Below are 227877 nucleotides of genomic sequence, written 5' to 3'. Positions count from 1 at the left end.
AGTTACTACTGGTAGAGCTTGGGAGACCATATGAGATACTGGGGATTGAATCTTGATTGGCCTCATGCAAGACAAGTGCCCTACCCGCTATATTATCTCTCCAGGCTGTTTTGTTGGGGGTCCAAACTGGAAGGTGCTGAGGGGCTGCTTCCAGCTCAGTGCTTGCAGGTCCCCTGGCAATGCTCCAGGGAACATGCATTGTCAGGGATCAAGTGGAACGTTTTACATGCAAATTATATGCTCAGCTCCTTGAACTATCTCCCATCTGGATTTAGGTTTATTTGCCTACAAAGTAAAATGAAAACAATTCATAAGAAGTTTAGGGGAAGAGCTGTAATGGAGTTAAGGCATTTGTCTTGCATGCACAGGACCCTGGTTTGATCCCCAGCACCATATATAGTCTCTGAATTCCTTCAGGAATGATCCATGAACCCAGAGCCAATAATTAAGACTTTAGCACTGCTGGCATGACCCAAAAACAGAAACAAAAATCCTAGAGTCTGTTCTAATCCTAGTTGTTTGTTTGCGGGCTTCATCTGGCAGTGCTTAGGGCATACTCCTGGCTCTGTGCTCAAGGATCACCCTACCTGCTATACTATTGCTCCAGCCCCTCTGTTTTAATCTTGAAGTCTTCAATCCACCTTAAATTTACTTCTGTGTATGGCATGAGATATGAATCAAATCTCCTTTTCTCATATTTTTCCAGTACCATTTGTTGCTGAGGCTTTCCTTGCTCAAATTCATGCATCTATCTACTTTGAATTTACTGTCCTTAGAACTGAGAGCTTATCTCTGAGCTCTGAATTCTAACCCATTGATCAAACAGGCTGTCTTTATCCCAGTACCATGTTGTTTTGATTACTATAGATTTATAGTATAGTTTAAAACCAAGAACTGTGATGCCTTTCAACATTTTCCTAAGGATAGCTTTGGCTATTTGGAGAGTTTTATAGTTCAATATAAGTTTTATTAGCGTTTGTTCCAAGTCCATAAAGAATGTCAGGAATTTTTATGGGAATTGTATTGAAGCTGCATAATACTTTGGATAGGATGATCACTTTGAATATGTTAATTCATTTAAAATTATCTATTTAATTTGGGGGGTCGTACACTCAGCAGTACTCAGGGGTTGCTCCTGTCTCTGCACTGAGTAATCACTAATGGAGATGCTGAGGAAAGCATATTGGTTGCCTGGAATGGAACCTGGGTTCACCACATTCAAGGAAAATGTCTTACCTTCTCTACCATCTCTCCAGATTATGTTAATTCTTCCTATTAACATGAAATATTTTTCCATATCTTGATGTCTTCTTCTATTTATTTCATTAGTGACTTAAAGTTTTTGCAAGGTAGGGGGCTGGAGCGATAGTACAGCGGGTAGGCCATTTGCCTTGCAAACAGCCGACCCGGGTTCGACTCACAGCATCCCATATGGTCCCCTAAGCATTGCCAGGTGTAATTCCTGAGTACAAAGCCAGGAGTGAGACCCAAAACGCAAAAAAAAAGTTTTTTCAAGGTATATGTTATCTATCTAACATATTTTGTTACGTTGATTTTTATATACTGGATGTCCTCGGACACTACTCTACATGGTGTAGTTTGCTAAGAATTTGCTAAGGAGGTGGGGTGGGGAGAGGGAGGGAACCTTGGGTCATTGGTGGAGGGATGCTGACACTGGTGGTGGGTTTGGAACTGAACAGTGAATATCTGAAGCTCTTTGACTGTGTATCTATCTCATGATGATTCAAATTTTTCTTTTGTAAATCAAGGTACCTAAAAGAGTTATTTTTAATTATGTGGATATTAATGTTTACTGGAAACTTTTATCACTAACAAAATCTGTTACTACGGTATAGAAATAAATTCAAAAGACTAAGAAAAATAGAAACTAGAATCTACTCTTTCAGAACAATAAAGGATCTTATTGTAACCATGTAACTTAAACTATAATAAAAATATCTTAATGGTAATTCTTTCTGTAAATAGTGTGTTCTTTTAGGTCATAATAATTTATATAAAATTACTACTTCCTCTATGAGGCTAAGCAAGCTGTGTGTTAATTTCAAACTGCCTATTAATCTCATCATACTATGATTTTCTAGTAAGAACTGTGACTTGTTTACTTTATCCGAATCTCACTTAAGTGCCTGACATATATGTTAGGAACTCACTAAAGGTTTGCTTCTTTAATAAGTGAATAGAAAATTAATTTAGCAAAAATGAAAGAAAACATTAACGTAGCCACTGGGTAGGTAACTAAATTCTGAAAAGTGCTTTTTAGTAATCATTATATATAAGATGGCTTTGAACAAAAGTTGATGACAGCTTCTTTGAGGCTTGGAAGACAACAGTTTACAAAGGAAAGAAACTAAACAAAAGAAGCACAATTCCTGGATGATGTTCTAAGAGGTGTTCAGTTGGTAATAGCACTTCAATAGTTACTTCAGCTGGTAATAACACTTTTCCTTCCTGGACTTTGATGCAGTTTAACCTTTTGTCAGTCACCTCCTGCAGTGTACCTTCTGTTTTTCCATTAACCACCTAATACCAATTGCCCTTTCAGTGTAGGCTGTGTACTTACACTCCCGTGTCTTTGCTTAGAATATTCACTCTTCCTGGAAAGCTCTTTCTTCAAACTGTCTTCCTGGGGAATTCCTATTCTCTTTTCCATTGTCAGCATGTCTCACTTACCTTTGGCTACGCAGCAAACTCTTCCGCAAAGTGAGTAGTAGCTTAACACAACATGACTTACTATTTCTCAAGATGCTGTGTGTTGGCTGGGTTTCTCCTAGGCTCACCCATGTGGTATCAGTCAGCGGGTGTGTTAACCCAGAGGCTGGGCTCAGCAAAGATAGTTACCCCTGATTCTCTCACTCTTTGTGGTCTCTGCCTCCAGGGCCTCTCCGTACCTCGATTCCCAACAAAATAGGCTCCACTTCTTTCTTTTTTTTCCTTTTTCTTATTTTGGGGACACATCTGGAGGTTCTCAGGGATAACTTCTAATTCTATGCTCAGGGAACGCTCCTGGCAGTGCTTAGGACCATACTGGTTGCTGGGGATAGGATCAGGGTCAGCTGCATGCAAGGCAAAAGACCTTCCCGCTGATCTCTCCAGGCCCTGATTTATTTTCTTACATTACATCTGGGTGCCCAGATGAAAAGCAGAGACTGCTAGTTCTCTTCAGACCTACCTAGCTGGAAACCCAGAATGTTATTTCTACTACACTTTATTCAAAGCAAGTTACATGATTGGCACAGCTTCAAAGGAAGGGAATAGAGACTCTGCCTCCTGCTAGGAGAAATAGCAAAAATCACTTTGCAAAGGGGTGAAAGCACAGGGAGAAGTAGAATTATCAAGAGTCATTTTTAACTGTTGTGCATCTAAAAGATCATGTATACATGGAGGGGGTAATCAGACTATCACATTTTGTTGACTTCATCCCATTATTTGTTGACTTCATCTATTTCTCCTGCTATACTCTAGCATATTTCTTTGTATGCAGGAGACTTAGGTTTGATCCTGGGTACTACATGGTTTCGTGAGCACCATGCCAAAAGTATCTTGTATGCACGTCCATGTGTGCCTATCCCACCCCATAAAATAATTTAGATATTATGGGTCAGAAATGTGGCTCAATGGTAGAGTACTTGCTGAGTAAGTGTGTACGTGTGTGTGTGTGTGTCTGTTTGTGTGTGTCCCTGAGTTTGTTCCCTGTAGATTTTAGGGTTCTGGGGTTGGCACAGTGGCAAAAGTTCCTGCTTTGTGTAAGGCTGCAAGTTGATTTCTGGTGCCACTCCTAGGCAGTGAGACTTGTCCCTGCAGCTCTGCTGTTTGTGATCCCCAGTTCTATAATATAAGGTGCAAGCATCAGCTGGCTGACTGTAAGCACCAAGACTGTACTCCAGTCCCTGAAGTATGTAATTATGAATGACAAGCAAATTTGAAAGTCACAGGTATCAAAAAACCCCATCAGAGGCTGGAGAGACAGTATAGGGGTTAAGCACATGCCTTACATACAGCCAACCACAGGAGAGCAACCCCCAAGACAGAGCTGCGAGTAGCACCAGGGATCAATGTTGGCAGGGCTTGAGGACCATTTGGGGTGCCAGGATTGAACCTGGGTAGGCTATGTGCAAGGAAAGTGCCCTGCTCGGCTATCTCTCTGGCCCCAAATTGGTTATCTATGGGAAAGGAGATGGGAACAAGTCTAGAGGGTGGCCACATATTTATTGACATGTCAATTTAACTAGGCCACAGATTGCTCAAATATTTGGTCAAACATGGGGCCAGAGTGGTAGTATAGCAGGTAAAGGCGCTTGCCTTGTACCTGGACAAACCAGGTTTGATCCCTGGCACCCCATACTGTCCTGTGATTCTTCCAGGAGTGATCCTGGAGCACAGCAAGGTGTGTCCCAAAAGCCAAAAGAAAAATATTTGGTGAAACATTACATTGCTTTTTGTTTGTTTTTATTTGGGGGTGTCACACCTGGCCATACTCAGGGACCACTCCCAACAGTATTCAGTGGACCACAGGTGATGGGAATTGAACCCAGGCCGTCTGAATACCATGAATATTTTCAGTCTGTTGTACTATCTATCCAGCTCCTGAGATTAAAATTTGATTTCATAGACTGACTCAAGACAACTGCCCTCCCTAATTTGGGGGGTCCTCAAACAATCAGCTGAAAGACTGAATAGAACAAAAACTGACTCACCTTCCTGCTTAAGTGCTAAAGAAGTTCAAATGGAAATATCACCTCTCCTTGGGTCTCATCTCAGACTTGCCAGTTCTCAAACTGAAACTAGACCACTTACTCTTCTGTGTCTTCAGCTTATGGAATGCAGAGCTTGGGATTCTCAAAACCCGTAAATGTGTTAAGCCAGTTCTCTACATATTTATAATCTTTATATAAATTACTTTTTAATATTTTGATATAATAGATACTGCCTTATATATTGAAAACATATTTAGTGCCCTGGAATGACAGTACAGTGGGTAGAGTACTTGCCTTGCATGTAGCTGACCTGGGTTTGGTTCCCGGGGTCTTCTCAGAGTGAGAGCAGGTATTCTCTTCCTAATACTTCCAGACACCCCAGAAGACACACCCACATCACACAGCTCAGTAATCTTATGAGCCCAGTTCTACAGATCCTGAAGGTTATGGAGCATGTGGCGCATATGTAGCCATACAACACCTCCAAATTTCACAATACTGACATGCCAGTAAGAGCACACCAAATGAGATGGGAAAGTAAGTAATATAGAAGCCAACTAAGCTCAATAAACAAAACATAATACAGAAGGCTTAACTGGCTGCAGCTTAGTAAATTCTCAGACAAGGACTTAATGACCCCATTGTAAAATATAACAATTTTCACAAATTTTCTTTTATTGAAGTATTCTTTTATAATTCTATAAGCCATTTCATTGTAAGAAGTTATATAAAAGAAATAATTTTGGGCCTCATAAGGGGGCAGACTTGGTGGTGGCTGGGAAAATGGGGATAATGGTGATGATGTAGGATGACATTGCTGTGTCCTTCCCCCCTTGCCACAAGGAGTTTAGGCTTACCCCAGTCACACCCATCAAGGTGTTCCCAAGTCACTCCCATTCCTTTGTTTAGCTGTAATCACTTCTCTATGCTCTCTTCTCCAAAACAGTTAATCAGCTTTCCCCCCTAATCTGCCTCTGTTAATTTGTAAGATCAGACCTTTCTAGGACACTAAACTTATAAGTTAATATTGCCTTTCTCCTCTCCTTATGTCTCTTGAATAATTTATTTTAAAGCAATGTCCTTTTTGTATAGACACAAGAAGACAATATCATGCTTTTGTAACTTGGGATTTAATTGGCTTCAAATATTATTAATTCCCAGGCATCTGCTTTCTCCACTTAAGCCTCAGTTGCCCTAAGTTCCTAGAATCCCAAAAGCAGAGTCCCGACAAGGGACGGGACGGATCAAGGGCAAGCGGTGAGTTATGTGTTACCCTGGCATCAAGATAGGCCTGGCCAAAGTGCCTAATGTTTAACTATAAGTTAAGAGCTTGATCATGGACAAATGTTGTCATGGTCCAAAAGTAACGACGAGACTAGGACCCTGCTAGGGATAGGAAAGACTAACCTGGCCTGAGCACTGTAGTCTGAGATCGAGATGGCCCCAGGAGAGCAATTCTATAAGCTTAATGCATCTCTTATTGTGCCCATACAAAATGATTAATATGAATGCTTATATGTTTGCTGGACTAGGAGAGGAGAAACACACTCATGGGACTCTGCCCTTGGGTGGATGGTCCTGCTGAAGGAGAATCTGTCCTAGAAGCAGCATGCCCTGAGGGAAAGAACTTTACCCCTATTAATAGTGACCACACCTATGTGTAAGCCCCAACCCCCTCATGCTGGGAGGATTTAACTAGTCTGTAAGAGTGGATTGGGGGGAGATCCAGGGGAGAGATCCAGAGCCGGGAGAGAAGCAGAGAGAGACAAGAGAGAATGGAATATACGGCAACTGATTGATCAACCGGCTTTGCCCTTGTTTCCTCCTCCGTCTGCCTCATGGCCCCGGCCGCTCCATCTGGGTGAGCAGAACGGGACCGAACCCCCCTGAACATCCAGGGTCGGCAGAGGGGGAGAGCCGCCGAGGCTCTCCCCCGGCCGCGCCCCTGGCTGATTAGTTTTTTACATGGAGAGAAGGTCACTCTAGTGGTGGGATTGGTGTTGAAACATTGCATCCCATAAATACTGTGTTATGAACAACTTTGTAAACCACAGTGTTTATTTAAACAACTGAGCCACACCTGGAAGTGCTCAGGGGTTACTCCTGACTCTGTACTCAGGAATTACTCCTGGTAGTGTCAGGGGATATTATGGGATGCTGTGAATTGAACATGAGTTGACTGCATGCAAAGCAAATACCCAACCTGCTGTACTATCTCTCCAGGCCTCAAACCAAAACCTTTATTTACTTATTTTTTGCTTTTTGGGTCAGACCCGGTGATGCACAGGGGTTATTCCTGGCTCTGCACTCAGGAATTACTCCTGGCAGTGCTCGGAGGACCATATGGGATGCTGGGCATTGAACTCGGGTCTGCTGTGTGCAAGGCAAACGCCCTACCCGCTGTGCTATTATTGATCCAGCTCCAACACAAGTTCATCATAATCTTTGTATTTTCTGATTTTGTCCTCCTCTTCCCATCACCTCTCTGTTCTCATTCTCTAATTTTAAAAAAGTTTGGTGTTTTGGGTCACACCTGCCAGTATTCAGGGCCTACTTCTGGCTCTGAGCTCAGGGATCACTCCCGGCATGTTCAGGGGACCATATGTGATACTAGGGATCTAACCTGAGTCTGCTGCATGCTAGGCAAGCACTGTATATACTGTACTAGCTCTTTGACCCCTCTGTTATTAACTTTTAGAAAGAAGAATGGAGCTTGAAAATAACTGAAAAGACTGGTACACATGCTTTGCCTGCAGAAGGCCCAGCTTCAATGTCTGCCATTTTGTGGTCTCTGAAACGTCACAGTAGGGGATCCACAAAAGCACAGACTTATGCCAAGAGCACTGCCAGGTGTGATTCCCTGCACCTCCAAAAAACCAAACAATAAGAACAAAACCCAAAGCAAACCAAAACAAAAAAGTAGAATGGATGTATATTTATATTGATTAGTAACTTATCTTCAAGGAACCAAAGTATGCAAATCCTGTATTGTCATTCCCAATTATCAGATAATGAAACAATAAAAGGTTAAATGATTTCCAATGTCCATCCCCTTAGCTCCCACATACACAGTTCTCAGAGAAGGTGCAAAGACAATTGCAGCACTAAAAATATAATAACAATAATAAGTACTTGGAGCTCCTTCTTTTTTTTTCTCCTCCTCTTTGTTCAGATCTCCACACCAAAGGGTGAGCTCACACACATAAAATGAGAGAAAGGAGGCACAAATGTCTCATAAACATGGTAATTAACTCCATGTTACTTTCAAGATTGGAGGATGGATGTGCCAAAAGTTGTCTGACCCCCAGAGTGTGAAGCGAATACTGCTTTGGAAATCATTGAGAATCAATGCTCAGAAACATAATTTATGGGCACAGTAACTAGACAGCAACATTCGCAGTGGAAAATTCCTCTCACTCCAGGTTAAAGGATGAGGGTAATGCTTTTGGACAGGAAAAAATGTGCTTCGAAATTTGTAAGAGGAAGGCAGAAAAAAATTAAAGTGGGGGGGGAGAATGACATGAATATTTATAAAATTCCAAGCCCTCTTGAACTGTATTGCTGAGGAAAACTACAGTCTTAATAAATCTAGTGTGGTGGGTGGTTCTATTTTATTTAAAGGGGGAAAATAGAAATAAAGGTGTATCTGTTGTCAATAGAGACACCTTTCTATCAAATTAAGAAAAAGCTGCTGAAAAAAGAAAGAAAAAGCTGCTGTGGAGTGGGAGCCTTCATTGCTGCTAACCCAGGTTCAAGTCTAGGCACACCATATCGTTCACCAAGGCTGCCAGGAGTGATCTTTGAGTACAGAGCCAAAAGAAAGGGCTGAGTGCATTCGAGTGTGGCCCAAACCCCTGCCCCCCCCCCAAAAAAAAAGAAATATCTGCTGAATCTTAGATTTTGGGAAAGCTTGTCTAACTACTTGAGTATCTGTAAACAAGGAGATGAAACAATCCCTTCTCTTCCCTCTCTTCAACTTAGTTTGACCTTTAATTTTGAATCTTGTATTACTTGTTACACAAATACAATGCTCTATTTTTGTTCAAATAGAATTATGCATCTTTTCAAATTTATTCATTTATCAGGCTGCTTCTGGAAGCTGTTTTTCACAATTCTTCTTTTATTCCTGATTAAATACAATTTTTTGTTTTGTTTTGGGGGCCACAATTACGGTGTTTGAGGGTCACCCCTAGTTATGCTTGGGGGCCTTGTGGTGCTGAGGATTAAATATGGGCTTCCATATATAAAGCATGTGCTCCAGCCATTTGAACTATCTTTCAGGTAATAAAACATAACATTTAAAAATGTTTATGTGGTGGACCAGAGTGATAATATAGTTGGTACTGAGCTTGCCTTGCATTTGGCCAACGCGGGTTCAATTCCCAACATCCGATATAGCTCTCCAAGCACTACCAAGAGTGATTCCTGAGTGCAGAGACCTGATTAGGCCCTGAACATCGCCAGAAGTGACCCCCAAGCTCCCAAATATGGTTATATGGACTTCTCATTTGAATTTGGACATAGCCTCTTGAAGACACCATTTCTGTATGTGGTGGTGAAATGAATGTATGTTAATATAATACTTTATTGTGAAGTTCCATGTCTTATATCAGTAGAATCTTTTTTTTTTTTGCTTTATGGGTCACACCCAGCGATGCTCAGGGGTTACTCCTGGCTTTGCACTCAGGAATTACTCCTGGCGGTGCTTGGGGGACCATATGGGATGCCGGGGATCGAACCTGGGTCGGCCGCATGCAAGGCAAACGCCCTACCCGCTGTGCTATCGCTCCGGCCCCTATCAGTAGAATCTTTTTCAGATTTTATCTCTGAGCTTTAATTAAATATCCTAGTACATTTTGAGCTGAAATTAGACAGGGTTTCTGTTTTCACAAAATATTTACTTTGTACAAATTATACAAATATTTACAATTACAATCAGAATTGTTTATTATACTTGATATCCAAGATGAATATACTGGCTTCATGTTATAACTCTTCATTTCCTCTTTGTAAAACTTTTTTATTCTGTAATTTTATTTATTTTTTTAAACTTTTTAATTTTATAAAGTAGTTGACAATATTTCATTACATTTAGTATTCAAACACCAACCCCACCACCATTACACCTTCCCACCACCATGTTTCGGGGATTTCCATCCCTAACCCCAATCCCTGCCCTAAAGCAGAACTGAAATAATATATTTTGCATTATTTTTGTAAACCTTGTTTTTAAGATAAGTGGATTTTCCTGTGCTACTGGGATCTTGAGAATTATATAAAAGAATTGCAGACAAGACTCTAAAGGTTAAAAGTTTATTGTACAGATAAAGTTGATGGGTCCGGATCCTTCCTCAGATGCCCAGGCCTCTCTTTTACTTGTGAATGATGACCAGGTCCTGTCTCAGACACTGTCTGGTCCCGTGAGTGACTTCCCTATCTTGTCTTATGCAGTTCACTCACCTCCCATGAAAGATGCCAGGCCCTGTCCTGCTCTGTTCTCTCCCGTGTATGCTTTCTTCAGTTTCTGTCACAACCAGGTGCATGTGGGTGAGACTACTGTGCTCAGCGATTTGTCACTGGCTGGTCATTGAAGCCCTGCCCGTACCTCAGCTATTCCCAGTGTCCAAGCCATGCCTGTACCTGGCCAAGCACGTGGCCAAGTCAAGTTTAATCTCTGGCAGTCCGTATGGTTACAAGGCCCACCAGGAGTGATTCCTGAGTGCAGGGACAGGAATAACCCTGAGCATTGCCAGGTGTGGCCCAAACAAAACATAAAAAAAAACAAAACAAAAGAGAAATTATTTTCTCTTTTGAGCAGAGCCAGGTGTGTTCCCTGAGTGCTGAGCTAGGAGAACCTCTGAGCACTGCCAATTGTGCTGCCCCCACAAATATATTTTTCTTATTTTCACATGGGGGATGGGAGGAATAAGAGAGACAGTAAAAGAGGTAGTGTCTGTTTTGCATGCAGAAAATCCTACTTGGATCTACAGCTCTGTATATGACTCCCCAACCACTGCTAGAGGATATTCTTGACCACGTAGCCAGTAATAGGCCGTACCACTGGGTGTGGCCCCAAACAACCCTTTCCCGGCTCAAAAGAATCATCATCATCATCATCATCATCATCATCATCATCATCATCATCATCATCATCATCATCATCAACCTGTTGATCGTTGAATTTCTCGAGCGGTCTCAGTAATGTCTCCATTCGTCCTAGCCCTGAGATTTTAGGAGTCACTCTTTACTCGTCCTTCCCAATGATGCCGCATTGGAGGCTCTTTCATGGTCAGGGGAATGAGACCCAGCATTGTTACTGTTTTTGGCATATGAATACACCACGAGGAGTTTATGAGGCTCTCCCATGTGGGCAGGAAACTCTCGGTAACTTGCCAAGTTCTCCCAGAGGGAGAAGTAGGCAATAAGATGTCTGGGAGCTTGGCTTTAAGTCTCTGGATGTTGGCCATTGGTGGGATTACTCGGCGCCGGGGGCAGTCCCTAGGTGTGACCGCCTAGCTACTGGAAAATGGGAAATCTGGGCGGAAGAGGCACAGTCCCGATCCAAGCAGGCTTGGAGGTCTCAGCCCCAGGTCCCACACACCTGGGTTCCTCTGCCAGTACCTTCATCCACGAGGTTCGTCCGAACGTGTGGAAAGGGGCAGCATGGCTGTGGTTAGGCTCTGGAGGTCCTCGGCCACAGGATCTCTGCTCGGAACGGAGAGGGAAGCTGGAGACCACCCCCTCCGAGGAGCCCCAGGAAAGACAGCCAGGCATGTGGGCAAGAGACACTCTGAGGCTCAAAAGAAACATTAATTTATTGTTTATTCTTTTGAGAGGAGGGGCCATATCAGGCAGTGGTTTTTCCTACTGAATACCAGAGGTTATTCCTGTTTGGTGCTCAAGAGTCCCTCCTTGTGGTGCTGGGAGAAGGGAAGCACCATCTGGTGCTGGAGATCAATCTGCATTTCCCACATTAAAGCATGTGCTCTAGTCCTCTAAGCCAATATAATTTAAGAAATGTAATATATCTAGAATACTACATGTCTATAAGAAAGGTTGAAATCTTGCAGTTATCAAATTGGCTGGGACTGGACGTTAGCATGCTAAGTGAAATGAATGAAAGGGAGAACAGACACCAAAAGCTCCCATTAGTATGAGGAGTATAAAAAATGTATCCTGGTGTACCCTGGTGTGGAGCTGGTGAGCCCACCACCCACCCAAACAGAGCCCTGGCAGCCGCAAACCTCCAGAACCCAATCGCTGCCATGCTCTATGACCATATTCACAAGCTCAGGATGAACTTCATTCATGAATGAATCTGTTGAAAACCTCATTTGTGCAGCTTTTTTTGACCGAAATCTCCAGGCTCTCACGGAGTTACGATGGGCAATCTTCCTCCACCGCTTCCTTGTTCTTCCGGGAACTGGGAATCAGCACCCACAAATGTCCTCTGAGTCATATAAGCTCATTAACTGGCCAAATTTAAAAAATGGTGGTCAGCAGGTGTAATGGTGGTAGGATTGGTGCTAGAATGTTGAATGTAGTAAATTATTGTGAACAACTTTTAAAAAATGTAGCAAAGGAATAAACAATGACCAATGATAACAGACCTTGAGAGTCTGCTTATGAGGCTGAGTACACTGGATTTGGGTTAGGGGGATGAGAGGGGATCCAGAGATAGTGATTGAGGGACACTGACCTTTTAATGGTCGGTGTGGTGTGGTAATAGTGTAATCCTGAAAACTTAACACTATTATAAATCATGGCATCTACATTTAAAAGTATCTTGTATCTCATATTTACTGAAGCTCTTTTTTTTTTTGCTTTTTTTGGGGGTCACACCCAGCGATGCTCAGGGATTATCCCTGGCTCTGCACTCAGGAATTACTCCTGGAGGTGCTTGGGGGACCACATGGGATTCTGGGAAACCCAGGTCGGTTGTGTGCAAGGCAAATGCCCTACTAGCTATACTATCGCTCCAGCCCCTGAAGCTCTTTTTATAAAAGGGGATATCTCTTGGCAAGAGAGAGCACAGGAGATAAGGTGTTTGCCGTGCATACAGCCAACTTGGTTCAAATCCCCAGCACTGCATATGGTCTCCTGATCACTGAGTCAGGAATAGTTCTTGAATCCTAGTGTGCCTCCCAAAAGATCTATCTTTTATTTGTGCTCAGGGGTTACTCCTGGCTTTGTGCTATATGATCACTCTTGGCAGTGCTTGGGATCAAATGTGGTGCCGGGTTGGGAGGGATCAAACCAGGATGGACCCCGTGCAAAGCCCTTAACCCCTTTACTATTTTTCCAACTCAGAAATAAGTCTTTATGGATGCAGCTGAAACGCCACATCTCCATTAATTTCCCATCTCCAGATCTCAGAATTAGTCTATTTGTGTATTTTTGTGACTATTTGTGTATCTTTAAATTTTATATATTAAGTAATAAACGGTATAAGATATTGTTTTGCTTGTATTAAGCTTTATATAAATGTTATCTTACACCCATGCTCTATTATGCCATAAATAAGAACACATGTATTATACCCAGACGTGTCTGGAATATCTGCTGTGTTGGCTGTGTGTCAATTGCTTAATCTCTCTGTGCCTCATTTTTGTCACTTATAAAATAGAAATTCATAATATTACCTTAAAAGGTTTTTTTAAGGTCACACCTGGTGTTGCTCAAGGACCGCTACTGGATCAGTCTTCAAGGTAGTGCTCAGGGGATCATGTGGTGTCAGGATCAAACTCAGGCTTCCAGAAGTCGAAGAATTCTAAGCTGTCTCTCCAGTCCCACCTTCCTTTCTTTCAAACATAACCTTTTTGCGACTTATGCATGTTGATACATGTGGCATTCATTCATTTTAATAATTGAATTCTATCACAGGGGTAGAATGTAACATATCTACATTTCTGTGATGGACAATGCAGTCAGTCACATTACAAATATTTCAGGAATTGGGGCTGGAGCAATAGCACAGTGGGTAAGGCATTTGCCTTGCACGCGGCCGACCCGGGTTTGATTACCAGCATCCCATATGGTCCCCTGAGCACTGCCAAGGGTAATTCCTGAGTGCAGAGCCAGGAATAACCCCTGTGCGTTGCCGGGTGTGACCCAAAAAGAAAAAAAACAATAAAACAAATATTTCAGGAATGACCGTCCTTGTATTTGACTTCCTGTGCACATACAATTAATTTGTTTAAATTTCTTCATCATTAATTAATTCTAGAAAGATATATTTTGGCAAATATGGCTTTGATTTCTTTTTCATAGGTGCAGGAACCCTGAGTGTCAAGTATTACAGCAGCTTCAAAATCAAGTGTTTGTGTAACATTGTACAGCAATATCATGTATATTAACACTATTGTAACCATGTTACCTAATGATAATTTAAAGTGTTCCTGACTTCCTAAACATTTATAGTTATCCTCTTGAGAATCAATACACAGCACTACGTGGTGACCTGAGCTCGGCTGGAGTGACCCAAAACAAAACAAAATAATATAAAAATTCAGTTGAAATAACGATGTTATGACGCAAATATTGGTCTTAAGTTTTGATTGCCTTTTATTTCTCACACACTGCCGCTTGCAAATGGAAGGAAAGAACCGGAACTCCAATCAAACAGCATACTATTTTTATACTATGTCTAAAAATTAGATTGATCATTATACTTCAAAGGTTTTAAGGTCTGTGTCACAACACTTGTAACTAATGAATGTCTTTTCAAACTCTGTTTTTAAATTTCTTCTTGGGAAAGACTGAACTGGTCAAGTGGGTGTTTTATTGGTCTTAACATGCTGAATGGTAGGCTATAAACTTTAAGAATGTTTCAATAGCTCATAAAGGAGTAAAGACCCCAGTTAAAAAGTCTCTGATTTTTAAAAAGTCTCTGATGACTGGCATCTTCCTGAGATGTAGGAAAGTGCCTTACTCACTGTACTATCTTAAATTACTACTTAAATTAAGTTTCTTCTAGAAGTCCTTTTGAAAAAACTTATTCAAAGTTTATCATTTTCGGGGCTGGAGCGATAGCACAATGGGTAGGGCATTTGCTTTGCACATGGCCAACCCGGGTTCGATTGCCAGCATCCCCTATGGTCCCCTGAGCACTGCCAGGAGAAATTTCTGAGTGCAGAGCCAGGAGTAACCCCTGAGCATCGCCAGGTGTGACCCAAAATGCAAAAACAAAACCGAAAAACAAAAAACAAAACCCAACGTTTATTATTTTATCATTCTAAAGATTGTAGGAGAGTGTCATTTATTTAGGGGGTTATTCTTTTATGGAGATCACACCTGGTGGTTCTTGGGGGCTACTATTGACTCTGTGCTTGGGTGACCACGTGGTGCCAGGGATTGAACTGAGGTCGGTCACATGCAAGGGAAGCACCATAACTTTCTAACTATCTTTCTGGCCCCTTTAAGTTGATACTTTTTTGTGGGGGGTGCGCACCCAGGCTTTATTCCTGGATCTGTGCTTAGGAGTGGTCCCTCACAGTGCTTGGAGGACCATTTTATGTCAGGGATTTGAACTGGGGTCATTCACATGCATGACAAGTGCCTTCTCTCTCTCCTGAATTATTCCAGCCCTAAACTGAGTCCTTTTCTGGTGGGAAATCTCAGGGCTTACTCGTACCTGGCTCTGTACTCAGGCATCACTCCTGGCGGTGCTCAGGAGACCATACGTGGTGCTGGGGATTGAAACAGGGTTAGTTGTGTGTGTAGGAAAGTACCTTACTTGGGTGGTGCTTGGTGATTGGTGCCTGGCAGTCGATCCTCAGGGTACTAGGGGGAACATGTGCTGCCTGGGATGAAACCTGGTGTTCTCCAGCATTTTGAGACATCATTCTGCTTTCACCACACCTCCCAATTTTATGAACTGAAAAGAAGGGACCAATGCAGAATGTAGTATTCATGAGACCACATTGGAAAATGTGAAGTTTCACAAAGTCCCATAAAGGAGTCAGATGCTTGGAAAGGAAACAGTATTTGATTTTTTTAAATTTCTTTTTTTTTTTTGGTTTTTGGGTCACACCTGGCGATGCACAGGGGTTACTCCTGGCTCTTCACTCAGGAATTACCCCTGGCGGTGCTCAGGGGACCATATGGGATGCTGGGATTAGAACCCGGGTTGGCCGCGTGCAAGGCAAACACCCTACCCGCTGTGCTATTGCTCCAGCCCCCTTTTTTAAACTTTTTTTTTGGTTTTTGAGGAAACAGTATTTGAGTATAGCTAAATTTATCCTTACCCTTAGATAAGTGATTGCTTTTAGTTTATAGCAAATAATAAATACAATAAGTATTAAAATATTTTATAAATTTTATTTTATGAAATTTAATCAAATCATAAAAACTAGAATAATACATATAGTTGCTAATTTCCTTGAAAAGATGTTTAAAAAGTTAGTCTTCTTTAAAAAACTTTTTTTAATTAGTGAATCACTGTGAGGTGTACCATTACAGACTTACAAACTTTCGTGCTTGCGTTTCAGTCATACAGTGATGGAGTACCCATCCCTCCACCAGTGCCCATTTTCCACCACCAATGGTCCCAACATCCCTCCCACCCACCCCCCGCCCAGTTACCCCCCCCACACACCCCACCTCTGTTGCAGGGCATTCCCTTTTGTTCTCTCTCTTCTTTTGGTTGTTGTGGTTTGCAGTAGAGGTATTAAGTGGCCATCATGTTCGGTGTATAGTCTACTTTCAGCCCGCGTCTCCCATCCTGAGCGGGCCCTCCTAGCACCCTTTACTTGGTGGTCCCTTCTCTATCTGAGCTGTCTGTTTCCCCAGCATGCGAGGCTGGCTTCCATGCTGTGGAGTAATCCTCCTGGTACTTATCGCTGTTGTTCTTGGGTGTTAGTCTCCCATTCTGTGACTTTACATTCCACAAATAAATGCAATCTTTGTATGTCTTTCCCCCTCTAGAAAATGGAGAAAATAAAATACTATATATGTATATATGTACATACATACATACACACATTTTATATAGGGCTGGAGCGACAACACAGTAGAAGGACATTTGCCCTGCATGCGGCTGACCTATGTTCAATTCCTCCATCCCTCTCGGAGAGCCCAGCAAGCTACCAAGAGTATCACGCCTGCAGAGCAGAGCCTGGCAAGCTACCCATGGTGTATTCGATCTGCCAAAAACAGTAACAATAAAACTCACATTCAGATGTTACTGGTGCCCGCTTGAGCAAATCGATGAGCAATGGGATGACAGTGACAGTGATATATATAATGTTTTGGCCCATACCTGGTGGTGCTCAGGACTTACTCCTGGCTCTGTGCTCAGAAATAGTTCTTGGTGGGGTTTAGGGGACCATATGATGTGCTGGGGATCAAATCTATGTCATCTGCATGCAAGCAAGCACCCTACTTGCTGTATACTTCAGCTGAAATACTATATTATTAATATTATTATTATAAATGTAACACCAAAAGTTTTTTTGGAAGGTAACAATTCAGGATGATACTTTTGAAAGCAAAATAGAAGGCCAGAGAGAGACAGAGAAAGAGAGACAGACAGAGACACAGAGAGAGCACTCATAGAAGGCCAGAGAGAGAGCTCAAATGACTGAGTGCACACTTTGCAAGTGGGAGGCCCAGATTCCGTCTCCACCACATGGTCCCTTGAGCACAGCTGGGAGCTACTTCCATATGCAGAGTCAGCAGCCCCAGAGCACTCAAAATGCAAAATAAAATCACTTAGCAATTATAACATAGAAAAAGGTCATGGATTTGGGACCATAGAGATAGCTCATTGATAAAGGATGTGTTCAAAACCCAACACCTCAGTTTTATAGCATCACTGGGTATAGCCCTGGAGGCCCTCAAGCACCACTGGGATCAGGTGGTCTGGACACTGCAGGGGCCTTGCACTCAGTGTGGTGTGAGGTCTTTAGCTGGGGTTGAGAAGACACGCACAGTCAGCTATTAAAAGGCACATGTCCCAAAAGGAGAGAAAGAGAGCAAAGGGAATGTCCTGCCACAGAGGCAGGGTGGGGTGTGGGGGGGATGCAGGGACCATTGGTGGTGGAAAATGGGCACTGGTGGAGGGATGGGCACTCGATCATTGTATGACTGGAACGCAAGCACGAAAGTTTGTAAGTCTGTAACGGTACCCCCACGGTGATTCGCTAATTAAAAAATTAAAAAAGAAGGCATATGTAAGGAATGTATTTACATCACCTTTCTCTGAACAATCTGAGCATACATTGCTGATGTAATGCCCCCGTTATCTTTAAATACTTCAGAGTATTTGAAGTATCTCTTAAGAATAAAACACATTAGTCAGAGGGAGACCGACACATAATGATCTCTCTCATATGCATGATATAAAGAAAAATAATGTTGGAAAAAGACGCAAGCACAGTGGAAACAAAGAACATAGGAACTGGTATTCAGTAGGAAACATGCCATTGAAGGGGCTGGGGAATAGGACAGGGAGCAGGCAACATCTATGGCAGAGGGAAGTTTTCAACAGGGAGGAGGAAGTGGTGCTCAAAGGTGGTAGTGTTATGTATGAAACCCTACCAGCAACAGTATGGTAAACCACAGTGAAGAAACTTATATTTTAAAAAAGGAGCCCCTAGTAGAAGCAGACTGGCCAGTAGGGGTGGGGTGGGGCATTGGTGAAGGGAAGTGGACACTGGTGAAAGGATCAGTGTTGAAACATTGTATGTCTGAAACCCGATCATGAATATCTTTGCAGTTTCATGGTGACTAAATTAAAAAAATAAAAATAGTATTACCAGAAAAAAAGAACAAAAACGGCCTCCTATATAACCACAACACCAGTATTTAAAAAAATCAGCAGGGGGCTGGAGCGATAGCACAGCGGGTAGGGCATTTGCCTTGCACGCGGTTGACCCGGGTTCGATTCCCAGCATCCCATATGGTCCCCTGAGCACCACCAGGAGTGATTCCTGAGTGCAGAGCCAGGAGTAACCCCTGTGCATCGCCAGGTGTGACCCAAAAAGCAAAAAAAAAAAAAAAAAAAAAAAAAAAAATCAGGAAATTACCGTATTTTACTGTATAACTATCACCTTGTTGTCATACTTTTTCCCTCAGTAATACTAGCACAGGTGCACTCACAACAACAACTTTACATAATGGTTGTTTTCTACTTTAGAAACTTCCTCCCACTTTATTTAAACACCATGGTTTATGTTCATGATGCATTTGTTACAGGCACTTAATATTCTAACACCAATCCCACCACCAATGTAACCTTTCCTCCACCAGTGTCTCCATTTTTCCAACCACCCACAAGCCTGCCTGCTTAGGAGGCCCCAAAGTAATTTATTTTATATTGTTTATTACAACTAAATGGCTATTGTAATGATCAAAAATACTTCAGTAAAAGAGAATTTATAAAAAATTGTTATATTTTACCGTGGGGACATTAAATCCTCCTCTAAGGGTTTACTAAGTTGTTGTTGTTGTTGTTTGAGCCTAGTGTGTTATTGTTTTTGTTTATTGAGCTTAGTTGGCTTCTATGTTATTTTCCCATATAACTTGGTGTGCTCCTACTGGGAGTATTGTAGAGTTTTGAGATGTTGTGGCCTTACATGCCAGACACTCCAGAATATTTTTAACTTGGTCCTGACCTAACATGGAGGTGGTTGTGGGATGTGGGTGTGGCTTCCAGGGCTTCTGGAAATACAGTGGGGGTAGGAGGAAGCTGCCCATCCCATTAGTTCCCTTCTTTTTGGTAAAAAAAAAAATATTGGGCCAGAGAGGGGTAAGGCACTTGCCTTGCACACAGCTGACCCTGGTTTGATCTCCAGTATCACTAGGAGTAATCCCTGAGCAGAGAGCCAGAAATAATACCTTAGCACCTCAAATTTCATAAAAAAAATCGGCAACATTATGTGGAGAAAAAGGGTGCCATTGGTACAATATTATTATATAATTTATAGGTCTCCTTCAAATTTTACTAATTTTCCAATATTCCCCCTTTTTTGGTTTTCAGGCCAAACACAAGATGCTGAGGATTTACTCTTGGTTCTGCACTCAGAAATTACTCATGGTGGTGCTCAAGGGACCATATGAATGCTGGGGATAGAACCCTTTCGGTTGCATGCAAAGCAAGCACCCTACTTGCTGTACAATCTCTCCAGCTTATTCAATATTCCCCTTATAGCTTAAAAACGAAATCAAAAACAAAAAAATGGTTTTGTCCAGAATATGATCCAGTACTGTCTATAGTTTGGGAATAAAATGTACTTTTTTAAAAGTTTCCTTCTCTAACCTTCCAATTTGCAAATTTCCATTCGTCCCTTCTTCACATCTCTCAAGCTTTCTACAAGCAGTTCTAGCATTAGTTTCCCTTCTAGCATCAGAGGTGCTACCAGCATATAACAGTATGCTTGCTACCAATGATAGATATCAGAGCTGACACTAGTTCCAATGTTTGAATTATACTTAATTTTTGTAGTTATTGGCAACAAATATTTCAGTTAAATTTAAGGAACAGTCTTTGTTATTATTAATGATAAGTGCATCTTTCTTCATTATTAGTACAGCCGTGAGTTTATAAACATTTCTAGGTACCAATTAAAGTGTTATTGGAGGTCCTGTGTAATTCTACTTTTAACCAAATCAATTTTAGTAACATAGAGAAAAAGCCTTCAAACTGTTTACTTGGGTGTGTGTATGTCCTTTATCTTGTTAAAAGCAATGTTTCTTTTGCTTCCCAAAATGATTGCTATTCTCTAAAATCCAATACCTAGCAACAGTTCCATAACAGCAACAGACAAAATGAAGAATAACACAATCATTAAATGTGTATGGGTTTAAGATAATAAATACATCCTGATCATATTGAAAAATCCTGTCACAATAGGACCTTTAAAGTAATCCATAACTTTGAATTGATAGGTCTGTCTGTGCCTGGATATGTTTTTATTGCTGCTTATTAAATGTTGGCATTAAAAATATAATGCAAATTTCATCTGTCGACACAAATTCTATGACATGTTTAACTACTTCATACAAATAACCAGGACCAGTTGCCAGCATTAAGCAGCGAAATAATTAGCTGCTGATAGGAATTAATTATTTTGGCTAGTATTTCTCAAGCAATTTAAGCAGAAGACAGGGTGTTTTTCCCTTGAACTTTCCAGATATTCATACCAAGTTCCAGCTTCCATGGAGATCTAGCCATTTGGTGGCTCTATATGCAAAAAAAAAAAGTCCAGAGAGATAGTACAAAGGGCTGGAGAGCATGCTTTACATGCATGAAGCGCTGGGTTAGAGCTCCAGCACCACATGGTCCCCTAAGCACTGCCAGGAATCTGCTCTGAGCTGAAAATAGCCCCTGAGCCCCACTGGTATAGTATTAAAAAGTTGAAAGGAGATAGCATAGCATTTAAGGCACTTGTACAGCACACAGCTCACTTAGATTCAATCTCCTGCACCTCATATGGCCCCATGAGCCCTTCCAGGAGTGTTCCTGAGCATAGTCTGGTTTAACCCCCCAAACAAACAAAAAAGGGAAATCAAATGAATTCTTAGGACAAGACAAAGTTGTTCACTGTAATACCATCTTGCTTCTGACTAATGAGTACATGCCCCATCTAACCCTGACAACATTTTCACTGCCACTAAGTGTAAGCCCCATCAACTCAGTCCATCTAGCTCTTTCCAATTCACTATCCAGAAACATCCTTCTAAAATATCAAGCTCTATGTCCTTCCATGGCTCCCACTGTCTCCAGGATATCAAGCTTCTTCCTTGGCATGGCATTTCTAGGATCCTCTGTGATTGGGCTCCTGCAGCTCCCCAGCATGAACATCTCCAGCAGTTCTTAGGTCTTGGTCAGAAGAACTACATGTGGTCCAAGAAGAGAGAAACTCTATTTGGGGTTTTCAAACCTTTGTGTGGACTTGTCCCTGGGTGAAACGTCTCTTTAACTATGTCTTCTCAACTCTTACCTTTGTTACAAACCCCTTTCTGACTCCTTTCTACATTCTCCTTTGTACATGAATGCTGCTTTGTGAGTCTTCTATAATAGCACATATAATATTTGATTGGATTGGCTTGATCCTGACTAACTTAATAGGTTGCAAACTCTTTGAGGTCAAGGACCATGAATTACTCATCTTTTTATCACCAGATTGGAGATGGCTCTATGGAATGGGTGAGGGGAGGGATGCCAGCTGCATGCAAGTTCCTTATCTCCTGTATTATCTCTCAGGCACTATGTTTAAATTGTAATTATTTCTTTTTTTTATTTGGGGACATATTATGTGGTGTTTAGGGCTTATTCCTGGCTCTGTGCTCTGGGGATCGTATGGGGTGCCAGGGATTGAACCAGGAATTAACTGTATAAGTACTTTAATCCCTGTACCACCTCTCCAGTCCCTACATTGTTTTCCTTTTTTTACATATAGGCACTATAATTTACATATGTCCTACCATATGTTCAGCCATACAGTGTTCTAACACTGATCCACCACCAGTGTCAACTTCCCTCCACCAGTGTCTCCAAGTTATGCAACCCCATCCCTGAGCCTGCCTCCTTGGACATTTCTCTTTAATTTTGGGGGCCACATCTGGCAATGCTCAAGGCTTACTCCTGCTCTGAGCTCAGGAATCACCCATGGCAGGGCTCCTATGGGGTGCTGGGGATCCAACACAGGTCAGCTGTGTGTGAAAATAAGTGCTTTACCCTCTGTACCATCTCTCTGGCCCCTCAGAGTGTGGATGTTAAATCTGCAGCATAAACTAAGAATGATCTTGAGATTTATTAGATGTAAACTCTACTTTTTCTCTTATCTTACACATTTCATTTCAGGGGTTACTCCTTGTTTTGCACTCAGGAATTACTCCTGGAGGTGCTCAGGGAACCAACCATATGTAATGCTGGAGATTGAACCAGGGTCAGCTGGCCTCCCCTCATTTTAAAGAAAACAATTTATACCTTTACTAAATGTATATGAGAATTTGGTCTTCCAAACACTATTATAAAAATTTTAAACTTTTGCCCATGGAATAGGATTGATATTTAATTTGCTTTTATTTTTGGTCCACAACCAGCAATGGTCAGGGATTACTCCTGACTCTGTGCTCAGGAATTATTCCTGGTGGTGCTGGCAGAACCATATGGGAAGCCGGGGATAGAGCCCAGGTCAGCTGTGTGCAAACCAAGTGCCTTACTAGCTGTACTATTGCTCCAGCCCCGACATTTTTTAAGGAGACTAAAATTGAGCACATTTTTGCTTTTTGAGTCACACCGGGCTGTGCTCTAAGTTTATTTCTAGCTCAGTGCTAAGGAGGTAGTGCTAAGGAGGCTACATGTGGAGCCAGGGATCAAACCAGGGGTTGGTCACATGCAAGGCAAGGGCCTAAACCACTATACTATCTCTCTAGCTCTTAAAGTTGAACACTTTTCTTTTTCCAGTGCTAGAGCCGGACCCCTGGGTCTCCACATGCAAAGCAAATAAGTGTTCTACCACTGAGGTACATCCCTAGTTCTGATGTACTTATTAACCTTCTATATTTCTTAATATACTATTTCAATTTTTCTATTGTACTTATTTTTGATTCTTTGTATTTTAGGGAAATTGGACTTTTCCATTCCTGGAGGAAGTGTTTTTCCATAGCATATAATTTACCTTTTGACTTTATGGTATTTAATATATATCATTTGAAATTTCTGTATACTTAAATCCATCTTTAAGCTTCTAGATTTTAGGTAACATTTATAATGATGTTAGAAAATACAAATTACATATATAAGCTATGTAGACTGGGAGACTATTAGGAGACTATTAGGAAAATTTAATTTATAATCAGAAGCTTGCTCTATTCTCATAAAATCAGAGCAAAGACAATCATAGGATGCTTTATACAAAAAATATGGTAAGGCTCTTTGGGGGTCATGCATTTCTACTCAGCAAATATTTTTTCTTTTTTTTTTTGGAGGGGGGCAGGTGAACAACACCCTGGAGTGCTGCATGGTTACCTCCAGAGGTGTTCAGTGGACCACAAGGTGCTGGGAGTTAAACCTGAGCTCCTGCATACAAAGAATGCCTTCCCGCCCTATGAGCTATTTTTCCCAGCCCAATACCAGAATTTTTTACAAGTCTTGCCCCTTACACAGTATCAAATGCTCACAGGTTCTATTTATTAAACTCTCCTTTTTCAGTATTTCTTATCAGGAACCAAAAGTCTGGTATAATTATTATCTCATGAAGGACATGCTACAAATAACTAAGATTAATGCTTATAGCATTTATGTATTTCACTTCATGGCATTTTGTCGTGTTCTTCTCAACTTTTAATGTACACTTAAGGCTTTTAGCATGTGACATAAATTCCTAGAATAGGACTAGGTTTAGTTATTTTTTTGAATGAGCTCTGGAAGAAAAAGGTACTATGGAACAGTCTTAAACATCATGAAAAATTTGCTCAAAACTGTTTCTGATGTTATACCAGTCACGGCTATAAATTTTCTTCAGTGGTATTTTTCACGAAGTGAAAGTAAATTTATCAAGCAGGTAATTCTCAAAAAAATTTCAAGGCATAGAATTGTTTAAAATCTCAGTTGCTATGTAATCAACCAAGAACGCAAATTTATAAAATAGAAGGAATAAAAGCACTCTGAACTATAAATGTAATATTTGGAGCATAAATTAGTAGTTTTCAGCTAATACTAAAACAGGAAATCATTTAATATCAATTGATATTGAATTGGCACAATTGAGTAAAATTAATGTAAAAAGATTTGGTACAGAGCCCAATTTTTCTATTACTTTAAGTGGAATTTTGCATTAACTTATGTAACTGTAAAATTTCCACTACTCCCTATTTAGTGTTCTAGCTGCATCATCCCCCAAGTTGAATCTATTAAAATCTGTGTAACATTTTACCAAAGATGATCTATAAAAGAAATGGAAATTTATTTTGAATTGTATTCCATTTCGCAGAGCTTTAGAGGTGAGTAAAAATGCCTCCGATTTTATTTCTTGTTATTGATATTTAGATGCTTCTGTTTAACTTTTACGGCTCTGTAGATTAAATATACCATAACTCTTGTCTTGAGTTGCAGAAAGACACAGCACGTACAGAGGGTGAGAGAGAAACTAAGACACGGCCATGGAAGGCAAATAGTTTAAAGCTGGAAATATTCATTACATCGCATTCGCAACGTTTTAGAAGTGATATCGCGTGAAGTCCCCACGATTTCCATGGGGCTTGCGTTATTTCTTATTTGGAAAACTTGTTATGAAATACACTGATGCCTTTTTTTTGCGTTTAACAACCGAAAAGCAATTGAACAAGCACGGTATCGTTCCCCCCACGATCCTAAATAAAAGAGAAACAAAGAACCCGTAACGAAAACACTCTCCTCTGACTCCGGGAACTTCTCGAGCAGTAATGGAGACACTGGACTAGGTCACTCCTTCCCGTCCTAGCAAAAGTGGCGCTGAAGAGGGGACAGGCCCTCCCTGAATTCCTCTCCCCACCCCCGCCCTGCAGGGAGAGCTCCCGGCAGTCTGAGGTCCTGGACTTTGGATTCGAAAACAAACAAACAAGGTGGTAAAGAACTGCGTCCTCCGGGGTGGCGGCGCCCAAGGGGTCCTGCCACGCTCCCAAGCCCGAGCGGGGCGCGGGAGGGCGGCCGCAGGGGCCGGGGGCCCCGCCAGCGCGAACAAAGTCTACAGGCCGCCCCCGCCCACGTTGCCAGAAAGGCAGCAGATAAGCGGGGGAGGCGGGGAGCGCCGACTCGGTCCCCCCGGATGGCTTTTGCCCAATTTTCGCTTTCCCTCCACTTCGTCCCGTCGCGCAGCCGGCCCCCTCCCCCCGCCAACCACGAGTCCGGAATAAATTGGTCGGGCGCCCGCCCGGCCTAGCCTAGTAGCCCAGTTCCCCAGACCCTGGAGATAGGAAGCACGTTCGCTGGGCGACGGGCAGAGTGGATTGGATCGGGGCGGGGGGGGGGGTTGTTTTCCAGTGCCAGCTCTTCCCGGTCGACAATCCGTTCACTTTCTTTCCACACCCGTAGCAAAAACAAACAAACAAACAAAACCCCCACAAAATCCCCAAATCATTAAAAAAAAAAAAAACAACAACTAGAACCCAAACAACCCCCTCGTGGAGATCTAATCATCACACCAACCCCCGGGCCCGCGAGTCACTGAGGTTTCGGTGCGGAGAGTTAACACGAGTTGAGTTCTTTGGGTGGCAAGGAGGGGACGCGGGCGAACTAGGGTCCGGGAGCGAGGGTCGAAGGCCAGTGGCGGGGCGTGTCAGAGGAAGGGACGTAGGGGGTGATGTCCGACAGTGCCGCCACCTCCGGGCTGCGCTGGGGGCCCGGGGCGCGAGTCTCCGTGCGAGCCTGCTTTCCGATCGCCCGCGTCCCGGGGCCCGGCCGCACCGCCCCGCCGCCCTGCCCGCGACCCCCTCGGGAGAGAAAGGGGCAGCGCCGCCCGAGCGCCTCGGCGGCGGCGGAAGCGCCGCCAAAGGAATGAGTAAGTCAGGCGCGGGCACGGCACCTTGTTTACCCCACTCGGAGGCGCGCCCCTGCGGGCGCCGGGCTCGGAGGCGGCGTCGGAGCCGCTGAACCCGGGAGGCAGCCGGCCACCATTGGTCGGCGGCGGGGAGGGGGCCGCGGGGTGGGAGGGCCGGGAGCGCGGCGGCCCGCAGTTCCGGCCGGCGGCCGCTAGATGCCGCCCTCCCCCAACGGGACCCGGCGGCGGACTCGCGGCCGACAGATGGCGCCTGCGCGTTCCATTCGCCTCCAAGTCGCCGAAGAGCGAACACCCCAAACAATCCCGAAGCGCCACCAAAAAAAAAAAAAAAAAAAAAAAAAAAAAAAAACCCGAAAAAAAAAAAAACCCGCCGGATCCGACCGCCACTTTCAAAACCCCCCACCGCTGTAGAACCGCGGGAGCTTCCGTCCCCGAGTAGGATCCGAGGGTGTCAAGAAGAGGAGAGGGCAGATAGCTCGGTGGCAGCCCCGGGGTGAGGAAGCCCCCGGCCTGAGAGAGAAGGAAGGAGGAGTGGGGGTGGCGAACAGTCGCGCCGCTGCCTCTGTGTACGCTGAGGGGGGAGGTAAGTTATAAAATGGCGGAGGCGAAGCTTCTAGAAGTTTGAAGGGGCACCCGGGCGGCCAGGGGCCCCCGGCGAAGGTGTGTGCGGTGGCGAGCGGGCGAGCGAGAGGAGTTGGGAGGGCGAGCAGCCCGGGCGCGCTCCTGCCTCGGCCCCCGACTCGGCCAGCGCCCGGCCCGGGCGGCGGGGGCGGCGGGGGGCGCCCCGAGTCCGGGCGGGGAGAAGCCGCCTCGTCCCCGCGCGCCCCCCGACCCTCCTTTCTCCCGCCGCCCCCCTGCGAGGGGCCGCCCGCACTGTGCCGCGGAACTTCCAGCCCCCCGCCCCCCGCCGCCCGCTCCGACAGCGGCCCCGGGCCGCCGGCCTCGCCTCTCCCACTCCCCTCCGCACGCCCGGCCCGCGGGGCCCCGGCCCGGCTCTCCCCCGGGGCCGCCGCCGCGGACCCCCCCTCCCCAAATGGGTGACCCAAAATGGAGAACGCGGAGTGGCGCAAGATGGAGGCTCGGCGGCCGTGTGTAGCCTCGGATGGCGGGGCCCGCTCTCCGGTAGGCTCTTAAAGCCGACGAGCGGCCGCACCGGAGGTGGGGTGGGGTGCGGGCCGGCGTCGGGGGAGGCCGGCCGGGGCGGCGGGGGGCCGGGGTCGGGGCGCGGGGCGCGCGGGAGTGCGGCGCGGGGCGGGGGGGGGGCGCCCGGGCGGGCGAGCAAAATGGTGGTGCCGGGCACCTCGGGGGGAGGGGAGCGGGCGGCTCGCGCTGTCTATTTGGGCCTCGGACCGCGGGCGGCGAGGGAAAAGCTCCGCGGCTCACACCCCTCCCTCGGGCCCCCTCCCTTCCCCTCCCCTCCTTCCTTCCCTCCCTCCCGGCTCGCCCTCCCTCTCTCTTCCTCCCTTCCTCGAGAGGGAACAACATTCATGTGACGGGCCCCTCGGCTGCTCCCCCGCCCCATCCTCGCCGGCGCGTGGTGGGGGAAACTGCTGGGGAGAGCGAGTGGCATCGAGCTCTCCATCCCTTCCGAGGCCCCACTTCGGTCAGTTGGCGCCGGGCACCCGCTTGCGGCCGTGGGGGGTCGGGCTGGGGGGCCGGCGGCGCCCGGGGGGGGGCCTTCTCGTCTCCCCCCCCCACGACCACGGCGTACTGCCCGGGCCCTGGAGGGTTGGGGGTGGCGGGGGGGCCCCGCCGGCCTGGCGTGGAAGGAGGGGGGAAGGGCGGGAGTGGAAGACTGTTTGTTGGGGGGTTTTGGCGCCACTTTTGTTTTAGTTTTAGTGCTGCTTGGCGTTCCCACCCCCACCCGCGCTGTCTCTTGCTCAAGGCGCGGACTGAGCTGAGCCTTTGCCCCAGGTAGGCAGCTTCTGCTTTCCTTTGCCTGCTTTTATTATTTTGTAAATTTCTGCTCTCTCCACACTTTGCTTCTTGGCTTGGGGGCTGACTTTCTCTTTTGCTTCCCGCACCCGCCCCGGCGATCTGCGGGGCCGGCGATTTTTTTTTTTTTTTGGGCGAAAGGGGCCCTATGGGCCTAGGGCGAGAAGAAGGTGTGGGAAACAGCATCAAGTAGTTCTGCAAAACTTTGAGCCCTGTTCCCATTTTCTTCTGGCCTACATTCGTCAACGTATTGTTGATTTCTGCCTTTTCTTTACGTTCGTGGGTTGTTTTTTTTTTTTTCCGCCTCGTCGCGAGAATGTCTTGTTTTTGCCTTTAGTTTTTCATAAGCCGCCGTACTTTCGACATTTACTTTCCGCGCCCCTTGGTGTATATGTCATTTTATTTTTAATCCTGAAACGGAATGGGGTTGATCGTGCGATGTGTGTGTGTGTGTGTGCGTGTGTGTGTGTGCGTGTGTGTGCGCGTGCTGCAGTTTCGGCTTTAATTTTTAATATCGCATTAGTAGTTTCATCCGGTTTGGGAGACTTTCTCCTCCGTGGCCTAGAAATGTTTTATATGTTGTTGCCTACCATCCCCCTTCCCTCATCCTCCTCATTTCCCTGGTCTGTAGTTTTAAATTGAGGGGCTGATGATGGTTATTTACAGTTTACACGATATATCTATTAGAAACTTTGGATCTGTAGGATTAGGATTAAGTAAACCAAAAGCTTGTATTGCTTTCCTTTGGTTCCTTAAAATGCCCCCCCCCAGCCCCAGCTCCCCTCACACCGAAGTGTAAATTCCATACCCCTTTTCTCCCACGGACCGCCTTATTTCACAGCAGCCACACCCTGTATTTGTCTCTGTGGATTGGACTCATTATCAGCTTAATTTAGTGACTCTTAAACCACCATGATGGGACTTGCTTAAGCACGAAGCTTCTTTTCCTGTTTAGTCCTAGTGGTTAGTGTCGAAAGAGGAATAATCGAGGTTTCTTGATGAAACCTGGTGCGGTCCAACCTCTGCCTTTTTTCTGTTGTCTTTTTTCCTACTCCGGGCTGTTGGCGGTGTCAGCACCGCTGCTGGGGGCGGGGGTGGAGGGGAGAAAAGAGTCGGGTTACCGAAGTGCGTCATTCCTGGCTCTAGCTGGGCCTGCTCGGGAGCTGCTGGTGTTTGTTACTGTCCTCACAGCACTTTCCTGCCAACCTTCTCTCTCCTCGTATTGGTTAGGAGCAAAAGCAGGAGGCGGTCTCCTAATTCTATCTGTAGCCGAGCTCGTTGCGTTTAATGGTATATGTGAACTTATTTGTTAAAAAAATAAAGGCCCCGGAAAGTGGATACATTTTTGTTTAATGACATGCAATTCAGCAGCTTTAGACTTGCTTTTATGTATTTTCCGGTAAACGGTGGGGTTAATTTTGAACATTTTAAACCACTTACGTTAAAATGTCGGGTTCTCATCCTACGTTGATATCAATCTATAATTAGGGATCAGGAGGACCAGCTAAAGCATAAATGTTCAGCGGTTTTTCAAGTGGTTGAATTGTAATTTTATAACACATTATGTTAAATAGACTAGGTTTCCCCCCTCCCCGCTTCGAATCGAGGTGCTACGCAAATGGTAGCGAATTGAAGATATTTTAAGTTCATTTTCAGCAGGTTCTCATATATCCCGATAAAGATAATTTTAACTCGGTCCTTTGGGCTATGGAGTTAACTAAAATTCTTAAAGATGGCTATTTCTTTTTAACTGGAAACTTAAGTTCACCACCGAAAAAGGAGTTGTGTAGGTTACTATACAATTACATTGTTGGGTTCTTGACTTTCTTGGCAGTCTTTGACACTTTGTTATCTTTAGATTTCTCTTGACTTCGTAGAAGTGTTTATTTCCACTTAATTATTTGCTGACAATAATAATTGGGGGGGGGTTGGTGGGAATAGAGATGAAGCAAAAGTGGCTTTTAGTTGTTGATTATAACTGGACGGAGAGTACAGGAGTGCTCATTATATTATCACTTTGTCTACTTTGGGGCATAATTGAGGATTTCCACGATGAAAGGTAAAAAATTTGAAGAAAAAAATCCATCGTTTTTGCCATTTTGGCGTAATGACCAGTTTGTAGCTACATATCAATTACTAGCATAGGAATTTTGGCCTTGTGTACTTACAATACCTGGTATACAAAAAAGTGAACGGAATCAATATAGAATAAGCGACACGAAATCTGAAAAATTGGTTTAACTTTAAATGTTTGTAACTTCATCGCAAATGTGCTGCTCTACTTTTGGTTTTTAAAATATTCGTTGCAAATTTCGATTGCGAATTTTGTGATTTCTGCTCAGTTCCTGTTTCATTGGAGTTACAGTGAGCCAGTATGAAAAAGATTTACCATTAATAGGAGGGGCTTTGGCAGTTGGAATAAGTGACAGTGGAAGGGTTTGGGTGCCCCAGGGAGCATTCCTGCTAGGAAGATGGAGGTAGGAGTTGTATTCAGTTTCAGTATTTGGTGTTTAATGAATGGGTAGGAAAGAGGATTGGAAGCGAAATGTACTTATTAGCCATTCTTTCCCACTGTGAAATAACTATAGTATTTTAAAGGTATCAGGGACTGACAGTGGGGTTGGGGTGAGTTCTTTATTATTTTTTGAGTTGATATGGAAATGGATGTTTATATTGAAAACGAGTTAAATCCCCCCCTTTTCACTGGGTGCTACAACTAGTTAAAACTTGATATGTAAAAATATTTCAAAATTTTTATTAAGAACATTATGACTGCTACCCATCACCAGTAAAATAAAAGTGCATTGCAATGAAAACTCTTGGTCTAAGTGTATTTGTGAATTATTCCCAAGTTCTTTGAAGGTAAGTGCCTTATTTTCCACAATTTTGTGTTGTTCAGAGTCAGAAAATTATCCCGTGTTTCTGAATATGTCAGTTCTAAATGGAATCCAAAATAATGGATATTTAATTTTTATGTTTGTTGAATTGTCTTCCCGGGTTATTAAAGCAAAATTCCACTCGAGCTGGGAACAGCCATTTCATAACTGTTAATATTTGTTTGTATATTTCATGTTCAGAATTTTAGCTTTAGAAGGAAGTTAAGAGAAGACAGATTACATATTTTGAATTCTTATTCGTATGCAAATACTCTTAAGTAGATGATGAGGATTGTGGTTTCAGATTTATTTTATTGTGGTGAGGCAAAAGCTAAACTACTAAACCAACAAATTATGAGTTTGGAAACTTCCGAAGTCCATTTAGTAGGACGATTTAAAGCCCAAACACTCAAATGGTTTTAGTGAAATTAAATTTCATAGTCATTTTTCATTTTTTTTTACCTTCTTGCCTGAGAAACCATGAATTAAAATGGGTATGGTGTGGCTCATAGTCATATCTGTCCTTTGAGAATATAGGGTTAGATGTGAAAATGTGCTTGCACAGTTTAGTAATGCTTAATATTCTTCATGTTTAACTGATGCCACCCACAGTCCTGTGAGAAGGGAGTAAACAGTGAATAGCATATTTTACTTTGGGTTCTTTATAATAGATAGAAGACATTAGCTTTTGATGCTGCAAGTTTAATTTTGTTTGTTTTTTGCCCACTCCCAGAGGTGCTCAGGCTTTTTCCTGGCCAAGCTGGGGAACCATGTGTGGGAACGGAAATCAAACCCAGGTCAGCTGCTTGCAAGACAAATGCTTTCCCCACTGTATTATCTGTTCGGTCCCACAAGTCAAATATTTAAATATTTTATTAAATAGGCCCAAGGATCATTATATTTAAACCAACAAATTTTCTAGAGCAGATAACATTCATAATTTTAGTGTTGTAATATTTGTTATATACCTGGATTTGTGTTAATACTATTTTGAAATCAGATTATTCAAAGACAGGAACATGATCATTTATTGGATAGTGGAACACTATTGCATATACTTATTTTAGAAGTTGGAGAGCATAGCAAAGGAAAGGGATGGTTCCAATCAGTATAAACTAAAATTGATTAATCCTTAGAGAATAAAGAAGACCCTTTTGTTTTTGTTTTTGGGCCATACCAGGCGGTGCTCAGGGCTTACTCCTCTCTGCGATCAGGGATCACACCTGACTGGGCTTCTGGGACCACATGGAGTGCCAGGGATAGAAAGTTGGTTGGGCACAGGCACGGGCACGGGCACGGGCAAGCATCCGACCGGTTGTAGTATTCCACCCCTGAAGAATTCCTTCTTGTCGTTTTTATATTTGATTCATGTGTAATGCCTTGATTTGTGTTTCAATATCATTCTTGTGTAATAATCTATTTGTTAGTCACGAGTAGTGGTTACTGCATGTTTTGTTTGACAAAGATATGTAAGAAAACAAAATTATTGGTTTGATATTCCCCCCAATCTCCTGAGCTACCTATTTTACATTTTTGTTTGTTTTGGGGCCACACCTGGCAGTGCTCAGAATTTACTCCTGGCTCTATGCTCAGGGATCACTCATGGATGGGCTCTAGGGACCTGATAGGGTACTGGGGATTAAACCTGGGTCATCCACGTGCAAGGCAAATGTTCTAGCCGCTGTACTATTGCACCAGCCCCGTGCCTGCTTTACATTTAATTTAACTAAAATTTTCTGTTTAGCGTAAGTGGGGTCTTAAGTTTTGCATATGTGTCACTTTAAAATATAAGCATGTCTTTGTTTTGGGGCCACACCCTGTACATAGTTCTCTAGGGCTCTTCCTGACTGCACTTAGAAGATATTACTGCAGTGCTTGGTGAACCATATGTGGTGCCAGGGATTTGAACAGGATCAGCAGCATACAAGGCAAGCACCCTACCTCCTTTCCTATTTCTCCAGCCCTAGACATTTACTTAGAAGCCATGGTAATATGCTTTCTGAAATCAGTGAATGCTTGATATAATTCTGTTTGTGACACTGAAGAGAAGGAAACAAGTATTTACACATACTTGGTTTGTCAGACTGTTGAAATTGTTTTAAACTTCTCTCTGTCCCAAAGAAAGGGGAAGGTGAATAATGTCAATAGCCTTTAGTTATTTCAGTTTAAAAATACATAACTAGGTTTGCTAAGACAGACTAGGGAGATTTCTGTAAACTCTGGATAATCTGATGTATAAACTCAAAAGGAAAAATTTTACAACCAATTGTTTAAGTTTTATTGAATGTTCCTGGGGTGTTGTGGGGAGTAGGCTCTGATTACCATTTTGTGTGGATAACATTTGTTATACTGGGATTTCAATGCTGTAATTTGTGAATTCTGAGATGATGTTAGAATCAACCCCATTATCTAACCCCTGTTCTCCCTTTCTTACCCTCTTCACTCCCTGGGGATCAGACTCAGGATCTTGCATATCCGATACATGACCTCAACCCTTAGCTACATCCCTGGCCCAGAAAGTCTTAGTTTACATGGCATTTTAGTTCCTTCTGGGTGCCAGTAACTATTAATTTTTTGCCATACCCGGCTATCAGGGCTTACACCAGACTCTGAACTCAAGGATCATTCCTGGTGGTGTTGGGGGCCATATGGGGTGCCTAGGATCAAACCCTAATCTGCTGGTATGGAAGACCAAGTGCCTTACCTGTACTATTGCTCTAGTCCCATTGTATTCTGTTTTAACGTGTTGTTTAAACTTCTCAGCTACCCTTCAACATTGGTTGTTATCAACCTTTTACAGATGGAGAGATTGAGGCTCTCAGAGAACAAAGGATGTGTCTAAGGTCAAATGGTAACAACTGTCAGCCTGAATTCACATTTATATTATTTTGGTTTCAAAACACTTTTGCATTTTTTAAAAATTTAGTTGTTTTCCATAGCTGGTTTAGGTCTTGAGTTATCTATTACCAGAAAAATATTGTGTTTAATTTTACAAGATGAAGATTTTAAAATATTTAGTACAAGGCAAATGAGATTTTGATACAGGATTAGATGAGTCTGCTTCCTGAAGAGAGAATTAAATTGCGCTTACTAGCGTTGAAAAAATCTGAACTTAGATTTGCTTCCCCTCCACACTGTTGCTATTGTTGACCAACGGTCATAGTACACAACTGGTTGTCCTGCTTGCATATATTCTTGCCTGGAGTGTCACTCATTGTATTGTGGTGCTTGTACACATCTGTGAATTCACTGCTAACCGGGGGTCATACCTATGCCCATCTGGAACAGCAGCCCTGGCTGCTGTACTCTCATATCTTTAGCTGCGGTTCTTGCATGTACCTGGTTGTAGGCAGAAGACTGCACACAGTTACAGTGCCAGGGGTCCTAGACATCAGAGCTGCTGGCCACTGATCTGGGGATCACATTCATTTCCTTACGCTTTCAAGATAGGTGCTTTTTTATTTGGTTTTTTGGACCATACCTGGTGGTGCTCAGGGCTTACTCCTGGTCTGCAACCAGGAATTACTCCTGGTCCTAGGGGGACCATATGACATGCTGGAGATGTAACCCTGGTTGGACCCATGTAAGGCAAGCACCCTACCTGCTGCACTATAGCTTTGGCCCCCTACAAGGCAGGTGCTTTTAACCACAGAGTCATCCCCCAGGCCATTGGAGCTTTTATTTTGAATATACTCTTTTTTTTTTGGTTTTTGGGTCACACCCGGCGATGCTCAGGGGTTACTCCTGGCTCATGCACTCAGGAATTACTCCTGGCGGTGCTCGGGGGACCATATGGGATGCTGGGATTCAAACCTCGGTCGGCCGCGTGCAAGGCAAACGCCCTACCCGCCGTGCTATTGCTCCAGCCCCTGAGTATACAAAGTATATAAAGATTATAAAGAAATTTGTGGGAAAATATATTGAATTATTTGTTCTACATCATCCCATTCTCTTGACTGTTGTTAAGATGATGATGTTTTCACCTTACTTGTTTCTGGTGCTTGCTGAGGGTCTTACCAGGCTAGTTGTACTTTGTACATTCACCCTGGGACTCATTGAGGTTTTGACTCCTTTTTTGGGGGTGGGGGATGGTTCACCCTGGCTGCTCTCAGGGTTCATTCCTAAAGGTGCTTGGGGAACTATGTGTGGTGCCAGGGATTGAACCTTGGTTCAGCCACGTGCAAGGAAAGTCTCTTAACCTCTGCCTGTACGGTCTGGCCCCAGTCCTCCTTTCTAGTTGCGTTGCTTGTACTCTTTTTCTTGGAGGCTAACAGTTGTGTGAGCACTTAGGCTGACAGGAGGAACACAGGTTATAGTTGTGGTACTTAAATTTGCTTGCCAAAGGTTACATTTCTTTCTTTTTTTTGGCTTTGAATGGAACTTTACTATTTAAACACCATGATTTACAAGTTGTTCACAATGTAGTTGTTTTAGATATTCAGTATTCCAACACTAGTACCACCACTAGTGTGACCTTCCCTCCACCAATGTCCCCAGTTTCCTACACACCCCTCAAGGCTGCTGCCTTAGCAGGCACAAAATAATTTACTTATATTGCTTGTTAGAACATATATCTTCTAATGGTGTTGCTAAAGTCACGGCCTGAGGATTTACTGAGCTGTTAGATGTGAGGTGAGCCTTCTGTGTTATTGTTTTCACACATTGAGCTTAGTGGGTTTCTACTCAGTTTTCCCATCTACTTTTCTATGCTTCTACTTGGCTGTCAACTTTGAAGTTTGGAGCTTCAGGAGCTTTGAAGCTAGGATGATCAGCTGCTGGTATCTCTCTCAGATCAGGGCCATTTCTGAAGCAAGGCCACTTCTCTGGCTGTGGGAGTCACATGTGGGTGGGTGGTACCCTGGGCCTTTTATAGGGCGTGGATTTGGTCTGCCTTCATCTTGCTAAGGCTCTGGAGATGTGGGCCCAGAGGCAGCCAGGCCTACCTGGAATAACTCAGCTGCTGGTTATTTGAGATCAACAGTGAAGCTGGGCCATTTCTCTGGCAATGGTGGGAGCTCAATGTGGGTGGGTGGGAGGTTACATTTATTGATCAAGAAACTTTCCCACTTTTGGTGCCACAATGGGAGTGGTTGGGCTGTTTCTGAATAGAGAAGGATTATCCTACCTGACGATTGGGCTGTTTCTGGCTTGGTGCTCAACAGTTGCTTCTCTAGCTTCTCAGGAGATCTTGGAGTGCTGAGGATCTAACCAGGGCCTCTGTATGCAAAGGATGTGTTTACAGCCCATTAAGCTGCAATATCGCCAGAAATTTCACTTGTGGCTCCAGGGAGCTCAGACAACAAAGCAGCTGCCAGGCTAAAACAGCAGAGCTGCTTGGATATGTGCGATACATAACATATGTGGGACACCAGGGAATTGAACTTGTGATGGTGAACTTGCAATGTAGATGCTCTGGGTCCTGAATTGTATTTAAAATATTATTTTTGGCAGTTCCAGGAATTGAACCGGGGTCTCACATGCAAGGCAGGTGCTTTTCTATAACCACAAGTCCCAAGTTATAGTCCTGATTTTTGTGGTAGATAGAAAGGCTTACAATTTTTTTATTTGGTGGAGGAGGGATGGTGGGGATGGGGAGGCACTTTTGGCGATGTTCAGAGTTACTTTTGGCAGTGCTTGGGGGACCACATGGGATGCTGGGAATATAATCTGAGTCAGCCACATGCATGGTAAGTCCCCTACCCAATATACTATCTCTCCAACCTCCGTTTTTTTTTCCTTTTATGTAGTTAGATTCTATACAAACCAGAGGATTTATTTGTGTTGAGAAGAGTTCCCCACCATCCAGCTTATTGTTTATTGAGTTGTTAGGTTTAAAATAATGGTCAAGGTCACCTGGTTATACAGGGGAATATTTTTGGCCTTTAATATTACCTTTACAATATTCTATTTCTCTAATATCTCCTCTGTACTTTTCTAGTTTATCTTTTCACTTAGTAATTTTTTGTTATTTTATATTGATCCCCTATATTAATAGATTTATCAGTCATTAGATTCTTGATCTAAGCTGTTGGTTCTCGATCAAGTAATCTGTTAGGGGCGTAAGCTGTCTTTGCTTTGCTGCTTTTTCCTTTCTGCTTTTCATAAACTGTAACACATTTTTTTCTTTTTTTTTGGTTTTTGGGCCACAGTTGGTGGTTCTCAGGGTTTACTTTGTCTCTGCTCAGAAAACACTCCTGGGTAGATCTGGGGAATGATATGGAGTGCTTAGGATCGAACTTGGCTCAGCTATTTGCCAGGTACACACCCTACTCGCTGTACTACTTCTCTGGCCCCACTGGATTTTTCTGATCTGAAATAATACTGGATATTGGACATCTGTTGTAAGATTAGTGGAGATAAAGTAAAACTGAATATAATATGCTTTTCATAGCTCTGAGACAAATTTATGTTTTATGTTAATCATTCCCTTAAGTTTCATTCTTCAGGAATTATTTTTTCCAGGTGATGAACAGCAGTTTTCTACACAGAGTCATTTTTGAATATTGAAAATTTTCATCCATACTTTTCTCTTTGTACTCCATGAATACCAAGACCCTAGTGTTCTACAACAGAATTATGCCCCAGGGAACCCATTGTATATAGTGAATTAGTTTCTCTCCTGTGCACCAAAGAGAGTATGTACCATTATTGGGTGAATTCAAGAAACTGTCAAATAATGATCTGAGTTCTGTGGTTAACAGGAAGGAACCCTGGTTGAGAAAGGTTGCTAGAATATTAAAGGAATTGATTTGGCAGATGCAAATTTTTAGTTTTTACAATTCAGTTTTTAGTAAGCCTATTATAGCCGTTACTAAAGCTTATGTATGATAAAAATGTGAATGCAGTTGATATTATCTCTGTGGAATAAATTAGTGTTGACTCCAAGCACTTAGTGCCACATGAATTGTTTTTAAGAGTTGGATGTGGGATGCTAAATACATAATTTTGTTAGTAAAAAGGAATATTGTAGGATCTCTATTGAGTATACGATTCAAAATCTGTTATAAAGTCTTTAATAATAACAGTAGCCAACACTAACTGAATTCTTACTATATGGTAGGCACTGTTAACTCATTATCCTATGAGAAAGGGTGGCCACTTACTCTAACTAGAATGCTTTTGAAAGTAAAAGGAGGGGAGCACTAACCAGATAGCTTGCTGGGATATTGCATAAACTAGGACTGTCTTGGAGAAACTAGTATGGGGAAATACAGTATGTATGATGACCTTTATTAATAAGCCCCTTTTCTAGAAAAGGAAACCTAAGTATATGTCAAGTAACTGACCCAATTAGTAAAAAATAAAAAGAAGCCCCCTACTGAAATCTCTAAAGAGATTTCTTTAGACTTGAAAGTGATTTAGATGACTTTAAACTGCTATATTCCATGAGTTCGTTTTTTTTCCAGCTTTTTTTTTGGGGGGGGCCACACCCGGCAATGCGCAGGGGTTACTCCTGGCTTTGCACTAAGGAATTACTCCTGGCGGTGCTCAGGGGACCATATGGGATTCTGGGAATCGAACTCCGGAAACGCCCTACCCGCTGTGCTATCGCTCCAGCCCCTCCATGAGTTCGGTTTTTTTTTTTTTTTTTTTTTTTTACTTTTCTGGATTTAAATTTTTTTTGTTTGTTTCTGGGCCACACCTGGCATAATCAAGCTTACTCTGGGGTCATCATTCAGGAATTACTCCTAGTGAGGCTCAGGGGACCATATGGGATACCAGGAAGTTAACCTGGGTTGGCCACATGCAAGGAAAACTCTCTACCCACTGTACTATTGCTATGCCCCCCCCTTCTGGAGTTTTTATTCGTATTGGGATCCCTAGCAAAATATGCAGCTTATAAATAACTCATTGGAGGGGCGAGAGAGATAGTACAGCGGGAAAGATGCTTGCCTTGAACACAGCTGACTCTCAGTTTTTATACTTTGCACTGTATATGGTACCTGGAGCCCACTAGGAATGATCCTTGAGTACAGAGCCAGGAATAATCCCTGAGCACTGCTGCGTGTGACCCCAAAACAAAACCAAGAAAACTTAGAATTTCTAGTTGGTTGTTTTCAGTTTACTATTAGATCTGTATGTCTCAGTGTTGAAAGTAATTTGTCTGAGTTCCATCTAAGTCAAAAAAAGAGAAATTCAAGGTAACCAATTTTACTCTTCACATCTGTTTGTTTTCCTTATAAATTATTCAGACTCTCTTTAAATTTTCTTAGGAGGAAATGTGAATTATATATTTCATGGAGATTCCTCTGTAGAAAATTTCTTCTGAGTAGACAGCTGAAAGAAAAATAATTTTGTGACTAAGGAGAAGTGGTATTAGAAAAAAAAGGTCCAATTTAGAGACTTAATATGAATTTAAACTAATTTTGTAACAATATTTGAGAATTAAGTCTTGTTCAGATTGATGTATAATTCTGCATTGATAGTTCTCTTCCATTTTTGAATCTTTTGATCTCCAAGAGTAACAAAACCCTACTTTTCTGCAACAGAATTATGCCCTAGGGCATCCAATGTAGCTGATGAACTGCTTTCTCTCCCTCATAGCTGGAAAAATGCTAGCTAGCTACGTGTACATTCTTGGGAGAATTCTAGAAATCATTCAGGTAATTTTCTGAGGTTTTTTTTCTTATTGTTAACATGAAGAACCCTGTTTGAGAAAGGCTGCTAGGGTGTTTGGGGTTTGGAGCTATAGTAGAGTGCTCGCCTTGCATGCGACCCACCCAGGTTCGTTACCACATATGGTTCCCCAGTCCCACCAGTAATGATCCTTGAGCTTTGAGCTAGGAATATGACCTGAGGGCCACAAAGTTGTGCACTCCCCCAATGGACAAACAAAAAGACTTTGGCTTGAAGCAGAATTTCAATTTTGCCTTCTTAAGTTTTGTACTCTGAATCAGTTTATGTTTGTGATACTTTTCAAATACAAAGAATGATTACTGAAGGTGAACTTGAAGCATTTGTAGAAATAATTTCAGTGTAATCATAAGTCTACTATGTTGTAAACTAAATATCTTTTTTTTAATCATTTCATTATTTTGGTTTCTGACAGTACTTGGGAACCATATATGGTGCTGAATATTTAAGCCAGGTCTAGTTGGGTGCAAGGCAAGTGCCTTACTTGCTGTATTCTCTTTCCATCTCTTTTCCCCTTTTTTTGGTAGAGTTGGGTCCTCCCTGATGTCCTGGGCCTGCTGTAGTCCCAGGTAGTCCTCCCACCTGTTTGTGGCCATCTTGGCACATGTGAAGCAGTGTGTGGGCATGATCATGACAGTGGCAGCAGTTTCAGGGTGTGTTGATCATTGTCTACTTTCTTATTTGAGAAATCTTTAGATTTTTGATTTTCACTAGCTGTTTTGCTTATGTAAGGTGTTTTATATTACAAACATAACAGGGTTTATTTAGTAGATCTGCCTTATTTTATTTAGTTCACAAAAGTAGTCAAGGGAACCCTGGGCTAGTCACTGTAATTTTTTGCCAATTTGTCAGATGGTTGATTGGTAGGGCCTAAGAAAATGTGGTGCTACATGCCCAGGGATGCCAGAGATATATTGGTCCACACCTGGCAATGCTTAGGCTAGGGTGGAAGGTCGTGATCTGCTAGACTGCTGGGGATTGAACTAGGGTTGATTTTTTTTTTTTTTTTTAGACCTACACCCTGAGATGGTCAGGGCTTACTCCTGGCTCTGCACTCAGGGATCACTCATGGCAGTACTCAAGGGACCATATGTGATGCACTCAGTCTGCACTCAGGGTTGAACCAGTGTGGACTTTGTGCAGAGCAAACACCTTAACCCCGTAGTGTTTCTGTGTCTCTACCCCAGTTTATTTTTCTTGCTGGTTCCTGAACTCAAACCCAAGTCTCATGCAAACAAGGCATGTGCCTTATCGCTAAACTCCAGTCCAGCCCCCATTAACATAATTTGAAACTAGAAAGGTGCCTGCATTTCTGACCAAATGAAGGAATTTATAAGTTGTACAGTGACTGGTAGGCAAAGTAATATATTTTGTGTATTTGATTTATTATGTGAAATCAGATTTTAAAAGTATTGCTGCCAGTTTGTAATCTGGATCATAGGCTTAAAATAGAGATGTGAGATCTCTATGAAATTATGTACAAAATGTCTTAAGTTTCTTAGTTGTTATATCAGGTGGTATAGAATGCCTACAGAGACTTAGTTACATAGTGTCTGCCGTCAGGCAACCAAAGGGTTAAACACTCAGCAGTAGAGCATATCGTTAGAATGTGTGAGAATGTGTGAGGCCTGGGTTGGGTCCCTCAATTGGCAAAAATGAAGAACAAAAACCTTTAAATATTTAATATTTTTAAAAATTCTTTTATTGATTCACCATGTGGAAAGTTACAAAGCTTTCAGGTTAAAAGTCTCAGTTATACAATGCTCAAACACCCATCCCTTCACCAGTGCACATATTCCACCACCTAAATATTTAATATTCTGGTGTTATGCTATGTTCCAGAATATTAGAGTAAACTCAGTCACCATTAACACAGATTTGGTAAATGTGCTTTAATTTGAGATTTAATAACATTTAAGAATAAGGACTATTCTGAAAAGCTTCTGGGGCAGGGTAGCGGGGGAGAATAACAGTCGGGGATTGTTAATATAGCTTTAGAATGCTTCGGTAGGTCTCTACGTGATTGTTAATAAATCGAGAGCCCATGATCATCATGTAACTGGTTATCGTTAATCCAGTTTGAGACTGGATGATACTATGGTTCTGTCTAAAAGCACAAGAGGTCATCAATAACCTTTCTGTTATATGGGACTCTTGTGTCTTTATTTCTTTTGAATATGTTTTAGTTTTGGGGTTTGGGGGCCATACCTGGCAAAACTCTACTACTGGCTCTGGGCTCGGGGATCATCATTTCTGATGATGTATATGCAATGTGAGAGATCAAACAGGTCAGCTTCATGGAGAGCAAGTGCCTTACCGTGTGGTATTGTTTCTCTTACCCCTTTGTCTTTATTTCGGGTTCTGTTTGCTTTTAGTTATTATTTGTCTTTTTGGGTAACACCCGTTGATGCTCACTGGTTGCTCCTGACTCTGCACTCAGGAATTACTCCTGGAGGTGCTTGGGGTACCACATGGGATGACAGGGATCGAACCCAGGTTTACTGTGTGCAAGTCAAATGTTCTACCTGCTGTACTATCTCTCTGGCCCCCTTGCTTGCTTTTAAAATAGAAATTTAAAAGTCCTGAGATGATAAGAGTGTGTGCTTTACAAGTTCTGCTTTGCAAGTACTGTCCCCATCTTGAGTGTGATCACCCAACCAAACTTTGAGGTTCAAACTCCAGATATCACAAAGTCTACAAAAAAAGGAAAGAGGGAAAATGGTGATTTAAATTTATACATAATTATGTTTCAGTTTTTGACTTTGGTTTCTTTGTTACAATGTTGATTTAGTCTTTTTTTGCGGGGGGGGGGGGGGATTTGGATCACATCCAGCATTTATATCACATATATTTGGGTTTGGTTATGTTTGAGATATATTCCTTACAGCCTTGAGATATCTGTACGATATCCTCTCTCTTGGATTTCTAAGCTTCCTCCTGCCCCTCATTTCAGAAGCAAGGAGATTTTTTCGTATCCATGTATCTAATTTGCAAACTTTATGGCAACAAGATTGTTTCAAAGAAAATATTTTGTAACCTTTTTCTTAAAAAAAGGTCTTTTTGTGGTTTAAGTAAGTGATAGGAACATGAACCTTTGAGAACTCTCCCCTCTACACTAAAGAAGTAGCGAGAAAATGTAGGAAATATTAACAAAACCATAATATTTTTCCTGTGGGATATGTCCCTCCCTGTTTCCACCACTCACTCAGGCCAAAAGACATTCCTCAGACTTTATTCCTGGCAGGAAAATGGAGGAAGTGGTGGTAGCCGTAGCTGGCAAGGAAGCAGAAGCATGAAGGTATGTTTTTGAAAAGCAAATTTGTCAATGACAAATGGATTTTTCCAGTTCTGAGTATATGTACTTTTGAGTTCTGATTAAATATCAATGCATAAAGTGCTGCTATTCATTGAGAAGTATTTAGTAGTTGCATTCATATTTGAGTGTTCTAAATATACTTGAAAAATTTCTTAGGGACTATTTGGACTATGTGTGGTTGTATTAGAAAAGTTGCTTTGTTAAGAAATTGGTTTGAAGTTAGACTGAAATAGTTATTCAGGTTGCTACAGGAAAATAGCAAACCTAATGTGAGAGGCAATTATTTGTGTTATCTATAAATGCATAGTATAGATATTTAGTAGTGGTGGGTATCCAGACCGTTCTCTTACAACTATGTTGTTTAACTTTTTTAGGCTAGAAATTGTGGTGTTATTTTGGGGGAGTACCTGGTGGTGATTTTTGCTATTATCAGCTCTGCTTTGGGTTTGTTCCTGGCAGTGCTCAGGGGACCATGTGATGCTGGGGAATCACATGGCCTCCTGTATCCAGCACATGTGCTCTAACCCATTTGAACCATTTCTTTGACCCTAAGAGTTTTTTCTAGTAGATTTTGAATCTTTGCTTTATTGTGTAGTTATATATTACACAATTATCAAATGGTAATTGAATTAAAAACTCTTAGGTTTTTGGGATCCAGGGATGTGTTTCAGTGATAGAGCATCTTGCAGGCATAATACCAATTACTTGATTCCAGCTTCTACCCTACCTGACTAGCGTAGTACTGGTGACACCAACATTTATGATCCCTGATACTACAAAAAAAATTGTGCTAGCACCTTCAACTTGTTGTACAACTCTCAGTCATCACAATTCCTTTGAAGGGATGAGTGGTTAAAAAAGAGCCATAGGTTTTCTAGATATGTAATAGATATGTAATAATGCTTTTTATGTTTAATATTTGCATATAATTCATTTTAATACTAATAATATGTTAATATTAGACTGGATATTGGAAGGGAAGGTGTCAGTTAGTTTTCCTTAATTGACTTTGAATAGACAATCTTAAACACCCCCCTTTTTTTTTTTCGGGGTTGGAGTGATAGCACAGTGGGTAAGGCATTTGCCTTGCATGCGGCTGACCCGAGTTTGATTCCCAGCATCCCATATGGTCCCCTGAGCACTGCCAGTAGTAATCCCTGAGTGCAGAGCCAGGACTAACCCCTTTGCATCGCCGGGTATGACCCAAAAAGCGGAAAAAAAAAGCCAAAAAAAACCACAACTTTTTTTTTTTTTGCTTTTTGTTTTGGGGTCATACCCTCTGGTGCTCAGGACTTATTCCTGGCTCTGTGCTAAAGGATCCCATCTTGTGGGCTTGGGGGATCATATGGGGTGACGGGGATTGAGGCCGGATTGGCTGTGTGCAAGGCATGCACCCTACCCACTGTACCATCTCTTCAGCCCCAAGATAGATCGTGCTTATGTATATGACATATTTCTTTTTGTAAGAATCAGGTAATTCCTATAAGAGGGTTCGATGAGGGATAATTGTGCTACATACACTTGCTCCTTCTGGAGATCATGTGGTGCTGAGGTAGAAACCGGCATGAAAAGCATGTGCTCAGCCTGTTGAGCGATCTCTTTGACTCCACATCTGGATTTATTTTAAGGAATTAAACTTGTTATAAAATAAATTTCAAAGCACTTGTTATTAGATGAATTGTTGGCATATGCTTCAGTAGTAAAGTTCTTATTAATATATTATTAAATATTACTAATTAGGGACAGTTCACGTAAATTGCTCTAAATCTGTGCAGTACTTTTTTGTTTGCTTTTTGGGTCACACCCGGCGATGCACAGGGGCTACTCCTGGCTCATGCACTTGGGAATTACTCCTGGCAGTGCTCGGGGGACCGTATGGGATGCTGGGATTCAAACCTGGGTTGGCCGCGTGCAAGGCAAACGCCCTACCCGCTGTGCTATTACTCCAGCCCCTGTGCAGCATTTTTATGCCAGTTTGTGTTCCCTCTCATTTCTGCTGCTTTTCCACTTTCATTATCTGTACATTTTATAAAATTCTGCATGGAAAGTAAAAACATTTTGTTGATTTTCATTTTTCACTTTTGTGCTATGAGTGACTTTATATGAGAGTCACTGAAATAGTGCTTTTTTAAAAAAAGCAACCCATTTAATCTTTCCAACAGGCCTGCAAGGTAAGTACAATTATTATTTCCTGTTTTTAGGTGAGGAAAGAGCTGCAAAGAGAAAATTGAAAATTGCCCAAGTAAGTGAGCAAATACTTAGGAAGTGATAGAACCTTAATAAGAACTCAGACTATCTGGCTAAAGATCATGTTCTTAGAGCTTTATCATTGTACTGCTGATCAGTGACACCAATGTGAGTAGTTTTTTTTTTTTTTTATCCTGGCAGTGTGTAACTCCCTTTAATTGTGGAGTTTCTTTATCCTTACAGTACTTCTAGGGGCCAGCAAAGAATTGGAAAGATCTCTAATCTTCAGACTTCCTACCATGAAATAGACACAATCTCATCTGCCTTATGCTAGTATGAGGATTAGCCAACAGTCCTTATTCTGGGTGTTTTCTGTATTCTGGAGAATATGCTTAGGGTTTTATAGACATAATATACTCCCAGATGACTATAATAAAATTCTCACTGAGTATGTTTCATATATTCATTTTAATTTCTTTCTATATCAATGTAATATAATGCTGTTACTTCTTACATAGTGTAGGGCAGTGGTTTTCATCCTTTTAACACCTCACCTGTCTAAGCACCATTCCACAGACTAATAGTTAATCATTGTGGTAGACCAGTAGTTTTCAGTTTCATATGCTGTTGAAATAGTGGTTGAAAACACTGATACCAGGGATATTATCCCCATTTAATAGATGAGAAGCCTGAGGCCTAAATAATTTTTCCAAATAAGTTTCTATCTTAGAGCCTTTGTAGTTAGTTAGTTGTTTTCTTTTCCTGACTTGGTTGCGTATTTCCTTAGAACATTTTGCATGCCTTTTAGTGAGGCATTTCTTGGCCATGTCTTGTAGAATATCCTTTGCCTCCAGGACTCTCCTTACTCTGCTCAATTTCTCTCCATGCTCTTACCACCATCAAACATAGTTTACCCAAATTGCTACTTTCCCTACACTACAGTGTATTTTTCTTTGGGGATGGGGAGGGGGCACACTCTCCCCAGTGTCATGCTATGGACCTTGTGGTGCCAGGGATCAAACCAAGTTCCCTTTGCCCCTCTTCAGTCCCTGGCTTATAATATTGGTCAGTTTTTCCCCCTGTGCTAACTACAGAACCTGGAAAGTGCTTGGGATATGTTAGGTGCTTAATATTTGTTGAGTGGAAATATTGCGTGATGTCTTGATTCAGTTGACTTATTTGCAAGATGATTCTGAATTAAATTGATCTACTCTGAATGGACCAAGATTGACATCTACTAAGAACAGACGTTCTATTGTGGCATGTACCTATTCTATTCTGGTAGGGGAGTAAGGAGCTGTTTGAATTTAATATTGTATATTTTAGGATGTTGGTTGCAGAAGTTATCTGGTCGCAGGAGAAGTTAGTTCCCTCTGCTTAGCAATAGGTTTTTGTTTATTTTGTTTGGGGGCCATGCCTAAAGGGTGCTCAGGGGTTTCTTCTAGGTTCTGTGAAGACTCTTAGTAGAGGTCCAATTTCAGTTGTAACTTTCAACCATTTTTGCCTAGAGATTTATTGGCATCCTGGAAGGCCCTGAATTTGATCTCAGGAACTATATTACACCAAGAACACTGTCAGATGTGGTCCAGGTTGGCCCCAGTGCACCACTAGGCAATGCAACACCACATTGCCAGCCTGAGCACTGAACATCAGGCCCACACAACCTTTCAGGGAGTGGCCTCTGAATACTGTTTGGAGTCTTGACTTCTCCCAAATTTTTCATTGACTGTTCTTCCTTGTTTTTGCTTTTTTGGGTCATACCCTCAATGATGCTCAGGGGTTACTCTCAGCTCTGCACTCAGGAATTACTCCTGGTGGTGTTCGGGGGACCATATAAAATGGACCGTATTGAACTCAGGTCAGTCAAATGCAAGGCAGTTCTGTACTATACACTATACACTGTACATTGTATACATTGTCAGGGCTCTGGCCCTGACAGTGACTATTCTTAGTGTGTGATTTTGATGGAGACCCGCTAGATGTGTATTCGAGAATTGGCTTTTAGCAGAAAGAATCCTAGTTTTGCTATTTACAATTTTGGAGGGGCTGGAGCAATAGCACAGCGGTAGGGCTTTCACCTTTCATGCAGCTGACCCAGGTTCGATTCCTCTGCTCCTCTTGGAGAGCCCAGCAAGCTACCGAGAGTATCGCGCCCGCACGGCAGAGCCTGGCAAGCTACCCGTGGAGTATTGGATATGCCAAAAAACTAACAATAAGTCTCTCAATGAGAGATGTTACTGGTGCCTGCTCGAACAAATCGATGAGCAACAGGATGACAGTGACAGTGACAGTGATCCTGTACCCTGTTTTATAGTAAGATTTATATCATCTTAACCACTAAGACAGTTTTGGAGGAGATGACATATAGAGCATATGTACATACTACTTATGAGCCTGTACTTATGTAAATTAGAGCAGGCCATGAATGGAATTTTTCAATAGTTAATGCTTTAATCACCATTTTAATAGCATTTAAGTCATTTTATGATAACTTGGAAAATATATCTCATTTCTTTTTTCAAAAAGTTTTTGCAGATAATGCATTTAAATAGAAAGAATGATCATATTGTACTATTCTCTAGCTAATTCTGTAAAGATAGTAATTAATTGTATTATGGATACTTCAGCTTTAAACTGATAAAAAGCAACCATGGTTTTATAGATACAAGGGTAGGAGATGTATGTTAGAATCTTATACACAAATTATACTGGCTTTTAGAGGAGAAAACTTATAAAGATGGGGTAAAAAATTTCATAGTTGGGCAAGAAAGATCATTGATGAGTGCTCAGAGAGATAGAAGAAAAATCTAGGAAAATGTAGCACAAATTCCATTAAGCATCTCAAATTTGAAAAGAATTCAGATGGCATGTTTTTCCATCTGGGAGATGCTTTTAAATTGTATACAATATAAAAACTGTTGTTCCAATTATGTCAAGTTAAAATTATCTTTAAAGCTGATATAATCAGTGATTATCCTTATGTAGATTGTTTTCTTTGTGGCATCTCTTGGGAGATAGGGTCTTTACACTACACGGTGTTATTCTCCCAGGTTACTAACTATAAGACTAAGCTGTAAAGTTGTCTGGGCAAGAAGGAAGGACTTGTTGGTTCATTATAGTCTAAAATGTCTGCTAAAATTTTTTGTAATCATTTTGTATGAAACAATGTAGATAAATAAAATAATTAACTGTACTTACATATCTGTGATATTCAGATATTTATTTACAATTTGGTATTCTCTTTAAAGTAGCTATGATAAATAAGATTTAACTTGTTAGAGTTCATTTTGTGGCAGGGGTTGTGATATACCTGGCAGTGCTCAGGGGCTATATCTAGCTCTGTGCTCAAGAGTGACTCCTGAAGGGCTCAGGGTACCATAGGTGGTGCTGATATTCAAATCAGGGTCACTTGAAGTGGCAGTATGTAGAAAAGCTCCTTGACCCCTATAGTGTCTCTTTGGTCCCTTGTTGGAGTGCATTTTAAAAAGGAAAGACTTGGGTCCTGAGAGAGAAGGTGCTTGTCTTCCATACAGCCTACCCAGGTTTGATCCTCAGAATCCCGTATGTTCTCACAAGCACTTCCAGGAGTGATTTCTGAGTGCAGAAGAACCAAGAGTAATGCCTGAGCATTCTGGGTGTGGCCTAAACCCTCTTCCACCCCCCAAAAAGGAAAGAAAGGAAAGCCTTATAATCTGTTCTCTACTGTACTCAACTTCAGTTTTCTTCAAGATTCATAAAATTGCTACCTTGGTTAGAAAAAAATGTCAGACACAAGTATCTTACAACAGTTGTCTCACTTTTTGCTTAGAATAATATTTCAAGGAGAAACTATTGTTACCAATCTGAAAGAGCGCTCAGTTCCATTATCTAATATTGAGGGCTTACTCTACAATACATATGTGTTCCCAGGGCTGAAACTGGCACTCATTCTACTGTTTGTGAGGCAGGTATCTCATCTCTACGACCCCCAGAATGCTTCATTTATTTATTGGCGTCACACCCAGTGGTTCTGGGTGGCTACTCATTTTTTTGGTGTGTGTGTGGGGACACACATACGACTGTGCTTAGTGGTTATTCCTGGATCTGCACTCATTAATTATTCCTGGTGGTGCTCGGGGTCCATATGGAATCAAATGCCAGGGATTGAATCTGGGTTGGCTGCGTGTAAGACTAGGTATTATTTCTCTGATCCCATGGGTGGCTTCTCTTGACTTGGTGCTCTTCTCTTGACTTGCTCTGTGTGGTGCATTATAAGAAAGTGCAGTACCAGATTCGAGCTCTTTATGTTATCTTTCTGGTGAACACTGGGAATATGGTAGTAAACAAAGGCCTATTTCCTGCTTGTCCTCATAGAACTAAAAGTTTAGTAGGGAAAAAATACCAAGAAGGCAGTTACAATTCAAGCATTTTAAGTATTCCAAAACTCAAGTATAGAATGAATTGTATGTATTTTATATAGTTGTGATAGTATATATATTAACTGATTCAATGATTGTCAGTATTCCAGCATAATTCCTACCCGGTACCATATGGTGATCTCATCTATTTGATTTCATACTAAAATTTTTAACACAGAATGGGAGAAATAACTTGATAGACTGAACACATTCTCTTTGTTTTGTTTTGGGGTCATACACAGTGATACTCAAGGGTCTACTTCTGGTTCTGCACTCAAGAATTATTCCTGGTGGTGATCAGGGTCCAGCTGTGTTTGATCCCCCAGTAGTACAGTGAATAGGGGAAACTGTACTATTTCTCCGCTTGTCCCTGAAGACATATTTACATGCAGAAGGTCTGGGTTCAATACCTGACCCTGCCTGTTATCCTGAACACTTCTAGGAGTGAGTCCCCCAGACCCCCAAGCACAGAGCTCTGAGCACTACCAGGTGTTGCCTCAATGCCAAAAATAATTATAAATTATTTAAAAATTAATAAGATTAATTTTTGACTCTGATGTGAAGTTAGGTCCTAACAGACCTCTTGCCCCCGCGCCTGGCTGTCTTCACTGGGGCCCCTCGGAGGGGGTGGTTTGAGTCTTCATTCACGCCCCAAGCAGAACCCCAGCAGCCGAAGACCTCCGGAGCCCAGACACAGCCATGCTCAAGGCCACTCTGCACACGCTTGGACGAGCCTCACGCATGAAGGAACCAGCAGAGGATCCAGGTGTGCAGGATCCGGGGCTGAGATCTCCAAGCCTGTTTGAATCAGGACTGGGCCTCTTCCGCCCAGATCTGAGAACATGGCAAGCTACCGAGAGTTAGTTTCCTGTCTGCACGGGAGAGGCTCCCTGTGGCATATTCATATGTAAGATGCAGTAACAATGATTGGTTTCATTCTCCTGACCCTGAAAGAGCCTCTAATGTTGGCACCGTTGGGAAGGATGAGTAAAGAGAGGCTGCTAAAATCTCAGGGCTAGGACGAATGGAGACGTTACTAGGCCCGCTTGAGCAAATCGATGATCAGAGGGATGATAGTGATAGTGATGATGTGAAGTAAGGATATCCACTCTTCATTTTGTGTGTGTGCCTTGTCGTGAACTTACCCAATTACTTCTGTTATACATTTGTGTTGTCTTTCCCTTATGTTTTTGACATTCTGCTTTTTTGCTTTTTTTTTCTAATTATCTCCCACAGTGGTATCATGCTCTTAATGAATGAATATGTTTTTTTTTTTTTGCTTTTTGGGTCACACTTGGCAATGCTCAGGGTTACTCTTGGCGATGCTCAGGGGTTACTTCTGGCTCCCCACTCAGGAGTTACTCCAGACAGTGCTTGGGGAACTATGTGGGATGCTGGGGATTGAACCCAGGTCAGCTGCATGCAAGGCAGCAGCTACCTACCTCTGCACTGTCGCTCCAACCCCTAGTATGACCTTTTAAAGAACTCTTAGTAACAGAAGATATAGTGTTTCTTCAGTTGGATTGTATCCATTTAACAGTGTCACCATTGCTGTGGTATATGGTAATTACATTAACACCTGCTTTGGAGATGTTCTTTTTTGGGACAGTCACACTCAAAGGTGCTCCTGACCTGTGCTAAAGGATCACTCCTGGTGGTGCTTGGCAACCATAATGGTGCCAGGGATTGTAACCTGGGCTTGGGTACATGCAAGGCTTACCTACTTTCTATACTATCTGTATGAAATGCCTGTGGCATTTCATTAATTTGGGTTTCTTTGACTACTAGCTACGATGATAAATTCTTAGCAAGGTTTTTGACTGTGAGTGACAGTATTTACATTTAACATGAGGGCATTTGAATATGAGTATACAACCTTTTTCTTTTTAATTACTGGCAGTGATGGTTTTTATTTAAGTAGATGTATTTAATTATTTTGAATTACAATTTTTTTGGTTTCTTTGAGACACACTTGATTCTCAGGGCTTGTTCCTGGCTCAGCATAGTGATTACTCTATGGCAGACAGTGTTCTGGGGGATTATATGGGATGCTGGCGACTGAACCTGGATTGACCACGTGCAGGGTAAGCACCCTTTGCTACTATCGCTTTGGCCCTGGATTTGTTTATTATTCTATAATTTCTGTTCACCTTTTTGTAGTTCCAGATGTAGTTCTAGTTAATTTCAGTATGTAAACAGAAGTTACTTAGGAACTATATACAGTAATCTGTCTGCCCTCTAATATAATAGTGCTACCGATGGATTCAGTTGTCAGTTTGTGAATAAACCGTGCACAAGTGTTTTATAAATAGAGAGGATCAGTGGAAAAGCCCATACTTTTTTCTTATTACAGTGTAGTTTTTCTAGAGTTAAAGAATGTAATGAAATAGAGTTTTTATTAGTACTACAGTCTGTTTTTGTTTGTTTTGGGGCCACACCTAGCAGTGCTCAGGGACTGCTGGCTCTCTACTCAGAATTATTCCTGGCGGTGCTTGGGGGAACATATAGAGCACTAAGGTCAGCCACATGCAATGCAAGGCAAATGCCCTGTTCTCTGTACTATCACACTGGCTCCCTGTCTTTGTTAGTAATATTATTTTTAGTTTTGTGGGGCTAAAGTAAAATTGGCTGATAATTTTTTTTAGGAATGGCATAATTGCATTTGAAACCTATGAAGAAAGAAAAATATTACTGATTTTTTTTTTTATTTTTTTTTAGTCATACCTGTTGGTGGTGTTAACTGTGACTTTTCCTGCTCTTTACTCTTGAGTCTCTCCCATCTGTGCTCAGGGGACTTTGTGGTTCCAGGTTTTGCATCTGGCTCTCCCACGTACAAAGCATGCTGAGCTGTCTTTACAGCCCCAAGAACACAGTTTGTTAGGGTACTGAAACTACTTTAGACCAAACCTTAAACTTTCTTCCCTTTTTGTCTGAGAAATGCATCTTGGTTAAGTGCAGCCAGTGTTACCTCAGATTGATTACAGGGTTGATTTTCAATTACTTTCAGTCTCCATGAGTTCAGAAACCTTTTACTGTTGCCAATTTTTTTCACATCCCCACATTCAGTTATGCAACCCCATATTCCCTTATGGGATTGCAATCCAGTTGAAGAAGCTAGACCTTAGACTAGCTGACTTTAGAGTGATTAGCAGAGAGAATCTAATAACTTTGTATAGTGAAAAGTTTTCACATCTTAGAGACAAATGGAAGAATAGTTAATTGTCAGACAACTATTACAGATTAAGACTTAGCTGGGAATAAAAATACAGCAAAAGAAACCCCAAAACTTATGCTGCATTGTTTTCTGTGACCCAGCCACCACTCCAAGCCCCCTATACAAAAATGCTGCCATCTCAACTCAGTTATTTTGTGTTTCTTTTGTGGAGGGATCAGATTCAACAGTGCTTAGGACTTGATCCTGCCTCTGAGCTCAGGAATCTATCCTGGCGGGGTTTAGGGTACCATATGGGATGCCAGGAATCAAACCCAAGTCAGTCTCATGCAGAACAAGGGCTCTACCTACTCTGCCATCACTCTAGTCCCAAGTGGTTTATTCTAAGTAAAATAGTTTTATTTAAAGAAATTTACTTGAATAAATATGAGCATGCTAGAGAGGAAAGGAAGGAAAAGAAGGGAGGGGAACGGAAAAATGGAGGTAGGGGAGCTAAGAAGGAACCAAGCTTTTCCAGAAGGGAAAAATGCTTATTTTGTTTTAGTTTTTGTCGTATGTGGTGTACATGTGCTTAGGTGTGTGCTCCACACACCTAGCCTCTGCAGTGGTGCTTGAGGGGCCCCAAGGGCTGTACCCTGTGATTTTGGGGCGACTATGTGGTGTGGGGAATCAGCACCTGTATTGTTTTTTCCAGCCACCTTGTTTTATTTTAATATAACAATTTTAATATATTTTAACATTTTTATTTAATATATACTAAATATATTAAATATTATATATATTTAATATATACTAAATATATTAAATATTATATATATTTAATATATTTTAATTTTATTATTATATTTTGAAGTAAACAGATTTTATTTAGAGGTTTCTGAGGGAAGGAAGAAGGGATAAGTGGAAGAGAGAATAGTAAGAATAATGCACTCAAGAGAGAATATGGGCTTCTCCAAGGGTGGAGAGAGCTCTACACACATCCTAGCACTAGACAGGAAAGCATGAAAATACACATCTCAAGAGGGGAGATGCGGGCGACATGTGCTTGGGCACCACATGTGCTCAGGCACCGCATGTACTCGGGCACCACATGTGCTTGGCCACTTGGGCACAAGCAGCACATGGGCTCAGGCAGCATATGCGTGCCTATATTTTAATTTTAATATAGCAACTTACCACTACTTGTTTCTTTGTGCTGTCTTCTAAACCCTACTAGAATTTAAGCACCATGGGAGCAGGAAATTTACTGTTAAGTGTTACAATCTTGGTGCCTTTAACAGTGTGCTAGGTACGTGGCAAGTGCAGGAGATATTTGTTGAATGAGTGAATTATTTTGTCCCTCTTCTTTTTCTTACTGTTGTAGCAGTGTCAAAGGTTTGTATTTTTAATTTCTGTGCAGGTGTGGTGTGTGTGGTTCATAGTGACATTGTCATGTATTTGTTACTCCTGACTCTGTGGGTTGGTGCTAAGGTTCATGGCCTTGGGTGCTCTACTACTGAGCTGTGTATTCCAGGTCCAAATGAACAAATCAATTTAGTAATTTATTTGGATACTAATTAAAATGTTGAGAAACAGATCCACTCTTAGTTTTTCATGTAACTAAACTTTTGACCTTTCAAGAAGCACTTAGATTTTTTTTAAAATCAGTTTGAGAAGCCGGAAAAAATTGAGATTTGAGGGCTTTGTCAGTGTTACTATAGTAAGGCTAAATGAAGGGAAGTACTCCAAAGTTCTTTGAATAAGTCCTTTGCTCTGTGAAACTGAGCTCATTACAAGATGTATGATTATTGGCATGTTTTCTTGATTAGTTTTTTTTGGAGGGACTTCAAGTGCTCCTTAGGGGGTCCTGGAAGCACTCCTGGTGATACTTGTTCAGTAAGGGTTGGCCAAGTTTGCTTTGGGTCAGTGCTAAGGCTTGAAGATTCAGTGCTGCTCAGCCCCTGCAGTTCTGGGAACCACCAGGGCCAACTCAGTGTTGCTCTAGGCTCTAGGGCCACACCCAGCAATATTCTGGGGCCTTAGGGGCTATACCTGAGGATGCTTTGGAGGCCATGTGGTGCTAGGAATTGAACTTTTGTGCCCTAATCCCTGTAACTCTCTCTGGTCCACTTCTGATTATTTTTATCTTCACAGGGTAAAAGAAGCATTTATACTTAAGCATCTGATTTTGTGTATTTCCAAAGGTAGATAGGTAAAATCTGGAGAAATGAAATCTGTAACAGATTAAGAGTGGCTCAAAACTACCCCTATTGCCACCATCTTAAATGAGGATTGGGGGATGCTTGCTTTGTACTGTATTTTTCCTGTAGTGTTGAAGTTATCACTTAATATCATTCCGAGTATGCTGCTCATTGTGTGTTAATCAGATGTAATAGTGATTAAATGACTTTAGTGCATTGTAGTAAAGATGTAGAGTTTATACAGTATTTTCACTGTCCTAATAATTATTTTCCCCATAATTCTTAAGGGAGGTCTTGTGGTATTCATGCTATTTTACAAATGAGGAATTAGCCTTTCATAGGAGCCAAACAACATGACCCAAGGTCATACTAGAATTGGTAAACACTAGGTCATATGTTTTGTTGTGTCCTGGTTCTACTTCTCTTTTCTTTATAACCACAAAATTTTAGACTTGAGGACTGTATCACATATGTGTGTGTATGTACACATCTAAATGAAAAAACTTAATGTTGCAATGAAAAAACAATGTTACTGTTCCAGGATTTCAAATACCCAGGTTTCCTCAGATTGACTGTTTTTTTCTAATCTCCTATAATCTTGGAGTTGTGTATGCTACTGGGTGAAATTGACTGGCAGATAACAAAGGTATTTGGATTTCTTAATCGGTTTTCTGGTTCATGTCTGTACTTGTAATGTGAATAGCTTCCAAAAAACATTTTAATATATTTTGAGGCAACTTGGGTAGTGGAAAGAATGGAAGGAAGCCTTAGAGCCAAGCAGATTTAACTTGGAATCCTGTGACTCCTTCCCTCATTAACAGTGTGACCTTGACATAATTGCTTTTACTCAGCCGCCCCTTTGCCACACCCACCGATGCTCAGGGCTTACTTTAGGCTCTGTGCTCAGGGGTCACTCTTGACAGGAATCTGGGGAACATGTGGGGTGCTGGGGATCAAATCTGTTTTAGGCAAGGCAAACACTCCACCTGCTGTACCATTTTTCCAGCCCTATTCTTTTCTCCTTTGTAAAATGGGTGGATAGCACCTGCTTTAAAGTAATTAAGATGTTATGTTAAGTTTCTGACACTTTAAATGTGCTTTGATATTAATGATATTTGGCAGAATGTCAGAGTTGAAGATCACCTCTTTCTAGTTACAGAAAAGGTCCAATGAAGTAAAAACAAATTGTGGAAAGCATTTATAAAAATATCAGTAATTTTATCCTAGCATTTACAAAATTGATTTGAACAACTAATAAAATTTTATTTATCTTCTGGTTCTTGGGTCATACCCAGCGTTGCTTAGGACCTATTCCTGCCTCTGTGCTCAGGGATCACTCCTGACAATACTTAAGGGACTGTAGGCAGTGCTTGGGATAGGACTATGTTGGGCCACATGAGGGGCAAGTGTCTTACTCTCTTACGAGTGGACTCACTCGTAAGATTTTAAGTTTTAGGTATTTTTAATTTTTTAAGTTTTAATTTTTTTTTTGCTTTTTTGGTCACCCCTGGCATTGCACAGGGATTACTTCTGGCTCATGCACTCAGGAATTACTCCTGGTGGTGCTTGGGGGACCATATGTGATGCTGGGACTTGAACCCGGGTCGACCGCATGCAAGGCAAACACCCTACCCGCTGTGCTATTGTTCCAGCCCCAGGTATTTCTTTTTTAAATAGGACCTCCCCATCCCAGGAGCTACTCCTGGTGATACTCTGCCTAGTAGGTTGGTGCCTGGGCCCAGCAAAGCTGGGAAAAACCAGGTCACCCTGGTGGTGCTTGAGGGGCAAGGCCATGCTGGGGATTGAATTTGGGATTTCACCTATGCAAGGCATGTACTGTATATTCCTTTCATGTTACCTTTTGGTGCTATTACTATCATTTTATAAGTCTTACTCAGGTGCTAGGCACCTAGGTGTATCACCTTTGTCATTTTTTAGGTAACTGGATAAATTTCAGGTGTACAGTTTCACGTTATCTTTATTTATTACCTTATGACCACCACCAAAACTCTAGCTTCCATCCACCGCCATACAATTGACTCCCTTTAGCCAATTTACCCACCCATTATCTTCCCCAACATCTGTCACTTTATCTCCCCAGTTTACAATTAGCAAATCATAAACATGAGCATTGTCTTTAGTCAATATTCCCCACATTTGGGTATAATAATGAAATATGTGGAATACTTCAAGATAAAATTTATAGGAAGTAGTGCTAAAAGGAATATTGGGTAAGTCTGTTAAGAATAAATAGAGTGGTACATCACATTTGCTGGGGTATAGTGAACTGTTAGTAACTTTCATTATAAATAATTACAGAAAAGAGGCTATAGTTTTTTGGTAAAAAGTGACATGAGTATTTATGCATACCTGTATGAGCAAAGCATCAGAAGTGATTTATCAGGGTTATGGGTGCTGTATTTTCTGAGTGTGTTTTTCATGGGAGTTGGGCCACATGTAGCAGTGCATGAGGGTTACTGCTGGCGCCATGCCTGTGGGTTGTTCCCAGAGGTCTTGGGGGTCCATGCGCTGCTGAAGATGGAATCCTGGGTCTCCTTTGTGGCAAAACAAACATGTGCTTAGCCCTTTGAGCTGTCTTTCTTTTTATCTGGTCCCAATTTTTGAAAGGTTATTTTGTATAATAGAGTAAGAAGAGAGAGGGAATGTAGTAATACCCTTCCTAGGCAGTATACATGGCAAACTATTGCCCTTAAAACATTTAGGTGATTTGACCTCCAGGCAGGATATTTTATTGTTTCCTATACTGAGGGGAGACTTTGATAATTTCAGCATCTGGCTTTTTACTTTTTTCTTTTACTAAAGTTTATATTATTTAACCCATTGCACTTTACCATGGAATTTTAGTGTTAATTCTGTTGTTACTCTTGAGAATCACAGCCACAAGAAGTAGACATACATATATATTTGTGCCTCAATGTGTTTGTATGAATCTTCTACTTTTTGGGTAGAAGGACAGGAAAGAAGCATTCTTTAAGCCCCAGATGTAAATCCCTTTGAGCCATTGTAATCTTCTGTGCCCATTGCCTTTTCTGTAGCTTGTCTTGTCAGTCAGCTAAGCAAATATTTTACTGCCCTCTGCTTTCTGATATTTCATATATATTATGGTTGGTATAGTTCATGGTATGGTTCTTTTTAGTTTCATTGCATTCATAAAAAGAACTGTTTGAGGTGTTAGTATGAGTCCATCTCATTTTCCATTCATCTGTGAGTACTACAAGATACAGTGCACCATTTATTCTTGCATTTCTCATTTATAATCTGATGTATAAGGAAGCTTGTTAGAATTTCCCTGGGTAAATGGTGTGATGGTCTTGGTGCTTTGAGAATTTACCAGAATGCTTTTTAAGTTCCTGCCAGTTGTGATCCAGATAAGGATATTGTAAATTGATCATGTCTCTTTATCGATCTCTCTTTTTTTGATTTGTTTGTTTTGGGGCCATACCGGGTGGTGCTCAGGGCTTACTCCTTGCTCTGCACTCAGGAATCAGCCCTTGCAGGCTCGGGAGATGATATGGGATGCTGGAGATCGACTTTGGGTCTGCCACATGCAAGGTAAGCACCCTACCTGCTGTACTATTGCTCCATATCCCTGTATTTTTCATTTGTTTAGTTTCTTTTCCCTTTCCCGTTTTCATTGTTGTCATCACATATGCTTGGTTGTAGTGCTCACACACGACTAGGTTATGGTGTGTTTATGTTGGGCTGTGGTTGTCACATTCATTTAGTAGTGCTGTTCATGCACCTTCTGGTTGTTACTCTCTTCAGGCGTTGTTGTATTCAGATATTCTTACTGGGCATTTCACTCCAGTAAGCCTGTATAGCTTCACTTAAGGTCTTGATTATAGTTGGCTGTGATGTCCAGGGGATTACTCACTATTGTGGTGCTGGGGGTCCTAAACAGCAGAGTTGTTTGGACTGTGCTCATTGCATGTTACCAACATCAAAAATCAAACTTGTGGCCTGATGCTTGCAAAGCAGGTGATTTTTGCCATGAAACTATTCCCTGATCTCTTGTTTGTTTTAAATTAAAATTCAGGGAATGTCTCAAGTGAAACCATTGGGATGTCAGTGTACTACTGTAATTCACTACAGTATGTCCCTTTATTGCATGGCTGTGTATTATACAGATGCAGTATTCAGAATACTTACCGATTTTGAGGCATGGTCTGCAAGTCTTTTAACTATTAAAAATATTTAGAGGAAACTACTTCACAAGAAGGAAGAACTTTATTGCATAAATGCCCTTCGGTGGGAGGCAGGAATAAAAAGGTAAAAGAAAAAATTGTCTTTTCCTGTGGTAAAAATTCAGTTCAAAAGGGTTATAAAGTGAAAAATTCCAGTCCCTCCAGTCTCTGTTTTCAAAGTATAACTGCTGCTGATAATTTGTATTCTTCTAGAAAATTTCTTTATAGTATTTCTTTTTTTATTAAATCCCCATGAGATAAACAGTTAAAAAGATGTTCATGGTTTTAGTCATACAGTGTTTCAACTCCCAACTTCTAGAAAATTTCTAAGTAAAAATAATTGTATCTTATTTATTTTGGGCCCCACTCAGTGCTCAGGAGCTTCTCCCAGCTTTGTGCCATGGAGTTGCTTATGGCTGCAGTGCCTTGATTGATCATATATTGCAGATTGAACTAGGGTTTGTCACATTCAATCAAAGGCCTTTACCCTGAATTATCCATCTAACCTCTCATATTTATGTGTATTACTCTAACTTTTATTTATTGGTTGCTTATGTTGCTTTCCATATTTCCATTGCTCCTGTTGTGTTGACTTGCCTCCAGACACACTTGTTTGTGTTGTTTGCACATTTGATTATGGTCTTATACCTTGGCTGTGGTACTTGCCCACTTAGGTACAGTGATCACTAGTTGTTATACTTTAGTTGTAGTGCTCGTACCTGGCTAGGTGCTCCCACACTGTTGGCTGTGATGCAAGACAGTACACTCTGTGTTATGGCACCTGGGGTCACAAGCTACAGTGTCTTTGATCTTACTTTACATGTGGGTTGGGGATTGACTTTGTGGCCTAATCCACAAGGCGGATACTATTTACTGAGTCATTCTTGACCTCAATATCGGTATGTTTTAAAGAAGCATATACTTTGTTTTTAATTAGTCCCATGGCTTTAAGAGATGCTGAATTTTTCTGAGTTTATACATATCATTAAAACTGTTTTTCTTCCAGAAAAAGTAATACTGTGTAATCATTTTCTTTATTAGCTTAGCCGTGACTTTTTTTTGTTGTGTGGGAAGGTCATAGGAGTATGATTTAGGGCATATTTTATTGCCAAAAGAATAAACTTTATGGACTGAGTTACCTTGCATGTGTCTGATCCAAGTTTCTGTCCTTGGGGGGCACCGCATGGTGCTCCAAGTACCACTGGGAGCAACCTCTGAGTGCCACTGGGTGTTACTCATTCCCTCTTTCTCCCTAATAGAAAGTACCTTATGCGTATTGTCTTTTGAGCGAACTGTATTTAAGATACAGTTTTTGTCCAGAGTCTACAATTTTTTAAAAATATATTGTTGTAGGGGTCATACCTAAGGTGATTTGTGGTCTGAACCCACTTCCTGGTTGTGCTATGGGGTCACCAAGAGTTATGTTTTATGGTCCTGGAAGATTAAACTCAGGGCCTTGCCGCATGCAAGGCATTTATTTACTTGAGTCACATTCCCAGTAGAGTCTGCAGACTTAAAGTTTGGGCTTGGAAAATAGTACAGGAGTTGAGGAAGAACTTGACTTGCATGTGAACAACCTTGGTTTGACCACCAGAACCATAAATGTGCTCTCTAAGCATAGATCCACGAGTTAGCCCTGAGCATTGATGGCTGTGGCCAGAAATGAAGGGTGCAAAAGAAATACATTTAAATTAGGAATAATTTTTGTAATGATGAAAATTTATTTATGGAACACAGAAAGAGGTAGTGATTATCAGCAAGACTTTCCAATTGAGGTAGTAGTTTATTTCAGGGAATTTGAAACCAGCCAACCCATTTTCCCCACATATTGCAGTATTCTTTCCATATATTGCAGTGGTGTCTAACTGCATTTAGTTTCCTAAACATAGAAGACTGTTATTTTTTTCACCCCCCCCAAGACTATTTCCTTTGCCTACAAGTTTCTTTGAGTTGTTTCTTATGTCCAGAATACTCTGGTAATACTCAACAGTAGAATATGTTCTTTCAAATTTAGAAGGGTCACCTGACTTGAAGTTATATATATGGGTGCTCCTTTCCCAGTTAACAGTCACCTTACTGTGCTTTGAACCTTTTATGCATATTTATGCCCAGTGTAGTTTTATTATACTGTAATACAATTGTGACCTCTTCAGTATTCTCTAAGTTAAATTTTTAATTATTTCTTCCCAACATTTTATTTGTTTTTTCAGTGTCAGTACCTCACATGCAACAAAAGGGCTTTACTGTTGAACTATATCATAGCCTCCCCTAATATTTTTTTAAAGATTTTATTTAAAAAATTTATTTTTATGAAGTTGTTCACAATAATTTATTACATTCAATATTTCAACACCAATCTCACCACCATTATGCCTCCCTACCTACATTATTTTGAATTTTCCCACCACCACCCAAGCCCGCCCCAAAGGTAGATACTAAATAATTTATTTTGTATTGCTTGTTATGAATAATCCAATAAAAATGATTCAAAATGGTTTCCTTAGAGGAAAGTGGATAAAAGTTGTTGCTCTCACCTTGGAGCTATTAAGCCCCTGTATAAGAGATCACTAACATGTTGTTACAGGTTGAGCCTTGTGTGCTAATATATGCATATATACATATATATTATTATATAGTTTTTTTTTTTTTTGGGTCACACCCAGCAAAGCTAGGGGTTACTTCTGGCTCTGCACTCCGGAATAATGCCTGGCGATGCTTGGGGGACTATATGGAATGCCAGGGATTGAACCTGGGTCCACCTCATGCAGGGCAAATGCCCTGCCTGCTGTACTATCATTCCAGCTCTTATATAGTTTTTTTTAATCAAGATCAGTTGCCTTCTACTTTACACCCCATCCAGTGTGGTGTGCCACTCTTGGTATATCAGTAGCTTTAAAGTACTAGTTGTCCGCTCAGCTGCTCTTGTGGTTGTGCGCTCCAGGAATTCTAATTTTTTTAATTCCCCGAATATTTTATGATGGAAAAACTTTCAGTATACTTAATTGTATAGTGGTTGCCCATTGCCTGTATTCTGCCTTTGATGTTTTGCTTTATATGCTTTGTCTAATATACTTGTAGCTATCACTCCCTTTTATGCACTGAATATTTATTTACTTATTTACTTTTGCTTTTTGGGTCACACCTCGCGATGCACAGGGGTTACTCCTGGCTTTGCACTCAGGAATTACTCCTGGCAGTGCTCAGGGGATCGTGTGGGATGCTGGGATTCGAATGCGAGTTGGCCGAGTGTGCAAGGCAAACACCCTACCTATTGTGCTATTGCTCCAGCCCCCTGAATATTTATTTTGAGTTGAATGTGTTACAGAGTTTTGGGTATTTATACTTTTCACCCCTAAAAACTTTAGCTATAAGGTGTTCAAATAAAATGGAGTTCATTTTATTTCATTTTTATTTACTGCATTACATTTTGAACATTGTGCGTGTCACCTCCAAAAGAATAAGAGCAATTACTGCTGGGGCAGATGTGGGAGAAAGAGACTCTTCTTCATTGTTGGTGGGAATGCTGACTGGGCCAGTCTGTTTGGAAAATAATATGGACGTTTCTCAAACAAGTTGAAATTGAGCTTCCACTTGGCCCAGCAATACCATGTCTGGGAATATACCCTGGGGGGCCCAAAAACATACAGCAGAAACACCATCTGCACTACTATGTTCATTGCAGCACTACTCACAATAACCAGAATCTGGAAACAACCTGAGTGCTTTAAACAATGGTATACTATGCAGCTGTTAGGAACAGTGAAGTAATAAAATTTGCCTATAAATGGATGGACATGGATAATATCATGCTGAGTAAAATGAGTCAGAAGGAGAGGGACAGATACAGAATGACTGCATTCATTCATGGTATATAAAAAATACAGTAGAAAGTTAATATCCATAACCAGGGAAAAAAGGGGTTTGGATGACTGGTCAGTGGTTATGATTAACCACAGGTATGTGTGGGGTGGAGGGTAGGTAAGAAAGTAGAAAAGAGACAAGTATGACAGCAACAGCTGGAAATGATCATACTGGACAAGAATTGTGTTAAAAGTAGGTAAAGGGCTATACATGATAAACTTTCCTTATCTCTGTTGCAAACCATAATGCCCAAAAGGAGAGAGAGGAGGTAGGGAGGGAGGGAAAGAGGTAGAGAGACAGGGAGGGGGAACGGGGGAGGGCGAGAGAGGGGAGGGGGGAGAATGAGAGAAAGTGAGGGAGAGGAGGGAGAGAGGGGAAGAGAAGAGATGAGAGAGAGAAGAAAAGTAGCTATAGAGTCAGGCTGGGGGTGTGGGTGATAGGAGGGAATGGGTGTTGGAACACTATATCACTGAAACCTAATCTTGAACAGATTTGTAAGAGTCTATACCACATTGATTCAATTAAAAAATCTTAAACAGTAAAAAAGAAAATAGTGCCTATCTCTATCATCATAGCCATTAAAGTGCTACTATAGACTATTTAAGTTGAAATTCATAGTTTTGTGCATTTGACTATGTGTTGCATTTGAAAGAAGCAATTCATTAAGTGCTGGAGTAGAATTTCTTGGAAAGTTCAGGATATTATGATTATTTAAATAACTTATGTTTAAAGGAGGAAATAAATGCTAGGTTTATACAGAAAACAGCAGACAGCAGTGGATTTAGGGTGTGTGGGAAGATTGGGAGGATTCCAGGAACTAGTGTCCTTCCCAATTAGTATTTTAATGGGCCCTTATAAGAATGACTCTTGGATGAGAAGAGGGGGTGGTTATTGGGTACAGGCTGCAAAAGCAGAAATGGGAATGAGTACCTGTTACACCTTTCATGAGATAATGATACAAGTTATGCTGTAACTTAAATCATAGGCTCAATTTCAGTAATAAAAAAAGCATCGGTTTTGGTCTTTTTATAATATCATAATTTTGAAGAGGCTTAATGATGGTAAAACGTAACAAGTGCCCAAGGAGGTTACCGTGTATTTTTTAAAACACTTTAAAAGTGCACTTTTTGTGGCTACACCCTGCAGTGCTCAGGACTTATTCTTGGCTCAACATTCAGGGATCATTCCTGGCAGTGTTGGGGTATCACATTGAGTGCAGTATAGGTTGGCTGTGTGCAATGCAAGAACCCTAACCACTGTACTATCTGGCCCTTAAATTGAAGTGTTCATGGAATGTTTTTAATTACTATTGCATTTTAGGTGTTTAGCTTTATACCACTGTATGTGTAGTTGTCGCTGCTCCCAACAAAAACCACTTTCCTTATTCCTCTATATCCTTTTTCATTGGTAAACAGTAGTTTTCACTGAGTCCAAGTGTTAGTTTTGTTGTTTCTTCCCAGTTCATTTGGTTTAGTAATTTATATTCCACATGTATGGAAGCATCCATTGAGTAACATCATCTTGAGTTCTGATGATGATTTAGGATGATTCCATGTTTCTTTGCCTATTTGTTTTACCCATTCCTCTTTCCCTCCTGGTGTTGCTGTAACTGGAGGTGTTGGCATAGCCAGGAGTGTTGCCATAACTGGGCTTATTGCACACTTGGGGGTTACATGTATTTTGGTTGTGGTGCTTGTGCACACTGCAGTGCTTTCAGATTGGTGTATCATATCTTTGGAGTAAATGTCTCTTGGTATTTCTGGATCATACGAAATTTCATTTTTTTCTGTTCTGCAGTGCCAGGGATTGAACTCAGGGTATTATACAGGCAAGGCATTTCTATTTTTAAAAGAAATCTCCATACTGCTTTATATAGCAGGTAATCCAATTCATAATGTACCAGAGTATTTTTTTTTCTCTATATCCTCTTGAACATTTCCTCTCACCAGTGTGAGGTGGTATCTCATTGGTTTTTATATGATACTGGTTTATATTTTCCTAAGTTTTAAGCAACGTTGAGCATTTTTCATGTGTTTGTGGCCCATTTGTTTTCCAATTGAATTAAGTTTTGTCTTGGGTTATTGACTCTACAGAGGTGGCATCTCTTGGTGTTTTCTGTAGGAGATAAAAATGGGAAGGAAGAAGAGCCCAGTGGCGAGCATCAAAATTAATATGGAATTAACTTCCTTAGAAATTTATATCTTGCTTTGCTTTAATTTGGGTGTACTGTTTTTTGTTTTGTTCTGTTTGTTTCTCAGTCACACCTGGCTTACTCCTTAGGGAGTTCAGTCCCTGGCATTACATATGGTCCCTAAACCCATGAGGAATAATTCCAGAATGCAGATCAGGAGTGACTTGAGCATGGCAGGGTACGCCCCCTTCCAACATTCCCCCAAAAGACAAGGTTTTAATACTTATATTATCTCTCTGCTCTCTCTGATCCTGTCTTCAATTTTAACAAACATTTATTCTTGATGGTGCTGGGGATTGAATGAAGATTTTCACACTTGAAAGGTAATCACTATGGCTGAACTACATGACCATCTCTTTAACAAACATTGTATATGATCATTATGCACTTGTGATTATCTAAGGGTAGTATGGTGGACCTACTGTCTCCTTCAGTTAACTTTAGTTATTGGCAACAAATGCTCATTTGCTTTGTAATAAGATTTATAGGAAGGAGTATAGTTGTTGGGGATTTTCTGATGCTCACTGGGATGCTTGAGATTATTTTGTGTACATTATTGCAAGGAAACATTTTTACAGTTTTCTTTGCCTTTTATTCCCTTTTTATCTCCTTTGCTGCTGCTGTTGTTTTTGTTGATGTGGTTTTTGTGATGACTGGAGTTGCAAAAACACCCACTGTGGTGCTTGTACTTTTTTCTTTTTTTAGCTGTGGTCCTCACTAGATGTTATACATCAGGTTTCATGCTAGCACATAACCCAATGCTTACCGAAGTTTATACTTGTTTCTCTTTTAGACGACAGTGTTTGTGCATGTGTTTGCCAGGGGTCACCGGTACTCACCCATGTGTTCACCAGATGTTGCACTTCCTGGCCCCGTCATTCATACATTGTTTTAGTTGTACTTTCTGAGGGTCATGTCTCTTGTGCTTAAACATGCCTAGTTTTGAAGTAGGGCGAAATCACTTGCAGTGCTGGAATTATCATATTTTTGAGTTGCCAGGCTCAAAGAGCATAACTGCCAGGATCATGTATTGGTATATGTGGTATGCTGGGGAATTAAGTTCAACTTGTAGCTATATGCTTGCCAGACTGGTGCTCTAAGCCATTGCACTATTGCTCTGGGCCTGGAAACATAATGCTTTTGCTTTTTGGACATACATGTTGATGCTTGGTGCCAGTACCACTTTCATGTGTAGGGTTTGCTCCTGGTGATGATCACAGAGCCATGTGGCGCTATGAGATTGAACCCAGGACTCCATCATGAAAACTATGCACTTAGCATTTTGAGCTATATCCTGAGACCTGGAAACAGTGTTCTTATTCCATGCACCGAGTAAGTTGTATGAGATATTTCAGGGGTTTCAACCTGATAGCTTTAGACATTCAATTAAAATGAAAGAAAACTAACACTCATTTGAAATTGATTCAGAATACTTTAAGAGCATAATTTTATTTACATTTTGAGAGCTGATATGTGGATTATTTTAACAAGAAAGATTCCTGTCTGCCTGTGAAGCACACATGGAGAGGACAGTTTATTTTTTATTTTTTTTAATTTTTATTTTAGTGAATCACCTTGAGATAAGTTACAAACTTGTTTTGTGATTATATTTCAAACTGTGTTCAAGTACCCATCCCTCCACCACTGCTCTTTCTCCACCACCAATGTTCCCAGTGTCCCTCCCGCTACCCCACCTCTTCCCTCCCCCTGCCACTGTGACAGATATATTCCCTCTTTTTCTCCTTTTGGGTGTTATGGTTTACAATATAGGCACTAAGCAGTCATCATGTTTGGTCCGAAGTCTACTTTCTGCAGTATCTACCACCATAAGCTATCCCTCCAACCATTGTTTACTTAGTGGTCTCTTCTCCCTCCCACCTGCCTTTTCCCCCTGCACATGAGATCGATCGGCTTCCAAGCCATGGGGTGATCCTCCTGGCCCTTATCTCTACTAGAGAGGACAATTTCAAACCCCAGTTTTTGCTTCTTGCTATCTGTGTGATTTTTGGGTAAGACTCCCCCCTCCCTTCTCTTTTTCTTGTGTTTATGATTATTAGGGTTTCACAAATCCATGACTGTGGTGCTCCAAGGATTTCCTCATTAGTTTTCTGTGCTTGCACAGTTCCACATTGCTTAATGGGAGGCATACTCCTTTAGTATCATGCTCACACATACTTGGCTGTACTATGTCTATAAATCCCTTTGAGTGCCAGGGACTGCTGAACTGCCAAAGGGAGTTTTTGGGACCATGCTGAGGTGCATGTGACAGCACCATGGATTAAATTTGCAATTTTATGTGTGAAAAGCAAGCATTCTAAGCCACTGTGCTATCCCCTAGACCCTGGGCAAGGCTTTTTGTTTCTCTGTTTTTGGGTCAGTTTAGTGGTGCTCAGAGGATCCTGCATACAGCCAGGGCTCCTGCATACAGCACAAGTGCTGTAGTCCATTGACCTATTTCCTTAGCCTCTGGGCAAGACTCTTAAAAATTTTCAGGATCAGAGTGATAGTACGTGGGTAAAAGCACTTGCCTTGCATCAGACAACCCCAGTTTGATTCTTGGCACTGCATATGATCCATGACTTTTACTTTGTCCCAAAAACAAGTTCAGTGTTGAGTGTTCAGGGACATTTTCCCAGAAACGGAAAAAAAAAGTTCACTGTTGAGTGCTTAGGAAAAGCTCATGATGTATTGTAGAACCCATTTGATGATATTACTTTTAGTATTTTGGTAAGTCTTGCAAATATTGTATGGTTGCTTTAGCATACCATGCAGACATGTTACATGTGTAGATCATAAAAACATGTCAGAATAAAGTTAGGTAGTGCATCAGATGAGCAGAGAGTATAGTGAACTAGTCCAGGAATGGCTAATCTTACAAATCTGAAGTTTGAGAGACAGATGGTGGTGGGGCTTATACCTTTTCGTGATTACAAAAAAAGTGGGGCTGGAGCGATAGCACAGCGGGTAGGGCGTTTGCCTTGCACGCGGCCGACCCAGGTTCGATTCCCAGCATCCCATATGGTCCCCCTAGCACCACCAGGAGTAATTCCTGAGTGCAGAGCCAGGAGTAACCCAGGTGCATTGTGTGACCCAAAAGTTAAAAAAAAAAGGCTGCTGAACTGTTTACAAAAGCCAGAATCTGGAAAAAACCCTGAGAACAGATGATTGGTTAAAGAAACTTTGATACATCTACACAGTGGAATACTATGCAGATGTATTGATGTATAGATGTTTTATGTATGGATGTCTAGAGAAGATGAAGTCATGAATTTGCATATAGGTGGACCAACATGGAAAGTATCATGTTAAGTGAAACAAGTCAGAAAGAGAGGGACAGACATAGAAAGGTTGTACTCATTTGTGGAATATAAAATAACAGAATGGGAGGCTAACACCCAAGAATAGTAGAGATGAGTACCAGGAGAATGAATTGCTCCTCGGCTTGGAAGCCGTCCGCACATGCTGGGGGAAAAGGCAGATCAGAGTAGGGACTACCAAGTAAAGGGTGCTTGGAGGGCCCTCTCGGGATGGGAGATGCGGGGGGCTTAAAGTAGACTATAGACCGAACATGATGGCCACTCAGCACCTATATTGCAAGCTGCAACACCCAAAAGGAGAGAGAGAGCCACAGAGGTGGGGTGTGGGTGGTGAGAGGGATACTGGGATCATTGGTGGTGGAGAATAGGCACTGGTGAAGGGATGGGTACTAGATTGTTGTATGACTGAAACATAAGCACCAAAGTTTGTAAGTCTGTAACTGTACCTCACAGTGATCCATTTAAAAATAAATTTTTTAAAAAGCTGCTGAGAAATTTTATGGTTTTTTACATTTGAACCAAGTGTTTGAGTTAATTTATATATATGTCATGAGATTTTTTTAGTAATTTATTTATTTTTAATTAGTGAATCACCATGAGGGTACAGTTACAGATTTATACATTTTTGTGCTCATGTTTCCCTCATACAAAGTTCGAGAACCCATCCCTTCACCAGTGCCCATTCTCCACCACAAATAAACCCAGCATCCCTCCCACCCTCCCCAATCCCATCTCCCCCCACCCCACCCTGCCACTGTGGCAGGGTATTCCCTTTTGCTCTCTCTCTAATAAGGTGTTGTGGTTTGCAATAAAGGTGTTGAGTGGCCATTGTGTTCAGTCTCTAGTCTACATTCAGCACGCATCACCCTTCCCCCGCATGGCCTCCGACCACATTTTACTTGGTGTTCCCTTCTCTATCTGAGTTGCCCTCTCCCCAGACTGTGAGGCCAGCTTCCAAGCCATGGAGTCAACCTCCTGGAACTTATTTCTACTATTCTTGGGTGTTAGTCTCCTACTCTGTTATTCTATATTCCACAGATGAGTGCAATCTTTCTATGTCTATCTCTCTCTTTCTGACTCATTTCACTTAGCATGATACTTTCCATGCTGATCCATTTATATGCAAAATTCATGACCTCATTTTTTCTAACAGCTGCATAGTATTCCATTGTATAGATGTACCAAAGTTTCTTCAACCAGTCATCTGTTCTAGGGCACTCGGGTTTTTTCCAGATTCTGGCTATTGTAAACAGTGCTGCGATGAACATATAAGTCCAGATGTCATTTCGACTATACTTTTTTGCTTCTCTGGGATATATTCCCAGCAGTGGTATTGCTGGGTCAAATGGGAGCTCAATTTCTAATTTTTTGAGAATTGTCCATATTGTTTTCCAAAAGGGCTGAACCAGTCGGCATTCCCACCAGCAGTGTAGAAGGGTCCCTTTCTCCCCACATCCTCTCCAACAGTGGTTGCTTTTGTTCTTTTGGATGTGTGCTAGTCTCTGTGGTGTGAGGTAGTATCTCATGGTTGTTTTGATCTGCATCTCCCTGATGATTAGTGATGTAGAGCACTTTTTCATGTGTCTTTTGGCCATTCGTATCTCTTCCTTGGGAAAGTTTCTGCTCATTTCTTTGCCCCATTTTCTGATGGGGTTGGATGTTTTCTTCTTGTAGAGTTCAACCAGTGCTTTATATACCATTGATATCAACCCCTTATCTGATGGGTATTGTGTAAGTATCCTTTCCTATTCTGTAGATTGTCTTTGTATTCTGGTCACTGTATCTTTTGCGGTGCAGAAGCTTTTTAGTTTAATGTAGTCCCATTTGTTGATCTCTGTTTCCACTTGGTTGGCCTGTTGCATGTCATCTTTGAAGATACCTTTATCTTTAATATCGTGGAGGGTTTTGCCGACCTTGTTTTCAATGTACCTTATGCCATGAGATTTTTTTACATATGGATATCCAGTTGTTCCAGCACCATTTCTTAATTAAATTGCGCTGACAGCTTTGTAAAAAGCTAAGTAAACATAAGGGTATGGGTCTATTTCATATCTCTCTTTCTTTGACTTTGTTGATCACCATTCAAAATTCTTTGATCACTGTAGCTTTAGAGCAAGTCTTGGTATAAAATACTTTTCATCCTTCTAAACTTATTCTTTCTCAAAATTGCTTTGGTGATTCCTTGTAGTCATTTTGTACCCATGTTAGGATTCCCTCTGACAGCAAAGTGGAAGAGGAGGTGAAGGCTGCTAGCCACCCCATCTAGGCTCCTCCCATCCTGGTCCCAGTAAATGGAGTAATTCATCACAACTGTGACGCTGGGGCACTGATTGTTACTCAGGATCACCATTTTGTTCCCCACATTATGCTCCCCCCACCTGGCCCGTGAAGCATATAGCTGTTTATTTCTTCACCTCTTTATATTTCACTGTGAGCATGCAGCAACATCCTAACCTTAGTCACCAAGGCACACAAGAAACCCTCTAGATTGCAAAAGCCAAATGGGAAAGCCATGCAGAACCCCACCAGAATTAGTTAGTGAAGATGATTGCCAGGAAGACTCAACCAGTATTAATAAACTGTATAATATCACTGATAAGGACTTTAGAGAGGATTTGTTGAGGCTATTTAAAAAGCTCAAAGAAACAATGCAGTGAACCACCAATAAAACTCAAGAGGATATTAGAGCAGAACTGAAGAAACTACAAACAAATGACGCAACTGAAGAACTTGGTAGGTGAAATGAAAAACTCACTATGGGCTTCAGCCCTCAGTAACAGCTGCTGAGGCTAGAATCAGTGAGCACCAAGATGAGGTGCAGATAATCTCTAAAGAATTGCAGAAGGTGGTAAAAAAATCTCAAACATACAGCTGATAATCAATCTTTGGGATGAGTTCAAGGAGAACAAAATAAGAATCACTGGGGTCCCAGAGGCAACCCTGATGAAGAAGCAACAGTCAAAGACGTCGTTGCTGAGACATTCCAAGATCTGGAGAGTGCATGCACTCACATCTAGGAGGCCCTGAAGAATACCAGCTAAGAGAGTTCCAAATAAAAATACTCCAAGACACCTACTAATCATAATAATGAAAATCTGAGATAGAGATAAGACTAGTAAAAGAAGGAAGATCAAAGAAGGTAATTATCTTAAAAGGAGCATCTTTAAGGTTTACCGCATATTTACCAGACAAAACCCTTGGGGTCTGAAGACAGTGGTGGGATATAGTAAAAGAAATACAAGGAAATTAATGCCTTACCAAGAATACTTTATTTACCCAGCCTGACTCTCATTCAGATTTCAAGGAATGATAACTTAATGGATAAACAACTCAGAAACTTCATAGACTCAAAAACCATATTTAAAAGAAGAACTAATGGGGATACTTTAAGACAGCATGAACCCCATAGATATACCAAAGTTCTGCAGAAAGATGGCACAAAACTCTGTGGGAACAATCTCTCAATATCAATGGGCTAAATGCATCGGTTAAGAGACATGGAGTGGTAGGATAGATTAGAAAGTTGAACCCAACAGTCTGCTGCCTGTAAGAAACACATTTGAATAGTGCACTGCACAAAGACTCAAAGGTTGGGAGGCAATTCTTAAAGCAAACAACTTCAAAAAAGCTGGGGTGGCTATACTAGTATCAGACTTCAGCCTGAAAAAGGTTATACAAGACAGCAAAGGTCAGAGGATATATGCATTAGGAAAGAATAACCAGTTATGGCATGGATGCGGGAGAATGAGACTCCCATTCACTGCTGGTGGGAATGTTGACTGGTCCATTCTTTCTGGAAAACAATGCGATTATTCCCCAAAAATCTAGAAATTGAGTTTCTATTTGACCTAGCAGTCCTACCTCTTGGAATGTACCCTAAGGGTCCGAATCCAAAAAATGACATTTTGTACTGTGTGTTCCTTGTACCACTATCCACAATAGCAAAATCTGGAAACCCAAGCCCGTGACATTTTAAAAGAACACATTATTATTATCATCATCATCATCATTATTATTATTATTTCATTGTTTTGATATTTAAGAAAGTTCTCTCATCAGAGTGATAGTACAGCAAGCAGGGTGCTTGTGTTACACATAGCCAGCCCAGGTTCAAATCCCAGCACCCCTTCTGGTCCCCCAAGTCCAGCATAAGAGATCCCTGGGCACAGAGCTAGGGGTTAGTAAGCCTGATGACCTGGTTATGGCCCCAAACCTTAAAAAAACAACAACAACAACAAAAGAAAGTTCTCTTTGTCTTTCTCTCTGACTCTGTCACCACTCTCTCCCCAGTGGTGTTTTAGCAGTACACCCAATGTGATCAAGGACCACTCCTGGCAATGTTTAGAGGACCATATGCAGTGTCTGGTATTGAACCATCATTGGCTGCATGCAAAGGAAACACCCTTATCGCTGTCTCTTTGGTGCCCCAGAAGTTCTCTTTAAATGATTAAAAGCATTTGATTTGGGAGATTCATAGGAAGATACAGAAATTGGAAGATGTCTTAGGCATCCTTCACTCAATTTTCACTAATGGTAACATTTTGCATAACTAATTCTGTATCAAAACCAGGAAATTGACTTTGATATGATCCTGTGTTAATTCAGAATTCAACTCTTTTTGCATTCATTTTTATGATCCTTTTTGTTTGCAGTTTTGTCACGTGTATAGATTTGTGTCATCATCACCAAAATATAGAACCGTGCCATCATCACAGAGATCCCACCCACCACTCATTTATAATATTTTCATCCCTCCCTTTTTCTCCATTCTGTCCCTAATTCCTGATGATCACTAATCTGCTCTTGTTAATTTGAAGGCTATTAAATGAAAATTATACCATGTATTGGTTTTTAAATTTATTTTTATTTTTACATTTTAAGCCTTCCAAGGGATGCTCCAGGAGGTGGGGACATGGGGACCTCTTCTGGTGATGTGCAATAATTCTTTGTCAACTTGGGCAGGCATCTCAGTCCTAGCCACTAGGGATGTTTTGATTGAGCCCTCCATTGCCAAGGATTACCTGGGCCACCCCAGCAGTGCTGGTGGCTTTTAGGTCTACACCTGGCAATATTTGGGGGGGTCTATGTGGTGCTAGGAAACAAATAGAGGGTGACTGCATATGCATGCTATGCAGTCTCAAGAACGGCTTTTTATTTTTATTTTTTTTTGGCTTTTCTGGGTCACACCTGGCGATGCACAGGGGTTGCTCCTGGCTCTGCACTCAGGAATTACCCCTGGCGGTGCTCAGGGGACCATATGGGATACTGAGAATCGAACCCGGGTTTGCCGCGTGCAAGGCAAACGCCCTCCCCGCTGTGCTATCTCTCCAGCCCCAAGAATGGCTTTTTAAAACCCAACATAATTCCCTTGAGGTTCATCCAGTTTATTGCATTTCACTGAGTCATTCCTATTGTGGCTGACACACTAACCCATTCACTCATTGAAGGAATTTCGGATTTATATTAGTTTGCTAGGGACTGACATAGCAGTGTCATTGACTTCAACAACAAAGTTAAGGAAATTGAAAATTCAAAATCAAGGTTCTTGGAGAGTTAAATGTTCTGTGTCTCATTGCTAGTTTCTGATTGTTTGCTAGCAGTCTTTGATATACCCTTATATCACCTGATCTTTCACAGTGCTCTCATTGTGTGCATGTCTCTTAAATTTTCCATGTTAAAAGGATCCCAGTCCTATTGGATGAGGGCCAACTGTAATGACCTCATTTTAATTTGCTAGCTTCAAACTACTAGAGACTTGGACTTCAGTACAAATTTGTGTTGGGGCACAATTAAAGTTACAAATAACAGTTTACCAGTTTTTGGCTACTAGAAAAGCAATTTAACAAAATTTACATATATTTCATTTCTCTGGAGTAGATGCTGAGGAATCGATTGTTACTTCTGCAGTTGGAGTAGGTGTAGAGAGTAGGGTGCTTTCCTTGGCACATGATCTGACCCAGGTTTGATATCTGACTTCCTACATTGTCCCCTGAACCCTGCCACTAGTGATCCCAGAGCACAAAGCCGGGAGTAAGCTCTGAAAACTGCCAGGTGTGGCCTCCTAAAAACAAACAAAACATTGTTCTTTTCTTGAAGGGTTCAATTTGGGGGCACACTCTGTTACCTAGAAGACCATGTGTGGTGCTGACATCTAACTCTTTTTGGCTGCCTGCAAAGGAAGTACCATTGGGGGACTGTATGGAATGATGGGTATCAAAGCTGGGTCGTCTGTATGCAAGGCAAGGGTCCTACTCCTGTACTATCTCTCCCTGTACTAGCTCTTTGGCCCAAGATGATTAGTTCTTATTGTGGATGCCTGTATCGATTTTAAAAAGTATTTTGTTTACTAACTATATATCAAATATTCTACAAGAGTAGGGTATATAGCATGCTGATTTTGTGTATATATAAATATTTATTGCAACATGACTACCTAGTTAACTTTATCTTGTCACACTTGTCACATAATTATATATGTGGTATGTGTGTGAGTTTTTAAAGAAACTTGTAGGGGCCAGAGAGATAGTACAGTGGGCAAGGCAGTCTTTGATCCCCAGTACCCCATATGTTTCCCTGAGCACCTCTGGGTGTGATGTAAAAGATACACAAAATGGAAAAACATAAAATATTTATCGTAGTGGCTATCATTTTGCATTTTTATCAGCAATGTATGAGATTCAGTGACAAGCTAAGCTAAATGTTAGTAAGGATGCAAAGAAACTTTATTTTGGCCATGTTTATAGTAAGTGATTCTATCTGTAACACTTCCTTTAATTTGAGCACATTAATTTTTTTTCTTTTCTCTCTTTCTCTCTTGAGCACACCCAGTTGTATTCAGAGCTTACTCCTATCTGTGTTCAGTGATCACTTGTGGCAGTACTCAGGAAACCCTGTGTGGTGCTAGGAATCCAACCAGGATCTGTGGCATGCACAGCATTTGTCTTTACATCTGTGCTCTTCCTGGATCTGTTTGTTGCCCCCTGGCGTGTTAATTTTTAATAATCTATTTTTAAAATTGAAAATAGATTTTTTTAAAATTATAAGAGACATAATTAAGTATAAGAGACATAGTCTTATACTCTTGATTCTTTTGTGTATGTGTAGGGGAGAGTCGCAGTACTCAGGGGCTATTCATGCATCTCTAGTCAGGAGTGATGCTTAGTTGTGCATTCGGGATCATATGTGGTGCCAGGGATTGAATGCATCTTCCTGCAAGTACTTTTTCTAATAAAACTCTTGTTTCTTTGGTGTGGAGGAGTTGTGCCACACACTAGTGGTCTGGGCTTACTCCTTGTTATGAGTTCAGGAGTAATACGCAGTGCCAAGGATGTAACGGGTAAGCTGCATGTAGTGGCAGGGATTGAATTGGGGTCAGCTGCATGCATGTCTAGATTCTTACATTACAATCCTTATGGAATTAATATACCCATTAAGAAAATTCAGAAAATTCTTATGAAATTAGCATGCCCATCAATGAAAATAGCATACCCATTAAGACAGTATTTGCTTGTGTTTTTTTGGGCCACCACACCTGGTATGGTTCAGGGCCTACTTTTGGTTCTATATTCGGGTATTAACTCCTGGCAGGCTCTAGGGGCCATATGGGATGCCGTGGCTCAAACCTGGGTTGGCGAGGCCGAATGCAAGGCAAGCACCCTATCAGCTGTACTACCTCCACAGCCCCCCATGAAGACAGTTTGTTGTAAACAGAATATAAATTCCAGGCTTAACAGAAGATCTCAGATGCCGGTTAATGTTTTCCTTTGTGTGAGAGTTGCGTACTTGTCTCCTTACACATGTTGTTCTTATGTTGTGCTATATTATTTGGCAGAAATGTTTTTGTGAAGTGGATCATTGTAACGTGTTTTTCTGTAGGGAGAATTTTCTTGTAACTTACTGACTAGAAGATAGTCTGTAAAAGTTCTTAATAACTGTATATCTCTCTTGGGGCAAAGTACAAGACACTTTTCTTGCATGCAGCCATCCTCCAGTTCAATTCCTAGTATAGCTTATAGTCCTCCGAGCACTGCCAGTACTGATTTCTGAGCACAGAGCCAGTAGCCCCTGAATATCTCCAAGTGTGACCTCCCTCTTCCCACCCCCAATAAACAACCCCTTAAGTCCCCCAACCCTCTCCATCTTAAGGTGAGATGAGTTTAAAGTTTTCTTCAGTAATTTTGCTTATGTTAACTTAATAAAGAAAATTGTTCAAGTTTGTAATTGTCTTTGGTAGTATATTGCAAATGGACTGGAGAGACATCTAAAAGTTCTGGAATTTCTGCCTGTCATGTAGGTGCCCCAAGTTCAATTCCAACCACCATACGGTCTCTTGAGCACCACTGGGTGTGGTCTTGGTGGATCCCTAGTACTGCTTGACCTGAACAATACCAAGTGAGAGCAATACTGGGCCAGTGAACCATCTGGCCTACTTGTCTTAGCATCACCATGACTGGCTTACAGGACCCTTGAGCACAGATTGGTGGTGGAATGGTCCCTTTCCAAATAATATGTTGCTCTTAATATTAATTTTGTGAATATTCATTTTGCATCCTTTCCTAATTTTTAGATACCTCTCATGGTTTTATTTTTATGTCCTTTTTTGACTTTTGGACTATTCCTGGTATTGCTCTGTGCTTATTTCTGGCTTTGTGCTCAGAGGTTACTGCTGGTGGTGCTTATAGGACTATATGCTATATGCTGATCAAAACAGAGTTAGCCACTTGCAATGCAAGCTCCTTAACCCTTGTATTAGCTCTCTGGCTCCTTAAGATGCATTTAAATATTTGTAATGGTTTGAAAATAACTTTATCTTGGTCACAGTTGTTTTAGGAAAATTAAAAATTCCTCTCATCTTTTAGCTCAGATTGAAATTAGTCTGTTGTCCCCTATTTTCTTTCACTATTGACTATCATTCTTCTCCAGTGTTGAGAAGAACTAGAAAATCTGACCACCAACTAGATGGTCAGATTTCTTTCTGTTCCTGGAGCGAGCAGGTATCATTGGGCTACACTAGTTCACGGCAGGGACAAATGGAGATGTTACTGGCGCCTGCTCGAGTAAATCGAAGATCAATGGGACTACAAGTGATACAAGTGATTGCCTATCATACTGAAGTACATGTAATACACTTATGGGTCTATAAAAGCTCTAAATAGGGAAATGGGTTGCAGCATGAACTGAAAGCACTTGATAATACCTAGCACCAGTAATCTAGTTATTCATATGAAATATTTTTTCATTTGCTATGATTTATTGAGGCAAGGTCTTTTAAGTTTATATTTAAATACATACAATTCACATTTAGATTATTTTGCCTTTATATATTCTGTGACGTTTTACATATTTACCATTTTTTTCTTTTTAAAAAAATTTTTATTAGTGAATCACCGTGAGGTGCAGCTATAAACTTATGAATTTTCATTTCATTTACATCCCTCCACCAATGCCCATTCTCCTCCACCAATGTTCCCAGTATCCCTCCCACCATCCCCACTCCAACCCTCACCACCCCACTCACCCTGCCTCTGCAGCAGGGCATTCCCTTTTGTTCTCTCTCCTGTTGGATGTTGTAGTTTGCAGTAGAGGTATTGAGTGGACATATGAAATTTTTTTTTTTTGCTTTTTGGGTCACACCCAGCGATGCTCAGGGGTTACTCCTGGCTTTGCACTCAGGAGTTACTCCTGGCGGTGCTTGGGGGACCATATGGGATGCCGGGGATCGAACCCGGGTCGGCCGCGTGCAAGGCAAACGCCCTACCCGCTGTGCTATCGCTCCGGCCCCAAACATATGAAATATTTTTATCCCTTTTTTTCCCCACAGCAGAACCTGGCAATCTACCGTGGCGTATTCGATATGCTAGAAACAGTAACAAGTCTCACAATGGAGACATTACTGGTGCCCGCTCGAGCGGGACAACAGTGCTACAGTGACAATGCATTTATAGTAAATAGAAATACACTAATAGTAAACTCTCATAATTTTTTTAGATGCATGCCACATATTTAGAAATCAGTGAACTTCTTCCTAATATCATCCCACAAGTTCAATTTGACATGCAGGTTTTTCTCAGTTTCTTTTTGCTTTTTTGTGGGGGTTATTCCTGGTATTGAGCCTTGGACCCTCAAACATGTGATTCATTGATCTGCTGATAAACCACATACCCAGACCTTGTTTTGATTTGTTTTCTGAGTCTTGCCTGCATGTTCTCTGGGCTTACTCTAGACTCTGCTCAAGGATCACTCCTGGTAGTGCTCAGAGCATCATTTGCAGTGCTGGGGAATAGACCTTTGGTTGGCTACATGCAAGGCCAGTATCTCAACTAACCACTGCACTATCTCTCTGACCCACTCTGCTCCTTTTTTTCAGCTTTCAGTTTTGTGCTATTCCCTTGTGGGTATGAGACTTGTACCACTAAATTTTTGAACATGGGATGGAAATGTTGAAGGTGTGTTAAGAGGATTTTAATAGACTTTTTTCCCCTTGAGAGCCAGAGGAGGCAGAGAGATCAACTCAATGGGGATTTTTCATATTTTGTGGTAATTTTAACAGTTTCAGAGCATTCCAACCTGGAATTGCCCCCATCCCAACTGGGAGTGTTAATTTCCTTTCTTTCATTTCATGAGGTGCTCTCCTAGAGAAGCTTGCTTTCTCTCTTTAGCATGTTTTATTTTCTTTTTCTTTTCATAAAATTTCTTTTATTTCACTAAAGAAAATTTTTAAAGAGTTTGCTATTTTTGGCGAGTATGGAGAGAAGTTTGTTTTTTGAGGGGGGGCAGATGGAAACTGGGGTTGCTGATGTTAGGAAATGTATACAGATAAATAGATGGATATTGGAACATTGTGTGGCTGAAACTTAGTCAAGAACAACTTTGTAACTGTGTCTCATGGCCATTCAAAAGAATAATTAAAAAATGGATACTAGCCTACTGTGTTCAACCAAATGTTGACACTTGAAAAAATTCAATCAGTTGAATTACAATATTGCAAAGTTATTCCTGATTTAGTTTCAGGTATACATTGTTCTAACAGTAGTCATTTCACCAGTATCTACTTCCATCCACCAATATTCTGATTTTCCTTCCCCACATGGCCTCCCAGATCTCACTACTGCCTTCATGGTGGTCACTTTTTTCTTTTTCTTCCTCCTTGTTAGGCACAGTGGTTTACAATACTGCTACTGATAGAGTTTTTATGCATATCATTTTACCACCATTCAGCATTTAGTCCTCCAAAGTGACCACATCCTTCTCATTGTCATAGAGGTCCCTTCCATGACCTATCCCATATATCTCCTCCTTCCCCCATCCACATTTTTAAAAACTAGATAGTTCTATGAATCATTTTTATTAAGCTTTTCTTCATTATAATAAATAGGAAACAAATGTATCAAATCATTGTATTGTTGTTTGAAGATATCAGTTTTGTAGGCGTGAGGGTGTGAGTTTGATCCCTGTTGATGCCTTCTGTGCTAAGTATGATGCTGCATGCTTTGCTGTTGTGTCTGGCAACTCTCTGTTCCTGGCACCACAAATCATTTCCAGCCACATCACAGCCAGATATATTCGAACAGTGCAACTAAAGGGGTGTGACACTGGCAAGTACAACTAAGAAGATGTTATAGTACTGCGGTCAGGAGTCTTGACTCTGACAAGCAATACAACCAAAAGTGTGCAAGCATCATAATCGGTTGCTACAACATCAATAGGGGGAAGGTGGAAAATTTTGAACTATATTCTTGGCCCTTGTTTCAGTGAAGTTTTCTTATTTAGATATCTCATCTGAGTGGACCCATTCTCCTTTTATCTTTTTATAACACATTTCACTTAGCATAAGATCTTTTTGGGTTCATTCACATAGTGTAGATGAAGAGTAATATGCATTGAAAACATACTTTTTTTCCATGATGTGGATATCGACCTTGTCATAATATAGTGCTTTTTAAAATCTGTTTTTGGGTCACACATGAATGTGTTCTGACTCCTGACTCTGAATTCAGGGATCATTCCTGGAGGAACTCAAAGGGCTATATGTGGTGCTGGTGATTGAGTCTAGCTTGGGTGTATGGAAGACAAAAACACCTTATCTGCTGTACTATATATCTTTGTTCTCTAAAATGGTTTTAAGGTGATGATATATTGTAAAGTAAATATTTTTTCTGATAATTATCTTCAGTTAGACTCAGATAATGTCTAGTCAATTTAAACCTGTTAGGGAAAACTGAGAGTAGATAGTTGATCTGTGTTCAGTAAATATGATAATGGTATATGGTGTCTAGCAGTCGCTAGTAACTATCGTAAATAGATGAGAGAGAATACAGTATTTGGGCATTTAGATAAAACTTCTAGAGAATATTTTTATCATTGGTTAAAGAGAAAGTTTCCAGTTCCTGAGATGACAGCTTTGGTGTATATATACACTACAGTAAGAATAAGGTAGTGTGTTGATCCTTGGATAACTCAGGCAGAGGTTGAGTATAGACTGTTTGAATAGTAAGTTCTCAAAAATAATTCAAAATCCTGCCTGCTTGCCTTCCTTTCCACCCAGAAGTGCTTAGGACTTACACCTCTGGATCACTCTTGGCAGGGATCAGGGACTATATAGGGTGCCAGAATTGAACCCAGGTCAGTCACATGCAAAGCAAGCACCCTACCCACTGTACTGTTGCTCTGGCCCACAGGAGCCTTTCTTATATTCATCCCCAAACATTCTATATTGACAGTTTAAAGTAAGTTCTCACTTAAAGATAGTTCTAGGAAACTGCAATTTTAAGTGAAATGATGAGTAATGGGATCTTCTAAATGAGTAATGGGGTCTTCTAAAAATGTCCTTTCATCCTTTGTTGACAGTATCTGCCAGCCTTTAAGTCAGTCAGTATTTTCTCTCTTTCTCTCTCTCTTTCTCCCTCCCGCCTCCCTTTCCCCTCTGCCTGTCTCCTTTTCCCCCTCTCTTCCTCCCTTTTCCCTCTTCCTTTCCCCCCTGTCCTCCCTCTGTTCTTTGATTTCTTTCTTTTCTTTTTTTTGGTGGGGGGGTGCAAACACAGATGTGCTGAGTCTTACTCTTGGCTCTCAACTCAAGAATCACTTATAGTGGATTTTGGAGAAAATAGGAGGTGTCAGGAATTGAACCTAGGTTGGCCACGTGCAAGGCAAATGCCTAAACTGTGTGTACTATTGCTCTGGCCCTGGATTGTTTTATTTTTTTCATCAGTGTTAAACTCATTTGTGGGTCAATTCATCATTGACTAGATTATTGTGGAATTCAGAGTTGATGGTTGAGAACTGGAGTAAGTTGAGCAGGTTAGGTTAATCTATTAATCCTTATTGTGTTAAGGCCACATTTGGAAAATATTGGGGAATGTGGTATACAGGGATACTAGTTGTAAAAAACTAAAGCACATGAAGTGCACACGCCTCTCCGGGCAGCTCCGCCTGCGTTCAGTGCTCTGGAACCACTGTGTGTGCTGTCAGTCAAGGAAGGGCAGGTGGCAGAAGGAAGACGGCCAAACTGGTTGCTCGATCAGTTTATTTCGTTCTTTCTCTCTGGGATCCTCTCTGGATCTTCTTCTATCTCCCCTGTCTTCTTCTGTTCCCCCCTCGCCCCCCGCCCCGCAGTCTTAGTTTATATAGCAAATTACATAGGGCAGTAGCACAAAGGTGGGTTTAACACCAACAAATCAACAAAGAAGGGTAAGACCATTTCTTGAGATTAACAAAATCTCATCTAAGGAAATCTCATCTGAGATCTGCTCAAGGGTGTGATTCCAAACAAGGGTATGTCTGGGTGTGAGCTAGTACTCTGCTTTAATAGTTATAGTAAATCTACTTCTAATATTTCTAGCAATTTCATTCTGTATGAGCACAGTAAGAGATATAAAGTTTGATTCTTCCTGAGGACATCTCATCTCACTATACAGTCCTCAGGCCAGGTTAATCTTCCTAACCCCAGCAGGGTCCTAGTCTCGTCGTTACCTTTGGATCATGATCATGCCCTCAACTTATAGTTGAGTATTGTGGCTCTTTGGCCTGGCCTGTCTCAATGCCAGGGTAGTACATAACTCACCGCTTTTGGGGTGCTAGGAACTGAGGGCAAGTGAGTTAAGAAAGCAGATGCCCGGGAATGAATAATATTTGAAGCCAATTAAATCCCAAGTTTCAAAAGCATAATATTGTCTTCTTGTGTCCATACAGAAAGGCCATTGCTTTTAAGGTAAACTATGGAAAAGGCACTAACTTACAAGTTCAGGATCCTTAGAAGAATCTAACTTTACAGAATCTGATTAGGAAAAGATGATTAACTGGTTGGGAAGGAGGATTCAGTGAAGAGTTTACAGATAAACAAAAGAATGGGAGTGTCTCCAGAGCACTTAAACCTAAACTCCTTGTGGCAAGGGAGGAGGGACAAACCAATGTTATCCTACACTAGCTAGACTGCTGAGTACCTACTATCACTTAAAAATAGGAGGGGAACAGGTGGTGGTTTGCAGTTCTGCCTGGCTTTAATTTCTAGCAGTGTATAGTGTAGTGTCCCTAGCTTTCTTACTTGCTTCTTCTTGAATTGTTACATTTATACTATTGTTTTAGTTACATTTGCTTATTACTTTAAAGTTATTTTATATTTTGGTCTCCCCTTTATTATTGTTATTGTTATTTATAATGATGCTGATGGTGGTGTGTTTTTTTGGGGGGGGAAGTAGGGGAGATGCAAACCTGGGGCGGCTCCAAGGACCATACAGTGCTGGTATTTGAACCTGGGTCTCCCACATGCAGAGCATGTGTTCCTGTCTCTTGGGCTATTTCTCTAGCCCTCCTTTTTATTTGAGTTTGTTGACCTTCTGCATTATAATTAGGAATGTAGAATTTATTTTTACCTTTCTCCAGGTTATCTATTCTTCTACTAGAACAGATGCTAACATTAGAAATTTCTTAGGGGTCATTTCTTTTTTAAATTTTAATCAAAAAGAAATTCTTTAAGACCTGTGCAAAAATACATAGATGGTGACTTACATTAATTTTGTACATCAATATCATAAGCTTTAACACTGTTATAATGACTCAAACTTTAATAATAGCTATGAAGAAACTAATATATACAAATGATATTGTAAAGTTAGGAATAATATGATTTTACCTTGAAGAAATTTTGGTAAAACTTTTATTGGCCTGAGAATACATAAACATTACTTGATAGAATTTTATTTTGCTTTTTGGTTCACACCTGGCTCTGCACTCAGGAATTACTACTGGTAGTGCTCAGACAACCAGGCAAGGGAGGAGGGACAAACAAATATGGGATGCTGGGACTTGAACCCGGGTCGGCCATGTGCAAGGCAAACGCCCTACCCACTGTACTATCACTACAGCTCAGATAGCATTTTTTTATCTTGTTATTTACTCAGAAGTCAGTAGTGGTAATTGGGGGAAGAATAGAGGAAAAGTATCTTTTTGAGTAATGAGAAATTGTGGGGGTGTTCAGGCCACACCTAGCGATGTTTAGAGGCTACTCTTGGCCATACACTCAGGAATCATTCTTGGTGGTGCTCAGGGAACTATACAGGGTTCTGGGGATTGAACCTGGGTCAGCCACATGAAAAGCAAGTGCCCTAACCACTCTACTGTATCTGACCCCCCATGAATAATGATAAATATTTTTGAGAAAGCAAGCAGGGAACCCATAAAGTAAAAGAAAGGTGATGAAATCAGCATGGACTATGCCAAGATTTCTTTTCAAGACTATATTTAAAGGAACAGTGTGTGTTCTTTTTCACTTTTCATTTCTTGCTCTCTGTACTTAGAGTTGCCTATAACATTTGGCATAAATAATGAAGTAACTTTACTGTTTTCATCTATTATACTACTGTAGGAAGTAAGTCTACCTTTTAACACACACAACTTCAATTTTTATAAAAGACTCAGTCTGCTGTTTCCTAAGAAAGTAGATAGGACAATAAAAGGAATGTTCCTGTGCTTGGAGAGATAACTCAAAGAGCCTGAGCACACGGTTTGCGTGCAGGAATCCTGGATTCTATCCATCCCTAATACTACTTCACTTCATGCCGTGTGTGTCCCCCAAAACCAGAAGAAAATGTGTATTCCTTTGAGTCTTAGCAGTTTTAATTTTTTATTACCTACTAATCTTGAATAGGTGACCATAATAAAGACAAATTTATGATAGAGCTCATATGTTTTGTAGATGCTTAAATTTAGTGTTGAATTTATGATCCTGGAATGTGAATGTCAGGTTTTGGTAACAGATCGTTGTGTAAAGTTTTTGGGAGGCTGATGGTGATGCATATATGCATATGTACATCTGGACTGTCACCATTGTTCATGTATATTTAATTCCTAGATGTGCTTCTTTAGAGAAAGAAACTGGTAGGTAGGTGAATGTGCTGAATTTACTGGCTTTTGATTTAAAAAAATTTGGAATTTTTAAATAACATACCTGTTACTTTAAGTGTTTCCCCTACTCTTGTATAATATGTGGATTCTAAAAGAACTTGTTGATTATGAATCTGGTTGTTTTTATTTATTTATTTATTTATTGGACCATACTAGGCGATGCTCAGAACATACTCCTGGCTCTGGTGTTCCCCTAGGGGTGTGTGGGTGGGGGGGTCATATTGAATGCTGGATATTGAACCCATGTTTGCTTCATGCAAGGCAAGAGTCCTATGCTGTACTATCTCTCTTGCTCTGAAATCTTTATGTCAAAAGTAATGTAGAGTGTTTGCATAAATTTAATTAAAATATTAATAACTGTTATCGTCTTTGTTTTTTGGACTACACCTGGCAATGCTCAGGAGTTACTCCTGGCAGTACTTGGGGGACCATATGGGATGCCAGGCATTGAACCCCATAAAGTCCATGTGCAAAACAAATGCCCTATCTACTATCACTCTGGTCCTCATAATTTCTTAATCCGATAATTATACATGAATGTAGTTTAAAAAAACGTTTAATGGCACTATAATATGCATTTGAGAGTAAGGAAGTGGCTTTACTTTAAATTTTTCTGGGTCACACCTGGTGATGCACAGGAGTCACTCCTGGCTCTGCACTCAGGAGTTTGCCCTGGTGGGGCTCAGGGGACCATATGGGATGCTGGGTGCAAGGCAAATGCCCTACCCGCTGTGCTATCGCTCCAACTTTAAAAGTTTGTAGACAGTCTGTCTACAAACGTGTCTGTGTTAGAAGTGAAATCATTTTGTTACTGGATATATTTTCCCCAAAAGAAAAAGTGATTTGTAGAGAAAGCAAAGTTTGTCTCTATGCTTTATCCTCTAAAATTGTTGGAATGTTAACTCTGATGAGAAAAAATTTGTACATTTGAAAATAATTTCAGTTTTTCCTTGATACTAGGTGAGAGCTCCACCTTGTGATCTTTGAGAATATTAAAAAAAATTAGTAACTTAAACAGGCCAGAATTGGTTGGTGAGTTTGAATATTAAACTCATAATTTTTATTTGTACATCACATTTTAATATGGTTTTGGTCTTCCCAACTTAGCTCAAATGGTATTAAGTACATTTAAAGATCATTTTAATTTTTAAATAAGGGGTTTTTTGGAAGCAAACTACATTTATACACATTGAAGAGTTTAAAATGAAAAGACAAAAGCCTTCAGCTCTTTAAATCCAATTTTTAAAGTCCAGTGCTAGTTTATATCCATCCCTTTTGAATTGCAAAACAACCTTATGCAATTATTTTGTTCTAAGAAAACATTTTGAGGTGACATAGGTTATTAGAATGATTAGAATTGTAAAAGTCTCAGATACTTGTTGGTTGTTTTGACTTTCTGGGTACATAGCAAGATTTTATTGATTGTCTAGACTTAGGAAACAAGGAGAACATGCAAATAATGCACATTAATTTTAAAAGTATGTGTTGCGTGTTTTCATGCATTGGCCATTGTAAAAAAATTGAAAAAAAAAAGGTATATTTTTTTAGTACTCACACTTCCCCTGCCCTGTGTTGACTGCTGCTGCTGCTGTTGCAGTGGCTGTGGTGGGAGGTTGGGGGTGGTGGATCACACCTCACTTGGTTATGGTTTTTGCTCTGGGTCACATGTATCTGTGGTACTTTCATACATGTCTGTTTGTGCTTTTATAGTGAGCTCATAGGGGTTGCATGAATTTGTTTTGGTGTTCATATCACCCAGCAGTGGTGCCTCTGAGATTACACATTTATTGTGGTGCTAGGACCCAAAACAGAGGTACTAATAGGACATGTGGTTGTCACTGAGTATTGTACTCTGCCTCATGCGTGCAAGGCAGGTGTTTTTGTTTCTGAGCTGTTACCAGGCCATTCTTCCAGTATTGAAACATTCCATTAAGCAGGGAAATTAATCATTTGTACAAGTAGAGGTGAGCAAAACTCCAACATAGGGCTTTATTAGGAATTTATTCTTCCTCCCCTTTTTCTCTGTTGATTTTGTCATAATAAGAGTTCGCACACACACTTGGTTGTGTTGTTGATTGGGATTCATATTTATTTGTGGGTAGTACATCTATACTTGTCCACTGTGCTCATTAGGGCTAGCACTCCTTTTAGTTGTGTTGTTCACAAAATGCTCTCTGGGTGAGTACTTCTAGTTATAGTGCTCAAACATCTTTTATTTATACTTGCTAGGGGTCTGATCCTTTATTTGCAGGACACAACTGGCCATAGTATGCCTGGAAATGGACTGGAGCAACAGAGATCTTATTTAGCAGAGCTATCAGGATCTGTCTGATGCATGCAGTGATGCCCAGGAGCAAACTTGCTGCCTTATTCTTGCAAGACAGGTGCAAGTCACCTGCACCTAGTCATCTTCCATACCCTAGTGTTCTTATGTTTAATATTATTTGGCAATAGAGGGTAGATGGATTCTTATAGAAATAAAGCTTTTTTTTTTTTTGCTTTTTGGGTCACACCCGGCAATGTACAGGGGTTACTCCTGGCTCTGCACTCAAGAATTACTCGTGGCGGTGCTCAGGGGACCATATGCGATGCTGGGAATCGAACCTGGGTTGGCCGCATGCAAGGCAAACGCCCTACCTGCTGTGCTATTGCTCCAGCCCAATAAGGCTTTTTTTGGGTAGAGATAGTTTAATATAAGGTCAAGGATCTCGTTTCCCAATTCACCACTGTATGCCCAGTGCAGTGCGTTTTGTTTGGCAAATGGTAGATTGTAAAAAACTAAGGCACGCCGAGGGGTGTGAGCACTCGAGGTCTCTCCGGGTGGCTGTCTCACCACCCGCGTTCGGTGCTCTGGAACCGCTGTGTCCATACACAGCGGTGTCCATACACTGGATCAGGACGGTCATTGGCCAAGGATAGGCGAAGGAAGAACGAGGACCAAGCTGGTTGCTGATTAGTTACCATTTATTCAATCTTCCATCTTTCCCATCTCCCGCACTTCTAGCTCCGTTCTCTCTCAGGATCTGCTGCAGCCTGGATTCTCATCTCTCTCCTCCCTTTTTCCTCTCTTGCCCTAGGCAAAATACCTCTTATGGGTTTTTTTTTCTCCTCTCCTTATTCCAAATACTCATTAACATCTTAATACTAGTTATTTTTGTATGGACATAGCAAGAGATACATTGAGGCTTGCAAGGCAGCTCTCCTGGAAACATTTTGCCACAGACTCAGACTACAGCACTCAGGCCAGATTAATCATTCCTCACCCTAGCAGGGTCCAAATCTAGTCATCACTGTTTGGATCATGACAGCATTTGTCCATGACCAAGTTCTTAACTTATATAGTTAAGCATTAGGCACTTTGGCCAGGCCCGTCTCGATGCCAGGGTAGCACACAACTCACCACTTGCCCTGGGTCCGTCTCGTCCCTCAGCGGGACCCTGCTTTTGGGGGTGCTAGGAAGTAAGGGCAGCTGAGGCTTAGGTCGAGAGAACAGATGCTCAGGAGGAAAATATCATGTAGAGTCAAATGACTCCCAGGTTACAAAAGCAAAACATTTGCTAAGTCTTCCTGTGTCCATACAAAAAGGACATGGCTCTGAATATACTATGCAAAGGACTCAAGGAGAAGAGAAAAACAATATTTATAAGTCAACAGAACACACTAAGAAGCTACAAATAAACACAGAGGAATGGGAGCACTGTAACGGGAGTAACCCAATAAACCTAAACTACCTGAGGCTATGTTATCCTACAGTAGATACTTCCAGTTAGTTGCATGGGTTTTGTAGTATTTAGAAATGTTTTAAAAATATTTTCCTGGGATAGAGAACTGTCCAGTCTTGTACTATGAATTTTATGCTCTTTAGAGAAATGTAGTGTATAATTTACTGAGAGCCCTCTGCTTTTCAGAACTGATATTTTCATGTCGCTAATGAATGACATTTAAAGTCAGCTTAAGGGTGTGGGTAGGTGGCTCAGTGGTAGAACACTTGCCTTGTCTATATGGGTCCCAGGAGACAATTCCTGGCACTGAGGGAGAAAAGTTTGCCCCAAACTGTATTTATGGGGTCAGGAGATAACTCAGGCTTCAGGGGCACATCACATCCCTTGCATATGCACACACCTGATTTGATCCCTTGAAGTGAATGGTGCCCTGAGCACTTCCCCGTGTGGCTCTAACACGGCAGTGCCTTAGAAGCACCACATCTCCAATCTAAGCATTGACTTGTCCAGCCCCATCCCCAGAGCATTGAGAACCCTGTCCCCCAAATATTTATATGGTACTGCAAACTTGGTTTGATGAAATGCTTTGGGGGGGGCCTAGGGTACAGGCATATCGACAGAGCAAACATCGTATGTCTAAATTATTTTCATCTTGTCATCTGTATCAGAGCTTCTTCAACTTGACACTCACAACCCTCCCCACCCCCTTCTTCTGAGAAATGGAACACAGATGAGTGCTTCCGGAACCACCTGGGATTCGTTATGTGGTCGACTTTGAATTAGTTTTGCATTGTTGTGTGTTCAGAACCCTTTTACTGTTGCCAGGTTTTTTTTGAGATTTCCATATGAGGTCTCCATCCACAGTTTAAGAAAGCTAGGCTTCTAAATGACCTGATATATGTTAAATAGAATTTAAAAACTGTACCTCTTTTAGCTTCCTAGCTCAATGGATTGGAGCAAATGTTTTACATACTGGAGTCCTGGGTTCCAGTCACAGATCCACCTGGTCTTGTAAGTGACTCCCAAACATAGAACCAGGAATAATACATGAGCAGAACAGGGTATGGCCCTTAAAAAGTGGGGTTTTCATTGTATTTTGGTTTTGTTCATTTTTTTTAGTTGGGAAACACCCATGGTACTCAGGGATTGTTCTTGACACTGCTCAGCCATGATCGCTGGCAGTGCTCAGGGGACCATTTCTGGTGCTGAGGATTTGAATGGAGCCAGTACAATGCTTCTAGTCCATACAGGTTTTTGAAAAGTATTCCTTTAAAAATAAGTTGGGATACATATGATAATCTTATAGTACCTATACCACAAGCCATAATGGTAAGAGAAAGACAGAGACAGAGAGAAGAGACAGAGACAGAGGGAGACCACTGTAGGTGCAGATGGGCATGGGGTGGAAGGAGGGAAATTTGGAAAATTGGTGGTGGGAACATTGTGTAACTGAAACCCAATCATGGACAACTTTGTAACTCTCATAGTGAATAAAAAAGTGAATAAAGCATAAAAAGTAAGTTGGAAATTTTTGGAGTCTAGGGTATGTTCTGCATGTGATGGCAAGTCTTTGGACTCTGGTAGACTACACAGATCAGTAGTTATCAAAGTGGGTGATATCCTTCCCACTCCCTAAACTTCCTTGTGGAGTGGGGCTTCAAAGATCCAGGGGAGCAGTAGAGCCTCAGGTGCAATTGGGCTGCAGTTTCTGCTTGTTCTTCCTAAAGAAGGTAAATTTCCAAGGGGGTACTGAAAAGGGAGTGGTAGGCCAGGTAAGTTTGGGAATCTCAGACTTGCAGATAATAATGCCTTATGTTACATTTAAAAGAAAATGGAGTTACAGTTTTTGGCCTTGAAGAGGAACAATACTGAGACAATGATTTAATAGGACATGAGACCATACTGTCAGTATTTGATTATACATTATATGTTCACTTAAGAGGCTTGAAAGAGTGGTGGTGTAGACAATTCTTAATTATTCAGGGTTTACTTTGTAGCTTATTTATTCTTGTTTCTCCTATTATCTCACTGTCTTTCTATACATAGCAGCTTTATGTAGATGAAAATGCAGTGTTTGAACTTATGTTTATTAAATATTAGTAGCCACTTAGGGTTATTGTTAAGAGACTTTTTTTGGGGGGTGGCACCTGGAGATGCTCAGAGGGATACAGAATACCATATAGAATATGGAATATGGATATGGAATACCAGGCAGTGAACCCAGGTATGCAGGGCAAACACTCTACCCATTGTATTATTTCTTTGACCCTATTTTAAAGAGGTTTTTTAAATTAATGGGAAAGTTTAATGATGTTTCTTGTTAATTTTTTTTTAGTTTTATTGAATAGTTTTTAGTTTTTATTGAGATAGTTACAAGCTTTCATGTTTGGGTTACAATCTTACAATGTTCAAACACCCATCCCTCCACCAGTGCACATTCCCTACCACCAATATCCCTGGTGGACCCCCACTTCCCTACCCTCCCCCTGCCTCCATGGCAGACAGTATTTCCCATACTCTCTACTTTGGGACATTATGATAGCTTGCAACACAGACACTGAGAAGTCATCATGTTTGGTCCATTATCTACTTAGGGCATGCATCTCCCATCCCGACTGATTCCTCTAGCCATCATTTTCTTAGTGATCCCTTCTCTATTTCATCTGCCTTCTCCCCTCTGCTCCTGAAGGAGGCTTCCAGCTATAGGGCAATCCTCCTGGCTCTTGTATCTACTGTCACATGAGGCTGACATTCTTGTTAATTTCTAATGAAGAGATGATTAGAAATTAATAGGCATGTAATAACTGAACATTTATTATTAAACATGTATATTTAGGTGGGTACTTAATACTTTTTTGCAAGTAATAGAAAGCTTGGGAAACCATGAAGTTACACATGATTGAGATGAGAACTTCAGACTTAGCCTGTTTTGTTTATAGGCTTGTCATTTGCTTTTAGATCAAATTCTTGTTTAGAAACTACATTGGGGTGTGGGAGATGTTGTAGATTGGCCTCACTGGGGATACTCGGGGGATATTCCAGGTTCTTGTGGCCAGTGGTCACTCCTGACAGTGTTTAGAAAACCATGAAGTGTCATGGGTTGAATTGGTATTAGCCACATGCAAGGCAAGAGCCTTAAACCTATACTGCCTGATACTGTTTCTTTGGCCTCTAGGCACTGCGATTTTTGAATTTTAAAACTAGCAGCACTCTTCTGTGACAGTCTGGCACTTTCTTTACAAAATGGCATTCACTTGTTGCCCAACTGACATTACTGGTATTTAAACTTATTGTAAGTTCCTTAAGGGACTGAATCACAGGTTACATTTTTCTCTTTCCATATTCAACAGGCAGTTCTATTGTCATAAATTGGTCATTTAGTTAGTCAGACTTTGGTCTATGTTTCTTCATGGTAGAAGATCCCACTTTATTTTCCCTCCACTTTAATACCAAGGTTTACAAAGTTGCTCATGATTATTTGTAATAGGCATTCAGTATTCTAACACCAGTACTACCACCACTGTGAAATTCACTACACCATTATCTCCATTTTCCCAACCACCCCTCAAGCCAAAAAACCTACTTTAAAATATTTTAAGGGACCAGAGAAAAAGTACAGCAGGTAGAGCACTTGCCTTAAATGCAGCCAACCCTGGATCAAACCCTGGTACCTCGAGCTCATCAGGAGAGATCCCTGAGCGCAGAGCCAGGGGTAAGTCCTGAGAAACACTGGTTGTGTGCCAAAACAAAAAACAAATTCCAAAATTATATTTAATGTTTTTATGCTTGAAGTTATTTTCCTTGTTCCATTCTTTTTTTTTCTTTGGCTTTTGGGGTCACACCTCGCGATGCACGGGTTACTCCTGGCGATGCACGGGTTACTCCTGGCTCTGCACTCAGGAATTCCCCCCTGGCAGTGTTCAGGGGACCATATGGGATGCTGGGAATCGAACCTGGGTCGGCCGCATGCAAGGCAAACTCCCTACCCACTGTGCTATTTCTCCAGCTCCATCCATTCCATTTTTTTTTGTTATATCACGGATATTTGTATCTAATTGACTACAGTACTTGCACACTTGGTGGTTGTTTTCACTGAGGGTCACAGATTTTCAGTTGTGCTCATAGTCACTGATGAGCTGTGAAACTACTTTGTTGCTCTGCTGGGGATCACAAAAAGCAGTACTGCCAGGTTTGCACTTGAGGCATTGATGGGGATCAGCCATATAATGCCATCAAAGCATGTTTTCTGTCACAGCCTTTCTTGGGCTCTGTTATCTGGGTTTTTGTTTGTTTTTGGTTTTGAGTAAGCCAGGCTTACTCCTGGTTCTGAGCTCAGGGATCACTCCTGGTGGGATTTTTTTGGTTCTTTTTGGCTCATATTCAACAATTCTTTGGGGTTATTCCTGGCTCTGCACTCAGGAATTACTCCTGACGATGCTCAGGAGTCCATATGGGATGCTGGAGATTGAACTCAGGTCAGCTGCGTGCAAGGCAAATGCCCTCCCTGCTGGACTGTCACTCTGGCCCCCCTGGTGGGATTTTAGGATCATATGGAGTGCTGGGGATGGAACTGAGGTTGGCCACATCCAAGGTAAAAGCCCTCTCTAGCTCCTGTATTTGCAATTTTTAACTATACTGTTTAATCAGAAATATTTGGACCTTTCCTTTATTATGGCTCAAACTTTTCATAAGTTTTAAAACCGGTAAATCACATTCTATTCCTTGTTAGGGCATGTGTATATTTAAGTCTGGTTAAGAAATTGTAAATTTCAAAACGGTGATTCCAGCTTCTTTCAATTTTTAAACCTAGTCCTACTATTGAGTGTCTATAACAGTTGTGACAAAATTGTATTAAGAAAAATCAGTCAAGGATCCAAGGGGGATTAAGGCATGAGGCCTGAGTTCAGTCCCTGAAATAAATGAGCACAACCTGGTGTGGCACTAATTGGCTGGACTGACACTGGTGGCCAGGCTTAGTATGGCTGTGCTGAGTATTAACCTGGAGTCCATCTCCCCCTCCCTCTTCAGCCCCCAACCTTAGCCTTCTGAACAATGCTTGTGAGCCTTCTGTACTCATGCTTCTCCCCATTCCCTGCCAAAGCAGCATAAATCAAATGCAAGGGAAGGAAATTCTTATTTACTAAAACACATCCGCAGGCACTGGGGGACTTTTCAGTGTAAATATCCTTCCTGATATTTGTGAGTCTATAATAAATATGACCTCTCCTCATCTTTTAAAGGAATTTTCTGTCTTAGAAGAAAGAAGCAAGCCATTGTTTTGTATACATAGATATATGAATTTATTTCTGACATTGGGGTGTTCCAGAAGATGATAAAGAAATGATAGCAGCTCCAGAAATACCAGCTGATTTTAATCTACTACCGTAAGTATATTTTGATCATTTTGTACTTTTATTTACAAAGTGGGTAATGTATCAAGCCAGTTAATTTCACTTTTTTTTGCTTTAGGTGATCTAATATAGATGTATGTATATTTTGAAACATTTTATATCAGTGCTCATTAGGCTCTGTAACAACAGTTATTTCATGTTATTTGTACTGTGTGTTGAATACACTTCTAAATTTAGATGGTGCACAATTATTTTTTCTGTGCAGTTCTATCAGACCATAAGTGGCTTTACAATAGAAATTGTTTCGAGGGTGTAACATAAAATTCTTAGAAAGTTAAGTGTTTACCTTAGTAAGGAATGCATATTTTGCAGTAGTGTTTAAGGTGTAAATTCAGATTTGTTTTAATGTTGAATGATGATAAACGAATATAAATCTTGAAGGCCATGCTCTCCATAGTTGTTGTTTTATTCTATCTTATTTATTTTTAAATTTTATTTTTATAAAATTGTTCATGATGATATATTACATTCAATATTTGACACCAATTCCACCACCATGATACCTTCCCACCACCATTATTTCCAGTTTTTCCAACCACCACCCAAGCCTGCCTCATTAGCAGGCCCTAAATGATTTATTTGTATTGTTATGATTAATTTGCTAAAAATGATCAAAAATTTTTCCTATGAAGAAAGTGTATGAAGATTGTTGTATCTCATCCTGGAGCCATTAAGCCTTTGTATAAGAGATTTCTAACATTTTTCAGGTTAAACTTTGTGTGTTAATATTTAATTGAGTTTGGCTGCCTTCTACTTTACATCCCAATTCATTGTGGTGAGCTATTCCTGGTGTAGAGTATGAGATATCATGTGGCCACTAATGTGGCTGTGTGCTCCAGGAATTCTAGAATTTTGATGGAATGATACAGCTGCAGTTAAATATTTAACTGGATGTTGACTGTGGCGTCCAGAAGCATTTCTGCATGTTGCTGATCTCTTTCGAGATTTATTTATGAATGTCTGGATTGTGACCAGAGGCAGTTTATGTGCATGACTGCCAGGCTCCTGAAGAACAGGTGCTGAGGGAGGTAACCCATCTCCGACTCCATGAGAGCCTGGAGATTTTGGAGACCAAACCTGCATACCTGAATTTTTCAACAGATACATTTCTGTGTAAAGCTCATTTGATCCTGTGGAGGCCGGCTGTAAGCATGGTGGCAATTGGGTTCTGGAGGTTTTTGACTGCCAGGGTCTGTTTGGGTGGGTGGAGGCTATGTCTCCCTTTACCCCTCCCCATAGTTTTTAATAGAAACCAATTATGGTTTTTTTTTGATTTTTTTTTTTTTTTGCTTTTTGGGGTCACACCCAGCAGCACGCAGGGGTTAATCCTGGTTCTGCACTGAGGAATTACTCCTGGCAGTGCTGGGGGACCATATGGGATGCTGGGAATCGAATCCGGGTCGGCCGCGTGCAAAGCAAACGCCCTACCCGCTGTGCTATCGCTCCAGCCCCGAAACCAATTATGTTTTTATTGGTTCATAAAGTGACTGCAACATAGGTATTGGTTTAACCATACCTTATTCAGCTTTTTTCTAATTATTTTGGTGTTTGACATACGCACAATAATTTGAGCTAATGTACATAAGAAAACACAACTTTCTATTAAAGTATTTATAATACCTGATTTGAAAATAAAATATACTTGCTTAAAAAGTTTGATAGGACTACAGAGATAGCTTGAGAGGTACATTGAGACCTTGAGCTCCAACAGCTTTGCTGGGATTGGCTTTGGCTTGCTCTCTAGGTTCCAATGGCTGGGACTCCTATTAAAATATGTCATAATGATAACCAATATCTGCTTTTGATAGTGCATAGATTATCATTGAAAAAAAACAAGAAAACATGTTTTCAGTGGAGCTTCACTAGATGGGCTTTTTAATTTTTATTTTGGGGCCACTCCTGGCTGTGCTCAGGGGTTACTCCTTGCTCTGCACGCAGGAATCACTCCTAGTGGGCTCAGGGAACTATATTGGATGTTCAGGATAGAACCGGGGTTGGCTGCCCACAAAGCAAGCACCTTACCTGTTGTATTATCACTCCAGCCCCTGGCCATGTTGTGTTCTTTAGGCTATCTCCAGCATTTCAAAAGTATGATTTGTGGGTGAGGGTGGCTCTTCTGTAGCACTCAGTAACCTTGCGCCACTTTTGATAGTACTTGTCCCAGAAATAAGGGCCTTATTTGGTGCTCTGCTAAGTGAAGCAGTGCTTGGAATCATCAGGGCTTTCCTGGGTGGTGCTCTGGTTAAAGCAGGATTTTCATTATTGTATATTCTTTAAAGATTCTTGAAAAATGTCCTGTTTTGTTTGTGCGAGGATATGAGATAGAAAAAAAGTTGTTCTTTGTAAAATTATGAATTTTCTTGAATATGCTACTATTAAGATTATAGACTATTTTTGTTTGCTTTTTGAATCATTCCCAAGGGCTTTGCTCAGGAATGACACCTGTTGGTGTTTGGAGAACCAAATGTGGTACCAGAGGTTAAACTGGGGTCAGCTGTGTGTAAGACACACAATACTATTCCTCTTGCCCTAAAGATAATTTTAAGAAAAGTTTTTATTTTAAATAGAGTATTAGAGCATTTTTAGTAATAATGACTTGAAATACTATCATGAGTAAGAGGAAATTGATGTTAGGGTGGTAACAGAATAGATAGCTTTGGCATGTGTTAGGTGTGGCCATGATTTAAGAGGAGTAGTAAAAGATCATTCTATATGATAATTGATAAGGTTTCAAGCATTTATGATGTTAGACTAGGATGCCCAATAAACATACTAGCATGTGTTGTTTCACCCTGGACAGGTTTTAATGTCATTGTTTTGGTCTTGAAAGTGGAGGGAAAGTATTAGAAAAACTACTGTGGTTCAGGATGTTTTGTATATTCATTCTGGTTACTCACTCAGCTTCATTCAGAAGCTTGTCTTACTAGTAAATCAAGCTTCTAATGGCTTGTTCTTTTAGCAGATACAATCTGAAAATATAGATCAAGAGTGTTATTGAACCTTTGATAATTCTGTAACTATTGGAATATTGGGAATTCTAGTGTTTTATTCAGACTTATAGTAGTTATTGAACTAAGAAAGCTTATATTCCACATATGTCCTTGGAAGAAAAATGCATTACTGAAATACCAAGATATTTAAAAGTGTTTCTAATTTATTTAAGAAGGCCATGTAGACATTTGTGAAGATTATTGATAACAATCTATTGACTATGGAAAAATATTGCTGAAAGTAATGTGACATGAATAGTAATCCCTTCCCATTAGTATGTATATATGTACACACATATGTTTGTTTGTTTTGGCGCTACACCTGGCAGTTCTGAGTAGCTACTCCTGATTGTGGCTTGAAGGCCACTACCAGTGGTGCTTAGAGATCAAAACTAGACCTCCTGCATAAAAAGCACATGCTCAGCGTGTTGAACTCTGGTTCCTCATTAGCATCTTAATCATTATGTTAAATTTATAAAATATTAAGGGGCTGGGAAAATTGTATAGTGGGTAGGGCACTTACCTTGCATGCGGGTCACTCAGATTAGATCCCCAGCACCTCATATGGTTCCCTGAGCCCCACCAGGAGTGATGTGATCCCTGAGGCCTGAGTCATTAGTAACCCTTGAGTATTACTGGGTATGGATTAAAAAAAACCTAACAAAACAAAATGTATTAAGTATCCCTACGTATCAGCTTTTGGACAACTATTTAGTATTAAAAAATAAACAAAAAACCCAAAGGAAAAGCAAAGAAATGAATAGACTAGATTTTTTAAATAACCTATCACTCTGATTCTGTTTGTTAATATGCTGCAATTTGCGTTAATTAAGTCACATTTAACTGTGAGCCACTGGTTAAATGAACGTGCTGGTTTCAGTGTTTCAAGTAAAACTGGTGGTTTGTTTTAAGTAAAACTAGTTTACATGTGACAAAGTGTCAATACCCTTACGTTTAAAAACATAATTTTGATAGGGGCCATACCCCAGCGGTGCTTGAGTGGGAGTGAGACAGTCTCCACAGTATTTGGGGCAGGTACAGGGTTGGCAGATGAGGGCCCAAGGATTGAACAAAAGACCTTGCATCTTTATCTTTTATGGATATGGCTCAATCCAGTGTAACCCAAATACCATTATTTCCTCTTCTCTTTGGAGATCTAGACCTATAGTTTTCCTTGATTCATGTGGCAGAACTGGAGAGTAATAGGCTCATAACCTTATGCTTACCCTGGGTACTTTAAAGTTTCTGAGTTATTTCCTAGCCCCCCAAATAACATCTTCAATATACATTGCTTTAAGCATGTAAGTGAGGGTATGCTGCTATATAGAAGTAGATCCATGTTTATGCATAATAGATGCATTACATGTGTGTATTTAAATTATTTTACTTAGGTAAGAAAATCCAGATTATACAGTGACTCCCTCTCACCCTAAATATATAGCTTTACTTTTCAAATATTTGAAGAGACTCTAGACATTTCAGTCTTCCCTAAATATTTTTTATTTATAGATGACAAGGTTGAGAAGTTGTTACTCATTCAAGATGATACATTTCATAGTACTAGAATTAGCTCTCTGTGTGTCTAGCTCACAGCTAATTTGTTGCATAAAAAATTAAGGAGGGTTTGGCCTGTACCTGACTCTGTGCTCAGGGGTAACTCCCAGTGGTTCTCAGAGAGACCATGTAGTTAAAGACATCTGAACTCAGGCCTCATGTGAAGTGCATATGCTTCATCCTTTTCTCCAGGGCCTTATAAAGAATTATTTACTTAGCGTTAGCACAGCGGCTAGGGCGTTTGCCTTGCATGTGGCCGACCCAGTTTCGATTCCTCCGCCTCTCTCAGAGAGCCCAGCAAGCTACCGAGAGTATCTTACCCGCATGGCAGAGCCTGGAAAGCTACCGTGGCGTATTCGATATGCCAAAAATAGTAACAAGTCTCAGTGGAGATGTTACTGGTGCCTGCTTGAGCAAATCGATGAGCAATGGGATGACAGTGCTACAGTGATACAGAAAAATGTTATTTGCATATCTTTCCAGAACAGCATATGTTTTTTGGTTGTTGTTTGTGAGTGGTGGTGATGCTCTGCATCAAACCCAGGAACTTGTGAGGCATGCACTCTCCACTGAACTATGTGATCAGCCCCTAGAAATGCATTTTTCATAGTTAAACACACCTAGATTTATGTGCATTTTTGAAGTAGGTTAGACTAGAGGATACTTACTAATGCTAAAGTTTCCTAATAAAGTTCACCCAGTATCTAATGTTAAAATAGTTTTCCTTGCACTGTACCACCATATTATTTTAATTGGAAAATAAAAACATCTAGTATAACTATACAATTCTTACAAAAATAATTTGAGAGCCACTGATTTTATTTAATGCTTTTAATAATAAAAAGTCTAAATAATAATTTTCAATTGTTTTTGTAATTTAAGATCTTGCATGTATAGAAATGTGCTATAATGATTTGTGAAAGTATCTTAATTATATTTAATCCTAATATATCAAATTTTATAATTAATTGACAAAGACTTTATTTTAGGAAATAGGACAAAATATAAGAAACTTCATCATCTATATTTTAAAGCAAGTTTTTAAATAATTGCTTACTTTTCTGTCACAGGGAGTCAGAAACACATTTTTCTTCTGACACAGATTTTGAAGACATTGAAGGAAAAAACCAAAAGCAAGGCAAAGGCAAAGTATGTACTGAATATATAATTTGATTTTGGTTCTTAGATAATTTGTGCATCAATAGGTATCAAGTTATGTATGCATGTATGTACATTATATATAGAGAGAGATGTATGTTTTAGTTACATATCATCATTGTCTTTTAAAATGCTTTTACCCACTATAAACATTCTGCAGTTTCTATGGTTGATTGATATGTGTGTTTTATTTATAAACCATATCATTGTCTTTTAAAAATGCCTTTCCCCACTGATAAACATTCTGCAGTTTTTGTGATTAAGTTCTAGAAAAAATGTCTTATGATTAACAATTTTATTAGTATAAAGTAGAGATTAACAATATATCGTTCATTTTTAGCAGTTTATTATTTACTTAAACCATGCATGTTAAGCAAACAGACTGTGATAATCAGCTGGTTTTATTACTTGCACAACTGGTCAAATATATATAGAAGTGGATAAAATTTCTAATTCAATTTAAAATTGTAGCATACCAATTGTAAGCTTAATGGATTATAATTGACAACATTTTGTTTTTTATGTAATGTTAAGGATAAAAATGAATGAGATGAAGTTCTGAGTAGACTACAAATTTAGAGAGTATGAGTATATACTCTTATCACTATAGATAAAGTATTATCAAAGTTATGTCTGTTGACTAGATTCAACTCTGCATATGTGTAAATACCTCGTGCAACAGTGATTTTGTTCACACATTTGTTTTTTGGACCAAAAGTATAGCTCAACAGACTGGAGCAAATGATTTGCATGTAGGAGAATCAATATTGATCTCCTGTACTGCATGGTCCCATTATCATTAATAGGAGTGACCTCTGTGAGCACTGTTGTATGTGACCCAAAACCAAAAAGAATATTTTTTTCTTGAAATAAAATTTTGTGTTTATTTCCTCATGTCACATTTACTTTAAAAAGCATATATAGGGACAGGAGCTTGGCTAAAAGGGCTAGAGTGCATGCATTGCTTTCAAACACCCTGGGTTCATTCCCCAGTGCCTTATGGCCCCCCAATACTGTTGAGCATGCACTCTTAAACCCTCCCCCCAGATACAGAAAAGTACAGTGAACAAAGAATGCTTTCACATAATTCATCACCTGGATGCAATACATTCTTTGAGCAATTTGATGAATATAACTTTTATACATGTACCTATGTATAAACATGTACCTAGAATCTCATTTATATGCTATGCATCTGGTTTCATATGCTTTTAAAACTCTGGTATGTTATTAGTAGCAGCTTTCCTATCAGTGTATTTTTCCTGTCTGTAATTTTCAGTGATATCATATGGCATATTTTCTGTATGTAATATGATGTTTAATTAGTCCTTCTATAGATTTTAGGGTGCACACAATTTATGTAATTTATATAGGTTCTTATTTCCTTAAAATGTAGAAGTTGAAAAGAAAGAAAAAACTAAAAATGTTAATCTGTGAAGTATAAAGGCGCTTGCCTAGCATGTGACTACAGCTGTGACACTTGTTCAAATCCTAGTACTACATATGGTCCCCCAGCACTGCTGAGCAACAGACCCAGGAGTAGCCCCCTGAACAGTGTGTGGCCTCCCTCAAGAAATGTTAACTGTGACTGTTATATACTTTGTTACATTGTTTGAAGTCTCTTTGCTCACTACAACTAAATATCACTTTACCATTGGGATTTCACTAGTGTTTGCTTACACAAATAAGGACAGAGGAAAAAAGGTGAAAAACAAAAACCACCAAGGACAGCCACACTTTTATTGTGTAAATATAATTACTCAACATTTTTTTTTGTTCTACTACCATCTTACAAAACTGAAACTACTTTTGACTTTGATGTAGTTTACAAGTTGGGACAAGAGCTTCGGTAACATTTGAACAGAAGATTCCCCCAAGATTTTTTTTAACAGTTTTCATTAACTGTATTTAGACACTGCTAGGGGTCCGACTTTATTATAATCTTAAGAGAAACTGCATTTAGATTTTATAATATGTTCCGTGCACTGTGTTAGTATATTTTCTCCTGGTTTTTGGGCCACATCTGACTGTACTTAGACTTTAATCCCTGCTCTGTGCTCAGATGTCACTCCTGGTGGTGTTTGGTATATGGTGCAAGGGAATAAACCCAAGACAGGCACATGCAAGAAAAGTGCATTACCTTCTGTACTATTGCACCAGCTATTGTGTTAATATTTTTATTGGGACCACTCCCTGTGCCAGACTGTCAGTGCTTGGCCGAGGCGGGGGTGTTAGGGAGATGAAATTTGAGGAATCCATCTCAGGGACTTGCACATGCCACTTACATGCTTTACTACTTGCATTACCCACCCAGCCTGTGTTCTAATAATGTTAAATATTTTTTTTAATATTAGAACATCCCAGTGGATTAGAAAACTTCCTATTTTAAAAGATAGGAAACAAGTTATAAAGAAAGTTCTCAAAAAAACTGAACTCTATGTTGAAAGATAAAAAATGGTTATCTTAATTCTCTGTAGGATACTATCTCATAAAGTCTTTGACGGAATTTTTTTCCTCTACAAAATTATATTTAGGTTACCATGTTTACTTTTTATATTTCTCTGTATTATCACTTTTGCACATTGCTTTTAGCATGGAATATCATATTGAGCCATTTTAATTGAACTAATTAGTTTTTAATACTAGTGGGGAATATTGAGGTTTATGATATAAATTGCAAATATACAATTTTCAGTGTATTCCTTGTAGTTCATCTTTTCTTTCACCCTTATCTCTGAAATTCCTTTTTTTTGGAGACCAGAGTTTTTTACTAAAAACCAGGAATTATGTATTTAGCTTCCAAAATATTGACTCATTAACAAAAAATGTAATTTAACAAATATTTTTGTTCATTTTTTGGAAAGAGGTTTCTTAGGAGTAAGTGGTTTTAGACTCTTGAAGAATGAAGGACCCTTCATAGAACCAAGTTCAGAAATATTCAGGCTATCAGTATAAATAAATTTTTGACCTTTCTATAGATTAGTCCTTACTGTATTGTTTGTTTTTGTACTGTTAACAACCTATGAGTGGTTTTTACATTTTAAACTGTTGTAAAAAAAAGATGAGATACTATGTGTCCCACAAAACCTGAGATTTTCTGGTACTTCACTATAAATTTACCACCTTTGTTCAAGATTGTGCTCTCTTTTTGTCTTTGTTTCTTTCTCTCTTTTTCTGTTTTCTCTCCATTTCTCTGTCTCTCTTCCCCTCCCCCCCTCTCCCGCCTCTATTGAACCAGGGTCAGTTGTGTGGAAGACAGTCTCTTATCCTTTGTACTTCTTTGGTCCCTAGATTAGTATTTCTCAACCAAGGGCTCCCTCTGGGCCCTCAGGATATTCCAAGCATGCCATAGGTGAAAAGTGCATAAATGGGGGCTACAGAATAAGATTATTGAGCCAACTAGTAGGACAAATAAAATAGTAGAAAGCAAATTAAATTTTGAACTATGAGTTAATTACTTGATAAATTGTTATTCTTACTGTCCACTATAGTTTATAGCCTAAAGCAGAAACCCTCTGAAGCAGATACAATTTTATTTCTCCCTTTACAAATTAGAAAACATCTCTGAAGCACAATGTGGTTCAGTTATTTGCCCAGAAAAACTCAGCTACACTTATAAAGAAATTTGGACCCATTAATTTGGTCAGCATGTAAAGGCTGTGTCCTAAGTACAGTACTGTGTGAGGTATATGGTAGTAATAATGAAAAGAAACATGATACATAAAAAGAACTGTTAAAACCATATTATTTCATTATGATGTGTATGAGAGTCCTTTTATCTTTCCTGACTGTGCTGGGGCTCAAGCCTTTGTTTCATGAATGGAATCCACATCACTGGCCCATAAGCAATCTCTTTTTAAGTCAAGTTTAAACATGTTATAATTCTGTACCCTATCAATTGCTTTTGTTGTAACTCTGTTTTGAACTCCAAATGATAGGCATATAATTTAAGTATGTTTTATTTTTATCCAGACTTGTAAAAAAGGCAAAAAGGGCCCAGGAGAAAAGGGCAAAGGTGGAAATGGAGGAGGAAAACCTCCTGGTCCAAACCGAATGAACGGCCATCACCAACAGAATGGAGTGGAAAACATGATGTTGTTTGAAGTTGTTAAAATGGGCAAGAGTGCTATGCAGGTAATGTTTATTGTGTTCTTTCTAGTTGATTTCCAGAGGACTTGTTCATTTTAAATACTCAAGAAACATTCCCCGATTTTTCTAATGGTCTTAAAATGTTTATAATGCTGCATCTTAGTCGAAAGCAGTAGACTTGTCAGAAAACTAAGGATTTGTCTGTTCAGACATAAGAACTCTTATCTGTGTCGAGTCATTTTCTGTTGCATTATTTTCTTTTAATGGTATATAATAAAAGTCACTTGGTTAAAAATATATTGATGTAAACCCTGACTTTAAGATTTTAATTTCCCCCTGAATTTGTACATTTTCCATTAAAACATGAAGTTCTTTGCCCACATAGAATTCCTTGTTGAGTGACCTAATGTAATCCACTAAACTGAATTGAGTTATTTTGGTCACTGTTATCTATATATAACTTTTTTATTTGCCCTCTTTCTATCAGAACAATAAAAATATGGAGTCAGATCCATGTTAAATCATCCTAAACTTGTTACTTCTACATAGTTTTATGATTGTAGTAACATTCCATGTTTACAGTGTATGCCGAAGCCATATGGTTTTTAAAAATTGAGAAAACATGCTCAAAGAATATTCTTGCCCAGCAAATGTATTTAATTTTCTAAAGATATAGGAAGCACTTCCTCTTTTCTTCACAGAACTAATGTGGTTTTGTTTTTTGCTGTTTTTTAGGGGGAATTCGAGAAGGGTTTCATGGGCTATTCTTGGCTGTGCTTAGGGATTTCTCTTGGCAATGCTTAGGAGAACCATATGGTGATGGAGATTAAACTGAGGCCTCCACATGCAAAGCATGCACTTGGACCCTTTATGCTATCTCTCTGATCCCATAGAACTAATTTTTAATAAGTACAAGTTACACATGGGTGGTTTAGGGAGACTGTGCTATTTAAGCTTTTTGTTATTAATAAATAACCAAACATACCTTTATAACTTTGGAACAATAAATATGTTTTCATAAACGAATTAATGTATTGATTGGTATTAATGAATTTTTATATATAAAATATGCCAATAAATGTTGGCTTTTCGAGTTATCGTCAGTCATACAAAGCAGTATATTTTCTCTATTTGTTTTGGGCCACACCCAGTGCTGTTTGGAAGACCATGAGGTGTTGAGGATCAAACCCAGATCTCAAGCATATGAAGCTTCCTTGTCCTTTTGCACTATCTCCTTAACCACTGGAATGTATTTCTTACATTTGAACCTAACCAAAGTTTACCTACATAGAAAACTTTGCATTCATATAGTTATTATTATAGACCTAGTTACTTGATCTTTGAAATATTTGTGCCTGTATATGGCATGTCAAAAATAACGACTTAAAATATTGCTATACCATGGCTTATTTGTTCTTATTAAAAATTAACCTATCTGTAGTTCCCTCTTTGGGTTAATTTTATCAAAGGGATAAATGACCTTATTTACATTAGATGGTATTTCAGTTATTTTCTTTTTATGTTATACTTTTTGTCTATATCGTTTTTTTCCTTGAAACTTTCAGTTTGTTAACATCAGAAATCCCAGCTTACATATGTTGATAACCAGGCTGTTATTTTTGTCTAGTCTATAGTATATTTTTCTTACTAATTTGCTCATCAAAATAAATTTGAAGGCCATACCTCGTGGTGTGTACCGCCACTTTGTACAGTACTCTAAGCAATGCGTAGGGGTCAATGCAGTGCCAGGGATTCAACCCGAGATGTTCACATGCAAAATACGTGCTCTAGTCCTTTAAATTAGTACCACCAGGAGTGATCTCTGAGTGTGGAGGCAGAAGTATGCCCTGAGCACTACTGGGTGTGCCCCGAAAAAAACAAATAGAAAATGTTAGTTGCACATTTAATTCTTTTTGCCAGTGATATTTTAGTATTTGAAGAGTGAAAAATTTTTCCTCTTTTTGTGATTTTTATGTCTTAGATTGTGCCTGTATGCTTCTTTTTTTCTCTAAATGTTTTTCCACTTTTAAAAGTGGAATGCCCTTAGTAGCTCTCAGAAAATTTGCTACATTAAATTAGCTTCTCATTGAAAAAAAAGTAGTTTCTCTGTATTCCAACTTGTGGTAATTTTCCAAGACTGAATTTGAGCAAGAAGCTGACCTGTTTACAGTCTTCCAAAAGTTTTTCCTTATCTAGCTAGAACTTTCATTTCCTATTTCTGTATGAAATACTTGATATTAAGCGGCCACAGTGTATACTCCGTCCCCAGACTTTTTGTTCCTTTGCTTTCTTCTATTGTTGCCTAGGATTATCTAAATTGATGTCATTGATTTTTGGTTTTAGCTTTTTTTTTCGTGGGGGTAGAGATGTGTGCTTCCAAGTAATTTTCAGGATGCTCATCGATCATTCTGATGATACACATCCAACCAGCCCGTGGCTCCCTACTAGGACCCAGCAGTGTGATGCTATTCTAGTGTGATCCAGTGTGATTCTATACTATTCCATTGCTAGGGTTCACCCAGTCTACAACCAGTAGTTCTCTGGAGCCATGTGGTTTCTGTGAATGAGCAAAGGTAAAGGTGTCACCGTGTTCTTTGAACTGTGCCCAGGACTTTTTTCCCACTCTGTCAAATGGTTTCCAAGGAGCCCAGGGCCACTCCTGGCATTACTTGGCCAACTGTGTCACTGGTTCAGTGTGAGGACTCATGGATGTGGTACTGCTTTGGTCTGTGGTGCTACAGAACACAAGGGGCCACCCTGACGGTACACAGGGCTTCTATGATGCTCTGGAGAACATGTGGCAGTGGGGTGTAGAAGGGAATCAAATTCTGGTTGATTGCTTCTTTTTCTCCCTAGTCCCGTGAAATTCGCTAATTTGGTGTTTTTTGGGGACCTTATTTGGAGGTGTTCAGGGGTTACTTATGACTACATGAGAGGTGTTCGGGGCCAGTCCCAGTCTCAGCTTGGGGGTCACTCTGAATTTGCTGTGGATCGAACCTGCTCCTCCTGCATACAAAAGGTGCACTCATCCTATTGCACTAACTCTCCAGCCTGGAATTCACTTATTTTGGAGTGGGTGGGGGCACACTTGGCAAAACTTAGTGATTACTCCTGGATCAGGGATCACTTCTGGCTGTGCTTGGGAGACGATATGAGATGCTGGGGATCAAATCTGGTTCAGCCATGTGCAAGGCAAAGCTCCGTATTTGCTGTACTATTTCTCTGGCCACTGGAATTTACTTCTTTAAAAATTTTTATTTGCCTTTTGTTACAGCATGAATGTTACATATTTAATGCATACTTTTGTAAATACAGGAAATACAGTAATGTAAACCTATTTTTCTAGGATATATTCAAAATGTTATAATAGTAATTATACTTTATACAATTGGATTCTGTAGTTGATTTTCAGATTCCTTTTAATTCAAAGTATATTAGCCATCATTTTGTACTGTCAGGTAGTTATTTTACTTAATTAAAGTTGAATTTTATAGTGTAAGTATATATTTACATATGTATTTTAACTTGAAGTAATGTGATATTACTTGTCTCAGTGATTTTAAGCAGATTTAATTTTAGAGCATGAGATAAATCTAATTTTTCCCCTTCTACTGTAGTCGGTCGTAGATGATTGGATAGAATCATACAAGCATGACCGAGATATAGCACTTCTTGACCTCATCAACTTTTTTATTCAGTGTTCAGGCTGTAAAGGTAAGATAATTTTGGAACCATAATGTTCTCAAACTGTCTTTTCTTTATGTCCCACCACAAGCTACACTTTACATCAAAAGTTGTCCCAAGCTGTTATTTGTATAACCAGTAGTATGTGTAAAGAATAAAAAGAGCAAAGAACAAAGCAAGAAATAAGGAAGTTGTGGCACTTAGATTTACATGTGAAAGTTACTTTAAAACTGGCAATTTATAATTGTTATGTTAGTTTTATTAGATATATTTCCCACTTTCAGCAGCTGGTTTTAGGAACAAAGAGATGGATTAAGAAGGGAGAATGAAGATAATTAAGAGATAAAGGTTCAAAAGATAGGAAAATTGTAAAGTTTAGGGAATTATAAGGTGGTATGAATAACACTAAGTAATTAAGTGGGTAAGTAAGTAAGTTCAGTAAGGAATTGGTAAAATTTCTAGTTCTTCTAAAAAGTAAAGAAACGGGCTGGGAATATGATTTTGGTGAAAATGTTTTTACTTTCTTTAAAAAAATATTAAATATCAAACTTTGTAAGGGAGAAACATGAGCACAAAAATGTATAAATCTGTAACTGTACCCTCACGTTGACTCACTAATTAAAAATAAACTATAAAAAAAAAAAAAATATTAAAGTAGTAGGGGGAAAATACAGACTATAGAATTTTTTTCTCTGTAACAAAAATACTTATTTCAGACATTTGACAATGGGACAGACTTATGTAAGGTGGGAGAATCATGGATTCAGATCTGGATTAATAGATGAATCTGGTCAAGATTAATAGATGATCATGGGTAGGTTCTGATCTGTCATGTGTCTCCCTAATTCTTGACCCATTCTTAAAATTTCAAATGCTATTCTAGAAGATGACAAATTACGGTGTTACAATATTGTATGTTATCATGCTATCATCTAATTTGATGATAAAAGTCAGGAAGGAAGTTTGCTTAAAGATATAAATTAATTGAGATTCTAGAGAATGGTTGGTCTGAAAAGAACCTGAGAAGCAACATATTTATGTCTACTTCTTTAATTCTACAGTGTGTCTTTAAAAATTTTGTCATTTAGAATTGTTAAGTGATACAGAGTAAGAACTGATACGTTTTGAGATTGATTGTAACATTCAGTGCAGTATGTTTATTATTTTGTATGTTTGTGATTTAGTAGACATATATTAACTTGCCGTGTCTGTGATCTTCATAATGCCATTATTGTTGTCATTTTTGAGAAATTGTCTTAATTTTAAAGTATATAGTTGCCTAGTTTACTTGTCTTTCTTAGCAGAAGCTGATTGCAAATCAGTATTAGAAACTTCAAGTGACTCTGCTCAGAGGAAGTGATGTAGTGATGACAAAAATATTTTTTTAAGTAGAAGTAGTTCCCAAGTAGTACTCTGGTAGCCACTTCCGGTGATACTCAGCCTGTTTGTATTGGCCTCTGAGCTGTCTCCCAGCGCTACCCCCCCCCCCTCGCTTTTTTTCCCTTTTTGCAGTGCTGGAGACTGAACCCAGACCCTCTTTAGACATGGGTGGCATGCCTTCTATAACAGAGTCACATTTTTGGCTTCGGATGAACTCTTTCAAAAAAAGATATTATATGTGTTTTTATTTTACTTTTATCCAATCCATTTTTCTTGGAGTTGGAGTCTTTTAAAGTGCCTGTTTGTTTTGTTTGTTTGTTTGTTTTTGGGTCACACTAGGCGATGCACAGGGGTTACTCCTGGCTCTTCACTCAGGAATTACCCCTGGCAGTGCTCAGGGGACCATATGGGATGCTGGGATTAGAACCCGGGTCAGCTGCTTGCAAGGCAAATGCCCTACCTGCTGTGCTATTGCTCCAGCCCCTGTTATGTTTTATAAGCAAGGGCCATATCTTGTTTCTTTAGATTTTCTTTCATTTGCTGATGGAAATTTGATTGCAGAACAACTGAACAAGTGTGAGAAATAATTTAATGAGTGGAAATTCTTATATTGGGGATAGTTTTTGTGCCACACTCTGATGCTCAACAGTTACCACTTTGGTATTTCACGTACCATGAGGTGTCAGGGATTGAACTGAGTGTGTGTTCTAATTATTTTGCTGACCATAAATTCTGCTTTTTATTTTAGTTATACTATAGTTTGCTTAGTATTAGTTTCTCAGTTTAATTTTCAGTAGTTTCTTAATTAGATTCTGAATCAGAAATTAATTTTTTGGGTCTTAGATTAAAACCTAAGGCATCATACATAGGAAATATTTGCTGTACTCCTAAGCCACATCCCTAGCCTCTGAATTGACTTTTTAAATATGGCTCCACATTTGGCATTGTTTAGGGCTACTCTTGGCTCAGTGCTCAGGGGTCACTGCTGGTGTTGATAAGAGGCTCTTTGTGATGCCAGGGATTGAACGTGGGCCTTCTGCATGCAAAGCAGGCACTCCATCCCTTTTAAGTCATCTCCCCATGTCCCTTGGTCATTACTTTTTCTTTGCTGCTCAGCTGCCAGTTTTAGAATTTAAGTTTTTAATCTTACTTCATGTCCTCCATACTTTTAAGACAGTCTGTCCTGATTTCCAATGAAACTTTCACACCTGCCTTAGTAGTTTGTTATAACTATTTATTTTTCTGTTTGAAAAAATATTCTGGCAGTTATGAGAAGAGGAGATTTAAAATGACATATTTGTAGAATTTGTTATACGAAAGTGCTTATTTCATCTAAATTGTGTCAGGGATTATGTTTACTTGTTCCTAAGAAAATCCAAGGTTAAAATAGTGAATATAAGGTGCAAGGGGTTTTAGACTATGCTTCTTTAGTCAAGATATTGTATTCTTCCTAAATATAGTAATATGTGAAACAGTAAGCAAAATTTAAACAAAATAGGTTCTTAAATATTTGGTAAGTAAAGACTTCCAAAATGCCACTAAAATTGGTCTCACCTTGGGTAAGTAGGATGATGTACATAATCAGGCAAACTTCTCTTTAGTTTAGCCTTAGTTTCCTCATCTTTAAATCTACCTGTCTCCTAAGATTGTAACCAGGACTATGGCTATAGATAAGTATCTCAAGTATCACTTGCTATTTTTTTCAAGTTTGGAATTACAAGAAAGATGGTATTTTGTTTTGTAATTTCATACACAAAATAAAGTTCTGGTCAAAGTCTACCATACTGAGTTTTTATAAACTCATGCTGTACCACAGCATTTCCTTTATTAGTTGTTACAATATCCACTGGTATGCCTGGCAAAGAATAAACAAATAACAAGCAATAGAAATGTGACTTTGAAAATCCATTGTTTACTTTTGTTCTATGTGGTATCCTAACAGTGGCAATTCAAGCGCATTGTGTTCCTGTGTTGTCTCCTTTTCTTTGAAATTCTTTTTTTGACATTGCATCTGTCCATTACTTTTACTACTAGTTGTAGTGTGTATCATTTCTTCTTTCCTATCCCATTGTATTAAAAATATCTTTATCATATTTCTTCTGTGAAATGCATGACCTAATCCTTTTGTTGGGGGAGGGGCGGAGGAGGAACACAAGCTATTGCTTTTATTGGGGCTGCCAATCCTTAGAGCATTTATTATGTACTACTTTAAGTAGTCTATTTCTACCTCCTTCCCGCCTTTCTTTTCAACTTCCAAGTAGATTACAGGCTTCTCGTTGTATGGGAAATACTACTTATGTTTATTTGAAGCCTTACACACAGTTCTAGTTACTATATAACCCTGGGTAAAATGAACTCCACCTATTATGTTCTCTTTATCATATTCAGGTGATTCTTTGGGGTTTTAAACATTACTGTGTATGCTACCTCATGTTGATAACACATTATTTATATTTAATAGGCTAGCTAGTATATATATTGTATCATGAACATTGTCAGTCAGAAATGGATAAGGCTAAGAAGAATTTTCTGTTGAAAGTGTGGCACTGTTTTCTTGTGCAATGTTTAGAATGTCTTTTTCTTGTGCTTTGTTTATAGTGTTTATTGTCTCGATAAAGATCACATAATAAATATGCCTGTCTTTTTATGTAACTGTAGACATTTCAGCAGTAGAGACTGATAAATTAATTCTTTTCATTTTGCCTTGTATTAACTTCTTGCACTTGCAAAATTTCAGGAGTTGTCACAGCAGAAATGTTTAGGCATATGCAGAACTCTGAAATAATTCGAAAGATGACTGAAGAGTTTGATGAGGTAATTTATTGTACTTAATATTTGTTAAATTTGTGCATATTGACCTTGGCTTACTTTTAAACTTTGTTCTCTTAAATTTTTAAATAAAATATTTTATTTTTGGTAGTGCTGGGGATTGAATCCAGAGTGTCAAGCAACATGAGGCTTGTGCTCTACTGCTGAGCCACACTCGCAGTCCTTGAAAGTATTATTAAATCCTTATGATTAGCATAGTGTGTAAGAACTTTGGTATTAAATTCATCAGAAGATGGCTATGTAACATTGGGCAAGGTGTTCTCTTAGAATAAGTTGTGTCATTTGTAAAATGTGGCCTAACAATTGTACTCATAATGTTGCAAATATTTAATTCAGTAGTGCTTAAAAAATTCCACAGTATTTTGCAGTGATCGACATATAGTGATAACTTAATAAATGGTTACTATTACGGTCAAATAATAAGTTCAGAACTCTTGGCCTACTTGCCTTGTATGTGTGAGTCCCTGGGTTTGATTCCTAAAACCGCAAAAAATAAAGTTTTATGAAAAGAAAAATTTAGAACCTAAGAACATGTAATTGTTGCAAGAGAAAGAATTTGATCAATTCTTGGAAAAAAGGTCTTTTAGGCAAAGAAATAATTATCATATTGTTTAAAACCTCTTAATTTTCAAGTAATAATAAAAATAGAAGATTAAAAATGGACACCATGGTATAGCTGGTTTTGTAGGAAAGAAAGGAGTTTAATATCAGAAAGTTAATTTGGTTCAACTGTGTACAAAACGAGTGATAAAATTGAATGACAGAAATACAAATGATAAAAACATTCTCCTAAACTTGATTACATTTTTTCATGTCTTTGAAGTATTTCCAGTGAAGCATAGATAGTGTAGGCTCCTTTTTTCTTTTTTTTAAATTGAATCACCATGTGGAAAATTACAATGCTTTCAGGCTTAAGTCTCAGTTATACAATGCTGAAACAACCATTCCTTCACCAGTGCCCATATTCCACCTACCAAAAACAAAAACAAAAACAACACCGCAGTATACCTCCCATCCCTTCCACCCTCCCCTCCCCTCCCCCGTAACTGATAAATTTCAATTTACTTTCTCTTCATCTCTTCACTTTGGTTACATACAATACTTCAACAAAAAAACTCACTATTATTGTTAGGAATTCCCCACTTGAGTCAGACCTGCTGTGAAGAAATAGGAGGTTTTGCATTTCTGTATTTTAGCAACTAAGTCCAGGGAAATTTCTTTCAGAAATTGGATCATTGCAAGCTCGTAACTCTCATCTGTGGTCCTCATAATATGGCAGTCGCCACACGCGACCCCCCCCACCCCCGCTCCAAAGAAAAGGCGAGAGAGAGAAAAATCTTTCCCCTCCTGGGCAGGCATGGGGCTGAGGCTTAGTTCTCAGTCTGGAGACAATCTGCTAGGAGCTGCCGGTATCAAAAGTAGTTTAGCTGGCCTCTGGAGTCATGCTCATGCAGCTGCGGTGAGGCTGCACACCTGCGGCCCCCGGGATCACATCTCGGCGGCAAGCCAGTGTACCTCCTTGAGTATAAAAACTGTTCATTTTGATCAGAGCAGTCTTACTAAGGTTTTCACTAAGAGTTTTCAAGTAGAAAGCCTCATCTCATTTGCGTTTCACATGATTATGTTTCCTAGTTTATTCTGAAGATGAAACTCTGAACTATCATTCTAAATGATAGTGCCCGAGAGATAGTACAGAGATTGAGTCAATTGCCTTGCAAATAGCTGACTCTCATTCTATCCCTGGCTTTGTATATGGTTTCCTGAACACCACCAGGAGTAGCCCTTGAGTACAGAGCCTGGAATCAACCTGTTGAATGTGGGCCAAAACAGACAAATCTACAAAAAAGGATGGACCTTTGATGGTCACTAGTGCTATTAATCAGTATCCAAGTAATTTAGAGGTAATATTGAATAATAGTATTGTACATTGTTTTTGCTTTTTGGGTCACACCCAGCGATGCTCAGGGGTCATTCCTGGCTCTGCACTCAGGAACCACCCCTGTCCGTGCTCAGGGGACCATAGGGGATGCTGGGAATCCAACCCGGGTCGGCCGCGTGCAAGGCAAACGCCCTACCCGCTGTGCTATCGCTCTAGCCCCCATAGTATTGTACTTTTTAATATTAAATATTTTAGTGAGATCTTTATTACTAAGAGAAACTGCTATTTGAGATCAGAATCTTGAAATACGATTTTGAAAATATCAGCAACCCATTTGTTTTAACTATTAAGATAGAGTAGTCACTATATGATAATCTTAAAAATAAGAAAGAAAACCTAGATGCTGAATTAAGGCCATTTTCTTAGATAAGAGACTATTGAACTTTTAATGTTACATAATTTTTAAAAGTTTTGAAGTTTTAAAAATTTTTAAAAGTTAATGTTACAGTGAGAAAAATGTTTATTTTTCCCTTATATGCTTTTGGGCCATATTTGGAGGTAATTGGGTGATACTCTTGGATTTCTTCTTGGGGTTTAGTCCAGTGGTGCTTGGTGCGTGATGAAGTCCCAGGAACAGAACCTGAGAGACTCCAGCATGCAAAGTATGAAAGGACTGATTTGAGCTATCTTATCCCTCAAGAAAAAGAGACTGTTAAAATATTGCTAATGGTAGATAAAATGACCATCTTAAGTCTCTAGTATACCGTAATTGGTGACTCTTAACTCTGACAAGGTCTACGTATTCTTGGTCTCTTTGTAAACTTTATTTTTTAATTTTAAGACAATATAAAGACCTTGCCACAACTTCTGCTTGTAACCCATATCTGTAAACCTAATGCAGTATTCAAAAACTTTCCCTACCTGTTTTTTTGTTACTATTTATGCACATATAAATTAAAGTGCACTTAAATTTTCTCTTTATTGAAACATGTGTTCCATAATTTTATAATTTTAGTATCAGATTGTTTCTATAGAGCTTTATGCAAACAAATTTTAAATTAGTATGTGTCTAAAAGATGTTCATTGAAAATTTATTTATAGTTTTAAATATTGAGAGCAACTAAATGTGTTCACATTAATATATTTAGATTACTTCTGTTTTGGGATATTCCTTCTATTTGTTTTCCATCATGCAGTTTTCTCCACATGGATACTCTTTCATGACACTAGTTTTATTTCCCTTCCCACAGACCAGGTGTAATCAAATGAAGTGAAAATAATTTTAGGATTTTATAATCTTCATAATGAAAGATGAGTTATAGATCTCAGATATTTGGCTCTTTCCCCCCATCTCCACAGTTCACAATGCCTGCATCTCTTAATGGCCAGCATTCTCTTACATCTGCAGTTGGGCTCAATACATTCAAGCCTCAACACAATTCTCTTTGTAGTGTTAGCCTTTTTGTGAAAAATTTGCTTAGTCTGACCTCTAGCCACTCTACTGCTTGCCCTAATGCAACTTTCCCTGGGCATAGAGAGAATCATTGCCCTTCATGTACCATGTTTCTTTGTGGAGCTGATACTTGCACATTTTTTACAAAAAGTTGGGCATGTTTAGGAACATTCTCCATACTTACAAGAGTGGTGTGGAAAGGACTGTGTCTTGTGTGTGTTTGTGTGTATTCCAGGGATCAAAACCAGGGAACATTTTACAATGCTTTATGATTGGTTTCTGTGTGGAAGGGATGTGTGTGTGATATCAGTGCTCAAACCCAAGGCCTTAAAAATGTGAAAATACTCTACTTCTGGGGTATATTCCTGGCCCTTTCTGATTTTTAAAAAGAATGTGTTTGTTTTTAATTCTTTATGGAAGATCTTAATGTAAGTTTATTTTAAAATTCCTTCCCATTTTTTTTAACAGAGTACCAGCCTTTCCAGGCTGTACTATTTGATTCTCATTTCTTTTTTTTTCTTTTTGGGTCACACCCAGCAATGCACAGTGGTTACTCCTGGCTCTGCACTCAGGAATTACTCCTGGAGGTGCTCATGGGACCATATGGGATGCTAGGATTTGTACCCAGGTTGGCCATGTGCAAGGCAAATGCCCTACTCACTGTGCTATCACTTCAGCCCCTGATTCTCATTTACATATATTTTTTTTCTTTTTCTTTTTTTTTTAATTTAAATTTTATTGAATCACCATGTGGAGGGTTACAAAGTTCTCAGGATCATGTCAGTTATACAGTACTCAAACACCCTTCCCTTCACCCGTGCCCATATTCCATCACAAACCGATTCTCATTTATATTTAAAGTTTTTTGTTTATACCTGTTGACTTTTGTCCTAAAGCTACTGTTTATATATTGTAATATTTTGATTATTTATAATTCACATAATTTCTATTAGATATCTAGGATATTTCACAATTTATTGATGTGAAGAATATAATTAATTTCATTTTGGTTTCCTTTTGAAGAAATTTTAATTGTGGGATAATATTTTGAATTGATCAGAAAGATTTAAGTAATTTATGTATATTTTTCTTGGTTAAAGTAAACTCAGAATAGCCATCTTGATCTGAAAAGAATAGAGGTGTTCTTCCTTTATCATTCTGCCAGCTTTGAGAATTGGAAAAGAAAAGGTGAATTAAAGGAGTTTTATTGCATTGGTTTGTGTGAATCAAAGATGAATAAAATTCATTGTCATAAAATTTAAATAAAATTGCTCTTTAAAATTTCTGTTTTAGGATAGTGGAGATTATCCACTTACAATGGCAGGTCCTCAGTGGAAGAAGTTCAAATCCAGTTTTTGTGAATTCATTGGTGTATTAGTACGGCAGTGTCAATATAGTATCATATATGATGAGTATATGATGGATACCGTCATTTCACTTCTTACGGGATTATCTGACTCACAGGTCAGAGCATTTCGACACACAAGCACCCTGGCAGGTCAGTATTTATTATCTGTGTATTTCCTTTGGTTAGAGATGAAATTTTTTTCCTCATTTACGAATTGAAACTGTGACACATTAATTTTTGTTTATAAATTAAAGGATACTTTCCTCTTTTCCAAACTCTAGATTTTTTCTAGTAGTTTTAGTTTTAGTCATGAATGCATTCTATTTTTAATATATGGCGATTTTCTTTTGAGAAACTTATTTGATATTTACTATGCCAGAGGAAAGGGGGAAAAGGTATTTAGAAATAATTTTTCTTGAAAGATGTTTCATGATGGAAGATTTTTTTTTGCTTTTGGGTCACACCTGATGGTGCACAGGGGTTACTCCTGGCTCTTCACTCAGGAATTACTCCTGGCATTGCTTGAGGGGCCATATGGGATGCTGGAAGTTGAACCTGGGTCGGCCATGTGCAAGGCAAATGCCCTACCCGCTGTGCTATCGCTCCAGTCCCTATCATGGAAGAAGATAATGACAGAAGAAATGAGGAAAGCAATTATAAGGAATATATAGTCTGATTAACCCTTATTTTTATCTCTGGTTTGCATAGCTCCTCCTGGTATAATGATCATATCAGAATGATATTTACTCTTGAATTATTGCTCAAAAAGTTGATTTTTTTTTCTCTTTCATTTTTTCCTGTTGAAATGTCCAGGGTTCACACATATGAACTATGGTGGGATATGACCATTATACTATGGTGGGATATATAATGCTCGCCTGGACCCTGTGACCATGTCTCACTCTCAGTTGTGGTCCATGCAGACATTGTGGTGTGCTGCTTGCTGGCTATCACACTAACAGCTGCAGTGATTGTCAGGGGTCATGCATTGTTACGGTGCTTCAGCGTATCTGACTGTTCAACAGAGATCACAGATTCTGCAAATGTACTGAGGGGCCTGGTCAGCAGAGCTTATAGGTCATGGCTGAAACATTTGGGTTGCACCAAGGATTAGATTTATGGCTTCATGATTGCAAGGTGGGCTGTTTTGCCCTGAGCTATTCCCTTACTTTATTTTCTGTTATTTCTGAGTAGTTTTAACCTGTGTCCCATTATTTGATATTAAATTCTATCTTTTGTTTCTGTTTTTGGTTTTTGAACCATGCCAGTGCTGCCCAGCGCTTTTTCCTGGCCCTTCACTCAGGGATCATTCTTGGTGGTGCTCAGGGGACCATATGAGGTGTGGGGGATTGAACTTGGGTTGGCTTTGCAAGGCAAGCACCCTACCTGCTGTATTATTGCTTTAGCCCCTAATTTTAACTTATTCTTAAATATTTATTTTTTATTGTAGTTGAGATGACATGGTTGCAGTGGTATTATTAATGGTTTTGGTTTGGATGTACTATGTTACTTCAACACCACCAGAGTGCACAAGACCCCCTGTCATTGTTCTTATGTCCCTCTAGTCTACTACTTCACTTGTTGTCCTTTTTGTCATCCATGTCCCTGTCTCTTCACACCCCACTGCCCCAATCCTCACTGACAATCTCAGTTTTGTAATTCAAGGAGAAGAGTTTGTCATCTTTAATTTTAATGATTAAAAACTACATTTTAAGCCCTAGACAGTTCTACAACAATTTTGCTCTTTTGATGCCGATTAAATTTTTCTTTCCTCCTAGAAAGTAAACATAAATTTTGATTCAGTTAATAAGTATGCACATTTTGGTTTGAGTAAATCGCATTGCTGTAGTATTATAGTCATTAACAGTATAATGTATTTGTGAAAAAAATCGTTTTTTCAAAATTTTTTATCAGTGAATCACTGTGAGGTACAGTTACAAATTTATCAACTTTCATATTTGCATTTCAGTCATACAGTGATCCTTTACATCCCTCCACCAGTGCCCATTCTCCTCCACCAATGTTTCCAGTATCTCTCCCACCACCCTAACCCCAACCCCCACTACCCCTCCTTGCCTCTGTGGCAGGGAATTCCCTTTTGTTCTCTCTCCAGTTGGGTGTTGTAGTTTGCAATAGAGACACTGAGTGGCCATCATGTTTGGTCTACTTTCGGCATGCATCTTTCAACCTGAGTGGGTCCTCCCAACATCCTCTACTAGGCGTTCCCTTCTCTATCTCAGCTGCCTTTTTTCCCAGCATGTGAGGCCAGTTTCCAAGCAGTGGGGCAGACGTCCTGGTTCTTAACCTCTACTACTCTTGGGTGTTAGTCTCCCATTCTGTTACTTTATATTCCACAGATGAGTGTGATCTTTCTATGTCTTTCTCTCTATGACTCATTTCACTCAACATGATACTTTCATGTTGATCCACATCTGTGCAAACTTCATGACTTTATCTTTCCTAACAGCTGCATAGTATTCCACTCTGTAGATGTACCAAAGTTTCTTTAACCAGTCATTTGTTTTTGTTACTCTAGTTTTTTCCAGATTTTGGCTATTGTAAATAGTGCTGCAATGAACATACAAATGCAGACGTCATTTCTACTATACCTTTTTGCCTCTCCATATATATTCCCAGGAATGGTATTGCTGGGTCAAATGGGAGCTCAATTTCTAATTTTTTGATAATTGTCCATATTGTTTTCCAAAAGGGCTGAACCAGTAAGCATTCCCACCAGCAGTGAAGGGGAGACTCTTTCTTCCCAAATCCGCGCCAATACCAGTTGCTTTTGTTCTTTTGAATGTGGGCCAATCTCTGTGTGTGGGATGATATCTCATTGTTTTGATCTGCATCTTCCTGATTATTATCTTTTAGCCATTCGGATTTCTTCTTTGAGAAAGTTTCTGTTCATTTCATCACCCCAGTTTTTGATGGGCTTGGAAGTTTTTTCCTTGTGGAGTTCAACCAGTGCCTTGTATATCCTTGATATCAGCCCCTTATTGGATGGGTACTGGGTGAATATCCTTTCCCATTCTGTAGATTGTCTTTGTACTTTGGTCACTGTTTCTTTTGAGGTGCAGAAGCTTCTTAGTTTAATATAGTCCCATTTGTTTATCTCTGTTTTCACTTGCTTGGCCAGTGTCGTGGCATATTTGAAGATACCGGTAGCTTCAATATCGTGGAGGGTTTTGCCGATCTTGCTTTCAGTGTACCTTCGGGATTCTGGTCTGATGTTGAGATGTTTAATCCATTTTGATCTGACTTTTGTACATGGTCATAAGTAGAGATCTGAGCCCATTATTTGGATGTAGCTGTCCAGTTTTGCCAGCACAATTTGTTAAAAATGCTTTCCTTGCTCCACTTCACATTTCTTCCTCCCTTATCAAAGATTAGATAATCATATATTTGGTAGGGGAGGGTGTCAGAAAATTCAACCCTGATCCATTGAGCTGTGGCTCTGCCTTTGTTCCAGTACCATGCTGTTTTAATTATTACCGCTTTGTAGTAGAGTTTGAAGTTGGGGAGGTTGATTACTCCCATTTTCTTTTTTCTCAAGAAAGTTAGAAAAATTTTCTTGAAATATCTTTCTTGGCAGTATTTTCCCAAAAAGTTAAAGTCTGCACTTTAGTACACAAGTTTACAAGAATGGAAAGTATACTTTTACTACCTGCTCTATTCTTAGTAGTAGACTTTTTTAATTTTTATTTTTAAAAGTTCTTATTTTAGATTTTGTTTTTATTTTAAGCACATATTTACAATACTTTTTATGATAGGATTTCATACATAACAGGTAGGTTTCATTTTTGTTTTTATATTCTGTCACAAAATGCGTGCAATCTTACTCTATGAGCTTAAGATATACCAATAATTTGCTGGCTTATGTAAACTCAATTATGATTGTTAAGTGAATGCTTTTAGACTAGAATAGCAAACTTGATTTGCTAAGGGAGTGAAATAACTCAGTAGAAAATTGGGAAGTCTAATTTATTTTGGTTATGTGGCTCAAACTCATAACTGAGGTTCAAACCTAGGCCTCCTCTTGCATGCACGCATGCACTCAGTCTCTTGAGCTAGCTCTCTGACCTAGGAATAACCTTTTGAAAAAGAGCTAGTAGCTCTTGAAAAATTAACATGCAGTTTTGTGCTGGTCCGTCATCTACTGAACCAGGGTGGAGAAATTATATGGAGTAAGCTTTAAAAACCTTAAAATAGCATGATATTTCAGTGTTTATATATTAAATTACGGGCATTGAAACTTGTCTTGAAGCAAGTATCCAAAGTTAGGGATCTGGAAGAGGTCTAATTAAAAGCATTTTATTGATTGGTAGTGTGTTCTTTGTACTTTGGACTTTTTGTCTAGATCTGATTATCATAATTGTACCATTATCTTTATCATGATGTGTAGTAGTAAGATTATAGAAAACCAAATACTGATAAAACACTTCAACATCTTTTGGATGTTTATAAAGCTCCTCCTTCCTTAGTTACTGAGATAGCTAAATTACTGCTATATGAAACAAATTATACTTAGGGAGTGAATCATGATTTCTGGGAAAAGATTGTTGTAGGGAGCATATTTTTAGAACAGTGGAATTTGGACATGGTATGGAATCAGATTACCTGGTTTAGGATTTTAGTTTATACGACTTTTAATGAATTTTGTAATCTGAAGCAAATTTCTTAATTTCTTCATATTTGTTTGAGACCCTTGTGCCTATTAGAAGATTAAACCAGGAAAATTTCTTAGTATAGGTAATTGATGTATAGTAAGTATTCAGTACACATTAGCTGTTGTTTTATTATTGTTGTTACTCACATGTTTTTCTAATAAAAGCCAAGCAGTTCGTCTTGTTTTAAATTTAATCTTATTTTGCAAATTTTTGTATTGATAAAGCTAATTTCAGTGATTTCTGTTTAAAGCTATGAAGTTAATGACAGCTTTGGTGAACGTGGCACTGAATCTCAGCATTAATATGGATAACACACAAAGACAATATGAGGCAGAACGGAATAAAATGATTGGGAAACGAGCCAATGAGAGGCTAGAGCTCCTGCTACAAAAGCGGAAAGAGGTAAATTTATGCCTTGAATGTTTTGGTATTTTATTTGTTGTCTCATGAGATTCAAGTTTTGAAAGTTTAAAATAAGCATTTTTAAGTCTTAGTCCCATTTCATTGATAGTAGAGGACAACAATATAACATTTCTGTATTTTTGTTATGTGTGGAATTTTGGACCATGAAAGAGTTCATGATTTCAAGTATGGAGTCCTCAGGCAGTTTGATAGGTTTTTTTTTTCATTTAGAAATGATCCTCTCTTTTACTTTTTATTTTATTTTTTATTTTTTTATTAGTGAATCGCCGTGAGGTACTGTTACATACTTAGAAACAAACGTTTGTGTTTGTGTTTCAGTCATACAGTGATCGGTTACCCATTCCTCCACCAGTGCCCGTTCTCTACTATCAAAGATCTCAGTATCCCTCCCACCCCATTACCTCCTCCACCTCCCCACCTAGCCTCTGTGGCAGGGCATTCCCTTTTGTTCTCTCTCTCCTTTTGGCTATTGTAGTTTGCAATAGAGGTTGAGTGGCCACTGTGTTCAGTCTTTAGTCTGTTTTTGGCAGCTCCCAACTCGAGCGGGTCCTCCCAGCACCCTTTTACTTGGTGTTTCCTTCTCTGTCTGAGCTGCCTTTTCCTCCAGCATGTGATGCTGGCTTCCAAGCCGTAGCACAGACCTCCTTGCCCTTATCTCTACTATTCTTGGGTGTTAGTCTCCTGTTACTTTGTATTTCACAGAAGAGTGCAATCTAGTTCTATGTCTGGTCCTTTCTTTCTGACTCTTCACTCAACATGATACTTTCCATGTGGATCCACTTTGATAAGTTGTTTTGAGCCTTAATGTCATTTACCTCTGTGGAAGTGTTCCTCCTCATTTCCACAGATATCGTAAGGATCAGATGAGATTTCATTTACATGAAATTACTTTGAAGTATAATTTCTAGGCTATTTGTGGTGTCTGAATTGGTTTTTATTGTGGTGTTAGGATCACTTGTTTAACATTAATAACTGATCACCCAATACTGCCGCATATCATGAAAATCCATATGCTAAATAATAGTAAATATGTGGTAATTTTAAATTGAATCACCGTGAGATACAGTTGCAAAACTTTCATGTTTGAGTTTCAGTCATACAATGATCCTCCACCCATCCCTCCACCAGTACACATTCTCCACACCAATGTCCCCAATATTATCCCCACCCTTTCCAACCCTCCCCCTGCCTCTATGGCAGACAATTTCCCTCATACTCTCTCTCTATTCTGGGGCATTATGGTTTGCAATGTAGATACTGAGAGGCTATCATGTATAGTCCATTATCTACTTTCAGCACACATCTCCCATCCTGAATGATTCCTTCAACCATCAATGACTTAGTGATCGCCTCTCTATTCCAACTGCCTTCACCCCCAGCTCATGAGACAGGCTTCCAACTACAGAGCAATATTCCTGGCCCTTGTGTCTACTTTCCTTGGGTGTTTATGATTTAAGTTTCTCCGTTGGTGATTTATTGTTTTGCTGTTGGAGATATTTATTTTTTTATTTCTATTAGACAAAGCTTTATGTTTCAGAATTTTTGTAATAAAGTTCACTTAAATATTTGTTATCATAATCCATAATTATTACTTGATCTTGAAGTTTGGGGGTTAGTTGATAATTTAGAGACAGTCAATAGTATTTTATAATGCCCTGTCTTTAATAGCCTGAAAAATGTTGACCAATTTTTTCAAGTCTATATTCCTCATCTTCTTCATATACTTTAAAAGGAAGAATTGGTAATTTTTTGCCCCTTAATTTACTTAACAAGTTTTGTTAGGTAATTTATTGGTGAGAACTGCATATGTCTTAGTTGTTGAAATTATAGCTTGATTCTTGGACAAAAAATTAAAATTGTGAACATAGAATGATTGGATGTAGGTTTTGTAGGTTTTTAGATGCAAATTTCCACATATGTAGGAGTAATTAATACATGCAGATTAGGTTTAACTGTAGAATAGTTATGGTAATGAATATTATATGTATAAGCTCTTGCTAAACTTGAATAGTACAGCGGGTAAGGTATGTGCCATATATGTAACCAACCCAGGTTTAATTCTCAGCATCCCATATGGTTCCTTGAGTACCACCAGTAGTAACCCCTGAGCATTGCTGCTTGTGGCTTCAAAGCTACAGTAATTAAAATGCAAGCTACTAAAAGAAACAAAACATCAAAAATAAACCATAATGTAAAATCTAATTGATATTTAGATTATAAAGATTTACCTCATTCTTCAAGCTCTAAAGTAATTTCTACTAAATTCACAGGCTCTTTAATGAAAATACACATGTGGAAAAGTCACCTAGGATTTGAAAATTTAGGCTGGAGAGATAGCTCAATGGGCTGGAGCTCAGGCTCTGCATGTGGGATGCCCAGGTTCAATCCCCAGCATTATATGGTACCCTCAGTACTGAGCTGGGAGTATTCCCTGAGCACCACCAGGTGTGGCCCCCCAAATAACCAAAACATCAAATGATTTGAAATGTTCACTTGCTTATTTACATTAGACTTATTTCCCTAAAAATGTTTTGCGGAGAAACTGCGAATTTACTAATGATTTTGAGCAGGCACCAGATAGTGTGAATCTTCTTTATTTAAATAATAAACAACAACAAACAATAGGATAATAATAGCTATCTTTTTTTTTTGGTTCATGGCAGGTAATGATTGTGTGGTGGGGATATTGAGGTACAGCCAAGGGTGCTCAGATCTTACTCCTGGTTCTGTGCTCAGGCATCATTCTACCCATTGTATTTTCTCTTCCAGCCCCATGATTATTCTTTTTGATATGAATATTATACACTATGCAACTAGATTTCTTTAGAATACTTTTATACAATGGATGATTGTGAGTGCCTCAAGAAATTAACCTACTAGATAAACATTAGACGCGAACTCAAACATAGTATCTATTATGGGATGGTAGCTACCTCATGTATTAGTTACTAATTAGCGATAGCACAACAGATTGGGCATTTGCATTGCATGTGGCTGACCCGGGTTTGATTCCTCTGTCCCTCTTGGAGAACCCTGGCAAGCTACCTGTGGCGTATTCAATATGCCAAAAATAGTAAGAACAAGTCTCACAATGGAGATGTTACTGGTGCCCGTTCGAGCAAATTGATGAACAATGGGACAGTGCTACAGTGCTATTGTCATGTAATAGTATTAAAAATAGATGTAACCACAAAACCCCTGGAGAGTCCTCCATTTATATCTGTGACAATTTTCAGGTGTGGTTTTTGGTTATCTTCCATTATAATTGAATAACAATTTTAACAGTGTTACGTATTCTTTTCAGCTTCAAGAAAATCAAGATGAAATAGAAAATATGATGAATGCAATATTTAAGGGTGTGTTTGTACATAGATACCGGTAAGTCAGAAAGTTTTTTTCAATGACAATTTTTACCCTGAATTTAGTCTGACTTATTTAGTACACTAGGCAGAATAAATTAGTGAAAAGTGTTTTGGACTTGATCATTGAATCTATACTCTTTCACTGATTTAGATATCCTTGGCAACTTCTTTGATTTGAAATTGTTTCTTGCTCAAAAATTGGAATAATATTTTAGCTGCTTAGCAGATGAAAGCTGCACCTATTGTTAGGAGTCAGGCTCTAGAATACTTAATTGCTTTTGAATATATTTTATTAGTAGAGAACTTTAAAGGCTGATTCCTGTCTCTCCTCCATTTGAATATCAAAAGGAAGATTTGGATAGATGTGAGACATTTTCTATTGCTATTTTGAATGAGCAGAGCAAAGAATCAGGTTATCTTACCATCATTTCTGCTGTAACCATTCCTTACATGTTGGAGTCATTTTTATTCAACTTCTCTTTAGCCCCCCCACCCCCTATCTGAGCAATTATTGAATCAGGTTAATTTTTCCTATGTAGTGGTCCTGTGTTCATTCTTATCTATTGCTAGTGTCATCATTAACTTTAGTCCATTCTCTCATCTTTCTCATACCTAGAAATTATTGCATTTTTCTTAAAATGTTCTTTGTTGCATTATTCCTCTGCTGAAAAGCCTTTAGTGACTCACCAGTGCCTACAGGATGAATTAAAAATAATTTAGTCTGACATTCAAATCCAAATTGAGCGTGCCCCCAACGTTATGCGTAACTAATTCTTGCCTGGAAAATTATGTTTTAACCAGACTAATACTAGTCTGGTTAAAACATAATTTTAAGAAGATAGTATGCCTGCTATCTTCTGAACATACCAAGGCTAGCAGGTGTAAGCAAGGCATGGTGTAAAAGGCGGAGATCAGACCTTGTTATCAGTTTAATTAAAGAAACATGTATGTCATGATAATTATGCTTTGCCAAATAGAGAAGTTTTTGGCATTCAGGATTTATGTTTCAATTTTTTGTGTGTGGGGGGTCGAGGGGCGCATGCGTGCATGTGACTGTCTTTGTCTGGTGTGCTGGGCATCAAACCCAGCGCTTCATACATGCAACACAAGCACTTTACTGCTGAGCTACTTCTCTAATTCCAGTTCTGTTTTTTCAGTCTTTGGTCATTTTTAACATGGTTTTATATTCATAGGAATGAAGTGTTTGGCATCTTTTGAATCAACAACCAGAGGTATAGTGTATAGTAGTACTAATGTATATAATATTTTCTTTCTCCATTTAGTGATGCAATAGCTGAAATCAGAGCTATTTGCATTGAAGAAATTGGCATTTGGATGAAAATGTATAGTGATGCCTTTCTTAATGACAGTTATCTAAAATATGTTGGTTGGACTATGCATGATAAGGTAAGTTCTACCATACAGACTGTCTAGAGATGGTCATAATTATCTGCAGCTCTCATTTATAGTGAATTGTCTGCAAGAAAACATACCTGAGACTACATTCCTACTTTCTTTTTCTTTTTGGGTCACACCTGGCAATGCACAGGAGTCATTCCTGACTCATGCACTCAGGAATTATCCCTGGCGGTGCTCAAGGGACCATATGGGATGCTGGGATTCGAACCCGGGTCGGCCGTGTGCAAGGCAAATGCCCTACCCGCTGTGCTATCACTCCAGCTACATTCCTACTTTCATCTTTTCTATTTGTTCCATGATATCACATAAAGTCTTCTATATTTTTCAATCTTAAGCCACTAAGTTATCAAGCTTGAGTTAATTTTTCTACTAAACTGTTAGGATCATGTAGATTATGATGGTGGTTGCAGTGAGACATTTCTTAGAGTACATAAGAAGTGTACTTTTTTATACTTTCATAAAATTCCTAAACTTTGATTCTCCATTTACAACTTGGCATCTGATCTTTTAATTTTTTATTATTTATTGATTTATTTGTTTTGGGTCCACACTCAACAATGCTAAGGGGTTACTCCTGGCTCTGCATTTAGGGAGCACTCCTTGTGTTGCTCGGTGGACCATATAGGATACTGGGGATTGAATAGGGGGAAGCTGCGTTCATGGAAAGTGCCTTACCAACTATACTAGCTCTTTGGCCTTCTTACCTTTTATTTTAATTTTTATTAATCTACTTTCCTCTTCGGCTACCTCTTCACTAGCTTGAAGTTCCATATATGTGCGTGTATATGTGTATGTGTCTCTATATATTTATATATGTATATCACTTACAGTATTATTTTCTATAATGGAAAACTTAAGTGATATATGCTACTGTTACCTTTCACAGTGATACTGCTCTGAAAAAAATTTCAAAATTTTATATTTTGCCCTGCAGAAATTTATATGTTTGCCCTGCAGTAACCCTAAACTAACCCCTGCAGTAACCCCAAAGATATTTAGTCTTAATTTATGCATTGTTTAGTATTATTGCTATCTAAAGGTAAATTTCAGAGGACATGGCAACGACATACTTTAAAATAGTATATTCAGGTTGAAAATATATGAAGTTTTAAGAAAAAAAATTTTTTGTAGCTGTGAAATTACAAAGTTATTGATGATTGGGTTTTGAACATGCTGTGTTTCAGCACCAATCCCTTGGCCAGTGTTCACCTCCCTCCACCAGTATTCCCCCATCTTTGCCTCTCACCCATGAAAAGTGATTTTTTTAGAAAAGAAGTTTTTGCTCTGTGGTTTATAGTTCTGTTGGTGATAGGGTTTCATATATAACGCTGCCAGCTTTTAGCACCTCTGCCTCCTCCTGGTTGTGTGCTTCCCTCCACCACCATAGATAATATCCCTCCCTCTCCTATTCCCCAGTCCCCTCAAGTGACATGTTTACTATTGTATACTATTTTTCATTTTGTTTCATCTTGTCTTTAGGTATTCATTATTCCACCATTATGTTTCTTTATATCCCACATATGAGAGAGATCATTCTGTATCGGGAACGTATGCGAAGTTTTTAATATGTTTTCTGTATTTGTTTTTAGCAAGGTGAGGTAAGACTCAAATGTCTCACTGCTCTACAAGGGCTTTATTATAACAAAGAGCTGAATTCCAAACTGGAACTTTTTACTAGTCGGTTCAAGGTAAGTATTACTGTAAACAGTCAAAAATTGCGTTTTCTGAATATATTTTTCATTTGCTTTCTATTTGTAAATATTTAAATCTTTTTTGTTTTTAGGATAGAATTGTATCTATGACCCTTGACAAGGAATATGATGTTGCAGTTCAAGCAATAAAATTACTTACTCTTGTTTTACAGTAAGTATTTATGACACATTACTCATGCCTCAGCATCTGAAAATACATTTGAATAAACTTGGTTTAAATTAATCTAGATCTAACTTTTATTTGGGTGCCACTAAGGCTACATCTCGTGGCTGGTGCTAGAGATCACGGACCCTACCACTTAAGCCCAGCCAGTCTCTCCATTCCAGTGTTACATGTTGTTGAATTAAAGTTAATTGTCCCTTTCAAAAATGCAAACTTATGGAGATTCTTTCTACAAAAAACTTGAATTTAAAATATACTACATAACTAAACAATTTATTATTTTCTTTATAAATAGCTATAAGCATAAAGTTATATGGGTCAGTGGTATCAAATATATTCTTATTACTACCTGAACATCTGTTTCCAGCTTTTTATTAACTCTTGCTGAAATTAATTCCCCCATTTCTCCCCTCTCTTAGCTCATACTAAACAATGTTCTGCTTACTACCATTATGAATTTGACTACATTATCTCATCTAAGTGGAATCATATGATATTTGTTCCTCTGCATCTGCCTTTTTCCACTTAGCATATTTTTCCTTTTAGGATATATCAGAATTTTATTTTTTTAAAGGTCCAACAATGTTTTATCATTTGTTTATTACATTTACCCATTCTTTTATCAGTATGTTTCATTTTCTCTTTTATTTATTTTTTGGGGGAAGGGTGTGGTCCACACCCTGTGATGCTCAGTAATTACTCCTGGCTCTGCACTCAGGAATTATTCCTGGTGAGCTTGGGGTACCATATGGATCAAACCCTGCCTCGTGCAAGGCAAGCTCCCTACCCTCTATACCATCTCTCAGGCCCTGAAAAAGGATGTTTTTTTAAAAAGTTATTGTTGAGTGGCTGAATTCTGATAGTCATTGAATAATTTTTCCTTTAATAGTACTCAGTGAAATTCTAGAAACCATTAGAGAGATGACTGGCCTATATAATTTTGTCAGAAAATTGTAAAGCCTTTGTAATTTTCTTTTTGTGAAGACAGATAGTTTTTATTGAAACTTATTTAGAAAGATGTGAGGGGAGAGAATTGGAGAAGTGTGTGTTCAAGAGGGAACACAGGCTGCTTCTGTATGGAAATTGGCAAGCAAAGAAACAGACAAGCATGATACGTGATCAAGGGAGAACATGTGCTTGAAGGGCAAGTGACTTTGTGGTTTTTAAGCCTAGACATGCAGTCATATTCTGATAAAACAGGGAGAAAATATCCTTAGTATTTTCTAAAAAATTTAAACTGAAAGATAAAAATTCTATATGAAATATAATTTTATGAAGGAAACAAAATCAATGACAGATTGAGCAAAAGATTTCCATCATAGGAATCTGTTTCCGTAAATTAAAAAAGCAGATTCCAATAATAATAAAGTTTCAAAAAAGATCATTGACAAGAAAGTTTAAACACAAAGAATGTTATTAGATCATTTTACCTGTTACTTCACAATGGAGCAGAATTATTCAGGCCTGTGCAGTATGTTGAGATTAAGGAAAAAAAATGGACCCTTACACATTGTTGATCAGACCGTAAATTGCTATAACAATTTATACATGATTCATTCATGTGCATACCTGATAACTGAAATTTGGGAGCTTTTCAATTACTATGAGTGAATTAGGCCAGGCAGGAGGCCCAAAGGACTAGTGCACATGCTCTGCATTGTGGGAGGTTCATTTCAAATCTCCAGCACTGCCTACAGTCCCCCAGCAACATACTAGACTGAATAGTTCCTGAGCACCACTGGTTGTAAGCACTGAGACAGTACAAACAAAAAGATAATGATTTATTATATTTTGTTTCATTATGCACTTTTGTCATTTTAAAGTGATATAACTGGTGATTATCCGAAAAACAGTTCAATATTAGAATAATTTGTGTCAAAGTCTCTACTCTGGATCATGAATTTAACATTTTGGTTTGTTTCTCTAAAAATAGTATTGTCTTACACCAGACATCACACATCATACTTCTAGAAATCTTGAGCATTGCAGGAAATGAAAAACGATATGAGTTCTTAAAAACTAGCAGTCTCAGGCCTGGGGATGTGACTCAGAAATAAGTTCCTGGGTTAGGACCCCTCCACTATGTGATCCCTTTCCCCCTCCCTGAGAACCACTAGGTGTGTCCCAGAAAGTAAAATAAATAGGACGCATCCTATGTACTTTTTCTCTTCTCCTGGCGCTTGTTTGAGGCTTAAAGTCTAATCTAAGAGTTTATTTCTCTCAAACATTAAAAGCATATTAGGAGGGTGGAGGTGTCAGAAGTCATGGCCCTTATTGCACACTTCTCACTGGAGGAACCCAGCAGTGTTTAACCTATGATTTCTATGACTGATAGGCCCTATAATGACTTTGATTTATAAAATTTTTATTAGGTTTACTTTGTTGTTTTAAAAATAAGATGAGATATTATGGAACTTTTAAGCAGGTATGAACTTGGTGGCGCGGGAAGGGGAAAAAATAAAAATAAGATGAGAATGGGTGTGGTGTGATTGTACAGTGAGTATGCTACTTGCCTTGCATGTGGTTGACCAAAGTTAAGTCCCTGGCTTCCCATAAAGTCCCTATGAACCTCCCAGGAGTGATTCTCAAGTGCAAAGCCTGTAGCAACTCCTGGACACCACTGGGTGTGACCAAAACTAAAAATAAAATTAAATAAAGTAAGATCAGGATGATGAGCATATTTCAGTAAGATTCTACCAATGTAGACTAATTAAATATCTTTGGCGTTTATATTTTTATTAGAAAAAACATTTATATTCCCTAATGATACTTGATACTTGTGGATGAAGTATTCTTTATTATTGTGAGGAGGCTGGAGTTTTAATAGATTGTTTTATTTCCTAATATTACTATGAAATATATGTAAAGTATTCTGTATGATTATTCTAATCTCTTATAGCATGTTACCGCTTTACTTTCTGAATTCATACTTTGTCTTTAGCATTCTTGTCATGTCATTACTTCTTTTCATTCTGTATTTCTTTGCATCCAGTATTCAATTTTACTTTTCATTGATTTTAGATTTTAATAAAATATTCTGCTCTTGTCAAAACAGTCTTTTACTGACAGATGATAATCAAAAGATTAAGTTGTGTAAATTAAAGCATGATTTTGTAAAAGTACTATTTTTTAATACATGAGCATGGGTTTTAGAATTCTTAAGCTTAAAATTATGACATAATTTTTGAAAATTTTCGTTTTTATTTTTAGGAGTAGTGAAGAAGTTCTTACTGCAGAAGATTGTGAAAATGTCTATCATCTGGTATATTCAGCTCACCGGCCAGTAGCAGTAGCAGCTGGAGAATTTCTCTATAAAAAGTAAACCTATATTTCTCATCATCATTTTCTAAACTTATTTTGGGCATAATTTATTGAGTTATAAATTATATTAATGAAAATATAGCTATGTAAGTGTTAAAATTGAGTATAAATTAAAATGGAACTCACTTTTTATTGTTTCTTTTAAAAGTTTTAATTTCCTTCTATAGTTGTTTGTTGTGTATAAGTTATATTTAACAGGAACTAGACCCATGTCTTTTAATGGCTATATCTAATGACAACAATGAGTTTAAGATTGATCTCTAACCTTTTACTCTTTTTGCCTCTGATGTCAATTATTTTCTTCACTGAAATATTTTATCTTAAACCTATTTTTGAGTTTAGAAAATATAAAATATTTTGCTAAAATATTATATAGCTTGATGCAAGAACTTTGAGTTCTTTTATCCTTTATGGTGCTATTTAATACCTTAATATATGTAACTAGTATGGATAGCACTGTGGATATCAGAGCACAAGGAGCATTTAGCAAGTGTTCAAAGGCTTTGAAGAGAATAATGAGAACCATATGTACTAAATTTTATATTGTTGTAGAATTTTATTATAAAATGTCCATAGGCACTCATCAAAGAAACAGTTACACTAAAGTTCTCTTTATTTTTCCCCTATAATTCTTTTTATAGTTTGTGTGTTAAAATACCATCATAGCTATAGAAAGAGTCTCTGTGTTCAGACATGGATAGTTGTGGAAATAAGTGAAAAAATATGTTAAGTTTTAAGTTGAATCTTTTTCATAGATTATATACACAGATTAGTCTTTAATGTACTTTTATAAAGTAAATGGTATCAAACTTAAGTGTTTTAGAAATAATTTAGTATAGGACAATTTAAGGGGAGTTGACATTAAGTGTGGAATCAATACGTTTATAGATATTATTTGGTTGGGTATCATGATGGATAATGTTAGTCTTTTCTGCCTTAAGTTTTCTCATTTCGTAGATGTTTAAGCTTAGCATCTATAGTTTCTTAAAATTAGAATTATTTTTGCTTTAAAATTAAATATTTTTTATTGATCGTAGGCTCTTCAGTCGTAGAGATCCAGAGGAGGATGGAATAATGAAAAGAAGGGGAAGACAAGGTCCAAATGCCAATCTTGTTAAGACATTGGTGTTTTTCTTTCTGGAAAGTGAGGTTAGTTTATGTTATTCATGTTATGCATAAATTAAAAGCAATTTGGAGATGAGGTTCAAATGAAATGTATTTTGAAATATTCCACATTTTATTTTTTTTAGAAAATACTTTCTACTTTTTAGAGGATGTTCAGATCGATTTAAGTGTAATACTAATAACAGGAATTTTGGTATCACAAAGAACTGATTATCAGACTCATCACTTATTATATTACCTAGGGTTTGTTTTTGTTTTTGTGTGTGTGTGTGTGTGTTTTTGTTTTTTTTTTTTCCTTTTTGGATCACACCTGGTGATGCACAGGGGTTACTCCTGGTGGTGCACTCAGGAATTACTCCTGGTGGTGCTCAGGGAACTATATGGGATGCCGGGAATTGAATCCCGGTCAACCGCGTGCAAGGTAAAATGCTCTGCCCACTGTGCTATCACTTCAGCCCCTATTATCTAGGTTTTATTACTTAATCTTTCTAAGAGCCATTTTTCTTAGTAATACTTTCTCAGTTATTACTGAAATAATTCATGTAATTCAATACAGAATTAGTACCTTATTCATTCTGGGTTGTTACCTTTTATTATTACTGTTTTGCATGTGTTGATTTACATGTATACGAGCTATTTCAGGTCTCCCTCAGATTGAGGATTCTCTTGTTATCCAGACTTTGAGAAGTTCCAAAGTACTCTTGGTTCTCATAATGTATATTGCTTAATGGTGTCTGGTGAATTCTGTTAATTTAAAATATTTTCTTTTTGGTTTTTTTTTTTGTTGTTGTTTGGTTTTGGGCCACACCTGGTTTGCCAAGTACATTCATGTACCACAAGCTAAGGCAATTTCTTCTTTGTCCTTTCCTTTTGACCTCAAATACCACATTGCTGTTTGAGTTTGTACATAGTGTGAACAGAGCATCCATTCTTTTGAGATAAGGCTAGTATGCTATTTGTCTAAGTTCACACTGTCCTTTTAAAATTTTAGTTACATGAGCATGCAGCTTACCTTGTGGATAGCATGTGGGACTGTGCTACTGAGTTGCTGAAAGACTGGGAATGTATGAATAGCTTGTTGCTGGAGGAGCCCCTTAGTGGAGAGGAAGGTAAGTAACTATGTTTAATTATGGTGTTTTTGTTGACTAGACCAATGTTTCTCAACTTTTCCGTGATTGTGATTGTGTTTCCTTTCCAATCTTGTTTTCTTCCTGTACCTCCCCTATCACATCCTACTAAATGACTCCTGGTCTCGTGCTATGCCCCTTTCATCTTTTATAAGATTTTTGTCTGTGACACCCTTGTAATATATCCTGATACCTCATGTGGAAGAGAAGGACATATTTGTCTAGTGTTTCCTAAAATGGGCAATACTGCTTCCCCCGGAAAGCTGTTGGAATATTTCAGGAGGTTGTAGTAAGCTTTGGATGAAAGGGCTGCTGCTTTGTCCCCCCAAATAGTGTAGATTTTAATGGAGGGTTACTGAGTACTGTATTTTTCTGAACATGGGGCAATATGCATAACTCATTTTGGACCCTCTGGTCTAGACAGTTTTGAAAATAGGTTTTATCTATTCAGTTTGAAAGTGGTTTGATTAGATTTCGGTAGATGGCTCAGAGGGCCTTTCAAGTGCATGCTTTATGTGTTACGAGTCCAAAGTTCAAACCCAGATACCACAGTGTTCACCCATCATTGCCAAGAGTGACTCTGGAGCAATGTCAGGTGGTGCACACTCAAAATAAAATTGAATAGACTTATAAAGTAAACTTCAAGGGACTGAAGAGATAGTGCAGGGATTAAGGTTCTTGCCTTGCATGAGGTCAACACTGGTTCAAATTTCCTCACTGCATATGATCTTCAGAGCACTAGCAGGAATGATCCATAGCACCGAGCTGGGCATAAGCCCTGAGCACAGCATAAGGTGGCCCAGAAAAAAAAATTTCGAGCCGAAGAAATAAGAACAACAAAACACAGGGTTGATCGTTTTATAATGCTAAGTAAGAATCAATTCTTTACGACTTATCACTCATTAGCATATATACAGCAAATAAAGGAGCATCAAAAACAATGCAATAATTCATAGACCTAAAAAATGACATTCACTACAACATGGTAGTACTAGGTGACTTCAACATCTATCTATTATCTGTGGACAAGTGAACTGCTGTACAATTGGTAAGGAAACAAAAGCCTTAAATGATAAATTTTACCAGATGGGTATCATAGACATCTTTAAGGCAGTCTACTTCAATAATTGCTGAGTAAATTTTCTCAAGTGCACACAAAATATTCTTGAGTATAGACCACATATAACAAATTATTGTCAACAGATTAGTTAGTGATTGTTGAAATCATATCCAGTACCCTTTCCGAATACATTGATAAAACTAGAAATTAGCCATCAAAGAAAAACTGGAAAAACATCAAACATAGTAACTGAATAACCTTATCCTGAAAAGATAGTGGACTAACAAGGAAATCAAAAGATAAATGAAAAAAATACTTGCATGCAAAAATAAAGTCATGGAACTATCAGAATGCATAGGTTGTGGCAAAACTGTTAAGGTCAGTTTAAGACCATAGCGTTAGTACAGTGGATGTAGGGTACTTGCTTTGAATGATGCCAATCACAGTTCCATCCCCAGCATCACATATGCCCCCTGAGCCACACCAAGAATGATACTTGAGCACCTCTGGGATAGGAAGATGGAAGTAAAATATCTCATGCAATATAAAAGCCTACGGCCAGATAGTTTCACTAGTAAGTTATACAGAACTTTCAAAGATAACCTAGTTCTTAACTTCCTCCAACTCTTTAAACGATTGAAGAAGAGGGTACATTTCCACATGTTTCATAAGGTCAGTATTATCCTGATAAAAAGCATGTAGCATACGGGAATGTAAAAATATAAAGACCTATAACACTGATAAAAACAGGTGGAAAAATTCTCAGCGAAGTGTTTGGAATCTGAATTAGCACTACACTGAATGGCATAATGCCCTTGTTGGTTTTATTCCAAGAATGCAAGGATGGTTCATCCACATAAATCACTAGATAAAATCCCTGCATTAGCTTAAAAGCAAGATAAAAAGTTCATAATTCAATAGATGGGGAGAAGATAATAGACAATATCTAATATCTGTTTACAAAACAATAAATAAAATTTATGTAGAAGGAACATTCCTAAGCATTATAAGGCTATTTATGAAAAACATCTTAGCGTCATAACTCAGTCATAAAGGATTGAAAACTTTTCCTCTGAGATTAGTTACACATAGAGGGGTCAAATGGTTTTACCACTATTAATTCTTTAGCCAGTCAACAGGTAAAAAAAATAAAATGAAGTAGAATCAAAAGAAATAAAGTTTGCTATATGAAGGTGACAAGACCATTTTAGAATACCATTTAAACCACTAAAAAATTAGTCCAGGTAAGTGGCAGGCTAACTAATCAACATGAAAGTGTGTTAACTTTCTATATTCAAGCAGTGAAATGGTAGCGAGATGGGGAGAGTATCTCAGGAATAAGACCAATAGTACACTGTCTAGGGTGCTTTCTTTGCACACAGACAACCCAGGTTTGATCCCCGCCCTCCCATATGGTCTCTGGAACCCGGGTCCAGAGAGAGTGATACGAGAATGCAGAACTGGAGTAAGTCTTGAGCACTTCTGGGTTAGGAAGAAATAAGGAAGGGGTAATGGATTTATTTTTTTTCAAAAAAAGTGCCAGGTAGCCCTTGTGTGAAGACCTGTGTTTGATCCTGATCATTGCAAATGAGAGTATCTAGGAATAACAAAAATAGGTGAAAGACGTATCATGAAAACTATAAGACATTTAAACAAACAGTAGGGTATAACAGAATGTTAACCTATTCTCAGGGCTTAGAAAAACTAACAAGGTTTAAATGAACTGTCCTATCCAAAGCAATTTCCAGCTTCAGTGCAATCTTAATCAAAATTCTGTGGTCCAACTAATGGGCCTGTTAGTGACTAACGATTTTATGAAGTGATAGTAATCAATGCGGAATGTTATTGAAACAATGGAAATAGAATATCAATACAGTATCAATGGAATAGAATTAATAAATTCACATATATATGAGTACTTAATTTATGACAAGGGAATCCAAAATGTACAATTAAGTAAGAAAAGTCTCTTATCAGAATGGAAAAATTGGGAAATTGCCCAAGATGGTCATGGGAAAATTGAATTATCCACTAACAAAACGCTACAACTAGATCACTATTGCAGACTATCCATGAAAATTAATTCAAAATGGATTAAAGACTTTTTAATGGATTAAAAACATAGGCAAAACACACTGCATTGTCTTTGGTAGTATCATTGAGGGACTTGATTGTCACAAACGAAGAAACAGCAAGAATAAATCACTGGTTCAACAAATTATAAAGAAGTTATAAAGAAATGAAAGACATTTTAATGGGAGAAAAAAGTATTTGCTCATTGTGTGTATCTTGTGAGATGGCTAATATCCTAGTTATATAAAGAACTCATAAAACCTAACAATGGAAAAACCTTATTCCCCCCCAAATGGTCAGATCAATGCACTTCTTCAAAGAAGACATAGAGATGTCATAAAGGTGCATTAAAATGCTCATTATCATTCCTTCTCAGGGAACTGCAAGTCAAAACCATAATGAGGGTGTCAGGGATCTGACTTAGTGGTCTAAGACTTGTTTTTCGTGTACAGGACACTGTGCTTAATCCTGCATGATCTCTCAAAACACCATTGGTTTAAACATAAAAACGAAAAGCAAAACAAAATGAAACCAAAAATTACAATGAGATAGCTCCTTTTACTTGTGAGAATGGCCTTTATTACTATGTGTATAAACAAGAATTGTTGGTGTGATTGTGGAGAAAAAGGGTCCTTTGTACTTTGTCAGTCTGATTATCAACCAGTCCATCCTCTTTGGAAATTAGTTTGGTGGTTTCTCAATATGCTAAAAACCAACTTAACCACATAATCCATCAATTACATTTCTTGGTATCTGATATCTTGGTATCTGAAGAATACAGAGACTAATTTGAAGTGATATATTGTAATGTATATCCTATGTAATGTCATGTTCATTGCAGCACTGTTTACTGTAGTTAGTATATGGAAACAACTAAGATTCTCAATGATGAATGAGTGGAGAAAAAAGATGTACATATTCACAATGGAGTGTAATATGAAATCTTGCCACTTGTGACAACTTGGATGTAGTTTGAGGGTGTAATATTAAGTAAACATAAGTCCAAAATACATGCTGAATGATTTTGCACATATGTAGCTTATAAAGAAATAAAGCTAGGAACCAGAAAAAAATCAGTCCAACACCAACTTTTGGATTTGAGTCACAAAATTGAGGTTGCCAGATGGGGAGGATGCTAACAAGACATGAAAGTTGGAGGTGATCCAATAGATGATGGTGGAGGGATTTCTGCACTTGGATAGTAGGCACAGTGTGGCAATTTACTTTTGAAGAGGTGTGAAAAACATTCTTGAAACAAACAAGGATTTAAGCCAATGTTATCTCAATTTAAAAAGTACTTTGTTTTCATACACATGAATATTATTCCATGTAGAAATATGTCTTTGTTGTCCACATTAAAATTATTTTTGTCTATTTATGTTTTCTTTACTTCCCATTGTTGTACATACTTGGAATGTTTAACTTGATCTGATAATTTGTGTAATATGGTAATAATACTTTCTTAATACAGTTGGTGAGATTATGTCATAGACATTAGGTGCTGTTATGTAGTAATTGCAAGTGGCATATAGGGAAAAGAAATAGTTTAACATTTTTTTAAATTTTTTTCAGCACTAACAGATAGACAAGAGAGTGCACTTATTGAAATAATGCTCTGTACCATTAGACAAGCTGCTGAATGTCATCCTCCTGTGGGAAGAGGGACAGGAAAAAGGGTATGACAAAATATTCTCATTCTAAACTATTATTTTAGTATATTAAAAGTCTTCTAACCATAAAGCAAATTGTTTTCTACTTGTACTTTATTTTCTCAGATGACCTTTGCTTAAAAATATGTTAGAAGTTTAGAGCATTGGCAATTAGCAGTATTTGAATTAGATCCTTAAGATGGCTTGTTATTGATCCCTTCTTTTAAGACTGTATATAGTTCATGATTATTTATTTATTTATTTTGTTTTTGAGACACACATTATGATGCTCAAGGCTTGCTTGTGGCTCTGAACTCAGGAATTTCTCCTGGCCGTGCCGGGGGAGTATATAGGATGCTAGGGATTAAATTCAGATCAGCCTCATGCAAGGCAAGTGCCCTACTTGATGTACTAGCTCTTTGGCCCAAGCACATCATTCAAATTTGTGAATTTTTGGTTATTTTATGTATAGATTCCTTTCTCTTTTAATAATAATTAGAAAAAAACCCCACATTAAAGTGTTATGCTTACCAGTTTAGTGCTGTGTTTGGAATTATTCCTGACAGTATTGAGGGAACGGTGCAACTCCGGGCATCAAACCTGTATATATTGGGTTTCCTGTATGCAAAGCATACTGTCAACCCTTTGAACTGTCTTTCCATCCAGTTTTGTTTTGGTATACATTGTCTGGGATTAAAACTAGGATTTCACGCACAGTGAAACATGTCCTCTACTGCTGAGTTCATCTTGGTCAGATATTCATGAAAATAGAGAAATTCCTGATTCCTGGATTAGGTTTTAATGCATTAATTGCAAAGTTCACATGTGTTTGTCTTATAAGCTAATAGTTCCAAAGATTTTTGAACATTTTTGACTATGAAGCATAGAAATAATTTTTATCGTGACCTAGGACACACCTACATATGCATGATTCTATAACTGATACCTAATCAGATAGCACTGAACCTTACATTGTATTTTATTTTGTTTTTTTTTTAGTTTTTTTTGTTTAATTGCATATAGTAGCATGTTTAATTGATAACCACAGCTTAGAGTAGACTGAAGTGTGATACTCAATTCAATTTTACATTATTTCCTAAATTACTTTCTTTTTCCTGTTATGCCTCCTTTTATCCAGGGTTAGGCTCGATTTATCTACTTACGTATTTTCTAATATTATTGCTTTTAATTTATATCTCTTAAACCTTGAACAGCCTAGCGGTGTTTACCTGCTAAATATTATATATATATTTTGTATTGCTTTAGGTGCTGACAGCAAAGGAGAAGAAGACCCAGTTAGATGACAGGACAAAAATCACTGAACTTTTTGCTGTGGCCCTTCCTCAGTTATTAGCTAAAGTAAGTTTGTACTTTTGGTTTTTATTTATACCATGCCTGCTGGTACTCAGGGTTTAATCTTGACTCTGTGATCTTGACTCTGTGTTCACAACTGTCTGAGATTGGGAGACTATATTGGGTGTCCACCTGGATTAGCCACGTGCAACACAAGTTTCCTGTCCTCTGTACTGTTACTCTGGCCCTATATCAGAATTTTATGACGAGATCATAGGTACTCTTAAGTTTTAAAATGACACTCAAAAATTCATTGCATTATTAATTTTTTTATTGAATCAAAGTGATATACACACATTTGTTCATGACACTCAAAAATTCATTGCATTATTAATTTTTTATTGAATCAAAGTGATATACACACATTTGTTCATGATTGGGTTTCAGTCATATAATGTTTACTCATAATACACCTATCCCTTCTCCAGTGTATATTTCCCACCACCATTGGTCCCAGTTTCCCTACCCACCCCATCTCCGTTGCCTCCATAGCAGGCACTTTTCCCCCTCCCCCTCTCTCTCCTCCTCCCCCTTTTGGGCCTTATGTTTTGCAATACAGATAATAAAAGGCTATCAGGTATATCCCTTTACCTCATTTCAACACTCAGTTTTTGTCCAAAATGATAATTGTCATGTTCATCCCTTCTCTATCCTAACTGTTCTGTGCCCCACACACATCATGCCACAAGCTTCCATTCATTGACCAGTCTTCTTGCTCCCTATTTACCCTTGCCCTGGATATTGCTCTCTCTTTCTCTGTCAATACGTATGTGTGCTAATATATATATTAGCAGAAATGAATGCAGTCATTCTATATCTGTCCTCCTTCTGATTCACTCAGTATGATACCCTCTGTATCCATTCATTTATAATCATTACATCATTTCCTTCCCGTTATTGTGATGTTTTTGACATATTTTTTTTTATTTTAAAGTACTCTATAGATGCAGAAAAAGTGACTAACTTACTGCAGTTGCCTCAATACTTTGATCTGGAAATATATACCACTGGACGATTAGAAAAGGTACAGTGTTTGTTGTATATAAACCGTGAAGAAATGTTTGTTTATTGTTATAGTTTGTTTATATTAATAATTGCATAGCTTTCAGTATAAAAGATGACCTGTATCTTATATCTTCTATGTTCAAGAATATAGAGAATGGTGCTAATGATGTTTCCATTTAATTTATGCCCATAGCCGTGCCAGTGATTTAATCACTGATTCATTAAGATTGGATGGTAACAGATAGTAACAAAAAACAAAAGTGATATCCACTTAATACATTTGGTATATTCTAGTTGATAATTGTAAGTCATATTTTTATAGCCTCACCAAAATTATATTAGGTAAAGTTATTCCCATGTTATTCCCATTGAAGTTGAGGACATAAGCTTAGATGTGTTGGTGTAATTATTTACTCAGACTAGATGAATACCTTAAAATGTATGCACTATTGGTTGTAGAGTTACTATATTTGAAGAGTCAACCTATAGTTGTGTAGCTGCTTTATGCCAATAATATTTTGTTTAGTTTTAATGCTAATAACTTTTATTTTCTAGCATCTGGATGCATTATTACGACAGATCCGGAACATTGTAGAGAAGCACACAGATACAGATGTTTTGGAAGCATGTTCCAAAACTTATCATGCACTCTGTAATGAAGAGTTCACAATCTTCAACAGAGTAGACATTTCAAGAAGTCAACTCATAGATGAGTTGGCAGATAAATTTAACCGGCTTCTTGAAGATTTTCTGCAAGAGGTATATTCATATGTGTGTACATATATGCATACAAATACATATATGTGTGCATATATATATGTTTATTTACTTATTTATTAGAGATATTGTTAGTTGGGCCTCTTGTGCAATAAACCAAATTAGTCACCAATCCTGGTGGTACCCTTTAATAGTATGTTGAAACAATGTTCAATGTTTGTGTTTTATAATTCATCAGGTTACTATTACTTCTCCATCAAAATAAGAAGGTGGTAAGAATCTTAGACTAGTTCGCTTTTTAAATTTTATTTATTTGTTCCTTTTTTTTTTACTTTGGGGCCCTACCCGGTGGTGCTCAGCGATTGTTATTCCTGGCTTATGCACTCAGGAATTACTCCTGGCAGTACTTAGGGGACCACATGGGATGCCAGGGATTAAACACGGTTGACTGTCTGCAAGGCAAACGCCCAGCCCACTTAACTGTAGTCCTAGCCTTCACTTTTATTATTTTAAAGATTTGTCTTTAAAGAAAACAGGGTTTAGGTAGTTGATTTAAGAGACTTTTAGTGAGAAAGGGTATTAATGAAATAGGAAAAGAGAGCCGGACTGATCATTTAGATTTATATTAAATAGGTTGTCTTATTTCTTGTATTTTGGGTACAATGGCAAAGAAAGCTGTTGTGCTTTTTGATAATTATAAAGTTTGAGAAACCTTTATTCTGTCAATAACCACTTGAATTACTTTGTTTTTTCTTGGGTCATACCTGGTGATGCACAGGGGTTACTCCTGGCTCTGCACTCAGGAATTACCCCTGGTGGTGCTCAGGGGACCATATGGGATGCTGGGATTCAAACGTGGGTTGACTTCATGCAAGGCAATACTGCTATTGCTCCAGCACCTTGAATTACTTGTTAACACCGTCTATGGGCCATACAATATAGGAAGATGGGGCACAGGCAAACAACAAGATACATACATATTTTTCACTTCATGTACCACAGCCAGACCTTATGGTTTTGAAAACTTTATATGGCCCATGGGATGGAGGTTCTACCTTCCCTGTATAAAACTTTAATAAATTCTAGTTAGTCAGTTTTGCTTTAGGAGTTTTCTAAGTTCTATTGGTTTTCCAATGAGGATTAGCAAGGCAACCAAATACAATCATTTTCATTTTGATTTTCCCCCTCTTCTAGAACTGTATACTTAATTGTATACTTAATTGCATGAAGTAAAACCATAAATCTTAAATTATTTCATTTATTTTATTCCCTATCATTTTTGTTACTGATGTTGCAAAATATGGATTTTGTGATTTCCAGTCATCTAGTTTAACAGTTAATGTTACTCTATGTGTTTGTGTGTCAAACAAATGTGTGTTTGTGTGTCACATGCCATATTTACTGTGTTCTGTTAATTTGAGATTTGTGCAGCTATATTGATGTACAACAAGCACGTTGTTACAAATTTTAATAGTAATATATTTGGCTGGGTATGATTGTCATTAGCACAAATTTAAGTTAAGCAATAGCTGATTAAGTTAGCTTAATTTGTAGAAAAGTTTGAGTTTCAAACAAGTCAGTTTTGAAGCACCCCTGAATTTACTAAAATTTTAGAGATAAGATGTTTTCATAGCTTTTTTGCCAAATTTAGTTACAAGGAAAAGATAAATTGTCATTTTTTTTTCTATCCTGAGTGTAATGTACTTGTGACAGTTAAATCTGTTAACTCTACTCCAGCCATATTGTTTTCACTTTAGCCAGATCTGGACATTGATTGACAAAGTTTGTACGTGTTTTCTGTTAGGTATTCTTTTCAAGAAAATAAAACCTGTGTAGTAATGTCCACTTTGATATTTATTAATGATAACAATTAATGTAGGGTGAAGAACCTGATGAAGATGATGCGTATCAGGTATTGTCAACGTTGAAGAGAATTACTGCTTTTCATAAGTAAGTTGAATGAAGTTTCTCTTTTCTTAAAATTGTAGACAAGAAAATCAAGTCGCCTATTTTTAGATTATAATACAATCAGATTTTTTCAGGGGGAAATAAGTTTGATAGTCATATTTTGAAATGGGGAATGATGGATAAGTTTCCAACTGAGACACTTATAAAAATACACTTTATTGTGACTACATGCTAAAAAGTTTGCTATATTTACTTTGACATCATTCTGTTAATACTCAAATCCAAAACAAATGTGATTAGACTTATGTGTTAATGTAGTTTAATTTGTTCTTTGTTTTACAGTGCCCATGATCTTTCAAAGTGGGATTTGTTTGCTTGTAATTACAAACTTTTGAAAACCGGAATTGAAAATGGAGACATGCCTGAGCAGGTCTTAATTTATTTACAAGTTCCACATTTAACTTTGTGAATTAATTCTTGTGACTTAATTTTAACTGTCTTTTCTTGATTTTTTTAACAGATTGTTATTCATGCACTGCAGTGTACTCACTATGTAATCCTTTGGCAACTTGCTAAGATAACTGAAAGTAGCTCTACAAAGGTTTGTGGTTATTTAATTGAATATAATTCATAGTTTTCAGCAAGTGAATGCATTTAATAGGATGGATTATTTCAATAACATCTGGCTTATTTTTTAATCTAGAATATTGATATATATAAAAAACAACTTTTGTAGTTTTATATATATTCAAAGAACTTTAATATGTTTTGTTCCAATTTCATTTTAAATTAAAAATTGTTCACATTTTCAGTTGGTATAGTTTATGGGTTTTATCACTCTAACATTGAGTATATGTGTATGCATAAGTAATATATAAATATTAATGTCCCAAATAATCACTAAGATCCTTTGAAGCAACTAGATATATCTATTCAATTATATAAATTAATGATTGCAAATAAACTATCCCTAGATCTTCATAGGTCCTAGTGTTGTTTTTAGATCACATTGTTCAACCAAGCATTTCTCTACTGACATTCAAAAATCATGGTAACGTTCTCTGAGGATTATGTGCCAGCCATTACTTAACAGTTTTTAAAAGTTACTCATAATTAAAATACACGTAAATTTCCTTTTGTAAATTTGAATCTTAAATATTATACGATATGTGCATACTCTCACAACAATGCCCCTGATTCCCAATTCCATCAAGCACTAATAATCCTATATTGCTTTTCTCTTTCCTTTATGTCACTTGCATGATTTAGCAATGTCTTTTTGGTATAGACACAGGAAGACAGTTCATGCTATACTTTGTAACATAGGAATTAACTGACTCCAAATAATATTTATTTGGAGGGAGGAGCAAGGACAACCCAATGTTATCCAACAGTCCACTTTTGAGTTAGTTAAATTAGAGAAACAAAAAACTAAGGATTTGAGATAACAATCTTATTGTTATCCCCTCTTCTACATCAAAGGCTTTAAAAATATTTTGCTCATTTAATAATTGCAGAAATGCTATTAATAAATAGAATTAATATTACATAAAATTATATATGTTTTATATAAAAGCATTCTACATTTGAATTCTATATAGTATTTATATGGAACACATAAATTCTGTTGTTTGTAATGTTGTTTTGACAATAGGTATAATGTAACCATTGCTAGCACCTAGTTACAAAAAATACTATTTCTTATTACTCAGTTCCTACCTTCACTTTAGATGCTTTCAGCTGATCTATTTCTGTTCTTAAGTTTTTCCAGAAATTCTTATAAACAAGACTTAAAGTTAGGTGGCTTTTCGAGTCTAGCTTGTTTTGCTTAACACAATACATTTGTGATCTGTCCATGTTATGAATACCAGCAGTTCCCTCTTATTTCACATATTCCACCATAGTGGATTTATCATTTTAATTACCATTTTATGAACATATGGGTTGTTGCCAAATACGCAAACACACAATGCATGCATGTTTGTCAGTGTGCAGATCTTTACAACATGGCAGTTTACCAAAAGCTTATGTTCGGTAGACTGGGAACAACTGTAAAGGCTATTAGAGGCTGCCCCAAAAGCCTCCGTCCCTCTCGGAGAGCCTGGCAAGCTACCGAGAGTTCCCGCCCACACAGCAGTGCCTGGCAAGCTACCTGTGGCGTACTTGATATGTCAAAAACGGTAACAATGATAGTCCTCATTCACCTGATTCTGAAAGAGCCCCCAATATGCCATCGGGCTACACTAGCACTCAACAGGGACGAATGGAGACATTACTGGCGCCTGCTTGAGCAAATCGATGAACAGTGGGATGACAGTGATACAGTGATGTACATAGTTATTTGGGTACATTTATATGAATAATAAAAAACTTCATGGATAGTTTTCCTCAAAAAGAAATTTCCTCAAAATACTATTTTTTATGTTAAGTTTGTTTTGCAAAGACCACGAAGTTACTTAAAAAATTTAGGATTTCTTTGAGCTTAAAGGAGGATACCATGATGGCTACAAATGTATTAGCCTCCCCTCTTTAAATACCAATGCTTTATTGTTAAACATTATCCTTTTGTGGGGCTGTAAAGAAAATACAGGTTTAATAAAGGTTTGCAATCCTGTTGTGCATGGTTCCCTAAGCACTGTTGGGTGTGACTCAAGGCCTGCCTACCTCTCCCCATTGTCCTCTTTGATAATAGAACCTAAGACAATATATTTCTGAGGAGGGATGTTAAATTTATCTATTGTGATAGTTGTACAATATGTGCAAATATTAAATCATTATGTTGTTTACCTGAAACTAGTAATATATTACAAATATACTCCAATTAAAAATCATTTAAAAATAAAAAGCATACAGTGATTGAAATTTTGGCCTCACCTACTGGTGCTCTGGGTCACACCCACTGTTGCTCAGGGCTCTGTGCTTAGACCACTTCTGCCAGTCTTTGCCTGACCATATAGGATGCTGGGCATCAAATCAGAATTAATTGCCTGGGAGGCTAGTGCCCTTCACACTGAACTATGTCTGGCCCCCAAAGCATACCTTTTTTTTGATAAAAACTCTTAAGAAGTTCATTTAAATATCAGAATTAAAGTAGGAGTAGTGACTGTTAACAAATATTGCTTATTTATGTCTAAAGCATTGAGTTAAAATTTAAAGTAAAAAAATAAACTTAATACATGAAAGATGGTTAAAATCATTGTTAGTGAATATAGAATTATGCTGAAGCTTGGCTAAATTTTACTAGCCATTTTAGAGTTATTTGTTAAATGGGAGTAATACCACAAAGGGATTTTTTTGGTTTCTTGCTCCCATTCTGAATTTATATATAGATATAAGCAATATGCTTTAAATGGAAAAAAAAACATGAACTGGAGTCATAGTTTGTATGCACATACCTTGCGTGTTCAGGGACTCTACTAGTTCTTTCCCTGGCTCCACTGGGTCTTTGAATCACTGCTAAATATAGTACTGGAGACCCTTGTGCACCAGGTTGTGTCCTTTGTGTCCTTCTGGAATCGCCAAATGGCTGAGCCAGTCTTGGCGTTCAATGATCTTAGAGAATATTTTCAGGAGTGTAGCCTTAGACTCATAGCCATTGCTTGGGGGCCTTTTCCCCGCAGTTTTCAAAATGAAGAACCGACAAAAGACAAAGTCACTTTTCCTTTTAGCAGTTGATTTCTTACATTCATCATTTATCTAACTTTCAAATTAAAAAGTGAGCATTAAATATCAATCTTTGCTCTTTAAGCGTTCTGCAATAATAGATCTACACAATTTTCTCATTTTAATGGACTTAGGACCACTTAGGGCCATTAAGATACCTGATGTTTATAAAGCTGTATTTCATTATGTTTTTGTTTTCTGGTCACACCTTGTGTGTTCAGGGGATCTGTTCTTGGCTCTGTGTTTGGTGCCACTCCTGACGGTACACAGGGGAGCACGTGGTGCCCAGGATTGAAATCCCCCAGGCAAAGCATCTACTCACCTGCCTGAGCTATCTTTCCATCTTGTGTTGTGATTTTTTTTTTTTTTTGCTTTTTGGGTCACACCTGGCGATGCACAGGGGTTATTCCTGGCTCTGCACTCAGGAATTACCCCTGGCCATGCTCAGGGGACCATATGGGATGCTGGGATTTGAACCCGGGTCGGCCGCGTGCAAGGCAAACACCCCACCCGCTGTGCTATCTCTCCAGCCCCCCTTGTGTTGTGATTTTTAAGAAAATTGGTTTAATTTTTTGTGTGTGTAAAGAACACTTAAAAATTCGTGTGCAAGTATCACTGTGTCACTCTCTGTGCAAGTATCACTGTATCACTGTCATCCCATTGCTCATCGATTTGCTCGAGCAGGCACCAGTAACGTCTCCATTGTGAGATTTGTTGTTACAGTTTTTAGCATATCGAATATGCCACGGGCAGCTTGCCAGGCTCTGCTGTCTGGGCGAGATAGTCTCAGTAGCTTGCCGGGCTCTCCGAGAGGGGCGAAGGAATCAAACCCAGCTTGGCTGAGTACAAGGCAAACGCCCTATCCACTGGGCAAGTATAGTTAAAAATGAAATAACATTTTGCATAATTGAAAATGTCTTAATTTTATAGGGTGTTTAAAATGTTCATGTTCAATCTTTTTTCAAGGAGGACTTACTGCGTCTAAAGAAACAGATGAGGGTGTTCTGTCAGATATGTCAGCATTACCTGACCAATGTGAATACTACTGTTAAAGAACAGGTTAGTAATTATAGGTAGTAAACATTTCTAAGCAGTAGTTTTTTAAAAAGTTGTCAACTACTATAGAAAACTTAATATGGAATTTGAACAAAGTAGTCCATAATATATATATATATATGTATATCTATATACACACACACCATGTCCATATATCTTATATGTCCTTATAAATGTGTGTATATATATGTATCATGCTCAAAAAGTTGGTGCTGCAATAATGTATGTTTAAAACAACTATGTAAATCATGGTGCTTTAAAAAATTTTAAAGAGAAAAAAACAAAAAGTAAACTAAGTGTAATATATTTACCATTGAATGGAAAAAAATGACATTTTTCAGTTTGTGTGTTGATTTAAATACTCAGTATGAGTTTATTCTAAAAATAGACTACAACACTAGGTCTGCACATAATAAATGAATTTATTTTTATTCTTTGGAGAACCCATGTATTACAGTTATTCTTTGTTGTTTTTTATGACATACTTTGTGGTCTACCCACCTATGCAAATTAAATATATAAAATAACAGATTTTATTCCTGAAAGCAATAGCTATGTCTCAGCGAGGAAATACAATGTTCTGTCATACAAAAATAATATCAAACATTCCTACTTACCTTGATTAAGTCACTACTTGAGCTTAGTGTGAAATAAATATTTCTAGTTGCTTACCTGCTTTAAAAGTTTTACCTTCCCATTATATAGCCTTTGTGATTCCATTCTGCCAACTTTTTAATGCTAGAAATTTATTAGTACATTGTACTATGCTATGCATAGTTTTTGCATCTGTTAAATGAATTGTGATTCCAGGACCAAACTCCTGTTAAGTTTTAGTTTCCTAATTAAGGATTAAGTTTTAAGGAATATTTACTTTTTATTTTCATTTTATGTCATGTAATTTCATTGTTCTGGTTTTGGGGAACAAACCCAGGGCTCTATAAATGTAAGCAGGATTCTGCCACTGAGTTAATCACTGTCCCATAGAACACTTGAGTTTTAAATATTCCTAAGGTAATTTTTTTCTAATCAATTATTTTATAAGATATATTAATAATCATACAGTAAAAATTATTGTGTTGCTTTCAAAGTTTTTTACCATTTCATCTTGTTTATACTATCTCTATTCAGGTATTATTACCCTTTCACAATAGATACTTAGCTTACTCCAGTTGTCATCCTGAGGGCTATTTTTAGAGTGTTTTTACTACTTTAAGCTACCAAGAAATTATGTACTTAGTCAACCCCCCACCTTTTACTAACCTTTTTCATTTTAAAACATTAAAACTAATTTTAATGAAATGTAACATCAGGATTTTCTTTGCCTTTTTGATTCTTTGATTTGGGGTCTCACCTAGTTGTTGCTAGGGCTTTCTGTTGTTGGCTCTGTGTTCAGGGTTTAGTCTTCTTGGGCACATATAACTTAGAAATAAGTGACTATGACCTGACTAACAAATTTTATTTCTTTTCCAAATATATGTGACACATTGTTGTAATCATCATATTGCTGAATTCTCTCCAATTTGAAGTATATAATTATGAACTATAAAGTCAGAGTTCTAGAACCTTTCAAGTTTTTATCAAGAAAATTCAGATGAAAGGAATACATCTTTTTATATTAAATTTAGTTTAAAGTTTTGGAATAGGGATTTTCAATGAACTTGATGCACATAAAATATCGAGTTATACTTTGCATATTTTCATATTCCACAAGATATTCAGCTTACTTTTCTGTATTAGTATTACTGTTATTTTATAATCAGGCCTTGGTGATTTTTTTGGTCATTAAATGGTTTATGTATCAGTTTACATAACATCTCCTAGGACTATGTCTTAATCACTTCATTTGGTCTGCCAATTTACTTGATAAGTCAGTTATCATCACCATTATCACTTTATATCTTTTTCTGTTTGGGGGCCACATCTGGCAGTGCTTAGGGCTTTTCTCCTGGTTCAGCCCTCAGGAATCACTCCTGATAGTGCTGTGGAAACCACATGGGATATGGGAGACTGAAGCAGGGTCAGCCACATGCATGTTGAGCCTGCTCTACTTTCTCTCTGGCCCCTATCACTTTATATCTTTATTGCTTATTTTGTAATTTTTTTTTTTGCAATTTACCTAGTACAATAAAGTCACCATTATCACTTCATATTTTTGTTGCTTATTTTATAAAACTGTAATTTCAAATATCCTGACAGATATAAATTGCTATTGTGGTAGTAAAATAAGGAGAAATGAGAGGAGGGGTAAAAACATAAGATAAAAAGGAAGAAAATGTGTGGTTCTAAAAGAGTAAAACTATTATTTTATTAAAGATTATAAGATTTGCTTTATAGTCTTTCTACCAGTAATCTTCCTTTAAATGTAATTTCCTGTTAACTTTGTGACCCTAAAATTCTATTTTTATTACCCTTTCACAACAGATAATTAGCTTATTCCAGTTACCTTCTGACTAATTTAGCTGTGTTTGACTCACTTAGAAACTCTTAAGACAAATTTTAGTAATCTCCATGTGATGCCATTTCAGTCATGTTTATTGTGATTCTGTCAGGCTTGCCTGGTGATTAGCCAGCAGGCCTATACTTGGCTTCATTTATTTCTGTTTAATAATACTATATATACTAACATTGAGAATGCCTTAAAAGTACCATTAAAAGGTCTTGGGATACATCATGCTATTTTTTTCTTTCAAGTTTAAAAATATTTCCTATTTGAGGTTGGAGAGAGTACAATGAGGTATGGCCTTTACCTGCATGCACCTTACTCAGGTTCGATCCCTAGCACTGTTTATGATCCTCCCAGCCCCCTGCAGGAGTGATTACTGAATACAGAGCCAGAAGTAAACTCTGAACATAGCTGGTTGTGGCCCCAAAACAACAATAACGGGATGTAAATTTCAGAAGACATTTGTGTATAGTGCAAACGATACTATTTTAGAATCAGACAATCTAAGGTTGAATTCTGATTGCATGTTTTGGCAGTGTTACATTGATAAAAATGATAATTTTTTGTTAAAAATTAATGTTTCTAAATGTTACCTTTATAAAAACAATATGCAGACATTAATGTTTATTGTCCTATAGAATTTTTTGAGTATTAAATATATGAAGTTACCCTTGGCAGCTGGTGAAAGAACCTTGGTTTCATAGCATGTTTTCCTTTTTTAATAGGCTTTCACTATTCTATGTGATATCTTAATGATCTTCAGCCATCAGATTATGTCAGGAGGACGTGACATGTTAGAGCCATTAGTTTACACTCCTGATTCTTCATTACAATCTGAGTTACTCAGCTTCATTCTGGATCATGTCTTCATTGAACAGGATGATGATAGTAACAGTGCAGGTAATTTTATTGCTTTCTTTTAGTTAAATCTGAGTGTCTACTGTAAGTTAAATTTAAGTCACAACGTATAAAAATTCTTTAACGCTACGTGCCATTTAATTTGTAATCTATTAAATTTTCTCCGTACATATATAAACACTGATTTACAAAGTTGTCCATTATAATTTGTTGCGTTCAATATTCCAATACCACCATTGCACCTTCCCACCAACCTTTTTGTTTTAAAACTGTTGCAACAGATTATGTTTATTTATCATTGTAAAGATATTGTATATGTAAAAATATATATCTATATACCATGTCATTAGCTTTGGAATACATAAACTTACCTATTTTAGCTGCGCTAGGTTTCTCAGATACTTGTTTGTCACTTTACTGAGCCTGATTTTCTATTTTGTATAACACAACTGCAAATTAGACTGAGCAAAGTAACTAGTACATGTCTGCTATTACTTGTTCCCTCTTTGTCTTAATCATTGCTAATAGTATTCAGGTAATTTCAGAAAAATTTAATATTTATATGATGTTCTTAAATACTTTGATAACATTCATTTTGGTCTGGGCATTAAACTATGATTTCTCAATGCTAAAAATATTAGAAACCATTATGTATAAGTTTGGGGTAGTATTTCCCTGTCTTCAGGGAAATAATTCAACCTATCTCACATGGCATTACATTAATCTTGACATCTTAATTGCATTCAGGGATGCCTAACTTGAACCAGTCATTGAAAAAGAAGTAATATTTGGTCACTTATTTCTGATTTTGCTTTTAATTTCAATTAAATTTGAAGACAGTGCAACATCATTTTGTATACAACCACATGTAAATTGACACATGAGGTTATATAAATATACACTAAATACACATATATTTGAAATAAGCATAAATACACAAAATTCTAGACATACCTTATAATTTGACATAAAGAGATTCGTTCTCAAGTACTAAAAACTTAAGAACAAAATTATGAATAAGTTTATAGTCTTAAAATTTTTTCATATTTAACTTTGAGTTTAATCACACTTTTAAGTTTTTGACCAGCACCTGGTGGTGCTCAAGGACTACTCATAAATTTTTGCTTTAAGCGGTGCTTCCAGAGGTATTTGGGGAACCTTCTTAAGCTAACTATCTAGCCTACTTAATTTCTGTTTATTTTCACATTTTTTTGTGGAACACTTTTATATTTAGCATTCATTTAACATTCATTGGTCAGTAGGTAGATACATATAGAAAGTATTGTGGTCATGTAGAGAAAGTTTAGGAATTGAAGCATCAGTGAACTAAACGAACATCTGAAATGGACACCAAAAGTGAGAATTCTACGAATTTTGTATTTCCATTTTGAGAACTAGTACAAAATTTGGTTTGGGCACATAACCTTTTTATTGGGGACTGCTGCTACTTCATTTATACCAGAGGTTCCCAAACTTAATTTGGCCCATGGCTCATTCCCTTTTCTTTTTTTCCAATTAATTTTTTAAATAAATTATTTTAGAACTATGTTTTACAAAGTTATTTATAATTGGGTTTTAGATAAACAATATTTAGCTACCAGTCCTACTTCCAGTGTCAACTTCCTTCCCACCAGTGTTACCATGCTCCCTGTTACCCCCTCCTCCACCCCATCTGCCACCTTGCAAGAACATTTCAAAGTTCACTGGTTGCAGCTTAGATCTCACATTTTTAGTGTTGTTGAGTCTGTGTGTTGGATAGCTTAGCTATATCTCTTTACCACATCAGGTTATAACCCTGGCCCCTGTTTTCCTATTAGTTCCCTTTCTCTTCCTTAATTTCTTCCTTGATATTTCTTCTTCCCTTTGACTTCTTTCCTTCTCTTACTCTTCTCTTAGTTCTCTTACTATTCCCTTTGTTCTGGGGTCAGGACTGATCTAGGCACCCATCCTTTACGGCTCCTCTCCTTTACTGCATTTATACTTCCTCATCTAGTTATTCTGTATACCACTGATAATTGAGATCACACTCTTTGTCCTTCTGGCTCACTTCACTCTATACTTTCCAGTTCTAACCAGGTTGCAGCAAATTCCATGATTTCATCTTTGCAACTGCTTAGTATTCCGTTATGTTCATATAACACATCTTTGTCCCCAAATTTAATTTTGCTTGCCATTCCCTTTTCAGAAAAAAAAATCATTCAGATGCCCCTTTGCAAATCTGCCTTTTTACAAGAACAAACACAAAGTGTCCCCCAGCGATACCAAAGGCTACTGCCATCCTCCCTGAAATAATTGCTCTAGCCACCCATTGTGGAAGGGGTGGGTGGAAGTGCTCTATATCTATGACTTATTTTGAGAAAGAAACACTTATGTAGACCATGGAAAATTGAATGAAACTAAGTTTGTAAGTACTTCTGAGATTTCTTGGAGGTTCCTGAAATTATGGTCAGTCTTCCCTCCTTATCCTTTTTCATTTTGCAGTGTACACTTTAAAATGTATTAGGGCCAGAACTATAGTACAGTGCTTAAGGTGATTGCCTTGCATACAGCCATCTAGGTTCAATCTCCAGCATCCCATATGGTCGTCAAGCCTGCCAGGAGTGATTCTTGAGCACAGAGCCAGAAGTAAGTCCTGCACACAGCTGGGTATGGCCAAAAATCCAAAGAAAATAAATATTATATTGAGGTTGGAGCAATTTCATTCTGTATGCAGCTAACTCAGGTTCGATTCCAAGCACTCCATAAGGCCACTGGGCACCGCCAGGAATGATTCTTAAGCACGGAGCCAGGAGTATGCCCTGAGCACCACTGGGTTTGGCCCCCAAACAAAAATAATAATAAAAGCCAAACATACAAAGAAGTATAAAACAACTTAGTACAGGGAGTTTGCTCAAGGGACTGGAGCACACATTTTGTTTGCAGGAGGTCTAGATTCCAACACCATGGCAGGACTAATTCCTTGTGGTGTGGCCCCTCAGCCTAACTAACTAAATAAATAAGTGATATGTTCTAGTTTTATTCAGAAGCATAAAATATGTGACATTTTTTCATAATTTTCTTCAGTAGATGTCACATTTTGCTGTCTTTGATTCATTTTTCTTTTTTTGTTGGGGTTGCATATTTGGGGCACACTTAGCATTACTTAGGGCTACTCTCAGTTCAGTGGGTTGGGTGTCACTGTAACCTGTGTTCAGGGCACCTTGCAGTGCTGGGGTCAAACCAGGTTTGGCTATAAGCAAGGCAAGCACCTTATCTATCTATCTGTCTGTCTGTCTATCTATCTATCTATCTATCTATCTATCTATCTATCTATCTATCTATCTATCTAACATCTGTTTATTTATTCATTCATTTATTTATTTATGTATTTATTTATTTAGGCAAGCACCTTAACCTCTGTACTATTTCTCCAGCCCCCCTCATTTTTTGTTTTAAGTAATAAAGGATAGTTAGAAACTTAGTTTTCTTTTTTATACTTCCCTAATCCTGGTGTTCTCTCTCTTTTCATGGAAATACCTACTATTCTAAATTAATGTTCACCGTGTTGCTTTCATTGTTTTGTTTATAGCTATGTTCCTTGGCCTGTTGCTCAGTGATGCTCCTGGCAGTGCTCAGGGGACCATATGGTGCTGGGAATCAAACCATCAAACCTGGTCCTCTTACATACAAAGCATGTACATTATACCTTTAAACTCACCCTTGTCATGTCTTTGCCTTTTTTTTTTTTGGGTCCCACCTGGTGATGCTCAGGGGTTATTCCTGGCTCTGCACTCAGAAATCACTCCTGGTGGTGCTCGGGGGACCATATGGGATGCTGGGAATCTAACCTGGGTTGATTGTGTGCAAAAGAAATGCTCTACCCCCTGTGCTATTGCCCCAGTCCCATGTCTTTGCATTTTAATTTTTTTTACTAACATTTATACATAATTCTTAGTGATGTATAGTTCATTTTCTGTTGCTTTCACTTAAACGGTATTCTGAACACAGCGTTTTGCATATTTCTTAAAATAAATATTATTGGAAAATTAATTTATAACTAATGGCATTATAATTTGATGCTGTATATAGTACATCATAATCAGTACTAAAATTTGGGTTTCTGTCTACCATTGTACATTTGATATGCTTTTCTGGTTTTACCTGTATCCCAACCCTCCTTTCCTCTGGTCCACCAGTCTGTCCTCTATATCTAAGAGTTCTTAATTTTATTTTGTTTTGCTTTGTATATTTATATTCCATGTGAAAGGAAAATCATGGCTTTTTTCTTTTCTGTCTTTATTTCACTTAGTATATCTTAAGTACCATCTTTGTCATCATAAACATCAATATTTTGTTTACTTAATAACTCAGTAGTAATTAGTGTATATGTTGTGTGTATCACACATTATTGTCCCTGTACGTTGCTTTTTTGCTTAATATTTCCCCACTCTCTTTTCCTTTATTGTTGCTGCTGCTAAAACATTTTTATATCACATACTTGATTGTGGTATCTGCACTCTTAGTTGTTATTCTACCTTGGTGGTCACACATTTTGGATATGGTAGTCAGATATATAGCATAGTTCTTGCACACTTAATTACATTACTACCTAGAAGTCATAATTGTGCTGCCAACAGTATCAGAAGCCATGCAAGTCATTGCACTGGATAGTGTAGGGCCTTGGACCAAGCATTGAGACCTCTTCAACCATTGTCTTTACTAGAAGCAGGCATTCAACTTCTTGAGTTAATCACAATATATTTTCATATTGGATACAGTTTTTTAGTTGTTTCCAGTTTTTCTTTATCAGTTGTTTTAACGATTGCTTTTGTCTCCCTGAGCACATATGGGTCTGCTTTTTTCGACAATATCTAAGCATGAGATTGTTGGTCTGTGTACATTTTATACTTGATCATATTTTGCCAAGTTATTTTTCAATGCAGTTGTATTTTTTTCTTCTCATGAGCAGCATTTTATAGTGTTGAGGTGCTTTGCATCTTTATCTAGTGACTGGGTAGAAAAACTCACATCTAGAAGCACCGTCAGCTCATACTAGTAATGGTAATTTATATCTATGAATGGTTTCAGGTTAATAATAAGGAAATAACCCTGTCTGTAAGTTTCCTAAATACCCATAAGAGGAAAGGTAGCTTTTTTTATTATAAAGAAGAGAAAATCAATGCTCTTTTTCCCTCTTCAAATGAAGAAGCATTTATTTGAGATTTATTTTTAAACTAAAACTTGCTATACATAAATCCACATCCGGTCATACTAGCAAGGGATAAAGTAAAAACACAAAAGCTATTTGGTGTCTATAAATAGTTGGACACAGTTGTGTCTTGAATACACGGTCTTTTTACAAAATAATCATCTTAGATCAACATACGACCAATCTTCATCCTTCATCTGACTCACTGCTTATTATGACTAATTCTCCATTTTCATCTAGGATTTAATTTTTTATAGCTGAGTAGTATTCTCTATTAAGGTAGTGGATCTTAAAGAGATATTTTTATATCTGTGGTTTAGACATTTCGCTATACCATTCCTTAACACACCTCAACTTTGTAATGAGTGCTCTAAGATGGTTAAGAAAATAATTTATAAAATGTATCTAGGGCCAGAGCAATAGTAGAGCGGGTAGGGAATTTGCCTTGCATGTAGTTGACCCTGGTTAAATCCCCCAAACCCGATATGTTTCCCCAAGCACCACAAGAAGTGATTCCTGAGCAAAGAACCAGGAATAACCTCTGAATATCACTGGATGTGGCCCCCACCGCCGTAAAAAGAGTCCAGAACAAAATATATTGCTTTTTATCTTAAAAATTTCATTACATCTTTTTTATAGAGACAAACATTTGGCAGTACTTCGAGGTGTTGTGCAACTTCTTAAATTACAAATATATCAATTAGTCTGTCCCCTTGATACCAGAATGTCAAGATCTCACCTAATGTATCAAAATAGAAACATTCTCTAAAAGCATTGTTTCCTGTGTCAGTCTCAATGAGTATATATATGCAGTATGTGTAAAAGAAGTATGCTTCAGTCAGAGTTGGGAATGGGATAGAATCCTTCTTAAAAGGCAAAGGATAAGAGGTTTTTCTCTGGTTACTGTGTGCAAGCTTGAAGAGTCTTAATAACAGACTGAATCTATATCTATCATTGGTCAACTGTCCTATTAGAGTAATAGATGAATCACTGTATTGCTCATCAATTTACTTGAGTGGACGCCAGTAACATCTCCATTTGTCCCAGCCCTGAGATTTTAGCAGCCTCTCCTTACTCGTTTTTCCCAACGATTGGAAGCTCTTTTCAGGGTCAGGGGAATGAGACCTGTTATTGTTACTGTATTTGGCATATAGAATACACCATGGGGAGCTTGCCAGGCTCTGCCATGTGGGCCGGATACTCTCAGTAGCTTCCCAGGCTCTCCGAGAATCAGGCACACACAAACACACACAGGGACACACACACACACACACACACACACACACACACACACACTGGAGGTACAACATACATAAATAGCACTATATATATAAAACACCACTATATATAGAGAGGAGGTTGGATGCAGGGGCTGTCAGCCCCTCATCGGCCACCCTCCAGAACTCATGGCTGCTTCTTCTGGAAGGGAGCATAAAGTGAGGCCCCCATAACCATGCCACCAGGGATGCCCTCCCCGCCCCAAGGGTCTCAGCCCCGGCAGCCGACCTCCACATCTATTAGAGAAAGAGATGAATATGTAAGTTTATTTGCTATAAAAGTGTTCTTAATTAAATGAAATTTGCTAACCCAAAAAGCTAGCTGTGTGTAAAAAGGTAACTTTTCCCTGACTTCATTAAATATAGCACTGTAGCACTGTGGTCCCATTGTTCATCTATTTGCTGGAGCGGGTACCAGTAACGTCTCCATTGTGAGACTTGTTACTATTTTTGTTTGTTTGTTTTGGGTCACACCCAGTGATCCTCAGGGGTTACTCCTGGTTCTGCACTCAGGAATTACTCCTGGCGGTGTTGGGGGACCATATGGGATGCCGGGAATCAAACCCAGGTCTGCCGCGTGCAAGGCAAACGCCCTACCCGCTGTGCTACGGCTCCGGCTCCCTTGTTACTATTTTTGGCATATCGAATATGCCACAGGTATCTTGCCAGGCTCTGCCTTTCAGGTGAGATATTCTCGGTAGCTTGCGGGGCTCTCCGAGAGGGACAGAGGAATTGAACTTGGGTCAGCCATGTGCAAGGCAAATGCCCTACCAGCTGTGCTATCGCTCCAGCCCTCATTAAACATAGTTTATTTCATTAAATCCTCTTGCTCTTGTTCCATGTTTACCAGGTGACATTCTGATTACTAATTCACAGAAATTCTTTGGAATTTATATAGTGGTCATTCACTGAGGTACTTAAGAATGATTATAATTTTTGTGTTAATATAAGTACTTCCCCCTTTATATTTTTCAGATTTTCTAAAACAAGGGCATTCAAATAATTTTAAAAAATGTTTTGGGCCATATTTGGCCATTCTCAGGATCACTTTTGATAGGCTCAGGGGACCATAGTGGGTGCCAAGGATGAAAACTGGGTCAGTTGCATGTGAGGGAAGCACCATACCCGTTGTACTGTTTCACTGACTCTGCAAATTTTAAATGATATATGACTGAAGTAAAATCACTTAGTTTAATATTTGTAGCTTTCCCCCTAGATGGTCAACAGGAGGATGAAGCCAGTAAAATTGAAGCGCTACACAAGAGGAGAAATTTACTTGCAGCATTTTGTAAGCTAATTGTATATACTGTGGTGGAGATGAATACAGCTGCAGATATCTTCAAGCAGTATATGAAGGTAAAGTTGAAAAAGTGGAAATCAAAAAATTTTTATTAAAAGACAAGTAATTGATTGGTTGCCATTGATTTTTTAATGTAGTAACTTTTCTAATCTAAAATAATTTTTAAAAAATTTAACACTTTTGGGGGCTGGAGTAATAGCACAGCGGGTAGGGCGTTTGCTTGCACACAGCCAACCTGGGTTCGATTCCCAGCATCCCCATATGGTTCCCCGGAGCATCGCCAGGAGTAATTCTTGAGTGCAGAGCCAAGAGTACTCCATGCATCTCCGGGTGTGACCCAAAAAGCAAAAAAAAAAAAAAAAAAAGAAAAGAAAATTTAACACTTTTAGTAATATTTTTTCACACGTCCACCCCCCCTGCATTAATTGACTTTTTTTTATAGTTGATCTAAGTTTGGAATATTAGAAGCAGCGTGTCTTAGGGTTAATTATCACTATTAGAGATTGCCTTTTGTGATTTAGTTTAACAGTGCAGTATCCTTTTTCTGCTTGATGTAGTGTTGATTTAGAAGACAGAAGATATTAATGGTAAATTTGGCTTGGTATAGTATTTTACCTTGAGTAACTCAATACCTGTGTATCTTACCACTGTGATAACTTAAGGTTCTTTCATTGACAGTAAGTTTATTCATAATTTTAATAAATATGAAGATCTCTAACTTTTTTAGTAGTTCAGAAGGGAAATTATAATAATTGAATAAAATATGTAACACAGTTGTTAAAATTTTTTTTTAATTAAAACTTAATGAAATAAATTTATTTATTTATTTTTGCTTTCTGGGTCACACCCGGCGATGCACAGGGGTTACTCCTGACTCTGACTCAGGAATTCTCCTGACTCAGGAATTCTCTTGACTCAGGAATTACCCCGGTGGTGCTCAGGGGACCATATGTGATGCTGGGAATTGAACTCCGGGTCAGCCGCATGCAAGGCAAACGCCCTACCTACCCATTGTGCTATGTCTCCAGCCCCAAATAAAAATATTTTTAAAAAACTTTGCTTTTTAAAAGTTTGCAGTAAGTTTATTTAGTTAAATAAATCAATACTCTCTGGAGTATTTTACTACATGCTGATATTCTAGCACCATTTAAGAGAATTTTATTTTGCACCATAATTGTTCCTTTATCAAACAGTCTTAGTTAAATGATTTTCAGAATTTAAACTTTTTACATTTGTATATCATAGACAAAATTTATAAGTAACAGGGCATTATTATTCTGTAGCCTTTGATAGTTATGTTTGTATTTTGAAACAAGATCTTAAGTTAGAAAAACCTTTGAGGTATGGAGTATAAAGTAAATGTCATACACAACTTTTTAAAATTAAACAGTTTCATTAAGCCAGATTTTAATAACATTACTAGCTGCACATAAACTGCATTCCTATAGCTTAAATAGTTATGAAAGTAACCATTTTTTGTCTGGATATGCGAAGAGCACAAAACCTTATTTTTATCCTTTGTTATTTCTGAAAATCTTTATAACCAAATTGCTGTTTTACTCCAGACATTCCTGGGAAGGAGTGACTTCCAGTCAGTGCTCTTTGAACCACTCCTGGAGATACCCAGCCATCTGGGCACATTGGTGCCATGCTGGGGACCACCACAGCCACACCTGATTGGTGCTTTGCAGGTGGTGCATGTGGAGATAGGGTTTGAACTCAAGTCAAATTATGTACCTTGAATGCTGAGCCATTTATCTCAACCCTTCATACAACCAACCTATTTTGGAGCTTAATGTGACATATTTTAACTGTTTCATATTTATAGTTTGGGGCCACTAGTTATCAGGGATACTTCTGGTTTGATGCTCAAGGGACCATGTTATGCTAGGATTTGAACCCAGGCTAAAGATGTACCCCAGGCAATTGAGCTTTTGTTCAATCCAACAGATATTTTTTTAATTCATTGAAGCAGGGATTATGTGATTAGCAATAATCAAGTTTAGCACTTTATATGTTATTCTGTAGCACTGTTGTCTTGTTGTTCATCTATTTGCTTCAGCGGGCACCAGTAACGTCTCCATTGTGAGACTTGTTGCTACTGTTTTTGGCCTATTGTATATGCCACGGGGAGCTTGCCAGGCTCTGCTGTGTGGGCGGGATACTGTTTGTAGCTTGCTGGGAATAAAACCCGGGTCGGCCATAGCACAGCGGGTAGGGCGTTTGTCTTATATGTTATTCAAGGCATAATTTTACTTACACAGTTTTTGTATCATGTTTAATTGAGTAATCTAAAATTAATCCTACTGTCCAGAAGTTTTAATTTGTGTGCTTTCTTTTCTAGTATTATAATGATTATGGCGATATCATCAAAGAAACAATGAGTAAAACAAGGCAGATAGACAAAATTCAGTGTGCAAAGACCCTTATTCTCAGTTTGCAACAGGTAAGACATTGAAAAGAGTACCAGCTTTGGCTAACGTATTTAGCACCCAGTAGTTTTCAACATTATAGTAAAGGATCGGCAAAGAATATCACTGTCATCCCGTTTCTCATCGATGCTTGCGCAGGTATCAGTAACGTCTCCATTGTGAGACTTGTTAATAGAAATATAATAGTAGGTGGTTTATGAAAGTAGTTATAATTTCACTAGTTCCATTATAATAGTGAGATTTTTTTTTTTTAAATTTTATTGAATCACCATGTGGAGGGTTACATAGTTCTCAGGATTATGTCGGTTATACAGTTCTCAAACACCCTTCACTTCACCAGTGCCCATCTTCCATCACCAACCCCCCCAGTATACCTGCCGCCCCCTCCCACCTCCCCAGTCCCAACCCTTGCACATGATATGTTTCACTTCGTTTACGCCTTATTTCGATTACATTCCATGTTTCAACACACAACTCACTACCGTTGTTGGGGTTTCCCCCAAAAAAGAAAAGCAGTCCTATTGCCAAGGAGGCATTTGATAGTTCTCCATTGCTAAGAATATAGAGATATTAAGTCCCGCTGTTTGTTACATAGTTTTTCTTTTTCCCCCTTGCCCCGCGCCACCGAGTTCACGCCTGTTTAGTAATCGCCACACTGTCTGACAAAGGGAAAAAAAAACCGAAGAGGATGGTTATTTCCCGTCATCAGCCGGCGTGGGGCTCTGGCTTAGTTGATAGTCTAGTAGAGTGTCTGGAAGCAGTTTCTGGAACCAAAGCTCTTGCGCTGATATCGGCTCCGGCTCGAGATACCACCAGCGTCCCGCTGGTCCATGTACATGACAATTTTTATAATAACAAGAATCTAGAAAATGAACCAGATGTCCCTCAGTTGGATATTTGTTGACTATATTGTGTAGTACATTTCTATAATGGTCATGATGTAGCACTTAAAGTTTAAGTCTGTATTCATTAATATTAAAAATATCCATGATACATAGTTGGAGAATAAAATAAAACAGATTATAGTGTAGCATCCCTTTAAAATTGTTCATATCTTTATATCTGATTTGAAAAATAATCACCAGTGGCAGGCAGTAGGGTAGAAGGGAAATTGGGGACAGTGGTAGGGGAAATGTACAATAGTAAAGGGAAGAGTATTTTATGACTGAAGCCCAATCGTGAACAACTTTGTAACTGATTAGGAAGAGGTTAGAAGGTTGGTAGAATGGAAGGGGGATAGTGTTAGTCATGGCACTAGAAATGGCACTAGAAACATGCTGGTAGTAATTGATACATATATATATATATATATACACACACACACACACACACACACACACACACATTTACACATACACTATTAAAAAAAGATTCAGTTAACAAAAGAAAAGAAAAACATGGGGGGATAATGGAAGCATAATAGCAGTGTGGTGATTGAGGGGACCAGTTGAATTGCCAGGGATCACTCATAGGCCTTTTGCATACAAAGCATGCACTAAGCCTTCTGTACTCTCTGGCCTGTATGTGCCATTTTAATAACCTGTTAATACCAGTCCAATAGATTTCTGTCTTAACTAGTCTAGAGAGTTTCTAATGTTAATAGGTACATCTAACATGAATATATGAAATATTAAAATTTTGTTAGTTTGGTGTTTTTTAAAATACATGTTTTAGGACAGAAATAACCCTTAGACTGAAAAATATGGTCGTTACTGGAGGAAGAGGTTAGAGGGTTCGTAGAATGGGAGGGAGAATAGTCATAATGGCACTTGAAACATTCTGGTCGTGATTTTTATACACACACATACATACACACATATTATTTATATATATTTATTTACATAGAGAGGAACTGTGCTCCCAAAGTTTTGTAGTATTGTGACCAATGAAAAATTAATACAATAAGAAGAGAACTGTTTTAGAACAAAATAGTGCTTTTTTAAATTATGTGATTATTTTAAATGCTAATACACAGCAGAATAATTTAACATGTTTTCTCTTCCTGAAACAGCTTTTTAATGAAATGATACAGGAAAATGGCTATAATTTTGATAGATCGTCCTCAACATTCAGTGGCATCAAAGAACTTGCTCGGCGTTTTGCTTTAACCTTTGGACTTGATCAACTGAAAACAAGAGAGGCCATTGCTATGTTACACAAGTAATCTCCAAATATTCTGTTCAACTCTTTTGATATTTAACTTTAATTAAATTCTTTATTATTCACAAACCTGTAACACAATAGACCCATATACTAAAACATGAATTAGGATTAAAAGTTTCATTAAGTTTTAATTAAAACCATACCAATTCTTGATAGATTATGTATATAATAGCATATATTCTTCAATTAGCATATATCAAGATTTCTTAATATTTTTATCCTACTCATAGCTAGGTAGAGGCATATTGCAGGTTTGATTCCATTTTTTAGATTTTTACAGTGAGTCTCCCCCTTGCTTTGTATTATGTCCTTTCTGTCCGCATATTTTCTTTCCTTACCTAAATTGGACATTACTTGATTTTACTATGGCTGTGGATAGTATATTGATCAACTATGCTTTTTTTTTTTTTTTTTTGCGTCACACCCGGCGATGCACAGGGGTTGCTCCTGGCTCTGCACTCAGGAATTACCCCTGGCGGTGCTCAGGGGACCATATGGGATGCTGGGAATCGAACCCAGGTCGGCCGTGTGCAAGGCAAACGCCCTACCTGCTGTGCTATTGCTCCAGCCCCTCAACTATGCTTTTTTAACTATTGACTATTTTAGAGTATTTACATAGTCAACATATATATGTTAAGACATTTTATCTCTTCATTGCATTAAAGAGCCTTACTTTTTGAAAAGTCAAGAGACTTTGTGTCTCATGAAAGAGTGTAACTATTTTCCTACACAAATCTTTCTACTTAGTCTCAAATCTCCTACAGCTTAATTTCATTCTCTCCTTTTATCCTACTCTGAACTCTCAAATTCTGCTTCATGGCTTTCAATTTTGGTGGCTGCCTCAAGACTATGTGGGACCGATTGTTGCATGGGAATCAAACTGAAGGCTCCCTGCATGCAAAGCACATGCTCCAGCCCTTTGCTCCACTTCTTTGATCCTTCTTTGGGACATTATTTTTCTTTGTTTTTTGTGCCACACCTCGGGGTTTGCCCCTGGTTCTGCACTTAGAAATTACTCCTGGAGATGCTCAGGGTGTACCATATAGGATGCTGGGGATTGAACTTAGATTGGGTATGTGCAAGGCATGCTCCTTATTTACTGTACAACCCCTTTCATGACATTTAATTAATACATCAGATAATAATTTTGGTTGATACTTGAATATCACACAGGCAGTTTTTTTCTGAAGTGATATCCTTAACTTCAGTTAATAACTTTCCCAGTTTCATGTGTATTGCTTTTTACTGTTATCTTTTTGATATAGTAGTGATGAGAATTTACTTTATTAATATACATGATTCATAAAGATTTATTGTTAAGTGAAAGTAATTCCTGGGTAGTTTAATTTTGAAATTTTACTTTTTAATAGGTCATTGTAAGTGGTGCTTAGTTGTTGTTTTTATGTTATATGTTCAGTAGGTCTTGAAAAATGCAGAATTTGTATTGATAGCTATGTAAGAGAACTCATTATTTTCTAAATATATTTGCTTGTTCTCATACTATTGCCTTTCATAATCTTTGTTCCTCAGATTAAATGCATTGGAAAGAAAACATCTTAGTTTTTTTTTTTACAAAAAAAGTACGTTTTGCATTGTAATCTCTAAAATATATGTCTTTTTTGTTGTTTCAGAGATGGCATAGAATTCGCTTTTAAAGAGCCCAATCCACAAGGAGAGAGCCATCCACCTTTGAACTTGGCATTTCTTGATATTCTGAGTGAATTTTCCTCTAAACTACTTCGTCAAGATAAAAGAACAGTGTAAGTATTTTACTTTTAATATTTTTGTAAATTTGAAAGATCATTTGTTATACTTGCAGTCTCTTCATTGTATACTGAGATTATATCACAGCATTTAATGCAGAGATTCTATAATATAATTGTATTTTATCCTAAATACCGTGTTCTGTAAATTTCCCTCACAGTATTGTCGTGACTTTAAAAAGGTATAACTTGAATGCATTTTATATTCCTGTTTGCATTCTTGGCTTAGCCTAAGGAGGGAACATTTAACAGAAAAATATTGGCAGTCCATCAGGAGCATCTTAGCATGGATGTGTCCTGAGCTGTGACTGCACAGGAAATTCGTTCTCCATTTTAAACATTTTTTATTGATTGAGGTTCTTTGATTTACATTACTATAAATGATGGTTTCCCATGCATATAATTTTACCACACCCCTTAACAGTTTACCCACTTCCATCCCCCAATGTCCCTCCCTTTCTCTTTTTAATTTTAACACTCCAAGTTCTTTTGTCTACAGTTCTTTTATATAGAATACTTTTCTGGTTTCTTTCCCCAAAAGGTGACATAAGAGAGTCCTACAATTGGAATTCTTAAAATCTTCCACCACCGCACACTGCACTCTCCGTACATCCATCCAGCATGATTTTGAATAATATAAGTAACTCATTAATAACTGAAAATTGAACCACTTGTTTATTAGCATTTTAATACTGTGTGGGTTTCAGACCAGGAATAAAATTCAAAGGGGTGAAGTTTGTGCCTTTTGTGCACGATGCTTGAGTTTGATTGCTGGTACATATGGTCCCACTTTGAGTGTGACCCTGTTGACTCCAAATGCTCCAAGTACTCCAAGTACTCCCAAGTACAGCACCAAACTCTCAGGCCCTTGCCACTAGATGCTTAGGAAGTTACCTGCAACAAAAAAGACTAGATTTTATTTGAAATTCTATATCAGACCAAAGTAGCTATGGTAATAGAAGTCATAGTAGTAATTAATTCTAGGTTTGAGATTGGTTTAGAATAGGTACGTGTACTTTTAAGATTATGAGAATTTTTTACATTGATACATATGTAATTTACACAGCTTTATTTTTAAAAATATATCCAACTGTACTCATAATTCCTATGCATTTTATGATGTACATTTATCCCAGTTTAAATTGCATTGACCACTATTAACGTGAAAAATACAAATTAAAACAATAAAATACCATTTCTCACCTAACAGATTAGCAAAAATGAGATAATGCCAAGTACTGGCAAAGATCAAGAGCACTAGAGGTCTAGAGGTTTTTTTAAATTACTGATGAAAATTTAAATGATATGAGACCATTTTATGCAGCTGTATGGCAATGTGTAGTGAAGTTTGAGGTTGTATTTTTCTACTGATGCAGTAATTCTATTTTGAAGTTGATAACCTAGAGAATGTCCTGCATTCATGAACAAGAGAAAATGTATTACTTTTGTGTTGTTTGACTAGGGAAAGCTTAAAATGTCAGTTAGAAAATGAAATCACTGTAGGGGGTTGGAGAGATAGTACAGCAGGTAAGGCACTTGTGTTGCGTGTGGCTGACACAGGTTCACTCCCTGGCATTCCATATGGTCCCTCGAGCACCTCTAGGAGTGGTTTGCTGAGTGCAGAGCCAGGAGTATGTCTTGAGCATAGCTATGTGTGATCCCAAAAGGTAAGTAGGATCAATAGATTCATTCACACACAATAGAATACCAAACAGCAGTCACAAATTTTTGTTCTGGAGTGTCAAGGCCTCACACATGCTAGTGCAGAGCATTTGCCCACTGATCTATATTCCCCATGAAATCCCCTACTTTTTTTCTATTTCGAAGGGGGACTGCTCCCAAGCAGTGCTTGGGGGACCTGGGCCATTGCCATTGTCCTGGTGTTTCAGTGATCATACCCATTGATGAAGGCAGGCTATGAAGTAAGTGTCAGAGCTCAGAAATGGGGCCTAAAGTGTGCCAAGCATATATTACAACTCTTTGAGCTATCTTATCTCTCTGGCCCAGAAATACTTTTATGTATATCCCTAATTTTATTAAACTGTTAAAATTTTTCAGTACTATCATATTTCTAAATGACTTAGTTTTGAATTTCTTTTATTGAATTAAGAATTACACATTGCAACTGGTTATTCTGTTTTTAAAATCTTAAAATGATGTCAGCATTCTGCGGATATAATTGACGCAGTTGCATCGTGTGTGACATGACATCGAAATAGGTATTATGCATTGTTGAAAGGTTTCCCATGATCAAGTTAAAGAACATATCTATGACCTCAAATATGTGTCTTGGGGAGGATTAGGTCTTACTCAGCAAATTGAAATTCTGTGGTATTGTATAATTATACAATATTTTCAACTAGAATTGCCATATCTCAGACTGTATTTTTTTTATGAGGCACAGTCCTGGTGCTCAGGGACTATTCCTGATTTTGTACTCAGGGGTTTCTCTTGATGGTACTTGTGGGACTGTGTGTTGCTTGGATCAAATCTGGACTCCCTCCATTGAATGTATGTGGTACAGCCCATTAAACTGTTTCCCTCCCTCACTTTTCACTCATCTCCCCTGCCTTTTATTTAGTTAATCATTAAAAATTTATTGTTTGGGATTAGAGTGATAGTCCAGTGGGTAGGGCACTAGCCTTGTACACAGCTGATCCAGGTTCGATTCCCGGCACCATATGTGGTCCCCTGAGTTGACCAGGAGTGATCCCTGAGTGCAGAGCCAGTAGGAAAGCCTGAGCATCTATGGGTGTGGCCCAAAAACCAAAAGTAAGTTAAAATAATTGATTGTTCTGGAAGCTACACCTAACTGTGCTCTGAGGGCTCTACTATGCCAGGGTAGAGGACCTTATACATCTAAGGTTATATGCCCTACTACCTGAGCCACATCTCTGGCTCGGTATTCATTTTATTTTGTTTTGGTTTGGGGGGCCTCACCCAGTGGTTCTCAGGGATTACTTCTGGCTCTACACTCAAGAGTTTCCCCTGTTGGTGCTCAGCGAACCATGTGGGATGCTGGGAATCGAACCTGGATCAGCTACGTGAAAGGGAAGCACCCTGCTTGCTGTATTATTGCGCCAGCCTGTATTCATCTTTTAAAGTTGTTTTTCAACTTTACTGAACTATGAGTGATTATAACCATGTGTAAGTTATATACATGTGATTTGATAAGTTGATACATTGAAAAATGTTTATCATGTATTCAAATAACCTGGAGGCATTTTCCCAACATGGTTATATTTAAAACAGTGTTGAATACAGGTAGCAAAGTACAAAACTATGCTATGATGTTTATAGACAAATAATGTATTAAGTAAAAGCATTCTGGATGATAAATAGAAGACTTCAATTACTAATAATGTTATCTTTGGGATAGAGAAGACATAGGAGAATAAGTTTAGTGAGGGTTATTTATATGCCATATTCTTTTAATTATGCGATGGGTTACATTGTTGTAAATGATTCTCCCAGAAAGTTTATTTTGCCTCGAATACCATATTTTGTCACAGACTGGTAATAGGTTTCAGAGTATAACCAGTTCACAGATTATACTTTGAGTTCTATTCTGTGGTGAATGATTAAAGTGTGTTGTATTTAAGAAATCCAGCAAGTGCTTGCACCCATGTATGGAGACTGTGAACTAAGCTTTTGCCACATGCTGGTCCAGGAAGGGAAATGATTCATTTTCCAACTTAAATCTCCGCGGACTAATTACTATAATACAGAAATTGTAACCCGCGCGGCCACGGCTACGCGACATTTTATCTCTTCATTCTCATCAGTGGAAAACTTATTATCAAATATTTCCTTGTTAATAGAGCTGTATTCTTGAGGGATAAATTCCAACAAAAATAGTGAGTCTGTTTTGAAACTCTAACAACAATAGTGAGTTGAGTGTTGAAATCTGGAATGTAATCAAGGTAAAGAAAAAAGGAAGTGAAATTTTCACTCATGCACGGGGGGGGCGTTGGGGGGTGAGGGGTGGGATGTATACTGTTTTTTTTGTTTTTGCTTTTGTTTTTGTTTTGTTTTTGTTTTTATTGGTGGTGGAATATGGGCACTGGTGAAGGGATGGGTGTTTGAGCATTGTATAACGGAGATATAAGCCTGAGAACTTTGTAACTTTCCACTTGGTGATTCAATAAAATAAAAAAAAAAGAAATACTGAGTAACTAAAACCAAGCAGTATGGTTGTAACTGATACCACTTCTGTTTAATAATGTTCAAAATGCACACATCTTAGTTGACTTGAAACAGTTATTACTATGATAGCCGTTACCGAGTTATACTTTGTAATAAGATGATAAATTATGTAATTCAAGTATAATTTAGACAGTACACTGAACTGTTAGTTTTAAATAGTCCAGAATTCTGGAATTTGAATCAAGTTATGCTACTTTCTCACTTTTATGACTGTATATTGACTGCAATATTGCTTGTAAGCCATAGAAACTTTGTGATACTTTCATAGTAGGAGTGTGACATCTATTTGGATAAAAGTTTTGGTAGGTAGGGGCTATCTCTGATTCATCTTTGTTTTTGTCCCCAGTGCCTGGGACATAGTAAGTGCTCCAACAATTATTAAGTTGAAATGCACTGAATTACTTCTTTCAATGTACAAATCTTGGTAGACAAAATTGCTTCTATGATGGGACTGAGGTTGAATAGTGAAGTAAGTTTATGTTCACAAAGCTACAGGTTGGTTGAACTGAACCAGAACCAAGTTATTTGATTTTCAGTCTTGTCTTCTTTCTAGAAAATATTGAGTTTGTTCGTAAAGCAGAGGACCTGAAAAGTTAGAATAGGACAGCAGTATCTACAGAAAACACTTGTTAATGTATACTTTGAAGAAATGTGGACTATCAACCACTATCATATTTTATACTGATGTACTTTGCCTTTTATTTAATTTTAAATATAGCACTAAGTGTTATATTTGATATGTGAGCCTTAAGATCAATTATTATTTATTTTTTAATTGAATCACCTTGAGATAAAGAGTTACAAAGCTGGTCATGGTCAGGCTTCAGTCATACAGTGTTACAGCATTCATCCCGCCAGTGAACATTTTCTGCCACCAGTGTTCCCAGTTTCCCTTCAAACACCCTCCCCCAGTCTGTCTCTATGGCAGGCACTTTTTAAAAAAGATAGTAGTGGCAATTTTATGTATGTTCATGGTTTCTACTTCTTTTTAAGGTATGTTTACTTGGAAAAGTTTATGACCTTTCAGATGTCACTCCGAAGAGAAGATGTATGGCTTCCACTGATGTCATACCGAAATTCTTTGCTGGCTGGTGGTGATGATGACACTATGTCAGTCATTAGTGGAATCAGCAGTAGGGGGTCAACTGTCCGGAGTAAAAAATCAAAACCATCTACAGGGAAACGGAAAGTTGTTGAAGGCATGCAGCTCTCACTCAGTAAGAATATAGTATATCTCTTGTCTCCTAACTGAGGTATCACTAAGATTAATCTTTTTCTGAGATAAATAAGTATGTATCACTTAATAACTTGTGCAATGTCTCCAGTTACGTGTAAATGTTATGGTTTAAGCATTTTGCCCACATAAACTCAACGACTATTAACTAGAATTGTGTGGATGCATCTCACTTATAGATACATCTCATGCTGGCTCTTAACTTCAGATGGCTTGTGTGTCAAAAGCTACCTACACTTGACCTCTCTATATTACTATTTGGCTTCCTTATAGAGTATCTGGGAAAAGCAAATGTCTCAAGGGACAGGAAGTGGAAATTGCCACGATTCTTAATTCAGGAACTGGTACAGCATTATTTCTACCCCTTTTTTGACCAAGCAGTTACAGAGCCCACCTTCAAGGGGCTGGGGCTCTTAATGTGAGGATATCTTAGATTTGGAGGCCTTATTTCAGAATTGCCCCATAATTCTTCACCTTTCACCAGGTATCAGTGTTTACAACTTGGTTGTTCATTAGATTAATGGTATTAGTTCTTCTTTTTTGGTCTGATAATAGAAAGGTATAAACTTTTAACACGTTTGGTTTTGTTTTGGTTGTTGGGTCACACCCATCAGTGCTTAGACCTTACTCCTGTCTCTGCACTCAGGGATCACTCCTGGTGGGGCTTGGGAGGCCGTATGGAGTCCTAGGGATCAAGTAATCAGACCTTACATACTTTTGTATTCCTGTGTTCCAAGCCCTAGTGGTTGGAAACCAACCAGGTGTTTGTTAATCTGAACGGGTTTTTTTAGACATATGATATATGATGAGACAGAATTTCTGACTGAGGGTCTGGGTTTCAGTATTAAAGCTCCTGCTTTGTATTTGTAAGGCCCTGGGTTTGATTCTCCAACACAAATAGCCTTCCTCATCGCCTGTCCTAAATTAATGAACTTTAATGCTATTAATTTCCTTTTGCAGCTGAAGAAAGCAGTAGTAGTGACAGTATGTGGTTAAGCAGAGAACAAACACTGCACACCCCAGTTATGATGCAGACACCACAACTCACCTCAACTATTATGCGAGAGCCTAAAAGATTACGACCTGAGGATAGCTTCATGAGTGTCTATCCAATGCAGACTGAGCATCATCAAACTCCTCTTGATTATAAGTAAGTGATTTGCTAATTTTCTGTACTACAACTTTATTAATTACATAGAAAAAAGTTAAGTTAAAAGAAGAATAAAATTCTCCTTGAAGCACGCAGGTAACATGGATGTTAGCTCAAAGACAACAAGAGGAAGCAAGGCAACAACAGGAGAGAGCAGCAATGAGCTATGTTAAACTGCGAACTAATCTTCAGCATGCCATGTAAGTGAGAGTGCCTTATTGTCTGAGTCTAGGAAGTTCACTAATTCATTTTAACATATTTTATCGTGTGCCTTATCTAAAAATTTCAGCAAACTTTAGAGTTAACTAAGCTGAAATAATCAAGGAACTAATAAAACTTGGTCTTTCCAACAGAAAAAATATTTTTAAAACTATTAACTAGTTAGCTCAAGGGCCAATCTTAGGTTGATCTGTTGGAAAAATTCGAGTCCTTGTTTATTTGGTACACAAACTTAATGGCTATCTTGATTCCCCACCATAGTTCAGGTGCTCATCTCTCACCTGAACTATTGTATTGACTTTCTAACTTGTTTTCTTCCCTCAAATGTCACATTTATCTTCTCACCAAATCCCACCCCTCACTTCTCTCACCGCCACTTCATCATTCACACTACCATCAGAAATTACATTTTTTAGAATAAAAATTGGATCATGTAACTTTTGTTTAAAATCTTTCCATAGCTCCCTATTGCCTATAAGATAAAGTTCAAACCCCTCTTAGCTCATGGCATGCAGAATCCTTCAGAATATGGCTCCTACCTATATTTTAGCACTATTTCTCATTCCTGGCAACTGGTGAAATCACTGTGAAGAATAAGTTCAGGTGTCACTTTATATGAAGCTGCAGTCATCAGTGCTCCATAACACTTATGTATATTTGTTATAGGACTTAATCAGATTGTATTGTGATTATTTGTTTATGAGATTGTCCCTTTCTCTAGACTGTGAGCTCCTAAAGGGCAGGGACCATTTTTATTACCTGTCAGTGCGTGGCACATAAAAAGTGCTAAGTAAATGTTCATTGAATGAATGTCATTGATAAAATAATGTAGTTTAATTTTAAGTACTTTGTTACTAACGGAATCTGTATAAAATTTTATAAATCTTTATTAGCTTTGACTCCAAATGAAATGGCAGATAAGCAGTCATTAGATGATTGGTATAAAGGGAAAGTTACTATGGTTCTGGCTATTTAAATCTTGGAGTTTAAAAGCTTTGTAATCGTAAATAATGTGGCATATGTTTTAATGCTTGAAGATAGTAATTGTTACCTTTTTAAAATTTCTATTTTTGTTTTGTTGGTTTTTGAATGATGTAAACTTTAGTTTTAAGAAATGATCATTTACTACATGAGTTGTAGGACTGTTGAAATTAACATTAGTTATCACTATAGTGGTTTTGAGAACCTCTTATAGACAGAGCATACTCCATTACATATATAGATTCTGATCCTAACTTGTCCAATATTGTCATCCTCTACACTATCACTTGGTTCTGGCCCCTATTTTTGTTTCTCTCTATATATATTTTTGCAGTGTCAGGGATTGAACCCTGAACTTCACATATGCTAGGCATGCACTTTACCACTAAATCACAGCCCTTGCCCCTGTTTCTATGGCCATATTGCCCTTTATATGTGTAGTTTTTTCTTATATGTAGTTTTTTCTTGTTGGAGTCCAAACTAACTTTTAAACTTCCAACCAATCAGCAGTTCTAACAGTCCAGATTTTGCTGTGCATTCATTTGATCCATAATTCTCTTCTGAAAGACTTTTCATCAGCTTCACAGCATCTCATTATTCAGTACCATTTATCATTATTTTTGTTTGTAATTTAATTACATAGAAAACTGTAGTTAAATAACTATTACCAGAAGGTTCTTTTGGGTTGCTGGACCATAAGTAGTCTACTGCCAGAAACTGTAATATATTTCTATTTTACTATGATTTTTCTGCCCAATGATATCTGCCCTATAAATGAAAATACTTTCATTTTTTTCTGTGGTTTTTGTAGTTAAAGTAGTGTCTCTTTCTTATATGCCAGATGAAATGCAGAATGGATTCTGGTTTTCCATCACATGGCTCACTAAACACACATGTTCCCTTCATAGTTGCCTTCATCAAATACAGTAAAGTTGTCATACATTATTCAGAACTTGTAGGAAATAGGGGCCATTGTCAACCTGTCTGTCCAGGTATCATAGATTCAGTATTACTTCTGATTATCTTTACATTTTAAGATTTAACCTGATGCTGTATTTGTAAGCAAGCATTTAATAAGTAATTGATTTGGAGGATGGGGTGGGAAAAGAGGCAATTTTTGAACAAATTGTGACAGAAAAATCACCTTTAGTTTCATAATTTTATTGTCTCAACTTTTGCAGATTTGGGCTTGTGAATTAAAATTAACATTTTAGTTTATTCCTTATATTAAATGTGTTAAGATACAGAACTTTTTAGTCTTATTTTCATCTCACTTTCCTATAGTTAGTTGTTAGTTTAATAAGACACTGAGTCCAGGTTTCAACACATTCAGCACAAATGTTGCTAACTTATTCCTGAAGCAGAAATATTTCTTTCAGTATTTCTTCATGACACTTGATGCAAATACAGTTTTCTTGCAATAGTTATATCATATTTTGTCATGATTATCTGTTTTCCATAGTAGACTGTGAGCCCCTTGAGGGCAGGAACATGTTATTTTTTTGCATCCATGGAACATGGAGAAAGTTTGGCACATAGCAGATACTGTGTGAATGAGCAAGTGCCGATGCATGTTTTTAGGTAGAGTGAATGAGTAAGTGATGGGTTAATATTATATGTTAACAGAATCATGTATTCTCAAAATGTCATTTCTTTGGTCTCTGTTTTATGTTTATCAGTTTGTACCCTGCCTACTTTCAAAAAGGATTTGAGGTATCTTGTCTGTTCCCATGTGGGGTGTTCTCATTGAACTTTTGTATGTGATATCAGAACTTATCAAACTAAATGAAATGTATAGAATAAGCATAACTCCTTAGCATTTTAAGGCAGTGAACATTGCTGTTTTGACATCATCGATGACATTTTCAATGCCTAATCATTCTCCCTGACCTTTAATTTCATCATTTTCCATTACACTTGATTATAGAGAACCACATAGTTGCTGCCAGTATACTAATAGTCACAACATTGGTTCAGATCTAACATTAGCTTATGTTTCTCTAGTCGGCGTGGTACAAGCCTAATGGAAGATGATGAAGAGCCAATTGTTGAAGATGTTATGATGTCCTCAGAAGGGAGGATTGAAGATCTTAACGAGGGGATGGATTTTGACACCATGGATATCGACTTAGTAAGAAACAAAGCCTTTTGTAATATTTTCCATCCAAAGTCTTTGGAAATTAAGTTGGATATTTATTAGAGGCAACAGATCCTTGCCATGAAATTTTTTTTCAAAATTGTTAAGTAGTTGTCAGGCTTATAGAAGAGATTGAGAGGAAGGGGAGTTGGTAAAAGTTTGTTAGATCCTAGTATAAGATGATAAGTATGCTAAAGTTCCTTTTCAGAGTAACTTATAAATATATTGGTATAAAATTTACATTTTGCTTAATATTATACTATCACATTGCCTGATACAATTTCCCATTTATTGTTATCAAAGCAGTGCATACTTGATGCTTTTTATTGAGAAAATTTCCATATCAGATAATGTATTTAAATTACTTTAGCATGCAGCTAAAGTAATGTGGAAGTAATGTATTTAATTTACTTTAGCATGTAAAAGTAAAAAAAGTAAAATACATTTTTTATTTAAAAAAGCACTGTATTTAAATTACTTTAGCATGCAGCTAAAGTAAAATATGGAAGAGCATATTCTTTATTAATGATAATCATAGGACTTGATTATATATGATTGTTTCTACATGTATTTGCCATATTTCTCACTCAGCTTTGTTGTTGTTGAGAAAGCATTGAGGATTTTGAAGCTTAGTTAACATAATAAGTAGACAAGAGTAAAGAGAAGAAATACAGATTTCATTGTAATCCAGGTTTTCTAATGATATTTTTAGTATATTATGGTATAATCTCCTTAAGGGAGAAATTATTTAAACACTGTTTCTCTTCAGAGCAATCATTGTAAATTGATGCCTTTAAAGAAGAATGATTTGAGGGAGGCATTTTTTGAAGTAGCACTGTCCTGTTGTTCATTGATTTGCTCAAGTGGGCACCAGTAACGTTTCCATTGTGAGACTTGTCGTTACTGTTTTCCTATATCGAAAATGCCACGGGTAGCTTCTAGTTTTGTCAGAATAATTTTCTGCCATTGAATTGCTTTTTTGTATTTTAAACATTCTATTATTCAAATATGAAGAATTTAAAGTGTTGTAAGGTACACTTGAAATTTCATAGGCCATGTGAGCACTTAATTAGTAACCAGTATTTTTCAGTTACTGTCTGCTTTATAGATACATAAGCTGTCAACTTCCTTCCTTTCTTTTTTACCCCTTAGCCACCTTCAAAGAACAGACGAGAGAGAACAGAACTGAAGCCTGATTTCTTTGATCCAGCTTCAATTATGGATGAATCGGTAGGTTTTGTTTAAATATATCTCAGAATAGAAAAATCAAAAAATATAAACAGTCTCGAATATGAATTTTAAGAAGGTATATTAAGAATGGCTAAAACAAGTGAGCTAGAGAAAAAGGCAAGTAGAAGAGATTTCAAGGGAGGCAAGTGATGGTGACAGATTAAAAAGCGCCTTTGAATCCCTGTTCCATTGAAACTTTTATATGGAGTATAGGGGATATATATGCTAGCATATTTTAGTTCAGGTATTATTCAGTTTTCACTTATACTGTTGCATTAACTTTTAACTAGATCTTTAAGGTCCACTGTTCTTTTGTTTGGGTTCATCTTATAAAGTACAAGATGATTTCATTTAAATTTTTTCCTTTGGTTTTAAGAAAAAAATACTTTTCTCATCCTGACAAAGCTTTCTGTGATCAGATTATTTTGTCAGTTTAACTTTTGGCCTTTCCTTACATATATATCCTCTATTCCATCCATACCAAATGTTCTAGTTCTTTTCAAATATATTCTCTTTCATGACTCTGTGATTTTGTAGGTTTGCCCCTTTACTTTTCCTTTCAGTGAATTCTTTTTGGTATTAAGTTCTTATATAATCTGTGCAGTAGCAGCTGACATCTCCAGATATTTTAATTTTTTTTTATAATTATCAAACTGATACTGCATTGTACCTTATAGGCTGACTCTGGTCAGTGTTGATTTTTACCAATTTTGTGAATTCTGCTGAACTTAGTGTAGGTACTTAGTTTTTATTTGTCAAATAATAAATTTAGTGTCCTTCCATTGTACTTTCTTTTTTTTTCCATTGTACTTTCTAGTGGCTATTCAATTATGTACTTTCCTTTCAATTCCTACAATGTCAGGTGACTCTTCTACCATTCTGTTCTTGCCCTCCAGGCACCTCATGTGTTTCTTTTTTATATTATGTTTTGATATGTTCTAGAAGGCTTTGAATGTCCTAACTTTAACTAACATATTAAAGCCAGTTATCTGAGACAGAGGACATGGTGTCAGAGAGCAATAATAAAGAAATACTTGGACAAATCACCTTAGGAGCATTTATTTTTTTATTTATTTTTCTTTTTGGGTCACACCTGGCGATGCACAGAGTTACTCTTCGCTTCGTACTCAGGAATTACTCCTGGTGGTGCTCAGGGGACCAAATGGGATGCTGGGAATCAAACCTGGGTTGGCCGCGTGCAGGGCAAACACCCTACCCACTGTACTATTGCTCCAGCCCCTCCTTAGGAGCATTTAAACCAGTGTTGAAACCAGGGCTTCTCAGTCTGTAAGGTGCATATGAATCATCTTGAGAGATCATTGAAATATAGGTTCTGCTCCAGTAGGTCTGGAACAGTATGACCTGACATTCTGCATCTCTAACAAGTGTCACTGATACATCAGGACTGAAGACCATGTATTTTTTTTATTTAGATTTTTGGGCCACACCTAGCTATGTTCAGGCATCACCCCATTTCGGGCTGGGACCCCATGTGGGTCGCCAGGTGTCTAACCAAGATAGGCTGCATGCAAGGCAAGTAAGTGCCTTGCCAGCAGTACTCTCTCTTCTCTGGCTCCTGAAGACCATACATTTGAGTGACAGAAGTAGGTCATCCAAACCTGTTCATAAGTCTGTATTTTAAAAGCATATTGAAATATATGAGAGTTTTCATGTGGATATGATGAAATACACTAATTCAATTTTTTGGTCTAAAGTTTGGTGCTAAAATTAATAAAATAACCCTTTTGCCACCAAGAATGTTGTATTCTAGAGCAATATTTCTCAACAGTTTTCTGTTTATGGCCCCTTTCTGACATTGTTTCCCTCCTGTGGGTCCCTTTTCCTACTGGTTGGCATTCTAGTCTTATTCCTCACCCTCTCCATTTACGTAATGTTTACCTGTGATCCATTGGAATATCCTGAGGGCCCATGGGGCACACGTAGCTCCCAATTGTGAAATGCTCTGCTGAAGTATCTTGACTCATTTTGAAATAAAAAGAACGGAAACTAATTTTGTTAAGTTTTATGTGCTTTCCACATGCTAGGCAATGTTTTATCTTAGCAGCCTTGTGAGAAAGGTGGTAGGACTCCCACTTCAATATCTAGCACGATTAGACTGAAGAGATGGTTCAGTGGCTTGCTCCCATTTATGCAGCTTTTGTATCAGAATACTAATAATTTATTAGTGCTTAGATCGTTTTAATTAAAAATGTACTGTCTCTGTGTTGTACTTCCCAGAACTAACATAATTAGACTTGATTTTGAAAGATAAACTAAAAGTAACCCAAATTTTGAAATCGAAATGATTAACTGTAGTCAGAGTCAATGTGGCAGTTGGAAATCTAATTTTTTCTTGTGTTGATGTAAAGTCAGGAAAAATTAGGCATTTGCTTATCACTGGACATTTTAAAATGGTGTTTCCTCATTTGAGATTGCTGAAAAATAAAGCAATAATGTAAATTTATATTTAACATTTAAAGAAAACTATGATCTGAGTGAAGTGAAAGATATGGACTTAATAATTGCTTTTTACTTATAAAATATTTTTGCACCATGTTTGTTTATTGATTCTAACTCAGGGAATAGTAGTTTTACCTCTTAAGTTAGAAGAATGGGCACTTCTTTAACTGTAGTTTTATAGTATTACCACATGATGGCAGCAGTTACATAACTGAATGCTCAAATTTTAAATGTTTTAGTATCTTCAGAAGTTTTTGTCCATATATGTTTTAAGTTTGTTTAAATGTAAAAAAACGAATTTGCCTTCATACAATAGTCTACATACGTTTTTTTACTTAAGCCTATGGTGAGTTCTCAGAACTATTCAGAAAATTCAAAGTAATCCAAAGCATCCTTTGGTAGATACTTTAAATTCTAAGTATATCTTTGTAACATTCACATTATTCATAGTGCTAATATAAAAACTCTGAGCTCAGTGTGGGTTTTATAGTACATTTGGTTCTATATTTGTGGTTTATATCTGGAAACCACATTGGTTTCTCCTACTGTGATAATGGTTGCTTTCTCTTCCTAATAGACTACCGATTGCCAAAAATACCAAAACTTTCTGTTTGCACCTTAAAACATATGCATTTATGCGAGTACATGTCACTAATATTTTCCTGTGGGGAGATTCTCTTACTGTGGTATATTATTGACAAAAGAAGGGTTCAGAATATAGGGCTAATTTAATGTTTCAGGAATACACACACACATACACATATATATACACACACACACATACACACACACACATACCTGAAACTGTCTGTACAAATACAAAAAAAAGTCAGTTCAGGGGCTGGAGCGATAGCACAGCGGGTAGGGCATTTGCCTTGCACGCGGCCGACCCGGGTTCTAATCCCAGCATCCCATATGGTCCCCTGAGCACCGCCAGGGGTAATTCCTGAGTGAAGAGCCAGGAGTAACCCCTGTGCATCGCTGGGTGTGACCCAAAAACCAAAAAAAAAAAAAAAAAAGTCAGTTCAGGTGGATTCTAATTAGGCTCTCTGGAAAGAACTTGAGTTCTTCATACCATACTTAATAAGAATTGTTTATTGAAATTTTGTCCTTTATTCGTCATCATAGGGTCATAGTGTTATGGCTAGAAGGAAATTTTACATACCATGTAGTTTTCTTTGGTGAAAAGTTCTAACCACCAAAATTCTGAATAAACAAAGATGATCCCAGAAATTTTTTGGAAGGTGGTGGGCAGACAAGGGGTGATTCATGGCAGTACTTTAGATAAATGGCAGGTAAGAAGTGGAGTACATTAATTCTCTTTGTTCTTGTCGATACCTAATATTTTCCTTGATATATACTACACGGACACTGAGATTAGATATTTGTTTCTTGGTTTGATTGGTCAACAGTCTTGTGCTTCTCCCACAGGGGGACCATGTAGTACCACAGATCAAACCTGGGCCAGCCACATGCAATGCATGTGCTCCAGACCTTTGAGCCATCTCTCTGCTAAATGCTAGAATTTTAATTGAATAGTGTAACTTTTAGTGTATGTATAGCTAAAAGTTGTTTCTTGTTTAAAAGGGAAAGTTGTTTAATTCATCATATGCTTTTACTTTTCAGTCAGTGACATTTAATTACTAGATTTTACCTACAGTTTCTCCACCTGGATTGTACAGGGCAATCACTATAAATTAGTTTGACCTGATTTCATCTTACTTACTTACTATTTGACTTCTTAAATTTGTAGTTCCATTCTTTTTACTCAACCAGATTTCCTAAAGAAACTTATTTTCTACATGATTTCTTCTTGGGTATTTTGTTCTCCATGTTTACACTTTACCATGCAGATGACCATGTTTGCAAGACATATTTATGCTCTTTTTTTAATGAACCTCTCAGAAATGTCAAGAATTGCATTCATTTGTTCATTTAGCAAGTGCTGAGTGCCTATATTTCAGGCATTATGTGGGCATTAAGGATGTTTATAAACAAATGACATGATCTATTCTCTGAGTTAGTAATATTAATGTAAGGTAAGTAGCACCTTGATTAGGCCTGATGTACTTATTTTAATATATATCAGTGGTCTTTTAAATTTTAAAATTAATGTATCTGAGGAGGGAATTTTTCAAAGTGCTTTGTTGGTATGTTATTAAGCTTTAAATTGTTAATATATGATAGATTAATTTTTCATTAAAATGATGATTTTAACAAGATTTTTTTTCCCTCTCTCTCATTAGGTTCTTGGGGTGTCAATGTTTTAATACCAGTACACAATTAAATCTCTGGTGAAGTCATTTTCTAAGTGGAAGAGGAAATTTTAAAAATAAAGTGTGGTAGATACAGTGAAATTCTGTACAGATTTTTCTCTAAGGAGAATATAACATGTTTATGCTTACCAAGATCAAGTGCATTGAGGGGCAGTTTTGTTTGCCTGAATAAAAGTAAAGGACAAGTAAACAATTTGATGATAAGCTACAGTTTTTCTTAGAAAGTAAATATTTTATTTATGCGCTGTTAGTTGGCTTTTGAATCAAATACTTCATGCTTTTTTTAAAGAAAATATAACAATCTGAAGAGGCATTTGGTACAGACATGAATTCTCTCACGTTTATTTACTGGGTGTACTAAGTAATGATGACCTCTGCTGGATTTCTGTTTACATCCAAGAAACAAAGTTAAGAATGAATTTATTCCCCTACCCCCAAATCATAGAATAGAATGAATTGTTTTTAGCATTCTAAATTTAAATGCTTAAAAAACATCAATCAACAGAGCTTTCTTTTAAATATTGTAATTGTGGAGAAAAGTAAACTTATAAGCAGAACTTTTACAATTTTTTCATCTAAAATGTATTTTAAGATATTTTTAAAATTCAAGAGCTTCTCTATACTTTTCAGAAATATCCAGATGCAGTGAACTGCCAGAAGGTAACCAGTCTCAAACATGCTTATCCCATTATCAACCCTGAAAGTTTGCTTGTCCTTTAAGATAAAAATGTAATGTTGTGATATTCCTTCCAGTAGTGCCACTGTATTTTGTCTCCAAATAAAAGAAGCTTATTGTAGTATGTTTGCAGAAAAATTCTAAACAAAAATTATACAGCTTATTAGAGTGTGGGAATAGGGATCTAAATTTTAAATAAAATTATATATATATATGAATTGGTGCTGATTTTATAATTGCGCAGTTTGTTTAGTTTTTTCTTACTTTTAAATTCCAACTTAAAATTATGAGGTTTCAGAAATATATTGAAAGTTTAACAATGTTTAAAATAGAAAAGCATGAGTGTTCATGCTTTAAAATGATTTTTAAATTTGTATTTTATATTGTTTTATCTATCTGTCTTTGCAAGCAGTCTTCAGGTTAAAGATACTTCTAACAGGTTACAGTACATTTCCTCTGTATGTAAATTAGATGGGATAATAGAATTCATAACCCATAATATTCTTTGAAAGCTAAGCTTTAAACTTCATTTTATGTCCTTTCACAAATAAATTAGTTTAAAACAGAAAGTGGCTACTTGCCATTTTGACATCAACTCATTTTGCGAGGCTTAGGCAGCTAGACATCGTTTAAAACAAAATATTAACTTATATTACATGTATATCTATCTTTTGTCAGTCGTCTCTCAGTTCTTGAGGTATATTATTTTAATCATTCCATGCCTTAATATGCTTGCAATACAAGAATATCTTCTGATGGGTGAATACCAAAAGGCTTCCAGTTCTTAGAGTCAGAAATCATCAAGCATTGGGCTGTGGTAGCCAAAAACCATAGGTTAGCTAAAAGATCATGATAAATACAATTATTTTATTAAATCATGGTTAATAACAAGTGAAACCGGACTTGTCTAACAGATTTTCCATCAACATATATTTGTTATGTGCAAAAGTATTGCCTATGTTGTTTTTCACACCATTGCATTTACTAGAACTGCTGAGAGGACTGTATATATGATTTTGAACCTAAGTTGATTTTTTTTCTCACTCTTGAAAGGAATACTTCTTTGTGAAAGCAGTTCTTACAGCTTTGTTTTCAACCAGCTAAAAATGTTTTATATATTACTCTAACCTGTTGTCCTCCACATTCTATTGTCCTAATTGTACTGTTTTCTGATTTGTATTTATGTCTTGAGACAGTAACTTTTTGAATAAAAATAAACCTACAGTATGTTGTATGTTTTATCTTTTGTAATTGAAGGAGGAGGGTCATATACATGTTTAGAACATACTATATCTTTTAACACATTTGGGTGGGAATAATTTATAAATGTATATATTGGATCTTATACCACATGCTGTGGTGCTCAGGAAGCCATATGTGATGCTGGCGATCAAACTAGGATCATCCAAACTGGTTTCATGCAAAACACTTTGCGGCTTATCCTGTAACATTGCTGCAGGCCAAATATCTTGTACTTTTAATAAATTGTATGTATCTTAACAATAAATTCATAATTAGGTTATAATTTGGAACCTAATTAGATTATTACTAAAAATCAGCACTATTGGGGCAAGGGGACTTAACCCAAAGGGGTGGAGCATGTGCTTGGTGTGTATTTTACCTTGAGTTCAATCCCTGGTATGCGTGACTCCTCAAGCACAATTGGGGTTAACCCTAATGATCTCCAGGCAGCTTCATGGCACCCCCTAGTAGAGTTAATGCCTCTGTGGGTGTTTGCTCGCCATCCCACCACCACTGGACAGCACCTAAGTACCATTGGTATAGCTCCTATAGCCTGTGCAAACTTAAATTTTATCTAGTATTGGTTAAGCATACCCTGAAATGTCTATATACTTTATTCTTATTTTCAGTATACATTTGAGTCTACTGTATTCTAGGTGTGTTGTAGAGATCTAAAAGTAAGCAAGACTCTTAGTGTCTTTCTCTGTACATCTAACAATATAAACAAGAAAGGAGGTAAACTTGTGATTAGTGCTAGGAAGAAAACTAGTCGTATGTGGAGGTCTGTGTGTATGCACAAGTGCATGCACATGTGCATGTATAACCTCCCTTAGTTAAGGGTCTATGATCAGAAGTAACTGAAAGCTGTCATACAAAATAATTCACTAATTGAATTCTTATGAAAACTCCTGTGGTTTTAACTGTTTATGAGATGTGCATTATACTCTTAAAATGATTATCAGTATGATACTACAGAATGCTTTGTCTATAGTGTTAAAATAATTTTAAGAGCAGTATTATGTCATAGGTCTTTCAGGGATGAACATAATAAGTGATTACTTAATAGGTTAATTAGTAACAGTTTTAAGCAGACTACATACAGTAACTTATTAAGCATCAGGATAGCAGGTACCACATATTCCTGTTACCATCTCTTACCCGCTAACCCCCACACTTCATTTTAAAAGTTAAATCAGGGGACTGAGGAAAGTACACACACAATTTAAAAGTATCTGGACAAAGTTACATTGGACAAAATGTGATAGAATTGACATTCAAGCCCATGCATTCTGACTGCACTAAGTGCTGGGCACACTGAAACTATTTAATGCATAAGGATAATATAATTGCATAAAGATAAAGTCGCACATTTTTTCCATGAACAGGAGAAATAGAGCATTTTTGATTTTTGTTTTATTTGGTAATGCTCCACATCCAACAGTGCTCAGGGCTTACTCCTGGCTCTGCGTAGGAATTGAACCCAGTTCAACGACTTGCCAGTCAAGTGCCATGCTTACTTCACTATCTCCAGTCCAGAACATCTGATTTGGAGGGTCTTTCCAAGTATTGCTCACTGGGACCACTTCTGGTGTTGCTTGACTTGCCAGTGGGCGATGCTTGATTCTAACTAAAGGTGATAATTCTGTGTTAGTTCTTGGGAACCACCATTGCCACACCTGGCAGTGCTGAAGAGACAGGGCATACAGCGTTGAGTGAGTGAACTGGGGCTTTATGCATGCTTGGCCTTCTTCTTCCTGACTCTGGAAATAGTGTAAAGACAACTGTAGAATTAAGTGTTGTAAAACATCATTAACATGTTATGCTGATGATTTCTATAAAGAAGGGGTAAATTTAGTTGATCCCTGAGTCCAACAGTTACTAGTTAATTTTTTGGGGGGTGGTTCCTCCCAAGCAATGCTGAGGAGTCCAGGGGCCACTCCTGGCAATACTCAGTCATCCTGGCTAGATAGTTAAATAGCTTTAGTGCTGGAGGCTTCCAGGGCTACACTAGCAGTATGGGGAGTGTATGGTGCTGGGGATTGAACTCAGGACTTTGGGCATGCAAGGTATGCACTCTAACCTTTTGGAGCTTTCTTCTTGGTCCTAATGATTTTTAAGACTGGAAAATAGGATAATCCAGAAGAGGTGTCTTCAGTGTAACATAAAGGGGATTTAGGAAGCCTTAACATGAAGTAGTATGAAGTAGTCCTAGAGTAGATAGATTTTTCTGATAACTAATAACTAATCATTTAGCAAAAGAAAAGGAGCCAGCAAATCTTTGGTTCTGAAGAAGCCTGGTGACGAAACACTAAATTTTGATGTCTACTGTGTTCCTGGCTTTGTGCTAACTGCTGAGCAGTGACAGGACCCTCAGCCAGACTTTGTGTTCGTGTTGATGTAGGTTCTGATGCAGGTATATAATGCAGTGTATTCTGTGTAATTATTGACTGTTATGTGAGTACAGAAGGGGGACACAGTAGCTATGCTCTGGGAGGCTTTTTATGACGCTGATGCTTGAGATTTTTTTTCCCAACCTTATGCTTTAAAATTTATTTGTATGTTGGGATCATTCATAGGACTCACAGGGAAATGCTCTACTCCTGACCCACATCTCCAACTTCCCGCAGCATTTTATTAAGAAAATTTTCACACACAACATTGAAATCTATGATGAATTCAATTGTACTGTCCTGGGTCTATCACGCATCCATCTACCAGTCTCATTTCTTCAATGTATGTTAAAGTAAATTGCATATGTGAGTATACTTCACCTAAATACTTAAGCTTACTTATCAGACTCTTGCATACTAGTTACCCTAACATTTCTTTTGGTGTAAAATGAGAGGGAGCTGTGTATATGCTGGCTTTTAACATTTTTCAACTGATGGGCCTAAACTCATCAAAGATACAGAACATTAATGTCAACATAGTACGTCTGTTGATGTTGCTTACCAGTCAATTCCTTTCATTCTTCAGAGGCACCTATAGCTTATACTTGGCTGTCAAAGAAGTTGACACTGGTGAGAGGATAGGTTATATGCCTGAAACTCAACTATGAATAGTTTTGTAAATCATGGTCCATAAATTAAAAAAAATTTAAAAAATTTTGAGTGAAATCATACAATATGTATGTATGTATTCTTTTTGTACAAGGTTTGTTTCAGCATAATGTTTTTGAGATTCATCTTTGTTTTGTGTAGCAATGGTTTGTTTATCCATTCAGTAGTTGATGGACATCTGGGTTATTTCTACTTTTTTAAAAAAGCTATTGTGAGTAAAGCAGCTACTTGAATTTTAAAAGCTGAGAGATGGGTTAAGTGAAAGAGGGGTTTGGAGTGATTGAGGTTAAGAATTCCGTCAAAAGGGACAACTTAAATGGTCATCATAAATGTAAAAACTATTTGATAATTGCTTAGGGGGTCAAAACTTAAGCCTGCTGCTCATCTACTTCTCATCAGCTTTTGAAATGAAAAGGGGCCTTCACAACTGGTAATTTTGGTAACTTTTATAATGACTGTTCTTCTCAGAATTTGTACGGGAGTTTTTAAGATGGAATGAATTGTTGAATGATAGAAATGTTATAGTCACATTAGACCTCATTCTCACATCCTCTGCCGTGTGAAGAGTAGGAGTGAGGAGTTTGTTGAATCATTGGTAAAATAGCTTTTAAATTTTATAGTGCTTCGAGCAAAAATATAACTAATTTTGAAGAAATGCAAGTCAATATTTGTTGGGTCATTATTCTGTGCCACACACTATTGAAAATGCTTTACTGGTAAGTTAATTCTTACAACACATTTATGGTTCATGTACATTTTATTTTCTTGTTTCGGGGGCACACCCTGAAGTGCTCAGGGCTTATTCCTGGCTCTGCACTCAAGGATCCCTCCTGATGGGCTTACGGAACCATCTGAGGAAATGGAAGTTGAGATGGAAGTTAAACCTGCAAGACAAGCACCTTACCCTGTATACTGTCTCTTCAGCCCCATACATAAATATTTTATACGTAAGAAAACAAGTAGAGGTTAAGTCCACTTGCCTTAAGTGCACATAAAATAATTGATATGATTTGAACACAGGTCTGAACCCAAAGCCTGTGCATTAAATCTCCATCTTATTGCCTCTGCATTCATATATATATATCACTATCACTGTCATCCCATTGTTTGCTCAAGTGGGCACCAGTAACGTTTCCATTCATCCTAGCCCTGAGATTTTAGCAGCCTCTCCTTACTAGTCCTTCCCAACAGTGCTGCATTGGAGGCTCTTTCAGGTTCAGGGGAATGAGAACCCATCATCGTTACTGTTTTTGGCATATTGAACATGCCATGGGGAGCTTGCTAGGCTCTGCCATGTGGGCAGGATACTCTCGGTAGCTTGTCAGGTTCTCCGAGAGGGAGGACAATAAGAGGTTGCTTCCAGGAGCTTGGTTTTATAGTCTTTGGATCTTGGTCATTGATGGGATTACATGGCACCAGGGGCAATTTCTGGGTGTTACTGCTTAGCTACTGGAAAATGGGGGATCTGGGTGGAGGAGGCCCAGTCCTGTTCCAAGCAGCCTTGGAGATCTTAGCCCCGGGTCCTGCACACCTGGGTTCCTCTGCTGGTTCCTCCATGCATGAGGCTCATCCAAACATGAGGAGAGGGGCCTTGAGCATGCTGTGGCTGGGTTCTGGAGGTCTAAAGCTGCCGGGGCTCTGATTGGGGTGGGGAGGCAAAACTCAACCCGACCCCCTCTGAGGGACCCCAGTGAAGACAGCCAGGTGCGGGGACAGGAGAATATATCATATTCCTTCATGTTACCATGCATGAGCTGCATCTAAGACATCAGATTCCCCTTTCTCCATTCTCCTACATTATTAGTGTTGCCCTTAGTTAGATCATTTCTAACAATATGTGATTATCTCCCATCTCCAAAACTAAGGATCAAACCCTGGGGAACATTGCCTTGATAAATAACTCCCTCTAGCCACTGCTCCATTTTTCTCCTTTTGCTGCATGGACTTAAGGACTTCCTCTTCTCCCTTTCTTTCTTGAATGTTTTATGGTGTGGCCTTTGTTTACCATTCCACTGAAACTTCAATGTTCCAGTGACCATTCTGCCAAATTTTCTTACTGCCCCTACCCTATTTACAAATTCTAGCTTTCCCTTCCATGTGACAGCCTACTCTGTATCCCAGGCTAATCCATCCATGGCATGTTAAGAGAGTTGTGCCATTTTTTAAAATTTATTTATTAGTGAGTCACAGTGAGGGTACAGTTACAGATTTATACATTTTCGTGCTCATGTTTCCCTCATACAAAGTTCGAGAACCCATCCCTTCACCAGTGCCCATTCTCCACCACCAATAAACCCAGCATCCCTCCCACCCCCCAATCCCATCTTCCCCTGCTCCCCCCCACCCCCCCACCCCACCCCCCGCCGCTGTGGCAGGGTCTTCCCTTTTGTTCTCTCTCTCTAATAAGGTGTTGTGATTTGCAATAAAGGTGTTGAGTGGCCATTGTATTCAGTCTCTAGTCTACATTCAGCACGCTTCACCCTTCTCCGTTGTGGCCTCCAACCACATTTTACTTGGTGTTCCCTTCTCTATCTGAGCTGCCTTTTTCCCAGAATGTGAGGCCAGCTTCCAAGCCATGGAGTCAACCTCCTGGTACTTATTTCTACTATTCTTGGGTGTTAGTCTCCTACTCTGTTATTCTATATTCCACAGATGAGTGCAATCTTTCTATGTCTCTTTCTGACTCATTTCACTTAGCATGATACTTTCCATGCTGATCCACTTATATGCAACGTTCATGACCTCATTTTTTCTAACAGCTGCATAGTATTCCATTGTATAGATGTACCAAAGTTTCTTCAACCAGTCATCTGTTCTAGTGCACTTGGGTTTTTTCCAGATTCTGGCTATTGTAAATAACGCTGCGATGAACATATGAGTGCAGATGTCATTTCGACTATACTTTTTTGCTTCTCTGGGATATACTCCCAGCAGTGGTATTGCCGGGTCAAATGGGAGCTCAATTTCTAATTTTTTGAGAATCGTCCATATTGTTTTCCAAAAGGGCTGAACCAGTCGGCATTCCCACCAGCAGTGTAGAAAGAGTTGTGCCATTTTTTGAGCACAGAAGATGCCAGATTTTTAACGATTACCCTAGGAAACTGAAAAAGGGGTGTCCTGTGTGACTTTCCTAAAGCTGTGCAATGCTAGAATGTTATAATTTCTTTAAGTTCCCAACACCATATTAGTTAGGTTCAGTCTGACTAATGCCATATGTAATATTTCTGGGTTTTCCTGGCTCTCCTGTTAGTGGAGCAACCAGTTTAATCATCACCTCCTTTCACAGATGACTCGTAGTGAGTGGAGAAGATATTGAGGAAGGTGTAAAGATTAAATTTGGAGGAGAGCATAGCACCCAGTTTCACACCTGCCAAAACCTGTTTGAGTTGGACTCACATTTTCTGATTCTATATCTCATGGGGGCAGGGTTTTTTCTATGAAGACTCAGTACAAAAGTATAAACACATTGATCCTAGCATTTTGTATTAAAGGTTTTTCTGGCATATCCTTTGGATTTTAGCACATTCAAATGCCTCTACTTGAGTTTGCTGCTTTGATAGCCCAAGGGGCCTTTATATTAATTCAGAGAGTTAAGCTGTAAGATTCAATAGCAATTCAGAGACAATACATACATTTTATTTCTCTTGTAATTCAGGACAATAACAAATTGCTGGTGCCTTTTCTCCATATGGTTGGTGAAAGATACAGGCTAATGGCAAGTCAGCTTTGCCATTTTAGCACTTCTTCCTAAATTTTTTGGTCATCAACATTCTATCCCAGAAATATCATGGTAGAGTGCACTTGGGAGGATTTTGTGGTATGAAAGGGCGTTTGCCTTGCACGCGGCCGACCTAGGTTCGATTCATTCATCACTCTCGGAGAACCTGGCAAGCTACCAAGAGTATCCCCTCCGCATGGCAAAGTCTGGCAAGCTACCCATGGTGTATTCAATATGCCAAAAACAGTAACAACAAGTCTCACAATGGAGATGTTACTGGTGCCTGCTTGAGCAAATCGATGAACAGCGGGACGATAGTGCTACAGTGCTACAGATATGAAAGCAGAACCCATCACTTCTGTTCACATTTCAGTAGAGCAGATTTTGTTAAATGGCCTTATATGACCTAATTATATGACCTAACTCACAAGGGGTCTGAGAAATTTAATGTAGCCATGTGCCCAGGAAGTAGGGGAGAAAGGATTTAGACAAACCATTGGAAGTCTCTCAGTCTCTCCTCTCTGGCCATCTGTGTTTATCCAAATTACCATTCTTAGAGAGGAAGTAAGCAAGAAGGGAACAGAAAGAGGGGAGGAAACATCCTAATTTGCAATGTAATCACATCAGTCATACTTCTGATCTTATTTGCATAAGTGATGATGACATCACCATGCATGCCATTATTAGGGCAAGTGAAATATGATTGGTCATTCCATTATTACCCATATATACATTCAGATTGATTGCAGATCTAGATGACCTCATATGCTGCAAACAAACAGCAGAAACAAATAAGTTGCAGGGATAGGTAATGCGTAGGTCTCTGTAGAAGGGGCCCCCTGTACCCCACCTACCTCTGACCTTATTACCTGCCTGCCTTTCTTCCTACCTTACCTGTATCAACTTGTCTGTTAATTAAGTCATAAAACAGAAGACCTGTAGCAGTTGGCATGGCAATCTTACATGGTTCTCTTCACAAGAACCGAGTTTGTTATCTCCTATAACATACTTAACACACTGACCCAGGGGACACAACTTGAAGTACTATCCTTTTACTAAATGCAGTTTCGACTCCAGTTTTGCTGAGTAATTCTTGTTCTCCATCAGATCTAGTGTGAATAACCTCTAATATAATAGAGTGTTGAAGCGTGACAGAATAACTAAAATGACTCATATTTAGAAAAGGTAACGATGAGAAACAATGCCAGTTTGTAGGAAATCTGACAGAAATTGTGAGACTTGACTTCTTTAGGAATTGGAAGAAGTCCCTTGGTCAGATTCTGATTCTGCTCTGTAGATGGTATTTCCTTATGTTTTGTCTTTATTCCTCCTCTGGGAGTTTATCATTCAGCACCACCTTTGAATTGAACAGTGACTAATAACCTTATTGGGCAGTATCCCATTTTAAGATACTTAATCTGTATTAGTTGATATAGGATCCATTTGTTCTAAGACCCAACCATGGTTTATGGTGGCTTACATGCAGTCTTTGTCTTCTACAATCTAGGGTAGTGGGGACCAAGCAACAGTACAGTGAGTAGGGCATTTTCCTTGCACACAGCCTACCCGAGTTAGATCCACAATATCCCATATGATCCCCTGAGCATTGCCAGGAGTAATCCCTTAGCATTGCTGGGTGTGACCCCAAAACAACAACAACAACAAAATACAATCTAGGGTAGTATTCTGGAGTGTCATTTTTCTGTATGGTTATCTATGATGACAGAGTGATGTCTGCTTTTGCATCTCTTTTTCAGAAGACATTCACTGTCACTGTCATTGTCATCTTGTTGCTCATCGATTTGTTCGAGCGGGCACCACTAACGTCTCTCATTGAGAGACTTATTGTTACTGTTTCTGGCATATCCAGTTTGCACGGGTAGCTTGCCAGGCTCTGCCGCGCGGGCTCCATACTCTCGGTAGCTTGCCGGGCTCTCCGAGAGGGGCGGAGGAATCGAACTCGGGTTGGTCGTGTGGAAGGCGAACGCCCAACTGCTGTGCTATCACTCCAGCCCTGAAGACATTAGAATTTAATATTTGTCAAGTTTTTCTTTAGTGTAAAATTGATATATGAAGGGTTTTACTTTGAGATGTTGCCAGTCTTACAAAAATGTTGTAAGAATTTGTATAAAGAAGTCCTGTATACATTCTACTCAGATTTTTTTTTTTTTTACTTTTTGAGTCACACCCCGCGATGCTCAGGGGTTACTCCTGGTTCCTAGGAATTACTCCTGGCGGTGCTTGGGGAACCACATGGGATGCTGGGAATTGAACTCAGGTCAGCCACCTGCAAGGCAAATGCCCTACCGGGTCTACTATCCCTCTGGCTCTAACTTTACCCAGATTTCTTTTATAAAAATTAAAAAATATATATAAATTAGTTCACAATATTTGATTACATTCAATATTCGAACACCAATCTCACCACCATTACACCTTCCCACCACCATATTTCGGTTAGTTTCCTCCCCGAACCCCAACCCCTGCCCCAAAGTAGACCCAAAATAATTTATTTTTTATTTGTTATGAAAAACCTCTGAAATTGATCCAAAAAGTTTCCTTTGAGGAGAGTGTGTGAAGATTGTTGTATTTCACCCAGGGACCATTAAGCCCTTCTATAAGAGATTACTAGAATGTTGTTTAAGGTTGAGCCTTATGTGCTTATATATACATACACACATATGTATGTATGTGTGTATGTGTATATATATATATATATCACTGTAGCACTGTTGTCCCTTTGTTCATCAATTTGCTCGAGTGGGCACCAGTAACGTCTCCATTGTGAGACTTGTTACTGTTTTTTGCAGCTTGCCAGGCTCTGCCGTGCGGGCGGGATACTCTCGGTAGCTTGCCGGGCTGTCTGAGAGAGACAGAGGAATCGAACCCGGATGGGCTGAGTGAAAGGCAAATGCCTTACCCGCTGTGCTATCGCTTCAGTCCTATGTATGTATGTGTATATATATATAATATATATATGTCTGTAAAAATATATTACCCTCTAAGATTGGTGCCTTTTACTTTAACTCCCATCGAATGTGGTGCACTACTCTTGGAATATTAAGTGATGTGAGGTATGACATATCGCCACATTTGCAGCCTCGAATTTCTGGAGGTTTTCGGCTGCTGGGGCTGGGTCCTTGGAGTGGTGAGGGGAACTCACTCATCCCCCTCCAGGTGGCCCCAATGAAACATCCTGGTGCGGGGTCTGGCAGCATGATTATGGCCCAGATTTCTTTTTCTTCTCTTATTTTTAAATTTTATTATTTTTCCTTTTTATTGATACACCGTGAGATACAGTTACAAAGCTTTCATGTTTGAGTTTCAGTCATACAATGATTAATCACCCATCCCTTAACCACTGCACATTTTTCACCACCCAAATCCCCAGTAAACCCCATCCCCCATTCCAACCCTTCCCCTGCCTGTGTGGCAGACATTTTCCACAATACTCTCTCTTTACTCTGATTTCATTCAATATTTCGACACCAGTCCCAACCCACTCAAACTTTTCATAAAGGCAATGCTGAACAATTTGTTTTGTATTGCTTGTTATGGATAGCATATAATGTCACATGGCCATTCTTGTGGCTGCATGCTCTAGGGATTCTAAAATTTTAATAATTAGGGTCTGGAGATATTTCTGTAGCAAGCTGCTCAGCTCTGAGATTCGTGTGTGTGTGTGTGTGTGTGTGTGTGTGTGTGTGTGAGTCTGGATCATGGCTGTGTAGGAGCTTAATAAATAGCCAGGGGCAGTTTGTGGGCATCATCTCAGTGTCCCAGAGGGCCGGCGAGGGGGGGGAAGGAGAAGTGCCAGCTTCTCCCCTGTCTCTTGAGGCCTGACGTTTGCCACTTCTGCTCTCGAATACCTGGACTTTTTGTTGGGTTCTAGAAAATGGTGGCCTTTGGGATTTTTAGGGGCCAGGCGGAGGGATAGCACCTGCTCCCGTCTGTAGCAACCTGGAGAAAGTGGCCTATTGCAAAGCCTGGAGGCATCTCTGCAGCGAGCTTCTCAGTTCCGAGATTCGTGTGTGGGTCTCTGGGTCATGGCCCAGTAGGCGCTTAATAGCCGGGGCAGTTTGTGAGTGTCATCTCAGAGACCCATAGGGGTGGGGCGAAGAAGGATGGCCCAGGTTAAGTGTTAACATTTTATCATACTTACCCCTTTGGTACCTTCAATATTTTTCTAAAATGTTTATGTTGCAACCATAATAATATATGTATCTTAAAACAACGATATTCACTTAACCACAATGCAATAAATAAAAGCAGGAAATTGAAATTGATGTAATTCTATTATTTAATTACTGCTGTCATTTATAAATTGCTTACTATCCAACTAATACTCCTCTTTTTTGAGGTGTAATTGGAACCAGCAGTGTTCAGGGGCTTTTTCTGGCTAGGTGTCCAGGAGTAACCCCTGGTGGTATTCAGATTATATATGGTGCTGGGGACTTGTATCATGGTTGGCCACACATAAGGCTTCATTGTGTGCACTGTCTCTATGGCTCCCTGTATATTCTTTATACGTCAAGAGAAGAAAAATTTCTATCTGGAAGCTAATTCTTCATGTTGATTTTAACTTTATATATCTTTTAAAATTTCTATTTTAATGAATCACTGTGAAATACAGTTACAGACTTACAAACTTGCATGATTACATTTTGGTCATAACTATGTTCGAGTACCTCCACCTCCACCCATGCCCATTCTCCATTTTTAGTGTCTTAATTTCTAGACTTTGCCTTTTTAACTGGGAAGTTTTAAAGAGCACAAGCTAGTGATGTTTTTGTGAAATGTTCCTCAATATTAGTTTGTTGAATATTTCCTCCTCATAAGCTAGATTCAAATTATGTCACTTTGGGAGAAATTCTGCAGATATGTGTCCTTAGTGCACCATAACAGGAGCCACATGATCTTGATTTATTCTATTTGATGATTTTACCTTTGCATACTTTGTTGAGGTGATGCTGGGTTTCTCCACTGTGAAGTTACTAGTTTTTTGCTCTGTAATTATTTTGTGCATAGATTCTTGTAGTCTATAAGTATCCTGTAATTCGTTGACTTTTTCCTTATTAAACTATTATTGTATATATCAGTATAGATTTTTCAATACTTTCTTCTTCGGATATCAGAGTATCTATAGTTCTCTATATATCTATAGATACACTGCCATGAAAACATTTAAAAAGTTTTATGGGGTTAAATGTGTTATTTTATTTCATCTAGTGTTTTTTTTTTGTTGGAAAGACACATGCAGTGATACTTAAAATTGTGTTTTAAGTTTTTTTTCCTGACTCTGTATTCAGGAATGATACCTGAAAGTGCTCAGAGGACCATAATTGGTGCAATATGTTTGAACTGAATCAGCAGGATGCAAGATAAGGGACTTAATCTCTGTACTATCTCTCTGACCCCTGGATATTTTGGTGCGAGTCTCACAAGCATGCTCCTGTCTCCGAGGGACTGCCTCTGGGGATTCTTAGCTAACTATGCTGGTGGTTCAATGTGAGGGCCCAAGGGAATGATGCTGTTCAGTCCCAGTGGCGCCAAAGATTCTCCAGAGGATGCTTGTGGTGGCCAGGGTGCTCCAGGGCTACATCTGGTGGTGCTCAGGGGCTTCCAGAAATGCACCTCATAATGCTGGTGGCCAAGGATTGAACCTTATGTGTGCCTTAACCTCTTTATTATCTGTTCAGCCCCTGTGTCTGGATTTGAAGTCATAGCTTTTTTCTTTACCCAGGATATGTAGGAATTCACCAAAATATAAGACATATGAGGTCAATTTTTATTAACATTGCTGGTCAATTTTAAATTTATTCTTATGTGTAGTGTGAGGTATGAATCTAAATTTTTCGAAATGGCTATCATGTTTCCAAATGGCTATCATACACTGTTTATTAAAAGCTTATTCTGCCCCAGTGATTTTAAATGTCTTCTACTTAATATTCTAAAGTTTCTCTATGTACCTGCTTTATAGTTCTGGACTTCTGGTTTTGCTGGCCTGTCTATGCAAGCAGTAACATAGTGTTCTATTCATAAATACCTTATGCCACGCTTTGATACCCCCTATGTTATTTACTTTTCAGTGTTTTCTTAGCTAATGTTTGCATGTTTATTTTTCCATTTGGGTAGTATCAATTTGTATAGTGCCATAAAATGCTCTTTTGTTATTTATTGGAATTGTGTTAAATTTTAAAATTAACTATGTGAGCTGATATCTTTGCTCCATTTTGTCCTTTGAGCCACATTTGCAAATTTGGTGTTCAGGGGCTACTCCTCCTGGCTCTGCACTCAGGAATCACTCGTGATGGGGCTCAGGGGACCATATGGGATGCCAGAGATGAAACCCAGGTCTGCTGTGTGCAAGGAAAGTAAATGCAAAAATCCCCTTTATGAAGCTCAAACACTTCACAGAGGTTTGGCTTTTTATCTGCACTTGCTGTCTTAGCAAGAGTCTGGGATCTGGCAGTACCCAGCACAGACCCTTGACCACAGCTCAAAACAACTATCCCCAATAAAGCAACAGGGAGCTGCCATTACAGATGTCGCAAGCAGTAGCAGATACACTGCAGGTGAGTCCTGCTCATCAGAGGAGCCATCACCAAACTGGTACTGGCAAATGCAAAAATCTCCCCTATGAAGCTATGATGACTAGTTTGCTGTACAGCTGTTACTGGGTGCATGTTACCACAATCCGGTCACTAATTCAATCCACTAATCAAAGTGATAGTACCCACTGTACTATCACTCCAGCCACAAGAAAACTGATAATCTTATTATGCCAAGGTATATAATTCAAAAACAGAGGATAGCTTTTCACTTAAGTCTGCTTTGCATCTCTCACGTGTTGTAAAGTTTTCCTTACAGAGGTTTGCACATTTGTTGTTCATTTATTTCTAAGTATTCTATATTCATTATTGCATTTGATAGGTCTTTCCTCTACCATTATCTTCTCTAAATTATTATTGCTTGTGTATATGGAAGCTATTGATTTCTATACCTTAATTTCACATTCTGCTATTCGTTGGGAAGAATAGTATTTAAACAACTGCATAAGCACATTTAAAAATTGACCTTAACCTCTCTTATACTATACACAAAATAAACTGATAGATCTGTAATCCATACTGTAATCCATTTCTAGAACTGATAGATCTAGAAAACATGGAAGAAAAATATCTTCATGATTTTATAGTAAGCAAAGATTTCTTAGGACATGAATAACCATATCTATCCAAGAAAAACTACTGGTAAAGTAGAACATAAAAATTTAAAACTACCAATAAAATGACTCCATCCAGAAAATACATAGGCAAGCCATAGACTTGGAAAAAATATTCACAGGGCATATATTTGAAAAAGTACTGCTATCTAGAATATATTAAAAACTGATAGTTCAATTAAATAGAAACTCACAGGATGCTGTACACAAAAGTTTTACATAACTTTAACTTTTATACTGGCTCTCAATTGAGTCAAAACATACTCAGGTCTTTTGGGCTGTTGCTTCTGGCATGAGCTGGGGCAGCCATTTCTGAGGTCTGAGGTGAGTTCCACCCAACAGGATTGTAGTGTTGGCTCCAACAGTCTCACCATCTGAGCCAACATGACCCTGCCTATGCAATAGGTTTATACTGAGCACCGAATGCAGTGTTTTGTTCTTTCTACAGAATTTAATTTTGTATTTGAACTTGTAGTTGTAAAGAGTCTCAGGACTTGTTAAACCTAACATAGGATGCAACCGCACCTGGCTCAGTTTGGGAGTAATCATTCCCGAGGAAAACTCTGCCCATAAGAGGCACAGCTCCAGCTCTTCTCTGACCGGCCCATAGCCTAGGCCCCACCCAAATAGGGTTCCAGATTTAGTCTCACACCTCAGGTTCACAGCTGCCATAAGGTCTGACAGGTTTGTAGCTGCAGCCAACTCAGAACTAAGAGAAATTTTTTCAGAGTCCATGTGCAAAACTTAAATCTTTAATCTAAGACAGGGACACTGAGCACAAATGCTTTACAGAAGTTTGGTTGTGTACCTGCACTTGCTGTCTCAGCAAGAGTCTGGGATCTGGCAGTACCCAGCACAGACCCTTGGCCACAGCTAAGAACAACTATCCCCAATAAAGCAACAGGGAGCTGCCATTGCAGATGTCACAAACAGTAGAAGATACACTTCAGGTGAGTCCTGCTCAACAGAGCAGCCATCACCAAACTGGTACTGGCAAGTGTAAAAACCTCCCCTATGAAGCTATGATGACTGCTTGCTGTATAGCTGTTATTGGGTCCATGTCACCATAATCTCCAATCAGTAATCTATTCAGTTGGACTCTAATGTTACATCAACTGCCAGGCACAAATAAATGTGAACCTTAGGCCAGAGAGACTTTGGTGCTACAAAAGCTAGAGAAAGTGGGTGCTTCAGATTCTCCTTATCAAAGATACATAAAACCTGTAAACATTTAATAAATTGTCACATGGAAGGGGGCAGAGATAGTTCAGGGATTAAGGCACTTGACTTGCATGCTGCTGACCCTTTTGTGTTTCCCAGCACCACATACACATATGATCTTCCAAGCACCAGCAGGAGTAGCCTCTGAGCATCTCTGGATGTGGACAACCACTCCCCATACCACCCCCCACCCAAATATCCTCACAAGGCATTCATAATTGCCAGAAATCAGGTGTCACACAAAACAGCCTGAAACTGTGAACATGGACTCTGGATTGGTACTCAGGTCAGTTGCTACTCAGGAATCACCATGAATACTGAAAAAAAAGGAATTCCACTGCATCAACAAATGGATACAGAAGTCCAGGCTATTTGTCAACTATCTCAGAACTTTCTAGACTGCTTGGGGATAACTTCATGCAAAAGTCCCCTTGATGATCACTGAGTTGAAGCAATCATCGGAAGGGAGAATAAACTTGAAGAAACATTTATAGGAAAAATGAACTGATGCAAACAAATTAAGGAGATAAAGTATAGGTAGAAAACAATATCAGAACTGAATAAGTTGAAAATTGATTTTTTTTTCAGTATTTGGGCCACACCCAGCGGTGCTCAGGTCTTGGGTCTGAGCTCAGGGATCACTACAGGCTGTGGTGTCAGTGATCAAACCTGTGTCATCTGCATGCAAGGCTAGCACCCTAATCATTCTACTATCTCTCCTGCCTTGAAAATTGAAATAGTGACCTTGAAAACAAGGAACACAACATCATTAATAACAAAGAGATATTAGGAAAAAAGATCTTCGGGGGGGAGTCACACCCGGCAATGCACAGGGGTTACCTCTGGCTCTGTGCTCAGTAATTACCCCTGGTGGTGCTCAGGGGACCATATGGGATGCTGGGAATTGAACCCGGGTCGGCCACGTGCAAGGCAAATGCCCTACCTGCTGTGCTATTGCTCCAGCCCCGAAAAAAAGATTTTTAATGAATAAAAAATGTCAAGAGGAATAGGAGAAAAAAGGGGAAGGAATGACTGATGGAAAGAAGAATAGCCAGGAACTTCCTCATGCTAAGGAGACTATCTTAAGCACTGATTCAAGAGCCAACCAAAATAAACCCAAACAGAACAGTTTAAAAAAAAACATTGTAATAAAAATGACCAAAGCCAAAGACAGAGACAGAGTTCTTAAATTAGTAAAAGAGGGGTCATGACTCATATACAAAGAAAGTAACATTAATTTTACACCTTAATTCTCAAATGAAAGGCTATAAGCAAGAAGAGAATTAAATTATATATTCCAACTACTGGATGAAATCATTCAGCCAAGAATACTCTACCCAATAAGGTTTCATTCAGGTTTGAAGCAATGATAAAAACATTCACAAACAGCTTAAGAAGTTAGATGCACTTAAACCCCTGCAAGGAGAGCCAAATGGTCTATAAAAAAGTCAAATGGCAAATGACAAAATAACAAAAATCCTCATCAAAGTGAAAAGAAATTCCTTCCTATCAATGTTTTTCCTAAATATTAGTGGGCTGAACTCTTCTAACAAATGGCACAGGATAGCTGGATGGACAAGGGGGAAAAGGCAACCTTATATTCTTAACAAGAGAGACAGTTGTATTCTTTATGATAAACACAGACTCAGAGTGAAGGGTTGGAGAACAATCACACAGGCTAGTGGTAGACTTAAAAAAGGCAGGGTCATCCATTCTTATATCACACCAAATAGTGTTTAAACTAGCAAAAATAATAAAAGATAGGAATGGCCAATACATACTGGTCAAGGGATCAATAGGTCAAGAGGACTTATATCTTATTAACAAATGCACTGTATAAAGAGCAATTTCAAAGCAATTACTGAGACCTGACGAGATAGAATAACAACACAGTAGTAGACTGACACTTTAATCTCATCATTGTAGAGATAAACCAGACAACAGAAATGAGGAAACAAGAGGTCTAAGTGAGGGATTAGAAGAACAGGGAATAATTGATATGTATAGGACCCTCCACCTTCAAAAGCTGCATATACATTCTTCAGTGTACACAGAAAACTTTCCATGATAGACCACATGATATGCCCAATTCAACAACCATAAATTCACAAAAATTGAAACCGCATCAAGTATATGTATAGATATCAATGCCAAAATGTAAAAATTAACATTTAAAAGGTTGGGAAGAGCTCTAACATTTGAATACTGAACAACATACTATTAAATAATCATTGATCAAAGAAGAAACCAAAGAATAAAAAGATTCCTCAAGATAAAAGAGAATGAAGATGCAAACAATCAGAACCTATGAGATTCAGTAAAAGTTGCATTAAGTGGGAAGTTTTTGGCAATAGAGACATATCAAAGAAATTTTTAAAAGCTGAAATGAATAACCTCTCATTTTAGGTAAGTCAGCCAGTGAATCCCAAAGTAAGTGGAAAGAAGAAAATAATAAAAATGAGAGAGAAGAGATCCCTGATATAGAAATCAAGAAAACAGTATAAAGGGTTAATGAAACAAGGAGCTGATATTTTGAAAGAATAAACAGGATTTACATGCCCTAGTTAAACTCATGAGGGGTAAAATAGAGAAAACCCAGAGAAATGGATCAGGGTTGAAAACTAAGAAATTACAACAGATACCTCAAATTCAAAAGATTATAAGAGGTTTCTTTGCTGCTAAAGTGGAGAACCTAGAAGAAATAGATAAATTCTTAGACTCAGAAACACTCAAGATTGAATCAGCAGAAATCAGAAAACATGAGCAGACCGACCTTGAGTAAGGAAATTGAAACGGCAAAAAAAACCCCCCCAAAAAACCCAAACAATTCCCTGGGAACAGAGGCCGGAGTGATAGTATAGCAGTTAGGGCACTTGTCTTGAACGCAGCTGACCTCTGTTCCATTACCAGCGTCCCATATGGTTACCTGAGCCCAACAGGAGTGATGCCTAAGTGCAGATCCAGAAGTCAGCCCTGAGCACTGCTGGGTGTGCCCCCACCCAGCAAGAAAAAAAAAGAACAAAAGGTTAGGTGCAGATGATTTCACTTGGAGTTCTACCAAACCATTTTTTTGGCTTTTTTGTGGGGGATCACACCAGGAGGTGCTCAGGGGTTACTACTGACTCTGCATTCAAGAATGACACCTGGCGGTGCACGGGGGACCATTTGGGATGCTGGGTATCAAACCTGAGTCAGACATGTGCAAGGCAAACACCCTGCCCTCTGTACTATGGCTCCACCACCTCTATACAATCTTGAAAGTAGATTTTAACTATAAGAAATAAAAGTATAGACTGGTATCACCAATAAACACTGATGCAAAGTTTCTAAATAAAATCTTAGCAAATGAAATTCAACAACATATCAAGATAATCATACTTCATGATCAAGTGGAGAAGTAATCACTATTTGCAGAAGATATGGTAATATACATAGAAGACCCTGAAGGCTCAGATACTATCCAGTACAGCTGAGGGTAGGCTGGTTACAGAATCAATACACAAAATTTTTTATCATTTCTATATGCAAACATTGAACTAGAAAATTAAAAGGGTACCTCCATTTAAAATCAATTCCAGGGCCTGGAGCGATAGCACAATGGGTAGGGCGTTTGCCTTACACGCCGCCAACCCGGGTTCGATTCCCAGCATCCCATATGGTCCCCTGAGCACCCCCAGGAGTGATTCCTGAGTGCATGAGCCAGGAGTAACCTCTGTGCATTGCCAGGTGTGACCCAAAAAGAAAAAAAATAAACAAAAAATAAAATCATATTCCAAAACAACGAAGCCTAGGAATAAACAAAGGATGTGAAAGATTTGCAAAAACCTTAGAAGTCACTATTGAATGAAATAGAAGATGACACAAGGAAATGGAAAAGTTTTCATGCTCATGTATTGGAAGAATTAATATTTTCAAAATCACCATCCTATCCAAAATATATTGATTCAATGAACTTCCCATCAAAATTCCAGTGATATTTTTCAAGGACTTAGAATAAATCTACTCGAATTGGTATGGAATCATAAAATGTCCTAACAACATATCAAAAGTGATGCAATTCTGAGAACTTGAAATTAGGGGCTATATTATAACTATCTCACGGTGATTCAATAAAATTAAAAAAGAAATAGGGGCTATTGTATTTCCTGAGTTTCAATTAAACTATAAAGCTATAGTAATCAAAACAGTTTGGTATTTGACATAAGACTCTCAGATTAATGAAACATAATGGAGAGGCCCACAATAAACCTGCAGATATATGTACAAAGGAACTTGATGCAAGGAAAGGATTTTCAGTAAATGTTGGACAAACTGGATAGTCACATGTAAAAAACCTTAAAACTAAATTAATATTTAATACCATAAACAAAAAATAAAAGTTGATTAAATACATCAAGATTGGACCAGGATCCACAAAATACATTTTAAAAAGACAGGCAAATGTCTCCAGGATATGAACGTCAGAGGTGTCTTCAATGCTTTGACCACAGTGACAAAAAAGAAGTCAAATGGAACTATATCAAACTAAAAAATTAGTGCAGGATCCAGAGTAGTAGTAGAGTGGGTAAGGTGCTTACTTTGCATACACCTGAACCGGGTTTGGTCCCCGACACTACATATAGACTCCCAGTCCACACCACGAGTGATTCCTGAGTGCAGAGACAGAAATAACCCTGAGCACAGTCCTCACTGCTTTGTAATCTGAGTTTTGTAATCCAAAACAGGGTTTGTCACCATTCGATACTGCCTATTCCCTTGTTTTGCTTCTCTATATACCACAGATATATAAGATCACCTTATACAAGCCGTAGGCACTTTCCATAATATTAATGTGCTAGTTAGTGGTATTATTTACTTCAGTTGATAATTGATTAATGTATTTTAGTGCCCCTTCATTTAGTACATAAGGACTGGAGCGATAGCACAGCAGGTAGGGCATTTGCCTTGCAAGTGGCTGACCTGGGTTCGAGTCCTCCATCCCTCTCGGAGAGCCCAGCAATCTACCAAGAGTATCCCGCCCGCACAGCAGAGCCCAACAAACTCCCTGTGGCATATTTGATACGCCAAAACAATAACAACAAGTCTCACAATGGAGATGTTACTGGTGCCCACTTGAGCAACTCGATCAACAACTGGAGGACAGTGCTACAGTGCTACATTAACAAGTGTAAAATCTTATAGTAAGCCCGTAATCTTTAAATAAATTTTACCTCTATCTCTTATTATCCTTTTTAGCTTCAAATCTTTGTTATCTGATATATGGACCAAAAAACTCATTGGGCCTAGCTTCTGACCAGTCTTGAGTTGAAGCCAGGCACGATTCAGCAAAGCTTATATAACTGCCTGTTATATAATCACAAGTGCACGTGTGCAGGGAGTTGGGGGGGAGCATATCCTCTGGTTCTGTGTTGGCTTTATTTACTCCTTTATATAATGTCAGCCTGACTCAGACATGGAGAGGAAGTGGGGTGGCGGCAACTAGAATAAATGAAATGCATGTCAGTCACAATGCAGTTTTTCTCTTCTTTAGGCTGGTGGAGTCATGAACCTTGGTGCCTGGCAAAGACCAGATACCCAACAGCTTGCCTTTTTTTCCCCTTTTTGGGTCACACCCGGCACTGCACCAGGGTTACTCCTGGCTCATGCACTCAGGAATTACTCCTGGCGGTGCTCGGGGGACCATATGGGATGCTGGAAATCGAAGCCGTGTGCAAGGCAAATGCCCTATCTGCTGTGCTATTGCTCCAGCCCCAACAGCCTGCCTTTTTAAGTGATATTTTTTAGGATTATTTTCCAATAGTTAATGTTAAGCTTGTATTTTACTTGAAAGGTAGTGTTTCCTGCAGGCAGCAAAAAGTTGGAGTTGGGGGGGGTCCATTTTGCTACTTTATACCTTTTTTTAAAAAATTCTTTTATTAAGTCACCATGTGGAAAGTTACAAAGCGTTCAGGTTAAAGTCTCAGTTATACAATGCTCAAACACCCATCCCTTCACCAGTGCACATATTCCTCCACCAAGAATCACGATATACCTCCCCCCTTTCCCCCACCTCCCCAGGCTACCTTATACCTTTTAATTGATGAATTAAGACATTTAAGGAAATTATTAAAGTATAAGCATTTATTGCCATTTTAATATTTTTTATTTGTTATTGTTCTGTTGTGAATTTTATTGTATTGCACTTTATTATAATTCTTCTGTTTGTGTTTGCATTTTCCCAATTTCTTGTTTTTCTTTCATATATGTGGTTTGAAAGTTGTCTTCCGGTTTATATGTAAAGTTCTATACTTGTGGATTATTGGATTAGTTTGTTACAGAGAAAACAAGGAGAGAAGAGCGAAGCAATTTAAAGCTCCTGTTAGTTCTTTATACTATCTGATTGGTTGTAGTACAAAACCTCCTTCACACGAGAAGCAACCAACTGAAGAGAAATAGAGGATGGATACACATGTTATCAAGAATACCTACATAATGAAGGTTTAATCAATTATACCTATATAATCTGGTCTTTGCTGTTGGTGCCAGGGGCTTCTACCTTTGATGCTGCTGCTCCTTTTATTGGGGCCACTACCTCTGCAACAGATCCACTGCTACTGCTGCCACTACTATTGCTATTGTGGTAACCATTGTTGCTGTTGCTACCACTGTGACCTAATGTTGCTGCTTCTACTGCTGAAGGGGAGGGAATTGCACTTTTGGTGTGAAGTGGTCTCTGGTGGCTGAAACCACTGCCTTGGCATAGGGGACCACTGTATGAACTATAAAATAAAGATCTGTGACATTGAAGACCTCTGGTATTCTGTGCACGAATCTTGCACATGGTCAAGACCTTACCACACCTTACCACACCAAGTTAGCTGATTATGCTGTTCCATATTGGTACCTCTTGGTGGAATGTCAACAGTTCTACACCAAACCAGTTCCACTGCAACATTTGATGGCCACATACAGATCAACCAGCAACTTTTTTTTTTTGCTTTTTGGGTCACACCCGGCAATGCACAGGGGTTACTCCTGGCTTTGCACTCAGGAATTACTCCTGGCAGTGCTTGGGGGATGATATGGAATGCTGGGAATCAAACCCGGGTTGGCCGCGTGCAAGGCAATGCCCTACCCACTGTGCTATCACTCCAGCCCCAACAACCAACAGCTTTATGGTGAGCTGCTGCAACATATCTGGTGGCTAATGGAGAAAACAAATAGAAAAATCCAACTCTATGGTGAACCAGAAAAACATCTTTGGCAGGCGGTGACAGGATCAACAATAGAATGAATGATCCTCTTCGAGGTTGTATTGAAGGCCCTGTGGGGGCTGACCCTGCTTGGTGGCTGTCCCAGGCCATACATCCAATCCCATGTTGTTTCTGGACATGAGGATAACAGGGTGCTTCCTATAGTCCAGTGTACATTTAGAAAAGAACTATAGGTTATGGACCCCACCAATTCCAACACACCGTTTTAGAAAACCACTCCAAACATTTCATGTAAATTTCCCCCTTAACAGGCTGGAGCTATAGCACAGCAGGTAGGGTGTTTGTCTTGCACACGGCCAACCCGGGTTCAACTCCTCCGTCCCTCTCAGAGAGCCTGGCAAGCTACCGAGAGTATCTCGCCCGCATGATAGAGCCTGGAAAGCTACCCGTGACGTATTTGATATGCCAAAAACAGTAACAACAAGTCTCACAATGGAGACGTTACTAGTTGAGCAAATCGAACAATGGACGACAGTGCTACAGTGCTACAGTGCTTACCCCTTAATCTACCGCGTGCAAGGCAAATGCCCTACCCGCTGTGCTATCACTCCAGCCTGGATAACACGCTGTGCTATCACATGCAGCACAACACATGCACCTCATGAAGTCTGCTAGCTTGGCTAATCAGGCCTTGACTCAGAGCAGCTCTCATACCCTTTCTTCCTTGTTTGTTGGTAGGGATAGGCTCAGGACTTATACAATTGATTAGTCAGGTGATTTTAATTCAGAAGTCTGTGAAGCTCAAGTCGCTGCTTTTCATCCCACAGTGATTACTGTTTACTCTGGAGTTTCAGCCTGTCTTATGTACTGCTTGCTTAGGGTAGAAGCATTCAGTCATGGCCTCAGGTACTTACTAACAGATCATAGATCCAACCCACGTAGAGTGGCTTTAGGCCCCACCATGAGGCATGAAGGCTGGGCCCTGCCTTGAGGGCCAGTGGCATGAGGGCATGATGGGGAGAGGAAAGTTGCCTATCAGGAAGAAGTTACTTTGGAGGGGATGGGGACAGGGTGCTAGGTCACACTTGGGTGTACTCAGGGATCACTCCTAGTGGTATTGGGAAGACCATATGTGGTGCTGGGGATGAAATCAGGGTTAGCTACATGCAAGGCAAGTGCCTTAACCCCTGTATCATCCTTCGGACCCAAAAGGTTACTTTTTGTTTATGTTTCAGAAGGGAAGCTGCCAAGCATTTCTAGATGGTGAAGAACTGGGAAACACACATACAATTTGGGAGAAATTCTATTTAGTTTCTAAGTAAGAAGAATCTTTTCTGTTTTTTTTTTTTGCAAAGAAGTATGGCTCCAGGTTTTGGAGAGATAGTACAGTAGGTAGGGAACATGCCTTCCATGTTTCCATGTGTCCTAACTGGGTTTGATCACCATCACCTCATGTGGTGCTTTGAGCTCTGCCAGAAGTAAGCCCTGAGCACTGCCAGGTGTGCTTTCCCACACACACAAAAGTATGACTACAATATAGATTAGGAAGTATAAATTATAATATGATCTGGGAGTTAGATCAGTTTCGCGGGAGGCTGGGCAAAGAAACAACTGAGATTTGCTGAACTGCCAGCTGGACCCAGCTTAATTGACTACCTTTCTTAATTGGGACTCTGACAAGCTTTAATTCACCACATTCTCCCTCTCGAGCCACATTCTTAACTTTGCTTCCTCTTTACCTGGGCCCACAGACTGCCAGTAAGCTAGGTGATTCAAAGACAAGGCCTCTGTTCTCCCTTTAGGAGACACTCCATGGTACTTTGGTTCGTAAAAAACCCAAGTCCTTCTATGAAGGGGTTAAAACAAATAAAAATAGATTTGGGGGGGGGACTGGAGCAATAGCACAGCAGGTAGGACGTTTGCTTTGCACGCGGTCGACCTGGGTTCAATTCCCAGCGCCCCATATGGTCCCCTGAGCACCACCAAGGGTAATTCCTGAGCACAGATCCAGGAATAACCCCTGTGCATTGCCGGGTGTGACCCAAAAAGCAAAAAAAATATATCTGGGAAACTTTTCAGATAATCTCAGCATATTGAAGACGTTCAGAGCCTGACACAGGTGTACGAAATGACTTGGGAAGACTTGCTGTTTATTTTACACCAAACTCTACCAATAAGTTTTTAAAAAACTGTTTCAACAATGCAGACGTTTTGGGAAGAACCAGTTATACTTCACAAATATTGCCTATCTCTCAGTGACTATTACAATTCCCCCAGCTGACTCAGAATGATAATATAACCAGAAGATGACTTAAAATGCATAACTCTTCCAGGCTTGTTTAGTGGCGGGGTTAATGAGCATTAGGACAAAGACCTTTAACGATACCAAATTAGTATTGAAAAAGGACCTAATGAAAACCCTATAGCCCTTTGGAAATACTTAGAGAAGCAATCAGAACATACATCCTGATGAATCTTCATTCTACACAAGGACAACTTATTCTGAAGGATAAATTCATAACGTAAGCTGCACCCTACATCACAAAGAAGCTTCAGAAACAAGCCTTAGGTCCCAGGACTAGCCTCAGTGAGGTATTGAAATTGGCTTCCTGGGTCAATTATAAGAGAAAACTGGAAAATAATAGGGTTCTGGAGAGAGGCAAAAGAGGAACTGGCCTTTTATTTATTTGGGTTTTGGGTCCACACCTAGTGGTGCTTAGAGCTTACTCCTCGCTCTTCACTCAGGGATCAATCCTGGAGGGGTTCAAAAGACCATATATGGTGCTAAGGATTGAACCTGGATCAACTGTGTGCAAGAGAAGCACCTTAATCCCTGGACTATCTCTCCAGCTCCAGAATTGGCCCTTCACTTGTTGCCCTTTGACCATCCCAGATATCTCTGGCTTTCCCTATGTTATCTCAATGTTATCTCAATGGGAAAGTGTTATTACTGCCACAAGGAACGGAACTGGAGGAACAGGTGCCCAAACAAGCCCCCTGCCAAGACCTGCCCATGATGTTGAAAGGCTGTCCTCTGGCTCAAAAGACGTGGAGTGGTGTAAAGGTAAGGAATTTGCATTTATCTAAAGCACCAGAACCAACACAACTGTAAGAACAGGACCCAAACTCTGAGAGTTAAGCATATATATGCATGTTAAGGAGGAAATCTGGGGGTAAGATAGGGGAGGGAACTGGAGAGCACTGGTGGATGGATACTGACACTGATAGTGAGCTTGGACCTGTAACTAATATTTAATATTTAATAAATAAAATAAATATGCACGAAATTCTACTCTTGACAGCATTGTATATCTTGGTGCTTAAAATGAAGGAAAAAACGAGGTAGAGTAAAACAGTTGCAGTACAGATGATCTCTTTAGGGTATTAGTTGGGCCTGGAAATACCATAAATGTTATGGCCTAGCCATATTATGACTTAGACATACCTTCCACATTAAGGTGGTTTCTAGACATATCATCAATATTGTGGAAGAAAGCCTAGGGTGACACTGGAGGTAGTAGAAAAATATACCAACATCCTTTTGGACATCGGAGTGGCCCCCTCAGTTTAAAATTTATATTGAGGGGCTGGAGTGATAGCACAGCGGGTGGGGCGTTTGCCTTGCACGCGGCCGACCCGGGTTCAAATCCCAGCATCCCATATGGTCCCCTGAGCACCGCCAGGGGTGATTCCTGAGTGCATGAGCCAGGAGTGACCCCTGTGCATTGCTGGGTGTGACCCAAAAAAAGCAAAAAAAATAAAAATAAAAAAATTATATTGAGTACCTTTGTCACTGTCACTGTCATCCTGTTGCTCATCAATTTGCTCGAGCGGGCACCAGTAACATCTCCATTGTGAGACTTGTTACTGTTTTTGGCATGTTGAATACGCCACGGGTAGCTTGTCAGGCTCTGCCATGCAGGCGAGATACTCTTGGTAGCTTGCTGGGCTCTCCAAGAGGGGCGGAGGAATCGAACCCGGGTCAGCTGTGTGCAAGGCAGATGCCCTATTGCTATGCTATTGCTACAGTCCTTTTTTTTGAGTACCTCTATCTCCCCAAATCTGTCTAAGTATTGGAGCTACTGATAGCAATGATCACTGGTTTCATCTCACTTTTCTGAGAGAGTGAGTAATTGCCATTATAATCTACTGGGGAGAGACATTCTCAAATAGTCAAAGGCTTCAGTCTCTCTCTAGCACCTAGATACAACCATCCTTTTCGTCCAAACTCAAGATGAGGAACTTGAGGAGGTAGACAATTGTGTCTGGGCAGGGAATACACCAGGGAAAGTTGTAATAACAAGACCAGGGTATCCAGCAAAAGGACCCCAACCACTTCCTAAACACTTCCTCAAACCTGTAGCAAAGAAGAGCCTGGAGGTAATATATGACAGAATCCTTGCTCTTGATCTTTTGAAACCCTATGAATCCCCGTGTAATTATTATCCATTTTGGGTGGCGTGAAACCCCATTGGGGAATTGACAATGGCACATGATTTAAGAGTAACAAAGCTATGGTCCTAATCTACCCTATAGTCCCAGAGCTATATAGCCTCTTGGGACATATTCCACCTTCATTACAATAGTTCACTGTGTTGGATCTGAAGTATGACACCTTCTTCATTCTTGTAGCTGAAGACACAATATCTATTCACCTCTGAATAGGATTTGGGAAAGAGATCCACATATCTCACCTAGATCGTGTTTCCTCAGGGTTTTAGGGACAGACCCCATTCATTTGGGCAATATCTCAGTAAAGAATTAGAGGACTGACAAAAGAATGAAAGCACATCTAATATGTAGATTTTTAAAAAAATTATTTATTTTTAATTAGTGAGTCACAGTGAGGGTACAGTTACAGATTCACACATTTTTGTGCTTGTTTTACCCTCATGCAATGTTTAAGAGCCCATCCCTCCACCAGTGTCCATTCTCCACCACCAATGAACCCAGTATCCCTCCCACCTCTCCAGTCCCATCCCCCCCACCCCACGCCGCCTCTGAAGCGGAGCATTCCAATTTGATATCTCTCTTTCCTTTTGGGTGTTGGGTTCCAAATAGGGGTATTGAGTGGTCATCCTGTTCAGTCTCTAGTCTACTTTCAGCACGCATCTCCCCTCCCGCGCAGGATCTCCAATCGCATACTACTTGTTCCCCTCTCTATCTGGGATGACTTTCCCCCAGCATGTGAGGCCAGCATCCAAGCTATGGGGCCAACCTCCTGGTATCTAATATGTAGATTATCTTCATTAATCTGCTTACTTATAAAAAGAATAGAAAGAGGGGCTGGAGCAATAGCACAGCGGGTAGGGCGTTTGCCTTGCAAATCACCCAGGTTTGATTCCCAGCCTACCATATGGTCCCCTGAGCACCGCCAGGAGTAATTCCTGAGTGCAAAGCCAGGAGTAGCCCCTGTGCATCACTAGGTGTGACCCAAAAAGCAAAAAAAAGAATAGAAAGAATAGGGTCCATGAGAAAATACCAGAAAGACTCATAATTTTCTGATCCTAAGGGCATAAAATGTCACATAGAGTAAGTTTCAACAAAAGGTCAAGTACCTGGGAGTAATTTTAACCCCAGGAACCAGGACCATAGACCAGAAAAAATCTAGGTTACACTCCATTCCCCCACAACCATAACCAAAAAGAAACTCCAAGGCTTTTAGGAGACTTAGTTGAGGATTCTGGGATATAGGTATATCCCACTAAAACCCCCAATATAAAAGTCTGAAGGATACAGATGACATAGTACTTTGGGGGAAACAAGAACATAAGTTTGTCTTTCTGACATTAGAGCAAGTTTCAGCAAAAGCCTCAGCTTTAGCTTTGTTGTAAACTGATAAGCCCTTCCAACTGTACATTAGGCATAGCTTTGGGAGTCTTGGCCCAATCCCAGGGCACAAAAGCAACTGGTGGATTTCTTGAGCAAGAAATTAGATCCAATTGCAGCACAATGGCCTGATTGCTTGGGAACAGTAACTGTCACAGATTTGTTGGTATAGAAGGTATTTAAATTTAGTTTAAGAGGTGCTCTAATCATGTATATCCCTTCACAAGGAATGCTACTACATTTAAAAATTTTTATTTAATTTTTATAAAGTAGTTCACAATAATTGATTACATTTAATTTTTTTTTGCTTTTTGGGTCACACCCAGTGATGCTCAGGGGTTCCTCCTGGCTTTGCACTCAGGAATTACTCCTGGCGGTGCTTGGGGGACCATATGGGATGCCGGGGATCGAACCCGGTTCGGCCGCGTGCAAGGCAAACGCCCTACCCGCTGTGCTATCGCTCCGGCCCCTACATTTAATATTTTAACACCAATTTCACTACCATTATACATTCTCACCACCATATTTCAGATGTTTCCAACCTGAACTCCAGCCTATGCCCCGAAGCAGAATCGAAATAATTTATTTTGTATTATTTGTTATGAGTAAATCACTGAAAATGATCCAAAAAATTTCCTTAGAGAAAATTGTGTGAAGATTTTTGTATTTCATCCAGGGGCTATTCAGCCTTTCTATAAGGGATTACTATCATGTTGTTAAAGATTGAGCCTTATGTGCATATATATATGTGTATATATATATATTTGTACAAATATATTTCCCCCTAATATTGGTTGTCTTCTACTTTAAACCGCATCAAATGTGGTGCGCTACTCTTGGAATACTAGTGGTGTGAGGTATGAAATGTTGCGCAGCTGCGAATGCAAACCCAGCGGTACAGAAGTAGGTTTACTCATGGGTGAGGCTCATTCCAAACACGTGGAGAGCAGCCATGACCATGATGGCGGTTGAGTTGTGGAGCTTTTCGCTGCTGGGGCTGATGTCTTGGGGTGGGGAGGGTCTTCACCTGCCCCCCTCCAGGTTACCCCAAATAAAATAGCCTGGTGTGGGGCCCGGCGCCTCGCTATGATGTGTCAGAATGCTACTACTTTGATGTGAACCTTTATGAACCAAGAAACCAAGGCAAACCTTTGAATAACTGACATCTGCCTCCTCAGGTATTATGCTCTTCTTTTAGAGAATTCTGACATGACTCTGAAGCCATGTACTACATTGAACCCGGATACTTTACTTCTTATGCAAGGACACTCTTGTGATTTTTAGTATTTTTGTCTCCAAACTCTTGTAAATACATATGCCAGCAGACCTTACATATATGGTATCCCTTAGGGAAATATGGACTTCATTTTGGATTTTGGTGTTTGTGTGTGTGTGTGTGTGTGTGTATGTGCATCTGTGTGTGTGTTTGGTGGGGGACTGATTGGGCCAGTTTATGGTGCTCCGGGCCTACTTCCAGCTTTCTATGATCAGGGACCAGAGGATCAAACTGGGGTCGGTTACATGCAAGGCAAGTGTTTAACCTCCCTATAGTTTCTCTCCAGCCCCCACGTTTCATTTTTCTTACAGATATTCTGAGTAGGTGGTGTTCACCCTTTCTGCAGAGGCAGGAAGCAATGTTCTACTGATAGGATGTTTGGCCGTTCAAGTAGAGCTTGTGGTTCTGGCCTGAGCCCTGGAACTAAGTGAGGGTAAGTTGATGGATATCTGCACAGGCTCCAAGTGTCACTTCCTAACCTTACATGTGATACAATTATAAACTCTTTGTAAGGGTCTATTTCTACTCCTTCTCTCTACTGACATAATAACCAAGATTCCTGGGATCTTAAGCTGGATCTTCCATACTCAGGGGTAAAATAGATTGATTCTCCACATCCAGAGGCTGAGAACTTAGACTGGCATGGATATTTATTAAAGACAGAGGAGCCCAGCTCCAACACTGTAAACATAGCGAGTAGACCTAAAGTACTTTAGGTACTAGGGGTACCCTAATACCTAGTACATTAGGTACTTTAGTACCATCTAGGGGACCTAAAGTACCTCTTTAAAACCTCCAGTCAAGTATGTAAATAGTAACTGTGACCTCATTTTTAATCGTTTATGCACAAGAAAAATAGCCAGCATACACTGTAACAGATTGATCTCACATTTATTTTAATAAACCTCAATTTTACTCTTCTCCCTCCCCAAGTCCCCATATTAAATAATTCTGATGTCTTACTACTATTAGGTGAGCTTCCTTTTCAATTTTAAGAGACCCTTTACTGTTTCTTGCAACAACCATTTGTTTGGGATGAATTGCTTTGATTTTTGTTTATCTTTAAAACTGCATCTTTCTGTAGGATAACATTTATTCGTTGTTTCTCCCTTGACACAGGGAGCTTAGGTTTACTGGGTTACAAGTGGTTCCGAGTCACTCCCATTCCTAGGTGCTTATCTGTAACTTCTCTGTGCTCTCTTTGCCAACCAGTCTATCACCTTTTCCCTCTAATTAGACTCTGTTAACTTGTAAGGACAGATCTTTCTAAGGACACTGAACTTGTATTGTAAGTTAAATATTGCCTCTCTCTTCTCCTTGTCTTTTGCACAGTTTACTTTAAAGCAATGTCCTTTTAGTATAGACACTGGAAGACAGTTAATATTATGCTTTTGCAACTAAGGAGTTAATTGACTCCAAATAATATTTGCTCCTGTACACTGCTTTCTCATCTTAAACCTCAGTTGCCCTTAGTTCCTAGCACCCCCAAAGCAGGGTCCCTACGAGGGACTGAATGAACCCAGAGCAAGCTATGGGCAACCCTGGCATCGAATTGGGCCAGGCTAAACCACTACAATACTTAACTATAAGTTAAGAGCATGGTCATGGACAAATGCTGTCATGATCCAAAAAGTAATGACGAGATTAGAAGCCTGCTAGGGTTAGGAAAGACTAATCTGGCCTGAGCACTGTAGTCTGAGATCTATAGCAAAATGGCCCCAGGATAGCGATCCTATAAGCTCAATTTATCTCTTACTGTGTTCATGGACTGGAGTGATAGCACAGTGGGTAGGGCGTTTGCCTTGCATGAGGCCAACCCAGGTTCGATTCCTCCATCCCTCTTGGAGAGCCTGCCAAGCTATCGAGAGTTTCCCGCCCACACAGCAGAGCCTGGCAAGCTACCCGTGGCGTATTCGATATGCCAAAAATAGTAGCAACAAGTCTCACAATGGAGATGTTACTGGTGCCCGCTCAAGCAAATCGGTGAACAATGGGAGGAGAGTGAAGTGCTACTATGTCCATACAAAAATGATTACTATTATGAACGTTTATATGTTTGTTGGACAAGGAGAGGAGAAGCACACCCATGAGATTCCACTCAGGTGGTTGTCCTGCTGAATGAGCATCTGTCCTAGAAGAATCTTTCCCTGAGGGAAAGCCTTTACACTCTGTTGATTGTATGACAACACCTATGTGTAAGTCCCAACCCCCAATGTTTTGGTATTTTATCAAAGGCTGTAAGAGTGGGCTGGGGGATGCAGAAGGAGAATGAAGTAGAGAGGGATACCGAAGCAGGAAGGAGAAGGTTGAAGGAGCAGAACCCAAGAGGAGGATGAGGGGAATCAGGAGAGGCAGAAGCAGAAGGAGAATCAGAGAAGAATGGAGGTGAGATTGGAATAAACTGCAATTTATACCAACCAGCCTGTCCCTCTTTCCTTCCTTCATCCGCCCATTGCCATGATAAACCCCAGGGTGGGGGAAGTGACGCAAGATCACTGAATGAGGGCGGAGGGAGAGAGAGCCGCTGGTGGCCCTTTCGTATTTTTTTTTATTGAATTGGCCCTTTCGTATTTTAGTTTTTGAATACACATAGCTTTCCTTCTGCCCTAAATGGCAATCTGGCAGGATGGAGTAATCTCAGTTGAAAATCATTTCTGTCTTAACTTTGAAAATCTCATGCTAGTCCCTCTGTTTGTATTGTTTCTATAAAAGTCTGTAGATAATATTGTGGGTATCTCTCTCTATATATATACACTTTTATTTTCCCTAGATGTTAACACTATTTTAATTTTAGATTCTTAATTTTAACACTTCAATTCTACATAGCTTGGGTACATCTGATTTGATTAATTTTGTTTGGGACTGTTTTGTTTATTTTTTAGTTGTTTTTTTTTTTTTTTTTTGCTTTTTGGATCACACCCAGTGATGCACAAGGGTTACTCCTAGCTCTGCACTCAGAAATTATCCCTGGAAGTGCTCAGGGGACCTATATGGGATGATGGGATCTGAACCCGGGTTGGCTATGTGCAAGGCAAATGACGTACCCGTTGTGCTATTGCTCCATCCCTATTTTATTATTTTTAAGTTATAATTTAATTGCAGTAATGTTAATGGTTTAGATGTACAAAATGACTGCATCTCACTGATACCAAAGTATTCAAGGCCCTCCACCATATCCTTATGTTACATTATTCTTTCCTTCCATGAGCTCCCCCAACTGCTTTGTAATCTGAATTTTGTAATCCAAGGCAAGGATTTGTCATCGTTTGATAGTGTCTACTCCATTGTTTTGTTTTCCATATTTCACAGATTAATGAATTTGTACTTCTCCTCTGACTTATTTCACTTAACAAAATACATTCCAGTTCTATTCAAACTGCAGGAACTACAAAGTTTCATCTTTTCTTGTAGGTTAAGAGTATTCCATTGTTTATATATAAAGAATTTGTGGTCAAAACTAGTCATTCATCTGTCATTGGTCATTTGAGCTGTTTCCATATCCTGACTATTGTACTTAATGCTACAGTGAATGTAGGTATGCATATATATATATATATATATGTTTTTTTCAAATGAATACTATGTGTTTGGAGCTGGAGCGATAGCACAGCGGTTGGGCATTCGCATTTCATGCGGCCGACCCGAGTTCGATTCCTCCGCCCCTCTTGGAGAGCCCAGCAAGCTACCGAGAGTATCAAGCCTGCACGGCAGAGCCTGGCAAGCTACCCATGCGTATTGAATATGCCAAAAACAGTAACAATAAGTCTCTCAATGAGAGACGTTACTGGTGCCTACTCGAACAAATGGATGAGCAACGGGATGACAGCGACTATGTGTTTGGGAGGTAGATACAAGAAGTAGACTCATTGGGTTATATGGAACTCTCGTGTTACTCATTTTGGGAAGTCTCCACACTGTTTTATATAGAGTCTGAGCCAGATAACATCCCACTAATGTGAATGAGGGTTCCCTTTTCACCACCTCCTTTACAATACTGATTGTTTCTAGTCTTTTGATATATTGTCTTCTCAGTGATGTGAAATGATGTCTCACTGTTGTCTTGATTCACATTTCCCAGGTAACAAGTGAGTAAGAACAGCTTTTCACATTCCTACTAGTTATCAGTATGCCCTCTTCTGGGAAATATCTATTCATCTCCTCTAACCATTTTTATTAGTTATTTATTTTATTGAATCACCATGTGGAAAGTTACAAAGTTCTCAGGCTTATGTCTCAGTTATACAATGCTCAAACACCCATCCCCTCACCAGTGCCCATATTCCACCACCAAAACCCCCAGTAAACCTCCCACCCCTACCCCCCACCCCCGCCTGTGTAATTTCACTTCATTTTCTCTTTACCTTGATTACATTCATTATTTCAACACAAAACTCACTATTGTTCTTGGAGTTTCCCCCCAAAAAAGACAGCCCTACTGACAAGGAAGCATTTGATATTTAGTTTTCCATTGCTGAGAATGAAGAGATATGAAATTTAGGATAAGAGATATGAAGGTTTAGGATTTCTGTATTTTAGTATTTTAGTAATTAAGTCCAGGGAGATTTATGTTAGAAATGGCATCATTTCCCTTCCTGGGGCAGTATGGGGCAATGGCTTAGTTCACAGTCTAGAGACATGGCTGCAAGCAGTTTCTGGGACCAAAAATAGTCTAGCTGGCCTCTGGATCATGGTCAATCAGCAGCAAAGTGGCCACACAAAAGTGTGGCCACCGGGGTCGAATCTCGGCAGAGCGCGCGCCGGTATCGGCCCTGGCCTGAGACTGCCCAAGTGTCCCGCTGTTCCAAGTACATAACTTTATTTTTTTCTCCTTCCTGCACCACCGAGTTTGTACCTGCTAAATAGTCCTCATAATATGGCTGACACCACGCCGCTTCTCCCCGAAAAGGGAAAAATAAACCGAGCAAGAAGGATATTTCCCCTCCTCGGCCGGCGTGGGGCTATGGCTTAGTTCACAGTCTAGAAACATGGCTGCAAGCAGTTTCTGGGACCAAAAGTAGTTTAGCTGGCCTCCGGATCCTGGTTGATCAGCAGCAAAGCGGCCGCACAAAAGTGTGGCCACCCTGATCGATTCTTGGCAGAGCACGAGCTGGTATTGGCCCCGGTCTGAGACTGCCCAAGCGTCCCGCTGTTCCAAGTACATAACTCTTTTTTTTTCTCCTTTAACTCTTTTTTTTTCTCCTTCCCGCGCTACCAAGTTTGTACCTGCTTAATAAACCTCATAATATGGTTGACACCACGCTGCTTCTCCCTGAAATGGGAAAAAAGTCTGAGAAAGAAGGCTCGTCCAGCGTGGGGCTAAGTTCACAGTCTAGAGACATGGCTGCTACTTTGATTACCTTCAATACTTCAACAAAAAACTCACTATTATTGTTTGGAGTTTCCCCCCAAAGTCAGACCTGCTAAAAAGGAACCGTTTCACATTGCTGACAATTAAGAGAAAAGCGGCCATGCGGTTTTGGATTTCTGTATAAAGTCCAGGGAAAATTCTGTCAAAAATTGCATCACTGCAAGCTTTTACTTTCCTTTTGTGGTGCTCCTAAGATGGAAAAGTCAAGAGAGAGAAACTCTTCCCCCCTGGTGCTGCATGGGGCAGTAGCTCAGCTCACAGTCTAGAGGCATTTCTGCGAGCTGCTGGTGTCCAAAGTAGTTTAGTTGGCCTCTGGGATCATGCTCCTGCAGCAGCAGAAAGGCCACACATGTGTGGCCGCTGCACTAAAATCTCGGTGGAGGGCAGGGCCGGTACCACCCGTCCCCCCCGGATCTCCCGCGTATCCCGTAGCTGCTGGGTGGTATCTCCAATTTGTGCTCAAAAAGCGTCCTCTAACCATTTTTTGATGAGGTTCTTTTTTTATGTTGTTGAGTGTATTGAGCACTTTATGGTATGTACGTATTTCTCCCTTTCAGTAGAGTGTAAGAGCTTGCTATTGATAAAATAAATAAAATCAACAAGCCTTTAGCTAGACTTTAAAGGAAGGAGAAAAAACAGAATAAAAAATTTAAGACAAAATTACAATATAATAAAACACAAAAGATGCTAAAAGATACTATGATAGACACCATCAAAGTCAATTATGTAAAGTAGATATAAGTTTTAGGAAATCCAGACTACCAAAGCAGAAGCAAAAACAAATAGGATTCAGTACAGTGTGTAATGTGTTTACCTTGGATGCGGCCAAACCAGGTTCTATCCCCAGAACCCCATATGGTTACAGAACCTCTAGGAGTAATCTCTAAACACAGAGTGATGAGGTATTTCTGAGAACCACCAGGTGTGGCCCAAATGCCAAACCACAACAAAACAAAATTAAAACAAACCTGAAATAACTTATCACAGATACAGAAATTGAAACAGTAATAAAAGGACGCCCCTAAACAAGTCTCAGACCAAGTAGATTTACCAGTAAATTTTACTGAATCTTTAAATAATTTATGATTATTATTGCCAGACTCTAGAAGACATAAAAGAAGGAGAAATATTTCCAGTTCCATTCTATGAAGCCAACATTATTTTGATAACAAAATCAGACAAGCACATCACAAAAGCAGTATACCAATACTTGTAATGAACATAGATGCAAAACTATTCAACTGCATAGTCATAAATTGAATACATTAGTTCAGCTCATCAAAAGGATCACATATCATGATTAAGTGGGGTTCAATGCATGCATGCAATAATGGAACAACATACTTCTGCTGCTTTATCAGTAACAGAAAAGAAAAAGTCATATACCTATATAACTGTGTTCTGAGAAAATATTTGACAAGACCAAGTCATGCTTATGATTAAAAACTCTTGATAAAAAGGAGATAGGATAAATATTTTTAAGCTTAATGAAGGTCATACAATTTACAGCTAATATACTCAATGTTGAAAACTTAAATTTCTCTGTAAAAATTAGAACAAGACTAGGGTGTCCACTATAACCACCTCAAGTTAATTTAATATTAGAAGTTTTTTGCTAGAAGAATTTGTTAACTACAAAAAAAAGATGTCTCCAGATCAGGAAAGAAGTGAAGAATTATTAGCAGATAATAGGGAAATATATATAGAAAAATCCCAAAGAATTCATAAAAATGTTCTCAGGAACTGTGAGTACAGCAAAGTGACTGGCTATAAAATCAGTATACAGGGGCCTGAAGTGATAATAGAGCTAGTAGGGTGCTTGCCTTGCATGCAGCTGACCTGGATTCGATCCCTGGAATTCCATACGGTCCCTTGTTGTACAGCCAGGAGTAATTCCTTGGTGCAGAGCCAAGAGTAACCCCTGAGCATTGCTAGGTGTGGCTCCAAAAACCAAATCAGTATGCAAAAATCTACTGCATTCCTATCTTCAAGTAACTAATGAGAGGAAGAAACTCAGAAAACTTCGCATGTTCAGTGTGTCCAAAGATTAAAATGTCAAAGAATAAGCTCGATATTTATATTGATATTATATGGAATAATAAATTCGATATGCCAAAAACAGTAAAAATAATGGGCCTCATTCCCCTGACTCTGAAAGAGTCCCCAATACAGCAGCATTGGGAAGAATGAGTAAGGAGAGGCTGATAAAATCTCAGGGGCAAACTATACTGCCAAAATGAAGAAGGACTAAAATGACTGTCTGTACTTTCAACACACGTATGCTAGCATTGGTAGCATCAATCGAGGACCTGATGGTGCAAGTGCAGAAGATCAAGTACAACTTCATTGGAAGGACCAAGATGAGAAGACATCGATCACATCATGCTGCTTTCGACACTGGAGAACTGTTCCTTGGAACAAGAGACAATAGAGGGAGGCATCGTTGGTGTCGGTGTTCTCGTCAACATGAACTTGGCCATGAGCATAGATTCATTAGAATGCCTAACAACCCGAATTGGATGCTTACGTTTGAATAGATGTGGCTCATTGCTGGCAGTTTCTATCTTTGTCATCTATGCACTAACATCCAACTACGACGAAGAAAAAATTAAGAAGTTCTACATGGAGCTAGAGAAGTTCTATAAAGAAGACCATGTCTTCTACAAGGCCATCGTTGGTGATTTTAATGCCAAGACAGGACCGAGAAGGTCGCCTGAAGAACTACATGGGGACCCACGGCCTAGGATGGAACGAACAGGGTGAGAGACTGTCTGAGTTTATCATGGCAACCAATACCATCCATGGTAATTCACAGTTCCAGAAGGCCGAATCTAAACGTTGGACATGGGAGTTTCCTGGTGGACAGTTCCACAACGAAATTGACCACATCATATTTAATCGAAGGTTTGCCTGACTGATGTCGCTGTTGTCCCAAAATTCCAAACGGAATCAGAACACCCTCTCCTTCGTGTGAAATTCTTCTTCAAGGAGTAGGGAGAAAGGGCTGAAAAGTTTAAGAAGAGAACTCCCAAAACGACAACCAACTGGAATCTTTTAGACACTATTGTAGCAATATGGGAAGATGTCATCATTGACAACATCGATGAGGAATACAATCGACTTGTTCAGCACCTCCATGACTGTGCGAGGAATGCTGAGAATGAGGAATCCACAAAAAGATGCCTGTCCTCAGAAAATCTTGAGTTCACTCGCCAACGTGGTTTGGCGCGAGCCTCAGGCAATCACAAGCTAACATCAGAGCTCGCAAAACTGTGCACAGAAGCAATAAAGGAATACCTCAAAGAAAGAAGAGTAGTAGTGTTGGCCGATGTGGCAGAAGCCGGGAAAAGTATTCGTGATACCCACCTGTCCTTTGCCAACTACAAGACCAAGATGACTGCCATACGATGTCCTGATGGATTTATTACATCTTCCAGAAGGTCAATGGAGAAGATTATCCACGCCTTCTACTCATATCTCTTCAATAACCATGTCCACCTGCCTACATACCAATTTCCATAGGATATATATGTCGTTTCCAGCATTCTCCGTTCCAAAATCCGACTCTTCATTTCATCGATAAAGAAGCATACAGCACCTGGTCCAGACAAGGTCAGACCTGAACACCTGAAAAATCTTCCACCAGTATTCATCAATACAATGGTTAGGCTCTTCACATGCTACCTGTCTGAATGCAAGGTTCCGTGCCAATGGAAAACCAGCAGGATCGTTCTGATGTACAAGAAGGGAGACATCCACGACATCGGCAACTATTGCCTGATCTGCCTGTTGTCCATCATCTACAAATTGTTCACTAGAAACATCATGAATAGGATTGGCAGAACACTAGACGAAGGACAGCCATGTGAGCAAGCCGGGTTCTGAAAAGGATTCAGCATGATCGACCATATCCACATGGTGACCAAGCTCATTGGGGTTTCACGAGAGTTCAAGATGCCACTCCATCTAACATTCATCGATTTAAAGAAGGCCTTTGATTCTGTTGAGACTGAAGTGATTATCGAAGCCCTAGCCAAACAGGGCGTTCAAACTCAGTACATCAAGATCCTCTGCGAGCTGTATTATGGATTCACTACCAGGATCTCACCATTCTACAAGGAAGTGATCATTGATGTAAAGTGAGGGGTTCGACAGACAGGGTGATGCCATTTCACCAAAACTCTTCAGTGCCACCCTCAAGAATGTCATTCGATGACAGGAATGGGAAGGAATGGGAATAAAGATAGACGGTTGGCAACTACACCACCTCTGCTTTGCTGATTTCATCATCCTAAGAACACCAAACATTAGCCATGCAGCACGAATGCTGGACAACTTCGACATTGAGTGTGGAAAGGTAAAACTGCAGCTGAATCTCATGAATATAATGTTCATGAGAAACAAACTGGTTCCTGATGTTCCATTTGCTCTCAACGGAAGGAACATCTCTGAATGCAGCAGTTATGTGTACCTGGGTTGAGAACTCAACATGAGAAACGACTTGGCACCAGAACTGTGCAGGAGGAAGAGAGCAGCGTGGAACACCTTCAAGAGCATCAAAGAAGTGGTTAAGAGGACGAAGAACCTCCGGCTCTGGGCACATCTTTTCAACTCCACCATTCTTCCTGCACTAACATAAGCCTCAGAGACCTGGGCCCTACGAAAACAGGATAAGAATGCTATTCGGGTCTTCCAAAGAGGAACTGAAAGAGCTATACTTGGCGTATCACTTTTCACACAAGTGAGAGAAGGAATTCGATGTTCCGACCTCTGTCAATGATTGAGGATCAGGAATGCTGCCTCATTTGTCAAGGTGTCAAAAATCAAATGGGCCAGACAAATAATGTGATTTGGAGATGACTGCTGGACTAGAGCCACTACTGACTGGATTCCACTGGACGTCAAAAGAATGCCTGGCCGCCCACCTACTAGATGGTCAGACTTCTTTGTCAAGACCCTGAATGAACAGTTTGATGTTCTTCATATTCCTGGAGCGAGTAGACACCATTGAGCTACACTAGCATGCAACAGGGCCGAATGAAGAGGTTACTAGTGCCTGCTTGAGCAAATCGATGAGCAACAGGATGACAAGTGATGCAAGTGAAGAATAAACTCAACTGAGAATGTGGCCAGAGAGACAGTACAGTAGACAAGGCACTTATCTTGCACACATCTGACCAGGGACAGATCCCTAGCACACTGGTTCCTCATACCCTGCCTGAACTGATTCCTGACAACAGAATCAGCAGTGTGTGATCAGCCACTGGTGTGGCTTCAAAACAAAAGTAAGAATAAATTTAACCAAGGAGGTAAATACCTGTAGAACAAAAACTGTAAGACAGAACAGGTATGTTTTTCAACTGGTAGAGCGCCTGCCTTGCATGTGTGGTTCAATTTCCATCACCACAAAAACTTACAACAAATAGCTCCAAATTGTTAAAAGACAATGACTTTGAAAGGCCATCCATGTCCATGTATGATGAGAATTAATATAGTAAAATATTCATATTACCAAAAGCAATATAGAGATTTAATGCAATGTCAGTCAAAATGACCAATGTCTTGTAATGAAAATAGGCTAAAATTTTAAGGTTTATTGAATCATACATAAAAGACCTTGAATAATTATGGCAATACTGATGAAGAAAAAGAAAATGGAGATATAAATGTTACCTGACTTCAAACCATACCACAAGACATCAATAATAAAAACTGTGTGGAACCCAGCAGTAGAGCCTTACCTTTCATATGTAAGACCCTGGATTTAATCCCTAGTACCACAAAAAGATGAACGTACTAAAATTAAATGCATGTATGTGTAATGAAATTTAATCTAAAGCCCAGAAACAAACCCAAACATTTATTGAAAATTAATGGCAAAGCATTTAATTCAATGCAATGTTGGGTGTGTTTTCAACAAATGGTGATGGGAAAATCTGACAACCACATGAAAAATAATGAAAGTGGGATACTCTCGAACTCCATTTACAAAAATAAATTTAAATTTAAAGACCCCTATGTATGATCTGAAACCATATGATACATAGGTGAAACATTCCCATGACAGTGTTAGAGACATTTTTGGGACTCAATCCCCACAACAAAGGGAAAGAGAGATGAACAATTGGGAGTATATCTAATTAAAAATTTTTCATACAGCAAAAAGAAACATAAATACAAAAAAAGTTACTGAATGGAAGAACATACTTTCAACTAATACATTGATAGGGGCTAATAGCCAATGTATACAAAGAAGTCATACAACTCAATAGCAATAAACAACATAATTTTAAATGGGCAGATGTTTTAATAGATACTTCAACGAGGACACACGGAAAGACTACAAGCATATGAAAAGATGCTAATCCTCATTGATTCCTAGATAAATGTAAATAAAAATCACAACGAGATACTACCTTACACTTATAAATATGGCTTACACCAAAAGCAGTATAACAAGTTTTGTAAGAAATTTTGAGAAAATGGCACACTCATGTACTGTTGGTGGGAATGGAAATTGCTGCAACTATTCATGTACTATTGTTAGGACTATAAATTGCTGCACCTATTTTGGAAAGTGCTATGAAGTTTCCTTAAATATAGATTTGCCATAAAACTCAGCAACTCTAATTTTGGAAATCTATTTGAAGAATTCAAATACACTAAAACAAAAAATACACTCTATTGTTTACAGGAGTGTTATTTACAATAGGTAAAACATAAAAACAACTAAAATGATAATTGTTGATAAAAGTTTGGATAAAGAACATGTATATCATGCAAAGTGAAACAAGTCAGAAGGAAAAATTGGATGATTTTCCTATTTGTAAAATGTAAGGACAAAATTAATGATTATGTATAACACAAGACAAAGCATTGGACATTGATAGTAGGTCTAAGTATACCAGAGAGGATGGTAGGAAGGAAAAGGGGAGGAAATTTAGGTTGGAGGGTATAAAATAAATTATTCAACTCTATGAAATAAAGAGAAAAATATTTGTTTGTATACTATAAAATGGAAGTTAGATGAAGGCAAAACCCATAAAAATAGTCTTCTGTGATAATAGTACTGAGGATTAATGTAAGATATAATGACAATGAGATACCACTACATAACCATCATATTGTTAAAATAAAAAAGCTAACAAACTTTTGGTAAGGATATGAAGCAAGAGAACTTCTGATATTTTGTTTTGAAAACTATTGTGGAAATTTTTTATAGCTTTTTTGGGTCACACTTGGTGATGCTCTGGGATTACTCCTGGATCTGCACTCAGGAATTACTCCTAGCAGTGCTTGGGAGACCATAAATGATGCCAGGGATCGAACCCAGGTCAGTCACATGCAAGGCAAATGCCTTCTGCTGTACTATCACTCTGTTCCCTTGTGAAAGTTTCTTAGAAAACTGAATATATGCATACTCTGTATCCAGCAGTTCTACACTCAGGTGTTCAAGAAAGAGATGTGAAGGAATTTGCCTTTAAAAAAGACAAGTGTTCATAGCATCTCTATTGATAACACTACTCACACTGAAAATAGCCTATTTTACCAGAAGATAATAGATTTGATTTTTGGGTGGTATGGTGATACTCAGAGGCTAATCCTGAATTGGTTCTTGGGGGTTGCTTCCAAAGTGGTGACAAGATTCTACTTTGGGGCTACCGCATGCAAAGCATGTAATCTCCACCATTTTGATCCTAACCAAGCCTTTATACAATGGAATATGATTCAAAAGATAAAGAAATGGTGAGAATCCTAATAGTGATAACAGTGGCTATATCTGTAGTTTAAAGGCCTGATTTGACTACAAAGTGACACACACAAAGCTTGTTCTGTATAACTAAGCTCCCTTAAATGTAGGAACTGTGCTTTTTATATTATTTATATTTTACCTAATAAAAATCCCTAAACAAACATCTAACTCTAGTTAATATTTATATTGAATGGTGTTAGATGTGAAATATGCTAATGACTTTAGCTTATTTCAAATTGAAACAAAAATAAGATTAGTTTGTGCATGTAATGATAGATGGAAGTATATGTAGTTAAAATCTTAGCAGTAAACTCTGGTGATGAGTATATGATTCTTTTTTCCCCCTGTCATTTCTTTTATTGAAACACAGTGAGATACACATTAAAAAATGTTGTTCATAATTGGGTTTCAGTCATGTAACTTTCCAACACCCATCCTTTCACCAGTGTATATTTCCCACCACCAATGTCCCAAGTTTCCATCCTGCCCTCCAATGTCACAATTTTTTTTTATTAGTGAATCACCGTGAAGTACAGTTACAAACTTAAGAACTTTTGTGTTTACATTTGTCATACAGTGATTGTTTACCCATCCCTCCACCAGAGCTCATTTACCTCCACCAATGTTCCCAGTATCCCTCCCACCACCCCCACTCCATCCCCCATCACCCCACCCTGCCTCTGGGGCAGGGTTTTGTTCTCTCTCCTTTTGTTCTCTCTCCTTTTGAGTATTGTAGTTTGCAATAGAGGTATTGAGTGGCCATCATATTTTACAATTCTCTTAACTTTCTTGCATGAAAATCTACACAAAAATTATTTAAAAGGAAGAAATTAGGGTAGAGATGGAAAGGAAAGAAACAGTTATACCTGGAAGATTTTATCTACAGACAAAGGGGGCTAAAAAGCTGTGGTATTAAATAAGTAGAGTTTGAGGTAATTAAATGATCACATGCAATATATATGTTTTTATTTATTTTTTTTATTTTTTTGAGCTCAGTTTATTTATTTATTTATTTATTTATTTTTGGTTTCTGGGTCACACCTGGTGATGCACAGGGGTTACTCCTGGCTCTGCGCTCAGGAATCACCCCTGGCGGTGCTCAGGGGACCATATGGGATGCTGGGATTCGAACCTGGGTCGGCCGCGAACCCAGGTCGGCCACGTGCAAGGCAAACGCCCTACCCGCTATGCTATCACTCCAGCCCCGCAATATATATGTTTTTAGAAGTCCACTTATTTACCATGGTTTTAAAAAATATGTCTAGTTATCATTGAAGAGCTTAAAACACAAAAGCAAGGACCCCAAACCTATTCCTATTTCCCTATGGCAGAACTTGTCAAACTTAACACAATCTGCTTAAATAAACAAGGTTTCATCTTGTTAGAAAATTAGTGTTGTGCCACTACCCAGCCACCACCATGCTCCAGGCCGCTTTCGGGATACTAGGGCCGAACTTCACACATGAGTGAAGCCCCACAGAACCAGGTAAAGCAGAACTTTGTGACCTTGGATGCCAGGTCAATGAGACCCGGAAACAAGATACTCTGCCTCCTCCAATCTCCAGTGCCCCAGGGATCAAATCCAGATCCCCCACCCTACCCACACCAGATAAATACCTCATTGGCTGACCTGCACTACCTCCACTACCCAGCAACCACTATGCTTCAGGCTGATTTCTGGAGCGCACGGCCACTTTGCAGCTGTGCAACACACCACAGGACACTTAATACCCATTTTCCATAATTTCCGCACCATATTTGATGGGGTTCAACTATGGTGTGAACCATGGAAACACCTGTAAAGGCGATTGGAGGCCGCCCTAAAAGC

General features: G+C 38.8%; 1 protein-coding gene across 9 annotated transcripts; it reads left to right on the top strand.

The window, feature by feature from the left end:
* The first annotated feature begins 26502 nt into the window (after positions 1-26502).
* STAG2 (stromal antigen 2) lies at positions 26503-183392 on the top strand. 9 transcript variants are annotated; one of them, XM_055121435.1, is made up of 34 exons: positions 26503-26783; positions 93832-93975; positions 99617-99695; positions 103677-103838; positions 107411-107507; positions 111595-111671; positions 116312-116516; positions 121287-121438; positions 124764-124837; positions 126105-126228; positions 127830-127928; positions 128024-128103; positions 131326-131433; positions 132474-132585; positions 133553-133670; positions 138394-138497; positions 139737-139829; positions 140758-140847; positions 141384-141587; positions 143425-143495; positions 143796-143883; positions 143974-144054; positions 148083-148175; positions 151341-151515; positions 159155-159294; positions 161583-161684; positions 163682-163830; positions 165465-165593; positions 170796-171019; positions 171997-172186; positions 172276-172386; positions 175391-175517; positions 176676-176753; positions 181460-183392. In XM_055121435.1, the coding sequence occupies exons 2-34, from the start codon at positions 93932-93934 to the stop codon at positions 181481-181483; spliced, it is 3804 nt and encodes a 1267-aa protein (XP_054977410.1). In that variant the 5' UTR covers positions 26503-26783; positions 93832-93931; the 3' UTR covers positions 181484-183392. The 9 variants fall into 9 exon arrangements, with proteins under 9 accessions (XP_054977410.1, XP_054977404.1, XP_054977412.1 ...); XM_055121429.1 differs by having other exon boundaries at positions 159143-159294; XM_055121433.1 differs by lacking the exon at positions 26503-26783 and adding an exon at positions 26817-26860 and having other exon boundaries at positions 159143-159294.
* Positions 183393-227877: the final 44485 nt, after the last annotated feature.

The sequence above is a fragment of the Sorex araneus genome, chromosome X (genome assembly GCF_027595985.1).
Source record: "Sorex araneus isolate mSorAra2 chromosome X, mSorAra2.pri, whole genome shotgun sequence".
NCBI lineage: Eukaryota > Metazoa > Chordata > Mammalia > Eulipotyphla > Soricidae > Sorex > Sorex araneus.
The sequence above is the reverse complement of the archived record's forward strand: the minus strand, read 5'-3'. Positions and strand labels throughout refer to the sequence as shown.

Bases quoted from the DNA above. Each gene is read 5' to 3' on its own strand.
- STAG2 (XM_055121429.1), top strand. From the start codon at position 93,932: ATGATAGCAGCTCCAGAAATACCAGCTGATTTTAATCTACTACC. The intron at 127,929-128,023 runs GTAAGTATTACT...TTTTGTTTTTAG, and splicing joins TTTTTACTAGTCGGTTCAAG to GATAGAATTGTATCTATGAC. The intron at 159,295-161,582 runs GTAAAGTTGAAA...TTTCTTTTCTAG, and splicing joins TCTTCAAGCAGTATATGAAG to TATTATAATGATTATGGCGA.